Source organism: Chamaea fasciata, unplaced genomic scaffold (assembly GCF_029207755.1).
Source record: "Chamaea fasciata isolate MVZ Bird 193981 ecotype frontalis unplaced genomic scaffold, bChaFas1.0.hap1 SCAF_2, whole genome shotgun sequence".
Lineage (NCBI taxonomy): Eukaryota > Metazoa > Chordata > Aves > Passeriformes > Sylviidae > Chamaea > Chamaea fasciata.
This window is the reverse complement of record NW_027094087.1, coordinates 37,739,098-37,997,334: the sequence shown is the minus strand read 5'-3', so window position 1 is coordinate 37,997,334 and position 258,237 is coordinate 37,739,098. Positions and strand designations below refer to the sequence as shown.

At 43.3% G+C, this 258,237-nt stretch overlaps 4 protein-coding genes across 13 annotated transcripts in view; 3 read left to right on the top strand and 1 right to left on the bottom strand.

Moving 5' to 3' along the window:
* Positions 1 to 13,904, top strand: part of MAML2 (mastermind like transcriptional coactivator 2) — a 213,315-nt gene extending 199,411 nt beyond the window's left edge. For both annotated transcript variants that reach the window (XM_066175726.1, XM_066175725.1), the window contains exons 4-6: positions 1,025 to 1,228; positions 3,282 to 3,393; positions 9,174 to 13,904. In XM_066175726.1, the coding sequence (XP_066031823.1) occupies positions 1,025 to 1,228; positions 3,282 to 3,393; positions 9,174 to 10,156 (1,299 nt within the window). In that variant the 3' untranslated portion in view covers positions 10,157 to 13,904. The remainder of the gene's footprint in view (positions 1 to 1,024; positions 1,229 to 3,281; positions 3,394 to 9,173) is intronic.
* Positions 13,905 to 30,358: 16,454 nt separating this feature from the next.
* On the top strand, positions 30,359 to 93,449 carry MTMR2 (myotubularin related protein 2). 5 transcript variants are annotated; one of them, XM_066175716.1, is made up of 15 exons: positions 30,359 to 30,529; positions 52,164 to 52,269; positions 67,849 to 67,924; positions 71,181 to 71,275; positions 71,453 to 71,563; positions 73,587 to 73,688; positions 74,382 to 74,465; positions 81,224 to 81,373; positions 82,168 to 82,356; positions 84,403 to 84,588; positions 85,434 to 85,640; positions 87,207 to 87,299; positions 88,673 to 88,786; positions 90,186 to 90,362; positions 91,348 to 93,449. In XM_066175716.1, exons 1-15 carry the CDS (start codon positions 30,447 to 30,449, stop codon positions 91,507 to 91,509), a joined length of 1,935 nt encoding a protein of 644 aa, XP_066031813.1. In that variant the 5' UTR covers positions 30,359 to 30,446; the 3' UTR covers positions 91,510 to 93,449. The 5 variants fall into 5 exon arrangements, with proteins under 5 accessions (XP_066031813.1, XP_066031816.1, XP_066031814.1 ...); XM_066175719.1 differs by lacking the exon at positions 30,359 to 30,529 and adding an exon at positions 30,873 to 30,945; XM_066175717.1 differs by lacking the exon at positions 30,359 to 30,529 and adding an exon at positions 43,691 to 43,836.
* A 1,314-nt stretch (positions 93,450 to 94,763) lies between these two features.
* CEP57 (centrosomal protein 57) lies at positions 94,764 to 125,137 on the bottom strand. 3 transcript variants are annotated; one of them, XM_066175722.1, is made up of 12 exons: positions 125,029 to 125,043; positions 122,785 to 122,847; positions 119,841 to 119,997; positions 116,603 to 116,782; positions 116,158 to 116,279; positions 115,160 to 115,276; positions 102,988 to 103,065; positions 101,705 to 101,809; positions 101,469 to 101,549; positions 100,882 to 101,126; positions 97,308 to 97,452; positions 94,764 to 95,982 (listed from the first exon to the last, which is right to left on the bottom strand). In XM_066175722.1, the coding sequence occupies exons 2-12, from the start codon at positions 122,788 to 122,790 to the stop codon at positions 95,746 to 95,748; spliced, it is 1,473 nt and encodes a 490-aa protein (XP_066031819.1). In that variant the 5' UTR covers positions 122,791 to 122,847; positions 125,029 to 125,043; the 3' UTR covers positions 94,764 to 95,745. The 3 variants fall into 3 exon arrangements, with proteins under 3 accessions (XP_066031819.1, XP_066031818.1, XP_066031820.1); XM_066175721.1 differs by lacking the exon at positions 122,785 to 122,847 and having other exon boundaries at positions 125,029 to 125,137; XM_066175723.1 differs by lacking the exons at positions 115,160 to 115,276; positions 122,785 to 122,847 and having other exon boundaries at positions 125,029 to 125,136.
* A 565-nt stretch (positions 125,138 to 125,702) lies between these two features.
* On the top strand, positions 125,703 to 138,404 carry FAM76B (family with sequence similarity 76 member B). 3 transcript variants are annotated; one of them, XM_066175713.1, is made up of 10 exons: positions 125,703 to 125,902; positions 126,012 to 126,076; positions 126,546 to 126,600; positions 128,126 to 128,281; positions 129,175 to 129,371; positions 131,341 to 131,388; positions 131,588 to 131,668; positions 132,337 to 132,469; positions 135,116 to 135,217; positions 135,842 to 138,404. In XM_066175713.1, the coding sequence occupies exons 1-10, from the start codon at positions 125,798 to 125,800 to the stop codon at positions 135,929 to 135,931; spliced, it is 1,032 nt and encodes a 343-aa protein (XP_066031810.1). In that variant the 5' UTR covers positions 125,703 to 125,797; the 3' UTR covers positions 135,932 to 138,404. The 3 variants fall into 3 exon arrangements, with proteins under 3 accessions (XP_066031810.1, XP_066031809.1, XP_066031811.1); XM_066175712.1 differs by having other exon boundaries at positions 132,334 to 132,469; XM_066175714.1 differs by lacking the exon at positions 131,588 to 131,668 and having other exon boundaries at positions 132,334 to 132,469.
* The last annotated feature ends 119,833 nt before the right edge of the window (positions 138,405 to 258,237 follow it).

Here is a 258,237-nt window from a genome sequence, read left to right as displayed (position 1 = left end):
GAGAATGGATATCTCCTGACTGTTGTGACCTCTTCAGTGTATCCCATTTTCTTTGTAGCTGTGTGGCTAAGAAATACGTGGGTATTGAGTGATCCAACATAGGCTGAGTATTTTTGTGTGTATACTGAGAAAGCTATTTCCTACATTTGGTAAAGGCCCAAGTACCAAACACTGCTGGAGCAAGTAGGAAGAAAACATATTGCTGCCAAGGGAAATAATGGTCATGAGAAAAGGAGCAGCACACTGTCATTCCATGTACATTCTCATCTTACATGAGCGTGGTTTGAGTTCTCAGTGCCTTCCTTCTCCATTGCCCTCCAAGATGACTTTTTGCCATCCCTTTGTTATGGAGCTGCACACTGGGAAGAGGAAGCAGATCTAGTTTCCTTGCAAAGACCAGAGAGACCCTAAAACACTCTTCAAGGTCCTTCCCAGTTACACATTTATTTTGATGAAGTTGATACAGTCTAAGCCTATTTAATCGTGTTGCTAATGGGATTTAATTAGCAGGCTCTCAGAGACTGCTCTTGTCAGGGAGATGACGGGTCGAAAGCAGCACCATTCACCCCACTGTGAAGTATTAACTTACCACCTCTGTATTTTCTAAGAATAGATGGCACTTCTAGCAATAAGTCTGCAGCTTCTCGCTGCTGTTCACCAGATGGTAGGAACCAGCAGACACCGAGTTTGTTCCCTTGTGGTCAAACAAACTGCTGTACAGCCCGATGCACGTTTCCTGAAAGATCCCCAGGACAGCTCTGTTACTTCTGGTAATGTTTCCCAAGCTCCTGGTACAATATTGAGGTTTTCCACTGGAACCACCTGGCACATTTTCAGAGTCTTTCCTGAGGGATGAAGTTACTCAATCCCCTTCTTACTTTGTCAAAGCCTTTGTATCAGTCACTTGTCCTGACAGTCTGTGGGCTATGTCCTGAACTTCAGCTAATTACATAAAAAGGATTATTTCCTTTTCTTGATGCTTGTTATTATTTTCATCCTTCACGAGCCATTTCTTCTGTTTCAGGAACAACACTCTGTGGTAGGCCAGGGAGCTGGCCCCACTCCAAGCTCCAGTTCTTGCTCAAATCCAAACACTGGAAGTGGTTACATGAACTCATCCCAGCAATCATTGTTGAATCAGCAGCTGATGGAAAAGAAACAGGCTCTGCAACGGCAAATGATGGAGCAAAAACAACTCCTTCTACAGCAGCAGATGTTGGCAGAAGCTGTAAGTTTACTTATTTCTTATTTTACATGGAAAATATTGTCATAAAAACAATAGAAAAGAAAGCTAAGACACCAAGAAGAAAGCTCCCTAAAACTTCAAGGTTGTTTTGGCAATGTCTAGAACTTCAAGAGTGCGCCTTGTATTTTTCAGCACTTCTCTAAGCCTTTTTGAAACCCTATTCAATCTATATGAAACAACTCAAGTGTCCAAGCTACTGCAGTTTCATTACAAGAACAGTCCAAGCATATGCTTGGTTTTGAGGCAAATGAATATTGTCCATGGTTTTCTTTGCAAGATAAACCAAGGTGCACTGCTCTGCCACTTTGACCTCACAGGAAAGTTTACTTCCAGGATCTGTCACCCAGTCAGCCCAAACTGACCAGAGTGTAAAATGACTGTGTGTAAACAAGGATCAGGTACCTTGATTTTGGGGTTCAACACAAGTTTGTGTGCTTGGCAGGAATCGCATATGAGTCCTACTTTCTCTGGGCTTATTTTTGCATTTCCAGATATCTGTAGCCAGTTCTCTCTCCTTTGGTATCTGAGAGACTAGTTGGGAGTTTCTGGTCATTTTAGGAGACATGGGGGATTTTATAAAGGAAATAGTTCTTGACTTTTTGATTTATGCAGAAGAAAACCAAAGTTTCAAGACAGCTCTTTGTGCTGCAGTTTTCTCTCAGAATTTTTAGCAGAACCAAAACTCAATTGCTCAAATAGCTTATCTTAAATTAAATGTAAATTTAATCAGCTTGGCTTTGCTTTTGTATTGTGTACATAGAAATACACATAAAGCTTGTCTATGGTTTTTACATGAATTGCAGGGATTTCCTGGGAGTCTGTCTTCTTCACAAGCATTCAGGTTGAGCAGGATATAAAAACAAACCTTACAAATCTTAATCAGACCCCTCACTCCCATCATGAATTGTGGAAATGTCTAAATAACGCCTTTCTAATAAGAAAGGCTCTTCTCCCAGTGTTTTTAAGTGCTCCCATGAGAAGAAAATACAGATTTTTCACTAGAAGATTCACCATATGCACGCTCTTTTCAGGCAGATTACCCCCAAATTACTCCGATGGCCTTGCATCATCAGCCAGGGTCTGACTTTTTCACACTGAGAAGCTGGTTCGCCATTCTGGCAGCTGAGCACAAAACCTGTGCACATTGCAGAAGAGGTGTGATGCTGTCCCAGCAGCTGTCCAGTAAAATTACATGTGCACCAAACTCACAATTTCCTGCCATGGGGGCACATATCCCAAGGAGCCATGTCTCATGGGTAAGCAGTAGCACTTTGGAGGCATCAAACCACCCTGATTCTGATCACTGACTCTGGTGCCTGCTCTCTCCAGATCTTTATGAGCATAGGGCAGTTAGTCAGATTTCAGTTCAAGGACTTGGATTTTTATCTTCTTCTCACCAGAGACATGTACCCTGCAAGCTCAAAATAAATAAAAAATAAAACTCCCCAATTAATATTTTTTCTGCCATCTTTCACTGCTGTCCTTGCCCCAGTTCTTGTACTCCCAATGTAAGAGGAAAGACAGCACCTTGCACATGTACAGGGAAGCACAGGGCAATGTTGAATGGCATGAAAACAGCCAGCCCAGCACCATTCTTGCTAAGCCATGTGTCCTGCTGGTATTCCCACTGAGGAGAGCTGGGGGGGAGCAAAAAGCAAGGGTTTTGCTGGGTTTTGTGGTTGCCCCTCCAGTGTGGGAAGACAGAGCGAGGGGAGGGATGGGCACGGCTGTGGATGGGGTGACAAGCTGAAATTGGAATACACTTTGTACTGCAGTGCAGACACGGCCATTGTTCCCAGAGGCTGAGAAAAAAGTTGAACAGATTCAAACGCAATGCAACCAGCAAAAAGATTTCCATATTGACTTCAGTAGGTGATGGCACAGTTTCACAGTGACTCTTCCATGGCCCAGACAGGGTGAAAGGAATAAATATTTCAGTTTAGTACACACTGTGAAAAGAAAGAGATTGGCAAAACACAGAGCCAGGAAAGCATAAAGAAAAGCAAATTAATGTACTTCCACTCTAATCCTCTAGGAGAAAATAACTCCACAAGACCAGCTGAACAGACATTTGACAAGACCACCACCAGATTATAAAGACCAAAGAAGGAATGTGGTCAACATGCAACAAGCAAACCAATATCCTGGTAAGTAGTCATGGGCTCAATGCAACTCTTTCCTTTCTTCCTTCCTTTCAGCTGGAAGACCATCTGTTAAAGCCATGCATGCATGGGAATGACTGCAGCATGGTTTTCTGGATATCAGCTTCCATCACCACAGAGCATGTAGATGGTGGCTGTGCTATTTACCTTACTGTCCTGCACCACTGAGAAGTGCTGGTGTGTGATCTGGTGCTTCATCCAGGCTGATACCACATCTCTCAGACATGGGGAAGGAAGGGTTGGTACCCCTCCCATTAGCACCATCTGGGACAGATGCGTACGCAAATGCTTGATGCAGAGATGTCTTCTTGACTATGCAGCCTCACTGTGTTCAGATGCCTCTCTCACATATGTGGTGCATCTTGGTTCAGAGACTGAGATGAGAACCATTAAATGGCAGTTCATGTACAGTGTGACCCTCATACAGATTTTTAAGTACCCCACATGGCACCATCATGGGTGGTACTTTTGGTCTGTTTAAAGGCTGTGCTCGTGGCATTAGTGCTGCTCTACAAGCAGCATTTCAACAGATCAGTCAAAAAGTAGAGTAAAAGTCCTTGCTCTCTGCCGGAACTGCTCAGGGAAGGAAATGACCAATATTTCAGCACTAGGCCTTTGCTTCAGCTCTTGTGCCCTGACCTCCTCGGATGGTCTAGTTTTTGAAGCACAGGATTGCTTGTTTGGCTTTTCATACTGCTCACCTTGCTGATTGGCTGAAGGCCACTCAGAGAGCAAAGGCAGAGTAAGGAAAAAGTGCTGAGGAGAGAGGAGGTGGGGGAAATGCAGCAGATGGGACCAAAGCATGTTCCTTATACTGCAGAAGTGTCTGTGCATGTAAGTATAAAAAGGATTCTTTGCCTTCTAGTATATTTTTGTATGCAACACGCTAAGGAAAAAGAAGAGAGGTTTTTTGTTTGTTTTTCCACAACTGTTGGCTCTGCAGATTCAGCCAGTTATCTGAGCCTTTCCTTCTTACCTGTCCTTTGTAGCAAAACTTTTTCAGCTTCTATTACGATTTTAATGAGCTCTGAAGTGCAGCTTACTCACATGCCAGCCCTCTGCCCAATCTGCTAGCTGTGTGGGACTCCCAGCTCTGTAGGGATGGGCCAGGTTGGGCTGCTCAAGCAGATTTCATGCACTCCTTTGCTCTGCTTAAAAGTTCTAGCAGCGATAAGCCTGCTGCAACCTGGAAACTGCTGCTGGAAACTGCTGCTTTCTAATGGACCTGGGTGTTAATCTCCAGTAAACTGGCTCAAGCACCCCAGTGTAAAAGCCCATGGTGAGGGCCCTACTCATTGGCTTGGGCCTGTACCCCCAAAATAAATGCTTTGGCAACCCCAGCATTTTGCTGGGGAATCTTGTGATTTGGTGTGTTGTTTAAAGGTTTGTTCCTGGAATCAAATTATTAACTGAGACTCTTGGCTTTTTACTTAAAAACAATCCATTTCTAGCCTGAGGGAGAAAATGGAAGTGAGTGCAGCCACATGTGTGAAAGGCTCCAAAGTAAGTAGATCACCACTGTTATGGGCAGCTCTTGTTGTTAATCTGATGGACTCTTTGCCAGTCTTGTGGTATTTGGAGTCCTGTCTCCTTGGTTTGAAACATGTGGGAATGGCAGCACTTGTCCATTCAAATCTCAAGTCCCTGCTGAGTGAGCCCCAGGAGGACAGTGGCCTTTCAGGCAAGCCTGGGAGAAAGGGCTGTTCTGGGAGCTTCCAGCAAAGCTACCAGATGGAGAGATTAGGAAACTCTTGCATAAGGGAGTAACAGTAGGGAAACTGTTCCCTTTTTCTGGGAATAGCTTTGCTCAGATCAGGGAAGAAGAAACAAAAAGCTAAAGAAAATTGCACAGGCAGGAGAAACTTGGTTAAGTATTTTATTTCTCTATATTTTCCCCACAGTGGCATGCCATGGCAAGAAACCCCCAAGAAAAGGGCAGGTGAATAGGGTAGGGAAGCTGTTTCTCTGGACTGCTGCAGCCTGGGGTGCCCAGCTGCTGTACACAGGGCTTCTGGGGAAGGCATTTCTTCCCATCTGGAAGAAATAAGAATGGAAAATACTTGCGTTAAAAATAAAAGCATAAAAATAGCAAAACAAAGAAAGAGGAAGCTTTGTCTTTTGGCAACAAGTGCAACCCCTTCCAAAACACTTGTGTTCTTTAAAAAGTGTAGCATTTGCAGGAGCAGTGTGATGGTAGCCCTGGGGTTTGCTCAACAGCTGGCAGGGTGACTCCAGGAGGGGCTTCATCCCAGTGACAACGAAGTGACTCTACAAACCTGTGGTTCAGCTGGAGGGAGAGAAACATCTCTCCCCAGCTTGCTGTTCCAGATCTTTTGAAATGCCACTGAATTCTGTACCATTCCTCCTCTTTAATATGGGCTCAAGGGAGCAAAAAATCAGGGCCCCATCCCTATCATCCCTGCAAAAAGATCACATAATCACAGAAAGGTTTGGGTTGGAAGGGACCTTAAAGATCATCTAGTTCCAAACCTTCTGCAATGGGCAGGGACACCTGTCACTAGACCAGGTTAGTCAGAGCCCCAGCCAACCTGGCCTTGAATGCTTTCAGGGATGGGACATTGACAACTCTTTCACTAGTCCAGTGTTTCACCACCCTTGAGTAAATTTCTTCCCTATGTCTTATCTAAACCTATCCTCTGTCAATTTAAAGTCATTCTCCCTTGTCCTGTCACTGCATGTCCTTGTAAAAAGTCCCCCTCTCTGTCTCCTGTAGCCTCCTGCAGGTACTGGAAAGTACTGGATCACCTCAGAGCCTTCTCTTCTCCCAACTTAACAACGCCAAATCTCTCAGCCTGTCTTCATAGGAGATGAAGTAGTAGGAGGAGTTCCAGTAGTTCCAAAAATTCACAACCCACCAGCAAAGCCAAAGATGGGGCTAATCATGTGGTTGTCAGCTGAGCACTGATTGTGGGAATGCAGTTGTCCCTGTTGGGCTAAAAGCAGATGGACTCCCCGTAGCATATCCTGTCCCAGGGGCTGCCCAGCTCAGGGACTGAATTTAAGTGCTTAAGTTAGGGAAACACAATTCTTAGGATAATTAGATCCTCTACAGTCAAGTGTCTTTGATTTAGAGCCTTTTTGTGGAACAGGCTGCCTTCAGGATAGGGGAAGCTTCTTAATTTAGGTATCTATGTTTGTATTGATTTGATACAAGCACTCTGGTTGTGGAGCCATGCTCAGTGTTAATAATGATTTAAGTGCTTAAGGAAAAAAATGAATCCTTTGCATCCATCACTAAATGGAAATAGCATATGTATAAAAATAATGCAGAAAAGGCAGAAATATATAATATTTTTCTTTGGTTCCAGTCTGTGGGAGCTGAACATCATTATCATGAAATTCCAACAGGAACAGTATATTAAACAGCTGCTCCTAAACATAGACTTTTTAAATATGTATGCCCATGATTTGTCTTAAAGAGTTTTAAAAGAGCTGGCTGAGAGGTTCTCCAAATTCTTAGTGTCACCTTTTATTTAGTCTTGAAACACCAAGGGAGACTGCTAATGCCAAGATAAAAATTAAAAGACTAAGTAGGTAATTGCAGCCCTAGTAGCCTAATGCAGAACTCAGCAAAACTACTGGGGACCAGACACAGACCCAAAAATAAAGAATTTAGGAAGGGGAAGATGTAACTAATTTCAAGCAACATGGACTGATGTTAGAGGAATCTTTTCAAATTTGTATGGTATCTCTTTCAATGAAACCGCAACTTAAAGGCAATAGTTGTTCAGATTATGTATGTTAAAGCACTGGACTTCTTACTGCCTATTTTGATTAAGAAACTTGAGTGACACAAAATTAACGTAGCTCAAAAGGAAATGGCTGACAGGTCTCCAGGTATCACTGTGAGCAGGCTGTGTGATTGAAGCCAGATATTCAAACATCGTCCAAGATAATGCTGAACTGGAAAAACAGAGCTTATTTTACATCCACATTGGAGATGTACAAAAGTTATTACTTTGACCAGCTATGATGTACAGCTCTGAAATCAAACATCAAAAACTGTCAGGTTCTGACAGGAGCTCCAAAGGACCAAAGGACTGGAAAACATGCCACACACCGAGACTGAAGTGTTTGGAGAATGCTGCAAGCATGACACAGTCTTGAAGCACCTGTTTAGTAGGAAGGAATTTATGATGGACCAACTAATAAAATTAATCACACAGACCAATATATAATAAGATTTGGTGACGAAACTGAAGTTAGTCAAATTCCATCTGGTTTTGCCATATGTATGAAGGATCAAACCAAGGCAGTGTCTCATGCCCAACAATTGCTATTAGTTGCACCCTATGAAATAGCAAATCTCCTTGTTCCTCCTCTGGGAAAGGCTCAGCGAAATCCTGAAATGCAGTGGTACCTTGGTAGCAAGCTCACTTGACAGCTTTTCTCACACTTTGGGGGCCACCCAAAGAGGTGTGAGAATTTAGCTTGTACTGTGCCATGTGGCACAGATTTCCTCAGCTGACCCACACATTGTGTGAAGAAACATCTCCTTTCATTTGCCTTGAACCTGACTTTTCTGAGCTGTGCTTCTTGTAGGGTTTGTACTGAAAGCAACAGTAGCAAAAGGAATTACACTATGGAGCAGCTGATTGTGAGCAGAGAGGGTTCTCCACAGTGCCATCTACACTGGCTATGTTTAAAAAGTGATTTTGTTTTTCAACCAGTCTCCCAGGGATTAATTCAGTCCTGCACTGCATAAGCACTGAGCCTTCATGGTATAAATTACCTACTGTGGCCTCAAAATAGAGGCTATGTAGCCAAAGAAGTGAGCTGGTGTCAAGGTTTGGTGGCTGAAGGCAAGAAAATTCTCACTTCCTGTCATCCATTGGCAGATGTCAGGTACAGGAAAATCCGCCATTGGGCAGAATCAGGCAGGAGTGATAAATTCAAGCCAACTCGTAACTTGTAGTTTTCTGATGCACAAAAGGGGATGTTCAGGTGCAGCAAGTGCTGGCACATCATGTGTGGTTGCCTCTCGGGCAAGTCTGTTTCTGCAGGAGCAAATAGCCATGGCCCAGCTGGAAAGAGAGTTTAGAAGGGGCATGTGTGGGGCTCACCAGGCACAGAACTGAGTCATGTCCTCATGCCTGCTCAGCCACCATGTGGGAGGACATCACATCACACTGGGATAAGCTCCTGTCCTAGCACACAGATGCAAATGTGTGAGATGCAATTTTGGCTCCTGCTGTCATCTGGGACAGATATTCCCAAAAAAGGATGGATGCTGCTGATATAGGTGTCTAAGAAAGGTGGTAAAGGAGCCTAATGAAAGTGCCTCTCACTCCCCATTGTCTCTAGAGGGAACCAGGATGAGCCATGCCCTATAAGGAAGGAAGAAAAGTTCTTGATCTCTGATCACTTAGAGAGGCTTTGTCCTGTCTGATGTGTCTAGTGCTTCTGTAAAGGAAGGTAGGAAAGTCTTCTCTCCTGCCCAGTGGTTCTGTCTGTCCTTCCCTGCTTCAATATTTATCTTACAGTGAGCACCAGTTTTAGCTCATGTGCTCTCCTCTGAAGGGATGGAAAGACCACAGGTGGCTTAGTATAGACCAAACCACCCTTTGGATGATAGGCATCTTCAAGGCCTTGAGCAAGTTCATGTAAGTCCTCTTAAGAGCAAAGTGTCTTCTTCAAGAAACTCTGCTCATAGAAAACTAGATTTTTGTGCTGTATGTAGTTGAATGACACCACATATTCATGCACTCATGCTTGTTGTAACACTGCTGTTATCTCCTTTCCAGGTGGTTCGCCAGCTGTGAGCATGAGCTCCAACAACATGTCTTTATCCAACCCAATTTCAACTCACAGCATCATGCCCCAGAGCTCCAGCCTCATGTCCACCCCTGCTGGAACCCGAATGCCTTCTGTTCCTGCTGCTCGGAGTATGGGCTGCTACGGGAACCTTCCTTGCAACCAACCAAGCACATACAATGTGACTTCAGGAATGAACCAAATGCAGCCACACAGAAACCAAAATCAAGTTCTGCCCAGTCAGAATAACCCCTTGGTGTCCCGGCAGCAAACCATGACACAGGGGAACAACGGGGTGGCTTTTGGGACAGGATCAGTGGTCAACTCTCAGCAAATAAGGCCAGGCTTGACCCATGGAGCGACAGGTATCCCTGCTCAGCGGCCGGCCAATGTGATGATCACGGCTACTGCCAATGCCCAGAACTGGGCCCCACAAGAGGCTGCAGTGAAGCAGCAGGACGCACTGAAACCTGCAGGGGTCCGTTTCCCTACCGGCACTCCGTATCCTAACCAGTCTTTGCAGCGCAACGTTGGCAACCAGCATTTTCCTCAGCGTGCATTGGCACCTCCTAACCAGTTAACAGCGGGAGTCCAAATGAGGCCCCCTCTCAACCAAATGCACCAGAGTCTAAATGGACAATCTGCTGGCTCACTACGAGGGCTCAGCATAAGACCCAGTCAGCTGAGGGGACAGACTGTGCCTACCTTGAATCAGCCAGGAACAAGTATGACACCACCATCATCTCTGCCATCAACTGGTTTCACAACTTCCAACCAAACTTCCCGGGCTTACCAAGGAAGCGACCATGGTAATGACCTAGCGTTTGACTTTCTGAACCAGCAGGGTGACAGTATAGGACCTGCGCTCAACAGTGACTCGGATTTTATAGACTCTTTACTGAAAACAGAACCTGGTAATGATGACTGGATGAAAGACATCAACCTCGATGAAATTTTAGGGAACCACTCGTAAGGGACAGTACCAAGAGGGAACCAGATGAAGAGGCAGCAAAGACATTAGCTTTCTCTTTAGATGCCAACAACCTGCTTTATTAATTTACACTCCAGTAACTGGGCTGTCTTTTAAAATACAACATAGAGCAACTGCCCTGTTTGAAGAGCAGCTCTAGGAACAAAACTGAAGTGACAGTGATATTCCTGCCTTCCACAAAGGAGTGAAAACATGTGAAGGGTCTGTTCCCCACACCTATGCCCAGCCCATTGCAAACTCATTGGTTCTTCTCAGAGGGGCTCTGGGAAAAAAACGTGTTCAGCTTCCCACCCAGGGAAGCACCAGACAGTGGAATGGGCTGTGGAACATCATTTCTCTGAGTGCAAGTAAGACCCCAAGTGGTCCACAGCTCTTCAGTCATCATGTTCACAGCCCTTAACTTCCTTGGGACTGCTCAGCCCTGGCAGCATCAAGCCTGTGTAAATCTCATGGCATTACAAAACTGTTTACTTCTGCACAGTACAAATTTACATTTGCTTTCCCAATAATTTTGTTATAAACCCCGTACCTTTTGTAGCACACAGCAGGGTAAGTGGTCTCATCCAAGGGAAGAAGGAAACAGAACATCCAGCATGTTACTCGGTGTGCTCTAGCATTTGTGTTCTCCCTTTCATCAGTGTTTGCAGTGAGTATTAGAAGATGCTGCTGTTCTGCCAGCAGTGCAGTCATTCTGGGCATTGAGGGAAGCATGAGATGAACTACTACCAAAGCTCAGGATCCTCACTTTGCCACCTTGCCCTTCCCCAGGGACTCCAGTGACTTAATAAAAACTTGAGTGAGAAGGGTGCTCCTGATTTGACCCCGACTACTTTCCCAGTCCAGCTTAGAGGAGGGCAAATGCCTAAAGTGGCTCAGCTAAGCCACTGTCCTCGTTTTCATCTCAAATCATGCCAAGTATCAATCAGGTAGTTCAGCCTAATCTTCTTCTCTCAAACCAGGTTTAGCCCAGACAAAATGCCATCATCTACATGCCTAAGGGGAAGCTGCCATTTTGATTGCACAGCATTTTGGTTCCATCCTGTTTTCTCCTTGGCCCTATAGGGGGAGTTGAAAGAGTTCTGGTGATGGCCCAGGTCCCCACAGCCTCTGTCTGGAGTACAGGAGGCTCCGCCCCTGAAACTAGCATGCACATCAATTATAACTCACAGCAGGAGGCTCCATCAGCCACATCTGTGTTTGTACATGCAACAGTTCTGGGGATTATTTCTGGGCACTGGATTCAATCATCTGTTCTGGGTTTGGGGATGGACCAGCTAATATTGCCCTGAGCAATTTCTGTGCATCACTAGGAAGGCATCCTGGGGCAAGGACCATTCCTGTGAGCAGTTTGCAGCCACCTTGCCTTGAAGGCCAACAGAGCAGATCAGTAAGGATACAGGCTGCCCCTCACCTGCCAGGGAATAGTCTTGACTATAATAAATTTGTTGCTATAGACTTGGTCAGTAATGGCATCAGAAAGATATGCTATGTCACTATAAAGCAGCTCCACAGTGATTCAGACAGGATTCATGGATGAGAACAGATCTTGCAATTCAAATGGAAATGCTGTTCTTTCAAATGATACGGTGCAATGTATTTCACAGCCTCCTCTGAATTAGCTAAAACTAGATGTGGCAAAGGAATACAATGCCTACGTTCACATGCCTTGGTGCCAAGAGGCATTGCTCAGCCTGTGCAAGTGCTTTATTCATCCTTGTTAGTGGCAGTGGGATGAGTAGACTCTTTGACAATAGCCTCTGCACTTATCTGACCTACTTCTTGCAAGGGGTTTTAATAAGGCTTTTCCAGTCATTTCACCCTGTCATATCAAATGGGCACAATTTTTCAGGATGTTTCAAGCAGCATTGTCACACAAACGAGCACCAGCACCTCCACAAAAGGTGTAATAAGGGCATTTAGTTAGATATGCCAGTTGAGGTTCTTATTCCCAGAGAAGTAAGAGGGACAAAAAAGCCTGCTGAAGAATCCCTTTTGCCAACCCAGCTAGTGATCACTGCACACCCCTGCATTCTGTAATGTGGTGACTCAGCTGCCCAGAAAGCTCTATCTTCTCCCCAGTTTTGGCTGGGGTGCATGAAGTTCCTTTGATATGTCAGTACAAGTTTTGCCAAGTCTTTGAAGAGCTTTTCAGCTCAGGCCACTGGGTTCCCACCTAAGCTTGGAGAGATACAGATGAGATGTAACAAAAGTGTCCTGTATAAATCGTGCAAAACTAGACTGAAGTAGTAGCTGCATGAGTTTGAAGTGAAAGGAAGATTGGCTTGTCTGCCTCACACACTCCCTGTCCACGAGCAGGTCAGCAGTGACTGCCAGCCCTCTGGTAGGAACAGACAACTGCAATGGATGCCACTGAGGCCAAGGCTGAGTTAGTATCACCATGAGCAATGGGCACTGTTAGTCTGGTAACTTCAACTACCCTCGCATGCCAGTGAAAAAGCCACCACTGGTTTCTGTACTAAGGCCAGACTGATTTCCAGATCCTCAAATGATGAAAAAAAAAATTGTTCAGCTGAGGAGCTGGTCCTAAGGAGTCAGGAATTGGACTCAATGATTCTCGTGGGTCCCTTCCAACTCAGGATATTCTATGATTCTATGGTTCTATATTATGCAGTGGTGGACTCAATGCTGAGTGTTGTCCTGTTGGCCTCAGCCTGGAGTGCAAAAGACACTGGGCTGTGAGTGCCATCCCTGGGAGCAAAATTACATCCTGTCTTCAGTAAATTCAAAAAAGGTAGAGGCCATTTCCAGTCCTGTGTATATATATGCCTGATACATTTGAAATGAGAGCTTGTGAAAGACTCTTGCAACCAAAACTTGAATCCAGTATCATTTCTTCAGAACACTTGTATCTGAATGGAGCTAGTGTCTTCTTTTTTCTTTCTTTGCAATGGCTAAGTGCACTACCCTTAAAGTCTATTTTTCATCATTGACTGGGCACTCTTCACAGTATTGGGTTGTAAATATAAAGAATTATTTGTTTTGTAAACTTTTGTAAAAACAACAACAAAAAGTAATAATATTTTGGTAGGAATAATAAAAATCATATTATTTGGGTTATATTTATACATATGTGAAATAAATATACTATCAAAAAGTTGTATTTTATACAAAAAGTGAACTGTTACCTTTTGTATTCTATATACAAAGTTTTGTATGATATGATTGTTTATTTTTATCTGCAGATTTCAACTTTGGGTTTTGGGGGAGGGCAGAATGGGATCATAGTTAAATAGAGCTGGGTCTGAGCCCAAGCTCACTGAAACCAATGGAGTTTTTCCATTGCCTTCACAGGGCTTTGAATCAAGCCTTTAAACCACCTTCAGATATTTTTCACATCTGAAGCTCTCTGGAAACCTCAACATGAAAACATTCCAGGTTTCAAATTTTTTCCCCGAAAAAGGCTTTTATTATTAGAATTATTGTTATAATTGTTATTTCAGCTGTTGGGAGGCAGGTGGGACCTATGTAACTGTCATGTCCTTGTTGCATGTATGTCTGCTTTATATTTTCCCCATATTATAAACCAGTGTTTCTCTATACAGACCGAAAAGAAAAGTTGCTGTACAGAAGTGTTTGTGTTTATGCATTTTTACATGTGGCTGTATATACCTCCTAGTACTATGCAGTGACACTTATTTGACTCCATTTATTTTTCACCTAAACATGAATAGTATGTTTTTCAGTAGCTATCAAAACTCTGCCAAGTAAATCAATCAAAATTATCCCAAGTGTCTCTTTTCTTACTATGAATTTTATATTGAATGTCTGTTTAGTCAATTGCTCATTCATCTGAGTAAATTAAAATTATGGTGATCTTTTAGGAGGGGGGGGCTTGAGGAAAATGAACATCTGTCATCTTCCAGGAGCTCAGCCTGCGTCTTTGCCAGAGAGCTGTGATTTATTCTTACTGACTGAAGATATGGTTTTACCATCAGAAAGGGTTAACCAATAATGGTTAACAAAAAATGCTATTTTAGCTCCTGGTCAATGGGTTGATGGAATCTTGCAGCAGAGCAATTTGCTCTGGGATTCTGCAAAAATTAAAGCTGAGAACTGTGTACCCTCAAGAGTTAGCTACCCCAAGAGGGCTGGCTAGGTCCCCAAGCTCATGCACTGTCCTGGACCACACCCTGGAGATATTTGCCCCACTCCCCTCACTGTCAGAGACCCCGAATGGGAAGCCAGAAATCAGACAGCTGGCTTCTCCTTTCCTCCTTGCCTCCTTCACATCACACCTCCTTCTAGCCTAAAGAGATTCCAGCCTATCGAGATTCCAGCATGTACAACATCACATTGGGTTGCAGGCTGTTTTACACAAGTATTCATCCCTACCAGACTATTTTTAGAAGGTCAGCCCTGAGGAAGTGTCCCATTCCTCGAGAGGCTTTCCGGGCCCCATCTCCAAGTGGGCGGCTCTTCCTGCCCCATGAACTGAGCAGAAGGGGTGGTGGAGGGGATGTTTTAAAGGGACAAATGTCAGCACATCACTGCCTGTGCTCAAAGGCTGCCTTGTGCTATTTTGAGATGTAGGAAAAAAAAAAAAAGGGCTCCTCATATCTTAACTGCTTCACTGCTGGTGGTGATGATGAGGGACTGCCATGCAGCACATCCACCCTTTTAGTCCCTCTCTGCTCACCTCCCCCTACAAGGTAAGTGGAAAGGCACCTCCCTTGGCTGCCCCTCACAACACCAGCTCTATTGCCTGCTGCCCTTGCAGGTATTTTTTGCTTATGTTGCTCAGTCCCTCCATTGTATCTGACTCCTATCCACAAATCCTTTGTCCTGCCCTGGCATCTGGTGCTTTCACAGGAGGGAGAGGATGCAGACAGATGCCTGGTGTCCCACTGCAGTGGCTGTGCCCAGATTCCTGGGTGGACATACTGAAGCAAGGAGGTGACCAGGAGGTGTGTTGCTCTCTCCTCACTTCAGCATTTCCAGCACAGGTGATAGAAAGTGCTTCCCTTGCACTCAAAGGGGAAAATAAGGCCCAGTCCCACTCACCCAAAGGCATCTCTGAAATAGATCAAGAAACTCCTGCCCTAAATGTGTATCTTTGTCTATCTCAGCTGTAAAGGCAAAAGACAAGGCAGGCAGGATGTGGGAGCCTCAGGCAGGGCTGCTGCCCACCTGCAGAAGGTAAATCTTTGTCAGTGAGCTGAAAAACCACCTGGGACCCCTCCTAGCCCCTGGAGCATGGTTGTCTGTGCCACCAGGCTCTAAGTCCCTGGTAGTACTCGGGAGCCATGACCACTCTCCTACAGTTCTCACAATCAAAAGCCACTCCCACTATGGGTGCAGGACAAGAAGGATAAAACACTATAAAATACAATTCACCCTGCACCCCATGGCTTCTGTGCCAGAAAATGTCCCCAGACCTGTCTCCTGTGCCCAGGGAGATGTAGGCTATGTAGAGGGAGTGTGAGACATGAGTGGCAGTGAACATTTTCCCTGCCTGGTCAGATGCAGCACAGCAGGAATTGCACCAGGCCCAGGCAAGGGCTGACCTTTCCCACTGCATCCAAATCACTTAGTGGGAACCACTACCAGCTCGGGCAGCACAGCCAAGAGCGCTGCTCCCTCCCACGGCAGCATGGAGGTCTGGCAGCTGCAGGGACAGGGATGACATGGACAGGATTCCTCCCACCACAATAAAAGTTTCAACCATGGCAAAAGCTTAATTCATCTTAATTTTTTAATTAGGCATTCTGGGTCCAGAAAAGGTCAGGCAAGCTGAAAAAAGCAGGTTGATTTGGACTTAAAAATTTCATCTTTAAAAAACCAAAAACAAAGCCAAACAAAACTGAAAAAAATCCCCAAAACCAAAACAAACAAAGCAAAACCAAACCAAGCCAAAAACAAAAAAAAAAAAAAAAAAAAAAAAAAAAAAAAAAAAAAAAAAAAAAAAACAAAAAGAAACTCAACATGAAATAGCATTTGGCAAGCTGGCATTTTCATTGCAAGGAGCTCCTTTAAAAGAGCGAAAGCTTAAATGACTGTTCTTCCCGTAATGGCCCAGCCTCCTGTGTGCTGAAGAATTGAGCACGCAGCAAGTGACGGCCTTTGAGTGGACACGTGTGGATCTTCGTGTTGCTGGTGTGCTGTGTGCCTGGGTAGCAAGGCTGGATGAGCTCCTCCAGCACCCACAGGACAGGCATCCTGAGCCTCCCAGAGCAGTAGGGATGAAGCCACAATTGGCTGCACTGCCGTGTGCCTGGTGCACAGACCAGTCCCCAGACTTGTGCATTCCTGTACATGACTTCAGACAAAAAAGGTGCTCTATCTGCTTTTATTTTGGAGGGCTGCCTGACATGTTTTCACTCTGGCTGACTGCTCTGCCTTGTTTGACAGGACACAGTTGCTCTGTTTAATCCTTCTTGCCCAGGAACATTCAGACAACCCTGTGGGGCTGTTAAGTGTTTGAGTGAAATGCTGAGTATAGGTACATCTATGCACTCCTGTTGAAGGTAACAGATCTGATGGCAAAACCTATCCCTCAACACCAATTTGAGATGAAAGCTAAAGTTCTTGGTTGTTGTGAAGGTCAATGAACATCATGTAAGGGCAGGATTTGTCCTCGATACAATTATGTTGGAGTGTCATGGTGAAAATAAAACCAGGGAATGTATTCAAATGGCCTTTTGTGCTTACCTGGCCTCTAAGTACAATGGGGAATTCAAATCTAGAGCCCTAAATTTTTTTTTTCAAACATTAAATTAATTCCTGAAGAGGTCCTAGAGTACCAGCTGCTGAGAAATATTTATTAGAAGTTACTGTAGTAATGTTTAAGGATCTGATATGGAAAGCTCTTTCTTGTAAATGTGGCCTATAAGGTTAGTTCTATAAGTTCATTTCATGGACAAGTGGGCTCACATAACAGTCAGGTTAATTAATATATGAGTATAATTCCTATGTCAATGAAATTTCTGTCAGTGAAAGACATCTAACATTTTCAAGGAAAAATGTATGTGGGGACTCAGTAATTTGGCTGCATCTCTTCAAATTTATTTGAGAAGGAAGCTGATGAGTTTTCCCAAAGTGCAGTTTTTAAAAAGAGATGTCAGAATGCGTATGCCATATTATTTGATTCCTCAAATTCAGCAATGTCTTTAAGGTAAATACTGAAGAATATCTAAGAATACATGCATTGGGCAATATAACCCTTTGTGAATCTACACAACAGCTTTGCCAATGTATGTTTATTCCTTTTTCGAGTCCCTTCTTCTTTTAAGGATTGCGCTTATTTTCCATGTTACTTGTCCTTCAGGAAGACTTGTAGCTAGCATAATGTTATTCATAGTACCTCTATGAATAACCCAACTCTACAGCAAATTTAAATAGGTGTAAAGAAACCCATTGTACTCTCACTGATTTCCTTAGTGTGAACACGTTAGCCTTGGTCTGTTGGATAACCAGGCTCACCGTACATCTACAGCAGAGGTAGGAATTCCATGTGTTTCTCCAAAAGGTGGATCAAAGCTGCAGGGCAATGTGGTATCCCCATTCCCATGTGAGCTGCAAGTTAACTGCATTAGTACAGCTAAAATCAAGATTTCATACATAACACTCCCTGAAAGCCAACTTTTCCCTTCATTTAAGTAACAAATCCACTAACCAAAGAGTTTGCCCATAGTTATATGGCATCTTTATGTTATTATAGCTACACTGGTCTTGATTAATTATGTGGATCTTACTAGAGTAAAGCTATCACATGATAATCTTATCCATTAACTTTCCCTCCAATGCCAAAGACTTAATCTAGTGTATTTTACCATATAAACTGCTAGCTTCTGACATACAAATACCAATAGACCATCTGTTTATTCTGGGGAGTTTAAAACCTTCTCACAGAAAATATCTGTAGTGCTTTAGATGGTTACAAAGGGAAGCTTTCAACAGATAAGATAGTGCTGTTAAAAGAAGTAAATCACTTAAAATGGAATTTAAAAAACCCTTCGTGAAAAACATTCCATTAATTTCTCAACATTGAACATAGTCTTTTTATAAGTGACTCAAGTGCACAAAGCATCACAAAATCTCAGAAATATTCTTTTGTTATATCTGTCTTTTTAACCCTCCGTAGTGGCCTATTCTGGCTTCCCCTTTTGGTCTAAAAAAAAAATAGAATTGAGTCTTTTTTATACACTTCACTGTGCCTTCCTGCTATTAGATCAGTTTTAGCTTTCAGTAAGTTACAGCGTGCAATAAAAAAAAAATTCCCAATGGCCACCAACACCGCGGCAAAGCGTAGCTGTGCACTTGGATGACAGATTAGCTCCAGAAATGCTACTTTTTATTAAATTATCTAAGCTTTCATCAGAGAATGCTTTCACCAGGCTTTTACAGCCTTTGATAAAAGGTAAGATTTTTGATAAGGAGCCCTAAGCCCAGCTCCCATGACACGCTGATCTAAATGATGATGTCTGGCCCTCAGATTTTAACTTGTAGAATACTGCCACCCTGGTAATACAACCTAGTCCAGACAGAAATAAGCAATGCAAATGAACAGAAGTCTAGAAAATATATAGAGAAGACTGAAGGTTCTTTAGCCTGAAGAAGAGGGGATCTGAGTGGGAATAGGAAAGAGAGTCTTTGAACAGACAGATCACTGCTGACAGGGGAAAAGACTGGGTATTTTCCATAATAATCTTTACAGGCCAAGAAATCATGGCTTCAGGTTAGATGCCAGGTGGAATTTTTTAACAGGAAGGATAATATGAGGGTGGATTGTCTTAGGAGGATATGGGGTCTGAAGGTCCTCAGGACCTGCTTAGGCAGCTGTCAGAAATGATACTGGTCTGGTTATCTGTCTTCAGTCAGTGGAACAGACTAAATGGCTTTGTGGGTCCTCACAGAAAGGCAGCAAAAATATTGAAAACAAGTGAAAAGTTTTCATGTTGAGGAAGAAAAGGAGAAAAAACCCCATGTTTTGTGGGGCTTAAGTCAATGAATACTTAGCAATTCATATGAAGAGCAATGCATCCCAGCCCACTTCCCATCCTGTAAGGCAACTATTCAAATCCCACTCTGCTCCTACACCATAAAAAAATGGCAGGAGGCTTGAGAGAGATGGGTTTGTCCCAACTGTCATGTCTGCTCCTTCAAATGTTTTTCTGGGGAGCGAAGTTAAAGAAATCCTCTATTTCAACTCCATTTCCTGAAGAAAAAGATTTTGATCTTGAGCTTTCATTTTTGTGTTAAAGTTACCAGATCAGGCTGGCTAATCACAAGAATGATCAGAAGCTCTCAGAGATATCCAAATCCAGCCCGAAGCATGCCTAACTTGATGTCTTTGTTCACTTCACAAAACTAAACAGGAGTATCTTGTGAGAGGATTAGGTATCTGCAATTCAATCCAGATGATTGCTTTATTATGGAAAACCATCCCTCTCCATACCACCCAGAAGGACAGCCACCACAGGATGACGGGCTCCTGTTCTAGCCCAGTTGAAGCTGCAGGCTTTAGAGGCAGAGTTAAAAGAAGATATACAGCTGCTACAGGAGAAGGGCTTAACAGCGTGTGAACGCCATGTGCTTGTAAAGGTATTTAAAGGATTAGGGGAGAATTAAATGTTTGTCTCTCTTTGTTGTTCAGCACAGCTTCAAAGCTGGAAGATGACAGATATTAAAGAATATATTTCCCGTCTTTAAATACCGGAAGGAGACTCCTAAAACAATAGCAGGGAAATGCAGGCATGACCTAACAGATCTATACACAAAGATGCCGGACGATTCTTACCGGATGTGTGAAGAGCATGCTATTCTGCAGTAAAAAACAGTGATACAAAGTTCACAATTTCAAATACTGGTGAACAATCCCTAACATGGACAAAAGAGCTGGCTCAGGATTCCTCTCTGGGAAACAGAAGGCAAGCACCATGGCTGGTGGTTTCAATTCACCCCTCCACTCCATAACTGGGCTGTGGGTTAACTGGAAGATGCTTCCCATGGCCTCTCCTCAAAGTAGTTCTCTGGGGCTGCCAGGGGTGGTCACCAGTTCATCTGCTGTTGTTAAATCTGCCTTGCACCAAGAATCAGAGGTCTTAAGTTCCCCAAACAGAGAACTTTCTCTAAAACCTTTTAGGAAAAAGCAAGTCTGAGACAGAAACCCTCTTTAAGGGATTCTCAGGCCAGCAGTTTTTTTCTGAGGGAAAGCTTCAGTTAAGGATTCACGTAAGTTCAGTGCCTTAGCTGGCAATGGGAGGAATAGAGAGTCTTTCTCAGAGAGGTTATGACATTAAATCAGATTTTTACTGAACTGAGAAACTTGCAACTCCACCAATAGGGCTAAAGGGATCTTAAGATTCCTTGGCATGCTCCTGATACCGAGCTATTCTGCACAGCTTAGATAGCTTTGGGGACATGGGCTAAGTTGTGGCTCCCAGCCTGCAATAACTGCCCTCAGGCACCAGAGCTCTGCCCAGGGCAGCCACTCTGCTCCATGCAGTGGCTGCACTCTGGCTCCAGGCCCTTCTGTCTCCAGCTTCATCTTCTCAAAATACCAGGCCCAATGCTTCTGAAAGACTTTTAGAAGGCAGACCAATGGCTGTTTTCTGCATGAGGGAACATTTCTTCCAACTGCATTTGGGAGTTTTATGGATTATTCTTCTTCACTACTCATTTAATTCATTATAAAAAGGGCAGAGCAAAGGCAAAAACCTCACCATTATATATTTCTCTTCTCCCGTTCCAGCCTATTTCTTGATGTCATCACTGAAACAGTTAATTGGGACTAGTAGCAATTTATATCATCCTCAGAGAATAAAGGAAAATTCTTTGTAACAGCAAATCTCATTCTGAGCAGACACAGCCCTGACTTCCTAGGCTGCCCATCACCTTAAACGGCTGAATTTTTTGTGATTTCACAGGCCCCACAGTGAAGGAAATAACTTTATTCATCTTCACTGCCATCATAGTATAAATCTGAAATGTATTCAGGTTTGTGTTAGGTTTAATGAGAGTGGGAATGTGCTCCCTAGAACATTATACAAGTATTTTTACAATTTTCCTGCACTGAGCTAACAGATATTCAGGTTATTGAGCAACATGTTCATACAGTCAAAGGCTTTATATCTTGTCCATGAAGAATGCTGGAGCAGAACAGGGACATTTGTCTCCTTTCCTTCTTTTTCTTTTTAAAAGTGAATTAATATCTTTTACTGGGGACACTGCTCCATCTTACATTAGGGTTACTTAACCCTTGCCTTTACAATGGACCTTTGGGATCCTTTTCTGTGAGGGATCAGACCTCCATTTTTTTGGAAGCACGTATTCATACTCTGCACAGGGAATGTCCTTGGGGTAAAAAAGTATCTTTGATTTGGAAAATCCTCTCTGCTTTGGTTGAGACATTGAATGCTAAACCTCTGTTATTTCACTTCTCAGTTTCTTTAGGTTGGAAAGTGTGTTGACAACACTCCAGAATGACTGAAGCATTGAAGGAGCTATTGATGCCTTGAGAGGCTACCTGGAACAGAGGCTAGACAGCGTTAAAGTAATAAAGTAGGTATTTGTTAAAAGACCTTAAAGGATACAAAGGATACAACTTGGGCAGTACAAGAGCCCGGCCGAGGCTCTACCCAAGATGGACCCAAGATGGACACCAGGTCACATCTTTTCACACTTTCGTAACTTTTGGTCCATTTATATATTGGGGTTAATTGTCCAATTGCAGCTTCAGGTTACAGGGTCCCATCCTCCCAGATTGCTCCCCTCAATTAGCTGTTGTTTTTACTTCTTGGGCCTGAAGCTGCAACGGTGCCCTTGGTTCTCTGGCTGGAAAAGGATTGTCTAACTAAACTGTGAAGAGAACTTGCTAACACTTTATATGAAGTTCAGAGTTGTATAGTAAGGCAACACAGAATCTGAAAAATATGAAACCTAAACTTAAGGCATCACTATGAGGTACATGCTAATGGTTCAAGTCAGGGCTCATCCTGAAATCCTGCTGACTTCAGCCCATATCACAAATTACCTCTGCTCTCTGCAGTTGCTTTTGTAGCAGGGTTGGCCAAAGCAAACATGTCCCAGCCAAAGCTGCTTCCAAACTGTCTCTGCTCCCCAACCACCTGAGCTTGCCTGTCAGCATGCTGAGGATGGACTGAACCTCTTGGCAGAGCAGCACCAGATATTGCGCAGACTCAGCTGAGCTGCCAGAGCAGTTGCAGCTGGGTGATGGAGGAGGACTGTGCTTCATGTCACCATCTTGTCACACCACCCTGGGGCCCCTATGATGGACTGAGGGATGCCATCCCTGAGCAGGGGAAAAAAAAAAAAAAAAGAAGAGTTGCTTTAGGTTTCTTTGTTCTCCCTTCACAGCAGTGCCAACATATCCAGCACTAAAACTCATTTCTCATCCTTCTCCTTCTTTGTCAAGGTCAAAAATTCCCCAGCTAAGAACTGAGGGCTAGCATCTTGTTGCAGTGTGTTTTTATTGTGTTTTCAATTACAGCTCAGTTTTAATGGTCTGCTTTATATTCCCCACCCCTCCCCCCCTTCCTTTTGTATTTTTGTAGTATATTTTATCCATAATGGATTGTTCCTTTCCCCCAGTATTATTGCTTTTGCCCTGGTTGTCTGCCTTCCCTAGACTTGCCCTTCCCTCCTCCTACAAACTTGTCAATCCTCCCCAGTTCTAGAGATTTATATGTTCCTCGACACCCTGTTGGTCCTCTTAAGTTCTTCCCTCCCCTTGTGTTCTTTCAGTGGTCTGAATAATGTACTCCCCGCCTTATGTTCCTCCCCCACGTAACCCTTATTGGTTGGAAATCATATCCTTTCCCAAGACCTCCCCCACTTAAAAGCCTCTGCCAGGCCTAGTTCCTGTTTTTCGTCCCTGACTATTCCTGGGCGTAAACGCTTTTGGAAGTCACACAGACGACCTCTCCCAGTTCCTTGCCCCTGCCCTCGACGCATTTCCACCTGGGCCACAGAGCTGTTGTGCCCTACAGGCACACCCTGGATTGCGTGGCTTTCTGGGAGCAGTCCACTCTTGGCGACAGTGCCGGGAGCTGGCTGGGCTGAAGAACTCCGGCATTGCGTCAGCATCTTCCTTCATACACTCACCACCAGCAGCGTATGTCCCTTTTAATCTCCCAAACTGCAGGCACCTGAGGCATGTCCTTCAAGGCCAGGAAAGAGGCTATTGGATTGCATTCCTTCTCCTTATCTTTTGAGCCAAACACATGAGACAGGTGCCTTTTCAGACATCCCAGACCCCAACATACAGAGGTGCACGAGCAGAATGAGGGTATCAAGGTCACCAAAGTCTCTGAGTTACCGCACTGAAGGTTCAGAGGTGACTCACTGTAGAAAACAGTAAGGTAACTTACTACACTCACGTAAGAAAACTAATGCTAGTTTTGGCCTTCACAAACTGCAGGATCTTGTATTTCAGCACTGCATCAGAGCCTTATTATGCAGGATAAAAGTAGTTGACATCCAAATGCTGAGCTATGACCTGAAGTGGCATATTTGGTGTTGCTTATGAAGCCTGCACTTACGTGCAGGCATAAAACCGGTTTCTAATTGCACAGTTCCTTTACACTTTTTCAGTTCCGTTCCTGAACCTTCCCTGCATGCAGCATTGAGATGGGATATCTTGAGTGGGATCCCTTTAGGTTATACTGGGAAATTTGAGAACCAGGCATTTCCTAACTTTTGGTACATGTGGCATTACATCCTAAATATTTCTTTCATGCATTACTTTGGCGAATACAACACAGATTTATGTATTCATCAATCAAACAGATGTCAGAATGGATAAAAGCTGGCTGCTCCCTTCATGATCTAAAGCCAGCTACAAGAGGAGGGCAGTGCTGTTCATGCCTAGGAGAACAGTAGCAGCATCTAGTGCTTTCAGCTTATGTCGAAGTTAGTCTGAGACCACTTGCAGTACACTGCAGGCCCCTGCAGTTGTGCACTTCCATGACTAGCCACCCACTACCACCTTCCTGGGAGAAACATACACTCCCCTTTCCAGCTGTCTGGTGCTCCTGGAAGCATCGCCCAGTGCCTTACTGGGTGTGTAACAGTCCTGAGTCAAAGAGAAACAACTCTCTGGGTAGGTCAACATAGCTAAACTAAAAAGTGGTCAGGGATGCTGGTCATGGAGCCAGGTGGAGCAAATTGGCTTCTGCTCACAACAGAAGCAGTTCCTTCCGGAGCAGTCTTGTCTCATCTCTGCACTATTTAGCCTGGTTCTCCTCTGGCCCCATTAAGGCCCTGTGATCTGCCTTTTTCAAATTTCAGTTCTATTGGAAATGGCAATAAGCTTCTTCTCTCGTATCCATGGGCTTAATGTGTCTTCAGTAGCTTCCTGAACATTTTCTACAGCTCACACACTGCAGACAGGTACCTTACACAGAGCAGACAATCAAACGCTATCAAATACTTCATTGTTATTGCACTCACTGTTTAGCTCCCCAGCTCTTTCATCACTAGAGCATAACATCTTGTTGCTTTTAAAAGAAAGTATGAGCCTTCCACAAGGAAATTTGAGCCATCAAGGTAAATAAAAGAGAAACCAAAAGGAATTAATTTCTACTGTGTTTTGTATTCTGGAAGTGTCCTTCTCATTTTTAATATCATCTGCTGATATGACCATCAGCATTTTATTATGTTTCATTAAAACACTGCCACAAATGTGCATCCTCCTTAACAGAAAAGGAAGTAAAAATGCAATAAAATCAAGTATTCTTAACTATTTCTCTAATTGTAGCTAGTAAGCCATAGTAGCTGTAGATTAAAATCTCACTTTGAGAAGTCTCTGTGCACACAGGTAATATAGACAGTACTATTTCAGACAATGTAGACAGAAAATTCCTTAATTTAAAATGAATGTTTGCTTGGAAATCGGTGTACAAATCAGGATTGTAAAACACAGATTTGAGATCCAAGAGGTACAGAGACTTTCCTCCTCCATATGAACACCTTTCCCCATCTCAGAGACTGCAAGTGCTGGGACTTCAGGCACCCTCCTAATTTCTGACAGTATCTAACCAATTCTTGCTCTCTCATCCTTCCTTCCTGCCTGATCACCCTACAACTTCTGGGAATACATTTATTTCCATCAATAGCGGTTTACCATGCACCAGAAATTTCAAATTTAACTCCTGTGAGTAATTTTTCTTACTTCATGTTTGCCAAATTGGAGACCATTACATAGATGCCAAGGAGCTGCTGGAGCACAGCAGCCCAAACCTGCAGACAGCCAGACAGTTGCTGTGATGTATTTAGTCCTTCAGGAGAAAAGATGCTTTATTTGAATTGACACAAAAATTTGATCTGTGTGTTCTGCAGCACGTAGTGGAAGTCTTGCCACTAGAGCCTAAGGCCTGCAGCTCTCCAGGTGCCCACAGCCTTCAGGCTCCCTGTCTACAGTCAGGTTTAGCACTACAGTCCATGCCGGACTGCACCGGTACCAACACGTAGCTGTAAGCAAACACAGGCTACAGAGTGCTGCAATAATGCACAGGCCATCGAGAATTGAAAGCATCAGGCAATTAAAAGCCAGGTGAATTGCCTGACTCCAGTGGACTGTGCACACTGAGCACACACTGGGATGGAACCTGATGTACTCATTAGCCGGTGGCATATTTAATGCCTGACTGTTCTGTGGGCAGCCATGAGCTGGTGGCGGGAGTGAGGACAAGAAAGCAGTACACAGACAGAGCAGCAGGAAGAACAACATAGTGTGCCTATCAAAAAAGCTTCATAAACAGGTAACAAGCTATAGTGTAGAGGATTAGTGTACAGGATTACAAACCTGGACCGGTCCAGGTTGAGTCCAGAGCCCCATGGCTGTAGTACCTGGCATCAATCCATGCATGACTGCATAAAAAATAAAAAACAAATGACCAAAAAAGAAGTGTTAAAGGGTTATTGATCATTAGTTTTTGCTTCTGTCAAATGCAGAGGGGGTGCAAGGCGAAAACACTGTCAGGGTGCTATCATAGGCAATAAAGAACCACACTGCAGGTGAGCTGAGGTGACCACACTGATCAGGTTAACCAGAAGTAGAGTAACCTTGGAGGCACAGTGACAGTTCAAGTGTAGCTGTAGGTCCTAAGTCCCTCTCTTTGTTTTGACAAGTTTCCAACTTCAACAGCATAGGCATTATGCATCAGCAGGACCAAATCTGTGCATGTACCCTATGACCATCTTGTAACAGATGTTCTTGCAACCACAAGCAGCTCTAGTTCCAAATCACAGCCACAGTGAGTTGTTCTTCATCAACCTCTCTGTCTGTGCCAAAGCTCTTGCTGTTTCTGACCTCATACTTTATCAGCTGATGGGGCTTAACAAAAGGAACACATGCCACCTCCAGTGTGATTTGATGATTATACATTACTGTGGGATCTCACAAGTGACAATCTGCCCTTCCCAAGGCACTGAGAATCTTTCATTGGCTGCCCACTGCCCTTAAGCTGTAGATCAAGAAGACAAGAAAATGTAGTAAATCTCAGAACCATTTTAGCAAATCAAAGGAGAGACAAAGGTGTCTCCAGCTCTGTGGTTTTCAGAACAATTATGGGACTGAGTCATGCTGCAAATTTTTTGGACTCATTGATGGAGACTAGACTTGAGAAGGCACAGTGTGTGAAGCTGCCTTTGCCATGAACCATTTAACTGTCTAAGCTGTCTAAGAGGGCACAGGAATATATGTGTAGTGGCAAAAATATGGGAGATGCATACAGCTGCAGCAAAGACAGCTAGTTTTAGGGTGGATAAGATTTTAATGTTGGGAATGGAGCAAAAGGGACAAGGTGATCATTTTCAGAAGGGATTAGGGCTCTGACTCCCTAATTATTTATAGGCCTTTCAACCATGGGATGAGTTGTGTGATGGGAGGAGGTGAAGAGAAGGGAATGTCTGATGAGCTGTACCAGGTAAGGACAGGTTATGACAAAGACTGCATCAGGGGAGCAAGCTTTCTCAGAGTGGATCATTTGAGTACACAATCCTGCTTCATGGTCTATGCTTTGACCACTGTAGAAGCATGATACCTCCTCTGCTCTGGGGACATTTAGTGAAACAGTCACGGACCATGGCCAAACATCCCCAGAAAATCCCTGCAAAAGGATGTCTGGGATGTGTGACTGTCCCTAGCTTTGGTGAGCTCCATGCTCACAGTGTGAGACACAACAGACCTGTGTTTGGCTGTGCAGCAGCAAAGCTGAGGAACTAATCCATGAATGAGAACATCTGGATTGACAACATCTGGCACATTGATATAGCAGATGTATGGATCCGATGTACATACAGAACTAGAAAGCCCTTAATTCAACAGACACATAGATTAAATATAATGGATACAAATAGCATCTCACTTTCACCCAGGACTGAAGCAAAAGTCTCACTTCCCCTCACTGAATCATGTTTTACATGATACATAAAATTATCCTCTTTGTGCTGTGTTCTCCACAGCTTTGAGCTTCTAAACACCTAAGCAAGCCCGGGGCTATGTATTTTTCACTTTGTATATGCTACAACCACATACAATCTCAGTAAATAAAGGAGGATGTCTGCTTGGAATTAATCTTTTACACCTTTGATTCAAGGAAGTTCCTTGTCATTCTCTCAGATATCACTCAGCTGTGTCAGCCACACAGCATTGAAGATGAACACAGATAATTTTATTACTTATCCGTGATGTTAGTTTTATTTTACTGTTTCCCGTGTTGAAATCACAAAATGACAGAACATTCCCTCATTAAAAAAGAAACCAACCAACCAAACAAACCCAAATGATGATACTTGTGAGATAATGGTAGGGGATGTGGTAAGCAAAAGTAGGTTAACAGACTGAACTGCACTTATTTTGCATCAGTTATACAACAGTCTTGTGAATTGTCCTTAATTGGTTTTGGTTATGTCAGGCCTTTATTTAATTATTCATCACTTTTAAGAGCCCTGAGGTAACGCACTTAACAGAGAGAATATTCTGACTGACTTTGAAAATGTGGTATTGTTGAGCAGAAAGACTCACTGAGCAGACTGCTAGTTTCTTTCAGCAGCAGGAGAGATGCAGGAGGTGATTAGCTTTGTTCTCATTTACAAAGCACCAGTGGGAATTTCTAAAGGGTTTCACAGGCCCTGGGGATAAGGCCAAGAACAAAACAGGGCAGTGAAAAGCAAATAGAGCACTTCATCAATAAACTACTTAGAGATGCCACATCAATAGCAAATTAGGAAGAAAGGAAGGCACTCTAATACTTTCACATAGCAATGGAGGTTTATATATTGTTTTTATTCCTACTTGACTTTTTTTTAAACAACTGCACTTCTATCAAACTAAGCTTAGCAGATGGGATAGAGGTAATACCAACTCACCACAAGGCTACTTGATAAGATTTGAAAGGGAGACATGCACTGCTTTGTGCTAGTTCCACAGCGCTGACCTCTCCCAAGGGTTTACTACCGCCAGGAACTTCATCCCCGGCAAGGCTGGGAAGAGAGCGCACCAGTGGGAAAAGGCTACCAGGAGCTGCCTGACTGCTTAGCAAGGATGCTGAAGTACTGCTGCCACAGCACCCCCTGCCCACATGTCCCCACAGAGGACACCATCTGCTCGCCGGACACAGGTGTGGAGGGAAGGCTAAACGCAAGAGGCAGAGAGACACTATGCCATTCGTATCTCAGTTTTTATTAATAAACGGTGCTTCTAAAACATTCAAAGCCCCTAACCAGAGGGGAGAAAAAAAGAGGAACATTTAAAATAATTTTATAGCTGGAACAAAATCAGCAGAGCTCTGTGAATCTTTTAATTGTAATGGTGTTGAGGCATTTTGTTTGGATTTTGACGCTGTAATAAACCACTAGCAATTAGCTTATTTTTCAAACAAGGATCTCACTTTTAACCATAAAACAGAGTTTTCATTTTAGGAAAGCCTCCACAAACTCAGTTTTTTAGGCTGAAACCTTCCCTCCCCCAAAACTCATTGGCCAATTTGGTAACTTTTTGCTCAGAAGATCAAATAAAAAATACAAAAATAATCCTTGCTTCAACAAGGCTGCATTTTCAAGTTTAAACCAGCCTCAAAACCGTCCCACATCAATCTTGCACAACAGCAGCTAATAGAGACTAAAGGAAAGAGCAACAGAGACAGTTTCACAGATGGATCATACAGTCTCAGGTGGGGATGCTGCGAACCTGCTTCAGCATCCTGCATGACTTCTGACGACAGGAACAAAATGGGAAACAACAGAGAGACACAGATCAACTAATCTACTCCTTGGAGCATGAAGAGGAATGACATTTCAGTAACCATTCTACAGCCACAGCGTATACAAACGTTTAGAAGATACAGGGTTTATCCTGTTTTGTGGCAGTATTTAAAACAGGAAGGTCCATCTGGACAGATGCTCCTGACATCAGATGCTCTTTACCAACAAGGAGGCGTTTTTGGAAAGCCACCAGCCTCCAAACACATCCCCAGTGGTTCACTCTTTTTGCCTTATGAGATTCTTGCCAAAACAGCTAAACATTTGAAAGACATCTGCATCCTTGATACGGGAGGCTTAGGATGCCCCAGTCTTTGTGAGCAATGCCAAGAGCTTTTCTCCCACTCTTCGATTGTTTCAAGGAACTGGACGTACCATGGCTCTTCCTGCAAAACACTTCATACTGAACTGTGCCTGCAAAGCCTTCCGGACACAGATCGGCATGGATGCATTCGAGCTTTCCGTCGGGTGACTTCACAGAGGATCCGTGCCAGCGCCCTGCAGCCTCGACTCGTGTGACTGTGACCTGCCACCTTCCACAGCCCCTGCTCCACCCGGTTGAGGGATGGAGTAAGTGAGGATTCTCGAGCAGGTAGGGGCAATTACAAATGTGAGGAGCACAATTGCTTTAATTGTAGGTACACAGCCCAACGGGAAAGCCTAACGCAGGTGAGCTGACTTCAAGAGGGTTGCTTGAGAGAGACCATTTCTTTACTCTTCGGAACGACCACCGTGCTCCGGGGACAACACTCGGGAGCTGCCACCTTCCCTTGGTTCTCAAGAGGACAAAAAGGGAGACGACGGCCCACCGGCACCCTCAGGGCCCGGCCCCCGCGCCCACCTGCGGGGCGGCCCGGCGGGCGGCACGGGCGCTGCCCCGCTCCCCGCGGCGGCTCGGCCCCCTCGGCGCCCCGCCTCGGCCCGCCCCCCGCGCGGCACGCCGGGCCAGCATGGCCGCTTCCCGCCCCGCCGGGCGCCGGGCGCGGGGCTGAGGGACGCGGGGACACCGCCCGCCGCGGGGCCGCCCGGCATGGAGGGGAGCTCCAGCTGCGAGAGCCTCGGCGCCGGGCGGGCGGCGGCGGCGCGGCCGCCCAGCGGTGACTCGCTGTCCAGGTACCGCCCGCCGCAAGAGCCATCGCCCCCGCCCGCGGGGCTCGGCCGCCGGGGACCACCGTGGGGCGTGCGGGCAGAGGGAGGGAGCGGGGAGTGGCCGCCAGGGAAAAGGAAACCGAAGGGATGTAGCCGGTGCTGCTTTGCTCCCTCCGTGGACAGCAGGCTCCTGCGTTTCCCCGGGGTCGGGTCTCTCCTGCTGGGGTGTCCCTGCGCTGGGGGTGGATGTGGGGTGGCGGAGCAGGAAGGGAGGCGTGGGCTCTGCTCGGCTGCGGCACAGCCGCTCTCTCTCTTTCAGACCTTTAAGCAGAGCAGGAGATGCTACCTCCACCAGGCTCTCGGTAAATCCCTGCACAGGCAAAGCGGTGGCCCTGCCCTTGGTACCTGCGGTGGAGGCATTTGGGAGATGGGCAGCACAGGTAAGCGTTGCTGGAAGGGCAGGTGGGCCCCCCGCTTGGGACCTGCCTTTCAGCACGCTGCCGTGCCCACGCCAGGCCTTGTCCTCTTCAGGAGCAAATTTCCTTTGGCCTGTTGAGTGTCTGTGGTTTTGCCATCTTGTTTTTTTCTGAGAGCATGACTTTGCGGTCTGAATGGCTTGTAATGCCCTATGGGTAATATTTAAGGTCCTTAAGCCACGGAAGCTAGAAGGAGACTTTTGTGTTCTTCCCACCGTCTGTCAGCTACTAGTGAAATTCGAATTTTGTAATTGAAGGCAAATCCTGCTTGGGCCTTGTGTTTGATGGAGAAGATTGCAGTAGGGTAGCAAGGGTAGGCACTGGGAGACTGATTGGGCTGGTGGTGTGCGAAGCCCTGGTGTTGTGGCAGAGCCCGGGGACAGGATATCCTGATGGCTGCTGAAGGTTGTTCTGTCCCATTCTGGCTGCCCTTGCCATGCCCAGTTTGTAGGATCACAAGATAACTCAGGCTGAAGTTATCCTGATCACAGGATAACTCAGCATCCCTGAGTCCAACCTCCTGCTCATACCAGAGACAGCTTTAAGATCATATCAGGCAGGCTGCTTCTGGCTTTTATCCAGTTTGGTCTTGAGAACCTACAAAGATGAAGTGTACACAGCCTCTCTGGACAGCCCATCAGCATCTCCTGTGTATCTTCCACTGGCACTGGGGGCACTGGGGCTGCCTTTTTGGTCCCCCAAAGCAGTTTCTCCACACAGGCAGGGGTGTTCCAGCCCCGCTATCCCAGTGGTGCTTCCCTGTACTCCCTCTAGCTCCCTAGTGACTTTCCTGCACTGTGTGGCTAATACCTGGATGCAGTATTCCAGAAGTACTACTGAAAGCTGAGTAGAGGAGGATCCTTCCCTGGATCTCCTGGCTCTGCCTCTGTTCTTAGAGCCCAACATGCCAGTGGCCACTTTGTTGCCAGCATCTTAAAATTCCCATGCTTGGCTATTACCCAGCTGCTCCTCAGACAGGCAGCGCCTAGTTTGCCCTCGGATTTCTTCATTCTTGAGTCCTTCATGTCTCCTGACCCTCATTTCACCCTTCTTCATCCAATTCTTCTGTTCCCTGCTCTTTGTACTGGTTTCCTTGCGCAGTTCTACCAGTGCCCTGCCAGATGCCTGCAGGCTTCTTTCCCCCTTACCCAACTGACCCAATATATTCTTCTTTTTATCTCTGCGTTAGCTCAGGCAACTTGGACCCGTCTGGAGGTCATTCACTGTAAGAGGCCTATGGACACTAAAGAGAGCTTAACTCAGAAGAGCCAGTGGCTACAAGGAAGCTCCTGTTTGGCCTCTCGGCAGCATGCCCTGCACAAATGGAACTGTGGGGAAATTGAGATGATAAATCTGTTTCTGTTGAGCATGCACAAAGCTGTGTCCTCCCAAGCCCTGGAAGGCCCAGACTCTAACAGATTTCTTGGGATGTAAAAAAAGCCTATTCAAAAGCTTTCAGAATCTCAAGTCTCTGCTTGAACATCTAGCACCCATAGAAGAAAGCTAGCCGGTTGGGGGGCGTTTAATGTATTCCAAACAAATTATAGGTATTTGAAATAGATTTATGTTTTTCATCTGTAATTATTAATAAAAATACCCTCATCTTGAGTTGGTGTATGCTGTGAAACTTTTTAGTTGTTTCAAGGTTAGGGCAAAATTAGAAGAAAATAAAACTAGGGTCTTGTAATGAGAGATGCCTGGTGACCTTCAGAATGTTTATTATCAGCTTCCCTTGCCAATCTAGTGATGCGTATGCACAAATAAATAATTGTCTATGAATTGGACAGTAGATTGATTATCATCAGGGGTTTTTTTTAAGGCTGTATTGCAATTTGATTTTATACATCAGAATAATTCTCTGAAGCTAATTGGACTGTTTGTATGCATTGAAATATACTTATTTTAATCTCTGTGTTTGTGATCTAACAGCTAGACCAGCTTCAAATTGTATCCTATGACACATTTTCACCAAATGTTTTTGTTTAAAAAGAAGTTAGCTTTGGGGATGATGTGAGGAACACAATGAATCATGAGGATGCTGTCATCAGTTTTGATAATCCATTTTATTTAAAAGGAACAAAAATCAAAAAATGACTCAAAGGTCACTCATCCCAGAATCGCCATTACCTAGCCATGTGACGCCTTACTGAATTGTAGTTACTGAATTGTTTTATGCAAGATTTAGAAGACTTGAAAAGGTGTTAATATTAAATACATACAGCAGTGCATTCTTTGGGTTCTCTCAGCTCCTGGTTGGAAATGTTACTATTTCTAGAGTTAAGATTTAGCTCCTCAAGTAGACATGCTTGATAGAGTTTACTTGTACATAAGGCTGCTCACGTTTGAATAAGTGTCTTGAAGAACATTATAGGTTTGTCTTTTAATAAAGCACTTCAGATATGGCAATAAGGGCACTTTGACAGTGAAAGCTGCTTTGATACTTTAGTAGACCCTAGTAATGTGCAATACCTGTGGTCCTTGAGGAAGATGTGGGAATAATTAAATGTTACCTACTTTCTGTCCCAACTAGAAAAACATTTGAAAAACTCCTAATGAGACTTAGAGTGTAGTTGTTTGTACAGGGTAAAAAATCACCAGCTCTCTGTGAAAACACCGAGTTAGTTTCAGATGAGCAGGTCACAGCTAATTAACTCAGCTGCCCTCATGGTTGTGCTGAAACAGCTGTTCTGCTTTTCAAGTCTCAGCCGTCTCACCCAGTGCTGGCTCTGTGTGGCACAGCACCGGGTTCTGCCGCTCTCTGTGGTTTCCAAAGGTCAGTACTTAGGATGGGTATTCCCCTTCCATCCTGTCATCGTGGAAGACACATGACCATGAGCCAGCTGTTCAGAAAGATCTGTGGTGGTATTTGACTAGCAGCTTGCAAGAAGTGTTTGTGTGTCTGCAGTGTCTGTCCAGGAACAACCCATGAGACAGAGGAGTGAGGTAAAACACTAATGCAAGCATTGGATGAGCTACAGTATTGGTTATATCCAGAAGAGGAAGCTTTTCTCAGTGTTATGGACTGCTTTTATAGCTCTAGAATGGCCTGAGGATCCTAGGTGAGTGAGTGATAAACACAGTTCAGCTGTGCTGGTTATTCAGACTTCTTCCAAGACCACTCTTAAAGTGAATATGTGGGTGGGTTTGTTGTATTGTTGTTTTTGCAGATTTGAGGTTGCATATGGACCCTCTGACCTCTGGAATTCAAAGGAACGGCCAACAAAATTCCACCATAATCTTTTCCTTTTGTGAAAGGAAAGCCAGATAGAATTGTGTATGACTTTAGCAGAACACATGATTTTAGGGAAAAAAAGTGGTGGCAAACTTCATATATTTACTTTACATGAGAAGTGATTAGGCATTTTGTTCATGTAAGTCTATGTGGCTATGTTCTGTAGTTTGTGAATGTGCATACAGCTCTCTGTATTCCTCAGAAAAAGCCTATCACAGTTCAGTCTGAACAATGGTCCAGTAAGATATCTAAGAGGCTTTCTGTTAGGTCTGCCGAAGATAAATTTGTATTGCCTGTGCAAAAGTGTGGAGGTGATTGTACTGTAAAAAAGCTGCCATAGGAGATGTCAGTGATATTTCAACATCGGTATAAAATGAGAGAAAGAAAAGGCAGTGGGTAGGTGTTTCCCACCAGCACGACTGTAGCAATGCTTGATGTTACCGCTTTCTTGGTTGCTTTTTATCACCTTTGTTCTGGTGTTTATCATCCCCAGAGGTCTGCAGACACGATGTATCCTATGCACTGCACTTTTACTGAAGCATATGAGAGCAATCATGCTCCTTGTCTTTATGTTTGTAGGGATAACTCTGGAAACATAAACTCGGTGTAAATCAGTGCAACAAGGTCTGTTGAACCAGTAACTCCATGAGGTATGAACTCCCCCCTTGTCTCAAATAAGGCCCTGTCAATACCTGGCTCTGATTTAAGGCTGTGTTGAAGGAATTCTTTCCCCGTGGGTGAGAGTGATGCTGGAAGGAGTTGGGTCTGTGAGCTGTTGGCTGAGGAGGGCTTCAGCTGTAGCACCACATTGCTACCAGATGTATGAGCTTTGCTGATTGAGTTGTTTTGTGATGAGTCATTGAAGTTAGAGTTTGAAAGGGAAGATTTTTGCCAGTTCTGGTGTTTGGTGAAATGCGAGTAGCTTTCATTTTCCTCATGGGCTTTGAGAGCATTTCTTGCATTTGATTCCTTGTAAGTGCAAAGCAAGATTTCTCAAGAGTTGTTACCATTAAAGACAAGTACATTGCTGACTGAGTGTTGATAATGAACTGGTTTTGCACCTCAGGAGCTTGACACTATGCTTACAACCAATTAGCGGCTCCAGATGGGCTCATTATCATTGATTTTAATAAATGAGTGATAATTTCTAACACTTACTTGCCACTGTAGTCCATTCTGAGACAGGGGTGTTTTTTCTGGTGTACTGTGTATTGTGAAGATAAATAACATTTCTGCCTGCATGTAGATTAGCAAAATGAGGAGAATCTTTTTAATAGGGTTTGGGGCAGAAAATAATGAAAATAACATTTAGTGAAAAAGACTTTGTAGCTTTTAATTTATAGCAGTGAACAGAAACCATTGCCTCTAAAGAATTCACAAATTATTTTTACAAGCAATCTTTGCCATGCATGTTTCTGCTCCTGCATTCAGTAGAAACCATTTCTGCTTGTCTCAGAGTGTGAGACCTTCAGCTTAAATGTTTTCCTCTGTCAGGCACACGCACGTCTCTTGGTCCCAGTTCTGACTGTTCAATAAAATGCTTTTTATTGATGACAAAATTATTTGGGTTTAAGCATATTTTCCATTTGAGAAAATAAAATACAATTGACACTCACCTGTTCATTGTATTGTAATTAAGGTTACACTGGTGTTTAAAAGCCTCACTGGAATTTGCAGAATTGCAGTTCCAGCTGCTGTTCAGATGGTGACGTTTTCTGTGTTGAGGAGTTGGGGACCAGCTATGTAATTGTGCCTAAGCCAGGACTACTCTATTTTTAATAATGCCTGGTGGGTAGTTTTACTAAGCTCTTGGAAGTGAAGTCGAGTACTGGGACTCCTTGCTGAGAGATTGGGCACAGTCTGAGATAGTCTAAGGATGAGATGAGAAACTGCAGTGGAGACATGAGGCAAGATCTGACAACTGGCAAGGCGTGCAGCTAGGCTCAGAACACGACTCTCTTGGGTCCCATCAAGCGCTGCCTTCTCTGAGGAGAGATGGTAATGCTGTGTTGACTAGCAGTCTGTTTGCTAGACAGTGCTGAGTTGTACACGTAGTTCCTTGACTGCAGGATATTTACAGCATGGGCACAATTACAGAATCTGAATTTTAAGATTGTGGATGACCTGACAATGTCAAATTACACAGTTCCTGTCTGTTGCATGATTGTACTCCTGATAGGTGTCCTGATACCTGTCCCAAACATATTTTGTTACCTATTTATGATGTTTTATCATCTCCCTTCATTTTCTAATTCTTTCACATCTCATGTGTACGGGCAAGAACTGCATTTGGGAAGGTCATTATATCTCTTGAATGGCTCAGCAGATCGATTGTCCACATCTTCTTTTTCATTAATCTTTTCCTGATGACCTGCTTTACTGTTACTGGTTTTTCAGTGCTGAGGGTATCAACAGTGTAAAAAGAGACCTGATCCATACACCAAAGGGCTTTTGTTGACTCAGGAGTTGGACTCGGTGATCCTTGTGGGTCCCTTCCAGTTCAGGATATTCTGTGTTACCAGAAAGCTTAGTCAAGGAAAACAAACAAGAGGCCTTCATTAGAAATGAAGGAAACAGTCCAGAGGTCACCTTGATATATAGGTGTTATGTACAAGTGTAGCTGTAATACAGCACATGAAAAAGTCTTTTTGTTTGTCCATGGGAAGCCCATTCCACCATGAGGGAAGAGTGTGACAGGAAGGGGATGAAGTGTTTGGTTTGTAGAGGTGTCTAGGATAACCCGGGGAAGTGAGAATACAGGAGAGACACTGTCACAGTAATTACCCCATTTTAATTTTAAACTGAAATAACATCTGGTTTTTTTATTGCCCCAGTAACTGGGAACTAATTGAAGAAAAAAATCAGTCAAAGACAACAACAAAAAATCAGTGGAACTTTTCAAGTATTTGCTTTTCCCTTTCCTACCATCTGTAGTTACTTTTGCCAGAGAATGTTCTCACTCAGTAATTTTCCAGTGATTGCAAGGTAGCTCTTTTTTTTGTTTCTCTCTTGCATCTCTGCTGCGTGAATTCTTTGCCATTGATTTCTAAACCCTGATATATTTGAAGAAGAAAAAGTGTTAGCAGTTTCTGAGTCCATAACCCCTTCAAGGTGATTTTCTAGTAATTTTGTTAGCTCCTTACAAATGCGCCCACTTTATAGATCAACCTTCTGTAGTTTTCTGGCCATGACTCTAGAATCATTAATGCTGGGTCACCCAATGATTCAAATTTGATCTGGGGCAGGTGTGGGTGTGTGATCATATTTCTGCTGAACTATTTGGAAAAACAGGAGTTTATGGGTTTGGGTTGGTGGGTTTTTTTGGGGTTTGTTGTTTTTTTGTTTTTTTTTTCCTTTGTTCTGAGAAGACTGGCAACACCTGTTTAGAATAAAACAACATTTTTATCTGGATTTATTTACTGTGATGTGGAGACTGCATGTCCAGACAAAGTGTTACACTCAAAACCTTGTTCACAGCCAAAAAGGCAGTGTGTTTTTATATAGCAAAGAATTTATTCTTAGCGTAACTGAATTTTTGGAAGTCTAATCATGATTAGTCCGGATGCAATTATTACAGAAAAATAAAGAATAATAATGCAATTAAAACTGTGGTACCTTTAGTTCTTGGTTTCTATCCCTCTTCCTGGTGTTACGTTCACCCCTCTTCTGTTCCTCTGGGTTCCAAGGTTGCTGATTTTATTCTGGTAGTGGGGAGTGTTAGAGCAAATTGTCAGCATCTGGAGTCCTTTCCTGGGAGAAGTATGAGGTTCATCATGTTGATTCCTTCCTCCCTTCCTTCCTTCCTGTAGGATCCCCCTGGGGTCATTTTAGTATGTTTGGTGAAACAACTTTACACCTATCTCTTTTCTTCATTGGTTTGCAGTTCCCCGTTGCATGAGGTTTTGCTATATATAGTTTCTTTAAGGGTATTAGATACTATTTCTTTGTTCTCTTTGTTATCTCTGAAGCCAGTTTTGTCCAGCTCCAGGTCTGCATTTCTTTGGTTGACCATTGGTGATTCGTTTATGGCCGTGGTCTCAGGTGCTGACCGTGTGCCCCATTTCTCATCCTGTGCCTCTACTCTTCCATGCCACATCCTGTGTCTCCGCTTCTGCAGTCCTCTGCTGTGGTACCAGGCAGTTGTATTTCTCTCTAAAAAGTTACTACATTAGTGGTAAATATTCTATAAAGAATAGCTGCTTTTTACTGCTGTCTGTGCAAAACTGTGGTTGTACCACACACAAACAAAAATAAAACGGGGGATATACATACCCGACCAGTTACAGAGATTGTGGTCACACCTAAACCAGTTAAACCAAAGCTACAAGCAGGCCAAGAAAAGTTAAATCAAACCAAAAGTGACACATCCTGAGGCCTTGAAAATTCACTACAAAGCTTGTGGTCTATGAAGAACAATGGCAGTCCTGAATAACAGGGCTGAAGGTTAACTATTTTCTTCTGTACAAAATAGAACTGCTGGGGTGAATATACCTCTGATCATTGCTTGTTGTTTTGTGATCAAAGTGTTCATTGCATTCTTTACCCTGGTACAAAATGAACTGATATACGAATTACTGAGCTGAACCACAGCCTCATTTGTACCTTATGCCTTTAGTGAAAATAAAGCATTTGTGCTGTTTTAATTGCTGTTTTAATAAATCCTGCTATTGACTTCAGTTGATATCACTGCTCAGTGGTTTTCTTGAAGAGGAAGATTGCAGACATTGGCAGTGGGATTGCCTTCTCGAACAGATTCAGCTAAATCTGCCCAGGAAAGGGCTGGAGGCTGGGAATGAGTTTGGTGCAGTTATGAGATTGAAGGGCCTGTCTGCCTGCTGTGGAGAGCTGATGCCTGAAGGTAAGGGCAGATCACTGGGACCTGTAGTACCAGAGATGAACTGCTGAAGGATGACTGTCAAAACCAGTTGATTTAAGCAGCAAATGGATACCTTTAACAAATCAAAATTGATCAGCATCTCACTTGTAAGTAGAACCTCTCTGACTGAAAAGAAATGAAAAATGTGGCATCTTCTGCTCATATTTTACCCAAGCTGACTTTTGGATTAGACTGTTCTTGAAAATTCAGGCTGTGTCTTCCAGTCTTAGAATTGATATCTCACTCCCACACTGAAAAGGAGCCCCCACACCCTATGAGGGAGTACTTCCCTAGTCTTTTTCCTCAAAGGTGAAGCAGCATGCTAACAGAGTAGGCATTAAACACTGGGGTGTGAGAAGGAGGATATGGGGGGACTATTGGTGGATGTGTTCTGGCTTTGTGCCAGCAGTCTTGGGACTTCAGTATTCCCACTTGTTTGGGTACACCTTCTACTGATCACTGCTGTCTAGAGTACCACAGAAAGATACAGTTTCCCTTTTTTGTTTAAACATACTCTGATTCTAGATTCTACATTCTGCTTCCACCTTTCATACAGAAAAATACAGACATTTTGTATGAGATTTTTCTCATCTGATTTGATTGATACAGTGTTCTGGTAGTTTCTGGGTTGGTGTTTTTTTTTTTTCTTTTTTTTCTTTTTTTTCTTTTTATTTCTTTAGACAATGAGGAAGAATGAGTCATCTCAGTTTCTCCACAGTGACTCTAAGTAGAGCCTGCAGTGAGTAACTCAGATATGACCACCTACACAGAACTCCCTCCCCATCATTGTGGTAAGGGCAAAGAGAGCATTGAATTTGGGTTGCTCTCAACTCCAAAAAAAGGAAGGAGCTATTTCTTAACTCACAGCATTCCTCTTTTTCACATGTTAACTAAATATATTGGTAACTGAGAAGAGAGCAGAGATTTGTAGTCTGGTTTCCTAAGCCCCATTTCTCCATGTATGTGTATATATCTGTCTAGTTTGTCCACTAATAATTTTTCTAACATTTGGACAGTTTTAGCCATGTTTGACAGAGGAGTGAAAATAGTAACTTTTTACAAGTTTTGCATTTAAACAAAAATGCTGATAGGAAGGGAGGGCACAGTAGTTCTTCCTTTACAGAAAAAAAAAAATTGTTTGATTTTCAACACAAGGGAATACCTAGATGAGAAGAATGTCATGAATAAGTGAAGATTGTTTTGAACAAAGCTTCTCTCAAGTTGGAGAAATACATTATATTCTCTTTTTTTTGCATTTCCTTCTTTCCTTTGCATTCTCTGGTGTCTGCAAAAGGCCACATTCAGTTAAACACACAGCAAATACAAACTACTCTGGCACAAGACACTGATCTTCAGGAAACCAGGGTAGGATCTAGTTCAGATTGCTAGATCTCCATGGGAAGTAGGTATCTAAAACCTCTCTACCCTCAGCAGAATCTGTACACTCCACAAGTAATTCAGTAGAGCAAGATGAGGGGCCACTCCAGGAATGCTGAGTGGTTGTCTAAACTCCACTGCCTGGGTTCCCCTTGGCTAAGTAGAAGCAAAGACACCTGTGTTATCCACCAGCCAGAGGCAAACCATTCTGATCTCATTGATCCTACTCCTTTTTGAGTTATTTGGTTTTTCACATGCACTGATTTCTCCTTGAGGAAGCAGAAGTGGCAGGAGGAAGTGGCTGTGGGTGATCTTAAATTAGCCCTCATTTCAGATGAATGAGAACTGTTGAACAGAAAATCCTCACATGAGCCTGCATAGTTTGTATTCCTCATTTCACAACTAGGCAGAAGAATTTGAATGACCTTTGTTTTCAATATGTACTGTAGAAATTCTTCCGCATGTTGAGATGGAGCTTCTTGTGTTTTAGTTTATGGCCATCACTCCTCATCCTGTCGTTTGGCACTACTAAGATGAGTCTGGCCATCCTTTTGGCACCCACCTTGGAGATACTGACAAGATCCCTTCTCAGTCTTCCCTTCTCACACAAGTGCTCTGTGTTTCTGGAAACGTGTTGTCTCACATGGAATTTCTGGAAATAAAGCCCCTAAATCATTGAATATTTGTCTGACTTGAGCCTTGAGATTTTGCTAGGGACAAATTTCACACAGGGGCTGAACCGTCAACAGTATAAAGGTGGTCCCAGTATTTTTTTCTGAGCTGAATGTGGCAGAGCGCATGGCTGCGTAGTGTCTGTGAAAGCTTAGCAAGGTGTTAGAGTTTTTCTAGGTGATACAAGACTCTCTATTTATACATCCTTTCCTCCTTCTTTTGATTTTTCCCAGGATGGAACAAGCAGTGTCATTGATTAGTAAATCACTGGTATTTTTAATTCCTGTGGGTGTTAGGTTTATTGGGGTGAGGGCGTTGTGTGGTATGTTTTTTAAAGAAAATCAAAAAGTTTAACAATATGTGTTACGTTCTAACTAAGGTGTTTCTTAAATAGGGACAGAGGAAGAAAGTGAAAGAAAAACTGAGACAGCACATGAACTGTAAGAAGTGCACGTATATTTGATTAATCTAAACACAGCTGATTCTTAGTACATAACTAGAAATTGAGGCACTGCCAGAATACAAATCTAAGAGAATTATGTCTGTCTTTTTATTCAGTTCTTATTTCTTTCCTAAGGTAAGTACTTATTAATGTAATTCTTGTTTCTCTTTCTTGCCTTGATCAAGTTAATAGATTTTTCCTAAAAAATAAAAATTAACAAGAAAACGAAAGATTTGATGTTCTGTGTTTCCATTTATTTTATTTCTCCTTGCTCTCCAGTTCTGGACTAATTTTTGCAACTTGGCATGGGAATGTCTGAATTTGCATCAAAATCGTGATAGTTTTTTACTTGTATGTCTTCCTCTGGTTTCACAAGTTTTTAAACAAAGGGTGTCAATGTTTATAAGATAGATGTAAATATCAATTAACTGCAAGGGTAATTTTGAATTGTATGTAGGATTTCCATCATGGCTTTTGCCTTTATTTGAAGTACTTACGGAGACAGTTAGATGTTGCCAGCTCTTTCTCAAATGGGATGCAGTGGGAAATCCAAGTTTGCTCTGATGTAGGAGATAGCAGTACCACCCAGGTGTTTTAGTTCTCTGCCACAGGACATCCTAAACCCTGGAATCAGCATTTTCCACAGGCAGGGCTAGGAGACAATGGGTGTTCTTGTAGCACCAGGAGACACTTGAAGTTGGATTTGTGAGTTCCCGTGTTGGCAGAGCAGTCATGCAGCACGGAGATTCCCTTGGCTGAGGCTGCCTGGGCTGGCACAGGGAGAAAGCTGTAGGTCAGGACATGTGCTGGTTCATCGCTGCCCAAGAGATCTCTTCCCAGATGTATTGTCAATCAGCGATCTCCCTGATGGCATTCTGTCTGTCCCTGTGCAGCACTGCTTCAGCCATCTGAAGCTTGAGGTACTGGAATGTCTCCACCTCAGCCATATTTTTTTGGCCTAGAAATAGTTTTCTCAGGGCAGGCAAGATCTTCCTCACTTCCAGTTTAGTTCTGCCCTCTGTAGCATCTGATATTTGAAAACAAAGGCTCTAGCTTCTTCTGAACAATACCAGAGATGCCAAAAAGCATAGCAATAACCCAGTGTGTAGGAAGGCACAGACAAGAGCAGGTGGGAGCACTGTTCTAGCAGACAAGCTTGTTTGTGTTGGCAGTAAACAGGACTGTGTTTTGAATCTCTCTTCATGTTATAGTCTTGATTTATGTTCAGTGCTAAGGGCGTGGTTATTGGAAACCCCTAGGCTTTGGAGCACAGACCCAGATGTGTGCACCATCTCTCGGTCTGTCAAACCTTCCTCCCAAGGCCTAAGCAGAGCCAGATAGACAGGGCTGCCTTTCCATTGTGTGTCACCTGGGGAAGGTGGGATGCCTGTCTTGCCCACCACTCCCTGCCCAAACTCATAATGCTGCAAGCAAAATGCTTGTGCTGGGGTGGATTTTGCAATCCAAACATTTCCATTAGGAACTGGAATCACACCAAAATACTGGATTAACAGCCTGTTTTCAGAAGGTAGGAACTAACTTTGCACTCTCTGATATGGGCTGAAATTAAATTGGTGGAGCAGAGTCAAAATGTCAGTTCTCTGTGGAAGTCTAACAACTTCTTGAATTTTGCATCATCCCATACCAGCTGGGATCTTGTTAGAAACTGAACTTCCCTTTTGTTCCTCTCATGAATACAGATCATTTTGTAGTTACTTTTCTTGTGCTGATCAGAGAATATTGGTTCAGGGGTCTCATAGCTCCTGTTCTTCCTGTTTTTTACCTTCTGGATTGTTGACTCACGAGAGCATGATACTGTGGGCTCCTTGCTGTTATTAATTACATGATGTGTATTGGTTTGTCTTTGGGCGTTGGTCTTTTTTCTTGTAATCTTGCAAATATTTTAAACAATCAGCCTATTGTTTAGCAAGTGCTCTACACACACTGTAGGCCTTTTGTGAATTTCAGTTTAAAAAAATATAAAAGAATGACTAATGGAGCACTAACAGTGCTTGTGACACTGGAGTCCATTGTGTAACTACTGAGAGCAAAATTTGCATTCCTAGAAAAGCTTGTTCACGGTCAAAATATAGGACATTCTCTTTATGGCTCATGGGAAAAGATGTACTGTATATTCAGCTCAGGATGCTACTTGGAAGGATCAACTTCTAAAAAATGTCATTTTCCTCCTTTGGAACACTGAAGTCAGACTGCGACCCGGCTTTGCTTGGCAACAGAAGTGACTTTTTCATTCAGGCAAGTGACATGGGGGGGGCTATTTTAGGTCCGTCACATACATGCACCATGATTTGTTTGCTAAAATGGCCTCTCTTTTAGGTGATGGTAAACTTTGACATTGATGGCCCTTTTGAATAGCAAGAGTACATTATTATATAATATAAATGTCTGCCCTCTCTGAATTCCAGAGGCAGTGTGGCAGTCTGTGCTTTCCTTTCCTTCAAAAGTGTATTTGTTTATGGCATTTAGTTATTCCCCTCTGAGGCTGTCACAGGTCAAGCAGAGGTTAAACTGGGATCTTTAAATGTTTAGAAAAATTGTGAGTTCCCGTCAATTATAGCTTATAGCTGGATACAACTTATAGCTGTCTGTCCCGCATTTCCATCAAAAGATGGTACTAGGTGCTCAGAGGGGTAAGGCTGCATCTTACATTTGCTATAGGTAGTTTCCTGTGGCATTTGTTGCCTAAGTAGAATTAGTCTGTTTTGACTTTTTGTTTTGCTGTGAAGAATTAAGATCCAGTCACTGCTCACTGGAGATACCACTGCCAGTGAGAATCTGTCTGTCAGTGAAATCTCTTTGGGAAAGGTTTGCCTGTTATAATGGGCACACGTGGTGCCAATCACTGTGGGATTCCTGTCCTGGGAGGGGTGGTGTTAAAATGCTAAAACCAAATTTACACCAGCAGAGCCTGTTCTGGCCACATGGCAGAGTGGAAGCCAGCACAGAGTGCCCAGCTCCTGCTGCAGGGCCCTGGTTCTGGCAAGATTCCAGCTGAGCCTTCAAGTGCTTGCCTGGAGAGGGGTGTATGGGGGACTTCTGAGGACCCTTAGGAGTATGTGTGTAAACTTAGGTAAGGACTGTGGAAAACAGCACAGATCCACAGAGAGCTGCTGCAAATGGGAGAGTCTGATGTGGGCAACAGCTGGGTGTCCCAGGCCAGTTCAGCCAGTACTGGCTAGGACAGAGTCATATTCATGGGGAACAAGTGCCAGCTTGTCTCCCTCTGCTCTGATGTGACCCAGGAGGTTTTTCAGTATTACCTTTTCCTTCTCTTGGAGAAACAGGAGTGTTGCAAGTACTGAGGAGGGAGTGTTGTCAGTCTGAGTTTGGGACGTGAGCGGGGAGCACTCACTACTTCTGCAGCATTATACTTGTTAGAGAACTGCCCAAGTGCTTCTGTTCATGGCCCTGCTTTAAATTCAGATCAATTGGACCCAGCTCTCTTGGCATCCAAAGCTTCCAAATTAAATAGTATTTGACACTTGTCATCGTTAATTTGTGGTTTTCACCTTGATTAATTTTTAGGAATGTATATAATGAGAAACTTTTTAAAAAAAAAACAACAGGAAGAGAGGAAATGGAAATTTGCCCTCTGCAGTGTTTTTCTCATTTATGACCTCTGTGTCTGAAACTGTATTGCTCAGTGGTGCATTTTGTCACCTGTTTGCTGTGTCAGTTCAGTGACTGTTAAAACAAAATATTCTGTTTGATACAGAAGAAATGGTGTGAGCAGCTCATGCCAATTAGTGTCTGAGTAATTGGCACATCTTTGTGAGAAATGAAGCAGCTGCTTGTTGTACTGACAGGGAAAGAATATTCATAAGGAAGGTGCTGGAAAGGTGGCTTTATCATCACTGACTGCTGATTTTGGTTGTGTTATTTATAGGAAAGAGCCAGGTTAGTATTTTAAGACATTGGTACAAAAAATAGGTGTCCTCAAGCCCTGTGCATGTACTGCAACTCAAAGTGGGCATATTTTCCAGAGACATGTTTCCCTTCTGTTCCATGAATTTTTTTGTAGTGTTTTGAGCGTTAAATTCATGTGCCTATTCTTGCTCCTGGATTAAGGAGGGGAACTTTACAGATCAGAACTTAAGCTTTACTTCTTCCTTTTTATGGTCTCTGGGGTTTTGTTTATTTTGGTTTGGTTGTTTATTTGTTTGTTTTTAGACAGTATCTTATTTTGAAGCAAGACAAAGGTCTCTTTTAACTTTCCAGTCTGAACAAGTGTCATAGAACCATAGAATGGTTGGGTTGAAAGGGACCGTAAAGATCATTTAGTTACAACCCCCCTACCATGGGCAGAGACATCTTCTAGTAGACCAGGTTGCTCAGGGCCCCATCGAACCTGGCCTTGAACACTTCCAGGAATGTGACATCCACAACTTCTCTGGGCAGCCTGTGCCAGTATCTCATCACCCTCATCGTACCCAGTCCCTTTCTGCATAGGATTTACTTGTTTTTGGAAAGGTATATAGAATTTATGTTCTTGTTGATCAGAAGTAGAGTGACTATAGGTATACTTTATGTTTTTGCTGAATAAAACCAGGCACGCTTCTAAGAGCTTGCTCAGAAATGACCATTCTCAGTAATTACAGGCCAGATCATAGCTCCTATTCATTTTGTGACTTTTGTCTAAGATTTTGCCAGAAATTGTTGTTAGGTTTTAAGTGATACATGAAATTGGTTGTTGTGAGTTGCTTCTTGAGTCGCACGACCTAAGAGAAGAGGTTGTATGGAGTGGTCATCCTTAGGCCTGATGCTCACAGAAAGCTTTTCATAGAGATCTAGTAGGAGCTTTTCTTGCCTCCGGAGTGTGGAGACAGCAAAGTAAAATGTCCTGGGTTTGGAGTATGGAGAATGTTGTATTAAGTTCCCGACAACAGGGGTAAGGATACAGGTAGGAGAGCTCAGTCCAGCAGAAATGGTGCATTTGTCTGCATCAGGTTAAAGCTTCAGGGCTTCATGGTTTGATTCTGGCAGTTTCTTTGTATCTCTGTGCTTATCTTCTACCTGACTTGGGTTCACTGTCATGCTCGGGTCCTCGCAAAGTCACATCCCCCTCTTCAGAAGCTTGTACTTGGGCTTTCTACTTCTAGGGAAAACTGTTGTTTCTCTAGGCTAGGACAGAAAGAACTTCATAGTCAAACTCTTAGTGTAACAGTTGCCAAAACAAATGGCAACTATGAGTTTTGTTTCTCTTCCTGGCTTTCTTATACATCACATTTTTTACATTGCAGGGAGATTGTCTTGTGTCACTAATGGCAAATGCCATTTAATGATACTTTTGGAAGTGGCTTAAGACTTTACCACTAGTTTTACCCGAAATATTTCCTCTGCATGTTCATAGTTTAACAGGTCAAGTTTGTGCATCACAGACACTTGTGTTTGCAGTTTCTTTCCATCTTTGTTGATGGTTTAAGCTCAGCACGCTGGCATACCTTCAGTTCTCTTACGTGTGCAGTAATACCTTTCAATTGCCTGAACAGGAACCACCGGAGGGAATCTGTCGGAGTCTGAATTATGTTTGAAAACCACCTGGCATATTGTGGGATAGTCCTAATAATGACAATGAACACTTTATCAGTTGAGTCACTGTACTTGGTTTCCAGTGTAATACTCTTATTAGCTGCATTTATGTATTCCATATAGCCAAAGGGTTACTACTGCATGCAGACATTGTATAAGACCATTGTGCCCACAGCTCGCGTTTGGACTCATTTATCATAAAATCTGGCTATAAAGAAAAACATTTAAATAATAAAAATAATTACCAAGATGAAAGACACAGATCAGTGTTAGTTGCATCCTAGACCTGTTTCCTGCTTCTGTGTGGGGTAGGAATGAGGAGAGGAGTAAATTGGGATGGCAGTTGCAGGAGTAAGCTGTTTTCCCTGAAGGTGCTTCTGACCTGTTGAAGAGGTCTCTTTTTGTTCTTAACACAGACATCCATCAACAAGGACAATGAAAAGCTGCCTGGGCCTGAAGCATGGGGAAGAGAAAAGCTCCAGGAGATCCTTGGTCTTCCCTGGTTCTTCACAGGAGCTCACTTATTTTCCTGTAGGCAGAGCTCAAAGTATTTTGTGAATCTGAGTATATGTTGTTTCCCAGAACCTTAATGAGGTTCAGAGGCAGTACCGTACTTTTGCATGTTTAAGTAGTATTGCAGCTAGCAGTGACTGGCACAGCTCTTGTGATTTTTAACCCTGGCTGAGATCTGTCCAAACCTACCTGTGTTCTCAGATGTTTGTCAGGTCTCCCCCCCCCAGCCCAGCACTTACATGTGCCCATTGTGCCCTGGCCATCCCTCAGGTCTGCTCTGTGTTGCCTTACTGTTGAAATGCAGCTGTTGGGGGTTTGTCCCTGTGAGAACAGAATGTCCTCAGTGGGGTCCTCAGCACGTTAAACTGGTGCCAGACATACTCGTCAGGCTGCCAAAAGTACTGCACGAGACAGCTTTAACTTTACATTGGCAGAAGCTGGGATAATGTGCAGAAGCTGTGACAGAAGCACGAGTGAATGATTTGCCTGAGATGATGCAGAAGGGCTGGTGGCAAAGCATGGAGGGAGCTCTGGTGTCCTCACTCGGAGTTTGCGTGCCGGTCCCAGGATGCTCTCCTGCTCTCCCCCACCCAAAGGCATATGAAACTGTGTGGTTTGAGGATCTTTGCTGTTGTATTGGCAGCAAAGGGGAGCTAAGATTGACTAAACCACTGAAACTAATAAACTTCTCATGTGCATGTGGGGACATCAGATTAATTAGTTTGCTAAGCAGTCGAGCTGGAGCTGTGCATCTGCCTGACGATGATAAGAAGAGGGAGCTGCAAACCAGTGGCCTTTCTGTTGTCTGCTCCTTCCTTCCATCTCAGCTCCCTGGAAATGGCAGATGAGGAGAACAGAGGTAGCAAGCCAAACATATGCAACCTAAGCATACTGTGCTGAGCTGCATAATCCAGGGATATTGTTCACTGTGTCTGCAGGCGTTGCTTCCCAAAAGCTCCCACTGCTGTCACTGGAGGGAGGCTTCACTCGTGGTTTCTGCAGGAGCACAGGGACATTGGTGTGAGGAGCTTTTGAAAATCCACTTCTAAAATGCTGATGCTTTCCTTCTTTAACAGCCACTTGAAGCCAAGCCTGATCAACAAACCTGAAACACTTTAAGAGCTCAGACATGCTGTGGATTATGGTTCTCCCTCCTTTTCCTTTTCCCCTGCATAATGCTGTTTGTCCCTTAGTTTGGCAACGTGAAATTAGTTAACAATTTTATAAAAATCTTTGGCCTACAATGATTAGGTAATCACTGCCTGTGTATTAAGCAGTCACTGGGAATATACCTGGGCAAACAAGTTGTGTCAGCAGAAAAACTGGTGAAATTTTGATCCATTTGTTAGTACTCTCCCTCCCTGGGAGCTGTTCAGAGCAGGTTAGACAGACAGCTCTTGGGAGCTGTTTGTGTCCAGCTTGTCCTAGGTTTGAGGCAGAGAGACTAGCGTGCTTCACTAAACCTGTCCAGTCTTTCCAACTCCCTTTTCTATCTCTAAAGGACGTTAAATTTTTGATGCAAATGCTTCTACCAGTAGGTTACTGTGATTTTGCAGCAGTTGCTTGGTTGAGTAAACTGACCTGCATGGGGTACAGGGCCAGGTCAGCTGCTAGTGTGCCCTGCCTTAGGTACTTAGACCTGTGCTAAAGGATTTGTAAACTCAGCAGAGTTGCTGACCTTTGAAATGCATTTAAATACACGAAAGTGTGGGCCCTGAAAGGCCCTGGCTTCTGAAGGCTTACCCTGAGCCTCTGGCTCCCCCGGCTGGAGCCAGTGTGGGAGAAGGCACAGTGGAGACTCAGGGACAGAAGTCAGGCTTGTCACCCAACGATAAAGGCATCTACAGTATCTGCTTGCTCTTCATTGATAACTTTAAGTACCTTTGAGTAGCTTAAAGTACACTGTAAGTACCATCTCCTTAAATGTTGCTGTATAGTAAACGGGTGCTGCCCTGTGGAATGATTAAATTGTTTCTTCTTTTTTTCTGCTTTTAAAAATCAAGTTAATTAAATGGGTGCAAACACAAGGGTGAACACTTGGAAAATGAAGACTGGCCGTGCAGAAACCAGGCTGAAAGAAGTTTCAAGGGAACACATAAGGGGTCTGAACTCGTTTAAGTAAAGTAATGTAAAAATGTGGTTTAGTGCTAAGCCTAATTTAGCATGCCTGCAGGCTGCTGTGCGCAAAGTGTTCTCAGCCTTCCGCATCATCTCCAGATACAGATTCCTTCCCTGTGTGCCGCATCTGATGATTTATATAGCCATGTAATGAATCCAATCAGCCTTGTTACCCAACAGAAGACTCTCTTCATGTTTATTAATAGTTTACTGCATCGTCAGATCAGCAGATTGAACTGTGCATCCCATGATGCCCGTCCAGCACAACAGAGATGGCAGCAGTGTGCAGTCTGGGTTGAGAGGAGGCTGGAATGTGTGCAGCCCGTCAGCACCAGCAGACACTTTATATCAATTTTGTTGTAATGTGAAACTATACACAAATACATTGCTTATATGAGGCCTTTTCATTCACAAGAATGGGAGGTTTTGCAGATTCAGTTCTTGCTGTCTTAGTGTAAGGTAATTTTCTGCCTGAACAGGGACTGTAGGGTGGCTGTGTCATGAGTTGTATGCACAAGTGCCACCGACCATCCAGAATTATGTGAGTTTACCTGGCAACACTGCAGGAGTTGAGCAGGTTGGAAAGCTGAGTAATTAGCTATTGAACCTTGTACAAGAAGTGCATTCAGTGGAACTGTGCTAATCGATTGGCACACCAGTATCATTTATTTTAAATAACTTTTTACTGTTCCTAAAGGTTCCATTTTGAAGTTTCTACTTCATGGGATGAAAGAGGTGCCAGTGCCAGTGCTCTTTAATTCTTGAACAGACACGACTAACTCCCAGCAAGAGCCCAATTTTTCTGTAGTCGTTTTTGTTTTTAATACTCCGTGTGCAATACTTTGCTAAACTCTGAAGAAGAGAAGCAAAAATGGAACATTTTGGCCTTTTGGTGGCTGTTTATCAGCGGCAAAACAGTTTTCAGACAATTACCAAATCTCCAGGCCCTTTGGAAGCTCAGATACAGCTATTTCTAGGTTGTCACATGTCTAATTAATATAAGTAGTAACAGTAATACTCCTGCTGGTATTCTGCTTCGGCCAAGGCTAAGTTTCCAAGTCTGATAGCTGGTCCTTAGGAGTGTCTTTACACCCCGCTGCAACCTTTCTGGGGTCAATAAGAGTGTGGGGATTTATTGGCACAGGTAGCACTTATTGCTGTACAGTGACTTCAGGGAGTAACATTGTATCACGTAGGATCTTTCTTTACAGCCATCTGGGGTTTTAAAAGCCTTAGTATCAAAAGCTAATTTTAAGCAACTAGGATTCTGTGAGAGGTTGCAGCATAAAAATGCTGCAATACATAAGCTTATTTTAATTGTTTACAGCTATATTAGGAAAACCGTGCAGAAAAGGAAAATTTTTGTTTTGCTTTGTTATTTAGTGAATCACATTTTATATCACCAGAGACGTATGCTGGAAGAGTCTTTTTCATTCTGTTTAGCTTTGTATGTACATATCCTTGAAGAAGAAGAAAAGTTGTGTGTGGTGAAAAGAGTTTTAATTCTGAATTTCTTCCACCGCTGTACAGCTGCGGTTGGAGCTGTGCTGGCATGCGTTCAGGAGTCTGTCTGTTTTCATCCCCTTGCAGCGCACTAATATCTCCCATCTGAAGGGCTGAAATGGAGGCCCTTAGTTTCTGTAATTTAGGATTTGATCCAGTGCTAAGGAAACTTCCCCATCCAACCATCCAGGAGCCAGTCTGACAGTCACTCTCTCACCACCTGAGCTGGGACCAAAGTCCCTTTGCGGCTACACACCCCACACTCACAGACAGACCAGGTTTCTGTGCTGTCTCGGCCCCAGATTTCCACAGCAGAGTCTTAGACATCCCAGTCCTTCAAATAATTTAATCATGGTACAATAACTAATTAGCAAAATAGCAGCTTGAGCTAGTGTCTTCAAGGAGGGACCCCAAACAAAGGAAGCCCTGGGCTTTGATACCCTGACAATCTAAATGCAGGAAGGTCTGGGGTCATTGGCCCCTGCTGTGTCTCTGTGTCTGATCACCTGGCTGGGCCACAGGTCCCCAGGCCCTTGGCTGTGCAGAGGGTTGGCAATTCTGGCCTCTTGGCTCGGGCTCTCACCACGCACAGCTCAACCTGCAGCTGCTCACCCAGCTTCAGGCTCTGAGTGTGTTCCTCAGCACAAGCTGGTGGCTGTGCTAATGTTGGCTCAGTCTGAGCTGAGTTTCAGTAATGAGTTGCGTACACTTCGGTGATCCCTGGTAATGGCAAGTAGACCAGGTTCTCATGAAGCACTGCAGAGGGCTGAATAACTGAGAGTGGAAAGGGTAAGAATAGTGAAAAATGCCTGATATGATTGTGAGTGAGTGGCTGGACTTGACAGCTTTTGAACTTTCTTGAGCACAGTTTTGATATACTCTCGTGTTTCTCTTTATAGTGCTTCCACATCGCAGTCGGACCATTCCACTCACACCAAATCTGCTTCTGCTTTGTCATCTGACTCCATCTCCACCTCAGCAGACAACTTCTCTCCAGATTTAAGGGTATGTATGTTTTGTCTTAAAAACGAAAAAAATATAAAAATGTTACCTTCTTCAGAGAACATCTTGCTTCTGTGAGTTGGCTGTGGTAAAAAAAAGTCACCTTTCAGTAATGACAAAATATATTTAGTCAAATTACTGAAAGGACCTGAAGTCAAACAGGTGAAATTGAAGTGTAATCTCTACTATGTGATGTCCTTCTTTATAAAGTTGTTTAATCTTGAAAAAGCTGATTCTGCAATTCTTACTTAGAGTTGGATTTTCAAAGCTGCTCCATTTTCTTTTAGGTGCTGTAATTAAGTGAAATCATCAACCTGTCAGTTGTATATACTTTTTCTTCCTGTTATGTGTATACACACACACACACACACACACACACACACACACACACACACACACGTGTTCTGTCTTGAGAGCTTCTGCTTGTTTGTAAACACTGAGTCCTTGGAAGTACCTTTTTTCAGAGAAAGATTGCAATCTCCAAGCTGATAAAAATAATCTTCTGTCAAAATGAATTTCTCTGACATAAAGAAGGTCCAAACAGGGCTCTTTTAAGTCTGCTATTAGATTAGTTAATTATAAATTCAGAGTTCTAGTTCGGTGTCAGGAGTTTTGAAAGCTATCTGTATGTTCCTCTTATGAAACACAGGGGTATGTTGATATATCTTAGCTTTAAGAAAAAGAAGTCCCTAAGTATAAAACTTTGGTACTGGTACTTTCTAGTAACAACTTGAGCATTTATCAGCTGTGGTTGAGAATCTTTGTAAAATGTAAACAGAGTAAAATTGCATAAAAAATCTCTGAGTACAAAGCTAATTCCTTTGACAGCCATGATGATTTTTCATTCCGTGAGTGTTGTCTCAGTCATCCATAATTAATAACAGAGTCCACCTGTTTTTAAGTGACAAGAATATGAATGTTTCTTTCTAAAGGCAGCTTATTAGCCAATTTTAAGGTAAGATTTGGGAATTAATCAATAGTTTATGTGCATACTATGATAGTTTTCACCTTTTGCCTGTGGATACTAAAGGTTATCTTCTGAGCACGCCTGGGTATGGAAATTTGTAATACGTCTGAATTTTTTTCCCTGTGAAGTTAGGGTGTTCAGTGCCTCTAACATATAGAAAACATCATTTTTAGGCTGAGGCTAAGTGGCTTATTGATATGAATAAGATTGCAAATTCTGCTACAGCTTTAACTGTATAATATATTATATATATAATATTATAAAAAAACACCTTATTTTCTTATTTAATTTTTTACTGGGGTTTGCACATGTGGAATTCCTTTTTCAGTTTTGATGTGCAACCCGTCTTCTCACAGTTTTTGTGACATTTGAGGACTACCTTTAGAAGCAGGATAACAAGCCAATGTTTCCTTTTTAGAATTGAAGTTGTCTTTCTCTTCCAGTGGTTGAGGTGGCTCAACATGTTTTCTTTGCAATGCTCCTTGTGTCTTGTGACTCTTTCCTCCCTTTTGTCACCTTCCCTGTGTGAACTATAAGCTGTCTGGGCTGGGATTCCCGCTCTCCTCAGCTTGTCTGGTTTCCCATTCAAGAGTGCCACTGTACTCACTAGCAATCAAAAGCAGTGTCCACAGAGGGATGTTCACTTAGCTGCATGAGGGATTTTTTTCAAGCAGAAGATGCCTGTGTGTTCCTGGAGGCCATTAGGAGCCCATAATTTCGTACTGTGCCACAGTTCCTGTAATATGCAGGAGTGATTTCTTCACAGCCTGCCTGCTTTTTTTATTTCTATGCAATTTAAAGTTCTGCCTTGGTTGGAACAAATGCTGCTCCTCTTTCATTTTAGTGTTTAATGAGAGATGGTAAAACAGAGGATTACTTATTTACAAAATGTCACTGCAGGCTGAGTGAGCATCTGCTTCTGCTGGCAAAAGGCTTCTTGCTCTTCACCTGCATCAACTCTGTGTGAGCACAATTTGGCACGTGTCTTCTGTGCTTCACCTAAATCTTACTCTTGCAGAGTGGCTGCAGTGCAGCAGTGTGTAGGTGTAAAGCTGGGTCATTCCTTTACACTCTAGTGGCTGCTTGTCAGTGGTAGGCAGACCTGGAGAAAACGCATTCCCATGCTCCTACTTTTATTAGAGTACAGGGAGAAAGGGACAGTTTTCACTGCTACAGGTTGACTTATTTCTCCTACAGGAACTCATGGATTCATCATTTCACTCCTCATTCCTGAGAGTGTCTTATGCTGGAGGGCAGTTCTTGGGGGTCAGATGATCTCTGCCTGTGTACAACCTCTCGTGTTGGTATTGCCAGTGCAACTGCAGACTCACCATCTGTCCTCAAATCATCACTGTCAGTGCTGATGTGTTACTGTTGGCTCCCTAGGCTTCCTCTTGCAGCCTGGTACCAGCTCCCAAAAGGAATAGTAATTATGAGTGGTGGTCAGCTAATGCTGATTTCTTTCAGGTCTTAAATCAAGGACAATGGATGTTCTTTCCCATGGTTTTGTCATTCTTTGTCTGGTTTTCTTCGAATTGACCTCTGTCATTTGACAGTTCCACAAGTTTTGAAAGTCAGTTATATGAGAGATTTTTCTAAGGTCCAGATTGTTTTTGCTATTTTCTTTGAACTTTCTGAGATGTGGCCTTGCCTTGGATATTGCAGATGAGGCAGTACCAGTTACTGATACAGTGGCATGAGCATGTTCTGTGCTCTTGCTCTTCCCTTACAAGCCTGAGCGTCTTGTGCAGCTTTCATTGGCACAAGACAGCATGAACTCCCAAGTGTTACCAGGTACTGAGATTTGAGCTAAGCATCTCATTACTGTGGGACAAAAAGAGGTCCCACTGTTCCTGAAAGAATGTAAGAGAACAAGCCCTGAAGAGGGAACTGATGCATTTTGTGGTAACTCTGTGATATGAGTGGCAAGTACCTGGGCTGTGCAGTGTTCTCACAGGAAGGTGTTGCATCAGTCAGCTTTGAGAGGTTGAAAATAAGCTTTTCAGGATTTTGAAGTGGATATGTCAGTTATGGGATTATGATTATCTTGTTGTGTGTTTAAATTTTTGCTGCTAGAGTGAATTGCTACGTGGATTCATCATCACTCCTACCTCTATTTGGTCTCTGCCTCTGCATGTGCATTGGCTCAAATTTAGGAATTAAATTTCTTTGACAATGGAAAAACACTCTGTGATAGCTACAATTATCACTTTCTTTTTTTGTGGGGAATTTTTAGAAGAATAGTAGGCGTCCATTGGGAGGAGAGAACCAGGGGAAGGACCCACCTAATTTCTTGCAGTCTGTGCCTGCAGTTTTCTTTTGGAGTGCAATTAACACTCTGTGTGTGTGCGCACATGTGGGTAATGAGGTAAATGAGAGAACCACTGGGGATTCCTACCGAATGCGTGTGCAGTATTTTTCCTAAATCTTTCTCCAAAGTATTTAATAATAACCTTTATGAAGGTTTGGGTTTGGTTTTTTTTTTTTTTAATGTATATTGAGCATGTTAGTATCTGGAACTGAGATTAAGTTGCCTTTCCAGTAGAAAGTTTACAGAATTTTCACTTCATAAACTAACTCTAAATAACTTCTGGCTGCTTCAGTTAGTTTCATAGGGAAAAAAAAGAATAAAAAACTAACAAACCAAAACCCCAACAGAAAAACAACAAAGCGGTCTTAGGTTCTCCTTCCACCCCCTTCCTGATCTCAAATCCGAAGCTGTTTAGAAATGATTTAGAGTATATACTCTTGGAGGGATTTTTTAGCAAATACACTGCCATATGTTTTAACATAAGTTATAGATCAGGCAAGAACTGGATTGAAGTAGTTGGAAGTGAAAATGGAGTTGGAAATCCATAGATACTTTGTAATTTGGGTTGAGATGTTAAAAACACCTTAGATCCAACTTTGCCAAAGCGATTGGAGTGTATAAAGAGCTGTTACAGATCTGGGAGGTTGGTAGTTAATAAAATACAGTGAGTTTCTTACTCCTAAATCCTGTAAGCAGTATTTTCTCCTGTGCCTATGAGATGTGTCTGTGCATTTTGTAGTACTTAAGTCTTCTTGCTGATGCTCTATCTTTTATCAGTAGGGATTTTCATTTTTAGGTAGCTCTTGCTTTGTAGGATAATGCCTGAAGTTTACCATGTTTGAAGCTTTGGAGTAGCTCTTATAAAAGGGTTGGATCCTGTTCATTTGCAGTTGAGAAGCTGTGGATGTGGCCAGCAGAGCCTGCTGCCACTTCCCTTAAGAACAGTACCTTTGCCTGATAATTTGTTAAGGCCTATTGTGTTTGCTTTTGGATTGTATGCAACAAAAGCTTAAACCAAAGGATGGAAACTCATATGTTGTTTTCTTTATATTGCTTCTTATACCTAGAAAGAAGAAAACTACCACAGATCTGTATGTCACCTGCTTAGCTGGACAGCCTTCAGAAAAAGTTGTTCAAATATTTGTTGTTAGCCCTGCTGTTATGACCACTAAACCATTCTCCCCTTTCAGGGCGACAGTAAGATTCACAATTCCTGATACTCCTTTGAAGTCCAGACAAAATACTGTACAGGCATATGACCCATCCTTCATGACTGTTCACTGCATAGTGATTTTCTTCTTTAATATGTGAAGAATTGGTGGATTTACAGTAAGTTTATGGATGAGATGCAAGAATATTATTGTAGCATTCCCAGGATTTGAAGGTTAGAAATGGGAAGAAACAGAGCGGTTTGTATAACCTTAATTTCTTATCTATTACGTGTATGGTCAGAGACTGTAGACAAGCCCATGTGGTTTATTTTGTAAGATACATAACTGGTGCATGACAAAAGGTATATGAAGGAGTATTTCCTTCCAAGACAGTAAATGGATACTGTTGCTGTCTCCTTAGGTTTCCTGAATTAAATCTGTTTGGGCAAGCCTGCATTCAAGCTAGCCAACCACAATTCCTTTGTGCTTAATAGAAGGGCATAGATCATTTATGATCTGATCTATCTCAGCTTTAAGGATATGCCCATGTTAGGTGAGAATGTTGTGAGCTGATCTAGAGAAGTCCTTGGTGCAGATGTTGGGAACATACTTTCAGGGGCAGCAAGTGATTTCTGTGGATCCCAGCTTTAACTGGGCTTGAGTAAAGGTGTACTTTTATCTGTTTTGAGAACCTAATGTGTTTCTCTTCTGACTGTGGAGAGAGTGCAGAGTAATATCTCCAGATACAGACTTCTAAAATGGAGGTGAATCCTGTCCCTCAGGTAATACTGGGCAGGATTAATTGAAATGCCAGTCACTGACTTTGTCACCTTTGTCTTGCCTTATTCTAGCTTTAGTGCAAAGTAGCTTAGACTAGTTTTATGTAGAACACATATATTGTTAGTAGAAAAACATATTGAAGAAAGATGCGTTTCCCCCCGCCCCTCCATCCTTTGCTGTAAATCACTAAAACTAGCCTCAGTGAGCTTTTCCATTACTATCTCCCTGCCAATGCAGGAAGTGTGTAAGGCTTTGGTTATGTGTAACACATGTCCAACAAGAGCTGGGTTTAGAGAGTGACATAACGTTTTAAACTCTAAGCACTCATTTAAGCAATGTTTTTCAGTTTTGATTTTAAGGGACTTTTCAGTCAGTGAGTGATGCTGGCTTGGAAGCACTAAATCATGACAAAACCTCTGCCTAAGCTTCTCCATGGTAGTTGAAGAGTTTCTGCCCTGCCAGTCAGCTCTGTGATAATATATGGAGATAAATATTCCTGTTTCACACTAGCTCTTGACTCTTTGCATAGGACTGCCTGTAAGCAGCCTCGTTCATAGCAAATACAAAGATGTTTTCTGTGTTGGGAGCTTTCCTTCCCTGTGCGCTGGACTGTGACTGCTATTAAGTTACAGACTGTATTGCACAAGGCACCAGATGGTGAGGATAATTGACCTGTGGTCACAAAACACTTGGCTAGATGTGAGCTGGTGATGCAGCAGTGAAATTGAATAAACCGTTCATCTTTTTACTGTCACTGTATGAAGACTTGACCATATATTTCTCTGCATCGTTTGGTTCTGTTCTCACATGGAGGTGCACTTCACGTTTTTGTGTGTCTGCACAGGAGTAGAATCTCTGCGGGCAGAAGTGGCCTTTACCTGACCTGCCAGTAGTATTTCCATGGGTCCCTTTGAACATAGGGGGGAAGTCCAAGGGCCAGATCCAAGAACAGGCAGTGCTTTATGCTATCAAAGGTGTCAAACAGAGGGACTTAAAGAGCAGCAGAAGAGAAGTAAGGAAGTCTTACAGGGAAACATGTTTGAACTATCTTGAAATTCTGATTTTGACCATACAAATTGCATGTGTGTGCCTGGGGGAAATGGGCTTCCTTTCTTTGGAGCATTAAGCTGTTGATGAACAAAGGCACAAAGGACTGGTTCTGGAGAATGAATGATGCTCTTGTCCATAAGCGTGGTCATACCAGGACAGCCCTGTCAGTGACTGGAATTTAGCCCCTGCCATTGCCACATTTTTCGAGGACTCCAGTTTCTAGTAAATGCTGCATATTTCATAAGAATTGTAGTAATTTTCATTTTATAATATCCCAAGAGATGGAAAATCTTGGTCCCCTCCTTGCACCTCTCCCCAGTAAGTCCTTTTCTGCACCTCCCCCTTTCAAGGAAAACCCACAGAGTAGCCAACCTCTGGGCTGAAAAATACTGATTTCATGCAAATTAGGTAGGGGAAAAAGCCAGATGCAGTCGGTTTTCTGTCTCCTTTACATGGAAATAATACTCCCTAAGTACTCATCTAGTTAGAAAAGAGCAGAGACAGCAAACATTGCTAATTTTTCTTATGTAGAGGTACCTAAATGCTTGAATATGAAGTAACGCACAGTGAAAGAAATCTCTGGAAGCATTTATGATTGCCATCTATTAGGAATGGAAAGCTAAGGAGAATGAGCAAATGGCCTTCATATGTTCTCAAAAATATTTTCATCTCTTCCTAATCAACTGCTATATTTCTCCTAGCCACAAAGTGCAAGAATTTTCTTTTTGTTGAGTAAAACCAGGTAAGAGGTGGCTTCTCCCCCTGCCCCCTGTTAGTCACAGTTTTGTAAACTGAAGGACAGATCAGGCAGGAATGAACAAGCATGGTATTTAAAGGGAGTACATGGATTTGTGATTGCATGCAGTGCCTGCCAAGATTTGATTTTCTGTAGATGTTTTTGCACGGAATGAGACATCTTTGTTCCCCTATGTATGATTGATTGCTCATCGTAAATATATAATTATCTGTATCAAAATCCAAAGTGAAATTCTTAGTAATGGAGGCAGTATTCTGTGACTTATTTTAGTTGGTAGTTATAATTCTGAGTTATAACTCTGGTTTTGGTCAGAGTGTTTTTCTGTCACTTAAGACTGTTGATATGAAATTCACTGAACTAGTTTAATGGTTTCCTTGTAAATTTTAATCTTTTAGCATGTAAGTTGTTTGCTAAACAAAATTCAGTAAAAATAAAGGATAGAGTCAAGCTAATGTGCTGTCCAAAGTTTTTGAGCAGCCAATGGAGAACAGGGGCGTTGTGGTTTGAGATGTATGTGGAACCCTTGGCAGTGAAGAAGGTTCTGTATTAAAAAATGTTGGACTTGTCTGAATAGATAATATCTGCAACCTTCTGTGCCAGGGAGCGTTGCTGCGTTGAGTCAATGACGACTTTCTGTCGGAGCCTAATGAGAGAATTGTCTTGAGGCACCAAGCCATACAAACTTGAAGAGACAAGCCAGCCGTGGTTGAACGAGTGACCCTCAACAATGTGTTCCTTTGAGCTTCTGAGCTTTGCCTTATAGTTGTGCAGCGAGGGCCCAGGAGATTCACCAGCCCAGGGAACCCAGAGGGGCTGTTCTTTGTCACTGGACATTCGGGTCTGAGTGGAGAAGAACATCGTGGCAAAAACAAAAAGCAGAAAGCCCCAGGGAAACACTGCATGGTGGCTGCTTCCTCCTGCAGAGTCCCTTTATATTACTTTGGGACTGTATTTCTTTTTTTTAAATAATCTTCAGCTTCCTTTTAAAGATTTTCAAGACTGGTAAGTAAGTAAGTGATTTCTCAAGCACTTCTATGCTTTCTCAAAATATATATGGTAGGTAGAGATCACAGTTTGTGATTTGTATTTTCAGTTGCGTTGGGAAGGCGTAGTTAAAGGGCAGTTGCAGTGTACTTTGTATTTTGTTACTGTCTTTAGAGTAGCGTAATACATGATCTGTTGTCAGAACATTTTTTGATAACTTATGTACTACTTGTATTTTTTCTTTTTAACCAAGCTAGGAGGCTGCCTTTGGCCAAGTGTTCTCTTAGGAGCTGAATGGGCTTGATGTGGTCTTTGGATGGTATATTTGATTCCTTGCGTACTCTTCTGAAATTATCCATGTGTCCATGATGTTTTGTCTTTTCCCCTTTGAACTTTTAATATTCCAAAGAAATGAGACATAAAGCATTTCCCTGCAATTAATATCTTGCAGCTCTGAATGTCTCTAAGATAGTTTTTCAAGCCATATTGTCATAATCCTCAGAAAAGTCCCTGTGCCTCAGTCAGGCAGGAATATTTCTGTTCTTTCCCATAGTCTTTCTGCTGTGGTATTCTTAATGATTTAAAAATAATCAACAAAGTCCATTTACTTGCTCAGTTTATGTTTTATTGCATTTCCAGTAGGATTCTTAGCACACAAATCTTCTCCAAGTACACTTGAAATAGCAGTAAATGGCAGCGGAAATTCTCCTCAAAGTAGTGCAGTGTTTGCAGTCAAGTAAGCATGGCTTCTGTCCTGGTCCTGATGGTTGAGCACTGAGAGGACAGAAGCGCCTTAGCAATAAAGTGCTAGGGAAAATGTGCCCTTTTTCCTGCTGTAAGAAATGTTTCATTTAGAGAAGAAACCTATGCACCTGTGAAAAACTGTCCTAAAGAAGCATACTCGTCTTGTTTCTGCACAGATTTGTGTCAGTTCTGCAGCTGCTGTCAATGTGAGCTGGACAGAATTAGAGCTCTGTGGGGATTTTTTCCTGGCATGAATGGAAAGAGTTTCTCTATCTGTTTTGTTTCAGGCATTTTTACACCATCATTGGAGTAATAATAAATCTTGATGCAGCTGCCATAGTGGCACTGTCCTTCATTGACTGACTGATGGAAACAGCCATTAAAGAGGAAAGGGATGGAGTGGTAGGGCAGTTCAGGGGAAGGAATAGGTGAACATGGTTCGAGACCTCCAAAAGACATTTAAGGCAGAGAAACATTAGTTATGTAAGTGTATATGTTTTGCTATTAATTCACAAACAAAGGTAATAAATGAATCAAGTATGTAAAAGTAATCCTGTGGCTAAGTCTGCAGGAAAGCTGACTTCCCTTATGTGGTTCTTTGTGACAGCAAACAAGAGCCAGCTCTGACACAAAAGCTGTCTTTTATACCTCAGCTAAGACAACCTGTCCTACAAGCTTTGGAGTCATGCCTTTTCAAATTTAATCCATGCAGTATTTGTATCTGACTTGGCTCATTCCCTGCTGCCTCTCTGCACACAGCACATTTGTACTTCTCTGAAGAGCATAGGATATGACTGCTCAGTTGTTTGTGGATGTCCAGGAGATTGGGTTTTGCTATGCTGACCACAGGGAAGGACCAGAATTGGGATTTGCCCTTCCCGATCTACACTGACATTCCTTTTCCCTAGTTCTTAGTGGGAAGAAGGGTACTTATCCTGAAAGGTGCATCTCCTATCCTGCTTTCCACTGACTGGTACAGTGCCTAGGGGGACCAGTGCAGATGTAGATTTCCACTTTAAGGTGGAATGGGTATTCCTGCGGCTTACTGACTACCCTGCCTGCAAAGTGGCAAAAATGGTGATTAAGGAGGGCATTTCATAATTTTCCATTTCTTGAGACAAAGACATTAAAAAAAAAAAAAAAGGAGCAAAGGAAAGTTTGGATGTGTTAAGTACAACCAGAATATTCCCAGGTAGTCCTTTAAATGTAAAGTATCAGAGTGATATTTTCCTATAGGAGATTAAACTTCTCACTTGGCTGTTGAGTTGCAGTGCCGTATTTCACATGTGATTTGAAAAGATAGATTTTTTTAAACTCTACTCATTCTCTCTGTGTTTTTGTACAAGTACGACATGTGCATTCTTGTCCCTGCAGCATCTTTCACCTGTTGCAGCTGACCAGTGCATGCTCATGAGGTAGACAGAGACATATCAAATCTGAGTTCAGGGGCTGCAGAAGCAAGGGGACTTCGTGTGTGTGTGTAATATTTGTCTGTACAGACAGGTTATATATGTTTATGTCAAGGGACCAGTTAAGCGACCACCTTCCTGCTGTAGGAAACATAAAACAGGACTGGGTAGCTGGAACAAAAGCAGTTCCCAGCTTGGAGAGCTTGTCTTCTCAGTAGATGGGGCAGACATGATTTGGGGGGAAGGAGTAATACAGGAGCACAGTGTTCATGCTGTCAGTTTGAACGTGTCGTACCAGTGCTGTGGCTTTATGCACAACAACTCTGTTCAAAATGTGCAAAGTGACTTGGAGTGTGTAGGAGGTTACCAAGGAGAGATTAACTCAGAGGAAAGAAAAAAAAATTACAAAAAGGGTACATTTTAATATTGTCTAAGCCAAAAAAGATTCCTTTTGCTCATTTTTATTGGGATTCAGGATAGAAGAATCTCTGCAGACTTGGGAAAACTGTTACACAACAATTTGGTAACACAAATCTGTCTCCCCTTAAGTTGCGTGATGCCAAACAATCTGACCTTTGTGGGTTTCAGGACTCAAATATTGAGAAGAAATTGAAAAAAGAATAACTGGTAAATGCCTAGGAGAGACCTCAGGTGCTGTCCTCCTGCATCTTTGTTATCAGGAGGCTTGTGCAGTGTCCAGGGGTAAAATTACTCTCTCCCTGGCTGGTTCAAGCTCTTCCCTCTCTCTCGGCTGGGTTTTGCTCGCTTTCACACCCTGAGCTAGTCCTGGCAAAATAATGCAGGTTATGGAAAAACTTCCATTATAAAAGCCATAAAGCGGACCCAGGCATCTTGACTGAACTAGACACTGAAGCAAGGACAGCACTGGCAGGGTGGGTAGGAGGAGGCAGTCCTGGCTTGGCCTCAGCCAGCGCTGGGTGGGGCTGTCAGCCAGGCTGTGCAGCCTCGCTGGTAGGCAAGCGCCATGCCAGGCAGTATAACAGGAAAGCACATCAGTTGTTTTGTTCACGGTCAAAAAGCAAACCCTGACTTTAGAGTGCCATGTACCCTCTCAGGTCCTTCTGGAACAGTGTTCAGTGGTGCACAGACCTCTAAGACCCTGTGCATAGAGTGTGCTTGCAGTTCAGCTCTGTACCACCCCAGGTTGGCTGCAGCTGCTCAGGTTGAGCTGTGTGCATGAATTCTGCATGCCCATCATTTAGGAGAGGGATTTTTGTAGCAGTATGCTGGCTGCTGTGTTTGGAGGCAGTGTGAACATGTGATTGGAGATACTTGCCAAAACTGCAGTACCCTGAATCGCAGCAGTCTTACCTTTTTAGCAGGACCTGAATCTCTTTCCCTGACCCTGTACTCGCAAGCAAAGGAGATGATGATTTCGTCACTCAGATCTGGAGGTTGCCTCAACAAACAGCAGTTTCCTTGTCTTGGGGGCAGTAGTTGGCAGGGCATGAGAGAGCTCTGCATCTTCATCTGGGGGTAACTGTGCTGGAGCTTACACAAGATGGGATTCTGGAGTAGAGAAGTGGTTGTTGAATGTAGCAGTGTGGGTTTGTTCTGCCAAGTTGCTGCTTGAGCAGAGGACAAAGGTAGGTGGTGGCACGAAGTCCTCACACTCTCTGAGCTGAGCTAGGACTTGTGTTTAGGTTCTAAGGTGCTCCCATTCTCAGACTCTTAGAGAGCTGTTTTATCTAGAGGGAGAGCTGCTGACTGGTGGGATGCATACATGATATTACTTGGTAAAAGAAGACAGAAATAAAGGCTGTTCTGGTGTGTAACAGGACTTAATTCCTCCAGAGATCCAGTTACCAAGCATAACATTTTTGTGGGGAAAAGATAATGAAGACCTTCTTCGACTTAGAGGCAAGGCAGAATATTCCATTGGTTTTTGGTCATTGTATCTGTTTCTTAGAGAATCTGTCTTAGTGGCGATTGTGACAGAAAGAGCCGTCTGTGACTGTATGTCATTGCGGTCCTATTCCTAAAAAATAATGATTTTCCCAGCTCTGGATGTGTTCTTCATTGCAGATCTCTTAAGAATTCTTTGGTTTTATTCCCACTGAACAATTTAAAAGGCTGAGGCACACGGAGGTGGCACATTTCAGCTGCAGGCGTGTGTGGTACCTGCCTCAGTAGCATTTATGTATCAGCAGCTGCCGTGCCCCCCCTGCAGCCAGGCTGCCGCAGTCGTGTCCCTGGCTCCCTTCCCTGCTCCCTTGCCTTACTGGTGCTCTTAATTTAATTTTGTAAGGTTTGCAGAGGGCTAAATTTGGGCCCAAGAGTGTTATTTTTAGAGTCTTGAAAATAGGCTAATGTACAAAAAAAGATTTTTCTCACAGTTTAATGAACCATTTTTGGATTTTGAGGGGGAGAGGAGGATTGGCAGTAAGATGGAAGGGCTTTTCATGTCATATCCTTAGTCATATAAGGAGCCAAGGGCCCATTTATGACACTGACGTAATCTCAGAGCTTCTTGTGCATTGTCCCATACCATTCTTTCTCCTTGATCTGTTTCCAAAACTCCTCTTATCCACCCACTTTTTTTATCTGCTGCCAGCCCCTGTCCTTCAGTGGTTCTGCAGGTGTCTTCTCCTGCCTGCTGCCTGCATTTTCAGCCCCACACAGATTGCGTTTCCCTGAATCAATTTTAAGGAGCCATTGGTGGAGGTGGGTTTCAGGAAAATGCCTACCATTCATTTCTTAGTTTCTACCAGGATGGGTTTCAAGTGCCCATGTTCCAACTAGAGACTCATTCAAAATCTAGTGCTGAGCAGACAGTGCACAGACTGGCACAACAGAGAAGTGTTTGTCCTGGGCTTTCTGACCATGTCTGTCTCAGCCTCGTGGGAAAGGAAGACTGTTGTCCAGGGGTTACGTGCTTGCTCTGACTTTGAAATCATCATGGAGTCAGCACTTTGTTACCTGAGATAGGTCTGAGATAGGTACTGTGCTGAAGTCATTTGAGGGATGGTGAAAATGAGTTTAGTCCTCAAGACTGTAGAAAAAAAAAAAAAAAAAAAGAGGGGAGGCAAGGAGGCTGACCTTGAAGTGCTGTGCTTCCAGGAAGCCAGCTGTCTGCTGCCCTGTGTTGAGGTGAGCATGGGTTTGGATTGCTGACCCTTTCCTCTGATCCTGGGGACATTTCAGAGAAGTGTGAGTGAGCAGATGGATTTTATTAGACTTAGAAGAGACACTTTTTAAATTGAAAAAGGCTTTCAACCTTGTCTTTAGAGAAAGGTGTTGACATGGAGGTCCTTGTCTTTCACACTGCTTGCTTATTCCCTCCTTCTCTCCCCCACTTGCAGGACAGGTTTAAAACCCACCTGAGCACTGCCCACCTCTGCCACCTGAGCAGATGTTTCTCATACCGAGTGCTTTCTATGTGTCTTACCTCATATTTGTTTTGGCTTAAGATACAACCCAGTCCCCCAAATGTTTACTGCTGGATGTGCTCCCACTGACATCTGCAGGAGAGCAGCGAGTCCAGCTGTTGACAGAAGTGATCCTGGCAGCAGCTGCTGCCCGTGTGGGGTACAGGCCTTCTCAAAGAAGCTGTGATCATGTTCTGAACACAGACTGTATTTTCACTAATGTCCTTCCAAGATAAAAGGCCAAAAAATGACCACCACTTATGGGCTAATTAGCCAGAAGCCTCCATCTCATTTATCATAATCCAGATGTTATCCTGCTAATTTCAGGGCTGTTACTCAAGCGCAAAATTGGACACACAGGAGTTGAGAGTGGGTCTACATCACAGGCTTTTGTCAGGGAGGCCCTCAGTCAGGGCTTTGATGGGGTGTGTGATCTTTGGCCAACACAGCTGTGCTGACAAGAAGTCCTCAGCATCGATTTCTGCTCGTTATAAGAGCAAAACATTATTTTTACTGATATTGCTGATGTGGGGGAAGAGAAGCTTCCTGGCAGTGTGAGTTGTGTCAATGGTGACCTCTCCTTACTCATCCTGTGGACCCCAACCCAGCTGCACTGGCAGTCTCCCTGGTAAGACCTGATCTAAGTGGGTGCTGTTGTGAGGTTTCTGTTAGGAAACCGGGACTGTAATTGCTTTTATTATTAATTTTTTTTTTCTAAGAATCTTTTGAATGCATTTTTTAAAATGTACATCTTGTTCTCAAGAAGGCTTTGATCTTGTTAATCTTTTCATCTATGCATCAATCTGTTGTGTGAAAATGTTGGAATGTGCTCTTATTGTGGCAAGGGCTTTCTTTGGGTTTGTTTCCAATTTTTTTTGCATAGTTTAGGGATTTTTTTTTTCCCTGAGGCTCTGCCTCTGGCTTGATCCTACATGAAAGTTGACCACAGACGTGTCAGGTTCTAGAATGCCACTTTAGGCTATGTCTTTGAATTTTCTTTGCAGGGATTTCCTGATACCAAATTGAAGCAATTATTTTTCTCTTTCCTTGCATTATGATAAAGAAAACATGTTGGGCGAGCCTGCACATTCAACTGTGAGCAGTAATGAGCTCCCTCTGCCTGTCTTCACCAGGTGGGAGACATGCCAACCTTGAACTCAAAAGTTTTGTGGTTGCTATAGCGTGAGGCAGAGTCTGGACTAACCTGCTCTCTGTCTGTGTTAAGAGATTGAGCAAACTGTACTGCTGAGGTTGTGGTCATTTGTCCAGTTTGAGGCGTGGACAACATCATTAAATCCTTCTGCATTTGGCCACATAGATTTAGCCTTAATCTTGATCACATATATTTGCTTTTCTCTCCTAGTTCTTACAGGTTTAGACCTCAGGTTATGCTTTCCTATTTACAGCCATGCTTTCCTAAAATGTCCATCTGCCCATGATAGCAGCTTTTTTTGTGAAAACTCCTGCGTAAATGCAATCATAGATGTGAGAAGTCATGCCCTGTGGTATAACATGAACCCAAAGGAAAGTGACGAGGGGTCATTTAGTAGCCAAAAAAACAACAAAAAAGAAAACTGTACCTCCTATATATGTGTGTCAAAACAGTACCTTTGTAACTGAGTCAAGTCAGGACTTTTTCAGCTGTGGGACCCTCACTGAGCGCAGTGGAGTGACCAAGGTGTCCTTTTCAACTTTCCTCAGTGTAAACTAGAAATTGCTCTGCTGAATAGTTGATGTCATCTTGGTAATCGCTGAGCACTTCAACTGGGAAAGGAACTGATTCCTTTGGCTCTCTCCATAACTGTGACAGAATTTGACTTGTGAAGGTGGCCTGAGCAAGAGGAGGTTGGAGCATGAAAGGACACCTGGGAAGCGTGCTGCCAAAGCACAGAGCCTGGTGTTGACCTCTGAAGAGACCTTAGGCAGTACTTCACAATCTTTGAATATTTGTTGTCCTTGAAACTGTTGACCTGTAAGTGTAAACTTCTTGGCTTATGAAAACATAATGGATTTCTGTTTGTATTTGTGTCTTTTGCCTAGGTCCTGAGGGAGGCTAATAAATTGGCTGAAATGGAAGAGCCACCTTTGTTGCCTGGGGAAACCATTAAAGACATGGGTATGTGAAGAAGAAATTCCTTATTGTTTGCTGACAAACAGTAGAATATCCATAGAGCAAAATATCTTGGCAGTCACTGACCAACAACAGCAAATTGCAGATGTTTTGGGAACCGTGATCAAGTTGTTTCATTAATTGAGCTATTGCGCATCACATGGGCTAAGGTAACTCTTTCTTCTTTTAGCACATAGCAAGTGCAAAGCAATTCAATGCTCTTACCATGAGTGATGGGGTGAGTTGTACAGCTCTGCATTTGCTGCCTTCTGAGAGCACATGGATCAACTGTTTCAGTTTGTCCTTGCCACAGGGTAACTTCCTAGGCTGACACAGCACAATTACGTGTCAAATCTCTGTTGTGGGCTCTAGGAAAGGATACAGTACTTTTGCAGGGAACTTACTGTGAAGGGGGATGGGTTTTTTCTTTTTTTCATCCAGACATTCTGACATGCATCAGATTTGCTGATGCTTTCCATTCTGAAACCTTGAGTAAGCCTCTTGATTAATTTTCTGTGAAAGATTTTGCATTTGCTTTTTTAATGTGCTGCCTTCCTCTTAAGATGACGAGGTAGAGTGTGACTTCAGTCCTAAATATAAAAAATCAAAAAATGAAAATTGAAAATACTTCAAAAAAATGCTCCCATCAACAAGAGTATAAAAACAAGCAAGAAAACCTCCAAACAACCCACCTCAACGATTAATCTTTTTGTCAACCTCTTTCCTAAGGACTTTGAACTCATACTCCAACCATACACTGCAGACTGATATCTAACTCCCTCCACAGAGGCAATTAGCTCTGACAGTGAGGCAGTATTTTGAATTCCCATTTCTAGGGAATGGTTTAAGAGACCAGAGGTACTAGTGTTTTATCTGTTGGCAAATGGTGTGATGAGCCATGTAAATCTATAAGACTGGGTGGCTTTTGGAGTAGCCCAGACAGCAGCTGCCTGTTCCAGCAAGAAGCTCAAGGCAGCGAAAAGGAAATCTTTGTTATTCATCAGCAATAATTGTTTCCCGTTAAAAGTGTGAAGAAAGGCAAATGTAATTCTCCTTGTATTTTACAGGGAAGGGAAGAAAAAATATTTTCAGCCAACCCAATAATCTAGGGTAAGATTGGCCTGTAAAAGACAGGAATTCCACAAGCAGGGGAATTAGTAAATCTGGTTTCCAGTTTCTTTCTCCCATATGAATTCTCTTATACATACCGAAGGCTGCACTCATTAGGCTTTCCTGTGGTGATAGCACCACTACAACCTCTCTATTATACCTGGCATTCGTTCCCACAAACAGTGAAGCACTTTAATGCCTTGGAGATGCCTGTATATCAAGTAGAGACTGCTGAAATCATACAGCTGTGGCAGGGTTAAGGTCAGACAAGCCATGTGTGTAGGTATGTTTGTACATGCGCAGTGTAATTAAGTAAAATTGTTTCCTTAGGAAACCAGGCTAATAAAATGCAAATGTGAAAGGTGGTGTGGCTTACAAGCTGGCAAGGCCAGTGTTTGAGATCGTGCCTGGGGTTCCTTACCTGGAAAACATTTTTCTAGCACCTTCCCTCTTTACCCAGAAATCTTGTTCCTTTTCAGATGTAAATGCACACTTTTCATATTAGTGGATTTTGCTGGGGTTTTTTTAAACATTTGAAAATTACATTTTGAATAATGGGAACTCTAGTGGAAAACTAGGCAGGCTGCCCTCACTCTTGTTATGTTTCCTGAGTCTGCTGTCAAAGTAGTCTTTGAAAAGAAGTGATTAATAATAGGACATTAATGAAACACTTGGTTTAATTAGAAAAGGCTATAAGCATTTTGTGTTTAATTGTCTTTCTAACAAATACATGTAAATTTATATAAATAAATAAATAATGGAATCACTAACATGGTTTTTATAGATATGTATATTATATTTCTTTTTAGCCAGATCTTGTGTGCTACATATTTTGCTCTGAATTATTCACTTCTGATATTTTAAGGATCTTTCTCCACATCCAGATCTGGAGAGTCAATGAAGACAATGCAGAAGCAAAGCTGACTTGAAGATGATTTAGTTATATGAGTTGCCAGTGCCCTGGAATAAAGCAGACTTCTTCTCTTTCCCCCTCTGGGCTAAATCTCATGGGATAAAGGTGGAAGAAATTCAGCTTCCCATTCTGACACCCCAGTAGCCTCACACCTCATGTTAATGGTGACTGTCTCCTGGGTGGGAGGTGGGCCATCCTCCTGACAGAGCCCTTGCAAAATGGTTCCCTTAGGGCTTGCAGGCTTGAGGTTATTAAGATGATCGAGGGAGTTTTTTCATGGATCTGGCAGCTCTGGTCAGTGGGTTTTCTCTGTGTTTTTGAGGGGTGTCATTACTTGTTGGTGATCGTGTAAACCATTGCCACGACACAGCCAGACAACTGCTTTGGTGGCAGAAGATGTGATAGGCAGCAGAGGTGGGGAGGCAACAACTTAAATCTTGGCATTTTTAATTGATATAAAACAGACGGGCAGTTAGGAGAGGTGTTTGCTGTGGAAAGCCAGCAGCACCTCTTGCCTTTTGCTGGAACAAGTGAGAAACATTTGAGGCCTTTTAAGAAGGGGACTGTTTTGAGTCACCGTCACTCAGGCTCAAAAATAATTGAATTGTGCACAGTAACTTGATCGCTGACTTCAGACCTAAGATCCCTGGCAGCTGGGTGTTACATGGATTCATGGCTCCTGCAAATCACTGTAGCTCTGCTGGCTTTTAGCATGAGGGTCTTCATCCCAGGGCTGACTCTGCCTGCAAAGGTGTACAGAAAGATCCAAGCATCCTAAAAACCACAGTACGAGGACTGCCTTCTCCTGCCCCTGGTGGCACAAACCATATTGGGCACAATCCTTAGCTTTTATGCAGGTTGCTGTCAGCTTCAAATGTGTGCATCCAGGCAGGAGTGGTCTCCTCTTTTCATGCATGACATTCTCAGCTACTGGCAGTAAGTGCAAACAGTTTGCACCAAGCACTGGCCTGTTGACAGGGGTAGCAGTTTTATGCAAATGTAGGATTCTGGGTGATGGTACTATCTCTACCCACACTCTTACCTTCTCCACAGAACTGAAACTTGTTAGTTAGCTCTAGGCTCTAGGCTAGAACCACAGATTAAGCCTGTTTTAATTTCATGATCTGCAAGGCAGAGCCCACAAATATTGTTGCTGGCATAATTTTTCTCCCATAAATTAACCGTGAAATTAACAACTTCTTGTCTTTTTTTTTTTTTTTTTTTTTTTTTTATCTTAAGCTAAGGATGTGACTTACATCTGCCCCTTCACTGGAGCAATCAGAGGAACCCTTACTGTTACCAATTATAGACTGTATTTTAAAAGCATGGAACGGGTAAGCTTTTGAAATAATCTGCTTTTGCTACCTTTTCAATCTTTAGACTTAGGTGTTGTTTGAGAGTATTTCTGTGTGAAATGTGGCTATATGTTTGGGAATATAGACATAAGGGATCAGGAGCTGGGGATTTTTCCCCCTCCCCTTTTTAAACTCACAAATTTCAACTGTCTACAGGACCCTCCTTTTGTCCTAGATGCATCTTTAGGTGTAATCAACAGAGTGGAGAAAATTGGAGGTGCTTCCAGTCGTGGTGAAAATTCATATGGGCTGGAGATTGTATGCAAGGTAAACTTTTATCTGTGTTTTACAATAGCGGAAGGGGAACATACATTTTTAAAGGTTTTCTCTGTAGTACTGTAGGAAGTTCTGCAAAATGTTTCAGTCAGTATGACTTCACGGGTGTCAAGAAACATGATTTTAAAAGTAATTTTCAGTATTCTCCAGCTCCAGCTCATTTGAGAAGAGGTCCAAACCTTTTTTTCAGGCTTTGTGCTGGGCAATGGCTTTTTTTCATCATGGAAGTGTAGCCCGGCATCCTCAGTTCTCAGGGCTGCCCACCAGACTTACTCTAGGTAGACTCCAGTTACTGTGGAATTCAGTGGGCCTTTCACTCATTTACATTTCAAGAGGAAGAAAGGGGCACATTTCCCCCCTAAATCATTAGCTCATGTCCACCTGCTGCTGTGCTTTGCACTGGTGAGTAGCCTTCAGTCCTCGTCAGGGCTGTTCCTTCATTTCTTTCAAGGCAGTACATATTTCACATGTGCCTCTCAAGAGCCCTTGGAATAACTGGAAATGCAAACTGCAGTAAAAATTAACAATATGCCTCCTCATGTCTGCTTACTATAGACTCACAAAGTAGATAAGGCCACCATCTCCCCTCCTAAATCCATATCTCTGGATGGCATGGCCCTTCTGCTTTCCCTCAGTGACCACATAGGAAGAGCTGGATTCAGACCCTTGTAGGTCTTGGGCTGCTTAGAGATTGTCAGAGCCCCTCAATGCTAAAAGGATGCCACTTGCTGGATAAGAGCAGATAGAGGGATGAAAAGGAATCCCAAACTGCTCTGGTGACTGCTGTGATTTTGAGGCACCAGGAAGCTAAGCAGACTGTCAAGCTGTGGGTGTGCTGAGTCAAGACCAGTTACTACAGTCTGTACCAAATCATCTAGCTGCTCCCTTGTCCTATGGCAGTCATAATCCACCCTGGCTAACATAGGAGTGAGGTGCTTGTGCTGGCAAGCTAATTTGTCCCCTGTTTTGATCTGGATTCATAGTCCTCAGCCATTTTGTTTGTAAGGACACTTGGTTAGATTTGGAGTGAACTCTTATCATTTCCCTGTGTGGGAAACTCAGGCACAAACTATAGGATGGGTGTTTTGGCCCTTTATAGCATATTTCTATTTGTCAGCCTGCTTCACCAGGATATGCAAAGCAGCTTAGTGCAATATCAGAGTGGTACAGGTACGTGTTACGCATCCTGAAAAGTTTCCTGTCTGAGACCAGTCATGTAATCCCTGTGAGGAAGCAAAGTCTTCAGCTGTTTATCTAATTCTATGACTTGCTCAATGATCTTCATCTACTTTGAACTTGATAGCTCATTTCCTGTTGATGGGTTTAAGACTCTTTCCTGCAAGCATTTTAGTTGCAGGCTTGGCTGGAGAAATTTAGAGATGCTTTATTTACTTTCCAAATTTGGTTTTGTAGGTGACTATGGAAAGGAGGTCCTGAATGATCACTTTTTGTCTAAACTGTGCTGCTGTGCAAAGTGGAGGAGTTCTTGGTTTCAAGACATCCTCTTGAGTGCTCTGAGAGATGGAAGCTTTAAAGGGAGATGGCATTGGATGCTTTGCACCCAGCTGGCTGTTCTCGGGCCCCCTAAGTGTAGTAGCTCTGTGGAGGTACTTGGTTAGGCCATCCCCTCTGGTGGTCTTATGGCACTGCTTGGCGTGAGAGTTTAGTGAGAGCCAAGGAGGTCTGTCTCACCAGGTCCTTGTGGTGGAAACTTTTTCCTGAGCAGGGCTCTCCTCAAGACTTTCAGCAGGTGGAGAGGTTCATGTGAAGGCAAGATGCTGTGGTCAGGCACAGCTGTGCCCTCCCTCAGCGGCTCTGCTGTTGTCAGAGGCTGTAGACAGCCCCTGAACCAAGCCCAATGTTGCAATACAACATTGTTCAAAGGACAGTATTAAATCAGTGCTAGAAAGAGCACTGTCATGTGACCCCGTTTTGAATTCTGGCATTTGGATTTTCCTTGCATTTTGAAGCGGTTCAGAAATTTGCAATTTGATTTCCCTCTTTCTTCCCCTAGGATATTCGAAACTTGCGGTTTGCTCATAAGCCTGAAGGGCGAACTAGAAGATCCATATTTGAGAACCTCATGAAATATGCTTTTCCAGTTTCAAATAATCTGGTAAGTGTTTTCTCTTCAGCTTTTGCCAAAAGACACAGAGAACCAGTAAACTGTTTTGTTCTGTCCCATCTACTTAATACAGCATTCATGTGGCATGCAATTTCTTGAAGGGTGAGAAGTGTTGGTTTTCAAATCTGTTTTAAAGTTAATTCTGTAGGAGTTTAGATCATATAGGAAACAGAAAAAGTCTATTAGAGTGCCTTCTTTCATACATGAGGAATGACTTACTGATAAAGCCTTGTAACAGAGGGAAAGTACTCAAATCACAGTGACATCCATCAGAGGTTTACAGCTAATGGTGACTGCACTGCCACAAATCTGGAATGCAGGCCCCCTGTTCTCTAATGTTATGACACTGCAATTGTTGTTTCAAATGCTGGTTGAAAGGATCTGGTTGTTAATCTGTAAGAGCATTCTTGCCTAAGTAGTTTTATCATTTCTCTTTAATAACAAACTCCTTTTGTCCATGAAGTACTGGCTAACAGCCAAGCAAGATCAGGGACATACTGAAAAGTATATTGTTGTATTAATTACCTGCTACAGTGAGAGTGTTAATCTTTTTTATAAAGCCTTGAAAGAAAAGTGATGCGGTGGGGAAAAAGAAGGGTCAGTTATAAATTACTATTTGAGATATCAAACATCCTGTAAATGGGCTCTGAGTGGGCTCTTAATGGCAAATTTTCTTTCTTTCAGCCACTTTTTGCCTTTGAGTATAAAGAGGTTTTCCCAGAAAATGGATGGAAAGTGTATGACCCAACTTGGGAGTACAGAAGACAGGTGGGTATTGTGCCATATCCTTCCTCTTCCCTCTACTCTTCAGGAATGAGGGTCTCTGCACTAATATAATTACAGGTTACATGGAGCAGAGAATGATTCTGCTGACAAATGCTATGCAGGCTTGGTTAGGATGTTGTTCTCCACACTGCAGTGCTTGTTGAGAGCAGTACAGCTTCAGAGATAGAGGCATCCACTGATGGATGTTAGCTCAGGTGGCAGGGAGCTGACTTTAGGCTCTGGTAGAAAAAACTAATGCTCTGGCTTGGTGATCACGTGCTGCTGGCATTGAGGAATGGAGGGTGCTTGTTCCAGGTACAGGCATCCCATTGTTGAGTTTCACACCTCAGTGCTTGCTTGTATTAGTTTTATTTCTTTCCAGGTTTCCCTGTTTTAAACAGCAACTTGGCAGGGGAGGGACAAATTAAGTGTAGAGTGCCTTCACTATCTTAGGTGTGGTTTCTCAGCATAGGGATCAACCTAGAGGGTACTGTGATTTACCATTGTTTAGAACACACAGTTGTAGTGTGTCCAGAGCAGGCTGATCAAAGGTATTAATGATTGTGAAGTGACAGGCTGTCAATTAGGAATACTGTGGTAAAAACTTGAGTAGTCCTCTCTGGAGTAAAAGATGGGAGAATTTTGATTTTTATAAAGAAATCACTCCTGTCATAAAATTCTCAAGTAGAAGAAGGAGCATGATTTGGTGACACGTTTGCCCTGGACACAATAAGCTTCTGTCTCCTCCAGATCCATCAGAATAAAACCAATTTTCCATTGTAAAATTAAGAGATTTTAAGCCAGGCAATTTAAAGATTTATTTGGGTATTTCTCATCAAATCAAACAAAACCAGACCTCTGTCCCAGCCTAGTTGTTCATCTGATTCCTGGAATCCAATACGTAAGGATTCATTTTTTTAGCTCTAGTCTTCTAAAAGCTGGGCATGCCTTCTAAATTGGTTATCTAGGCCTGTCATTAACAGATGGGAGAGAGCGCTTCACTGTTGGGGGTGATTTGTTCTCTCCTAAAATAGCTGCGTAAGATAGATCGTTGGCTCCTAGGCTGCTAATGGGAAGTGAGATGTATCTTACTGTATCACACTATATGCTGCCTTCATTGCAAAGAAGTGTATGCTTGCAATGAGATGCCACAGTCTAAAATCCTGGTTGAGGCAAACTCCAGTCATTTGTAATCACTTTTTGTCTGAGGTCAACTTGATCATAAGATCAGATAATGCAGCAATTATTGCTTTGTTTAGAATTTACCTCCTTCTTGTTAGTTATTTTATGGGAAGATCTGCTTGTAGAGAAGGATTTGCAGCCCAAGCTATTTGAGCAAGATGCTTCTTTGTAGGGCTGAGAATTTTGAAGTAACAACTAAAAAGTACTTGTGCTATCAAGATAATCTCCACTGGAAAGCACAGCATTCACTCAGTGAAGCATCAGTCAAAACAAGTGAAATACAAAATACATTTTTACAATACCTGGAAAGAAGAAAGGGTGACCTTAGATAATTTCAATGTAGATTGTTCCACTTTCTAAATCCTGACATGTCAGTTTTTATGATAGAAGCTTTTCTGTCCATGTTAGTTTTTATACTGTCATTTGGTGCACCTTAAATTTGTCAAGAATTTGGTTATGTGATGAAAGGATACATGTGTTTGCATGGCTGTGATTTGCAGCTCTTCATGGCCTTTCTGTAAAGAAAATGGGGGTAAAACATGAGACAGCTGAGGCATTGCTGCAGTGTGTACTTGTGCTGTGGCCTGCTTTTGTGTTGTTTGTGAGTGGGAAGGACAAACTTGCCTGATGGCTTCTATGTCTAGAAACCAAATTAATGTCCACGTGCTGAAGCCCACAGTCATTTCCTTACATTGGTAACTGCAAAAGCAAATCCATACCAGGATTTTTTGCAGCCACAGCCTTTCTGAGTTTTACTCGTGATGGGCCACAGTCGCTACTATTCCAGATCACACAATCCATCTGTTCCAGTTCCTTATCTCCAAAAGAGACCAACACCAGCTGCTGAAGAAGAGGCAAACCATACTGCATTAGATGTTTATGTTGTGATCTGGCCAGGAGGAGAATTTCATCCCTTTTGTTAGATTGATTTAGGTCCTGCAGCATGATGCTTTATGTCCCCTCCAAATCTTTTAGGTATTTCGGTCTGTTTATTTAATTCCAACATTTGTAACTATGGATGTTCAATTTATCTGTGTGCCTTTTTTCTCAATCCAACCAGGTTCTGCTAAAGCAATAACAAATACTACAGTAAATCAGGATTATGTCTCGAAATGGCAGCAGGGATTCATTAACAGTGAAACAAAACTGGCATCATCAAATCAGATAATGGGATTACCTGTCTCTGACTCTATGAATTGTGATCAGAAATAGAAAAGTGGGACATACGCACTGTCAGCAGGACCTTCTGGAATTGGTTTAAAAACTGTTAGAGAAGAGCCTGGCCTAGGGCATCAGCAGCCAGGCATTAACTTGCTATTTCTTAGGCCAGGTCAGTCTTCTCCCTGTGGGAGCAGGGACACACGGAGAGGGGAGTGGAGCAAAAGTAAGCTCCAACTGCCAGGCACCTAGAAAAGACTTTTAGACCAGGATCCATGGTAAGATCTATGTCCACACTGGTAGACATGGCAAGTTTGAGTGTGGTATTATTTATTAATAATAATTTTTACTAAGATTAATAGGAATATGTTGAGATAATTGCAATTGTAGCATTTAGGAAAGCTATTCAGTAAGCCCCTAACTTCCCTGTTAGCATTCTTGGGAAGGGTGGAAATATGTAACTTATTAAAAACCTGTGATTGTGTAAAACTATGGGGAGTGATAAACAACCTGTAGAGAACAAAAGGAACTCAGAGAGGTTTGAGATTTAGTTGGTAAATGAAATCACATGTGGCAAATGAAATTTAAAACTGAAATTGCTCCCTGATTTTTATTACACATGGGCTGGCAGAATATAAAACAGAATTGCAAAGTGAATAAGACTCACTTGAAACCAAAAGTCCTTAAGATGCCTTTGGAGTAACTTAAAGCTTTATTTTCCTTAATAAGGTGGGGAGCATTTGGAAAATATTACAAGAGGTTGTGAAGTTGTCTGATGTTTCCCTACAGAAGTCATTCTTGTCTAATATCCTTTGCTCTGGTCATATCTACTGGGGAGCCACAGTGTAGGGCTGTGGTTGCTGCTTTCAGAGAAAACATGTAGAAATTAATAACTCAGAAGAACTGACCTGTTTTTAGGATAAAAGAAGTGCCCAGAAATAGTATACAAGCAGAGTGGGAAAGGTAGAGCTTGATAACATCATCCTCCAGAGAACTGTTGGGTGTAACTTAGGGGAGCAAAGTGAGGATTGAACTGTTAAACGTCCCATGGTTGAACTGAGGTCCTGCTTATGCTGGGTATGTCTCTACTGCAGAACAGATCACAGCTCTCTGGTGCTGAGTGGACACAGCCTGGGCTCAGTAAATGGCAGAGGGACCAGCTTGGCTCTGCAGCTGTACCCTGTGTTGCCTGCTGCAGATCAAGGTGTACTTACATATCTAAGCTCAGAGTGCATCCGCCTGATCACACAGAGAGGTGTGACTGCGTGTAACTACAGTGTGGAAATTAATTTTTTCCTCTCAGTGAAGGATCCTCATGAGCTTAACCTTAACCATGTGCTTTGCAAGGTGGTGATGTCAGTGCTGTGCTAGTGTGGCTTCAACAGTTTTTCCCTGAAAACAAAGAAACTCCATCTTTTACAACATCAAGTGTCAATCAAGTAATAATCAAACCCAAGTCATTACGGTAACATGAATGTCTATCTAGAGGGAAACCAAGTCTAGTTTGTGTGTGGAGAGGACACAAAAGCTGTGTCTCTGTGGTTAGATGATACAGTTGTAAGGAATGTTCCCAAGCACAGGGGACAAGTTTCAGGCATAGCTACAGACCAGGCTGTTACCACCTATCTTTTGAGTGAGTGTGTTTGAGCATCTTTAGCCACACACAAAAGGTACTGTGATGCAAGGCAAGGATCACCAGTGGCAGTTTGATCAAAATGTCCTGTTTGGAGGATAAATGAGTTTATTAGTACGGATATGAGGTGCATTGGTTCAGCTGGGCTCAGTGAGAACAGTCAAGGGTATATTTAATTTATGATATACACGTGACTTTGCTGGCTTCCTCAGTTTGCCCTCTGGCAGCCACCAGAGATATGAATTCCTCTAAAATCAGGGGCTGCTAGCAGCATTAATTTACCTGCAAGAAGACCTGTGTAGAAATCTCTGGTCACTAATGTGGACATGCCATGTGCCCAGGCAGCTTCAGGATGATCACAACCTGCTTTTAGCGAGGCATGTCTGAGTTCCTCCTGCAGGTGCACAGGCAGGCAGCACCCAGAGCCACTCCTGAGCCTGCAGAGGCTTATTGAGTTACATCTGTAACAGTTTGGTTTCATAGTAGGCTTTTGGGTGCTTACAACTTACCGGGAAGTAGTGAAATGCATCTTAGATGAGGAAATACCAGTGTGCTTTATATCACGTTTAGCTTTTTCTATTGATTCCAGATGGAGAGAGGGCAAATCTGAAGGAGCACGAATAAATGCAGAAGCTACACTGCATTATGGCAAACATCCAGGGAAGATGAAAATTCAGCTTCTCTTCTAGTCCACTTGGCTTATTTCTATTTGCTTCCAGTCCTTAAAGTCACGATCCGAATCCAAAGCATTCTGGGTGGTGCTGTGATTCAAGGCTCCTGGGCCAGGGAGAAGGACACATTCCCCATGAGTTAAAAGAAATTTGAACGCTGACACACAGCATCTTTTTTTTCTTTGAGCGCTTGTCATGGATTTTTCTGGTCTGGGCTATTGCAGAGGAAAGATTTCCTTCAAATTTGTCAGTGTGGCGGCTGAAAGAGCTTTGGAGAGCTTTAGGGTTCAGTTCTGGCCCAAGCAGTGTGTTCTGAAGCCACACTTCCCAGCACTGTGAAGAGGGTGCTTTTCAGTGCCCGCTCCTCGGTCGTCTCCATGAGCATTGGTAGAGTTGCAGGGTAAAATGAAAAAGAGCCTTTCTTCCACGTAGCTGCTTGTTAGCTCCCATTTTTCTTGCCAAGACTGTGCTGACAGCATAATTTTCATTCAGATTTTGGGGAGGTGAAATTTTCAGGAGTTGCTTATGGATCCATTGCATGTGCTTATTAGGACAGGACTGAGAACTAATTTGCCATTAGTCCACTTCCAGGTAGTAAACAGATTGGTCACTGGCAAGAGTTTAGCTATTCGCCTGGCTGGCAGCAGAGCTGGTGGGCCCAGCACATTCCATGTTTGCTGTGTACAGCAGGTAGACCTCTGAGCATGTTTTACCCATCAGTAAACTTGGAATTGTGTATACATGCTGCTTGTTGTCTGGTTCTGCCAATTCTTTGGCTTCACAGTGCCAAAAATAGCTTTCCTTCAGGCTTTTGGGGTGATCCTTGTAGTAACATTTCCTTCCTGGGGAGGGCCAAAGGACAGCAGTGGTTCACGAAGCAGGGTGTGTGACTGATACTAGACAGAAGATCTGGCCTCCCCTCAGATTTCTAACCATGACCTCTCTTGACAGCATGACTCACCACTGGGATGGGGAGCTGGCTGCAGTCAGTGTGGGTCAGCCATAATTATCACAGCTCATCTGACTCGTGTCAGATGTGTCGTTTATTTCCTGTGAGAGTCGCCACAGCGGGAATCAGTATCCCACCACCCTCCTTTAAAATGAAGTATTGTTCATTAGAACAGAGCCCTGCATTGTGTAAAGAGTTGATGTTCCCCTAAAACACACTCGGTGCTTCACAGCCTGGCCATGTTTGCTGCAGCAGATGTGTCTTCCCCACAGAGATGCTTTGTGTCACTGCTCACCCCTGCTGCAGTAGGGGTCTGTTTAAATCTCCCCTTGCAGGCAGCTGCACCAGCCACTCCCTGTTGCTCTCTTCCCTCCCAACATCAGCCAAACCATGTCTGCAGGTTGTCAGGGTCGTCCCCATTGTGCTTCAGGTGTTACTTGGAGCTTGTTTTCTGGGAAGCTGTTGAGTGGCTTCCCCATCACGGCATGCTGAGCTCTATGATGTGTGTGTGGAGATCCCATGCCCTCCCAGCCCAAGACCTTAGTACAACCAGAGAGCTTAGTGTGATGGAAACATGGCAGTTGCACATGACATACAGGCATGCAAACAGAGACATACAATTGTTTAGTTGGTGTTTTTAGAGGTTTGCACAGTTGTGCCACAAACTCTGAACTAAGCCCAAATCAGGCTGATTTTTGGGGGTGTTTCATTGCCTGTTCTCCCTTCTCCCCCTCCCCTCCATCCTGTCTGGTAATTCCACTTTGTATCCCCAGTTTTCACCCAGCACATTTGAACTAAGTGCCATGAGGGAACTGATTTGTGTCACCCATTCTGTCCTGCTCCTGGCTCTAGTGTAAGCTCATGATGAGACCAGGAGGTATCTTAAAGATGGGCTTGGGCGACCACTTGTGTTGCTACATCTGTAGCCTCCACAGTTCCTTTGCCATAGGTGACCCTGCCTGAAGTTTCCTGCTCATCAGTGACTTGAGCAAAACATCCACTTCTCTGGGGAGAGACATGAAATGCAGGTTTCCTAGGTAATTCATTCCCAGGTGCCAGCCCTAAATGTCCTTCATTAACAAAATTTGCCTTGAATTTCAGGTCTGGGGATTTGTCTGTGCTGAGGTCTCAGAGCAACTCATTTGCTAACCTGCAGTTTCCTCTTTAGGGAATTCCCAATGAAAGCTGGAGGCTGACCAAGATTAATGAGCGCTATGAGCTGTGTGATACATACCCTGCCATTCTAGCTGTGCCTGTTAACATTCCTGACGAGGAATTAAAGAGAGTGGCATCCTTCAGATCCAGAGGACGCATACCAGTGAGTGGGACAGAAGAAGCCACTTTGATGTGGTTTTGTTACGCATACCTTTGGGCAATAAGTAATACCAAGATCAAGCTGAGTGGATTCCAGGGAGCAAATAAATGGTCAGCGGATAATAAAAGTGACAACAGCGTGTTTGAGGACATGGAAAACAACAGTATCTGCTGAAACTACTGTTGTGAAAGAGAAGTAGACTAAACCAAAACTAGAAGATAAGATAATTGAGCACAACTCAGACCAAATCTCAGTTCAGTTCCTGGGAAACACAAGGCAGCCCTGTTTGGCTGTTTACAATTGTCTGGCCTACTCTGACTTTCAGGACAGAGAAATACGTAGTGATAGTCTTGATGAGAGCACTTATTTAATGAAATTAAGACAAAGCACATTGTTACCAGGATTATTTGAGAAGTAACTGAAAATGTACTGGTTTACTCCTCAAGTCTGTAGAAAATTCAGTCTGTTCCTAAAGTGTGTAACTTCTACATTGTGTAACATAAAGTAAGGCATAGCCCACATACTGACTCACACAACAGCCAGAAGAACAGTCTGCATCATATTTAAAAGTCAGACTTAAACAATTTGATCACCTTTTGTTTGTTCAAACTTTGGGAATGCTGCCAGAATGAATAAGAACAGAAAAGTTCTTTCTTTCATTCAGTTGTAATTTAATAGAATCCAGCCTTCTGGAACCCACTGATATAGGATCCCAAAGCAAGCCATTACAGGTAATTAACTTCAGTGGTTTAACGAATCCAATTTTTCCTTTATTTATTTTCCATTTGTTTCCAAAGGTCTTGTCATGGATTCACCCAGAAAGTCAAGCAACGATCACTCGCTGTAGCCAGCCCATGGTGGGAGTGAGTGGCAAGAGGAGCAAGGAAGATGAAAAGTACCTTCAAGCCATCATGGATTCTAATGCCCAGTCCCATAAAATCTTCATATTTGATGCAAGGCCTAGTGTGAATGCTGTAGCCAATAAGGTTGGGCACTTTTTCCTCTGTCTAAAACTGGAAATGTAATCATTTAGAGCACATTTCCCACCACCGTTTCATATTATTCTTAAGGATCACAAAAGGGTTTTCCACTGCAGAAGAAGTCTGCATGCAATGATCTGATTCTCTAGACAGACTTTTATACCTGCACTGGTAGGTGTAAGATATCAGTGTGACTGCTGACAATCCATTATATTATTTTACAATGGGAAATGAGAATGGAAGGGGAAAAAAATGGAGTAGTATTGAGGTCAGACTCTAGCACCCTGGATCTTGTGTATTTTTCAATTCACATTGAAAGACTGCTTCCTCTAACAGGGCTCAGAGCCCTGTCCAACCTGACCTTGAATGTTTCCAAGAATGAGACATCTACCAGTGTTCTGAGAAACCTGCTCCCGTGTTTTACCACCCTTATTGTGAAAAATTTCTTCTTTATGTCTAGTCTGAATCTTCCCTCTGTTACTTTCAAACCTTTACTCCTTGTCCTATCTCTACAGGCCCAACTGAAACATCCATCCCCATCTTTCTTATAAGCCTCCTTTAAGTACTGGAAGGCTTCTATAAGGTCTCTCCAGAGCCTTCCCTTCTCAGCCTTTCCTCCCAGGAAAGGTGCTCAAGACCTTCTGATCATCTTTGTGGATATGATCCAAAAGGTCCCTGTCTTTCCTGTGCTGGGACCCCAGAGCTGGACCCAGCACTGCAGGTGGGGTCTCTCCAGAGCAGAGCAGAGCAGAGGGACAGAATCCCCTCCTTGGCCCTGCTGCCCGCACTACTTTGGTTGCAGCCCGGGACACGTTTGGCTTCCTGGGCTGTGAGTGCCCATGGCTGGGTCCTGTCCAGCCTCTCACCCACCAGCAGCCCCAAGTCCTTCTGGGCAGGGCTGCCCTGATCTGTTCTTCCCCCAGCCTGTGCTGATACCAGGGGTTGCTCCACGCCAGGTGCAGCAGCTGACACCTGGTCTTGTTAAAACTCATGGGGTTCCCGTCGGCCTATTTCCCGAGCTTGTCCAGGTCCCTCTGGATGGCACCCCATCCTTCAGGAGAGTCAGCTGTACCTCTCAGTTTGGTGTCATCTGCACACCTGATGAGGGTGCACTTGATCCTTCTGTTTGTGTCACTGATGAAGATTTTAAAGAGCACTAGGCCCAATACGGACTCCTCAGGGTGCGTGGACATTGAGCAATTGGCCACTACCCTCCACCTGTGACTATCCAACTTCTCATCCATCAAACTGTCTGCCCATCATCTCCAGTCTAGAGAGAAGGATGTTTTGAGGAACTGTGTCAAAGGCTTCACAGAAGTCCAGGTAGATTACTCCCATAGCCCTTCCCTTGTCCACTACTGTAGTCTCTCCATCATAGAAGGCCACCAGGATGGTCAGGCAAGATTTGCCCTTGGTGAAGCCATGCTGGCGATCCTGAATCACCCTCCTGTCCTCCATGTACCCTAGCACATCTTCTGGATGGATCTGTTCCATGATCCTGCCAGGCACAGAGGTGAGGCTGACAGGTCAGTTGTTCCCAGGGTCCATCATTCTACCTTTCTAAAAAATTGTGTTGCATGCCATCACTTTAAACTTTGTTTTAATGGTGGAACTGCTTTGTTACAGTAAAGATCTTTTTTTTTTTTTTTTTTTTTTTTAATCTGCCTTTCCCACTACTTAGAAAAGGCAATTAGTGTGTGGGTTATCCTCCTCTGTAATAGTATGGTAAATTTTTAAATGATAGATTAGCGAATGTAATGAGTTAACAGCTTGAATGGGGATAAATTATAATTACAGAGGAAAAGAAGGCTTGTAATGTGATATTCTTTGGTAAAAATTATAGCATTCATTAGGTATTGCAGAAGAGAGACACAAAGTGTGTGCCTGTACATGTTTGCTCCCAGCTGTAAGATAAAGCCACTGGGTTTTGCTTGCCTTAGATAGCCCAGCCACTGTGGTATTTTATCAGCTGCTATTTGCTCAGGACAAATGACTGATAAAGTACAAAATATGGTTTTGCTTAATGATTTCTATGTGAATTTTGTTCTTCAGGCTAAAGGAGGGGGCTATGAGAGCGAGGATGCCTATCAGAATGCAGAATTAGTGTTCCTGGACATTCACAACATTCATGTTATGAGAGAGTCGCTGAGAAAACTGAAAGAAATTGTGTATCCCAATATCGAGGAGACTCACTGGCTGTCTAATTTAGAGTCAACTCACTGGCTAGAGCATATCAAGGTAGGCATGTCTGCATCCACTGCATGTGACTGAGCAGCCACAAGTCCCTATCAGTCTGGGAAGGATGTCCAGAGCTTACTCCAAGATTCTCAATTCCTGTAAATTTAAAGACTTAGAATTTGTTTTCCATCTATAAGTGCTTAAAACCACAGTTTCTTGGAGTGAGGAATCTTAAGGAGACGAGAAGAGGGACAAGAGAGGGGGCTGAAATACTGAAAGACGGTGTTTCAGAAGTAAAGTGATGTGTAACTGTGAAAGCTCTGCTTAGAACTCCAAAGTCACAGAATTTCCAAGTTCTTGACTCAGCTCTTTGACATCCTGGCGTTATTGTCTGGTCCAGACAAGCAAATGCTGGGAGTTTGGGGCCCTTTCAGCCTTTCAGGAATCCAAGCAGAGTCAGAATAAGGAGGGAAAATGTTTTGGCTTCTCCAGATGGTGGTTTTCAAATAATGTTCTTTCTGTTCTAAAACTGGCCAGCTTAGATTGTTGCTCGGCTGAGGCAGACAGGGGCAGATCTGCTCCTGGGGCAGCTGCAAGGTGATGGCAATTCCTGCCAGACACAAAATGCTCCTGCATTTAAATCTTGACTTGTCCAAGGACTGAACATTATGCAAGGGCTCTTCTAGAGTTGTGCCTACGCTACAGTTTAGATGTGTCGTCATCTTGCTGGAACAGAAAATGTGTTCACCAGTTTGCTGTCCTAGTTATAAAGTAGTTGGAACTGATTTACCGTTCTCCTTGAGGCAAGCAGAGCCCTTGGTTTGTCCTGTGCTGTCACTAGCCATTTTTCATTTATCCTTTCTGTTCCAAAGAGATTTTGTAATTTGTTTTTTCCCTTGTCCTAGCTCATTCTTGCTGGAGCCCTTCGGATTGCTGACAAAGTGGAATCAGGGAAGACATCTGTAGTTGTGCACTGCAGCGATGGCTGGGACCGGACAGCCCAGCTCACCTCTCTGGCCCTGCTCATGCTGGATGGCTACTACAGAACCATCAGGGGCTTTGAAGTGCTCGTGGAGAAGGAGTGGCTGAGCTTTGGCCACAGATTCCAGCTGGTGAGTCACTAGCCCATGGAAGGCACTGAACAGAAAATTATTGTCCCTCCTGAAGGATTTCAGAGGAGTTTACCATTTCCTGTGAGAAATTTACTGGCTGAACTCACAGAAGAGAGGTGAACGCTGATGTTACTGTTTTCTACCTATAATTCCATTAATCTCTTAACCTCTTTGGGACTGTATTGGTTAGATACCAGAAACAGGGGTATTTAAACATCTCAGGTGTCTGACTGATAATGTCATGTTCTTGTGCTTAGGCCTAAACTAACTTTGGGTTCAGTGCTGGCATTTCTGCTGGGAGCTGGCAGAGACCACTGGGGGGGGGGTTTTGTCTTTCTTTCCAGTTCAGTTCATTTTCTCAGACTGCTTGAGCACCATCATCTAAGAAATGCTTTGGTATTGAAGACATTGGGGAATTTGTTTATAGCCTTGACCTCACATTTTCTTCAGGCACACTTTATTTTTGGAGAGGCTTCTAATTATTTAGGTGAAAGAGTAGCAGTTTGAGCCTGGACCAAGAGCAGGTTGTGGTTGTGCCCTTGAAGTTGGCTGAGAGGCAGCTATGTGGGCTTGTGATCCAGCAGTTTGTTATGGTTTGCACTGATGGAGAGAGCCTTTCAGTAGTATCCTTTCATTCCTTGTTTCTATTGTGTTTTGCTCGTAGCTGTTCTCTAGTGGTTGTTAATTTTGCAAAGGCTAGAACAGGGTCTGTGTACAGCATTTGCAGGGGTGGGTTGCACTGTCAAATGCTCTGAGGGAGGTAGGGAAACTGAGGCACTAAATCAGCTGAGGTTCTGCTGCAGCAAAACCTGTTATCTGGTATTTGAACAAGGAGTGTTTTAGCTTCTTCACTGTCTAGGCAAGGAAGATACTGACAGTGATTTCCTTTGGTGAGAGGAGAACAGTATTAGTAATCTCTGATACTTACATGTTCTTGTTTTCTCTTTGTACAGTACTTGGGGCTCTGGGGTAATATATAACCATTAGAGTACTCCGCCAGTTCTGAGGAGTCGTGCCTCACATGTGTTGGCCACACAGCACGGTCAGGGTTGAAGGCCTGCTTCTGGGAATACTGTCCTTGCTGCCTCTCTGGAGGTGGCAGGAGATGGGCTGGGCTGGTGTTTGTACAGCTCTTGGAAGCTGCGAGGTGTTGCGTGATGGTTATCGCCGCATGCCGTGCCTGTAGGTAGTGTTTGCATCTCGCACCCTCTACTACTGAAGTAGCCAGGACAACAGCTGCAACTGAAGCAAAAATCGTTCTCATTTTTTTTCCTTCTGAACTTTAGCTATTAACTGAAATCAGTGCCAGCATAGCATCTGGAGCCTCAACTCAAACAACTCTTGTTTTAACTTAGCATGAAAATATCCCCATAAAGAATTTTCACTTCAAAGACAAAGAGAGTGTCTGTCCTTTACTCCTTTACCCACTGATATGGACAAGGCAATATCAGGACTCATCTGAAGATTTTTAAAGCTGTTGGTAGCGGTTTCGGTGACTGAGAGCAGACCTCAGCAGTTTCCCCATGAAGCCCTGTGTGACTTGTGTTCTTTGTCCTGCTGTTTCAGAGAGTTGGCCACGGGGACAAGAACCACGCGGATGCCGATCGCTCTCCCGTCTTCCTGCAGTTCATCGACTGTGTCTGGCAAATGACAAGACAGGTAAACTGCTGGGTGGCACCCGTGTCCACAGAGCCAGTGCACCAAGACATGGCACAGTGTCTGGACACAGGAATGATTTCCAAGCTAACCTGTGCAGCCTCTCTTTCCTGGACTTGTACTCTTGCCTTGATTCTGGCAGCAGGCTTTTAGGGAGTCTGTTTAGCAAAGAGTCTGAAAGCACCTGCTAATATAAGTCCCTAGCGTGGTGGGTGCAGCAGATCCCTGGTGCTTCTGCGCAAGCTGATCCTGTAACATGCTCCATTTTAACTTCTTCTGAAGGCAAAATGTACTGCTCCCAGTTCATAATGTGAGGTACAGAGCTGAGTGCCTCACTTCAGACCAGGCATGGCAGAGGTACAGTCCAGGAGAGATTCCCCTGTGTCTGGGAGGTTTTTCCCCAGTCACGTGGAACCTGGAAGGTTTTTTCTTTTTTTCTTCTGTGACACAAAAGTCAGCTATGGTCAGGCAGTTCACCAAAAAAAAGGCTAGGCCCACCCTGGTTTAAACAAGGAGGAATGAAAGAGAAGGATGGCACTATATATGGGAGAAAAGTGTGGCACTACATATGGCACTGTACCACATCCATGCAGAGAGAAGAGGAGGCTTTACCATCATTGAAAGTCACTTTCATTGTGGTCTCCTTGGAATGCTCCTACAGCTGGGCATCCTGACCTGCAGCTGGTGAGGTCAGGATGTCACAACTAGGGTAGCCTGGGAAGAGGAGGGTGGTTGTGAGGGAGGAAGGCCTCCTGCTCTCCTCTCCACCACCCCTGCATGTCTTTGCAGTTCACTGCATTTATTCTTACTGACCCTTTGTGGAGTTTCAGTTGTCCCTGTCTCAGGTCAGATTGTTTCTGCACAGAACCTGGCCACAAACACAGCCTGTGCCCATAGACCTTTTGCTCCTGCTGACCTCTGTCACAAGGTGCCTCCCTGCTGTTCCCTCTGGGACAGGCTGTGTCAGGCACCCAGGTTATTTCCATTTGACCCTGGGAAATTTCCACTTTTTGAATGTATTTATTTCACGTGTGCCTTTCGTTCACAGTCTGGCTGCATGGCTTGTTGTGAGGGACAGGCATAGCAGGGCAAGCTTCAATTTGAAGCAGCACTGAGTGTATATAAACACAGTGCTCTAACCCCTCAGACCTCTGGCTTTTGCTCAAAATTCCTCTGCACATGCAAAGCAGCTTTCCAAGAGGGAAACTCTTGCTCCTGGAAGGAGCAAATATGACCCTGAATATCCAGCCAGGCAGGGAACAGGGGCACATTCTCCTGTTCTAGAAATCCAGAGGCCAACTCCAAGACCACAGCGTGGGAGAAAGTTCATTCTCCTGTTTTAAAATCGCAACCTAATTTTCTATTTCTGCCCAAAGTTTCCTACAGCATTTGAGTTCAATGAGTACTTCCTGATCACCATCCTGGATCACCTGTACAGCTGTTTGTTTGGGACCTTCCTGTGCAGCAGTGAGCAGCAGAGAGTGAAGGAGGTAAGACAGCTTCTCTCCGAGGTAAAAGCCTGTTTCTGATTGCTTTAGCTGGCCAGATACTGCTACAGAAGCTGGTTTCTCACTCAGAGATAGTTGTAGGTGTGAGTTTGGGAAATGCCAAGGCCTCTTCTGAACAGGTGGGACTTAAGGGATTTTCCTCTTTGCATAAACTGCTGTCTGTTGGAGTCTTCATGTTTCAGAGCAACACCTCCTCCCTTCTGGACACTCTGTCTACTTCCAGTTAGTCACTAGTGGTTGAATAGCTCCTGGTGTCTCCCAGGTAGTGGAAATGCAGTTTTGCTTTGAACTTCAGTTTACTGTGACCTTCTCTGTGGGAACTGGTCCTTTTTTGTCATGCCTTTTCCTTGAAGTGGTCCCTTTAGGGTGCTTTTAATTACCTAGTGTGTGCTGTCATTCTGCACACACAGGCTACAGCAAGTAACTGGTCTTTATGTGTGTTCTTGCTGTGCTTTCATCTTCCTGGGAGAAGACAACTCTCCTACTATTATTAAGGACATGCCTCTCTGTCCTGCCACAAGCCAGCTCTGCCCTACAGTCTGGTCGAAGTTTGTTTGCGCAGGGAGGAGTGTAGAGATGGGTACATCCAGACCCAGTCTGGAATTAGAACAGTGGCACTCATTCCATCTCACCTACCTGATGGTGAAGCATTCTGTCACCAAAGGCTGCACCAAACAACACAGAGGTACACGAGGGCAGTGCTGTGTGGACCTGATGTGATTACATTTGATAGAACATGAGTTAAAAATAATCTTAAAAACTAGCTGGAAAATAAGAGTGATGGCATTTTACTACAGTGAAATCAGTGTCCCTGTTTCTCTGGAGTCCACAGTGATTGGATAATTGTAATTTCCAGGGAAGAAAATCTGCATGCTGTTTGTACATGGGTTTGGGGTTTTCTTTTAAAGGCCTCAGCCTAGTGAAGTACTTAATCTAGAAAGTACTTCAGCACTGGTTTCAGTGGGAGTATTCACAGGCTTAATTATTCCACTAGATCAGGGCCTAAGTCACATGTTTTCTTTGCTTCCTTTGCAATTAAATACTCCAGCAAGTCCTGCAGAAGCACTTCAGAGAAGTGAAGTTTAACTAAAGCACTGGGAGTCTGCATGCCAGTGTCCCCTTGCTGTAGCAATGGTGATTCCTGGTCTGTGTTGACAGCTGGGTGGATCAGAGTGGTTGTTCTGTGCCAGGGTGCGTGTGCCTGCCTGCATCCATGTGCTTTGAGTACAATCACCACATCAAAAGAACAGTTTCGGGGCGGTTTAAGCTACAGAAAACAACCAACTCTATTAATGACAGGCATATGTCTGTGCTGCTATAGTTTGTAGATAGCTGGGATTCGTGTGGCAAATAAAGCCTCCTCCACCCCCTTCCCTTACAGAGCCTTCCAAAAAAGACTGTATCACTTTGGTCTTACATCAACAGCCAACTGGAAGACTTTACTAACCCCTTGTACGTGAGCTACTCCAACCACGTCCTGTATCCCGTGGCCAGCATGCGCCACCTGGAGCTGTGGGTGGGCTACTACATCCGCTGGAACCCCCGGATGAAGCCTCAGGTACGCCCCTTTCTACTGCTGCTTCCCTCTCTGCTGGTACCAATACTGGTACTTTGGGGGTCAAGGCCTTGAGGTAGCGTACAAACTTATGCCGCCACTGGTTAAATCTGACAACAAACGCCTAAATTCAAATGCCAGCAAGAGCAAGCACCACCCAGAGTTGCCTAGTGCAGTTGCCCAGCTGGGTATCACCACCTTGTGAAATCTGCAGGAGCTGAAGATTCTCAGCAGTCTGGGAAATTTCTCACTTAGACTGTGGGAAAAAATGATCTGAATTCTCTTTACAAAAGATCTTAAAACACCTAAGACTTCTCTGGATGTGGGGTTAGAGATAGGAATTTTGGGGCTATATTTAAAATACTGGTGATGGGAACCTGCCTGAGACACAGGGGTCTGACCCCAGCCAGCAGGGAAGCTGGCCAGCAAAGAAGCTGGCTTGCCCAGGGCAGGCACCTCAGACAGTCAGTCTAAGCATGACCCTGAATGCTGACATCACTTTTTAGTAGGAAGGGACAAAAATTCCCAATTGCTTCAGTGCCCATCTGCAGGTTACAGTTTTGCAGATCTGCGGCATTAGAGACAGGAACCCTGCAAACACTTTGCAGTACTGACTGTTAAACAGTCAGAATTGTGTGAAAATATTTACAGGAATCTGGCTGGGTTTTTTCCTCCCAAGCCCCTGAAATTATGTCTAGGCTGAGATGCCATGGCCAGTATCCCTCAGAAATGTCAGAGATCAGAGTTTGGTAACTGTCATCTTTCAAAACATGTACAGACTGTTTTGTTTAGCCATGCACTGTGCATGTTGGATCCAAATGAGCAGCCCAGAGCCAAAGCAACCACTCAGGTACCTGTGGGCTGGAGACTGATGATACTCGTGTACCTCCTTCCCTCATAGCTGTCTGTAAGGTCAGCAACACTTTTGTGCCTCAGTCTCCCACTTCCACGCTGACCTCCTCATGCTCAGCTACACCTTTCCTTGCAGGAACCTGTTCACAATCGCTACAAGGAGCTCCTGGCCAAGCGGGCTGAGCTGCAGAAGAAAGTGGAGGAGCTGCAGAGAGAAATCACCAACCGTTCCACCTCATCGTCGGAGCGAGCTGGCTCTCCCGCACAGTGCGTCGCTCCCGTACAGACAGTTGTATAATAGGAACTCTTTTTTGCTGACTACCTTCCCAGGACCAAGGGGGGCAGCTTTTCTGAAACCTCCTGGATTTCCAGCATGGTGCCTGGGAGATGCCAACCTATTTATTTATTTCTCTCCAGGGTAATTTATTAGTACTGTAGCACTAGAGAAAGCTTAAAGCAAAAGCCAACACAGACAAGGCCCCCTATGCAATTATTACCCTTCTCAGTGGCTAGCTTATAATACAAGCCAATTGCACTTGCCACCTGTAAGAAGCCTGGAGCTTGCTCTTAGTTCACTGATGTGCTGGAAATCACTTGGCTTGAAGAGCCTGTGCACGAGCATGAAGTACTGTGGAGGAAAAACATCTGCTCAGAAGTTGGAAAGGCCAAACCTGACTTTGTATTGGAGCCTCAGATGCAGCTGTGCCATCACACATCCTCCTGCACAGGAGAGTGAATGAGGGTGTTTGCCAGCACACCTGGAAACAAGCAACAGCAGCGTCTGAAACAAGTCATTCCCTTCACCTCAACCTAGATCATAGGAAGCCATGTAAATGATGCCTTATTTAAAGAAAGGGCAGCTTCTCCCAATAAAACACTGCGGCAGAGGAGCAACAATACAGGACTTGATTTTGTAGGACAATGTTTACTTCCATCTCTGCAACTTTAGTGTCTCACTTATGGTTTACAGTGGGTGTGCCAGGATGCCACTTAAGCACCTTTATTTCAGAGGGGGAAGCAGAGTGTGGCTCCCCTGGGCTTTCCACAGCTCCCCTGGCCTCCAGTGCCTCATAGTCATCAGGGGAAATGGTAGTGGAATACCAAGGGGCACACGTAAACTGCTGGGATCAGCCACTACATTTTGCTTGGGTAAGCATGATTAGCAGTTTTAATGCTTCTGTGCAGGGTTATAGTGATGTACTTACAGTATTTCAGCTTTCTGCTAACTAATGGAAGCAACTGTGCATCAACCAAAGACGCCTTTCTGCCTGCATTGCAACTGCTGCTTTAGGTTTTTCTGGCAGACTGAACAGCTTAGCCATTTTCTAAACCTTACCTTTTTCCTCATAGTCTGCTTCAAGAACTGGTGTCACTCAACTAAACTCAAGCTGAAATTCAATTTTAATACAAAAATTTACTGTAGGAGATACAACACACACTTGGTGCAACCATGACTGCCCCCTTGCTCTTCCAAACACGTAAGCACAGGGTCTCAGAGGAGGGGTCTTAGAGCAAAGGTAGTTAAGTATGTGCAAGGTCTTCAGGCTGCTTCTCCACCTCTCTGCTGAGGAGGAGGAGTACTGTTTGGTGTGGGTTCCTGTGTTGCTCTTTTAGGACTGGATCCCAGACTGTGGGCACCTGTTTAATATACCTGTCAGCTGCTTCACTCAGCTGTTATTCCACTAGAGAAGGATTTTTGGAGAGAGTGTAAGAGTAGACCCATTTCCACCTAAGAAACAGCCTTTCAAAAGCCACATTCCTTCCAAAGCAGGTAGCAGTCATTTCCTTCTGCAGTCTCCACTTCTGCCTGCTCTACTGCTGCAATCACCACACCGTGCTTACTGAGAAATCCCCAGTCACCTTTTGACAGGATCAGTAACAGGCTGCACAGCATGACCACGTTTGTTGTAGGGTGGCCTGACACATTATAGTTCAATAGTGCAAAGAATCCACACAAAATACTTTCTAAGGACTTGGATCTGCTTTGAGGTTAAAGGGCAGGTCTGCTCTTACGTACAATCACTACATAAGATCGTTTAAAGCATTATTCTGTATTAGCAAACTGACTGTGTGTGTATATTTTGTTTCTTGATGAAAGCTGTGTGGTTTCCTTAACACTAATAAAAACAGATAAATGGATAAAGTTCCTTATTTTCAACTGTGTGGTTTCCAAAGGACTTGCAGGACATACAGACATTAAAAAAAAATAGCACTGCAAGTTCACTGTGTGAAATCCAAACCTCTCTCATTCTTCTGTAGGGGGTCTTTCAAGTTGTTAATGCTGAAACTCTGAAGTCTTGAATGACAGAAAACCAAGATTCATCTTTGGACAAGTTTCATTTATCCCATACAGACCAGTACCAATACAGATACAGTGCTGAGCTGCTCAGTATTATAAAAACAATCACAGAATGGTTTGAGTTAGATGGGACCTTTAAAGACCATCCAGTCCCAACTCCCTGATGGGTAGAGACACCTTCCACAAGCCCAGGTTGCTCAAAGCCCCATCCAGTCTGGCCTTCAACACTTCCAGGGGTGGGGCATCCACAACTTCTCTGGGTAACCTGTGCCAGTGTCTCACTGCCCTCACAGTAAAGAATTTCTTTCCTGACATCTAATATCTAATCTAAACTTGCCCTCTTTCAGTTTAAAGCCATTCTCCATTGTCCTATCATTACATGCCCTCTCCAGCTCTCGTATAACCCTTTCAGGTGCTAGAAGGTCTCCCCAGAGCCTCCTCTCCAGGCAAAAACAACCCCAACTCTCACAGAAGCTACTGTCTAACACGCTATGAAGTGCAGATTTTTTTAATTGTGCAAGTCTTTCACTCAAAGTATTCTGAAATATGTTCACAACTACAACAACCACAATTTCTGCGCCTTACAGTGCAATGGCACAGTAACTTCTATGTAAAAGACTCGTATTTTTGGATGTAATTTATGCCTAAATTCACTGGGATGATTTGTGATCAACTCAGTGGATGCTCCCTGATGCTCTCAACCCCAGTGGACTTAATTCTGACTTGGGCACCTCATTCATTCACTGTAGGCAGCATGGATGGAGCCTAAAATACTCCTAAGCCCTCCACCAGTAAGGAGTTGCATGAGGACAGCCTGAGGTCATGCTGAAGTTAACCCATCTTTGAGCAAGCTTATCTCAAAAGTCCTTCTCAAGTAAAATGACCGAGTGTAAGTTTCAGCTACTGATTATTCAGGATCCCGGCATGAACTGCTCTTTAGGTGGTTACTATACCTGGTCAGCAGCAGCTAACACCTTATGTGCCTTACAAGCAAGGAGACAAGTTGGGTGGATCACCTACACTGCAGGCAACAAACTCAACCTCCTCCTGCCTGTGTTGAGTTCCTGCAGCGTTCCCTGCCTGTTCAGCCACAGGCAAGGGTGGACTAGTCTGACTCTAACTTTACCTGCAGCTCTCATTCACCATCCTGACCAGGGGGAGGTCACCTTGCCATGAAAAATCCACTGGCTGTGGCACAGTGCTGCAGCAAACACCCAGCTAATATGGAGGAAGTGCAGCTTTCCCACAATTCATTCATCAGGCAAGCTGGCTTTATTATTTTTCAACTGTATATACAGGTAATCTGGGTCTTCTATGCATTCCATTAATAGGAAATTATTTAAATTATTAACATAATAAATAACATTTAATCAGCTGTGCAAGTCAGAGCACAAACTTAATTGCACTACTACCAAAGTTGATAGCTCATCAAAGCACATACTTCAAGTTAAAAGCAAGACGTCAGGACCAAATGGCACGACTGAGGCACTTGCAGTTAAAAACACTTGTGGTTTCTCTCCTCTACCACCCAAAGCTGTCAGCTAGACACAGGGTATTACCCCCTATCCTACAGCTTTTTCCTAAAGCAGGATTTCTGTAGAAAACATTTCACTTGATCATTAAGCAACATAATTCATAAGTTACTTTGTTCCTTTTCTGAGTACTCAAACATCCACTGATGCTAATGCAACATAGCAGAACAAGAAACAGGGACACCTTCTGAAGTGACCCCCAGAGAACACCTTTGAAGGGGTTACCTGTTCTCCCTCAGACACTCCCAGAGATGGAGTCATTGCAGCTGCACACAGAACTGACAAGAGCCCTCAACACATAGGGCTGCAGCACTGTTTTCACACAAGATGCATCCTGGGAGGCCTCCCAAATCAACAGCATGAAATGGCACTGGCACATCACACACACACCAACCCACGTCAATGTGCAGTGCTTGGTGTGCTGGAACAACACAGAGGGACTGCTGGAACCATAACACAGGGAACTGGGGCAGCCCTATTGTTAAGATTCACTGGCCATGTACCTTGAAAATGGAATGTGATTTAAGCTAGACCATTATATATACAATCAAATGCAGGGATGGAGAGCCAAGAGCCTGTAAGCCTGTATTTCAAAAATGTGCTTAGCGTACAGCAGTCCTTCCACATAGCAAGAAAGGCAGCTGCTTTAGATCCAGAATGTAAGTTTGGCCAGGGTGGTTCAAGAACATCTCCTGCAGAAGAGTCAGTAGTCCCAGCTGATATCATCTTTCTGTAGTGAAGTCTGTATGGTCTGCATGTCTCTCAGCAACTGAAGATTTTTCCGACTCTTCTCTCCAGGCTTCACTTTGATGGGACCTGCATTCTTTCCTTTTGTGGTTACCGTAGTTGTTACTTTAACCTCACTGACTGGGAACCTGCTGTCTTTTATTTGTTTAGCAGAAGTCTTTCTGGGCTTGCTTTCTCTCTTAAGTCTCTCTAGCTGAAAGAGAAGCCCAAAGAAAAACATTAAGAAGTGATCTTGTTTTTGTTTTTGTTCAGCAATTCTTTCAATCAGCTAAAATATCCCACCACTTATCTCACCTTTATTTTCCTTACAAAGCATGGTTATAGTTTCATCTTTCAAGCTGTGTTTAGCTTACAGTGATCTACCACCGCTCTAAAAACTGAGAAGGTCATTAGGGGGAACAATGCCATCAGGAATGTAACATAAAAAGATGCAGATGAAAAAAGTTGATTTATCACTATTACCATCCAGTGATTAAAAAAGAAAACAAAACAAGGGGTTTTTTACATACATACCAGTAATTTTAATAGCTAGTAACTGTCAGAGATGTAGCTTTGAAAGGATACCAGAGCTCTGCTGGGGTGAAAAGGTGGTATCCACACACAGCTCTGTAAAACCACAGCATATGAGTCTCAGTACTCCCCAGCAAAGACTGAACGGGGAACTGGACAGTCTGAGGTTCAGACACATGCATACACCCAAACCACAACACAGGTGGCTTCTATAGCTCCCCTCTCTGCAGGTGGTGGTGCTCCCTGCTCCTAGTTGACAGAATGCAGCCATTTTCCTAAACCCCAGCTCCTAAAATTTTGCCATTAGCACATGCAGCGTCATTACTGCTGGGAACTACAGCACATCTGCTTCTCTGCAGCAGTTCCTCTGAAGGTAAGATATCAAAAGTGAGTAATGCTTCTGACAGCAAGCATTTCACAGCTCCATTCTGGATGTCAGGTCTCAGCATGTGTTTTGTGTGTAAGTTACATCAGGTGAGGGTGAATCGTGGTTCATATGAACTGAACCAGATTAAACATGTGGGGTTATGTTCTTGGAAAGAAATTCACTAAAACTAATGAAGACAAAAGAAAACAGAGAACCAGTATGTTTTATAGCCTTGAATGAAAAGGACACTATCCAAAACATTCTGAAAGTTGTAAAATAAGCAAAATAGGTATTTTGAGTCCTAAAAAATGCTAATCAAAACATAAATAAGTCATTTACTCCAAGCAAAGGAAAACTGTTCAACAATGTTCAAGGGACAAGAGGAGTGTAAAACACAGTGTGAGAACAGATGTGAAAGCTCTGTCCAGGACAGGGTGAAGAGTGGGCACAAAGGTGACAGAAAGGATGTTTCTGCAAAAATACTGGGATAGATGCAGGCATGCAGACTAACTTTGGAACATCAAAGGTAGAATTAGACAATGCTACTCGGTTTATTTCTGCTAGATTAGGATATAACATAAAAAAACAATGCTTACATCAGCAACTCTACATAAGCATGAACACAGGCAAAAGAAACTCACCTGCAAACGATGCCTCCGAATTTTGCTGATTTGATCTGTCTTTGCTTCCATCCTTGCCACCAATGCCTCAAGTTCCTTCTCCAGCTCTTCCTTCACGGCAATAGTTGGGGCTTCCTCGATGAGCTTTGACAGCTGCTGGTGATCACTAGCACACAATTCAGACAGGACAAGGTTTGCATTAAGGCTCCATTGGCTTCTACATCTTGTACCAAATTCAGAAATAACACTTCTAGGAAACCATAGCATCAGCAGCCAGACAGGCTCAACACACCATAACAAACCAGTAAGAACAGTTTTGCTGGTTTGCAGCATTATTACAGTAGCACATCATGGTGGCAGGTTGCTGCAATATTTTGTCTCAATAACCTTAGTGGCTTTCAATTTCAAAATGCATATTCAAAATGACCAAATAACCCCTTGAGAGCTTGATCTCAGCACTCAGTCAGTTAGTATTTTGTTTATCTGTACCTACTGCAGCTGTGCAGTACAGTAACAATTCATGTTCTGTTAACCAGGAGAACCAAAACACCCAGCAAAGCTGTCCTCTAACTGACTATTTGTCCAGATCCTGCTTTTGGCTAGGACAGAGTTTTCATTTTTAGTAGCTGTTACATTGCTGTGTTTTGGATTCAGCACAAAAATAGCGTTGGTAACACTGATGTTTTAAGTACTGTTGCTGAGCAGTACCTACCCTAAGCCAAGGGCTTTTCAGTGTCTCCTGCTATGCCAGTGAGCAGGGGCATAAGACAGGGAGATATGTGGGATAGCTGATTCAAACTGGCTAAAGGGATATTCCATACCACAGAACATCATGCCCAGGATACAAACTAGAAGGAGTTTGCCATGAGGGGACAATTGCTGCTGGGGACAGGCATCGGTCAGCAGTTGGGGAACAACGGTATTACACATCACATGCTTTTTTACCTTGGATTTTATTTCTCTCCCCTTTTCATTACTATTACCGTTACATCTTACTTTACTGCGGTTACTAACTTGTCCTTGTTTCAGCCCATGGGTTTTTCCTTTTCCTGATTTCCCTCCCCATCCCACCAGAGCAGAGAGGCAGGAAAGCAGCTGGGTGGTGCCTAGCTGCCAGCTGGGGTTAAACCAAAACAGTATTTTCTGGCACCCAACGTGTGCCATGAAGGGTTAATGACAGGTCTGACCACAGTGAACGGAGACAAATCTTTTCTAGGCATTGGTTTACTGGTTTAACAGCAGTGGGTCGCAACGCTGCTTTATGGTGCCGCGGAACCACGGAATTCCTGCGGGGAATATGGGTGCGCTCCGCGCGCTGCGGGAGCCGTCTACTGGGGAATCGCTGTAATTACAACTTTCTCCTTCCCTGCTGGCCCAGCCAGCCCGGAGAGGGGACACGGTCCCACACCTTCCCCTCCTTCTCCAGGCTCACAGCGGCCTCTGAAAACTCGCAGTATCCCAGGGGAGTTAAAACCAGGGTGGTCCCCCCGTGCTGGGATCTAGCATAGTGCTGAATGGCGGTCAGATCAGGGGAGGATTTGCGTCTGGGGGCAGTGAGCGAGCAGCTGCATAGGAATGAGTTGCTGATTAAACCACAGCAGAATAAGCTACCTTCTACACTAAAGACAAGATATAGAGGGTACACACCACAGGGAATCCCGAGTCTCCCTGTGGGACCACAGGGACAACATGAAGTGGGATGGAAAACCTTCACCTCAAGCCTAGAGGCACAGGTACGTGAATTGCAGGAAAAAAACAAACACGAATAGGAATTCTTCCAGGAAAGTTGCTGCTTAAGTCTTCAGTGGGCAGTTCCCAAGCAGAGTGGCAGGGCTGATCTTATCCCTGACCCTATGGAAAGGCATTCTAATTCTTTTTTACAGGAAATGGAGAAGCCTAGGACCAATATTAGAGGAGCTCTGTCTCCAGCTAGGTACAGGAGAGGTTTACTGGACCCTGTGGATCAGATGGCCTGGGCACATCAGCCCCATGGCAGTGCAAGGCTTTAGCAAACCCTGGTGCACAGGGTACCCTAATGCCATCAAGCTGCCATTTGTATTTCTGGAGTGACAGGGCCATCCCAAGAGCTGATGGTCCTGGAGACTGAACCCAGCCTGACAAAAGCACTCCAAGGTGACTGGCCCAGAGGCTCTGTGCACCCTAGGCAGAGACTGTCTCAGGCAAGAGCATTTTAAGGACTCAAAAGGGTACTAGTAGGCTTTCCATAGAGCTGCCTTGGAGACAATGGAAATGAAGCATCTGTCTACCCTGCCTTGTCTCTCAGAGGACCCTTCTGATGTGGGGCTGCTGAAGGTCAAAACAGGTGGTGATAGAATGATTTGGGCTGGAAGGGACCTTAAAAATCATGGAGTTCCAAACTCCCTACCATGGGCAGGGAGATTTTCAACTAGAACAGGCTGTCCAGAACCCCATCCAACCTGACCTGGAATGTTTCCAGGAACGGGAATCCACACCTTCCCTGGACAATCTGTTGAAGCGCCTCACCATCCTCAAGTAAAGAATTTCTTCCTAATATCTAATCTAGGTCTGCTATCTTTCAGTTTAAAGCCATTACCCCTCATGCAAATACTACATACCCTTGTAAAAAGTCCCTCTCCAGCTCTCGTGTAGCCTCCTTTGAGCCCAGAAAGGCCACAATGAGCTCTCCCTGAAGCCTTCTATTCTCCAGGCTGAACAACCCCAGCTCTCAGCCTGTCCTCCAAAGAGGGATGCTCTAGCCCTCTGACTGTCAGCCTCCTCTGGACTCAGTCAAGCATGCCCACATCCTTCTCATGTTTGGGGTTCCAGCACTGGACACAGCACTACAGGTGGGGTCTCACCAGGGCAGAGCAGAGAGGCAGCATCCCCTCCCTGGCCCTGCTGCCCACACTGCTTTGCATGCAGCCCAGGACACGTTTGGCTTTCTGGGCTGTGAGTGCCCATGGCTGGGTCCTGTCCAGTCTCTCATCTACCAGCACCCTCAAGTCACTTCAGCCACTCAGCTACTCACCCACCACTTTTTCCTGCCCTGAAAGACTGTTACAATAGCTGAGTCCAAAGTCATGGGCTAAGTTAGCTCAATGGACTAGTACAGGGATAGTCCATTGACTACAGGAATGACATCTGAGTGTCTACATCAAAAGACTGGAAAGGTGATGGTGGTTAACTGGGACATATTGGAAAGTGTGGGGCTTGGGCAGGACATAAATGGAACAATATAAGGGGTGAATCCTGCCCATTCCAACATGGGGGAGGGATGGGTGTGGGGATGTGAGAGTGGCAGCAGGGTCCTGTGCTGGCTGGGTCCACACCACAACAGCCCACTGCACTGAGGCTGTGACCACACTTCTCCCTTGCCTCTTCTGAAATTAACACTACTGCACATAAGCACTGGTCTGGTGTCCAGACTGTTTAGCAGAGCCTCTAACTGTAAGGAGAATTGACAGCCTCTGCAGCCAGCAAGACAAAGATTGCACTCAAGAGATTTCCTAAAATAAGAACTTTCTCAGGCAAAACCTTCCAAGTTCAAAGCAACAAGGCAAAAATATGAAACACCTGCATTCATAATCTGCAGAAGGAAATATACCACACTCACAAATTCATCTGTCCAAGTTCATCTTGTAAAGTCAGCAACACTTCTGAGATTCCTTCCTGAGAAGAGGAGGAGTCCATGGGCAGGGATGACCTTCTGCTCCTGCTGGCAGGACAACCAACATTGCTGGGCCTTGCTAGCGGAGTGTCGTTCACCACGTGCCGGTTACAAAAAGCTTTATTGTGATGTTTCATAAGGTGCAGCACGTGCTGCACGTTGGCAGCAACCGAATGACTGGGACTAGTAGACTGCAAGGAAAAGAGACTTCTTTTACATGGCATTATCCACAGCTCAGTAATACTGGAGAGCATTTAAAAACAGCCACTTTCGGTTTGCTGACAAGAAGGTAATTTTTGTTTGAATTAATATGCACTAACAAGAACATCTTGTTCAAGCAGCATAGTGCAGGCCCATTTTTGGAAATACCAGCTCAGCTAGTTGTCAATATCCAACAAGTATTTCAAAGACAATCTGTATGAAGTATCAAAAAATTAACTGATCTGACCACTGGGTGTCAGGAGTGCACCAAGCCAAAGTCCCTTAAGGAGCTGCAGCTACTGAGCTCTAAGCTTTGGAATTAATCAGCTCACCTTCCCAGCCACAAAGGGGACATCACCCAGACACAGTCTATAATGGGGCTGCACAGTGGAATGTCTTACAGGAGAGCGTTTCTGGAAAGAAGGAAGAGACCAGTATTTAGCAAAAATACTACAGCAACCCCACTTTCCCTTTACTTTGTAGTAGAGGAGGCAACCTGGTGCCTGATCATATGCACACAACCTCATTTGACTACGCAGTAACTGCCCTTCTCTCCCCCACACCTTACCTTCTCTGGGTGCTTAGCTTTTTTCCTGGGTTGTCTTGCTTTTGGAGAAAGCAGTGGTGATGCTGCTTCAAGCAGTAGTCTGTTGGTTTCCAGGCCTGTCTGAAGCTACAATTGAAGGAATAAGGGGAGTTACTGAAATTATATTAATAAATAATCAGAAACAGTGCAAGCAGAGAACTCAAAGAATTTTTAAAACGCAGGCTCTCCAGAAGCAAGGGCTGCAATTTTTTAGGATATTTTTGCAGCCTAAGGTCAACTTAAACATTAAATATTTCCTCTGTTAGCACTACTCACCAGTAATCCCAGTGAATTAGAGAATTAGCCTTAGTCCATTAGTCCCATGCAGGCAAGTTCCAAAACATCAGCTGTGCTTCACACTTGGCAAGGTATTGGGGAGCTCAAGCCACCCAACCATGATCAATTGATCCCATAATATGTAGTTACTAGGCAACTACTCCTTCTGTTCTATTAAATTTGACAGTAAAAAAGCCTTCAACCAACCAACCAAGCTCACTAAAAAAAACCAACGACCCAGGCATCTACTGAAAGAGTTAAGGTTAGAGCTTCCTGTTGGCAGTGAGAATCCTCACACACTTTGCTGTCCAAGAGGAAGATACAGCATGGCTTTACAAATCATCTCCTGAAGAAGCATCTACAGCACAGTATTTCATTATTTATTTGAGACACTCCTTTCCCCATCACACCAAACTCATGGCAAAGGTTAACATTAGAGCCTAACACATTACTTCCACAATTCTCCAGCATACAATGAATGCTTAATGAACATCACGTTTTCAACTTAGAAGACCAGCCAGCATCCTTAAGGGCTCATAATCAAGAGTGTGTTGCCTCTTTTTTGCTTCCTTCTACAATATTTTAATTACAGTTATGAACAAGGGAGTCCATTTCTTGGCTTTGATTAATTGAGAGGTTCCCATGCATACTCAATCATGGATTAGTCTGAATTTCTACTCCTCTTTTCCAACTTTCAGTAAAGAAATCAAAACTTCAGTGCACATGTGGTGACCGAAGAAGGTCTCCAAAAAGCTCAGAGAACTTCAGGACATTTAGGTACCTCAGGCAGGAGGGGAAAAAAAAAAAAAAAACCAAACAAAAAAAACCCCAACCAAACAAAACCAACAAACATACAAGACTAATACCAGGATTTCACTGTTCTGTGAGGCAGATGGGAGGCACTTTCAGTAAGCTGAGCTGAAAAGTTGGTAAAAAGGAAGAGCTAATTACAGTGCATACCAGTACAAAAGAAATTTCCTGTTGGTTACCTCAGCTGCTTTTTCCTGAACAAGCTTCCTTGCATGTTCTTCCTCATGAAGCTTCTGTTCCAGCTCTTTCATTTTTTTCTAGTCGAAGTTGGATAAAAATAATAGCATTATTAATGAAAGAAATGTTTTTCTTCCTAAAGCCTACAATACTAAGAGCTTGCACAAAACTGTGAGCTCATCTTATGACTTAAGGACAAATTAAGACTTGAGCATTAGAATGATTGCTGATACTTTGCCTGTTTAGGCATTAATCAAAATCTTATGCTTAACATTTAAATTGGTTTTTCTGTTCTTACTTTCACAATTGGTATCTGAAGTTAAGTCACAGCCAAATACACACAGAGCAATACACAAGGCTCTCTCACTTCAATGGCAAAAACACCCTAGACAGTAGGTTGCTTTGTGTACATTATCCTCCAAGATTCTGTACTACAAAAGAGCTAACAAAGACATGTCATTATAAGGCAAGAGAAGACTTGCTTTATTTAGACCACTAATGGTATTTTTGCTGTAATCTGTAACTTACACTCTTACAAGAAAAGGATTTTTGAATATCTAGCCATACTCCTATTAAAGAACAGAGAGAAAAGGTTGTATGATGCCCCTGAGATACCTTTAAATAAAACTGAAGTAATTTCATCTTTTTATCACAAAAGCATATAAGAACTCTTTTGAAACTCTTTTTCAAAGGAAAAGGTTAAGGGGGAAAGCACACATTTCTTTGCAAACCTCCAACAAGATGAAAACATCGTTTAAACAAGATACACTGAAATTCCAATGTGAAAGTTATCAAATAACTTTCTGGCTTTATAGAGCAGTGAAAAAACAATCCAGTACCCAAAACAATTTCCCTTCTCTTCCCCCAAAGACTGATCATTCACAGAGCCACTCATCAAATTTAAGGTAGAAAAGCATGCTATACAGAGTGACAGCTGTATTTCTACACTTGTTTTGTTTATAAACCCACTACACTGAGGTACTAAATATTTCAGTTCTGAATTACTTGGATATTAATTTCAAGAATAATATAATGAGCCGTTATACAAAGCTGTTAGAAGGCAAAAGCCTGGATTACATTGAGGACAAGGGCACTATATAAAGGAACCAACTTTTCCTTTTGAATGAAAGAATCATTCTGATGACTTTTTTTTTCATTCAAAACAAAGGTATTCCAGGTAACTTAAAATCATCTTCTGCTCTTTACAGTTATTGGCACAACTCTTGATGTCCATGTGGTCAGTCTCAAAGACCTTTCATTAACCTCTTAAGTCTGACAGAATTTTTAGTATGAAAATATTGAGGAAAATATTCTGTTTAAAATAAAGATTGACATTCAGCTGTGCCAAGGCTTTTATTCTGAAATGAATGTGTATTCCCTCAGCTCCCTGTTCAGCTGCAGCCTGCAACTCAAAATACACAGCAAGAATGTATCTTACTGTATCATCTGTGACAGACCCTGTTACAAATTATATGCCCAAATTAGATTCCCCAAATAATTTTTTTTCTTGTTTACAGAATATTATGCAGATTACTGGGTTGTCACTAAGGGAGAGGCCACAGAGCCAAGCAAGCAGACCCTGCCCATGAGTGCTGCCCATCATGTAAGACAGTACTGTAAGCAGCAGCAAGCAGACTGCAGGTCAACACCGGGCTGCCTGAACATCCAGGAGCCACTGCAAAAAACTTTAATGACAAAATAGAAAGAAAACATTTCAATGTCTATTTTTGACCTGTTTTCTACCAGAAAATTAATTTCATGCAACCACCTACTCAAAGAATCCCTCAGTCATAGGATGGTTTAGGTTGAAAGGGACCTGTAAAGGTCACCTAAGTCCAAGGGATACTTTCCACTAAACCAGGTGGTTGCTAAGAGCTTTGTTCAAACTCATCTTGAATTTTTCCAGGACCAGGGCATCTACTGCCTCTGTGGACAACCTATTCCAGTGTTTTACCCAACCCACAGAACTGGGGGGATGGGGGGAGTGGTGTGGTTTTAAGTCTCACTGTTAGCGTTGAGATCAATTACCACGAACTACAGTTGTTGCAAATGTCACCCACACACACATTCAAACTCTGGCCACCTGGCAACACACAAGACCACAGCCCAAACTGCACTTTTAGTGAACAGTCACGGTTCTTTACTCCACCTCCAGACACAGACATGTTCAGATCAGCCCAGTCCAGAGACTGCACTGCAGGACTACAGTTGAAATAAAGATGCCTCAAATGCATTTCCAGGGTAAGTACGCCACATAAACAGGAATCTCAGCATTTCCTTTTCAAGCCACTACTGACATTAGCAAATTACTTGAAGACAATACTTATAGCACCAGGTAGCTAATCTGAGGAGATTAAATGCTCTCAGTAAGACTCCCACACAATTTGTGCTCTGGCAGTGTCTGAACTCCGAGGCAGATACATCACTGCTCATAAACCATCACCTCACCACTTTCCAGCCATTTCAGCATATCATGTCTGAAACAGGCTCTTATTTCTTGCTTCAGATTCAACCTGAAAATTTTCTTACAATCTTGCCACAACTACAGCAGAGATCAAAGAGGGAACAGATGCAATGCTTCCCTGAGTAGAGAGTGCAATCACTCTTCGAAGACATTCAGGTAACACCTATCACATAAGGTGCTCACATAGGAACATAGCCTGTAACCACAGAGGGAGGCAGACCTGTCAACTAGAAGATGGCTCATGACTACATACTGACCACAAGGAAAATGACTTCTCATCACAGCTAAATCCAGATTCATTTCGGGTCCTAGAATGGCTTCAAAATTGTGTGAATTTAACACCCAATTCATCTAAAACGTTATTTCATTGTGACAGCGTCATGGGTTAACACAGCTCGGTTTTAAGTCAAAGGGAAATAGCTCCCTGTAAGGATCTTAGCCTTTGGAAAGGACAAGGACCTATCAGAGGCCAATTTCTAGAGACTGACACATCGTATAACCACTAAGGAAGCTGGATAGGACTTTGTGAATACCCATAAAAAGAGCTGAGCTGCGTCCAGGACGCTCCTTCTCCCTTTGGGCCTGCCAGCAGGTAAGGCCGGCCGTGCAGCGGGCGGGCGGGCGCGCAGCCGGCAGCGGGGGCGGCAGGAGAGGCCGTAGGTGCTGACATCCAGCTGCCTCTGGGGCCGGCCCCGCCGCCGGCGGCCCCGGGGGAGATGTTCCCCGCAGCCCCAGGGAGCGGCCCCGGGGCCGGGCCGGGCCGGGCTCACCGCACGGGACCGCGGGGCGGGGGGGGAGTAGGCCAGCCAGGCCAGGGATCCCGGGCGGCGCCGCCGCCGCTGAGCCTCCCCCATCCCGCCCGTTGAAATAGGACCGGCCACCAGCAGAGCCCACGTGACCCCGCGAGGCGTTAACCCTTTCCTGGACAGGCGAGACTCACAATGCACCGGCCCTTCTCTGAGTGAGGACAGAGTGACTGAGGTGTAGAAAAACACAGCATGAAACTGGAGTCAGTAAAGACAGAGTAAAAGTCCTAAGTTGGAGGAAGATTGAGGAGTTGCCTATTTGGGCTGGGCTTCTCTTACGAGGCCATGGAGAATGGACTAAAATTTCCCTGTAACATATACATATTTCCCTGTATCCCCCATTTAGGGGGGATGCAAAGTTCAAGTCATCGTCGTGGACTGATAATTGAGATTTAGTGGAGAATTTTGAACAGAGGAAGATAAAGAGAAAAGTGATATGACACCCTTTGCTTCCAGTGAAAAAAAGAGACCTCTTTTTCTTGAGATGAAGATGATTTTGGAGATAGATGAAGGAAACCTTTGTTTTATACTAGAAGAGTCATCCCTTAACGGCACCCTAAATAAGCTGATACGGCCCATGAGTGCAGCTAATGGGAAAGGAATTCAGTTTGCAGAATTCCTGGGCAGCTGCAGATTTGTGACATGGGAGCCACCAGAGAACTGTTTCTTGTAGAGATGTCTCCATGGCAGTTCTAAGAGAGGGTTCTCTACCTAAGAGCTGATGAAAGATTATTTTAAAATAATGAAACTGACTGAAAATCACAGTTTTGTCTCTTTATGTTGTCAGTGGGAAAGCGAACAGTTTGTGGGGAAGGAGAAGTGTTTTTGAAGGTTTCATTTTGACTCTCATTCTTATTTTAGTGTGTATTAATAAATCTATCTTTATACTCTTCAAGTTTGAGCCTCCTTTGCTTTTTTCCTATTCATATCTCACAGTAGGAAAAAGTAAATGGTAGACACTCAAACCACTACACAAATGGTGCATTGGCCAGGAAAACAAGATTGGTGAATGTGAAACCTCTACAGACAGCTACCGACTCCTAAAGATAAAGGATCAAAGACCTCTGGTTTGATCCAGAAAAGAACACAAACAAACCCATACAGCTGAAGTTATTTTCACTGGCCAGGCACAACAAGGCAAACAATCTCACCAAACTTCAGCTACTACCAGTCAAAAACTTGGTAAAAGCCTTTCAGAGGGAAATGCCAGTTGCTGAACAGATTATTTCAGCTCTAACACTGGAGGAAATTACTGTGACTTTCAGAGTACAAGACCCAGGAGATTCCTATTTCTCTTTGCAAGTGTTTGGCCTAAGTAAACAATGCAACCACTTGTACTCTACAACTGCAGCTCACCACAACAGGGTGTCAAGATCTTAAAAAGCTTGTTGCAGCAGATTTGGCTCTGGAACTTCCAGGAATAGTTGTAACATCTAAATGTCCTGCAGCAAGCCAAGCAGCTAAAGATTTACTACCAAACATCTCCTTATGTACCTGTAGTAGTTTCAAGGCAAAACAAATGAGAGGCTCCAAGTCAGAGATACAATTTAATAGGAAAAAAAGAAAAAAAGGAAAGAAAGTAAAATAAAATCAATGCAATAATACAAAAGACCACTGACAGAGTCAGAATACAACCTGAGCGTAGTGATGGAAGCAGTCCAGATGAGGTGGTCTTCCTGAAGCAGTGATCCTGTAGAAAAGTCTGGTAGCTCGGGTCCTCTGGGAATCCAGTGGGTAAGCGCCCCCCTGGTGTTCAGAGTCTCAGCTTATATCCAGGCTGGAATGCTTGGTTTCTCCCTCTGGGCGGAGCATCCCACAATGGGATGGTGAGTCATGTGATAAGGCCTGATGGGCCCATTAACAGGAGGTAGTCCAGGAGGGGGTTATCTGTGAGCTGTGTAGCAAAGGTGCTGATGGCCCATTAACAGAAGATAAGCCAGAGTGGAGGAGGCAGGGAGCACTGCCTCACCTGGTTTCAACAGTTCTTGAAGATGGTGATAGAATATACTTCAACCCAGGACATTATCCACCCCTTATTCTATTACCATCTACATCATCCCAAATCAATACCTTCCTTAAACTACACACACACACATATATATATATAATGAAATCCTACACACAGTTCTCACTTAAAATAAGGTCTCCTTGTGGTACACAGTGGGTGTCCCCATCCTTTTGCATCACCCACCAAGTGTAACCAGGTCCTTGTGCAAAGACAACCCCACGGATGGGTTTGCCCTTGCCCGAGGTGGGATTAATCCAAACAGTCTTTCCTAACATACCTCTCATGTGTACCACAGGGACCCTATCTCCATCCACTGTATGCAAGGATTCAGACTGGGCAGGACCAGCTCGATTGATGGACCCTCGGGTATTGACCATCCAGGTGGCCTTCGCTAAGTTCTGTTCCCAATTTTTGAAGGTCCCTCCACCAAGTGCCTTAAGGGTAGTTTTAAGCAGTCCATTGCAGCGTTCCACCTTCCCGGCAGCTGGTGCATGGTATGGGATATGGTATATCCATTCGATTCCGTGTTCTCTGGCCCAAGTGCTTATGAGGCCATTCTTGAAATGAGTCCCGTTGTCTGACTCAATTCTCTCAGGGGTGCCATGTCTCCACAGGACCTGCTTTTCTAGGCCCAAGATGGTGTTCCGGGCAGTAGCATGAGGCACAGGGTAGGTCTCCAGCCATCCAGTGGTTGCTTCCACCATGGTGAGCACGTAGCGCTTGCCTTGGCGGGTTTGGGGAAGGGTGATGTAGTCAATTTGCCAGGCTTCCCCATACCTATACTTTGACCATCGTCCGCCATACCACAGAGGCTTCACTCGCTTGGCCTGTTTGATCGCAGCACAGGTCTCGCAGTCATGGATAGCCTGGGAGATGCTGTCCACAGTAATGTCCACCCCTCGGTCACGAGCCCATCGATATGTTGCATCTCTCCCTTGATGACCAGAGGCATCATGAGCCCAACGAGCTAGGAACAATTCTCCTTTGTGCTGCCAGTCTAGATCAACCTGAGATACTTTCACCTTGGCAGCTCGATCCACCTGCTCGTTGTTATGATGTTCTTCATTAGCCCGACTCTTGGGTACATGCGCATCCACGTGTCGAACCTTCACGGTCAGCCTTTCTACTCGGGTGGCGATGTCCTGCCAAATCTCAGCAGCCCAGATGGGTTTCCCTCTGCGCTGCCAGTTGGCCTTTCTCCAGCGGTCCAGCCATCCCCACAGAGCATTAGCTACCATCCATGAGTCAGTGTAGAGATAGAGCCTCGGCCACTTCTCTCGTTCAGCAATATCCAAAGCCAGCTGGACAGCTTTAAGCTCTGCGACCTGACTCGATCCACCTTCTCCCTCGGTAGCCTGTGCAACTCGTCGTGTGGGGCTCCATACAGCAGCTTTCCATTTCCGGTTAGCACCTACAATTCGGCAGGAACCGTCGGTGAAAAGGGCATATCGTCTCTCACTCTCTGGTAGCTCGTTATATGGTGGGGCTTCCTCGGCCCGTGTCACTTGCTCCTCCTCTTCTTCAGAGGATAATCCAAAGGTCTCACCTTCAGGCCAGTTTGTTATAATTTCCAGAATCCCAGGGCGATTCAGGTTTCCAATACGGGCGCGCTGCGTGATCAGGGCGATCCATTTGCTCCACGTGGTGTCGGTGGCGTGATGTGTGGTAGGAACCTTTCCCTTGAACATCCACCCCAGCACCGGTAGTCGAGGTGCCAGAAGCAGCTGTGCTTCAGTACCAATCACCTCTGAGGCAGCTTGGACTCCTTCATAGGCGGCTAAGATTTCCTTCTCTGTGGGAGTGTAGTTGGCTTCGGATCCTCTGTAGCTTCGGCTCCAGAATCCCAGTGGTCGTCCCCGAGTCTCACCCGGCACCTTCTGCCAAAGGCTCCATGACAGACCATGGCTCCCGGCTGCAGAGTAAAGCACATTCTTCACCTCTGATCCCGTCCTGACTGGGCCAAGGGCTACCGCATGAGCGATTTCCTGCTTGATCTGGGCGAAAGCTTGCTGCTGTTCTGGGCCCCAGTGGAAATCGTTCTTCTTGCGGGTGACCAGGTAGAGAGGGCTCACAATTTGGCTATACTCGGGAATGTGCATCCTCCAGAAACCTATGGCACCTAGGAAAGCTTGTGTTTCCTTCTTGTTGGTCGGTGGAGACATTGCAGTGATCTTATTGATGACTTCAGTGGGAATCTGACGCCGTCCATCTTGCCACTTCACTCCCAGGAACTGGATCTCTCGAGCAGGTCCCTTGACTTTGCTCCTCTTGATGGCGAAGCCGGCCTTCAGGAGAATCTGAATGATCTTCTCTCCCTTCTCAAAGACTTCTGTTGCGGTGTTTCCCCACACGATAATGTCGTCAATGTATTGCAGGTGTTCTGGAGCCTCACCCTTTTCCAGTGCAGCCTGGATCAGTCCATGGCAAATGGTGGGACTGTGCTTCCACCCCTGGGGCAGTCGGTTCCAGGTGTACTGCACGCCCCTCCAGGTGAAGGCAAACTGAGGCCTGCATTCTGCTGCCAGAGGAATGGAGAAAAAGGCATTTGCAATATCAATGGTCGCATACCATTTTGCTGCCTTGGATTCCAGCTCATACTGAAGCTCCAACATGTCTGGTACGGCAGCGCTCAGTGGTGGTGTGACTTCATTCAGGCCACGGTAATCCACCGTCAGTCTCCATTCTCCACTGGACTTACGCACGGGCCATATAGGGCTATTAAAGGGTGAACGAGCCTTGCTTACCACCCCTTGGCTCTCCAGCTCACGAATCATCTTATGGATGGGGACCACAGAGTCTCTGTCGGTGCGATATTGCCGACGGTGCACTGTTGCTCGGGCGATCGGTACCTGTTGTTCTTCAACTTTCAGTAGTCCCACAGCAGAGGGGTCGTCTGAGAGTCCAGGCAAGGTACTCAGTTGTCTGATGCCTTCTGTCTCTAGAGCAGCTATGCCAAAAACCCAGCGGTATCCTCTTGGGTCTTTGAAATACCCATTTCTGAGATAGTCTATGCCCAAAATGCATGGGGCCTCTGGACCAGTCACAATGGGGTGTTTCTGCCATTCTTTCCCAGTTAGACTTACTTCAGCTTCCAGTACAGTCAGCTCCTGGGATCCTCCTGTCACCCCAGAAATGGAAATGGGTTCTGCTCCCACGTACCTTGATGGCATCAGAGTACACTGAGCACCGGTATCAACCAGAGCCGTATATCTTTGTGGGTCAGATGTTCCAGGCCATCGGATCCACACAGTCCAGTAGATCCGATTGTCCCTTTCCTCTACCTGGCTAGAGGCAGGGCCCCCCTATTCCTGGTCATGGCATACATTGCTCTCTTCTTGTAAATATGTTTCTGAGGTTCCTTCAAGAGGATCAGTCATATCGTCATTCCTGTACCGTCTGGAGTTCTGTGCACGAGAGACCGGAGCAACATTGATTCTAGATGGGCTCTTTGTGGTAGGTGTTTCTCTTTTCAGTTCACGTACCCGGGCTGCTAAGGAGGAGGTGGATTTTCCATCCCACTTCCTCATGTCTTCTCCATGCTCCCGAAGAAAAGACCAGAGGTTACCTCGGGGTGTGTATCCTCTCTCCCTGGCTGGGGAGCGCCTGCTCCTAATGGCAGAGACTCTCATTGGCTCTGGCTGGATATGGTAAATTTCTTCCTTAAGTTCTTTTTTCAGTTTCTGATGGCCTTCTTCAATCAAGTTCCGGACTTGCTCAGCCAGTCTTGTTTCCACAGATGAGACATGGGTACGAACTGGGGCAGTGACAGTGTCCTCGTAAATTCTTAGTTTATTAGCCAAGACACCTACCCTGTCCTCACCTTCCCTCCATTGCAGTGTTGCCAGGTAACGTGAGTACATCTCGGGTCCAAGCCGTGCAAATCTCAACCACATCCGTGATGTGCACTGGACACCATCTGGGTTTTTAGGAAATCTCTCATCTTCTGAAAAAAGGATTTCCAACACAGCCAATTCCCTCAGGCATCGGATACCTTGTTCTATTGTGTTCCATTTTCCTTGGTGCACTTGGAGGTCTTCTTTACAAAGGTATCTATCCTTCACACTTGTTAGCAGTCGCTGCCAGAGGCTGAGAGGTTCTTGGCTTTTCCCAATCCCCTGGTCAATGACCACATCCCGGGACAACGATCCCAGTTGCCTGGCCTCACTTCCATCCAGAATGGTGTCATTGGCTGCAGCGTCCCAGATGCGGAGCAGCCAGGTCAGGATGGACTCGTTGGTCTGGCGGGTGAATTCCCTTCGCAGGTCACGCAGCTCACCCAGAGATAGAGAGCGAGTGATGATTTCTGGCTCTGTCTCTTCTGCTGATTGTGAAGGTCCTGCTGCACCCTCATCAGTCACTATGCGGACTGATTTGGTCCTTGATTTCTTCTTCTGAACGGGGGCAACTGCTACTGGTTTAGGCTGTTCCGGTTCGGTGATGGTTTGTGTGGAGATGCTGATGGCACCCTTAGTCCCTTTCTCCTCTGTGACAGTCTGCGTAGATGTGGACACTGTCGCCTTGCCTTTGGTTCCTTTCACCTCTGTGACACTCTGTGTAGACACTGATATCGTTGCTCTGCTTCTTTTTCCCTCTTCCTCCAGAACACGCTGTATCACACTAGGTAGTGTAAGCATGGTGCGGGCCGTGCAGAGAAGACAAAGCAGGACTAACAACAACATCATGCTGTCCTTGGCATCCAGAGGGTATTCCATATTTTCAAAAACTGCTGTGTCATGCCTGAAAAGCTGGAAAAAATCATTCTTCACCCCTCCCCACAGGGGCTGGGTGAGATTGTTGAGGCCCCAGATGTAGCATCCTAGACCAGAACAAGAAAACAAAACTGGGTGTATATTCTGAATAATGTTCATTGCCTCAGAGTTTATCAAGCAATGGACATAATAGACTACTAAAGCAATTTTAGTACCATACCCTGGTCTACGCAGGAGCATTAAGACTGGCAGATAGTACCCCAGTTGTGGAAAAATATAGAGAGATAGATATAAGACACATGTAAGCATGTTGAGCATCATAGCGAACAGGTGTCTTCTTCAATACAAAATTGTAATTCTGACTTTTCTCAGTGCCTTGTGCCCCACGTTGGGCGCCAAAAATGTAGTAGTTTCAAGGCAAAACAAATGAGAGGCTCCAAGTCAGAGATACAATTTAATAGGAAAAAAAGAAAAAAAGGAAAGAAAGTAAAATAAAATCAATGCAATAATACAAAAGACCACTGACAGAGTCAGAATACAACCTGAGCGTAGTGATGGAAGCAGTCCAGATGAGGTGGTCTTCCTGAAGCAGTGATCCTGTAGAAAAGTCTGGTAGCTCGGGTCCTCTGGGAATCCAGTGGGTAAGCGCCCCCCTGGTGTTCAGAGTCTCAGCTTATATCCAGGCTGGAATGCTTGGTTTCTCCCTCTGGGCGGAGCATCCCACAATGGGATGGTGAGTCATGTGATAAGGCCTGATGGGCCCATTAACAGGAGGTAGTCCAGGAGGGGGTTATCTGTGAGCTGTGTAGCAAAGGTGCTGATGGCCCATTAACAGAAGATAAGCCAGAGTGGAGGAGGCAGGGAGCACTGCCTCACCTGGTTTCAACAGTTCTTGAAGATGGTGATAGAATATACTTCAACCCAGGACAGTACCTCTGAAGAAACACCATCTACTTCACCACCTGAGGTAAGGGCTGGTGTGCAGGGTGGCAAGCCTATGATTTTGATAGAATCCAGAGCTGCCATCCACAATACCAAAATTTAATCACGTACCACCTGGTCCTTTTGGGGAAATAGCAAAATTTGCAGAAGGAAGCCTCTCCCTGGTTAAGTAGTTTCCAGGCTTAGGAGACTTGTGGTCTATCTTACAGCAGCAGAGAGAGGTACGTGGATGAAATGTCAGAGGCCAATACCACAGAGGGTACACAGATGTATGGGGGTTGTGTGGTAAGGCATTGGAGGCCATGGGACTATAGGGGTGGCTTCTCTGAGGAGCTGCCAGAAACTTCCCCATGTCAACAGAGCCAATGGCAGCTGGCTCCAAGACAGATCCACCGCTGGCCAAGGCTGAGCCCAACAGGAATGGTGGTAGCACCGCTGGGATTACAGACTAAAGGAGGGGAAAAAAACCTGCTGGGGAAGGGCAGCCAGAAGCAAGGAGTGAGAATGTTCAAAAGCAGAAGCCTTGCAGACCCTAAGGTCAACAAGGGAGGAGGAGGAGGTATTCCAGGTGCCAGAGCAGAGATTCCCCTGCAGCCCATGGTGAGATTGAGTCTTATTTCTCACCATAAAATTACAAAAATTATAAAAATTCAAGGGTGAACCCACCGCAACATAATATGACCAAACACAGTCATGTTGAGTTTGTAGAAGCTACTGATTCAAACGGAGTTCTGAAAAGGCAGATTGACTCAAACCCAGAGGGAGTCACCCAGTGCTAGAGGCCTTGCAACACAAGGCTCCAGGAGTCTGCACACAAAATAACTAGTAATAATTGTGGTTCTTAATAAGGAGGGCTAAAAAAACCAAACATCAAATTCATACAAGTCAAGGTAAATCCAGATAGCAACAGAAAATAACTGTTAGCATTCAGTAGGATGCAAAGCAAGTCAAGATCTTAGAAACAGCTGCAATCCTACAATGCTTAAGCACAAAAGAGGAACACCAACAGACTGTTAAGGCATAATAAAACTCCAACTCTTGCAGTGCACAGTGACCCAAAGCCTCCCTGGACATGCAGACTTTCAGCAATAACTTCAAGTTTTCACCACACCTCAGTTTAAAATGAAGTTTAGTTGCTGTCTTACTCTGAAGCACAAAGTTTGGCTCAGTTCTGCTATTGCCATGTAGCTACAGGTTCCAATAAACAAGACAAATCTGATACAGTATCCAAGACAGATGACAGACCTCTGCTATGAACTGCATGGTAGTTAGTCTGCTGTACTCTTTTTCCAGTATATCCAGCTTTTCCAATTTAGACTGAACATGCGATTGGTCAAGAAGCCGATCTCTCTCTAAGGAGCCCTTGAAGGGAGAAGTGAAAAGAAAAACAATTACAAGCACAAGAAAACAAGACCATCTATAGTAAGCCTTGTGTCTGGAGCACAAAGGAGGCCCATAAACAGTCCAAAGGAACTACTCCTTCTGTGCAATTTTAGACGGTGCCACAATCAGGGAACAAACTGCACCACCGGTCCACCAGTCTAGGCAAACCGTACATTTAACTACATATGAGAGAGGATTCTGCAGTCTCTCCTTCCTTCCAACCCAACCCAGTTAAAAAAAAAAAAAAAAATTATGCAGAAATTAGAAATGGCTTGTTTTTTTTTTTTCTTCAGTAAATATTTAACAGGCTGAAACAGAATAGCCACAGAGACCAATGAAGAGACAGCTCTAGGTGACCCATAAGTCTGTAAAACAAAATTCAAGTTCATTTTAGATATATGCAAAATCCCAAACACTGATGGTGGGAAATCAAAATTTTCCTTCTATTTCTACAGAATCAGTATTTCAGCCCCAATTTAGCAGGAGTAGCGCTAGTAAAGAAAATCCCCAAAGACCTGAAAGACTGTAAACACAAAAGGGAGATTTTTTCCCAGTGGCACAGACGTATAACACTGGAGGATAAGGATGAGCTACGGCAGTAAGCCAATCATGCAGAAGCAAACAATTCATATTAATACCAGAGCCTACTATTGCTTTAGAAACAGGTGCACAAAGAAGATACCAGGGTCGTGAGAAGACTGGGAAATTTAAGTAGGGAAGCTATCTATACCTAAGTATATGAAGGCCAGCTGAAGTAGACATCCACACTTCAAGGTATTAAAATTACAGTAATTATGAAAAATCATGACATAATTAATGACTTTTATGATTTAACCCTGAGGTAAGTTTTGGGAACACACCTGTTTCTCCAAGAGATGTGACTTCTCATTTTCTGCATGCTGGATCATTTTTCGCATGTAGTCCAGCTGTTTCTCTAGAAGGCTGCATCGAGACTCAGCAGCTGCCAGCTGAGAAGACAGTTCTGAAGATAACAGAAGCAGAAAGTAGAAAATATGCATTGCTTGTTCCTGGGATTTTTATGTTGTTGTTTTCAGGACAGTTTCAGAGCAAACAAGAAAAGGACCTACTAAGCAACATATTATGCGTAATGAACTTTTGCATGCATAAAAATCCCTAAAACAAAGAATGCTTTAAAATTTGCCTTATTTCTTTGTAACTCCCAATGTCATTGCACATTAAAAGACACTGAACATCAAGTAAATTGAAATTGGTTTATGCATTGATAGGAATCAAGTTTCATCCACATGAATGTTCTACAGTATCTATATATGGTCTGCAAACAACCTTGGTTTTTCTTTGACACTTCAGTCTTGTCATGTTCTTCGTGTTGCATTTGTTCACTCAGTACTTTTTTATAGTCTGCTGTTTCCCTGCTGAGGTGTTTTACATTCTCCTCTGCCTGAAACCGCTCCAGCTCCAGTCGATGAATTTTTTCCTGGAGATTCTTCAGAGCAGAAAATATTGCTGCAATCGAACAAGTACCTTTTGTTAGATACCATTAAATAACCACTTCAAGACAACACTGAACTTGAAACATTATTATAAAAGCATGTTATGTAACAAGGTCAGAGTGCTCTTTACCAGCATCCAAGAGCCCTTCCAGGAATTAAGACCTGTTTCCCTTTGAACCATAACTGATTCTAAAACTAGTCTCAAACAAACAGATGCCCTTAGTGCACACCCTTCACCTGACACATCTGGGAAAGATACAGCTATTTCCCAGAACAAGGCATATAAATATTGTGTTGATTAGGAACAAACAGTGCATCCTCTGACCCTTTATCAAAAGGAAATGACAAGTCACAACTAGGATAGTTACAACGGTGGCAATGGTCCATATTAACGTTATTCCTACCACAACAAATATGCAAACACAGTGTTCCCATGAATGGCCACGCAGCATAGTAAAGGTTAGCTATGAGAAGAGCTGTAAAAGTCCTTATAAATAAGTGAACTCCTTTTTTAATTATTCTGGATCGGTACTTGTGTTCCCCTCCCACCTAAAAACATACATCTGCTGCGCTGAACCATTTTCCCTTTCTGCTGCACTCCCAGCTGTAGCAGTTATTAAACAAAGTCTTTGTATATTCTTCACCACAAAAAGAAAAGCAGCTGTAAGAGAACTCACATCACCTTGCAATTAGAGCATGTGCTGGTAATCTGATGTATTAGGTCTCTTAGCTGGGCTGTTTAATTCTGTGAAGGCAACCATAACCATAAGCCCTTTCCCCTATACTGTGCTGCTGAAGTTAAACAGAAGAACACCTGTACGCATAGCTCAAATAGCAGACTAATCTGCAAGGTCACATTAGCCCACTTCTTTGTGCTTGAATCTACCCCAGAGAAAGAATCTACCTTTAATACAGAATGCTTGAGCAGTAGAGGAGTTGGGACTGCATATTGGTTTGTGCATCAGATTACCAAAAACAGAATTAAAAAAAAAAAAAAAATTAAAGAAAAAATAATTATCAGAATGAAGATTCCAGAGTAAAAATTCATCAAATCTTGAAGTTAATAACAGCACATGAGAGTATCACATAAATGCAAACCTATTAACTACATAAGAAGCAGCAACAGCAGTCACAGTTAAGAGGAAGTTATTGATAATTTTGCCCTATTTGCAATATCAGAATCACCAACTGCACCCTCTTCTCTATTTACATTACTGTTCCTAGGATTCAGTTGAAATGGGTGTAGCTGAAACAATAAACAGATTTGTTACTATCATTGTTAAAAGCTACATTGAAATCTCTGTATATGCACAATAATGACTAACAAAATATAACAATGAAGCAACTCAAACAGTGAACAGATAAAGGTGAAACCCAACAGGCCAAGTATCATTCAGTCATTCCTATTAAGAGCATCAAAGCCAACTGTGCATGCTGACACGCATATACAACACAGACATTAAACCCACAATTAACAGAATTTACTGTTAATTGTTAATCCTCAATTCCAGGATTTATTAAATATGGGGAATGGGAGGAGCAATAAGGACCCTCAAGAACAATCAAATCAATTTTGCCATTTGAAATTAATTCCCAGATCCTTAAACTTACCAAAATATACACTCCAGAACATTTCTGCATTTTTAAAAGCTATGCAAAAAGAGAAACATACTGGATCATCCATGCGCTGGATTCAACTTTCACTACATAGTCACATCCACTTGCACTTCATTTAAACATTTTTTGAAAATAAAAACATCTGCTGGTTTTTAAAAAGGGGTATAATTTATCTGATTGTCTTCCACCATCCATCCTTATTTCAGAGTTGGCAGAGTCACCATTAGGACAAAAATTGCCAAGGGAAAACCCGGAAGCCAAAACTTTTTTGCTAATGCAACATGCAGCACACTCTACAAAAATCCACCTACATCAGTAATTCATAAGGAAGCTCTTTCCTGCACATCCAATTTTTCATCTGTAGAGATTGTTTTAGTTTTGTGTCAATAGCACTCTCAAAACTGATGGCCTTGAGAGTCTATACTGCATTTTAAATAGCACTGCAAGAACTGAGATTTCCCCTTCCAGGTCATTAACACACAAGTCCTTAGTGATCAGACATGAATTGTGTTATTGGAACAGGGACTTGAGGCTATCATGCTCATTTTTTACTTAGTTTAGGTAATACTAGAACTCATCCTAAACATTTCCCACTTTTCTCCATAAAAGAAAAAAATATCAAGTAATTCATACCCTTAAGACTCCATAACACTTAAAGGAAGCATTTCTGCAATGACCCTGAGCCAAACAGCTCTGCAGAAGATGGGTCCTGCTCTGGTCTTCCAACTCCTTGTGATGCACCCAAGGCAACTCTGGAGTAAGCATCACTACATGACAAGCTAATTCACTAAAACAAGAGAAAATGAACCAAGAATAGGGGTTTTGTTCATGTCCACTCATACAAGACCAATCTGTTTATACGGAGATAAGCATCAGGACCAGAGTGGGAAAGGAGGGAGAACGAAGAGCCTAGAATCAAGAATAATAAATGGGAGTAAAATTGCCTCCCTTTTTGGTGTTGTGAGCTCTCAGTTCAGTACTTTGCTGAAACCTTCTCTGTATCCTTTAAGTCTTCACTGATAAAACAAAAACTCACAACACACCCTTCATCCATGACAAGCCTTCCAATTTTAACAGGACCAAACATCTTCCTTTGCTCCAAACCATTCTGGGAACTAAAGTCTCCTTATTTCTAACTCAGCTATCAACTCAGGAGAGTAAAGGTTGAAGGAGAGGAAGACTGAAGGGACAAAGAAAACACGTCAGTACAATTTCACAAAGCACTCAAGTTTTTCAATTCTGTGCTACCGAAGAGGATCACCTTTCTCCATCTGTAAGATGACTTTTATCATCAGGTGTTCTTTGGAAAGAGAAGTGGCAAGGATCTACAAAACAGGTGACCTGGACATCACTGGGAATTGATAAAAGGATAAAAAGATTGCAACCTTCACAGATGTGCAAGTATTTTACAACGATTTGGAAACATGTACGAAACAACTTTGCTGAACTATTACCTCTGCTGTTGCTTTCAGGATATGGAATTACTGGCTTCCACGGAGAACGCTGCAAATCTGAATTAATAAATGGCTTGTGCTTTGGATATTCTATAAATGAAGCTGATGAGAGTCCATCTGTGGCTGATGTAGAGTTATGAGTTTTGTGCAGATCATCCTGAAAACAAAATAAAGCTGTTATTCAGCACATTTGTTTCTTTGTCACAACAACAAAAATAAAGAAAAGCAAGATTCTATCAGATGATGTGTAGAAGTACTGCTACAGGAGACTCATATCTCAAAAGCTGCACTTCCTTCTTTATAGCCTTTGGATACATAATTTTTACATCCAACTTCCCCTCCACTAAAAACAGTGGCAAATAGTACAATGTCTTTCCCATACTAGTTTCTGATTTACACTTTTGTTTTCCATTTACTTGTACTGTCTGCTGCTTATTGGGAGAAGGCAATCCACAATCAGCTGGAAAACAACCGCCTTCTTAACTACTGGTTACATTTATACTGCATGAGATACTGCCCTAAATCAGGTGGCAAAGCCTGATAAGGCACACCCAGGACCCGTGGTTCTACAGCCCCTGATCTAACACAAGAGCTCAGTGACTGCACACTGGGCACAGGATACACTGCAGCTGGGAAAGCAAGGTGACAGTCCCAACCCCTCTAACTCCAGTGGCTTCAATTCATCTTCCTTATCTTTCCATTAGTAGATGAACTTCACCAGACACATTCAGGTGACTTTATGCTACACCTGATTAGTGGTATCAGTACAGGAAAATCAGCAGATCACAGTCAGGAAAGTACTCCTGCCTTTAAGCAGTAATGTACTCTTAAATCAGCTTCAGGCTGTTCTGAAAAACGTGGCTACAGAGATCATGGATTTTCCAGCAGTCTGCGCCAATTCTGCGAACTCCTGCTGTGCTCTGGATATTGCAATGACCTGAAAGGACCACCTAGCTGGGAAGATGCTCTTCTAAATAGAGGAGATATGGCAGAATAGCGTGTTTATGGTTTCGACTCAAATACTGACAACCTGGCCTAAGCTTTACAATTTGTAATATACAAAATATGCAAATTAAATGAAATACTTATTTTTAACTTCTTTCAACTGCACCCATCCCTAAACATTTCAGTGACAGAATTCAAAGGCAGCCTAAGAAAGATGAGCTGCAGGTAGATGCAAAGCTCCTACAGCTTCCCCCTTCATCACTAGGTCAAATGAGCAATTGCTGATCTTGGCAGGGTGTTTTCATGCTTTTGCAAACACCAATCACTGGGAGCATATCATGACCAAAATTAAAATACAGAAAGTATTAAGTATCTCACAGCAAATTACACAACAGCCCAAAATGCATTACGAGGAGCCAAATATGGGGAAAAATTTAAGAAAATTTTAAAGTTGTTTAAAACCCATACACAGCTGATTTCCTCTTATAAACAAAGTGATTCATTGTGAGTGAGAAATTAGGATCCTAATTACTCTGAATGTATCAGTTGGTGTTTCTAAGCACAGTTTTATGACTGCTTTACATTTGTAACATTTTCCTACACAACATAATGGCTTTTTTAAAAATAACTGCATTTGCACACACATTTGCTACCACAGAAGGTGAATTAAAACACTAATCCCTAATTAAGAGTATTTTAATAAAACTATTTTGAAAAGTGTTTTATGCATAAACACACTGTTTCACACTCAGCAGCCTCATAAGTCTAATCAGAACATCTGATCAAAAGCCTGCTAGGTGCTAACATCAAAAATGCCATCAGTGTTAGAGCATATGGCACTGATAAGCGCAGAATACTAAGACCAAATGATGGAGTAAAAATGAACCAAGCAAAACACAGCACTTGTGCAGCAGGCAGTACCTCAGCAACCCAAACAGTAACTATTGATTCAAATATCAATAACCTGTCTGCTATTGATTCAAACCAAAGGTACCCCATGAAACAGTCAAAAGAAAAAAGGGAATCAGTTTTAAACCAAAGTAGAGCTGACAGTATCACAATGCTTCTAGATGTCACTATTATCTTTTATGTCTCTATAGGTAAAGTCTTGTGTGAGAATTAAATGTAACTACATAAAAACCCCAAAGTAAAGGAATTCCTCTGTTTGTTTTTACTGACATTAATAACATTTTTCTAGCCAACAGCAGATTAACTGAAAGAAAACGCTGGTGTACTCAAAACCATGGAGGCACCAGTGTCACAGAGTGCAAAGCAAATTGAAGCTTTTGACAAGTTATACATCTTCTAAATTCCACCTGGATGCAGGGAATAGGAACTGATTTGAATAGTCAGTAATAGTAACTTGTAATAGTAATAGTAACTTGAATAGTCTAACAGTACAGATATCTGCTTCAAATAGCTACTGAAAAAATTTGTGCTAGAATATCATCTATTACACAGGCAATCGTTCTTTTTTTTCAGTCGAAATAATAATTTGCTACCATGTACAGTCTTATTTATTTTTAAGCAGAAGAGTGGCTTTTTTAGATTCATAAAATATATATTATATTAATAGATTATATTTTATATTATATTCAGTTTCATAAAGAAAGACTTTAAATTATTTGACCGAGTACTTTGGGAAGTTTACTAAACAGCATCAGGGAATTTTCAATTACTCAAACATCACAGCAATTCTCTGCTCTTCTCCCCTACCTCTCGAGTCATTAAAAATCATTTCAATTTGTTCCTAATTGGAAAGTCTCACAGAGAATATCATGCTGTGATGCTCAGGAAAATTGTGAAAAAAAAATCAGGGAACTCTATATACTTGTTCTGAATCTCAGCTAGGTCATGTTTGCTAACTACATCTCCTCTCTTTCATCTCCCTCACAGTCCGTCCTTCCTTAAGCCACACTAAAGCCTCAGAGTAGTAAATGAAGAAGCTTAACAGCCCCACAAGGAGCCAAGTGCACCCTGTTACATAACAGTGTTTTACCTCCATAGGTCTGAGAACACCGCCTTCCAAAATTCATGGCTTTCACCACTGTGTATCAGCTGCCTACTCAAGCAGAAAGAAGGGAATATTAAAAACACAGACCAGAGATAACACATCACCAGCACACAGGCACCTCCCAAAGCTCTCAAAGGCTGAACACAGCAGGGGGGGGAAAAAAGACACAAACTCATACAAAGTTTTTTAAAAAGGGATTAAATTAGAATGGGCGCTATTGCCAGCTCACATCCAGGTACTCACAACCAAAAAAGGAGAAAAATTGATTGATACCTGGCAATGCTTTAAGTGACACACAGTAGTCTTTGCACTTGGTTTAAAGAAGCAAACCCAGGAAAATTATGTAGGGAATGAGAAAAAAAACTCCAAATAATGAGACACTGAATGTAGTGATTATAAAATATCCAAGTAGCCAGTTACTCAAACTTTCCTAGTAATTTTGGAGGGACAATCTCAATTAGCAGCCTACCCTCCCTCATTACCGCAGTACTAGGAAAGTGGGGAAGGAAGGACAGCCCCTATCACCTACAGGCCAAGTTAAGAGCTGGCTGTGCCTCCCTTATATAGATTGAGTCAGCAGCACTCCACATTTCAACAACATCTCTAGTTAAAAGCAGACATAAAAAAGTTAAATTAATTAGGCAATGACATCAAATGGGAAGGAAAAAAGTTGGCACAATACAGTAATTTTTGTCAACTATCTGCCACCAGATGTATTGAAAGCAACTACTTTCAGAGCTCAGAAAAATACAAAGTTATGGTTTGTCTCTTTTTTGAACATGTACAAAAAGTTTATAACAGGCAATTCTTCCCAAAAAGTTTTGTTTGGCTAACTAAATTGATTAAACAGCCTACATTTATCTACTGAAAACTAAAACGAGTCTTCTGACATCCTTCTCCAGGCATGCTAGAAACAATTCCAGTCAGGAAAGAGACAGGAGTCCTCAAATTCCTCTTGCTGGCCCGGGTGCAAGTACGGAAGCACAGTGCAGGGCAGGAGACACACAGGAGGGAACCCTACCATGGGTGCTCACCACCCAGCCAGACCCCAACCATGAATCCCCACAAGTGATCTCACACTTGGTGCAGACCATCGCGCTGCAGCCTTTCCACCTCTGCTCCTCCAAAGCACAGGTAAGGCACAGTTTCCCCACACCAAAGAAAGCCAAAACAAGGAAAAGCAACTAAAAAGACAACTAATTCCAGAAAGCTACAAAGCTCGCGCCAAAACTTCTAACAAGCCCAGCTGGGAATCAGTTTGAGGCGTCAGCCTGGTGGAGGCAGCCAGCCTCCGTCCAGAGCTCAGCCACAGGCGCCTTCCCCGTGTCCCCTGTCACAAGCCGAGCAACGCGTCCCGCTGCTCCTCCACACTCAGCGCCTCGGGAGCACAGCGGACACGGGAACTCTGTCCCCCGTTACTGTCCCAGCCCGCCAGGTGCTCCCGCACACGCCCAAGGGAGCAGGTATCTACTAAAGCCAAACCTCAGCCGAAGGCAGCGCTTCCATCTGACCAAAAGAAACACCCAGAGGCGCAATCCGCCGCCAGCTGTGCCCCGGGAGCTCCGGGCGTGCCGCGCTGGCCCGGCTGCCCCAGCGCCGCACAGACCGGGACCGACCGAGCCCCGCCTGCCGCGGACAGCTGCTGCCAGAGGCACGGCCCCGGGATACTGCTGAGAACAAACCGCAGTCAGCACTTTATTCCCGTTCACCTGCAAACAGGATCGCCAGAGACCGGAATGGGGACAGCAAGAGGGCTGGCTTCAATAGCAGAGTGAAAACGTGTGTGCATGCATCATGGGTTTATACACATGTATATAGACAGATACATAGATATAGATAGATATACACACGTGTATATATACACATACATACATACACATATACACACGTATATAAGTATGCATACACACATATACGTACATACGCACGCATAAACACCTATGCACATATGTAGATATGCACACACGCATATATGTAACGATAGAATTATGTAACTATTATAGACATTAGTAGTTATTATTATAACTATTATATATATTAACTATATACACATATAAAATGCATATACATATCATTTAACAGACAATCCAGCTTCCACAGCCCGTACGGCTTCCGGCACGCAGGGGGCAGGCAAGCCTCCACCTCTGCACTGCCCGGCCGCTACCCCCCGGGTTTCACAACTTCCCGCCCGTCCAGCCCCTCACCGTGGGCCCCCCCTCCGAGCCCCACCGTGTGCTGATGGCCGCGCTCAGCCGCCGCCGTCGCCATGTCGGCCGTACGGGAGGCCGCCAGCTCATGTCACTTTAAGGCACAGCACCCGCGCGGCGGATCGCTTGACTGCCATCCCAGCCTGCCAATGAGAAGGGGGGATCTGGAATAAGTCCCGCCTCGTCTTCCTCCCGGAATTGAGTGACACGACAGTTGTCCAATAAAAGAGGAGCGAGGACGCCGCTCAGCCAATCGAGATGGACGGGCGACGGGCGGGCCCCTGAAGCCAGGCGCGCGGGCGGGGGGCGGTGCGTGGGCACGCGCGGAGGGAGGAGGGCGGAAGAGGCCGGCCTTTGTCAGAGGGAGCCCCCGCGCCTCGGCCAATCGCAGAGCGGCGGCGCCGCCACCGCCCGGCGCAGGGCAGGACGCCCGCGGCGGGATTGGCGGCGGCGGGGCCGGCGGGGGCGGCGATTGGGCGGCGGCGTTCGAAGGCAGGTTTGGCGCGGGGCGGCGATTGGCTGCACGGGCGCAGCGCGAGCCCGGGCCCGGGGCGGAGGGAAGGAGGGAGGGAGGGAAGGGCGGGGGGCGCGCGCGGGGTGACGCCGCTGCCGCCGACACAAGGGGGACGCGGGCGGGCGGCGCGCGGGGCCCAGGGCGGCACCGGCGGGAGCGGCACCGGGACGGGGGCGGCGGCGGCTCCTCCTCGGCGGCCCCGGCGGCCGCTCCGTCCCTCGCCCCCGCGGCACCTCCCCATTCCCCTCCCTCGGCCCGCCCGTGTCCGCCCCGCCGGATGGCGGCGGCGGGCGCGGCGGCCGCCCCGGCGCTTTATGCGTGCACCAAGTGCAATCAGCGGTACCCGTTCGAGGAGCTCTCCCAGGGCCAGCAGCTGTGCAAGGTGCGGCGGCGGCGGGGCGGCCCCGGCCCGGGCTGTTGGCGGGGCGGCGGGCGGGGGCGGAGCGCGGGCCGGGGCTCGGCCGGGCAGTAACGCGGCGCTTCCCCCGCAGGAGTGCCGCATCGCCCACCCCATCGTGAAGTGCACCTACTGCCGCTCCGAGTTCCAGCAGGAGAGGTACGGCCGGCGTCTGCTCGGGGCGAGCGCGTCTGCAGGGGCTGGGCCTGGCTGGTCCGGAAAAGAGCAGGCTGAGAGGGGATCTCTCCAAGGCGGGTGCCAAGAGGGTGGTGCCAGGCTCTTCTCGGTGGTGCCCAGCGACAGCACGAGGAGCAGTGGCCATAAACTAAAACACGAGAAGTTTCACTTCCACATGAGGAAGAACTTATTTACACGGAGGGTGGCAGAGCACTGAACAGGCTGCCCAGGGAGGTGGTGGGGGTCTCCCTCTCCAGAGACATTCAGGATCCACCTGGACACATTCCTGTGTCACCTGCTCAAGGTGACTCTGCCTTGGCATGGGGATTGGACTGGAGGTCCCTTCCAACCCAGCTCTTCTCTGATTCTGTTTGCAAGTAATTGCATCGGGAAGAATGTCAAAGTGCGTGTTTGTCACCTAATTCAATGTTGTGCTGTTTTATCTCTTTAGCAAAACCAACACAATATGCAAGAAATGTGCTCAAAACGTGAAGCAGTTTGGAACGGTGAGTAGTCACTTGGTTCTTAATGCTGAAGTTGAGCTTGTTTGTACTTCAAACTGAAAACAAAGTTCTCTTGCAACTAATCTTCTTATTTTCTTTTGAGAAAAAAAAAAAAAACAAACCAAAAACCACACCCACACTATAGATTGCTATTCAGAAAGGTGATGGAAAAGACTGACATCTCTTTGTTTCCTCTGTGGGTTACCGTTTCTTTTCCCAAACTGAAATCCATTTGGGTCATATATAGCTTAACAGTTATGAATAATTTCAATATAGCTGTTTGTGACAAAGCAATGTCATTTCATGCCACGCACATTAAGTTATTCCCTGCATATGCTCGTAAGCACATGCTTCATGGCAGGAAGACCATTAGTTCTAGTTGTTCTTTACCAGTGGTAAATGTGAAAATCTAGTAATACCACATATGTTATATTATGTAAGTCTTAAAAAATGCATGGTAATCATGTTAAGCTAATAAGTACAAATATTTACATTCATGTTACTTTGCATTTTGTCGTACTGATTTTTAGCTTCAGTTCTGTTGGAATAATGAGTTTTTCTGTTATGTGAATGCACACATTGTATCTGAGCCACCCTGCAGATACTAGTCTTTAGGAGGTATCAAGATAATTTGTTACCAAACAAAGAGGCATAACTTCACTATACTTGAGATAAACTGTATTAGTTGCAATTCAACTTATTTGAGAAACGTAATAGCTGTTGATGTGTAGTCAGGCACTTCGTGAATATGTATGTAAACTGAACAAAGAAATGCTTTCAAAAGCTTAAAATGCAGCAAAATAACTTACAGGACAGAGCCAGCAACAATTTTATCAGTAGTTCATCAAAAAACTAAAGATAATCAGCCGTTTCTAACCTATGAAAACTGACATCAATTTTATTTTTCAGCACTTTATCTAGTTGAGCATATGATATAAAAGTTGTTAACCTGACCTGATAGTTCAGATCAGATAAATCTGAACTTTGTTTTTGTTTGGTGGTTTTTTTTTTGTTTGTTTGTTTGTTTTGTTTTTTAAGTTTCCTGCAGAATTGCAGGGGTTAGGATACTAATCTTAGAACTGTTGGGTTATTGAATCCCTGAGCTGTGCAAAGGAGAGGGAAACTCTGCCATCAGAAACTTTCAGTCTAAAAAAAAATCACTTGGTTACTCTTCTTTTAAAGTTCTCTAAGTAATTTCTTAAGTAGTACAGTAAAACTGAGAGAAAAATATCAGCATATTTAAAAAAATAAAAAGCAGTAGGTGTAGAGGTTTGTAACCAGATAGATGTGTGTGGTCCTTTTATTGTGTCTGGGTTTTCATGGAAAGTCCAGGCTGGTTTTAACTCCTGAAGAAGCATCATTTTAGAGGAAAAGTTTAGTACTGAATATAGAAATGGTAGGAAAAAGGTTCATTAGGGTTATTTGAAGCCCTACTAGTTTCAAAGCATCTTTGTGTGAATTGAAATACCTGTGTTCATTACTGAAAATACAAATGTATTGACTTCAGTTCAACTTTTTTTTTTTCCAGCCCAAGCCTTGTCAGTATTGTAACATTATTGCAGCATTTATTGGCACAAAATGCCAGCGTTGCACCAACTCAGAGAAGAAATATGGCCCGCCTCAGACCTGTGAGCAGTGCAAACAGCAATGTGCTTTTGATCGAAAAGAGGAGGGAAGAAGGAAGGTAGGCTTTGTTCCACATCTCTCATGACTTAGGCTGACAATAGTGTTCTTCCTTCAGAGGAGAAAGATTAACAGGAATGTACCTTAAGTTCTGTAATACTACAATAAAGTTGCTGATCTGCCCTTTACAATGTTTGAATTAAATTTTGCAACTTGCAATTGTTATTTTAGCTACTGTGCTAATTTTTAATTAAATCACCCTTTCTAAAAATAGGCATAAGTGTCAGCAGACAATTGTAGCTGGGGAACAGAAGTTAAGCAGCTCGACAGTTCCTCATGTTTTGATATTTATTTTACTTTTGTTTTCCTATCCATTGGATCTCATGTATGTTCAAAACTTGAGTCTGTCACTTTACCTCTTCTTATATGCCTTCCTTGCCTTTAAGCACCAGAGAGGTAGATTGCCCTGAGCAGCCCTTTGTGCTCTGTTTTGTTAAATAGCTTTGGTGAGTGCCACTTTCTCCTTCCAGAGGGTGCTGAGAAAATTACCTCAAAAGCCTCTTGACTGAACCCAAGAATAATGCAGGTTTTACAGAAGAATTTACTTGGTACAAGTAACATGTTGGCTGGACATCTTGATTCTGCCTGCAGTATGATAGGTTGAGAGAGGGCACATGGTGTCCATACTAAAGAAGACCTTTTTAAAAGTTATTGTTATTTCTGTGATGTAGAGCAGGTCCAAAAATTGCTAGGATTTTTTGTAGCATAACTTTAAATGACAAGTGGAATAAGATCCACTTCACTAAAAGAAATTTGCATATATTAGAGATACAATAGTGATGTTTCATACCAAAGATGTCTGTTTTTCCCAGAGTTTATGGGTGAAGTGAAACAAAATCTCCTTGCAAATATTGCAGCATACTTGGAAATAAAACCTGAATTATTTCTCAAAAGGTTGATGGAAAGTTGTTGTGTTGGCTCTGCACACTGTCCTACAAGAGAGTGCTACAGAAGACAAAAGAACAGAGGAAGAGCCTGGGATCTTCACATTCTAACTCCTCATCCTCATCTCTTACTGAGAAAGACCAGCATCATTCAAAACACCACCACCATCATCACCATCATCATCGTCACAGCAGCAGTCATCATAAGTAAGTGTTTCAAAAATTGAAATAGTTGTTGGTAGCTCTTCATCTTCTGTGTTCTGTTTGTACTGAGATAGTAAGAAAAACTATTTAAAACATGGTGTCAAAAGCAGTAGCAGAGCATTGCTCTTCATGGTCTGTCAAAATCCTTGGATTTATTGAGTTTGAATGAAGGTGGTTCATTAAAAAAAAAAGAGGAATTGTTGGTGATTCTCAAACTAGTTGATGTTAAAATTGGTAACAAGTGTGGGAAAAAGGCTCATGGAATGGCTACAGAAACAAGTTACTTGAGGGTAAACTTGTGTTTGGGTTTCTACACAGCAGTTGCTGTGTGGTAACTGCTATTTTGCATGCATTTGCCAGAGGTGTGTATTGGCAGTGGGAATCCTCATCCTGACTTGCTTCACCTTGACTTATTTGTGTACAAATACTCACAATTAAGAGGAGAAGCAGAAACAACAGTGTGGGATTACCTTCAGTCTAGGACCAGTTTGTACTCTTTGCTAGTTTTTATAATCAAGTCTTGCTGGAGTAGGCAGCTTGGGAGTGGCTGTGTTACAGACACAGGGACATAATACGCTCAGTTCAGTTACTGTCACTCTAATAACATTTCACATAGTTTTGTCCCATTTTCTGCAACTTTTCTCAACACATCATCTCTGGCCATGGTATAAACAGCCTACCAAGCGTAATGTACATACCAAATGTATTTAGTCATAAGGCCCAGAATTCATTTGGGATTTTGTGCTACTGTAATAGTAGTCATGATTCTTATTTGCACTGATAGATTTGTGGCAGCATAACTTCAGAACTACTTATTTTTTTTGTGTTTGATAGTAAATACTATGTCTGCAATGGTAATGACCCTGATCCCAGACACACAGACACTTTCCTTCTAAACTTCACATTTCTATTGCTTTTAATTTTTCATCTTGTCTGAAACTGGCCTAATTGTGACTTAAACATAGAAGCAAACTAAGATGAAATTATACTGATAATGAGTAAAAGAGAAAGGCTTATGCTTTCACTTTATAAAAGAGAAAAGTAAGATTCGGTGTTTTAGGAATTCAAAGAAAAAAATTATTCTTGTCATGCATAGAGTTATTATACTGTTCTTGTTTTTTCAAATCTCTGCTGAAAATTGAATTACAGAAAGTTAAATCTAATTTAATACATTTGGCACAAGTACAGTAAGTATTAAATTAAAAAAAATAGCTCTTCACTGTGGAACAGAGCTTCTGATACACTCAAGAGTTATAAAAGTGCACATATCGATACAGATCACAATGTTCCTGGTTTCCCACCTTTTTTTTTTTTCTGTAGACTGCCACGGGTCCATTGCTTCTGGTCCCATTAGTACGACTTTTTTTCCCTGTCCATTTTGGTTATTGTTAAGATCAGACAATAGAGACAATGAGGTAGAAATACAGATTCTTTGGACTATTTCATGCAGTGCAATCTTCTACATTCTACCATCCCTATACCAGTGTTCTTTATTAGTTGATTTTGAAACAATTGAAAGCAAGTGGTTACACTTGAGAAGCAGTTATTTTCAGGGATCCAAAATTTAACTTTACTCTTATGGCACCAAATGAGCACCATTTCAGGCAGTGTTCACATGGCAGTATGGGAATCCCAGGAGGGCTGCTTAAGACCAGCTTGCTGAGTACAAGATTAACAAGACAAAGTTCACAAAAATTGGAAGTTATCAGCAAAAAGGTTTAGCCATCAGTCTTGAGGTCTATCCCTTGTGACTTGTAATACTGTAGATACTTAGCCAAGAAATACTTTTGTTAGCATCCTGATATACTAAAGCATGATGAGAAACCCCAGTGTCCAACTGAAAATGCATAAATGCTCACTGTATTAAGATTTTTAGGATAGAAGGATTTTTCTCAAGTAGAGCTACCATTCACATAAACTTACAAATAATGGTGTGTTTGATCATTTACCAAGTACATTTCACATATTTCAGAATCAGCAATCTGAGTCCAGAACAAGATCAGGGACTATGGAAACAGAGGTAAATATGATATCATTTATTAATTTTCTTTTAATTTATCTTGCAGTTTTCATTTAAAGAATTTCTTTTTTCTTGCATTTCTGGCTAGTCTCTAGCATTCCACCTAGGAGCATGAGTTAGTCTTTTTACATGTACCAAATGGTGATATTAGAGAGTTGCATAGTATGAGGCTTTAGGTTTACATTTTGTTTGATTTCAGCCATAAATCCTCTGCAGCTATTCAGAATGAAACTCCAAAGAAAAAACCCAAACTGGAATCCAAGCCATCAAATGGAGATAGGTAAAGTTGCATTTTTGTAAAGCTGAGCCATTTCAACCAAAGAGAGCACTGATTTGTGGCCAGTTGCATTTCTTTGTCTGTCTGAAGATTGAGGGATGTGAAACTTGTGTCCTGCCAGATGGATTATTGGGTGGCGAGTGCTGTCAGTCAATTAAGTTATTTATTAGCAGAAAATTAGCACTATTTTCTTGCTTTCAAGCTGTTTGGGGCAAAATTAAACAAAGCTTATGTACAACATAAAAATTATCAACACAGTGTTATTCCCTCACATCGGGAATTGTTTTATCAGTTAGGTGCAGGGTAGAAGCTGCTCCTTTAAGCTGACCCAGTATCTAGAGAGTTCTTCTGAACCTAAATGTGGGAGATTGAATCTTTATTCTGTCTCTGGCCAAATGGTCAGAATAAAAGTTTACAGTGGCTGCTTCAGTCAAAAGGTATTTGTCCCCCTCAAAGCTAATACTGAATTATATTTCTGCAGGTGTATGTAATGTGTGCCATTAGTAAGGTAATTTGCCAGTTGCATCCATTTCTGTCAGGTACATACTTTTTTTGCATTAGTCCTTAAGGATGTTTATGGAATTATTAATTATCCAATTTGAATTTTTTTAAAAAGTGTTTTTCTTTTTTCTTTGATGCTGTAAGTAACTGTTGTTTTTCATTTTTAGTAGCTCTATAAATCAGTCTGCAGACAGTGGAGGAACTGACAACTTTGTCCTCATAAGTCAGCTGAAAGAAGAAGTAATGTCACTTAAACGTCTTCTGCAGCAAAGAGATCAGACTATTTTAGAGAAAGATAAAAAGGTAAAAATTGCACCTGCTTAATAAGAACTTTAAAATTTTGTTTTCTGTTTTGTAGTCTCCTAAAAATGTCAAAACAATAAGATAAAACAAAGGCAGATAGAATTGTTTTATATAGTAGCTAATCAGATCTTAAAATTTAAAGGAAAACTTTTGGACTCTTGTATCATGAATATATTTTGTCTCTAAGTCAAAGAGTAATTCATTGTACCTCACTTCAGCCATGAGCAAGTTAGCCTGTTACTCAGGCAGCATGCCATAGGTCATGGATAAAGTGCCAGACAGTGGTTTGCATACTTTGCATGCTCTTAACTGAGTCACGGCAAAGAGTAGTAACCATTCTGACTTTAGCATAGTTTTTATTTACTTTTAAACAAAAGCAACTCTAGCCATAATAAGTCAATGTCCAAATTTACATTTGTAGTGTATGAAAATTAAGTGGTTTGTTTTTATAGGATTGGTAGGCGTGTGTACTGTGGGTTGTCAAGTCTTTGTGGGTAGTCAGAGACTAGAAGAAAAGCTTGGATTAAGTGGCTGTCAGTCAACAAAAGTTAAGTGAAATGGTCAGGCCCAAGTGGCTGCAGCAAAACTCTTACAGAAGATTCCCCCTTCATACAAACTAATGACTAACAAAAAAGAGAACAACAAATACACACTTTGATTTGCAGTTACTTTATTTCTGTGCCATCTGGATCATTAGATGCTTTTAGGACACTGTAACAGTGGCTCTAGAATGTCTGTTCAGGATTAAGTAGGTTATGGAATTGTATTCCAAACAAATTTATTATATTTTCAAGTAATATTTTGATTGTGAATGCATGGTGGCCTGCCAAACATTGATGGCTAAGAAAGATTCATTCAAACTGAAAGGAAAATGCTTCCACTCTTAAACCATAGTTCAGTATCTTCATTTCTACACATAGTTGTGTTTTGTAAAGGATATTGAACCTATTTTCATTTATGTCACTGTTTAGATGTACCTAGGGTTGGAAGTACTTACTATTTCAAGCCTTTAAATGTTCACTGTGAAAGAGCTGAACAGTCTGTCATGGATTCTCTTTAGGTGTTTTCTTCAAAGGATGGACATTAGGCCCTGATCTCTCTCTTATAAAGCCAGGAGAAGATCATGAGTCAGTAGGAAATTCACTTACCTCTTTTTATTTTTAATCTACTGGGCAAAGCTAACAAAGGTGGTAGGTAAGGTAATGTCACCTACTTCTGCATAACCACTGCAGTGACTTTTTTTTTGCTGTTTCCATAGGGAGAGCATCTAGTGATTTTAATATCCCCACTGCTAAAACTATTTGACTTCAGAGTTCTTTGAACTTAGTCTCCTTCAGGCATGAAGTCCTCACTTTTAGAATGTCCCTTTTTCAGCTGCTGCAGGGAGGAGAAAAGCTGAACACATAATACAGTGTTTGCATAGCAGAAAAAATTACAACAGATGAACATACTGCAGATTTTTTTTAATTTTGAGATAGTAAATTTGAAGACATGTACTGGGTGAAAAGCCTGAGCCATACCTGTGGGACATTCCTGTTAAGGTCCTGTGAAGGGACAGGATTTGAGCAGTTTTGAATGCTCAAAAGGTAACACCTCTGAATTGTATAGCATGGCAACAGAGCCAGCTCAGTATACCAGCTTTACAGATAAGACTAATTCATCACTTTCTGTTATGAGTCAGGGTATCAGTCATGTTGTTATCAGTGCTTATTGTTTGCAGTATTAGCCTTATTTGTCTTTCTGGACAAAATGGTAGCGAGAAACCACAACATTACTGTGGGGCCCTGAGACTTCATTCACTTCATAGGAGAGGAGCACAGTTTGCTGAGTGTTCACAGGTAGTGTGTGTGATCTCGTTTCATACTTCACTGTGGTGCAACACTACCACTACGGGGTTTTTTTATATTTAGTGTGACATATGTGGGTTTGCACTGGATGCCTGGTAGTCTACAACAGCCATAAGTCCATGCCTTGAGCAGCAGTGTGTGCTCAGTGAGTTATCTACCATTTTAGCAACATAGTTGCACTTAACCATTTTTTGACTGTTTTTTGAACAATATCACTTTCACTACATGTGATTTGACGCATAAGGCTGGCAACTGCAGTCTCCCTTTAGGAGAGTATGCTCTAGTTTGTTATGGCAGGCATCTTTGCTAGCAAAGAGGCTTCATTTCCAATAAATCTGGAGTGTATACATTGTATATGTCCTTCTGCTTAGGAGAAAATGTAGCATAAAAGGACACAAAAGAATCCTTTCAGTTGTCTTTGTAGGGAAGATTTGTGTTACCAAATGATGTAACTGAGCAATGTAGCTGAAAAGTGTGATAAGTGTCTCACAGCTGAAAAAACAGCAAACGTTATAAATCACCAGTGTTGTATTTGAATTTTTTTGTTGAAGTTTAGCTTTTTTTATACAAAATCCTGAGCAAATGGTATAGTTACAGGACTACAATTCCTTTCTCCATATAAAGCAGGTACACAGACTTTTCAAACCACTTCTCAAGTGCTGAGCTGTCAGTACTGCAATAGTAAATAAATACAGTGTTTCCTGAGATTCCTGAGTCTTCACTAAAATTTTCACATACTGACTAGAAGATGTACCCTGTTGCAGTTCAAGGAAATCTTCATAGGATCTGTGTTTTTCAGTTGACAGAACTGAAGGCAGACTTCCAGTACCAAGAGTCTAACTTGAGGACAAAGATGAACAGTATGGAGAAAGCTCACAAGGAAACTGTGGAACAGTTGCAGGTGCGTTCTTGTTTCTCAGTACTCGGGAAATACTTCAGATGGACTCATATTCAGGCTGTTCATTCAGCTTGTTCACTCAGGATTGTTCACTCCAATATGGTAGTGCCACATTCATGAGTGATCATTGCCATGCTTACCTTTGGATGCATTGTGCAGCAGTCCTGCAGTCAACAGTCTCCATGTGAGTCAAACTCACTCTTTTAGCTTTAGAAGGTAAAGCCTTACCTCACATGCTTTCTCAAAGTTTATTGTTTGTGTCTGTTCTCTGACAATTTATCAGTTGTCATTGGCTTATGGACCTGATTTAAGGACTCAGCATTGACACATTGACAGTCAGATGTCTCATACTAAAGCATGCTTTATCAGGAAGAAACCCTGAATTAATTGCCTTATAAATCACAGACTGAACAGACGCTTGGTGCCATAGTGGGTATACTAAATTTTGCAATATGGGGAATGTGGTTATTTTCTCTGTTGCAGACAGAATATGCATATCAAAAAACATACACAGATCTTTGAAAACTGATTATTACCTTCTCTGAATGTTCTTAGCCTGTAGATTTTGAGAAATTGTTCATAAATGCAATACTTCAGTAACTGATGCTTTTTTGATCTGTATTGCAGGCCAAAAACAGAGAACTGCTCAAACAGGTCGCGGCATTGTCAAAGGGTAAAAAGTTTGATAAAAGTGGGAGTATCCTCACATCTCCTTGAGGAACTGGTTCTTTGTGGGGTTTGCTACTCAATGTACATTTGAGTAATTCTGTGAAGCCCTTAAAATCCTGTGTAGTGGAAAAAATATTTTTGCACACCAGATTAGTTGGCATGTTTCCTACATGTTTTTATAATTAATATGCAGCATTTTTTAGTTACTGTTCAGATGAAATACTTCAACTGGCTTGAAGAATGTTTTTATTTTTTTGATATTGGAAACCTTTTGCCAGCAATATTATTAATTGCATAGAGAACATTGCAGTGCTCTCTCTGAAAGGACAACATGCAATAACAAACTAGGTGTACTTTTTACAAAGTAGCAAAAGAGTCTTTTAAACTACACTGATGTCAGCCAAAAGTTTATGAATCTGCAGTGACACTGAACACTGGTTTCTGGCAACTCTTCTTTTACTTTGTATGAAAATATAAATTTGGAATGGAAATCATGGTGCTCCCAAGTGGAACTAAAAAGAGGCACATATGTATGTGTAAATACGACTGTAACGGTTATATTCTTAGTTATAACAAGTAATTAGTGTTTTACATTCTTGTGTTAGGGACTGACTGAAAGATTATCTATTGTACAGTAACAGAGGCAGTGTGGTTTTTGTAAGATTTACTGTAGACTTTTCTTGCAAGTGCCTTTCTCCAACTGTTTATTTATAGGAATGTTGGTATTTTGTAAATAAGGTTTTTATGTTTTAAAATCATGTTTAATAAATGTTTTATGTAAATATAAATGTGTGTACAGAGGAATCTGAAACAAAGATCAAAGTGGCTAGTGCAGTGCTCGAGGCAGCATTAAGAGCTGGCTAGCTGATTGATGGACAGTGAGTATTGGCTTTAGATAACCTTTGTAGCTTGTGTCTGTGAGGTGTAGAATTTTATTAGTGCTGCATATGCCAAACACTTCCTGAACAAAAAGGTTTTTTACCACACTGGAGTTTCGTGGTTTGTTTATTTTTTTTTTCCCCATTTGGCACAGCACTAATTTTAATTCCATAGCAGACATTGTACTCCAATGCTACATCCTTAGCTAGTGACACACACTCAAAGTTTTAAATGCGTTTATTCCCCATTGTCTGATTTAACGTACTTGGTTGTACCCTTATGGTGATTCTTCTCAGTGAATTCCAAGATTCACATCCCCCACTGAAGATACTCAATGAGAAAAGAGTAGCCAAAACTAATGGTCTTGAAATTAATTAAGGGAATGGATGTGGTGTCATAGGGTGGGTTTTAATGTTTTGGGTGGATTTTCATTCTAAATTACATCAGTTTAAGTTTAGCTCTGCTCCTAATGGACATGAGTCATATTCAGAAATTTCTATTAAACAATAATTTAGTATGCCCCAAGGTATCTGTTCAGGAAGGTAAGTTATGAATCAGTATAAAAGGAAGTAGACTTACATGAGTAAAGGTTTAAGTCAGCTCTGGATACTGACAGGTAACAGGGTAGCTGTTGGTATTTCAGCAAGCTTAATTGTGTAGATACAACTACACGTTTTTAATTAAAGAACGAAAGTCTATAGACCTTGGGCTGTTCATCCAGGTACTGAACTGTGAACACCTTCTCAATAGTTCACATGAGTTCCAGCAGCGACAGACTACTGAAAAACATGAAAAGCTTGAGCTATCTTGTTTCATATCATATATGTGTATTTTTGTACCCTAAAATCAACTTTGTAAGTTTTTTAAAAGCTCCTCTTTAAACGTATTAAACTAGGGTATAGAATGCTGCTGTCTTCGGGGTTGTTACTAATTTTTTTAGTATACAAATTTATGACTTTTATTAATTCAGAATTAGTATTTGGGTCATTTTTTTCCAGTTTGACAGTGATCCCTATTCAGTGAAATGAGTTTTAAAAGACAGAAATGCATAGCAAAATGAAATGTTTCAATTAAGATTACTTAAATATATCAGTTCAAGCTACAGTCAGGACATTTTAAAGAAACAAACAGAAGTTCTATATTAGAAGTAATTGACTATATAAATCCCAGTCAGAAGAATTTTTAGGGGTTTCACAGTATTTACTTCTAATTAAATACCTGTGGGTTTTCTAACATAATCTTAATTTTAACATAAATTTTTTAAAGTTCTTAACTAGCCAATTGAATTCCAGTCCTGAGAATCGTGTCCTGGAGCTGTAGATTATTAACATTATAAACTGATGTTCTTTAAACGTGGATCTGCGAGGAGATTGTTGTACTGTATTGTGCTTTTTAGCCTGTTTCCAGATGTTGATTAGCATTGACCAGTAATGGCCATTTTGGCTCAAGTTCTGTATTTTAAGCCTGTGAATATTGCAGCCCCCTTTTAGATAGTTTGTCCAAATCCACGTTTGCAGTGAAGCTGTTCAGCTGTCCACATGTATAGATTACTGAAATACTGTACTGGCACACATCTGACCGTTGACATTTTGTACCTTTTCTAAATCCAATGTTTCACAATAAAATCTTGTCAAAACATTCATCTGTCCTTTAAAAATTATTCAAAAATCCATATTTTGTGTTAATCTTTCATGTTACATCACTCACTAAAAGTCACTAAAGTGGCCAAAAATTGGGCAGAATTTAATATCTCAATTTCTGTTAAGATTGACTTTGTTACAAACTAGAGCTACAGATTACTTTGTCTCACAAAAATATTCTTGTTTTCTACAACAGAATTATAATACATAGAAATACTTTCCCATTGAGAAGAAAAACACATGAAGGGACATTGATAATTTCTTTGTTCCCTTTCTTGTGTCAGGAGGAGTTAGGTGCCCACAGCAGCATCCTGCTGACTGTCAGTCACAGTGTTTAGAGCACTGATACTGCAAATTGTAAATGTCATTTTATATTTTTCTCAGCAATTGATCTTTGTCATTCCACAATCCAGAGGAATACTTCTCAATCAAAAATTAAAGCTGAAAATGAGGGGAAAAAATGACCAACGAGAGTAAGATTCTGCATCTATCTGGTCAAGGCAATTACTGAGAAGGGGAGAATCTTTGAGTTTCAGAGCATCTCAAAACAGTTGATACACTGTTAGGTAGAGTAGTGAACAATATGCTATTCTAAGACTGGATTGTTGTTAGACTTATTTTAATGCAAACTTGCAACAGCAGCTTTGAAGCCATTTAAAGCTGAGAGCAAGTCAAAACTAGGTGTAGGGTACTTATTTTAGGTGTGGCTTCCATGTGACACATGCAAAATGTGTGTAACTGTCCATGTAACCAGTTGACTCCTGAAAAGAGATTTGCATAATTTGAAGCAAATCCCCTTAAAGAAGATTTAAATTGATATAACCTGTGTGTGAGCATTCAGGCAGCTCTTAATGGTCTTTCGTACCTTCAAAAGTTCAGAATCCACATTGATTTTTATGAAAAGACTGATGCTTATGATTATGAGCTATAGCTTTTGAAATGGAGTAGAAGCTTTTCATGCCATTTTTATTCAGTCAAATGTTTTCTAAAATATTGGTCCTGCAATAGAAGATGCATTTTCTGATATATTATGTGCAATTGCCTTAGCTTTCGTCACGGAAGAGGTACTGATATATGAAATAATTTCTGTTGAATCCCACAGAAGAAGTAGGTGGTATCACACAAGAGGATTATTGAGGTGAAAGGAGATGTTTTTGGTGCTCCTGGAAAAATGGAGAGGGTAATGGAGGTGTCAGGGCTAATGGGGAAGAGAGACTTCTGAGATTCCATGTTACTTGTTTATGCAATATACTGAATCACACAGCTGGGTTTTTAAAGAGATACATATTTTCTATATCTGTAAAATGCAGCATTTCTAAAGGGAAATAGATTTTTGGTTTTGTTGGGGTTTGGTTTTTTTTAGCAATACTAGAGTCCAGGTTTTAGAAGTGACAGAATAAACCACTTGATTAAATGGAAATACGAAGCTGTACAATGTAACATCCACCTTATAAGCAGTTAGTCATAACTGTGTAAGTAAAAAAAAAACCAACAAAACAAAACAAAACAAAAAAAAAAACAAACAAACAAACAAAAAAAAAAACCAAAAACAAAAACAAAAAAACCCCAGGTAAAACTGCAACAGACCACTGCATACCATAACTCCAGCTGGGTAATGGTGCAAGTTTCACATTATGACTCCAAGTGACTAGCTCTCTATTCTTACACGTTAGACAGAAATTGTCCCTGAAGGTATGTCACTCAGCAGCACATGAATCATTGACATTTTCCCTTGCTTTAACCTAAACAGAGAACAAGTCTGGATTTGTCTGTTTGCCTTTGAAAATGTTCATTGTAGTACACTGGCACTGTTCTAACTGACCTTGTTGCTCCCTGCAATTTCTCTTCAGTTTATCTCCTGGTGGGTAAAGTTGATTTTGCATTTTGACTGAAGGAGGTTTAAGTGGATGCTGATGTGCTAGGCAAGCCAGGGGAAAATAGAGATTTGTTTGTGAAGTGTCCATTTTCCTTCTAAGGGTTTCTGACTTTGGACTGCTTGGGTAAGTACATTCATTTTTAATTGTCAACTGGGAAACAGGCATTCTAGCTTCTGGAGAATACTGAAGGCTAAAGTTAAACCCACATCACCTTTGGATACAAAAAATCAGTATTGGAGGTGTAAGCAGAATACTACTTTTATAGGGTCTTTTGACTGCAGAAGGCTTGTGGACAAACAAAAATAGATTGGACTGACAAATAGGTGAGAGTTTAGACCCAGGTGATCTCATTATGGATTGGGTCAGAGGAATGTGATGTATTCCTCCTATGGCTTCTGTGGGTATTAAAATTTGCAAATTGATTTTTCCCAAATTGATCTTTACCTCCTGTTGTAACTCCTCTCCCATTTTTTCAGTACCTTAGAGCAATTTATTTTGAACTGAGTGCTGAAAACTCTGTCTTCTCTTATTGGAATCAACAGATAAATGTGTTTTGCTTTATTTCAATAAAAGGTGTAGAACATTCACAATGGGTCCTTCATCAGGTGCATCAACTCATGTCTTCAGTTTTATTTATAGAGGTTCCTTGGGAAACTTTTTACAGCCTTCCAAAAAGGAAAAGGGCTGTAAAGCTGTATTTGCTGGAATAACTTTAACCACTGCTGAAAGGCAAACACATTAATTGAAGCTGACTCCACTCGAGCAGTCTAGTAGTGCTCATACAACCTGTTGTAGAGCATGTTACAAAACACAACCAGGAACAGTAATTTCAATCATTCCTTCAAGATCTTCAAGGATTTGCTTGCTGGTCACTTACCTGACAGGGTGCAGCATTCAATAAAGTTACTCTAGGCAAAAAGCCTTTATCGTACAGTCGTGGAGTTTAAGTTGCAAAAGATCATGGAGATCCAACCATTAACCCAGCCAAGTCCACCCCCAATCCATGTCCATAAGTAAAAAATCTACACATTTTTTGAGCAGTTTCAGGGATGGTGATTCTACCTCTTGCCTGGGTAGCCTGTTCCAATGCTTGACAACCCTTTCCATAAGGAAATGTTTCTTAATAACCACTGTAAACCTCCCTGGTGCAATTGAAGGCTATTTCCTTTTGTCCTATCACTTGTTATCTGGGAGAGAAGACTGACTCACCTCACTATAACCTCCTTTCAAGTGGTTGTAGAGAGCAATATTTCCCCGTCAATCCTTTTCTCCACGCTAAACACCTCCAGCTCCTTCAGCCTGCCCTCATCAGCTTTGTGCTCCAGACCCTTCCCCAGCTCTGTTGCCCTTCTCTGGACACACTCCAGCCCCTCAATGTCTTTCCTGCAGGGAGGGGCCCAGAACTGAGCTCAGGATTTGAGGTGTGGCCTCAGCAGTGCCCAGTACAGGGGGACGGTCACTGCCCTGGTCCTGCTGGTCACACCATGGCTGATCCAGACCACAATGCCACTGGCCTTCTTGGCCACCTGGGCAATGTGCTGGCTCTTGTTCAGCTGCTGTTGTCCAGGGCTCCCAGGTTTTTTCAGCTGTGACCCAAGTGCCAGACCTGGCACCTGGCCTTGTTGAACCTTGTATGATTGGCCTCAACCCATCAATCCAGTCTGTTCAGTCCCTCTGTGAGCCCTTCCTGCCCTCCAGCAGATCAACAATCACACTCAGTGTCACCTGCAAGCTGATTGAGGGCACTCAATCACTTTCCCTAGACCATTGATAAAGACATTAAACAGGAGTGGCCCCAATACTGATCCCTGGGGAACTGCACTTGTGACCGGCTGCCAACTGGATGTAACTGCATTCATCAGCACCCTCTGAACTTTGCCATCCAGCCAGTTTTTTATCCAGTGAGCAGTACACCTGTCCAAGCCATGAGCAACCAGCTTGTTCAGGAGAATGCTGTGGGAAATGGTGTCACAGGCTTTCCTAAAGTCCAGATAGACAATATCCACAGCCTTTCCCTTATCTGCTAAGTGGGTCAGCATATAAGGAGATCAAGTTGGTCAAGCAGGACCTGCCTTTCCTAAATCCATGCTTGCTGGGCCTGATCTCCTGGCTGTCCTGCATGTGCCACGTGATGCACATGGGATGACCTGCTCCATGACCTTCCCCATCACTGAGGTACATTTCATGATGGCTGTGCACAAGACAGCCTCTAACTATGTTATGACATCTGGAAAGTGGAGGTACAGCTCCTCTTACTGGAGGATGCATGATGCTATTTTGCATAAAAATAGCATGATGCTATTTTGCATTTTAAAAAATTGCCTAGTAAAATGCATTTGAAAATTGTATCTTCATTCTTTCATTGAAAATACCTCAGTCTTTGGTGTCCAGTGATTAATATGCTCCAGTTTTTAGGGTGTGACTAGTACAGTGGTTTTTATTCTCTTAGTTTGCTCTAAAGGTATGTAAAGATTTTTTTAAAGCAAGCACACTTGTGGATCATGTTTATCAAAACTGATGGAATGCTTCCCTTCCCTTACTTCCTGATGCTAAATATATTAAGGGAAAATAGAGCTAAATAAGATGGCTGTCTACTTAAGATTTGCCACTAGATGCTGCTTAAACCCCACAGTGTATGGTTCTGCTCTCTGTGCAGCAGCCAGCATCCACAGTGGATAGCTGTTTCTGTTCAAGTACAACACTGAGGCTAAAATGAGAATATCGCAAATGCTGAATGTAGCACTTTAGAATGCTTTTTCTACGTGGGGATGGCTGTGCAGTGGAACAAGTTGCCCAGCTGGTGGTGAAGTCTCCATCCATGGAGATACTCAAAAGATGCCCAGTCATGGCCCTGGGCAACTGGCTCCAGGTGGCTCTGCTTGTGCAACAGGGTTGCACCAGATGACCTCCAGAGGATGCTCCCAACCTCAATTGCCCTGTAACTCTGAAACCTAAACAGGGCAATATTTTTTTTTTTCTTCATCTATTAAAATACAGTGCTTTTAATGAAAAAAAATAGGGAAGCAATGTTTTGATGTGTTCAGTTTTTCCCTCACAGTGTTCAGTTCATTTGAATAGAACAGAAAAAACCCAACATTTTTTGTAATAGCCATTCACCTGCTAGGCAGAATGCTTCACTAGGGAAACTTATCAAATTATATGTATGATTGTTACTTAACCATCAAGATAGTTTGCTAAGCTTGTTTAAGAAATAGTTTTGCATGAAGAAACATTTCTAAAAGTTATTTTTGGTAGCAAATTTCTAGTAAACAGGGCAAGGAGAAGTAACTTCCCATCTATTTGTTTCCTGTTAATCTGTTGCCAACATGATATTAATTCTTACACTATGCAAAGTCAGAAGCAAGTCTGTTGGAAAATAGTGAAGTTCCCAAGAGTACTTATCTTGCTGTCCAGATCTCTTAAGCCCTTTTGCATTGTTTTGTTTTATGTTTAGCAACAGCATTCTAAGTTTGGTGTGAAGCATGTAGGACCTCAAGAATATGTGTAGTGCTCCTTTCCCTTTATCCATGGATACCTCTTACCTTTTGTCAAGTGTCTATGGTTGAAGTATAGTTGTAGATCACATTTAGTCTGAATCCCCTCTTGTCAGTGAAGTTCCAAGCACTGTACTTCTAAAAAAACTTCTGTTTTCTTAAAACTGGGTTTGGATGTGTATCAAAATCCTAAGTCAAGAGTCCGAAAAACAGTATTTTGGAACTGTTGGGGCTTATTATGGTTTTTTTGCACAATATTTATATTATTATATATTTTTAGTTTAGTAATTCAGTTGAAAAAGCAAACCCACAGTACAGAGTAGCTCTTCACATCTTTCCTTGTGTCAGGAGAATAGTCCTCCACTTGAATAAGGAATGTAACTTTCTTTTTGACTTGCTATCATGAGGACAGGTGCACTTATTTTCCAGAAAAATATCTTTGCAACAACTCACTGGATATTGTTCCTGAGGCATACAGAAATCATGGCAAAAATCAGGCACCATCTTAATCCATTCATAGTTCTGTCATAGTTAGCATTTTAAGTTGAGTAAACTAGGTGTTAGTGTGGGAAAAAAAACCCAAAACATAAGCAGTTGAAATAATTTTAAAAAGCAGTAAATATGAATTTTATAGTGATTCAGAATGCACTCATAAACTTGATTCTACCGTCAAGATTGCTATCAGGCTGATAAACATGCTTTATCTTATAAAAACAAAAAATGAGTATGCTTTAGAAAACAGAAGAGAAACATGCTTTTTATTCGTCAACTATGGTTAGGAACACAGATATTGATAAATATTATTTACTAAAATAGAATCAAGCTTATAAAAACAGTATTCTATGTAGTCTAAAAATATCTCTGTTTCTTCAGTAGAACATGAAAGAATTTTCTTGGTAGTTGACAGAAAATAATTTCTCGAGAGATAAATTTAAACCCATTGGAAGTTTCCTCTAGCCTAACTTCTGTTTCTTAAATCTTACTAGTGTTGTAGCTGTAGTTGCATTTTCTGGCAAAAATGTCCATAAATTGATCCATTTTATCACAGTTTCTGTGAGTTTTTCTTTGTTAATACATTCATTGGGTTAGGATTTAAAGACTCTGCCCTCAAGGACCAGTGTATTCGAAGATTCTCCTAGCACTTTTATTCAATTAAACCACTTTGTTGCTAATCAGCACCATTGATTTTTCCTCTTTGCAGTAAGATTTGTTCTGCCACGAGTCAATAAGTTAGTCACTGCACCTCTGGGAAAAAAAAAAAAAAAAAAAAAAAGGACCATCAGCTCCTTAATGTAAAATATGTTTCCAGCTATTCTCGTGCTATTTTTTACCCACTGTAAAAATGCCCAGTTTTTGGGTGCTGGCACTAGTGGAAGAGCTGTTCTGGCCCACCCTGTAATGACTCTATTCTCCAATTCATCCCACGCACTGGAATGGCTGAGGTCCAGCCCATGTCCACCTACAGCCATTATCCAAGAGGCTGGCAGAGGTTGTACACATCAAGCCACAACATGCTACCCCGTAGTGGAGCATAGGTCTTCATGACTGCCCAGCACTGCACACCCCAGAAAGCTCAACACAGTGCCTCAGCAAGGGCTCTGTGCTCTTAAACAAGAGAGAGGGAGTTAGAATTGCTGGGTGCTCATCCTGCCGATGATTGTCTCTCTTGGTCCCTTTGAAGGGGTGCTAGAATGTGTGCTGCCAGCCTCACAGCAACCGCTACTGATGGCCAGTCAGAAGAAGGAAGCCTTGAGAGGGAAAATATATGAGGAAATATTGGAGAAGGAAGAGGCAATGCAGATGGTGGACCCCTGAGGGGTAGACCAGAACTTGCTCAAACTACACTTTTGTTAGCTTGTTTAAAATCAAGCTGAGATGTTTCCAATGACCAGTTCCACCAGAATTAACATCTCTGGCACTTTGGACCACTCACACTGCCCACGAGGGGGACAGCCAGTCTAGGCTTTCCATCGAGTCACCAGAGAGCAATTTAGAGTAAAAAAAAGAGTTTTCATTTTTGTCTTCTGGAAAAGCATATTTTACATCATTGTATATGGGTCTTGAATTCCTAACAGAGGAAGAAAAGGTGTGAATGATCTTAGAGTAACTTTTCCTAAAGAGGTCTCTGTTTGACTTATTTCTTAGGGTTTTGCTGTGCATGCAAATTATGGCCAGAGTATGCTAATGTATATTACCTCCTGTATCCAAGTGGGAAATGCTTGCTTCTTTTCATTTCCCCAGACTTTCAAGATGCAATTGCATTCATTGATGCAATTTTGGCCTTGCATTGAGGCTTAAAGGCAGAATTCTATGCCCTGCTGGCCCTACAATTATATTGCTAAACAGACCTTAGAAGGCAAAATAAAGCAAGAATAAATGAGTAGCTCTAATTTATATAAATTATATATATCATCTATGTAAAACATAATTATGTACAATATAATATATAATACAATGTGTTGTGTAGATTTTTTATTTTAGAATATAAATATATTTTCACATCTATATAAAATGCCTTGTTATTTGTCTTTTCTCTTGCCTAGTGCAAAGCTGATGGGATCAGTAGCATGGGTCCTAGTCATGCCTTCTATCCTTTTATAGACTTATTTTCTCTTAAAATCCAGGTGTCTCTTTCCATTCAGCCCACCTGGAATCAGTTGGCAGACATCAGTAGGATTGTTCTTTGGTTTGAAACATAAATGGGTGGAATAGGGAGTGGTTTGTGGTTTGGTTTTGAAGTTGTTGTTTTAGGTATATTTTGTAAACACCTCTTTTCCAAATACAAACCTGTCATCCAGTGCCAGGTCTCTGTTCGTTCCTTCGCATGGGTGGGAAAGGGACTGAAACTTGTTTTCCTGTCCTCTCCAACAAACCTCACATTTATGACAGTTCCCACTCAGCACTTCCAGAGCAATCCCTTGATAAGCCTCTCCAGGACAGCTCCATCTCCAGTTAGGGTGAAAGTTGGCAAATACTGTGAGGGCTGTTATCTTAACACACCAGCAACTGCTTAGGTAAAGTGACAAATACACACGTATAGTTTATCTAAGAGGATGAACACTCCTCAAATTAGCATTTTACAGTCAGCAGCAGCCCAAACTAATCTCAGAACTGTAGTATGGCAAAAAAATTGATAAGGCAACCCCAAAATGGAGGAAACAACGCAGGCTAACCACTCCGGCACATGTAGTAAAGAGATTTCATTTCCTAAGTGCTGTAAGCATGGCTGTGTCACAGTTTACTCATATCTTTGTTTCTAATGGGGCTGTTACTGGATGTATCATGCTGTTTCCCACTTGGTCTTTTCTCCTTACCTCTGCATACTTGCCATGATTGCATTAACTTGTTTTCAATCTAAGAAACAGAAGTGAGCAACTTTTTGTTGCTGATCTGCAGCTGCTGAGTGTGATGCTGTGGTCCTAAATAACACAAATTCAGAATCATGGTATTAGCTAGTAGCCAAGCTGGGTACTTTAGAGCATTTCTGCTTTCTGCTCTCTGATACAAAACATCATATGTGTTCTGCAGTAGTAGCATATTTCCAGCCATCTGTAATTGCCTCCTACTTGCATATGCTTAGTCACTGCATACAAACACACACCTTCTGCTAAACTTTAGTAAAGCTCATTATGTTTTTAGCCATATGGTGTTCTACAAAGGCTCTTTTTGACAATACTAGAACTCAGTCATACTAAATTACCTCCAAGGAGAACTGAGGAGATAATTTAACCAAATCATTATTGTAAGTATTTACTTTCTCACATGATCCAGTGACATTTCGACAGAACTTTTGTTGTCATCACTTTTGCCAAGTAAATGGAAACATATTAATATGAAAAATAAATAACAACTTATTACTGTTAGTGCTAAAATAACATCACAGGAATACTCTAAAGCAACAAAATTTAATAACTCTTTTACTTCCCCAATGTTTTTAATATGTCTTAAATGACCTTTCATACTATTGGTAAGTTAATACTTATCAAAATCAAGGAGTACTCAAAGGTGTAATGAACCCTTCCCTAGTATCACCTGCTGGAACCTAAATTGGTTGTCTGTTGTTATCTTGTCTCTGAGTCTGGAATGGAGCTAAATGCCAGGTTGGTGTACTTTGGAAAACTCATGTCTCCTAAAAAGATGGCTTCCTGGGATTCCAACCAACACTTAGAAGTGGGCAGTCTTATCCTGAAGCAGGCATGAAATGGAATTATGTTAGTCTTCTAACAAAAATCAGTTGTATTTGGGGATGGAGAGCACATCTTGGAAGGTTGTCTTACTTCCTGCCAAGACAGGAACCCAGAAAAGGAACCAGATACTGATAGCCAAGGTCCTTTTTTCCTTAATCACAACTATGTGGAAATCCCAGAGTAGTGAAAAATGTCAGGCTGCAAACCATCTTCAAGATTTAAGGATCTTTTTCTCTCACTGTTTGATAGCATGAAGCTTTTTTAAAAGAACTTCTTTTCACCCTAAATTACTTTTTTATCATTTCCATATTTTTACCAAGCGATGCCATTTTATAATAGCTGAACTATTCCTGGCATTTCAATCTGTGTTGCTGCATAAGTTCCTCCAGTCCAATTTCTGTAGGGCTGAGATTGCGGAAGGCTGAAGTGCCAGCTACACAATCAGAACTGCTGTCCTGGGGTATCCTGAGAGGACATCATGAGATCACAGCTATGTAATCTTGCTCCTCTTTCCTACTTCTGGCAATAGAATAGAATAAATAGCCGAGTCCACAATCGGTTCTGTCAAAGAGTGCAAAGAGGCTTAGTAACCTGATTAAGAATTTATAGTACCTGTTCATGACAAAGACGAGATCTATTGCTGCTTGCTGTTCCAGCTTGATCTGCATCCTGGTTTTGTAAGAAAGATCCAGCTTGTTGCCAATATCCAGAATGAACTGGCAGACTTCTCCAGGAGAACACCATGCATCCTTCTAGAGGAGGAATATTATTGCATGCCACATCTTGCAAGCTGAACGAAATTCTGCAGGAAAAAAATGAATTGCTGTCAAATTACAACTACTTCACAAGACAGAATTTTAGAAGCTATTTTCATAGAATCACTTGGGTCGGAGGGACCTTAAAGATCATCTGGCTCCAGATCCCTGTCATGGGCAGGGAGGGGTACCTCTAAGTAGACCTGACTGCTCAAAGTCCCATCCATGCTTTATGCAACAAAAGGGTTCACCAAGCAGAAGTATGTGGCCCTGATGCCTGGGGAAAAGCAGCTGTAATTCAGTGGCTGGTGAGCCTGTCTGGCTGCACTGTGTCAGAACTGGTGCTGGCACAAGGAACCTAGGAGCATCCTGGGCTGGGTGTGTGGGGAGACAAGCTCAACTCCTATCAGTCGTGCAAATCTGCATCTGTTTGTTCTTTTGATGAACTCTCCGACTTTGCTTCAGTTCTCTGTCCAGGAGAATAGCTCTGCCCTTTGAAAACAGCTTGTGGTCAAACACAAAAGTATTGGGGAACACTGAAGCACTTAACTGTATAAATGGAGAATGTTGCAGTTAAGATCTAGATTTTATGTTGATATCTATATAAAACACTGCAATTATGTTGTGAATCAATTAAAATGCAAGCCCTTCAAGAAGAACAAGAGCAAAACTTCTTGTTTCTACACAGAGGCTGTAAAAATAATTCTTAAGGTGAAAAATAATAAATGCCTTTTATAAAGAAACAATATAATCAGTTGGATAAAATAATGAGCTGTTTTGAGAAATTATCAATGGACAAAGCAATCCTAAGGGAAAAGAGGCATTAATTAACAGAGAAATGAATGCCATGCATGACAGCAGAGGGAGTTTCTGCTTATCCTTCTCTAGGTTTGTATTCATGAATTGAACCTCAATTTGGCTGTTGATATTAATTTAGTTTTTGCTTTCACATAGTGAGACTAGAAAAGCACAAGGATAAGAGAAAGAGAACAGACAATATTGGAAAAAAAGCCCCAGTAACTACAGATATTTTAGTAAAATACAAGTCCTTATAATTGATAGCAACATGGGCTGAGAAGCATAGGAAGGAAAATAAATAGATCTCAGTAAATATCTGACATTAGGTGCAGGAAATCTGATAAAGAAGGAAATTAGAGAGGCTTTTAAAACATGGCTGAATTTTCTGCTCAGTGCTGGTTGTTAGACACATACCTAATTTCTTTGTATTATAGCTAAAATATTGAAAAGATTTGAGCTTGATACTGCATCACTTTTAGGAGCAATGGATTGCTTTTCTGGTTCCTCTGCCAGCCTTCTCAGGACTTCACCTCCACTTTTAGTTTCCCATTTACAGATGGAATTCAGATTACTTTTTCCCATCCTCTTTTTGTCTTTCTTGACTGTTTAGACTAGAGGTGTTAACTTTTTCATGTTCTCCTTTTCCTTTTGGTTTTCTCCCGTTCATTGCGGAGAGTAAGATCAGGATGCTTATCCCCTCCTTTCCCAGGGTGGATTGTGGAGGAGATGTTTCCAAACAGCCTCTAGGAGCACAACAGGAGATGGAGGCTGAAGGGTCCTAGGGAGGCAGGATTATGACTGTGGGAAGGATCAATGGTTACAGAGAAGCTGGGGTAGAAAGAAGAGAAGCAGCAGAAGGAATCTTGTGCTTTCCAGCATGTGTCAGCATCTCCAATGGAAATGAGGGGTATTGAGGGTCCCCCAGTCTCTTTTTCTGCACAGACTTCTCAGTGTGCCTCTGTCCTACAGTCTCAATTCTACCCTTCCCAGTGTTTCTCACCGTGGCTTTGGTTGATCTGAACGGCTGAGAGATTGGGTTTGATTTTCTTGAAAGGCATAGTTGGCCCACCTTTGCCTGCTCATCTAATTATAACCCTGAATGATTAGAGTTTACTGCAGGGATGACTAAGGATGATCATGCCCTGGAGTCTATGACAGAGGTAAGGTTTGTGTGTGAAGGAGACCTTTCCTGTTCTTGTAATCTGTGTATCTGTAAATGTTGGTCTTCTACGAAATTGTGGTGGTGTAGTAAGAGTAGTTGTGGAATCTGCTTCATGTCCCACTGGGTAAGGGCATGATAACTTCATTTCAAATGAAGTTAACTTTCTTTGTGCTTGTCTTCTGTGGTCTTGAATTGGCTGCTGTCTATCCTTCCCTTGCCTGTGAGCATTGCACAACAGATCTGCTCTCATCCTTGATTTCCTGATTCCAAAGCACTGGTGTCATTTAAGTTTACACTCTGATATATTACAAGGAATAAGCTGTTCACATAAGCTGTGTGCATAACACATCTCTAGAAGTAGGTCAACAGATCAGAAGAAGATGGAGGCATCAACACAACTTTTCTTTCCTTTGAGGTGTTTATCATCTGCTTTTCTCTATTTCATCGTATTTTGCCACTCTTTGCAAAGTAGTTTTTGGCATTTCTTTGTACTTACAAGTGTGCAGAGTTAATTTTGCTTGGGTATTGATGTTTTGAGTCTGTGCTGCCAGTTTACATTATGTGTATTTATGCCAATGCCACTAATGGCTCATAGTTTCCAGCATTTCAGTGACTATCTTCAGGACACTCTTTTTCCCAGATAAGCCAAGGATTTGCATGTTTCTCTGCCTCCTGGGCACTTGAAGCTGTCATATACAGTCTGGAAAATTGAAGATTATTTTCATTTCAGAGACTGAGATAAAATACAGGGGAAATATTCCAAACTTACCAAAATGTGCATGAAACCTAGAATCATAGAATACCCTGAGTTGAAAGGAGCCCACAAGGATCATCAAGTCCAACACCAACCTCTGGCCCAGAAGCTTATTTGAAAAATGCCTCTGAATTAACTCAGCACTCTTTTTCTTGCCCCAAATATTCTATTTCTGCTTCTAGTCATTAGGGTAGGCAGAGGAGGCTAAATTCAGCCCATTGAGAGAAGCCATTGTAAGGCTTTTCTACTACTTATATCCAGCTCAAGTCTTCTGAACAAGCTGGCCTTTTCTTCAGAGGCAGATTTTACCCAGCAAGAGTCACTGTCTTGTCCCACTGTGCAACCATGGGTTGCTCACACAGCCATAACAACATTTATAAGCTCTTCCACCTCTAACATAGTAGTTTGTTCTCCACGTTCTCCTGTGTTGTTGTTCCCCTACTCCTTTATCTGTACACTGCCGAGCAAGTTGCTTTAGACATTTCAGTGCCTGGAAGAGTTTGCTCACCTGGCAGTTCTGATGGATGGCTTTGGAAGATGGTGGCCTCCCAAGCCTTGTCCAGATGTTGCTGTTTTGGCCGGTAAATGTTACAGCTGAGGCCTCCCAGGCATTTGCTGTTCAGTTTTGGCAAAGCAAGGTTTGTGCTTCTTTGTCCTTTAATTTTCAATTGTTCTCTGAAATTTTCTAGTTCTGTTTGATACAGAGCTCAACTTTCCCGCATATCATGTCATTGTTTTTCATCATGTCGATGTGTATGGAAGTTACAGCAGTTTCTATTGCAGGACTTTGAGTCATGCATGTGTTTTCCACTATTTAGTTTATTGTTCTTTTTTTTTGTTTCCTACTTTTCTTAAACTTGAAATCTGATCTTAAATCTTCCAAAATCTTTTCATCTCCAAGATAATAGATTTTGCAATTAGTCATTAAATTACTAAGATAATGCACTTACTGGAACTGTGTGGAAATGATGTTTTGCTATGTGAGTGTTTTCCTTGTAGGTATCTGAAAGGTATGCTGATCTCATTTATACTTGTTTAATTTGCTTAAATACAGAAAGACAACGTTGAAGGGAGAGGAGATACTCTCCTCCTAAATTCATGTATTTAGGAGAAGAATCTGAGCCCACCTCATTTTAATTTTAGTCTCCTTTTTTTGGAGTGGTAGAAGTCACTTCCCTATACAGCGATGATTAATAATTCATACATCCCAAAACAGAAAATACATTTGAACAAAAAGTGGTCCTCACTCTTGCTATTATTTTTTAGAGGTGATAATTTGCTTCAAATTTATTTCTCTCTCATAATGCCTCTCTGCAATGGGAACCATAATAGAAAAGAACTTGGTTGCTGCAAAATAGCATGATTAGGTATTGATGTTAGATGCTGAGTACTTTGTTTGCATATTAAAAAAAAAGTCGACTTCCACTACAAACCTGCACACCCTGAACTTTATGTGGAAAATGATGTTTGTTTTCTTGGAAAAGTACATTGTCATTAAAGCCATTTTAGAGCAAAGTTCTGTCTTCCTGACACTCCTATCAGAAAGTGCAGAAGAATCTTCCAGTCAGTGCCTCGTCTCTCTGCTTTTAGAGACTTCAGGTCTCATGGAAATACGGTCCTTTAAGTGTTTTTAAAAGTCTGTGCCTGTCTTTTTTTTTTTTTTTTTGAAAACACTTCAAACACTCTTGTGAAAATAGCATCAAAGGCCAGACTCATAGGCTAAAGAATCATTTTTGAACAATAGATAGAAGTACAGAATTTAAAAGTATCCCCTCATATGGAAATGGAGCAAAGTGCCTCTTCATATATGTTTACAAATGGTGTGGAGATGATTATGTTGATTAGGTGAGCTGTGGAACAGGATGGAGGCAGAGTGCTCTCAATCACTGCTAGCATGACAGCATATTTATGCCAAGCCATGCCTATAGCAGCTCAAATCAGAAGGGTTGCATGTAATTAATTGTTCAGATGTCTTCACTCTTCCACTCTGTGTAGCTTAAAGCTTCTCCTTCTACCAGTATTTTACTTTTGCTTCAACCATGCCTCTCATCTTACAGCAATCATCCTTTATGGTTTGCCAGTGGTATCAGCCTTGACATGTCGTTTGTCCTCATCTCCCAGAAATCACGTTTGCCTGTTCCTACGCTCTTTCTATCCATGTGGCTTCTGCCTGTTTTTCATGGATGTCCTTCCATGGTTATGGGCTGAGTACAAGGCTGTGGATAGGTCTTGACTAGTAAAATAATTCTACTTTTTATTTAAATTCATGCTTCATTATGTCACTAAGACTGTATATTATCTGAAGCAGAGGTAGTTATCATATAATTTCAAGTTTGCTTTTCATTTTGTCAAGCCTACACTTCCTTGTCTGTGGGCCAGACCTCTGGAAGCAGTCACTGTGTAATGTAGAGTTCCCAGTTCAGCAAAATACTTAGCCATATGATTAACCTAAAGCATCTACTTAAGACATATGCTTATGTGCTTTGATGAAATTGCTTTGCCAATTTCTGTGTCTTGCTGGGAAAAATTACAACAATAGTGCGCCAAGAATTTGATTATTAGACAGTTAATGAATATACCAACCTGGAACATTTGCTTTTCCAAATAAACTTTTGCTGTACCTTCTCTTTTTAGCATGGAATTTCATAGCAAGGAAATTTAAGTGATTATTAACTGCTGAACTTAGTTATGCTAGCTAATAATCATGTGACAGATCTCTACATAATTGCAAAGGAATAAACTGCAGAGAAAGACAACCAAGAATGGAGCAATAATAATGTGAGATGACTTTTCCACTTTGATCGACATCACTCCAGCATAGCCAGTGCCAAACCTGTGTAACTGAGCAGAATCCAAATAACATTATTTAGAATTTTGGAGTCCAAGCTGAACAAACATGCAGATTTTGTTCCAGCAAAGACTTTTGGAATGCAAGTATTTCCATCAGAAGATGCTGCAGGAAAAGAGAGAAATTAAATTTACCCACTTGCTTACAGAGAGGAAGAAAGTGAGAAGAAATTTCCATTTTTTCCTTTGCATGGGTTACCTGTGGGACTAAGTTGATGGGAGTGTTGTGCTCTTGATGAAAAGCTGGATCCTCACTCGAGCCCTGCTCCTGCTAAATTCACATCCACATGAGAATATTGATGATGCTTCCTCCCTTTTTCCCATGGACCAGCCCACAGAACAAAGCAGTGATAAAGAACAGGTACCTACATTTTTTCAGTCTGGCCTGGCTGCTACTGGTCACTGCTGTGGGATGAGGGAGAAGTCAGGGTCAGCTGGGCCCTGTGGAGAGCCTTGTGCCACAGCTTTTTCTGGGACCATTCCTCTAGCTCAGACTGCATGTTCCAGTGCCCAGCTGAGGAACGTGGATATTTTTGTCCTTCACTGATCTTTGCTCGAACAACCAGTGCTCTAAATGAACGGCACATGCAAAATGCTCATCTTAAGATTATGTTCTCTCCAGTGCATGGGAAAGAAATCAACAAAAGGATATCAGTGCAGTGTCACTGAGAATACTATCCTCCCCAGAATATCAGATGGAAAACAGAATCCTCTGGGCCTAGAAACTAAGGCAAGCAAGCACAAACTTCAAATGCAGGAGAAAAAAAGGAATTATGTCATCATGACTGACCTGAATCCTAGCAGATACTGTTCCATGGTGGTGATTGCCCGGAGCAATATATGGTGGTGTGATAGGAGTGGTGGCAGTACTGGTAGCACATTTATGGAAGGCAATGCAGTAAGTCTCTTGGTGTTATGAGTGCCTGCAGACCCTAAAAGGAATCTGTGGACAAGAAATAAATCACTGGATGTCTCAATTTTATTAGCTAGGAAGCGCCATTTTTCCCTAAGGGTCTTCTTTCTTTTTCTTTCTTTCTTCTTTCTTTCTTTCTTTCTTTCTTTCTTTCTTTCTTTCTTTCTTTCTTTCTTTCAAATGTGAGGAAATTAGGTGCAAAATGTCTTGCAACAGAGACAGCTAAGCAGCTTTCAGACAGAGAAATGGTGAAAAAATGTGCAAGAGAAGATAAAATTATAAAATTCAGCAAAGCTACAGAATTTGGCATAAAATCTAGGAAAATGTATTTTTTTTTAAATTCTCTGGTACACGAGTGTTAATTCTTAGAGGTCCTCTGAGGTGACATTCAGCCTCCTCCATACTGTATACAAATTTAGGAGTGCTGGGGAGGTCTGTATCAGAAATTGGCGTGGTGATTCACTCAAGCTGGAAAGCTGTGTACTTTTCTTTAGGATGCACAGAGCACCCCACTGCTACAATCTCTCTCCAGAACATCGACCCAAAACATCCCAAAGACATGACGCAGTTCAGTTTCACAAGGTGGACCAGAAAAAAAATCCGAAAGGTCTGAAAAACTGAGTATGAGAATGAGTTGGGCCCAAGGCAAGATAACCAGTCTGCATCCTCTGATTGACCTCTTTTGACTCTGGGTATCTGAAGGTTCCTTTCCTTCATAAAGCACCTATCTGAAGGTGCTGCCAATTATGGAGAAGACTTGCCCTCATGTATAGCAAGCCCCTCAGAGAACATCTTTTCTCTTCTTAGTTTTCAATATGGCTCTGAGTTCTCTCTGAAAGGCCTGGTCAGGGCACCTGCTAATGCAAAGGGCAACAGGAGAAGACCCAGGAAATACTACAAGACGTTTCTCATTGGCGAGTAGAAAGCTTGAAAGCCCAGTTCTATTCAGAGTGTTTGAGACTTTGACATTTCTGCACTGCAAGGATCTGGCATGTAGCAGGCCTTTTGAGTTATCATGCTTCTTGCAGGTGACCTGCAAGACTTGAATACAAGATGTGAACCCTGAAACCTAACCTAGGTTTCTCAGATGTTTGCTCAATAAATGAGAGAGGAATCAGAATAGGAGGATGAATGCTGGCAGAAACATGGCTGGGCTGCCTGAAAAGCAAACTGGCCAGCAGGTCGAGTGAGGGGATTCTCCTCCTCTGCTCTGGTGACACCCCACCTATAGTGCTGTGTCCTGACCTGGGCCCCCAGCACAAGAAGGATGTAGACCTGTTGCAGTGAGCCCAGAGGAGGTCACAGAGTTTTTAGAGGGCTGGAGCACCTCTCCTGTGAGAACAGCTGAGAGAGTTGGGGTAGTTCAACCTGGAAAAGGAAGGCTCCAGGGAAAGACAAATTGGGTCCTTTTAATACTTAAGGGTGGCCTATAAGAAAGATGGGGATCAAGGAGAATGTTTTCACTGTCCAATTACAGAATTTGTATGCAGGAAGAGTAGGCAGCAGGTTTTTACTCCCTTGGAGATCGGTGACGCTTTGGTGCTGTGTTTCAGTGCAGGTATTTTGCTGTATCTCAGAAACCTGGTTTTGGTCATTTACCAAATTCTCCAATATTATGATTTGGGATGAGAAATTTGCTTTGAGCTCAGGTTGTCAATGACCTGGGGGAGAAGAGTTGCCTTCCTCTATAGTATGACGTATTGTTTGCTTAGAAGAGCTGGCCTGATTTTTATGTAACATACCCCTGCCTTTGGAGGGATGCACCATTTATTTCTCCTGCTGCCTCACTCTGGCCAACAAGACATGGCCTTTCACTAGGACTAAAATTTGGTGGCTTTGGCTTGCTCCATGCCTTGCAGTGTCTTGCAGCATGGGAGCACACAGCATCTGTGATGGATGGGTTGGTGTGGTCTGGATGTGATTACACCCATGCCAGAGCCCTCACAGGGAGCTGAGCTCCATAACAGGCAGCAGGACTGATCCATTCAAAGGCTACACAAGAAATTTGTCTTGCTGCCGCTTCTCCCTGAACATCTCCATAGCTTCTTCTTGCCCAGAAAGACAGAAGGCTGTCTCTCTGTAGTACAAAGCTCACAGCGGAAACCTGAGTGAACAAAATCAATATTTCCTAGGGAAGAGATTTCTCTGGAAGGTTTCTGACAGAGAAATATAAAGGTAAAATCCTGGAGTCATGCCTTTACAGAAAAGTAATCTTGACTGCTGATAGTAACTGCGTAAATCTACTTAAATTAGAGGACAGTGCAGCACCTTTATTTTTCTCTCTTTCATAACAGAACACTTAGGCACAACCCCCCATAATTTTCAAGTGAGTCACTGGTACAGAGCAGCTTTCAAAAGAACCACCATGAAGTTTGCAGCATGTGAAAGCAGCCAAAAATGAGATAAGGGTGAGGCATTTCGTGCTCATAACACAGTCGAGCACCTTAGCCCAGTCAGCTCGTGTTCATGTTGTGTTCATGTGGGAGACTATAAAACATAGTGAGGTTTTATGAATTGAATGAAACAGGAGGCTTTAGAACTATACATGGGCTCTAAAGCCTCCTAGCTCATGACTTTATTTCCTTCAAATACATTTTTTCTTAAAAGTACACAGTTATTGGCTGGTTTTGTCAAAGCACACTTTACTGGTCTGCACAACTTTAAAACGAAACCATTGATAATTTTTTACAGTTTGAGTCAATAACTGAATGTGAATGTGTGGCAAATATTTCATCCTTGTACTTTTTGTATCAAAATTGTACATCTCCTTAAAACAAAGTATCTAATTACTCCAATGAAGATTTATACCACAATATACAATAAAAAAAAATAAATAAAGCCTTTTGCCATGTTTTAGCTTGCAGCTTAGACTTGATAGTTTTACCTTGCCTTTTAAATCCTATAATCTTTACAGCAGGACAAGATTCCCCAACATGCTTTGGATGCCAACCTGTGTGAGACCAGATCCAAATCTCACTGAAATTAGTGTGAGCAATTTCAATGACTTCAGTGTTCTAGGAAAGAGGCCCTCACACCAAGGATATGATGCTCAAGCTATTTCATCTTGCACGTCTTTATGGAGATAAGGGCATGATCAGTAACAAGGAATCTTACTCAGGCTAGTGTTGACACCAGCTCTGTGAGTGCTCTGAGAAAACCACAGTCTCAGTGCCTACCTGCCAGAAAGAGCAGGGGTTGCAGCAAGTGCTGCAAAGGCTCTGATGAAAGATGTAACAGCATCATCTACCTCTTGACTGCTGTTGAAAGCTTAAGTGTACCCTTATGTTGGTTAGGCTGACTGCTGATTTTTGAAGTATGTCTTGTAAGCAGAGTAAAAGAAGCTCTTTGAAATGTCCAAACCAGAGCCTCACCACCATGAAATGAGACAACTGTAACTATTATACATCTCATGGTCACCAAAAAGGTCGTCCTGTCTATTTTTTTCATCTTCTCCCTTGCTTCTGTACCTATGGCACTGAGTGTCACCCTGCAAGGAGCCAAATCAGATTGCTGACCCACCCCAAAAAATCCACTCCTCTGTTGGATTTGTTCTCCACCAGTTTCCTGAGCTGCTTAAGCTCACAGAGGATTTGTATGAATGCTCAGAAAACAGAGATGGGATTGTGTGGTTGGAGGCATGAACCTGTGGAGCATATCTGTTTACCTTCAGAGATGTAAGGAAAGACTCGTGCTTGAAGGCTTCTCTTTTTCCAGCTATATTGATTAGTCTTGATACTAGATGATACTTCTCCCTACAATTTATCCTCAGACCATGACAACTGCAATATCACTGCTCACTAACGCACACAGTGATCCCTTTAGTCATTAAAGGAAATCCCCAGGAGCCATCCTGGACTGAATAACCTCTGTGAAGCCCTCTGGAAAGGCTAGTTATTATGTCGAGTGGACAATAAAGGGAAATGAGCTTTCTGTTTGCTTATCCAAAAGGCCAGGGAGAGTTCATAGATTATTCTTTGCACAGATAAGCTAGACCTAATGTAAACATTCCTCACTGGAAGGTATCTGCTGTTTGTTTTCCTAACTTTAACCATGTGGCTAGCAAAAGCAGAATAAATGAAATAAAAGAAAGGCATTTTAATAATAAAAAAGCCAGTGTCTTTGAAAACTCATGCTACTGTTCCCTGAAAAATAAGAAGTTAAAGTTGTCTGTTCTACTCAGTGCATGAAATTTGTACTGATGTAACTGCAAACCTTTCTTGTAAGTGAAAAGTGGTGAGATTACAAGCCTATCCCCATAGATACTCTTCATTACACTAGAACAGTGTTAAAACACAGCTCAAAGTCCTTTATTTGGACAATACTGAAGTTATAGTGGGTTTTCAATGAAAGTAATAGATATTTGTCCATAGAGGAGCTGGAGGATTGGAGGGAAATGTTCTAAATCTTTCCAATTCTGGTATAGAAAATGCAAAAATCCCCGATGAATATAAATTAGCATAGCATGTCTCTTAAAAATCTCACCCACTACCCATCTGTATCTCTAGGTTCATAAATATTTGAGGAAAAAAACCTCTCTGTCCTCTCTGCCAAAGTTGTTTACAGATTATTTCAAATCAACTTGCAATTAATTAGTTTTTTCTTCACTGTCTTTCAATTGTGAGTAAACTTAACAATTTATATCACCAAAGTCTCAACTTGTCACAGTATGTTGTCCAACTTTTCCTGAGTGTTTGAGAGTTAACAAAAGTGTGGGTTTTTACAATTAATCCTCTTTGATAAAACTCCCCACTCCCAAGAATACAACTTCAATTTCTCTTTTTTCATCAAAAATTGCATGTTATAGAAGAGTTGGAAACACAGGACTGGATGAGGGATAGGAGGACTGGCCCCAGAATGAAGACCTGGCTGTTGGAGCTTCTCTGATGCCACAATGTAGTGATATTTGTGATAGCTGCTGCTCCTATGGCAACATGACAGCATAATTTACTGCAGCGACAGGGAAAGCAAAGGCAAAGCTTTTGTTTAACTTCAATGCCATAAGCATTGTTGATATTGGGGAGGAGGGAGGGAGAAGTCCTATGGCTTCCAGTTAAGCACATTACTAACATGTCTTTATATTAAAAGAGAAGTCAATAAAGGGGGCCATGGTGTTCAGATCTCCCGTCTGTGCTCCTGGAGCATGCACACACATGCCGACATGGCACTCAGTTCCCTGCAGTCAGAGCATAGCAGACTTCTCTGAGCAGACCACAATGCCCACCAACCAGCCAGCTCAGGAGAGTGGCTCAGCCCAGGTCACTGAGCAGAGTCAGGGGCAGCTTCACACTGGGCTGGCTCTCTGGACAGTGGGTGCAGATTGAAGGTCAGATGAGTCACTGGCCCAGGTGGCTTCTGGAATATGTTGGCAGAGGGGCATCAAGGAGCACCAGTGAGCAGGAGGAACAACAAGATTCTCAGGAAGTCCCATGACAAACTTTTACTTATGAACTTTATAATGTTAAGATAGAACAAGGTTCTTGACAAATTTTAAAATGTAGCCATTTTGGTTAGAAATTCAACAATACACACCCCCCCAACCCCCCCCACCCCCCACCCCCAATAAAAACATTAAAGAAAATATATCAGGGAAAAGAAAGAAAGGATAAGAGTGGAAAGGTTCACAGTCACCACCCAACTGCATTGGTTGAAATGATGGTCTTGATCCATCAGGGATCTGTGGCCTTTTCCTAGGCAGAAAGACAAAACAAATTCCAGAGCTCCAGGCCCTGGAGGGTATAAGGCCCCTATGCTATCTTGGCTCTTCCAAGCTACTAAGGTTGAGAACAACTCTTTGAGATACATTTTCATGGGCAAAGTATAGCTAGTGCCAAGTATTGATCCATCAGAGGCGGGGGAAACCCACAAAACAAGAAGTCTGGTGGCTTTATATTATGTTCAGGCTCAGTGGGAACGCCCAGTTACCTCCTCCAGGGAGTTTTACTCTGGATGATGTAATGCTGTGGATCACAGGACACTTCAGGAGTCTTTGACACCTTCTAAGGCACCACAGCTGCCTGTTACTTATAGTTGAGTCAATTCTGGCCCACGGAAGGGATGAACACATTCAGGCTGAACATGTCCTGGTACTTTTCTGGAGGGGAGTTTTCACAGCTGAGCCACTTGCGTAAGGACTTCAGCATGATAAAAAGCACGACCACACTTTGCAGGATTTGCCTCTTCTCAGCCCCTTCCCTTATCTTTTTCAACACCCAGCTGTAGCCTCTGGTGGTGGGTGTGCACCCCTCTGTACCTGCATGATTCCTTTTCGTATCATTAGCAAATCACCCTGCTGATTGTTTGAGCCATTAACCATTAACAATCTAGCCTCTCACAATATCTGATGTCTTAATCATGTTTTTTTTCTGTGTAAACAACATGTATACCAGCAATAAATAGCTTTGTTGGAATGACAGAAAGCTTGGAGATAATTATAGGGAATAACTTTCCTCTTTACCTTTCTACCTTGCAGTTATGGAAGAGTGTTGCAGTTATGGAAGAGTGTTTATCTATTCTTCTTTTAATCTGCACCAGTTCTTATTCCACAAGACCCTATTGTGGTGTGTGCTGCTGGAGTGCATTTGTAAAACAAAATTAGCAAAGAGGACACAGATGTTGCTTTCCATTCTCTTTTTAGCCATACAAATTATAAACAATGTCTCTTTATATTAAGATACACTTTTCTGTCTCATATTGGTTTTAGAGCTGATTCTTTCAGTATGTTTTTTGCTTGGAGCAGTCTGTTCTTGTTTAAATATCCCCACAACTGTACTCCATCTGAAAACAATGTTGCTTTCACATTCAGCGCACATATCTCAAATCCATATGTATATTACTGAACCACTGTGAGGACAGAAGAATTAATAACATTGTACTGGGTCACAAAAAATGAACAGCAGATTTCTCATTAAAGTCTACACTGAGTCATCAAAGTGTACTTTGGCTTGTGTATAACAAGGTAACAGGTAGCAGCCCCTAGAACAGAAGTGCCTTCACTGTTCTGACCTTATTTTGTTCACATTAATGGAGAGCCCCAAGAGGTGATGGTGGTAGAAGTTGAGTTGTTTTTCACTAACACTTCATTGCAAAGAATTCACTTCTACTGAAATACATAGCATTCAAAAGCCTTAATGCAGATTTCATGGCTCAGAGATTTAAAACTTTTTTTCTGTTTGATCTTTTGATAAGATCGAAAGAAATTATCCATATTTTTGGTATCATCTTTTATAACATGGATATGGCATTCTGACTTCTGTCAAATTTTGATTTAGTTGACTGTGCCTGATCTGCAGATAAGATGCATTTAAAGTGAGTGCTTTTTTCCTTAAAAGAAAATATCCATAACTAATTCACATTGGTTTTAATTTAATACATGCTCCCACCAAACATATGTTTTAAGACAAATATATTATTTTGAGGCAAACTGTGCTAAGATTCTGAGCTAAGATTCTTAGCTTCTGAGTAGACATCAACAGCACAACAACAGTGTGTGTGCGTGGGGGAGGGGGTGCTATAATTGCCCCAAACTGGAAGAGGTTTATCATGAAACTGTGAACAGCTGTTGTTAAGACTCATTCTGAGCAGAAGAATGCACCTCCTGATGTTTCTGTTCATTCAGAACATTTCTGTGCCACATGGGGTCCATCACGCTGAATGCTTTGCCTATGGGCTGCGTGGCTAATAAGACAGAGCAAGCTTTATGTTGAACAGTGAGGTGTCTTGAGTCAGCATGTCATATGCAATAAAAATGTATGGACTTCAGTGGCAAAAATTAATTTAGGATACTATTGATTGCCGATAAAAATTTTCTTCTACAGTGGCCATCATACAAAAAAAAAAAAAGATCATCCTGCTTGATCATTTGTTGGTTGTTGCTTTAATCTAGGGAACAGAATATTATTTGGGACTTTGACAAGTTACATAGCAGGACTTGAACTGGTTTTTTTAGACTTTTTTGGGGAATTTAATTGCAGTTTGGGTTTTTAGTGAGGGCATCAGCCTGCAACAGATCTTAGAGCTGGGAGTCCAGTCCATGTTAGGGAAACTGAAGAGATTGATTGAGAATAAGCCAGAGGAGAACAATAACCTTCTTGATGGTCTGTGATGGATTTATCTGTGTTACCAATGTTGAAGTTACTGCAACTGAAAAACCAGCAACCATGAATAATTTTGGAGAAAAGTTTAATTTTTTCTTTCTACTTGCAAGCAGCATACTTCAGTTGTAAAATTGCAGAAAACACTTTAAAGGCGATCATAACCTGAGATTAATTTCAAATTCCTTTTTTGAGGTAAAAGACTTTTTCTCTGTATGCCCCATGATTTCTCTCCAAGTTTGGCAAGACAAAGACCCAAAACAGCCATTTTATAACCAACAGCAGCCTCTTCCTAGTCCAGCTGGCAAGCACGTTCACTTCTGTCTTTCTATTTTTTTTTTTGCTGATAGGTTTTGTCTCATTATGTCTCTTGAAAACAGTTAGAGTCATCAAATGGCAGCCCTTCCAGTTTGTGTTGGGGCTGGACTCTGGTGAAAGGTCAAACCGTTTCCAGTCATCCCCTCTCACATACAGCCTTCCTTTAAAACAGACCTCAAAAAATAATCCAATGCAGATAAGACATTTGCAGCTGGCTTATATGAAGGAGCATTCATTACGTGTGTGTGTGAGAGTTTATATAGGTCTTTTCATGAGGAGAGAACAGGAGCTGGAAGAGGTCCAGTTGGTGCCTTGTGCATCTTGTCATGGCTTAGTCAGTTCCTTCCCCTGGGTCTTCCTCCTGTCCCTCTTTAACTTCATTTCAATCTCTAAGCCTTATGCTTTTCCAGCTCGCTATCATGTGATACCCCCCACTTTCACTGCCAACCTTTGGATGAGATGTGCCATGCCTCAGAATCACCCATCCTTCTACATCAGCTCCCTAGGAAGCTGAAATGACTGACTCCCACACGAGCATCTATCCTGCAGCCATCTGGAGACAGAAAGGAGATGGCACCAGTCACAGCTCTCTGAAAAAGCGATGGATTTGTAGACAAGGGTACTGAAAACAGTGGAATGGCACAGGGTTTGCAAACATTTCATCACAGCACAGCATGAGGTACTGCTCTCCTTTGCAAAGACCAGGCATTTGTCTCTTGCTTAGAACACTTTGTCAAAGAACCAGCAACTGAGCTTTATTCATTGCAAATCTCAGCCCAATGTCATGGCCAGTCTTTTATTGCCCCTTATATTTTTTAGCATTAGGAGCTACCAACTGAAAGCTTGGGGTTTAATATACAAATACGGAACCCAAGAAACATGTTCAATGCCTGCCTCTGTGTGGATTTCCATCAAGCTTTTTTAAGGAGTAAAGTGTCCAGGTCCTTAACATTTTTTCATGTTTTGTTTCAGTAGCTGGGATAAAACCTGCAGTCCTACTGAGGCTTCAGCATTGACTTCAGCACAGAGAGGATTTCATTTTCTGTGTGTCTAAACCACAGCTTAACATCTGGAAAATAGGGAACTTTTCATTCCTACTTTGTTTTTTAGATCATCAACTATTCAAGGCATTTTCTTACTAACTAATAAAACAAAAGCCTCCCCCAGCTCAGCAAGGCAAGAGATTGTTATTAATGCTACTTCTGACAGCCTGGCAAAGAGAACGCTTGACACTTCAGGTAATGAATAGGTGACAACAGGTGGGTATTTCTACTTGCTCGACCAAAAACTGTAGAAGAATCATCCCCTAAACGCCCATTTTGCTTAGCAAGTGTATTGGGAGGATCAGAGCAAAATCTGACCTGTGTGTGTGGGCATAAAGGCACACACACACACACGGACATGCGTGCCTTGGAATTTGCAGTACTATAATGAGGCAGCCTCCTGGAGCTGAGCTCTCCTGAGATCCTCAGGGGAAATACTGACTCTGCCCTTTCCAATCTACAGAGAAGAAACATTTCATTTTTGAGTCTGACTCAGTGAAAAGGCTGATAACAGCTGTACTGAAGAGCCTGCCTTTTGAATAAACACTGACTTGCTTATCCAAAAGGCAGTAAAATCACCTTTGGTTTGATGGATTCAGCTGCAACATTGAGTAATGAGTTGAAAAATAACATTGCACAGACCTGTCAAGGCACCTCTGCATGATCAGACTCAGCATTACACAAATTGACAGCAGTCTGTGGTGGGAAGTTACCCACTGACAAACTTGTTCAAACCAAGTCAGCTTCTGGCTCATATAATACAAGTTACAATTGTCTCCCTTAATCCTCTCTGAGAGTGGTTTTATCTGTAAACCATTGGAAGAGCTTCTTGAGCTCTTTCAGCTTTGATCTCCACATTATGACAGCTGTGACCTGGGCTGTGTGGAAAGTGTGGCTTGCAGGGGTACAGACAGGCTCATCACAGCCCATCTGTCCTGCCTGGGAGATGCTGGTTGAGGTTCAGGGACAATGCTGACCTTGTTGCTGCAGTAGCACCCAGTGTGGGCTGAGGCCACTCTAACCACACCATGAGCACAATGCTGGTACTTCAAACAACACTTGACACTTATTTTTGACTCACCCTTCTCTCCAGAGTGGTAAATGTGGTGAATGGCTGCCTCTCTTGACAGCCAAAACCAGCAAACCCAGAAGCAGGACAGCATTTGCACATCTCTCAAACACCTACATGAAATGCTGCTATTGGTGTGCTGCAGTTCACATATATAGGTGAGCTACTTGCTGCTGCTGTGTTGCAGAACATTAGTACAAGACTCCTCTGGGCTCTGGGCAGTGCTGGATCCTGCTGGCGTGAGCTGAGGCTGCTGAGCTGGGGCAGTCCAGCTCAGGGAGGGGCCATTGCTCTCAGGGCGGACGTAGCATCGGGAAGTTGTGGTTATGTTTCCACCAGCAGCATGCAGCTAGGGACAGACGCTGCTGGGCTGTGCCCCTCTGCTCACCATCCCCGTCCTTGCTCTGTTCTTCTGGCTGAGTGCTGCAGGACAGTGCCATGCTGGGGAGGGCACTGCCCTGTCCCTCACCTCGCCCTTGGACCCCGGCTGGCCTGTCCTCTACTGACAAGATGCAGTTTGGTGGGAACACTCTGCCACTTCCTTTTTAAAAACACGGGACAGTCCTTTTTTTAAAACAGGGAAGTACGAGGCTGCCAAGCAGGTGTGGGTGAAAAGCAATGCTGTGCTGTAGACATGACTGCAGCATGCACCCAGGCTCCTGGCAACATGCCCTGGCATGTGTCCTGACCAGAGTAGCAAAGAAAACAGGGACTTGGAGAAAGGCTTGTGTGCCTGACTGTGAACTGATCTGCTTTTCCAACTGCAGAAAAAGATGTAAAGACCAGAAAGTTGACTCAATAAAAAAGTATTGCCTCTGTCTATAAAACATGCCTTGTCTAGGTCCTTAAACTATCAAGGCTACAACAATATTATCAATAAATGCACCTGTATTTCACTGCATAGACATTTTATAACAACCCCTTTTTATTTTGTGAGTTTCCTCTCTGCAATACAAGAAAAGTAATTCAAAACAGAGTCGGGAATAATAGGATACAGTCTCTGCAGAAAAGCCAAGGTGACCCTTTACAGAATCTTTAAAACCTCAGAAAATTAAACATTTCTTTTGTCTTCTGAGGACTGAAGCCCTGAAGACCTGATCCCTAATGCAGATAACACACATGAAAAGTGTGAACATGACTTAAATTGATGATGGCACTCCACATTAGGCTGTGCTGAAACATGCTAGAGCCCTGTGCACTTGTAGTTCATAGAAGCTTTGTGATGATTATTGTCTGTTATAAACATGTATGGACATGTTAAATGTGTTGCACATATTACAGATACTATCATAGACAGATGCAAGCCATTGCTGCAGGTAACCTATTGATCTGTTAGCGTTTGTAAAAAACCACCAGTGGCAGCTCTTGGGAAGTGAACATATGAGGGGTGACCCAGCTTGCCCTAGGATGGGGATGTTCTCACAGCACTTGTTCCAGATTAAGTCTCTGTATCTGTCAGTGCATTTCAACGTTTGCTCACCAGTTGTCCTGTTAGCAGTCACCTAAACTTTTGTGCTTACCTACTTGCTTTTGAGGGCGAGGATAATTTTCACTTGGCTTTACTTCAATGTTCCAAAAATACCCCCACTATTTATGTGGAGTCCCACAGAGCTACTCTGCAGGGCTGTGGGTAGGGAGCAGAAAGCAGCATAGGCCAGAAACCTCCAGTCACTCCTGGGCAAGGTGGAGCAGGTGCCAGGAGGAACTGTCCACTTGTTCCCTTCCCAGCAGCAGAGCTCTCTGCAGGCAGTGCCACAGCAGGCTGAGGAGCACCAGCATGGCAAGCACAGTGGCTGTCCTCCATCCAGCTCCCAGGCACTGCTTATGCACTGACTCTCTTACACTGGCTGAGAAGCAGTTCCTGGACTCTCCTTTCCTGAAAAATCTCACCTCTTTCCAGTACATTGCTGGTCTACATTCTTGGGTTACTTCTTATTTAATCCTGGTCTGCTCCCAGCATCCCAGGTCGCCTCTCCCCAGCAGAGTGTGCCATATGATGTGGCAGCTGTAGGTTCAAAACCCCCGGCATTCCAGAGTTTACATCTCCCTGGGGGTGTTTTATAACACATGCTGTGAAGAAATGCCTGTCTCCATACTCTCAAATGGACTACAGGAAATGAAGATGCTCAGTCTCATCAACAAATCTGAAGAAAGGTGAGATTTCAGAGACAACCCACTACTCAGCAGTGCTGCTTGCCTTAATCTTTGTTCAGTGTGTCAATTCTCATTTGAAGTTGCTGAATTTTAGTATCTCCTTCTCAGGTACAGGTAAGAGACATGATTATACATCCATATACTGGGGTGCCTGTATCAGCTCTAGACATCACTTGAGTGCTTAAAGCTTTAATGCTTCCATAAGCATTTACCTTGAATGACTTTAACATGAAGGGCAAACAGAGACCTATCCCCAGTCCCAGCTCCCTCCCCATCAGCCTGTCTCCTCACTAAATAGATAACTCAGGACAGTATTTTGTATTCCCTTGGGATCCTCTTAAACATGGGTGACCTCTTCCTTGGAGCCCAGCTAAAGCATCTCAGTGGTCGACACATGAGCACAGTACAGTCCAAGTTCTGAAGCTAGCACTGCCTCAGATGAGACCAGAATATTTCCCACAGTCCCTACCAAGCTGCACTTTTCTCTCTGATTAATGAAGAAATGCCCATAGGCTGATTTAGTTGCAGAAATGATGCTGGGGACACACTGTGACCTGCACTGTAATGTCAAAGCAAAGCCCAGATATAAGTTCATCTGTGCTTCTGAGATTAAGATCCAAGTTCTTTTTTTATTGTTACAAAACCCAAGAGCACTGTCAGACAAGTCTTGCTATGTAGGATATCGATATTATCACTGACAATAGTGTTACAAAGGCACGACTGATAAGGAAATGCCCAACTTCCACTCAAGTATTGATTGCCATTTATTTACTCTGGACATGCCAGTTACTTGGAATAACTTGGTTTTTCTGGTTACCTGACAGACAATAAAACCCCCACCACTTTATTTTTTTTAATATACTTTTAAAGAATTTGTAATAAAAACCTGCAGAAAGCAAAATAGACCTCACAGCTGTTAGGAGAACTGTACACATGCAAAGGTCGAAAAATAAATGTTTTGCAAAGTGCCCTACATATCCCAGATGCGGGCTGAGAGAAGGGGTAGTATCAGCACTAAATTTAACTTTTCCTGCCTCCTCCCTGGGGAAATATCTGTCAGGGACTCACACGTGTGTGTAGTAACATAGTGCTCACTCACATACCCCTGTTTGTCAAATCATGGTGGCAGGGGAGATGTCATCTCTCCAGTTAATCCAAGGTACAGAGATTAACAACCACACCTTGAAATACCATTTTCTCATGAGCCAGGCAGCCAGTCAGGATCCTGGAGCATGCTTTCATGTGTGGTCAGCATGCAACTCTGACTTATGAGCAAGGGCTGCATTTTGATCACAGATGCCTGCTAGGTTTCAACAGCACACTCTGATTGCTGTTTAAGTGAAAGATGGCTGCTATGTTATACTGCTGGTAACCAGGAAAACTGTGGTAGAAGGTGAAGTGATCAAGAGACAGAAGTTATTCTCTGTTGCAAAATCCTGTCTGGCAGGCTCGTGGGATGCTACTGTCTACCGGAGATGTAATTCCAACATCATACTGGGGCAGGAGCCAGTACTGAGGTCCCTCTGGGAAGAAGAGGGCAAAGCAAACAGGCAGCCTGGCAGCCTTTCCTCAATGAGCACAAGGAAGCAGGTTGTAGAGATGTTTTTTAACAAAGAGAGAGTGAGAGATCTGAGACAGGAAAGCCAAGTTTTGCAAAACAGTACAGTGTGTCCTAAAAAGCAGTAAACATCATTAAGATGATTTAATGATTTTGTATGTGTACATGCTACCTTCCTTCTGGCCAGACTGTAACCATGTGGCTCCCATGCTCCTACAAGAAATTGGACACTACTTTGTCCTTTGCATCCATCCTTCTCATGTTTATTTTCCTTCAGTTTCCAGCCAGTGTGCACTTTCTTCCCCCTCCCTCTAAAGAAGTCTCTATAAGAGATTTCTGACTCTACAGCAACAAGCATAGAAGTACAAGATGGTCTCAGAGTAGACATATGAGGTCCCACAGAATGCTCCAGCTCTAGCAAAGTTAAAAACAGTTATGCTGCTAAAGATGTTCCTGAAGACTTGCTCAGCATGATAACAAAAGGCTGAAAGCCAAGGGTGAGATAATACAGTAATTACTTTACCAACACAATAGCTGAGCCAAATGCAGAGTGCAAAGTAAAACTCTTAAAATTAAAACTGCTGATGGAACATCAGAGGGTTCTGATCAGGATGTGAAGAGGTGTTTGCCCATTATCTCACTATACTTCCATCATGATGACCCCCTTCTCATCAGGGAGGCAAGTTTACTAAAGGAGAGCCACTTCAGCACCAGGGAGGGGAAGGAAACGCTGTTTCAACTCTCACTCCCATGTAAGTCTTTGGGTACTAAGCATTGATACCCTTGAGACAGCAGGAAAGTGGTACCTGGATTGTGTCTTAAGGCTGATGATGTTGTGGTTTTGCAAGGTTTGTTTTGGTTTTCCCTCTTCCTCATATTTCTACAGCTGTGTTGGAGAGACTCACCACTTTGTAGTGGGTTTGGGTGGGCCCCGCAATGGGCAGGAGGATCATTCCATGATCTTGTGTACAGAGTTCATGTCCTTATGAGGTGAAGATTGTCATCCTCAGGTTATATAACCTCAAGTAAATAGAATTATGCCAACTGATAGCAACTGCAGATCTGACCCAATGCTTACACCTAACCTTAGTGTTTGGAAAAGTCTGGGCTAGATGGACTTTTCTGGATTTTTAATTCTTCTCCAGCAGTTAATGGCCAATCTGCTGTGCCGTCTGTATTCTTAGGTGTTATAGTATGAAAGATCAGATAGGAAGAGAAAATACAAATTAACTTATGGACCTGCACAGAGCTTTTTTCAAATATGGGATTCACCTCAGTTGGGCATCAAGGAATTTGTAATTTCATTAAGGCTATCAGATTATGTATTCCCTTATCTGAGTCCTCTGCAAAACATGAACCTCTAGATGCACTTCAGCCATACACACTCTTTGTCCTTGGTCCTTGCAGCTTCTTTCCTGAATCATTCTCCCAGAAGGGTCAGGTTGAAGAGGCTGGATCCAACCTCTGTTGTTAGCCTGGGGTGTGACCCCATCCCTGTGCTTCTGGACTGGGTTTTAAGACACTAATCCTGGAGGTGGGAAGCACAGGTTTGAGGCTGTAGGTTTCCACCTGCACCCCAGCATGCCCAAGCTCCCCACTGACAGACTGGGGGAAGCTGAGGGATGCACACAGACTCCATTCTCCTTTGGAATCTGTGTACTGGGAAGTTTTGGGACTGACCAAACAGGTAAGGGGACATCAGTAATGGTGCTTTAGGGTCTCACCTGGGGCACAGGATGGTACTTTGCCCCAACATCAGGCCTGTGCCCATCTCCACAGGGTGTTTCTTCATTCTCCATTTTCTCCTCTTCCATGTGCCATTCTGTGCAATATTTAATCCAAGTTCCTTACAAAAGAAGAGTGAAACAAGAGAAGCCTCAGAGGGTATCAAATGAAAGATGGATGTGTTTTTGTATGTATCCCCTGGTTTTCCATATTTTTCTCTGTGTCTTTTACTAGAGGACAGTTACATTCTCCTGCCGCTCCCTCTGCTTCAGTGCTGAGCTGCTTCTCATCAAGGCTCTGCAGAACTAGACTGGTTTTGCTTAGGGCATCATCACTCAAAAATCCTCAGTGGCTGATGAAACATTTCCAGGTATAAAGTTACTTGCTGTTCAAGTTTTAGCACTCAAATGCCCAGCAATGTGGGAAGAATTTTTCAAAAAGCAGCAATTGAACATGTTTCTCTGTTTGCTTTGAAGATGTTTTCACAAATGGGGTGTGGGAGTTATTTTGCTCAGACTGAGTGGGAGCTGGAAAATGGTGCCGAGAGTTGAATTTTGAAAGACATCTGAGAAAGACCAAAGAGGTCATTGGCCAAGTTAGCAAGGAAGAGGCAGCAGTCAGGAAAGTGTGAGTGGGAGAGAGTCTGGCCACATTTTGGCTGTGCAGGCTGAAGGCAATGCAGGCATTTCATTGTGCTATGCAGGAAAGCAGGATCCAGATGTGATATGACTGCTGGGAGGAAAAGAAAATGAGGACTCAACCAAGCCAAGACTCTGAATTCAGGTTTTAGAATGAGAAGAGGAAAGAACGGACAGGATAGGACTAAAGAAGGAAGGTGCTGCTTGCTTTTTCTCAGTGGGTAACCAAATCTTCCTTATGCCTTACACCTGACCTACATATCTGTTATGGATTGGTACACGAAGGTGTTCATGGCAGTCTGGTTCCCAATTCCCACCAAGCTTTGAAGCAACATGGATGCTCAGCTGTCACAAAGTGACCTTGGGACATCTCATCCAGTGTGTGGGGAAAAAAACCCAACCTCTTCAACTGCACCTTCAATGGATGTGCAATGCTGACTGGCACCAGTCTGGGACATAAGCTGAAAGCTGACTCAGGAAGGAGATTACCTCCTCCTGTATGACTTCACAGCTTTCAGAAGCCACCAGGCATTTCTTGAGAGACTCACATCCACCTAACCAAGTGTGGTGGGAAGACAGAATGGGGAAGATCACTGGGCAAATCATCTACTTGCAGAAATTGATCAATATGACACACTGTGGGTAGAAACATTTCTGAAACATGCTCTCTTTAGATGAATCAGAGGAAAATTCAGAACAAAACAACACAGCAGAGACAAGGCTGGGATTTATTTTTGTAACAGTGTTTATAATGCAGAAATATCCAGTAGTTCTAGGGGCCTCATCTCAAATTGAACTGCCTACAGAAATTCATACAGTTATCCTATAGTTTATAAAGTACAAGGCAGGCATTCAAGGACAAGAGTGGGATTTGCAAATGGTCTTGAAAGTTATGAAGCAGAGCTTCCCCTGTTTCAGAGGGACACATGTCCTTGGGTGACAGAAGTGTTTTGTGAGGATTCTGTCCCAAGTCATTTGTGCAGAGACATTTGTAAGTTACATGAGAGGTTGGGTTTAGTCTTCACCAGCTCTTTCATTCCCATTAAGGGCCTTATCCATTATAGTCTAAACAAGTCTTGCCTGTGCAGTGTCAGTCACAAAGTTCTCGAAGATCACCAAAAATCTGCACAGGCTGGCAGAACCTTAGAAAAAGCAAAAGAATAAGCCAAGCTTGCAAAATTCTCACAAGTCCTCAGGCCATCCAGGGCCTTTACAGCAAGACAGTTGTGCCAAAGCAGCACCTTGTATTTTCAAAACATTGGAGACCTGGTAGAAATCCAATCCATGTGAATATTTTATGAGGAGTATTGCACTGGTAAAATGCACAGATGTGCTGTAAATTTAAAATTGGACCTTGCTTGGAGGCTGTGCAACATCACTGCTGGCATCTCATCAGGCCTGATGTGAGAGCAGGGCTTCTTCACTACGGTCTCCACCGCTCCCTTCATCTGATAAATAGCTTTCTCCAAGCATTGCTCAGCCTGTGAAGTGGGGCTGCAGTGAATGCACGGCATGTTTGCATGTTTTGCCTCTTGGTCAGGTGAAAGGCCCATGGGAAGGTGTTGTGTGCCCAGTAATCTGGAACCTTGCTGGAATGGTGGTCCTGATCTGCATCCTGAGCCCTGTGCTAATATCCAGCTTCATCATGCACAGGCAATTTAGGCATTTCAGCTTTCTCACCATTCCAAATAAAAGCCTAGTTTCAGAGGCTGAGAGTCTATTTTGGTAGGCAACACAGATACAGACTGTACCTGTCAGCTCATCCAAACTCTGTCCTGGCCTGCTTAACGGGTATAGTGGTAGATGAAGATACACTCTGGCTCCATAGAGAAGAACCTTGCTCCTTTGTACATCAGCTAATGTGCTTCTGGAATAAGGGATCTACATGTAATAGGTGGGTAATAAGAACCAGGAACAGGACCTCTGCACAGGAACCAGCCTTCCCCACAAACTGGGAAAATTCATTCTTTAACACAGAAGTGGCCTCTAATGAACTGCAGTGTGTATAACCAAAACTAAAATTGAGAGTTTACTCTAGCCTATGCCATAGATTCTTAAAGGAAGTGCAGCCTTGCTCAGATGAACCCTCTGTGCTTGAATTATCTTGTAGAAATTCACCAGAGTGGCAGTAACAAATGGGTTGCTTTCTGGCACCAAGGACTGCGTTTGTGAGAGGGCATTTCAGAGGTTGCCCAGCTATTTAAGTATCTGCACAGAATGAAGCTCATGACATCATTTCCTCAAAATTTCAGTACTTCCTTCATCCATACTGGTCCCCCATTCCACTGGGGAGGTTACAAAAGGGGCAGAGTCAGGTTTTCACTTCAGGCTCATCTGAAGGATAAGAGCCAAGACCAAGTGCCTGCTGCAAATTTTGGATATGCAGTTATTACATCTTGCCATGTGTCCAGCATCCTGCAGAGGAAATTTTGCAGACACATGAGGAAGTAAAAGGGAATGGATTAAAGCTTACAGTGTGAATGAACAGGACTCAGGGTCGAGAGATTTTAGCAGTCAGAAGCTGCAAAAGGAAACATTCCTTATGCTGCTCTGTTCCTTCCTGCCTACTGATTATATCCATTTGGAGCTGGCTCGGTAAATAAAAGCTGTGAAGCACGAGTCCAATGTTGCCTGAGGTGTCTGCAGCTCCCTGTCACACTGATACTTAACAGCCACCTCTGGTTGCAGTCTCACTTCTCTCAAGTAAGCATAAATTTCAGAAAGTCACCATTAATCTGCCTCTGGCCTCTCCCTGTCCCAGTCTCACACCCTCTTCTTCACCAGGCTGTCAGGAGCAAGCAAACATAGGATGGGGGGTTGAGAAGCAGAAACTTATAAAATAAAGGTATGGAACCACTGTTGTTTAGTATTTAATCTTTTTTATTTTCTCTTTAATAGAAGCCTAAATGATGCTGGGTTTTGCTTGGGGAGGTAGTTAAAGCATCCACAACTTTTAACAAACATGACGTCCAGCCGGAAGGGCTCAGCACTTCTAAGCAAGGAAGGTTTGGTGTCAGTATTTGTTGAATCATCATTAGGAACTAAAGGTGTCTTCTCTTCAATACATTAAGCAAGCCAGTGTTAGTGCTACACTGATCTTTCAGCATCAGAAAGCAGAAATAGAAAAGTATCAAATTATATGGTCTGGCAGAGGAAAGTTGACAAGCAGAAGCTTTGTGAGGGATATGCAATGTCTGGATCTGTAAGGAGGGCAAACACAAAATCAGCCTGAAGACATGTGTCAGAGTATCCACACATGGGCAAGTAGAGCTGCTTGGGACACCCCTGAAGGCTGTCAGATGTAGCACAGGACCTGGACACCTGTCCCCTTTTGGAGCAGTAGCTACAGCTGAGATGGGGATGCCCTATATCATATCAAATGGGTTTGGAATGAAAGGAATCCTTGACCTCCAGCAATTAGAATGGGATCCTCGATACCAAGACTGGAAATAAACAGCAGTAGAGTAGAGGCTGGAGGTGTCACCCTAAATGTTATAGAATCATAGAATATCTTCAGTTGGAAGGGACCCACAAGGATCATGAATTCTAGTTCCTGGCTCTGCGTAGGACAACCCCAAAAGTCACACCACGTGCCTGAGAATGTTGTTGAAACACTTGTGGAATTCTGGCAGGCTCAATGCCATGATTAGGGACCCTGTCCCAGTACCTGACGACCCTCTGGGTGAAGAAACTTTTCTTAATATCCAACACTCATCTCCTCTGACATAATGTCATAAAGATGTTTACATCCTAATCCATAAACTCTCTCTGATATTTGTACAGGCACTCACTGCTGCATGCCGAAAGAACCTTTTGCCTAGAAAGACTGGAATATCCTCTGGAGTAAAACACATTCTGCAGTTGGTGTAAATGAAATTCAAAGTGTTTGAATTTTGCATATTTCTGGAATTTGATGTAGCTGCACATATTTGGCACGCAGTTGCTTCTTAAGGATGTAAAGCAAACATGTGCTTGTCTACCACAGCCTCTGTGCTTACCCAGCACTGAATCTGACAGCACAGCCAGACACTCTGCTGGACTACTCCCCTTCTGAATGGATGGCAGAGGACAGCCATACTTAATCTGCTCTGTGATGTGAGCTGTGAAACATACTGGTCTGCAGGGTCTGAGCCTGACTACAGCATATTTCTCCAGTGCAGCCCGAAAATTCAGATTTCCCTGCTGAAAATAAATGGGGAGAAAAGAGAGATTCTCACTTTGATTTCAGAATTTCAGAATAAAATCAGAGCAGGGACCTTGATCCAGGAGTAAGAAAGCATAGCCAGCTTTAAACTGTGCCTGTACGAACTTTTTAAGACTGTCACCTGCACTCTGCCTGCACCCATTGGATCAACCCTATTCCCATCTGCCAGCTATGGGCACTGCCAGGCTGCAAAACAGGCCAGGTCTCACACCCTTCTCACCCACAGGAGGAGCTGTGCTGTCTAATGACTTAGGAAATCTGCTTTTTCATTTTCTGGCATGACTCCTGATCCACTGTATGACATTTGCTGAGCTATATAGGTGCTCCAGAACTCATTCTCTCACTATAAAAAAATAAGATTACAATAGCTACTGTGTAGAAGGGAAGAGGGAAAGCTGGAGCTTCTGCTGCAACACAGACTTGTGCTCAGAATATTGCTTGATACATTCACAAGTATGATTTTAGGACACATTTCTGTGAGCTAGAAACTCAAATCAGCACATCCTGTTCTGTAGTCCCCAATCCTAGCTATGAAAACTACAAATCTTCATCTTGCAAAAAGAGTACAGCCAAAAGGAAGAGCTGTTTGGTTAAACAGTCCCCGTCTCAAGCTCTAAATATATCACACATGCAAACAGCCCCTGAGTCCAGACCTTGGGAGCCAGTTGCCCAGATGCCTTCAAGGATCTGGGCCTAAGGGCTCATTCCAACCAGCTGAAGTCAATGGGACTGTCCCTATATTTAAGTTTTTGCTGGATGACAGCCAAAGGCTCAGCATCTTGCAGAACTGGCTCCCATGATGCTGCATTCCTCAATAGCTGGGAAAGAGAGCAAAGCAATGTATAGCAGAAAGTGTCCATCCATATTAGTGGGTATTAGTAACCACTTGTAAAGGCCTAATCTATGTAAAAATGTTTTCGCCCCACCACCAGCAAAGGCAGGACTTTCCCACGGCCGACATGCCCTGGGCAAACAGGAGAGCTGAAACAAAGAGTTGGATAATTAGCTAGGGCCGGTGTTCCTGCGGGGCAGCTGCCCTGCGCAGAAGCCATGGGCCCTCACGGAGTGACCTGCAAAACAGACCTGCCTTTAAAAGTGCAGAGGGGGAGGGGTTTAGATGTGCCTTTTTAATTTTAAACCGTGATGCCTGTGGCTTTACAGCGTCATGCAAAGGCAGGCAGACAAACTGAAGTATGAAAGGAGCCTTATTAAAACACGCCATACATTATGTATGAACTTGAACTCTTCCTGACCTCTGTAGTCCTGGATCTGCCCCAATCCATAAACAGCTTGGTCCAAATTTTATGCTGCTGCAGTAGTTTGAATAAAATCACAAGCTGTTTTTTTCAAGGCAGTATACCCAGTTAAGAAAATTCAGGGTGCCACTTTTTGAGAAGATGCCTGTCTCAGAAAGGTACCGAGCTGAGTACCACAGCTGGATGTTAGCAGTTGTCTATAGGTACAAGGCCACTGTAAACCAAAGCATAGCCCCCTTCCAAGCAAGCTGTTAAAAATTTTTTCATTGCCACTCACTAGTAAAATTACATTTAGAGAGGCAAATGTATAATTGCAGTTAGAGCTGGCTGAGGTATTCAGCATGAATGCATGATCTGGTATATCAAGATCTTTCTGGAACCATGGATTCTTTAATCTGATCTCGATTATTGTAAAATGCTCATATTCTCATATTTAGCATTGTGGGGTTGGGTTGGTTTGGTTCTTCTGCTGAACAACATATGAGCAGACTGAGCCACAAGGTTGTTTGCCTGCTCATCAGTTCAGCTCTTTGCTTCTCCTGGCACAGGCCAGGTCACCCAGCCCACAAATTGTTGCTTTTCTTCCCAGGTTCTCAGCCTTATATGTTTCACTCTGAAACGTTATTCTAAATTCAGTGCAAAGTATCTTCATTATTATGCAAATAGAGATTTGATGGAAGGGAGGCACCTGGCTTCTCCTTGGAGCTGCTCAGAGTCCCCCAGAGCCACTGGTGGCAAATTCCTGGACATCCCTTCTGCAGGCAAGGAAGTGGTTGTGAACACGCTAAATACAGGACTTGCCTTTCCCCCACCAGCACTGTGTTGTGGACTCTCTGATGAGTCCCTTCAGCCATAAATACTTCTCTGAAGGGCAAATGTTTGCTGGATATTGGACTCAGAAAGTTAAAAGAGGAGGCTGGGTGAACTGGGATGAATTTCACCGGTGGTTTGCAAAACCTTCCCAGTGAGTCCCAAGCCAGCCAGCAAAGCCATGTCATGAGTGCAGAAACAGTTTCTGCCCCAGACCTTGTCCCCAGATGAGAGGCTGTGACTACGAAGTGAAAGAGAAATACTGACTTGCTGACTTATTACCCGGAGACAAAGAGAGGAAGTCTCCAAGAAAACTCTGAAAATTCAATTAAATTGGAGACATCTTTCACGCAGAAATATTTTGAATGCAAATTAAGGCTCTTTGGCAAGTTCTAAACTTCTGAGATATTGATTGATTCTTTAATGTTTTTTAGCAAATTAATAACATTTCAGCGGTGAAGCATAAAAGGTAATTTTCAAGTTTGTGTGTTATGAAGTAGAGCCTGCAAAAACAAAATATAAAGTGTCTCTGGAAATAACTGTCACAACTGTGATAATTGCTAGCAGTGGCTGTAATTCCCAGTAGCTGGCTGTACTCAGCTTTACACGAAATTGATTTGACTTTGCATTTACTTTTTGACCAGGGCTCAGGTGATTTGAATCCAGGTTCAAATTAAATATGGTTTCCCCAGTTAAGATGAAGCAATGTATCAAATGCCTATGGGAAAAGAACAGAAGGGAGTTGGAAAGCACTTGTTCAAACTTTTAATTATTTTAGCTCATTCACAGTCTGAGTGGCACAAGGATATGTTTTTATTTGATCACATCAAACTTTCAGTGCTCTACCCTTTTTCTGCTACAGCTAGCACACTGCTTACACAGCATGGAGCTTTTTTTCCCCTGGTATTCACAGATGTGAGCTCTGATCCCCATGCTTCAGAGCTAGAAGCTGAAACCAAAAGAAAAAAAATCCGCAAGTACTCATTCTTTGCCTGCAGAGCCAGATCCTGAAGCATCATGGCGGCTCTCAGCCTCTACCTCAACATCACTGCAGGCTTGCTTCAAAGTTCTTGCCTGATAGAAAGCACTATTCCTTGACCTCCAGCCACTGAGTTTCCACTGAGTAAAACAACTAAGTTTTGCTTACACATTTCCTGTGATTCATTCAGCTCTGTGTGATGCCCATGAACACGTCAGGTTTGTATTTTGGGAGGTCTCCTAAAAAACCTCAACGGCCCTGCTGAGCAACCTGCAGTGCTCATTGGCCTTTCAGATTCATGTAGTCTCTTAAAGGCTCAAGGCAGGGGCTGTCTCACCCTGCCTGTGGCTTCAGAGGAGAGCTCAATGGCAGGACATGGCTCCTCCTCGTGTCTCCATCGGGCTGAAGCTATTCTGAGAACTGCCCTCTTTTGGCACAGTTTGGGAAATTGCCTTTAGGAGGTACAGCACAAGCAAGGATGCAGGAGTGAGCTCTAAGCAGGTGAGAGCCAGACGGCATCCCAAAGAAGGTGTGTCTGCACCCAACCTGCCTCCCTTACGTAGGAAAGGAGACAGGCAAGCAGCTCCTCTGGTCTCTGCTCCCTGAGAGGAGAGCAAGGCTGAGGGATGGTGAGAAGGTCAAAGGCAACCACTCCACCACAGGCATCCTCTACTCCCCTGCATCTGGCAACAAAGATGAGGGACAAACCACTTTCCAACACTGCCTCTGTCAGAGGGACTTGTCAATGTGGCTCTTTCCTTGCTGCTGGTAAAATTGCACGCTGACCTCACAGCATCGTCCTTTTCTGGCACAGGGAAGAGGGGGTCTTTCACTCTGGCTAAGCTGGACCTCAGTGCCAACTTCCCTGAGCTTTTCCCACTTGTGCATAAAGCAGGAGTGAAGCCAGAGCTAGGCAGAAGATAATACTCTCAGGCCCTCCATGAGTAGAAAGAGTCCTGATCATCAGAACTATTTTTGGAGAGATCATTTAACTTTATCCCCCTTACCCCTCTGAAGCTGGAGAACAGAGCCAAATGCCCAGAGGGAGAAAAGATGATAAAAGAATTTTTCTTTCTAAGGGTAGGGGGGGCCATTTCCAGAGTCACAGAAAGAAGATCAAAAAGAGCTACACAAAGCAGAAGGGCAGGCTCTTTCCGTCCAGAGGAATAACTTGTGAGCCAGCAAAATACCTTAATAACAAATTTCTAAGCCCCATATATATGTTAATTATATCCTACCAAATTAATATGGCATCAGCATGTCTTGTCAATGCATTAGAAGTTGAACACTTCTTCAATTTATGGGAATCTGCGATAAACTGGGTAAAGAAAAACTGAGCAGCTGTGCCAGAGGCACTCAGTAGGTATCCTAGATGTAGTGGCAAAATGATCTGAGCAAGAGACAGAGCCACTAGTGCCACTTTCCCTCACCCAGGAGAGTGCTGGTGAGAAGCTGTCTGCAAAATCTGCTCAGCTTGTATCTGCACGTCTCCTGTGTGCACATGCAGCCAGCCCATGAGGATGTCAGCCCTGCAATCAGTATGGTTTTCATCAACAGGAACAAAGACATGTGAACAGCTACTGGCAAGCGGCCAAAACTTTCCCCCATCACATTTTTCACAGTCATTTTGAATATGATCTCAAGAAGACCTGCTTGTTTTGCCATAAAAGGCAAAGGGTCTAATCCTAGGCAGTTTTGTGCTGATGCTTCTAGTTTTGCAGGCATAAAATCTTCTGCTTGAAGGCATTAGTAGAGAAAAGGGAGTCAAAATTGGTTGTGTCCTGGTTCTTCACAGGATAAGGAGAAAATTACACAAAGACCCAAGAAAGAGGTGTGGTACTTAACACATCAGCACTTGCTAATAAATGTAACCCAGGCTTAGATATTAGAATTGTGTGTGAGAGAGAGTATATCTGGTGACAAGAGAAACAGTGTAATTTATTAATGGTGGTTGGCACAACTGACTGCTCTTTGCCAATGGAGAAAGTAAGAAATTACTCCAGTTCAGTTCCTGCCACTTGACACATAGAATAAGCTTGGAAACTCCCTCCCAGACAAGAGGTATGCATTCTTCCTGACACAATGATGCTTCATAGCTAACACCCAGTTCAGGACCACTTCAGTTCATTACACTGCATCTACAGGCCTTGTCCTGCAGTGAAGAGGGACTGGTCCTCAAAGGACTTCAAAGCCCCTAAGCTTGCAAGTGAGGATCCATGACATGCATTTTTGCCAGCTCCATCCCTTAATTGCTGGTTGTCCTGAAGAACTTTGCTTCACTTGAGTGTGTGAGGGTTTTTTTTCCTCCCTTTTCCACTCTTTTATTCCTGTTCAAAATGTTAGCTCCTTGGAGTTTAGATCTAACACAAGATGCATCTGTGAATTTCTAAGAGAGAAATAAGTAAAGCCTATGGTTCTGTGCCAAGCAAGAAGTCCCGTTCCTAAAGGGAAGTTCACCGATGTTGCAAAACTCAGTTTTGTGAAGACACCAGAGGCTACATCAGTAAAATGTTTGCCCGTTCTTGATGCTGGAATAAACATGAACTAACAACAGATTACCTACACAATGGGATAAAGTATGTTCTACTCTATATTCACACAGTTGTCTTGCATGTGAGCTGGTCAAGTCAAAGATTTTCTGGGTTGGACTCATTTGAAAAACTGTTCTTATGGTGTTGAGCAACATGTGAAGATGAGCACCAAGAAAGCAAAAGCAGCCTTGTAGAGGGTTGTTTAAAAGCCTTCAAAGGGAGAAAGTGCAAGTGGGGGAGGCCAGTATCCAAGGGTAGGTTTTGGAAAGCAGTCCCACATGCTGGATCCATTGTCCAGGAAAAGTTCATTCTTGTGAACATATTTCCTCCTTTTAGTGCCAAGACCAAGCAAAGCTGGAGTTACTGGTTGCAAAAGTTCCAGTAGACCTTGATGGAGGCTTGTTTCAACTGGCACACTCTCCTTTTTGAAAGATGTTCCACTTGTTTGCTTTCACTGTTTGCTATTTGGTTGGGCTGGTCTTGTTTATCCATCACAGGTACTTGTTCTTTCAGTGATCCCTGCTATTCTTAAGTTTCTCAAGGGATACTTTGTTTTTACCTGGACTGAATGAGTACACACAAAACCTGTCATCAAAGGTATTTAAATAGATGAAAAGATAATACAGTGACAAAATTGGAAACACTGTTGCTATGCTGAAAACCTAATGTACATTCTTTTAGTACCCTTTAAGAAATGTTTCTGTTTAGATAATAATTTATGCAGAAAATTAACTAACACAGGGTTATGCTGGACAAAAAGTATCCTGCTTCTTTATTTTCTATTATAGCATATGCAATTTTAATTTTTGAGGTCTTTGGAGTGATAAAATTTCTGAAATACTCTATTTATTTAATTCTTGAAGGGGCAAATGGAATGGTCTGGTTAAAACTGCATCAGTTGCCCTGACCTTCACTGGAGGGCAACAGAGCACTACTGCTATAGGGTTTCACTGTGAGGAATAAAAGCAGTTTAATACAAATGATGTCCATCAATTAAGAAAAGCAGGTCAACAGTACCAGTGTGATATTTAGGAGTTTCCAAAGGTAGCTGAATAAGGGTAACTCCATAAGTATAGTACATGCTTGCAATTCCATAGAATTTTGATTCACCATACACTTCCTAACCAAGAAGCTACAGTGATAGAAAGCCTGGAAGCTACACATTAAGAGGAGAAATCCCAGCAAATTTTCAAAATATAATGGAAGATAACTGGAGACTGTTAAGTTGTGCTTTCTTTAAGAAGTCTTGCAGATGTCTAGAACACATGCCCTTCAGTGGGATTTAAAGATGTTGGTCTATCTATCTTGAGTACAAGGAGGAACTTGTCACTGTTTAAAAGACTGTGCTTAAGAAAGAATAATTCAATAACATAGAAATGCTGTACACTTACAGACACAGCATAACCAGATCCAATTCTGGAAGGTGCAGATGGGAAAATCTGTATTTGAAATAAATAATGATATGTTAATTTTGAGACATACCAGTCACTGAAAACACTCACTGAGGCTTCTGATGGAAAATCCATTAGTTACTAATTCCTTTGAAGCCAACACCAGTATTTCAAAACAGGACATCCTCCAGGCTAAGCATGGATTCTGGACCTGTGGCAGATGCTAACTGTACAGCAGGTGCTAAGCACGTCATCTAAGCAATGGAACAATTCTCTTCTGACCTCAAAATGTAATGAGCATCACATGTTGAAGCTCTGAGTTCCAGAGATGCCCTCACCACTGTACGGGTGTATGTGGCTCATCTACATCCTGCTCCTCCACCTCCTTCCCCTAAACTAGTTTAGATTGGCCATTACATTTGCACAAATTTTCCTGGGCCTTGCCCTTGCTTTTCGTCCTTCTCCACCCTAACTTTTGGTCAAACTCCAGAAACATTTGTCATATATATTCTAAATATTTTGGTCCTTTGATCTTTGCAATGATTGTCAGGTTAACGGTTAATTGGTGCAGAAATTGCTAGGAGGAAAAAAAAAATCCGTTGATTATATCAGTTTTTTTAAAAAAGACACCTTGTGCCCTATGTCAGACACAAGGGTGAGATGACGTACTCACCATAAGTGCCCATTTACCAGCACTGAATTCAAAAGGCTCCTGGAGGGAACCATGACCAATCCTCCTGATGTACCCACATTCCATCCATGGGTTGTCATCATGCTGTGCCACCTGATGCTGGTTGGACTTGCTGGACCCTCACATGCAAAGCAACATAAAGAGTTTTCCTGAAGAGTGGGCTTTGGGAAGGACTTTTGAGACCTTTTCCTCATGCTGTCACTGATACATTCAGGGCCCTGTGGGAGACTGTTGTAATCTCTTTGTGCCTAATTTTACCAAATATCAACAGTTCCCTGGTATGTAAATTGCTCTGAGTGCAAAACACACTATTATGGAACCAAATCTGTCTGTGGATCTTGTTCATTAGGGATCTGTTTGGATGAAGTCAGTTACAGTTCCTTGGCCCTTTTAATTGAATTTCTCTTTTTCCATCTCTTACTCGACTAATGTCTCAGCTGGTTTGCTTGCATGAGTCAGAGCTGGTGATAACATAAGAGAAAATATCAACGTTCCCACTGCGGGGTTTTGTGTGTGGATGAGGTGTCCAGCTCCAGGCCATGCATGTTCAGGCACAAATTGCCACCCTCAAGGAACTTTACCCAGTGACATAACTGACCAAACACTTACCCCCCAAAAAACTTCTCCTGGAAAGAGAAAACCTGCTGTGATTTTTGTAGCTGTACTCAGGGCAAAAGTCCATAACATTAAAAGCTGCTTTTCTGTCTTTCATCAAACTCTCCATTGCTTCATCTGACTCCTTGACCTTTGCATTGGAGTGAAACTGGTCCTGCCTCTCCCAGGTCTGGAGTCTGGGGCTGGCCTGGCTGGTTACTGAGCTGTGGCCGTAGCTTGGACAATGTGAGGAAACCCTGCGGGGATTTTGGCTGCGCTGCAGCACATGTGCAAACTGCAACCCCAAAGGCACAACTGGGACAATTCTGTGAGGGTGGAGTTCCACACAGGAGGCAAATGGCACAACCTGATGTACAAGTCATTCTCACTGTCAACCTGCAGATCCCATTCCAAAACATAAATACATTTTTTGGTTTTTTTTTTTCTCAGAAAACAGCTACCACAAATGTATTTTTCTGCTTTCAGCCATTCTGGCTGAAGTGAACCCTATACATAAAGAAATCAGCAGAGAATAGGTACATAGAACTGAAAATCCTAACAGTTAAATTTGGATCATTGTATAAATAACTGCAAACAGGGATATGTAAAGTAAACATCGCAGTAGTGATGCCCAGACAGCCTGATGATAGACAGGAACCCAGTAACCCCTGAAATGTCAGAACAACTTTGCATCTTGCTACAGCTGCACTGGTTTATAGATCACAGTTATTCTAACCAAAGAGGGCATTCTACCATATTACATTACATTTTATTATATCATATCATATTATATTAATTCTGTTAGGGATTGTTTGGATACTTAAAAGACGAACAAAGTCTTGCAAAAGCCTCAGTCCCTTGCAGAGGGAGCCATATGAAAATCACCTGATAAATAACAGTTGCTGAGAGCAATTGCTCAGCCCACATGCTGCCTTGCACAGAAATGAGCATCGACAGAAAGACTTTAAGAAATCAGGAGAGTGCCTCAGAAAAAGCTGCAGGAGGGATGGAGGAGTCAGGGAAATGGTATACAGAGGCTGGAAACTTGTGCCAAGAATTGCTGTGCAACTGCTTGTCTGAGTCAAGTGGGTTTGCTTTAAATATTTGCAGTATCAGGGCCTGGGCTGGTAACTTGAATATTAATGTAGTACACCAGCACCTTCTAAATGAGTGCCTGAAAGTTGCCAGGGCCCTTTCTGCATGTGATCCTTCTCCTTCCCAGCCATCCTCACTCCATACTGTTGTACCAAGTCTTTATAAGTGGGAGGGAGAGGCTCATCTGGAAAACTGCTGCATATTTATAATACGACCATCTATTACACCAGTGCAGGATGGAATTGAAAACACATGGTTCCCTGGGAGCAGCTGTTTCTTTTTTTAGGCCTCTTATGCCCTTCAGAAATGTCAAGATAGAGAAATGAAAATGTCAGGAAACTGCAATATGCTTACTCTAAAGGCCTCCCGTTGGTGACGTATTTATAAAGCTGTTGGAAATTCGATTCACACCGAGCACAAGGGATGAGGTTTTAAAGACCCCATTACCAGAGAGGTCTGCTAAAACCAATCCTCCTGATATGCATCTCAGGGGGAGCTTCTGCTGATTGGACTCAGATGCCCAAGCATCTCTGGAGAATTCTCCAACTCCTGTAGTGGTGTTTTGGGGCCTCTTGCTTGCAGGGATCTAGAGGAATGTCCCCAGGCCTTTGCAGTTGTGTCCAGAGAGCCAGGCATCTGAGGCTTTACCACGGTGGCGATCTTCTGTAGTGGATGGTGAGGGTGGACCAGGATGGGATAGTTCAGTGGGACCCACATGCAGAGAGGCGTCTCTGTTCTGTTTAAAAGGCAATCAAAGTGATCAAACTAGCCACGTGACAGGCTGTGCCCATGTTGTGCCAGCACTGGCACAGTGCTCTGGGGCTGCATCAGTTCACTAGTGAGCATGCAGCCACAGGGACTCATTACAGGTGTCTCAAAAATCCTCCTTACATTTTGTTTAGGTTTAGCTAGAGTTCCCTTATAGCTGGTCACTTTTTAAAGGCCCAAATGTATCAGTGTGGTACCTTACAGGCATATCCGGTCCCCCAGACTATGTGGGGCAAGCAGGAGAGGGACAACTAAACCCCATTCCCTCCCAGGGCTACAAAATGTTCTTACCTGCAGAACTGGCTGAGAGATTGATCTCATATATGCAGACAGCAAGGCCCTGAAAGCAGCTGACAGGAGCTGCCAGTGAAATAGGACTGTCTCCAGTACAAGGCAGACTAAATTTACAGAGCTGCTTTTGCAACCATTTGCAAATATGACCTGCTGCTGTTTCAGATGCAAAGCCTCGGCTGTGCTCTAGCAGCAGTGACTCATGCTGGTCTGAACTGCATCCAAGGTCCCCTCTGGGGATCTCTTCCCAGTTCCCTTCCAATGTCATGGAGATCAGCACCCTCAAGTCATCAGTTGGCAGCTTTAAAATTCCCAGGCAAGCCCCAGCAAAGGTAACATCGGAACTGGGATTATGGTGTCCCCCCAGTTTGAGGAGGACAGGAGCACACACCCAGGTGGCTTAGGTGGACTGTCTGTGCCATGGGACAACAGTAGCAACTCTGCTTCCTTACTCATGGCAAGAAACACAGTCCAAGAGAAAGAAGAGGAGGAGGCTTCCAGAAGTATTCTGGAAGAGATGGCGGAAATACTTCAGTCAAGCTTCCCAGGGTTTTGAATAAATTAGACTTATCAATATTGTGGTTTGGTTGGGTTTTTTTGTAATTTTTGGCAAAAATTCCTGGCGAGGAGCACAGAGCTGTGACCATATTGTAATTCTTTCTATGGACTGTATTAGAGGAAAAGGATGTGGGAGGTCTTGGAATAGAGAAAAGCTCAAGGAAACAGCTATGCCCTGTTTCTGAGCCCAGAGTCTGGGATGTGGGGTGGAAAAATGGTAAAGTGTGGACAGATTATAGAGGTCCAAAATTTTGGACTATTTCCAGAACAGGGCTGAGGGGGAAGAAAAATGAAGACTCAAGGAGCTTGTCCCTTGAGCAAAGAGTTCAGCACCTCTGACATCCTGGTAGGATGAGCTCAGCAGTTTACCTTCTATCTGCAGCTCACAAACACACATGAGATAACTTATTTCCATTTCAGTTCATCATATGGAGGAAAACAGCCCTGAGACAGGCACTTTTCCCAGAGCGAGTGGATTTGAGTAGCTCATTTACAGGTGAGAGTTCAGGCTGTATCTCCACTGGGAATGCAGCTGTGTAGGCTGCAATAAAGGCCCTCTTCTAGAGAAAGAGGCAGAAAATACCATTGTGGAGCACAGGGCATGAGATACTGGGCAGGGCACAAGCAGCCCTATGGGAGGGGACAACAGGTCTAGACAGTTTTGGTTCTGCCTCTAAACCCTGGTGTGCAGCTCCCATTGATCCTCAATGCTTTCATCCCTTCTGCACGCCCCTGCTAGCAGCAGGAAAGACCAGGCTGGGAAGTCCTACAGCAGAAGTGGGTAATAAATTGAATACCAGTTTATGCAGAGCAGGGAGCAGAGAACAAAAAAAGTTAATTGAAACATGATATTAAAGATAAATTAAGGAGAACTGCAGAGCAAAAGGGAATATTGCAAACTCCTGGAGAAGATTATGATAGGGAAAGATAGATGGTAGTGGCTGAGACTGTGGACACTAATGTTGGAGATGAGGAGATGAGGAACAATAAAGAAAGGGCCATGGAGACAGGAATTGTCTGGAATCTAGTCAGCTCTTGGGCAAGCTCAGATTTGTATGGACCTGTGTGTGTGCTGGGTAACATAAATTTGAATATGAGAAATGCAGTGACCAGTGTCCCTCTGTTCTGTAGCCCAGGCAAGGGATGAAGCACCTCCTGTGCCTATCAAGTGGTTTGATCGAATCTCTCTGTGTTTCTGCTTCTGCTTGTTTGCTTCAGACAGATTGAACAGTCATTCATCTCCCCACTGCAACTCCAGGCCCCATCAGCAATCCAAGTCAGAGGTTGTGAGGCTTCACTGGCACAGATTTCTGAGCATAAGGATAAGAAATTTGGCCCATGACTTGTGGATAGCATGGTTTGGAGTGGGAGTGGGGGAATGGTGGGTTTTACTTCCCTTTTGTGTTTTTTTTTGTAGCTAGATGGCCATTGCCCCTCTCAGAAACCCTCTCCTATTCCACTGAAACGTCATCTGGATGGGTTGCACGGGCATGAAGCCCATGGCAAATCCTTCCAGGGTGAATTTTTTAACATCACTGAGGAGAAGTAGGACTTTGCATCCCATTTCAGCGGAGATTTCTGTTGTTGCACTGAAACATCCTCCTTCTCAAAGGCTGGGGTAGCTTGTCTGCTGGCTGGGGGGGAGGGGGGGGCAGACATTGCATAGGGCAATTATGGGGGAGATGGAACCACCAGCTGTGAATCTGCCTCCTGGAAGTGCTCTCCTGGAGCGAGGAGGTTGCAGAGGTGGCTGCACACCTAAGTGTTTCCTTTGGCATTGGGCAGTCAGGACAGGAACTGAGAGAAAACAGTCTTCCCCATAAACCTGGAGGGAATCATCCCCAGGCAATTCCCATCAGTTTGGCAGTTACAGCAAGAGGAACTTGGTCTGGTCATTTTCAGGTGGGGGTAGAGGTGCTTGTCCTGAACCAAACTCCTTCTGCTTGTAGGGGCAGGAGTGGGGTTACATTAGCGGAGTTCACCTCAACAGAGGTAAAAACCACGTGGATGACTGAAGCCCTTGGGAAAACATGACCCTTAGCCTTTCTCCCTTAATTCCCCCCTCAGCGTGCTGGAGATAACTGTGCTTATCTGCCTCTGTCGAACAGGTTGAGATTTGCAGAAGAGGAGCACTTGGGTGCATGACTAACACCAGAATCATCCTCATCATCCCTTTGCTGAACCCCATCAGGCTGAGGTTGCTGAGAGTCAACTTTGCACCAGTTTAGCTGTCTATGCAAGGAAGAATCATGGGCATTCCAGTCTCCTTCGGCTGGGAAAGGGCCACCAAAAACCTTATTTGGGGAATTCAAGGTCTCCAGCAAGGTTTTCTAAGAAAAGTCAAAGATATCAGCAGAAGTGGGTTACAAACCATGCACAGAAAAAAAGAACATGGAGAAGTTAGTATTTCACAGTTAGTATGCATCTTATGTGATATGTGATCATGGGTGGGAAATGTGGGTTTATATTTTTTCCTAAATTAAAATAAAAGCAAGGCCAGAGCTCCAGCAAAATATGGGACCAGGGAGTTCTGATTTAGCATTGCAGCAAAGTTCATCTCTAATACTAATTAAATCTTTTGCTGTTGTTCAAGGAAAAGTATCAGCCAAGAGACTGTCTCTGCCTCCAGAGCTTTTGATGTGGTTGATTTTTGGAACAAAGAATTTGGGATTCAGATTTTGCAGTGCTTCACTCCACTGTCCTGGCCTGTAATAAATACAAAGGCCCATGCCAAGAAGTAACAACAAGAAAAATATTTTTGTGGGTTTCTGCCACAAAGCTGAGATGGGGATGGATGGATTGATTCGAGGCAGGTAATGAGTCTCCAGGGTGCACGGCACAGCCACCATGGGGGATAGGGCAGTAAGCACTGCCCTTGTTAACTTAGAGCAGATGCTATCCAGAAAGAGGTAAAGAGGTGCTGATGCTGACATGGCATAGTGCTTCTGCAATTGAGCTCCTTAAATAAAATAATTTCTTGGATACAGTTCACAGTTTACTTGGACTAAGAAGGAGACTGGAGGGAGGATAAAATTCAGAATGAGGAGTTAATGCATTTCAAGGGCTAAAACCTGCATCACTGGGATAAAAGCAAACTTAGTGACTTCATTGCAACTCAGCAGTAAATTCAGAGTCACTATTTTCTGTGGAGTGCAGATGTCTGAATACCATCCCTGGATGGGAATAAAAGGAAATGCTGTTTACTGTGAACAAAACGCATTATGAACAAACTCTGACACACCCTAAACCAACTTTATTTGAAAGCAAGCGAAGGTTTCATTAAAAGCAAAATTTGTGAAAAGAGATTTACAGGATATGTGGGAACTTGCTTGAATGACTAAAAATTAATTATAGCAAGGGGGAGGATGTGCAAACACATTATGTTAGGATGCCACTGCATGGCCCAGACAAATCTGTTCTTGAGATTGTAAATTCAGCCCCTTTTCTCCCCTTCCCCCTCTTCCATCTGCTTCTCCTGGGCTGGATGGACACTGGAGCAGATGCGCCTACATGTGAAAAGCACAGATGATTCAGCGGTGCAGTGTTTCCCATTAAAAGTAGATTTTCCCTGTCACCCAATGCGCTTGTACCATTACAGAGCCAAATGCTGAGCTTGCTGTACCTAAGAGAAGGGAAAAAGCTCCTACCAAAAATGGGCTGCTTGTGTCAGAGCCACAGGACTGGAGATTGACCCTTCCCCCACCTGTGTGTCCCACTCCTGCTTGCAAGAGAGCCCTTCCTTCTCCACACCCCCCCCCCCCCCCCCCACTTCTTTTCAGTGGTCTTACACCATTCTACCTTGTGCAGAGAACCACTCAGACATAAACCAGTGATGGAATGGACTTTTTTCTCTGTCCTCTTATATTTTATCTGGTCTTTCTCATCTGCAGTAACATTATTGTCACCCAGCATTTGAAGCCATCTCTGCAGCACATCTGAGGCTTAGCAGATGTACAGTAGAGCTGCAAGACCTCTCTCCTGCAATTCCTTTCCCATTAATATCCAACTATTTCATTCTCTCCAGCCCCAGAGCTGTTTATCCTTGCTGTGAGCTCCTCAGCAGGCTGATTCACCCCTTGGGCAGTGCCAGCTTGTGTGAGGGAGCCGGGTGCTTGCCAGCTGGCAGCCCCTCCAGAAGCAGATGAGATGGCCAGGAGAAGGACTGAGGTCAGGCTGGCTGGAAGAACTACTCAGTTACCATTTCTCCAGGGTTTTCCTCAGTTGTGGGGCTGGATGAGGACTTGGAGAGAATTTGAAGCGCTTCTGCAAGAAATCCAGGAGAGGAAGGATAGTTTGTTGGGGAAAGTGCTAACTTTAGATTAAAGTGCTTAACTTTGAGCTAAATTCAGTCCCTTACAGTGATGTTTAGCCCCCGTGTGCTTCATTTCTTGTTCTTTTCGAGGGGCAATGCTACTCCTAGGAATTAAAGACAGTGCTTGACCTGGCATAGGTACTGTGTAAATCCCCAAATACATCCTAATGCTGGGCAAGGCTATGGTCTTCTGCACGTCAGAAAGGTCTGTCAAATGAAGGTTGCCAGTTGCAAGATCCCCTTTGACCTGGGGAAGGGCCAGCAATGGGCCCATTTCTTTTTACTTCTTCATTCCTCCCTGCATTGTGTTCACACTCCGCTCCAGATCTGTGGTGGCAGGAATGAAGCCAGGATCAAAGGCAACTTGTTATACAGATTTTCTTATTGTTATTTCCTTTTGGGAGACAGAAGTGTGGACTGGAAGGAACTACAGGGCAATGATAATCTCGTTGCCTAACATGTAGTAAACCCAGCTGTTACACAATACAGAAAAAAATTCAATCAATGAAGATATTTTGCTCCTTCAAAGTCATGGGAATTTAAATCCCTGAAGAAGTGGGTGAGGTCATGGAGATGTGCTTGCTCTGTCTGTGTAGAGAAGTACCTCCTGCAGGGCTCTGTCAGCTGCTGTGAGCTCTCTGAGCCTTTTTCCTTCTTCCTGCATGTTTTCTCTCTAGAACCTCCTTCTATCTGCATAATTCACCTTCCACACCTCTTGCTTTTTCCATTCACCCTCTTCCTCATCTCAGCAGCACTCACCCCAACACCCCTTAGCAAAAATATGTCTGTGCTGCAAGCATACTTTACTTGGAGTAAAGCCATCCTGTGGAGGGGACAGCTATGATCACCTCCAAGATTTTGCCTGTCATGTGACAGTTCGGTGGCAAGAGAGACAGAGTCTGCAGGAGGACTTGGAGAGAGGCAGCTTGTTTTTTCCCTCCAGCATATGCCTGTGTGGGAAGGAGGGCACTGATCCACAAGCAGTCTGCTGACAGTTTTGTCTACTCCAGGCAGGGTTTGCAGGCTGTGCTGAGGACTTCTGGCCCAAGCTGTGTCTCCAAGAGGGCTGGTGTGGGTGCTGTGGCAGCCTCTCCTGTTGTTTCATTCATAGCACATGTAGGAGAGTAGCCAGCCCACCCTCTGATCCTGCTCAGGTCTCACACCCTTCTCCAAGTATGCAGGCATGCACGGCATCCCAAGTCCAGCACGGCATCCCAAGTCCAATACAGCATCTCAGGACCAGTGCATTTGGCAGATCAAGCCTGGAGCCTCTGAGCTGCCAGAGGAGCACAGCTGGGAGGGGCCCCCCAGGTGCAGTAAATGGGGTCCTTTCCCTCCTGGGGTCAGGGTGTCAATGCTGAGTACAGAAACATGTGAGACATAAGATGCACCTGGGAGAGAGCTTGCAGGGCCAACTTCAAGGGGCTTACCAGCCTCTGTCAAAGCCAACTGCCCTTAGTTCTGGAAAACATGCACCAGAGTCAAGGGAAGTTCACTGGCTCAGTGAATAGAGCTGCTGCCAGGTCAATATTGCAACTGAGACCCACATCTGTGGACCCATAGTCATCTTCATTTTCCTCTTTATGTGATATTAATTTTATATTTAGACAGAGGTCAGGGATGTTTCCATCCATCTCTTTTCAGGGAAGTCCCTCTTATTGAGAACCAGGATAATGTGCTTGTGTCTGGGAGCTGTATAATCCCTCATACCATAAGGATAAAAAAATTACCTGCTTTGCTGTCTTTTATTTGGTCTTTCCTTATTTTCTTCCTATCTGAGTTGCTCAATCTTATCTCGAAAGCATCCCACCAGGCAGCTCTTACCACTGCTAATACTAAAGTCCCTGCTGTAGAGATCTCCTCCCTTCCTTCAACATTTTGTTCACTGTTTTTTCCTCTAGTCCTTGCTGCACCAAATATATGTCCAAGTTGCCCCTGAGGACACATGTTTAGTATGTCACTTGTCAGTCAGACAAGTGAGCATTGTCATTTTCTCATCCCTGGAAGTGTTCAAGGCCAGGTTGGATGAGGTTCTGAGCAACACAGGATTGTGGAAGATGTCCCTGCCCACGGCAGGGGGTTTGACTAGATAATCCTTAAAATTACCTCCCAAGCCAAACTATCCTATGATTCTGTGATTACATGATGTCCATATTGTTCTCAAGGGATTTTTCAATCTCCTGGTGTTATATTCCCATTGGATTTAACTCACTAAGCTTCACAGCTCCACTATGAAAGGTAACAAGGTAACAAACAACCACTTTTTAAAAAAATTTTTTTTCTTTTTGAAGCTCCCATTGTGCTTGTTCTTGTTCATGCAGAGAATGCATAGGCAGTTAACAAAAAAGCATATTAAAAGATCCTGGATGCACCATTTCTTCTGAGAAGCCAAAAATGGGCTTTTTTCCTCCTCTACAGAAGATTTTTATTTTTTTCTTCTAAATTGACTTGTCTGAATTTGGCTTCCTTATCCATTATGTCTCTACATGTCAGTGTCCCTCAAGATCATCCCAAAAATGCTACTGCTAAATTTATTTAATCTAGAGAAGAGAAATCTGGAGTGATTACACTACATTGGGGGATATAACAAAGTCTTTTCACATCCTCAGAAGACAGGACACACAGTGATCAGATGAGGTACATAGATCCCAGTAAAAGATTTTCTGTCCTTCGAGGCTTTGCAAACAGGTTGGGCACACTCCTATCAGGCATAACTTGGGAGATTATCCTACTCATTATGAAGGCAGTGCAGTAGCCAAACTCCCAAGGTTTGTTCTAGCCCTGCTTTTTATGATTTTATTGTACAGCCTCACTGGAGAGCTCTCAGGGCATACTGGAAGCTCTGTGAATGCTGAAAGGCTTTCCCTTTGGGTGCAGGTCTCTCCAGAAGTGTGCTGGTGTCGTTCTCTTTTAATATGCATTTTTAAATGAGTTGCATATGGAGGTAGGACTCCCAGAGTATGGATTTTTAAAATCTGGAGTCCCTAATGAGATGCACTATTATTTCTAGATTTAGGTAATAGACTGGTAGCAAAATAGCAAGTTGCCTTGTGCTGCAAAAACACTGGTGACTGGGATAAATAATTTATAACTGCTTTGTATTTGTTGAATTCACTCTCAGTGACTGGGCACAGCACGGAGTTCTCAAACACAGGTGATGCAGGAAAATTTTCTACTATTTCGTCACCTTTTTTCCCCACGTAGCTGGAACAGTGTTCTGCAGATAACTCGATGGTCGCCATATGTTCTGTCCTGCAGATGCAACCAAGAGGGTATTTAGTGTGTACAGATTAGGGCTGTTTCTCATCACAGAAGGCTTCACCCAAAGGCACAGTCCTTGGGCAGCCCAGTGGCAGGGTGGGGAGTCCAGATTCCTGTGCTCACTCTGAGCAGCCAGTTCTGTCCCACACACCCTGTTGCTTCAGTTCCTTTGCTGGGTGGCAGTGCAAGCTTTCCAACGTTGAGTAACACCGGAATACATCTTATCCAGGGGCTAGTTGAGGCCAAGGATATTTTTCCTCAAATATTCACACATGCTCTGCTGTACAGCTGGGATGTCTGGGGAAGGTAAAAAGAAAAGCTCACAAACACAACTGAGTCAATATTTGTTTTTTGAATGTTAATGAACGTCTGCGGGGCAATGCTCCTCCTTTATGCTCTGCAGCTGCTGCTCTGCTGAAGGAGTTCTCCTTTCCCTGGTTGCTGCCATGAGCAGCATCTCCAGGACACCAGCTTGCCCTGAGAGCCACCACCAAGGGCATCGAATTTCCCTGACAGTGTGGAGAAATCACAGGGACAATTGATTGCTGTAGGAATTTGGTACCTGGAAAACTTTGATAACCAGCCTGAGCGAAGTTGATAGTTTCACTTTAGCAAAGCCAGCACTGGGCTGGTGATGTTAATTGTGCAGCATTGCATCGGCAGTCCCTGGGTAAACATCAGCATTCTTATTGCAAGTGAGATATTTTAAAAATGTGTATGGTCAGCTGAAAGCTCTGGAGGTAAAAATACATTAACTTAATGTGGAAAATGTCTATTCTGTATTCGTTCTTGGGTCTTTGAGATTTTACAGTGCAGGATATTTTTGAGCTTTCCATGACAATTTAGAAATCACAGGGTTTGGTAAACAAAACCCGGGATTCTTTGATATGCACTAGAAGTCATGTCCTTAAGATCAGAATCTGCTGTGATGAGTCTTGCCATGAAACCTGTATCTGTGGCATGAGGGCAATGAGGTGTCCATCAGCTCAGGCATCTCCAGGCTAGCAAGATGTGGATTTCTACAGCCAGGCCTGCAGTGACCTGTGGGCACCATCACCTTGGTCTTCTGGACCACAGGGATGTGCCAGCCTTCAAACCAGCTGACAACACAAATGCTGCAGGTGCTGATGGCTGGAGGTGGAACGCAATCAAACCCTTCAATTACACCTTGGTGATTTAATTATCTCCCTGCTAAATGCTACTTGTGTGTCCTGTGGTACTACCCAAATACAGTAATTACTGCTGTGTGTCATTTCAAAATAAAATATCATTTACCTGGGTTAGAAAACAACATCCTGCTGTCAGCAGTCTGTAGCCCCTTGACAGACACTGCAGACCCGTGCATGCAAGGTATTTCTTTGAGGCTACCACTGCTTCACTTCAACAAAACTGGTTTTGTTCTGTAGTATTAAGTAATTTCTTTATTGTTTATGAGATTAGGAAGTGTTGGGAGCAGCTTTCTCGATAAAGCTCTGGCTGAACTGAGCCCTTATACACCAGAGGATCAGATCTGAAGAGGCAAAAAAAGAGCCATACAAATGGCCAACACACAAAACTGAAAACAAGAGCTGACTAAGGCGGTTTTTGCTGCACACAGCCCTGAAAACACAGATGTGTTTCAATGAGTGTGATTTGAGAGGGGATGAACTCATCTCGAAGCCTTGTTTGTTCCTTTCTGCTCCTCCACCCACCCGTCACCCCCAGGAAAACAGCGGCTGCTGCACTCTGGCCCTGCAAGCACTGAAGCACTTGCCCTGCCTTGCCTTGCCTTGCCTTGCTTTGCTTTCCCTCTGTGGACTGCCTACAAGGACACAAGCCTTTTGGTTTCTGACTCCATCTCTGAGGCTGGTGGGATGGGGATGCCGAGGTGCCACGACCCCAGCTGACCTGAGCTGCTCCCGGGCAACTGGGATGCACCTAAGGGCCTTACCATAGGTTTCCTGTGGATGATGCTGGCTGGAGAAAAGGGTTGATTCAGACCCAGGAACAAGGTCATGTTCCTGCTTTCTCCTCCTGCAGCAGCAGCAGCCAAGCAGGACTTTGACAGGGAAGCAGGAAGAGACAGGGAAGGGTACCACACCCTCCTCTGGCAGCACAAGGACCCTGTCTGCTGCAATATCTTGGAAGTATTTTCTCCTCCATCAGATGCAGTTATGGTAGAGCATTATTCTGGGATGGCTTTTTATGTTGGAGGATGAATAGGATATATATGGTGCTACAAACAACATGATTGTTTCATTTGAACGCTGCATCATTTCCTTAAGAAACCAGGCTAAAATTACAAAGCAGAGTAAACATGAAGTAAGAAATGTGATACACTGGGGAAGTAAGGACAGAATAGGACAAGTACTTAAAATTAAAGCAATCTGGAAATACTAAGGGCAGAAGTGACAAGATCCAGCACAGAAAGGAGTCCATTTTCTTTAAGGAGGAGGAAATCTGGTGCTGTATTAGGAAGGCACCTCCTGCTGCAGTTGGACTGGGTACCACAGACACTGCACTCAGGCACTGCAAGCTCAGACACCCCGAACTGCCTTCCGCTCTGTATGAGGATGGAGGGCCAACTACTTTTCTCCTCTCACCCCACAACTCGTCTCTGAAATTAGGAACTGGTCCATAAAAATTGTCCCACTGCCAGTGCAGGGATGGCTAGGTGAGGCCGTGGGAGGATGGCAGGCGAGGTTTGAGCTTACCACTGACAGCATTTCATGCACACTTCCACTAAACAAAATACATTTTTATTTTTATTTCTTCTCCTGGAAATAGGTAAGATCCATCCCACTCACTAAACCTGGACAGGGATCTGTTCACTGCCCTTGTGTTACCTTCCTGCAGCGTCAAGGGCACTCTTGGCACAGCCAGACATGTGAGGACCAAGTGGGTCAGAAAAAAGGGAAAAACATCTAAATCCTCCCACAGATTTATTCGTGACAATGGATTTCATTATTACATTATGTCCTCGACTTTCCACCCCCCCTCCTCCTCCACAAACGCGTAATCACATCTCAGATCTCGGCAATAATTTCTTCGCCACACTGACAAACACAGCAAAGAAATGGTGTTTGTTGAGGGCTGAGAAAGCTTTGCAAACAACACTGATTAGCCAGATCTCCCAGCTTGGGAATGAGGGCCAAGTTCAGCTGGAGGTGATGGGGAAACAAGGGAAAAAAAATAACTGAAAGTAAGATCAGACTTCATAATTTGCTTTTTGTTACTGTGCTGATGTTTCAGACACAGTTGCTGCTTGCCTTGATGGGATTCACAAGCGTAGTCTTCACATTTGCATGAGGGAGTCTGACTTTGCCTGTTTGAAACAGCAAATGGTGCAGAGGTGCCTGGGGATGATGGAGGCTCAGAGCCGGGCTTCGAGCACGGGGCTCTGCGGCACAAGGCACATGCTTCTCCCAGAGGGCAACACCTCCCACGCTTCAGCTGCCTTCACGTTCTCATGGAACACAACACGCTAACACCAACAAAATGGTGCTTTTACAAAACAAGCCCAAAAACTGCCTGTGTGCACATGAGGGCCTGGTGCAGCCGTGCTGCTGGCACCCTGTCCTGCCATGGTGCCTGGGGCCAGGCTCCTGGGGGGACATGGAATACCATGGAGCCGGCCCTCGCTCCACAAGAGAGCTTACACCTAAGGAGCTTATATCGCCGTGCAAGGCAGCACCAGGAGCAAGGGTTTAAGTTAGAAAGCAGACACTCTGTGGGTCCAAAGACTTCCTGGGCTTCAGTAGGGTCATTTTGTTGTCACTTTCCACTCAATGGCTATTATTTCCTCATCCCATTCCCTGCACCCTAATTTTTAACATTCTGCTGCATCCCTATGAATTCTGCTCTCTTGTTCCCCCTGTCCCCTCAGCTCTGATACTTCAGAGATATGGTTTTCCATGCTGCAAAAAGAGCTAAGAATAGTAACGATGAGCAAACAATCCATCTACAGATCACTGTACCCCAAAAGCTGATGGCTTTCAGGGGATTTATCTTCTTGCCTAAGCCACATAACTGGCCTCTGCCATCTCATATCACCTTCTCCTGCCTCCTGCAGCCTCATGTAGCAGCTCCTCTTGAGTGCTTCTCTAAGCAGTGGGATGAATAAGGGGAAAATCATCAAGTTTATGGTGCTTGGGCACTTTATGATGCTGGATTCTTCAGAAACCCCTCAGCAGGGCTGTGGGGAAGAGTCTGTTACTTTATGGGTGGGGTATCTGTCACATGTATCTGCTCAAACTGCAAATCCATCCTTAAAAGTGTCTGCCTCAGGAAGACAGTATAGCTGAAATGGGAAAGGGCTGACTTCTTACTGACTGCATAGGATCATCCTTTCCAAATTAAGGAAGAAAAAGCAGAATTTTTCACTGATGGACCAAGTCAGTATAAACTGGCTTGTTCAGGAAGTGTGCTGCAGAATTAGGGTTTATGATAAGATGTCATCCATTTTTTTAACAGAATATTTTTTCCAAAGAAAATACAGGTTTTCAGCTCAACAGAAGCTTTCACAGAAAGTGCCTGCTTTTTCAGCTAAAAGGGGTCTGCTTTGTGAAAGGGCTGAACACCTGCTAGGGCTGTGGCCCTTTGTGGCACCCCTCTTTCCCAACGCAGGGTGGACACCAGGCTGGGTTGTTACTGATCTTCAATGGTAAATCAATGAGTCCCAGGACCTGAGTGCACTGAGTTAAGCATGGTATAATCTTTATGCTATCACAAATCTCTTTCTCAGGCCCAGGGTTGTCACAAGATCACCGTGTCTCAAAAATTTTAATTCATGTGGGAGAGAACGTCAAAAAGAGAGATGGTTTTCTCTGACCTTTGTGTAGAAGGTTTTGAGGTGTCACGGTCACTGCTATGGATCTGAGCAGAGCTGTCACCTTTTCTGTGCCTGCCAGCATGTCTCTGTCGTCCACTGAGTCTTGGCACGTACACTGTCCCTCTGAGGATGTACACACACCCATTTTCCATACAGCCCCCAACACAAGAGGTTCCATGCCTGAGAGCAAACACTGAAGAAAGAAATAACTCTCACATCTGCTGCAGAGTTTTATTTCAGGTCTTTAAATAGAACACTACCTGAGCATTAAGACTGCAGAAGACTATTTTATGAACTTTTCCTCTACTCCTTCTAAAAATGTCCTTCTACACATCATATTCTCCTTTGAAACAAATGGTCAGCAGCAATAAAATTTTTTTACTGAAGCAGCAAACCTCCACACAAGGTCAGAACAATATCTGTGTTATTTACTCCAGCATGAGTTATGATCTGCCTACTCCACACAGTGTTTTCTGTGTTTCCCATTGATGCAAATCAAATGCCTGTATTGTCCTTTTGCTGATTTAGTTCTTCATACACTCATTACACCAGGACCCATTTATTCTTTTTTTTATATATGTGTATATTTCAATGTCACAAAAGAACCATTCCTGAGTGAAAGATCTGACACTGTTTGTGGCTGAGGGGCTCTACTCCGTGCTGTCCAGCTCCTGCACTGTGCAATAAGTGTGTTTCAGTGGAAATAAACAAATCCATCACACCCATGAAATGGGAGTAGCAGGTCCAGGAGGTACAGTAGGCATGAAAACTGAGCAGCAGGAGGTTAGCAGGCCCTGGGAGGAGCGGTAGCAATGAGAGAGGCTGAAGCAAGGCCCCGTGTACGACTGGGGACGTGTGCCCATGCCTGTGTGCCAAGTGTCACTGTGCTGGGGCAGGTGCCGTCATACAGGAGACCTGTTCTCTTAGAACCACAGCATGATTTGGGTTGGAAAGGGCCTTAGACATAATTTAATTCCAACCTCCCTGCCATGGGCACCCACAAGACCAAATTGCTCTGTTCTTGTCAGCTTTCTTTGCTTCTTGGGCAGCCTCAGGGAGGAGCAGGGAGGCAGTGGGACCTTGGGGACGGATGGCAGTGATGCAAGGACAGGGTGGGAGGCACTGAGCCCAGCAGATTCTGCCCAGGCACAGACATTGGGAAAAAGCTCTCGGGACTTCTCTGCTGACAGGGTGATACAACACCCAGATCACTGTTGCTTCAGTCAGCAAAGTCTTAGGGGGGAAATTTCCCAAGGCATGATGTTGATGGGACTGCCTAACTCCCATCAGAAGTAAACTGATCCTTCAGGCACCGGGAGGTCTGTGACAGTTGCTTGAAAGAGTTATTCAGTTAGGGGGATTAATTCTCTAATTATGTAATTTTCTACTACATGATTCCAGTGGGACTGTGTCCATGTACTGCAAGCAAAGGCAGGCTCACACCCAGCAAGGTGGGCTGATGTAAATCTGTGTTTTGGTTCCATATGTCCCAGACTGCTTGAAACCTCTCCTATCTTAAATGAGTTGAATGATGGAACGTTCTATGTGTAGCATGACTCAGTACTGCAGGTCTGCCTCAGAGCAGTCCAGCATGCCTCTAATGCTACAGAGCAAAGAAACAGTGGGTTTACCTCATCAAAGCACTAAGGAACATCATCTATAGGTGCTTTTGAGTCTAACCTACCCACAAGAGTCCTTTTAATTTGTCATCCTCACACCACCAAGCACAGATCTCTCGACTTTCTCTCCTCCAGCCAGTGTCTTGACAATACAGAGTGCAGTAGTCATACTTGTTTTTGCCCATTATTAATTACAAATGGCTGAGAAATCCATCAAAGGCTTAGGCATCCACCCGCATTCTCACCAGAATACAAAAAAATATTTCCCACTGGTAATATGAATCAGTTTCCAGTTGTCTGGTAACAGTAATATTACAAACAAAGATTTTTGGAAACTTGTAGAGAGATAAATACCACCAGGATTGTTTGTGTTATGTGAAATTTTCCCTTTTCGCACACACATAGAGATGGAAGAACTAATGCTACAAGTAATGGTGGTGTCTGGGTATTCCAGTCAGTGAGAGCCAGCAGGGTTTTTTAGTGACATAATTATTGAATCAAACAAACGCATTGCTATTTTAGCTTTTTTCTTGCTAAATGGTCACAAAAATCTTAGTCCATAAATACATTCTTGGATAGAAAAAAAAAAACAGAGGCCTTATCTGAACTTCCTACAAAAGAAAAAAAAAAAAAGGTAACATAAAATTTGCAATTTCATAAGGGCAAATTAATTTCAAAGGAAAAAAATTAAATTATCTCAGGGACTTGAACATCAATGAAGCCTGAAATGTCTTTACATAAAAGGTGCAATATGATTCTCTGGAGTACTGAAAATATATGTTAGTGTTAGAAAGGAAAAAGGGGAATTTACAAGAAAAGTAGTTTACTTAGACCTCGCAGAGGTTGTTAAAAAAATAGGCAAGTTCTTCAAATGAAAAGACAATTGAAAAAATGGACCTGTTTGAAAGCAGTATTAAAGGTACATAATGAAATTAATAATTTGCTGTAGTTTAAAAAAGGCTGTTGTTGAATATAGGAAGAAAAAGGGTAATACAGAAGTGTGAGGACAGAAATATTCATACCAGATCTAGAAAAAAGTTTTAAAACCTATTTGGCATTCAAAATCTGTGGTGTGATGTTTGTATCTAAAGGGTAGAAGAGCCAGCACATGAAACTGCACAGGCAGAGCAAGAGAGACCTGCAAATTAATCAAGCTGAAAGTAAGAGCAAATTAATGCCTACTCTCAAGAGGGAAAAGCAAAGTAAAAAAGGCAACTGCAACCCTCTTGCTTCACAGCAATAGTGTATCAGGCAGGAAAATAAACTACATGGACAGAATAATTTTTAAAAGGGACAGAGAAGGAAAATGGATTAAAAAGCTTTCAGATTTGTAAAAGTCATGCCAGATGAACTTGATCTCTTTCCCTGATGCAACTGTTTTCTACACAGGGATCTGCACTAAGTCTACTATCTGGTGTGATGCCACAGGAGAATTCATTATTTGGACTGGGAAAAATGGGGATTAGGCAAAGAACAGTAAAGTGGGGAGAGAGCTGATCAAAGAGGAGATGGCAGAGAGTAGTCCTGTAAGACAACACCTGCAGGGAGGAAGGTTGTTACAAGGGTTCATCACAGAAGATCCTTTGAACTGTTCTTACTGAATATTTCATCAATAACCTCAATAAAAATGAAGGAAAGCATGAGTGAAATAACCAGATGTCACAATGTCAAAGAACAGTGTTGATCAATAGAAGGAGATGAGCATCATTTAGAAAGACTAAAATCACCATGAGAACAGGAGCAAGAGAGGCAGAAATATGATTATACAGAATTGGAAGTCCTATACTCAGAGTAAGAAAGGATCTTTGCAGACTTCTACAAATTTTCTCTGAATCAGCAGAAGATCCTGTACTAAGGGAAAAACATGGGTGTACTAATCAACTGGAATAGGTGATAAATATAGTAAGGCTTTGAGCAAGAGAAATAAGGTCGGATGCTGCTGCTGGGGCACTTCCAGTAGAAGGGGAGAGGTGTTATTACTTTCTGGGAAACAGTGTAAACTTCTGGCAAGTCAAGATCAAGAAAATGAAGTCAAGTATATGGAGGTGTAAAGGACTGCTGCTGGGAACAAGACCCAGTTTTATGAGATGAGATCAAAAATGTAACCTTAGTCAGGCTGATTAGCAGTACAAAAGCTCACTAGAGATTCGTTTGAGGTAAACGTGGGATGGGGCCAGAAAGATCCACTGAATTTAAAAGAGAATACTGGCATAAGAACAAATGCGAACAAACTAACTGCAGAGCTGGAAATGAGGTTTCTCCTCAGAGGCATGAAGTTTTGGAACAGACTTCCAGGAGAAGGACTGAGTTCAAAAACACAACTGCCTTCAGGGCAGGGTTAGTCCAGCCCCTGGAAGGGGTAATGGACCATGGCTGCCCCTGGTAGCAGAGGGAAGGCAGGGTTAGATTTGGTGAGGCAGAAAACCTGCATTGCTACTGCAGAAGTTGTTACCAACCCTTGCAGTGGTAACACCTCGGTTTCAGCAAACCCCAGTTGTGCCCCATAGCAATGGGAATACACCCAGCAAAGGGAAAAATCTGCACTGAGTGTATGTGTGGCCACCGTAAAAGTGCTCCACTGTGTGTGTCTGTCATCTCTGATCCCAAGCAGCAGGGTGATTTGTAAGGTTTCACGCACAAAGACTGTGGCAAAAAACATGGTTTCCAATAACTGCCAAAAAGTCTTGCAAAATCATTGAAAAAAAGCTGGGTTTAGTGGTTCTTCCTTAAAATGCAGGTCACCAAAAATGCCACTGTAAAGATATGACAAAGGAAGTATAATTAGACATAAGAAAGGATCATAAGCATTACTGGTACAAATTTAAATAGGCTTGAAAATTTAAAAAATAGTCATTTTGCAACAAGAAGAGTAAACAATGCAGACTGGGGACCCTTGTTCACAGAAGCTGTGATGGGGCTTTATAAATAGGGACTCTCAGCACAGCACTCCTGTTCGCATGACCATACTGAGAGAGCCACCACCTAGAGCAGTCCAGCTACAAACAGCTCTGTTAGTTCAGCTCCACCCATCTTGGGAATACAATTTAAAACACTGACCATGTGTAACAGCAAAGTTGGATTCAGACTGAAGTCATGTAAGCAAAATGCCTCCCTCTTGTCAGCTGATTAGCTCTCCTGACTAATGAATTCACCGGTCCAGTTACCTCTCGACCCAGAAACCTGTTTGCTGGTGGCAAGTGCCTGCTGAGATACCCAAATATAGCATCAGAACACATGGGAAGGTAGAGACTTAATGGAAGGGTGTTGCCTTCTGGATAGATTGTAATGCCTGGATGGGATATTCTTTACTGTGAGAGCAGTAAGGCGTTGGAACAGGTTGCCCAGAGAAGTTGTGGGTGTCTCATTCTCCCATTCCAGGAAGTGTCTTAGGCCAGGTTGGATGGGGGTCTGAGCAACCTGGTCAAGCAGGAGGTGTCCCTGGCCATGGCAGGGGGACTGGAACTAGATGGTCTTTTCCAACTCAAACCATTCTGTGATTCTATGACAAGGCTACTCAAAGCACCTCAGTTGTGTGGACCACTGATTCGAACCCTCATTTCCACCAGCTACAACAGGACCTTAGAGATCCACCTTGCATAGAGGTACCTTCAGTTAGAAGGGGTCAAAGAATCTTCATCTAAACGAAGTTGTTTAATAATCTGGATCTAGCATCTACCCAAAAAAATTACTGCACAGAGCAGAGGAAGACAGATACTCTTTGGACTTTGGAGAAAAAAAATAAAGCTTGTAAAAGTGCAATGTGACTCTAAATTAAAAAAAAAAAAATTGGCCTATTTAATAGGTTTGGTAATACTCAGAGATAGACTGAGTCCACAGATCTAAAAGGTTTAAAAGCAAATGAAAGCCAGAGTTATGATATTCCTGGCAATCAGTTTTTACCATACTGTTAACTCAGTGGTCCCAGCTCTTGCAATTTTACAGTGATTATCCCTGAATTCCAGTTTCATAAGTCCCAGCTCCCTGAGTCTTGGGAATCAGCTCCTGAGAGTGCCAGCTTCTGTTTTTAACAGTTAGAGGAGAAAAGCTTGAAAGTGTGACTTGAGCATATGCCAAAGATTGAAAAACAAAAAGTAAATAAAATGAATGCCAAATTTTAATGCTTGTTTTTTATAAAAACCTAAACCACTCTCTATTTTAAAGCTAATCTCATGACTTTGGGGGCCTGGCTCCTTATTCCTGAAAGCTTGATATTGGCACGCTGTTAACTCAGACACTCTTTCGAGAGGATTTGTGGAAACAAGCTGAAAGAGCTACAGTGTTCTGAAATAATGGATCCCCAAGGAAAACCCAAGGAATGCTTATGCTCTGTAGAAAAGCTGGTAAATGGATAATTCTTGATCTCCTTCTTTCCAGATTAAAATAGCAGAGGAGGGAAAACAAAACTATCAGGAAGATGTGCCTGGACATGTAAGATGCAGAGGGCAAGTAAACAGGGTAGCTGTCTTTGCAGCAGCTCAGAATATTGACACCACTCAAGCAGAAGCAGTGTTTCTGGTTGTTGGTCTCCCAAGGGGGCTGGCATTTGAGAGGAGGTGTGTGGAGCAGGGATGCAGGCAGAAAGCCTTCAGCAGTGAAGTATCCTTCATTGTTTTCTCTGCAAGCTTGAGTTTGACACATTCAGAGGTGGGGCAGACACCACCAGAAAAGTAGAAATTTGTGTTCCTATCAGTCTCCACTTTCCCTTTTCTTTGCCAGCTTGCTGGCCTCAGAAGGAATTTCTGTCTCAGGCGTGCTATGACAAGAGCTCTGCAGAGACTGTACAAAACCCTGAACAAATTCTTTTCCAGTGCAGAAGATAGGCCTAGGACCTGTCATGGACTGAGGGACATATTCCACCTGTTGGGTCATATGGAGGCACAGCACTTGGTCAGGGAACGGCCCACTCTCAAGGCTCCTTTTAAGCCTAATGACCCTTGATGTGGCTTGTCCGACCAACTACTTTCTTCTGCTCTGAAACTCGCATTCCAGATGCCACTTGTCATCTGCCCAACAAGCTGCAGAGCAGATGGAGCCACAGAGCAAGAGAGAGGTTCCAGCACTCTGTGAGAGGCTCCAGCAGTGTGCTCCAAAGGCAAGAGCGAGCTCCTCTGAAAGTGGGGAAGGAGACAGCAGCACGAGTCTCACACAGAGTGAGATTGCACGGATATAGTCTTTGGAGGGTAGGAGGTGGATGTTCATGCCAGACCTGGAGCCAACTGCTGCCACTGCCTATGAGGAGGAGGTTCAGGACCCCATCTCCAACCCACATAAGCATCCCAGGATGCTTAATATGGATCAGATGGGGAAAAGGGCTTGGATTTGTTCCTTGGAGCAGTCAAGCCATGACACATAGCAGGAAGCCTTCTCAACAGGCCTGTGCAGAGGATGAACTTGACACTTCTGAGTTTGTAGCTGAGCACTAAATGGAAAACAGAGGCTGGGGAAAGTTTTTTTTTCCACCTTTGGTTTTGTGGGGGAGAAAACTAAAATTTTATTCAAAAGCAGATTTGTGCCTGCAAACAGGATTTATTTTTAGAAGATTTTATAAGATTTATTTTTAATTTCATCCAGATGTTTATTTATAAAATAATTTAAGACTTATATCCAAACAGACATCAAAGAAACCTTTTGGGAGTAGCACTGTCAGTAGCACAGGGTTTTAATGATCCACAAGGCAAGTGAATGGGTTTGAGGAGTGTCAGAGTGCTTTGGGGGAGCACATGTATGGATCCAATTAGGAACCCATTCTGAGGTCACTCAGACACGACAGGAAAGGTGACTCCTTTGGGAACAAGTTGCCAACTATTCCGCATGGTGTGATGTAGGGAATTGTAGAGCATACACGCTTTCCCAAAGACAGTACCAGGAGAACTTCTGTTTTAAAGAGTGCCACGTAAGATACCCACCACAGCAATTGCCTACGATCATTTCCAAGCCCTGGAGGAGGTGTGTGTCCTGGGCAGAGCACACAGGGCACAGCTGCTGCCCCACAAGGATGAGTACTTGCTGCTGCCAGAGCCCCCATGCCAACACAAAGCCAGGGCTCTGTCCTGCTGGTGGGAGCTGGAAGGGAACAGATACTCCCAAGTCATTCCATGATTTCCTTAATTCCCTTTCATGTAACATGAAAATTCCACCTGTATTCACAGGAGGTGACATCTACTGCTGTGCCCCAACCTGAAGATACATGGACAAATCCTATTATCCCTCTGCAAATTTAATGGGACAAGTACTGATGTGTCACCTGAGCACCTATTCACATCACATGTACATGAAAATGTCTAATGGCTTGCTTGTTTTTTGCTCGTCTTTTCCTTTTCTCTTTTTAAATGTTTATTTACAATGTTTAAACTTTGCACCTTTCTGAAACTGATTTCTATCCATTCTATCTATTTTTGTATCCTCAGTGGGTCAGGTAAGTCAATATAAATTAAGTCTCAGTTGCACAAGGTTGATAACATACAATTATATAGATCCTTTATCAAATCTGTGCAAATTTGCTCCTATGTGTCTTGTTCATTGACATCAAATTGACTGAGTTAAAAGGTGAATGCTGGTGTTGGAATTGGAGGCTTCCATTCAAGATTTGTGCTTCTGCAACCAAGACTTTGATTTTCTGATGAAAAGTCACAGCATTTAGGACTTTTTGTGTCCTCCAGTGCTGTGCCTCATGGTGTAGAGTAGACATGGTACAGGAATGGATCAGATTCCTCACTGTTGGGATCTTGTTTTCTGTGGGTGGGAGGCAGGAAGAGGTGGTATTGCTTTAAAGGGAAACAAGGAACACTCCAAGCTGGAGCAGAACACCTCAGCAGCACTGGGTTTTCCTCTGAACATCTCCATCCTCCAGGGCAGTCCCACACAGCACGGGATGGCATGGACAAAGTGACAGCTTCCAGGATAGACTTTCTGCTGCCAGGGGGCCACATCCTCTGCACCACATCCTCAGGGGCATAGCCAAGGAGCTGGCATCTGCCGGTTCATCTTAGCTTCATGGTTCATCTTAGCTGCAGGAGTGTGGCCAAGCTGGCTGTGTCCTCACAAATAACTTTTTCCTGCCTGGCTGGCCCTGAACTTGTAGGGGAGAAATCACAGTGTGGAAAAACTTACTACTTTTGAAATGGGGCTGCTGGCAGGCCTGGGCACTGCAGTGCTGAGACCAGCAGCAGGAAGTGCGGTTGCATGTGAAAACAAGCAGATTTGAAACAGTATTCACTCTGAGGGATTACACAAATAATACCCCAGTGACAATGGAGCTGTTTACTCTGTTGACAGTATGAAGAAAGCGTCTCCTTTTATCTACTTATGGTGGTTAGTGGGTTCATCTCTCTTACAGCCTCTGTTGCTAGTTGCTGCTTCCCTTGATGCGTCTCTCTGTTAGTTTTGTTCCAGTTTTCATTAAAAAGCTGTTTATTTGAGGAGGGTGTGGGCTTTGTGCCCCAGAAGGGCAGCTTCAGAGCTGCACAGAGAGCAGCCCCACAGATGCCTGAGCCTGTGCACATTGGCTGCACAGTGAGCAAGGAAAGCTCACTCCATCAGCCCACACTGCACAGAGGTGTACATTCCATCTCAAATTTGCAATATGGGAAGAGCTGTGAGTATCTTCTCATGAACAGTTGTCTGTCTCCTGCTCTGGTGTCTGGGATGACCATGCCAGCAATGATGCTTACTCAGAAGGTTTCTGAAGTAGCTTCTTCTACAGTGAAAGAAACAGCATTGTGCAAGGCCAAGCATTCATGTTCTCAATATATGGGGCACAGGCAGGAGTGTCTGAGTACATTGCAGGGATGGGACTGAGGTGCAAGCCTGTGGCTGAGCAGTTTGCAGCAACTTGGGTCCCTGCAAGTGATGCTTCCTATGGCTGTAGTGCAAACCCACACCCTGCCCCTGCTCTGCCAGACTCAGCCAGCTGAAGGTCACGCAAGAGAGTTGTCTGAGTGCAGGATGCTGTCCCAGGGCTGAGGCATGACTGGCAGTGGGAGGGGATGATGATCTCACAAGCTTCCGGTGATATGTGAGAGCAAAATTGAAGGGGAATCTTCCTCAAAGAGCTGAAGTGCCAGAACACAGGGTTCCCCACAGCCTCAGGAGATATTTTTGCTTCTTTTGTTTGCACATGTCTATACTTGTCCGTCCCCTATAAGTGTCACATACTGCCTGTGGTTCCTCACCAAGGCAGACCATGTAATGCTGTACAAGCAATTACAGCAACAGATTAGGCTTCAAAATCCCCACATGGGGGATCACTGCACAGTACGCAGTTCTGCCACAAGCACCCTACAGCTGTGTTTATGGAGGGGCTATCAGGTCATTCACAGCATCAGAGCTGCAAACAAACCTAGAAAAACCACAGGACTGGAGTACCTCCCTCTCTTCAGGGGAGGCACAAGGTAGACAGATCTGGAAGCTATTATATTTGATGGTAAAAACGATCCCACCATCTTTACAAAACACAGATATTACTGAAATGTGCAGACACTGGCCATATCTGTCCAGTTCAAAGGTTCACCCCAGGCAACTAATCCTGACCACTGACCAGCTGGTGCACCTGGTTTGCATCTCTGCTCCCTGGTCCACACTCTCCCATTCACAGACAAAGAGCTAGTTCAGCGTCCACGCGGCTCAGATGGTACCAGCAGCCAGGAAGGACTTTTATAATATGATCCCCTGCCAATGCCGATGCCAATGCCAATGCCAATTGCCAATGCCAATTCAAAGCCACCAAATCAGTCATAAGGCAACAGAAACCTTGGCCACTACAGGTCTGGGTAATATCAGTAGTATTTATTACACTAGATTTAAGCCATCTAAAAACTAAAGATCAAGGCTAGACTGGTAATTTCTGATTCTTCTCTAGACAATTTGTAGTTACCTTCAGAGAAGCTTAAGTAGGCTCAGTGATATCTAGGCTGAATTGTCCTTCCAGAGTCCATTTCTCCTTTGCCCAGAATCAGACCCTAAAAATCTAAAGTAAAAGTAGAAGTTTTACACCATACTTCTAATTTCAAATAGTCAAAGGTAGACAAAATGAGTTCCAGTGACTTCCAACAGAACCCAAGGAAACATAAAACATCCAACCATCCATTCATTGACTACATCATCATGCAGTTAATTTTGTTTGTCTGAGACAACCTCTTTGAAACTGACTTTCTCATTGAAATTATCTCCCAATATCTTAAAGGTCTATTTCTGGGAGCTTTTTTATACTTTATTGTTGATTTTTAATTAATGACAAAGGAAAAAAAGAAATGGCTAGAAGCACCAAAATTAAAAAGGAAGGGCATTATGGTTGTTCCACCAAACTTACATGAAGCCATGACAGATTTTACCGAAATGTCTTCTTGTCCTTCTGCACTGCTGAAAGGATTCATTGAGTGTTCTCTGACAAGTAACGACCTTCTCTCACCCACTCTCTGAGTTAGAGTCCTGGAGCCAGTTATAGGTTGTATTCGGGAGCTGTAAACACAAAGAAGTGCTGCTCTTTCAGCTACTAGAGACAAAAAAAAAAAAAAAAAAAAAAAAAAAAAAAAAAAAAAAAAAAAAAGTCTTATGACTTCCTGCTAATAGAAAGGAACATGTGTTTTCTATCTGCTGATAAAGAACCCAGTGATACCAAGCCTTGCTGGAGGAACTTTTTTGTTTTTTAATGGGCACTTAAAACTTTCTCTTCATAACCCGAGATTAATTTCACATCTCATATGTAATTCCACCAGTCTGCAGAGAATTACTCTGTGGCTCACTAAATATTTGGTATATATTTTTCAATTCCAAAAGACAGATCAAGAAATGAAAAATTTCTGCTCCCCAATCCACTCTTCAACTACCCATGAGTAGTTAGGGGAGCAGTGGTTATGGAGGAGGAAAGAGGTGAGCTGCTGAGCATCATGGAGACATGGAGACGCAAATGGGGGGTCCTCAAAAAGCTGAGCTGAAAAAGCTTAAGTAAAAGAGAATGAAAGATTGGGGGCCTGCCTGGATAGAGAGAGAAGAAAATCTCCATCCTTAATGATGGGGTAACTTGTCAAGTAGGGAAAAGGAACTGAGACCCCATCCTGTTCTTGCACACATCCAGAACTACCCTGCTAAAGATAATCAGAGATGGTTCCTGGAGAAGAGGACAGTATATTTTGAAGTTCAATAAGTGTTGGGACAACACTCTCAGGCACGTGGTGTAATTCTTGGGGTTGTTCTCTGCAGGGCCAGAATTTGAAATTGGTGATCCTTATGGGCCCCTTCCTATTCAGGATATTCTATGATTCCACAATATCTAGAAGAGTGCAGCTCGAAGGGATGTGAATAGATATGAATGCTTGGCAGTAACTTAAGTTGGAGCCATGGCTGGGGTAGAGCTTCTGGGATAAGAAATGTAAACTGATATGAGAAATCCTTTCTCCAAATGGGAGTGACTGACCAGAAGTAGTGATATGATGAGGACATGACTAATAATATGAGATGGCCCCAAACCACAAGTATTAGGCCTGAATTCAGATCTGGATCTGAGTGCAGTGGCAAGAAGAGCCAGCTCATACTAGGGCAGGACTGAACTGTGAAGGCTGGATATAAATGAGGTCTTCTACAGTTTCAACCCAGAGATTTGGGATTGGCTTCTCCTCTTTAGTAAAAGTGACATTTATTAAAATAAATGGTGTCTGAATCTCCAAAAGTTTGAGGCTGAAATCTGTTCCCACTACTGGTATATTTACCTAAAACAAAACTGAATACCTGAACTTGAAGCACAGCTCAAGAATCCCTCAGGAAAAGAAAACTTTTAGTAAGAAGCAGAAATATGCAGGAAGCACAGAGTCTTTGACAGAAACAGGCTCCTTCATGAGGAATCCTATCCACAATCCCAATATACAAAGGCAAGTGAGTAAGGGCAGAGACTCTTTTAACATTCACCTCAGAGCCAGCACTTGAATGGTGAAAGGGTGGAGGAAGAGACACCCCATTTTAGCAAAAAATTTATTCTTTAATACCTCCCTTACATTATATATTCTCAGCATCAGATACAGGAAAAAACATCCCCTATGGCTACTTCCATATATTGAGTTACAGCTCATTATGTGGAGCAGAGGAGCTGCTAGCCTACAGCAGTCTCCAACTATCCATACTGCAGTGATGAATGAATTTGGTGGTCTCTTTCTGTGAGTCTTTAACCCTGAGAGGCATGTTGTCATGAAAGAACAGAAGACATTCTTCAGTTAAATAGTTGATACCATTTTAATTAAAGAGAGGTCCATACAGTGGGATCTCAATCTAGATCTGAGCCTTCTGGAAGTTCAAAGAAATTGGATAATCTGACTTTGAATTTGTATTTGACTTTGAAAGCAACTCCCTGTGTTTCATTGAGTATCTGAAGGAAACGGCTGCCTTCTGCATAACCAGGCAGATATCCATTTCATCGTGCATTATTTTTATTGCCAACTTCATGGCTTTTGATTGCACAATGCAAAAGTGATAACAACACTGCAGGGCAGCAGGATGACTCATTAGGCATTACTGCTCGCTGTTAGCAAAGCCTTTTCTATTTATCTAGGTGCTTATGTGGCCTTCATCTCCATGGTGTTTGAGTGCTTCCCAAACAAATAAAACTCCGTCTCTGCCCCTGCTCCCTCTGCAGACCCAGCTGCAGTTTTCAGCTGCCTCACAGCAGTGTGCAGAGATATGGGGTGATCTGGGACCCAACTGCGGTGTCCCAGGGTGCTGAAACTTGTACAGCATAATGCATGTCCTGTTCCTACTAGACATTTGCCAGCTGTGAGATGGAGACTGGGAGTACAGTCCCCCAGCAGAGAAGTAAACAGAGAATTCATGTGGTGCACTCACAAACATAAATAGCCTGTCTCCTTACTTTTTTTTTATGCTAATAAACCTGATGTGCTCAGAAAAATCTTCCTTTGGCACAGATTTTACAAAGGGGAAGAGCCAAACTTAGCTCCAGACTCACTGGACATTAGGTATGCCTTACACCTCATCCCAGGGCAACAGCAGAGAAAGCAGTGCATTTTCAGCTTTGTTCTGTATGGGGATGTTCCTGGAATATGGGCTGGCAAGGAAAAATGAGGGTGGTAGCAAATGGGATTACCCACCTTGTCCCTTGGGAGCTGGCAGGAAACAGCTGCCTGCTGACTGCTGAAAATAGGGACAAGTTCTCTGGGAACAGCCTCTCACAAATGTGCATGTTTGCCACCATGCACTTGGGATGCTGGAGGAGATTAATGCCACCAACCAGCAGTCAAAGGAGAGGACAGTTCTTGAAGTCAGGCCTACCTGAACCCTGACAGCCCAAGCGAAGATCAGGCCTTGATGCTCATCCCTTGGCCTTTAGCTTATAAAATCAACACTCAGCCTAGGCTGTAGTTTTCAGGCAGTTTGGAGCAGTGACTTTAAATCCCCACTGCAGTCATGTCCAAGCACATGTCATTGCAGCTGGGCCTGAACCAGGAAATGCTGGCACAGAGGCTGATCCGTCACGGTGTAGTTAAGGCAGGCCAGTGTTTAGGACTGATCCAGCCCTGAGCTGTCCTACAACCCCATGCATTTGATGGCACTGCAGCGACAATCCTAAATCTGCAGTACGGTCCTCCCAAAAGGCCAGATCATCCGGGTAACACACATCTCTGATGAAATGATGGCCCAAAACTCCTGATGAGACTGACATGTGCCACTAGGGCTGATTTGGACAGCATAGGACCTGCTTTGTCTCCTCAGCCTCCTTCAGATCTGTACACAGAGACTATGAGGGTGCCAGGATGTGGCCCATAGTGGTCCTTTGCCCTTTTCATTTCAAAGATATTACCCCTTGTCCTATCACTACATGCCCTTGTCAAAAGTTTGAAAGATGTTCATAGCTATGCGGCAAGGATTAATAGCTTGAAGTTTCTAACCAAATTTTATACCTCCCAAGTATCTGCCCTTGAATTGCACAGGGCAATTTTGTCTGGCCATGTCATATCTGGCCCTGCAATGGACAGGAGCTGGTCATGAGGCTGGTCTTAGCACAAGGTTCCATTGGAGTCCTTGCAGAGGAGAGTGGGCAGTGAGAGTCAGTAATGCCAGCTCTGCCGGATCCCATGGACCTGCACAAGGACTGATGTCACCCGATCCTGCTGCTGAGCCAGATGAATTCCTTAGTACCGCAGACATGAAAGGAAAATACACCCTCTTAATTTGCAGAAGGAGGACGATACCAAGATGTCCATGTCCTCTGCAGTGAGGAAGTAATCTACATTAACTTATGAAGTTCAGGAAAGAACTGTTTTGGTTTGCTTTTATGAGAAAATCAAGTTTGAGGTTATGGGAATTCCATAAGGGACAATATCTCACAGTAGTAAAAGATTATAAAAGAGAATTGCAGTTCAAACCAGTAAGCGTTACATTATGCACGGAGACACGTAGACTGTAAGGCTTAACAATACACCAAAGCCGCCAACACCAGAGCAAGGCAAAGGGCCTCCTTTTAAAATTCAGTTTAACAGTGCCTGACACAGAATGAGTAATAATATTAAGCAACGCAGAATGGACCATAAAACACTGCTATATGCAACAGCTATTATCCTGTGCTAATCTTCATATCGCATTATTTCCTCAAATAATCATAATATTGTGCCAACAGTCCCCTTATTCTTGCTCATTATTTCTCAGGCTGGCTTCCTTCACAAGGAATAGGGCTTGCACTAACAATGCCCTCGGGGTTCACAAGCGAAGCCACACTCGGCATACCCAGAACAGAGGAAGTCTTTTCTTGGTCCATTTCTTCATGCAATTACAATGTAGTCGGAGAGATTTTCATGGAATAGAATAAAGAAATCCCTTATCATTACAAGTCTCTCAGGCACTGACTATTCTTCTGGTTTGTCCCCATCACATGTTTATTCCCCCGTTCTCACTTCTTGTCAGTCGGGTTCTTATGTTTGCATCTCTCTTGGTGCAGTCTCTGCTCTAACATTGTACAGCATGTTCCTGCTGAGAACTATCAGCTTTGACTTTCCACAAATAAAAACCCCTCTTGTCGTTATTTTGTCACACTTTCAGCTTCTTCTAAGTAACTAATTCACAACAATAAACCTCCTGGTTGCCATTACAGGCTGGCTGCCAAGCAGTTTAGATGCGATCTTGTGTTTTGTCGTTTTTGTAAAGGTTTCCCAAAATCCAGTGTGAATAGACTTGAGGTCTGTGACTTAAAGTAAAATATTTGCTTAATTTTATATTCTAAATGTTACTATCCATAGCTGAAAATGTGAATGTAATGATTTGAGGATCCTATGCCAGCACAAACAAACTTCTTATGGAGCTCATACACAAACTCAAATATCTTTTGTCTACATGAAGTAAGTTAAAATAAATAAGATCATCTAGTTCTTAGCATCACCCCATCTACCCATGCATGTTCCCTACTCTCTGGCCTTACATTACAGTTCCTGGCACAAAATCTGGGGGGTTTGGGGGGTGGTTTTTACAGCACCTAGGACAACAGGAGGGGAAAGTAAACAAGAGTGAAGTGGCCATTTGAGACCACGATTGGCATGTGCATCTTCCCTGTGGCCCATGTGAGGGCAAATGCATAATTTCTGCCATGCAGAAATCAAAGCCCTGGATGTGGATCAGACATGAGGGCCAAGCATAACACTAATAAGGCAGAGGGAGGAGGAGAGCCCAGGGTGGAAGCTGAGCAGCCTCTGGCTGGGTTGAAGGAACTAAAACGGTTTTGGACAATGCTGGGAGCAGAATGCAAGCTGTGCTTTGGAAAGCACTTGCTTGAAGTTGCCTCAGAAAGTAAAAAAAGTCCCTTATGTTTTCCTACACCCCTATTTATGGCTTCCATCACAACACTGTCCCATCCATGAAGAAAGAATGGTTCTAGAAGATTTTCCTTCCACTTGTGTACTAACCAATTTATTGACTCATGCCTGTTCCATCCATCTAATGACAACTCTACAGGTCTTTGCAGATTCCATGCAATAAATGTGTCAGCCATTAACTTTCCCTCCTGTTGGGCTCTTGGGAAGATAGAAATTCCCACTTTCTGCAGTAAATTTCTGCTATAAATCCACAGATGTAATTGCACACAATCTAATTTCTGGCTCCTGGGCCTACATTCATCCTTGTCCAACTACTCCTCTTGACTGAGTTGATTAGATTACAGACAAGGGCAGGCACACTAAATGCAAGGTCATGCAGCTTAAATTAAATCTAAAGGAGCTGCAGTAACATATATAAAATAGAACTTCAACATCTTTACTATCAAAGATGTGGGGACAAGGAGCTCAGCTGCCTCCACTCTGGTATCACTTGGCCTTGAGAAGGGTAAGGTGTCTTGGTCCTTCTTTGGAAATCCTCAGGGACCTGGTTCATACTATGGTTGCTCCCACAAGTCAGGTTTCTGGAGCCACTTGATGTTACCACAAGTACTGTGTTACCCATGGGTGACATGCTGTCCCCACCACTGCCACTGAACAGCCAAGTAGAAGGAAAGGGAGTGAGTGAGAAGCAGGCAATAGTGCTGCTCTCTGTAAGTCAAACTGACCCTCATAGGACACCATGTCTGGGCTGCCAGGTACAGTATTGTGTAGGGTATCACACTGGATGTGGAACAGGTAAACTTGGACCAAAATCTAGAGGTTTCCTTCATACACTGAGGTCCTTGCCTACTGCAAAACAGGTTTAAACCTGTTATATTTTAAAAGGCTTGTTAGCCTGGTGTACCATGCAGTAATCTTATGCTACAGACAAAGCAGCTTGCAATTTTCTGGCTATTGTCTTTTTTTTTAATTTCCTTTAGAACAAACGGAGGACAGAGTTACACAACATGTCACACACGCTGCTTATTTATCAGGAACAAAAAAGGCCCCTATTTCCCAACACACAGAAGAAACTGAACAAGCTTCTGTTTCCAGCCTTGGTCTGGCCAGCCATCAGTCCAAAAGTGCTTTCTCACAAGTGCTTCTCTAGCTCCTCTTCACTGCCTTGTTTGCCCTCCTCACTGGTGTTTCTGCTTCTTCTCACCCCTCTGCATCCAGCTTTATCCAACCAATGATTTTCATTTGGATCCAAAGAATATTTTCCCTGTTAACAAAAACTAGAAGCAAAAAACTGAGACTCATGGGAATTAGAATGAGAATGAAGTGATTTGGCAGAACTAGAACAGGGCTTCAGCTGAAAAGCCAGCCTGACAAAGCCAGGGGAACAGGGTATGAATGGTATGGAAAGGGTAGCTAAGCTGCATTTTTCTAATCTGATCTAGACAAAAAGCCAGGAGAAACAGCGCCTCAAGCAGAACGAACGCCAAATGCTCAGGCATTTCTTCAGTGTCCTGTCATCAGCTTACAGCTCAAAACCAGAACAGTTCTGAGTATTTAACTAGAAGACACTAAAATTCTAGAGCTAGGTGTGAAATTTTGCTTCCAGGTAAGAACTCAGGCAGAATTAGAGCTGGCCTGCTTCATGAGGAGGAGAAGAAGAGCTGTAATAGCTTTGTTGCTAAAATAAACTGAATTAATGCTGGAGCCCCACAGCCTTGCCAGGCACCCTGGCTCAGCCCTCACCCCAAAACAGCCTGTTTTGGACAGCTACTGTCAACATTTAACTGCACAGAGCAACTTCACCATCAGCCAGGGTGGGGTGATTCAGTAAATTACCGAAAACTACCTGACACTTAAGTCCTGGGAAGAAGCCAGGACCTTCTCTTTCTGAATTGAGCTCTTCCTCCAAGAGAACAAGTGCAGAGAAAGCTGCATGGCCTCTAACAGATTGGGAAAGTGGTGAGCAGTAGCAGACAGGCTGGAGTTAAAAACTGAGTGTCCTCTCTCAAGAATCTGAGCTGAAGCAGAAAACATTGAAGCATGTGTTACCATGAGATATGGGATGCTGCACAGGGCCCTGTGGGATTAGGGGCACTGGTCTCCCTTGGCAGAAGTCCCAGGGTCTCACTAGAGCTATTTGTGGGGAGGCAGAGCAATACCAGGCAGTGTCCTGGTGTTTCACCAGACACCTGGGCCTGTACAAGCCCAGCAGGCACAAACGCAGTGGTGCTGGAGCGATGGTCTTCAAAGCAGAAAGGAGGAGGGCAAACAGGGAATGTGAGGTAGGGAGGAAAACATCAAAGACAAGGGTCAGAGAAATTGAAAGGGAAAAGAACTGAGGAAGAGTGGAGAAGGGCTGACACACACCGAAAGAAAGGAAACGTGATACGAAAACTGAAAAAAGAGACAGGGAAAACCTGCCTTACAGGTGTCTTTTCTTCCCTTTCACCTGCATGTGTCTTTTGATTACCATTTTTTGTCAAGATCAAGATTATAAAGTCATAAAATTTGCAGAGGAACGTGTCTGGGTTTTTGTTCAAAGTCCACTCAGTCAGATCAACAAAAATCCTAATCAGTAGCCACAATTTCATTTGATGCTAGTATAAAGGTCAGCCTGAATCAGAGCCCAGATCAATCAAAGCACACAGCACACACACTGCCAAAAGGAACATATCCATCCCAGGTGACTCATGCACAAGGTAGCTTTTGATTATGATTATGATTATGATTATTATTATTATTACTTTTCATACCCTTTATGGGATAAGATATACATTCTATCCTGGGAACAGCTGGTGGCTGCTGATTGCTTAATGTCATGTCCCCACTACATCATCATTCTAGCTTCAACCCAGCCAGCTCAACTCCCACCCTATGGATGCAGCTTCACCCAGCATCAAAGTTCTTTCCTCAGACACACTCTTTCTGCCTGTGGAGATAAGGGCCTGAATGGTCCTATTCATTTTTCAGGAATGCTCGATGTTCATCCAAAATATGCAGTTTATCATGCACCAAACCCATCCGTGTGACTGCTGGGAGCATTTGTTTGCAGGAATTGGACTGCTGGCATCCATGTGAACAGAGCATGGCAGAGATGCCTCTGCTTTGGACACCCTGGCAACTCTTTGTGCCCACATAACTCTCTGATGATGGCTCTGCTCATGGAGCAAACTTGCACAGGGATTGCAGGGTGAGAAAGGTGAGTGTAAGGACCAGCAGAACTCCATAGAGCTGGGCTGGACAAGACCCAGGAGATCTTATGTGGAAGCCCAGCTGAGTCCCAGAAGTCAGGGGCCAAGGGAGGGTTTGTGGTTCCCAGGAGAGGCACAGGGACTGGTATCACCAGAGTAGATATGGCTGGGGTCAGGACTTGGTGGCCACAGGAGGTGACTGTCAGCCTCCTGGGAGGGGTGATGGTTTGGATGTGAAGAACAAGAGCAGAGATTGTATTCTACAGAAAACAAGCAAAAAAACCTAGATGTGAAGAGAGTCAATACAGCTGTAAATGCTCTGCTGTGCAACAGATGCATGTGGAAAGTCTAAACTAGCTGGTGGGAAGGGGATGAAGTCCCAGTCCCACACAGGGGGTACAGTTAGAGACTGTGCTCCTGAACCTTTGCTCACAGGATGGGAATAGAAAGTTTGGCACCACCAGAGAAGAGGTGACCTGTAACAGCCTGGAACAAAACCTCTGTGCTTGCAGTACAGGGAGTAACTGGAAGTTTGACCACTTAAACTGAGGCAAACAAGGCAGACCCAGTGGAGGGAGATGGGGGGTTTGTTGCCACTTGTTTTTTTCCCCACAAAGAGCATAGACATGCTTCCCACCCCCTACACACCTGGGGCCAAGCACCAAAGGACCAAGCTCCTCCTGTTCTCTGCATGCCACGCAAGCTGTGTGTGCCCGTGGGGCTCTGGGCCATCCTCAGCCCCACCCCAACAGCCCCCGCCAGTGGTCTGGCACAGGCACCCCGAGTATGCAGCGCCTACAAGTTGCTAAAACACAGTTCTTCTCCAGACCCTTCCCTGCTGGGATTGTCCTGATGAGAACAACCTCGGAAGCATTCCTCTTTGCAGCTTGAAAACCTTGATCAACTGCAAAACAAGAAGAATTTGCTCTCTTGTGCAAAACTGTACCCCTCATGTGGCAGGTCCTCCTCCTTCTGCCGCCCCCCTGGCACTCACCCATCTTAATTCAGGTTAAGGCTGGTGGGAAATGACAAATCCTTTCCACATAAGTCTTAACACTGGCTGGAGTTTGTTGAGAAACGGTGGTGATTTATGGGGGATTAGCAGATCAGAGTTGAGGAATGTAAAGAGGTTTAGGCTAAATGAGTGGAACACTTAGAGCTGGGTCACGGAGAATTTGATGCAGGATTAGGCCTCTTAAATTGTGTGCAATAAAAGTAGAAGAAGGAAGCATGCATTTCCACTGCTCCTTGTAGCATGGGAAGTTGTTTTCCTGTGTTACAATCTGGAGAAAATGTTTGGCAGCCTTCTGTGTATTGCAATATTGCAGGTTCCTGGTTCCTAAAGGTTAGCATAAACAAAACACTAAAGCTAAAGCTAAAGCTGGTTCTTTTTTTTTTCTTTCTTTTTTGGTTTGTTTGCTTGCTTGTGTATTTTATTGCTTGCAATCACTCTTCCAGCAAATGGGGGGCTAGCATGGTAGAAAAGGTAGTAAAATCAGAAGGTAGACAGTCTCTATGAGATTTTAAAGGCAATGCAGTCAAAAAAGGGTCAATAGGTCTTTTCTGTGGGATAAGAAACTGGGGATGAAAAAAAGAACAAATAGGAAAAGTATCCTTTTTTGAGTTGGGATGGGTAAAGCAACAACCACCTTGTGCCTTGCTTTGATTTTGTTTCTCCTTTGCTTTGTGGTTCTTGCACTTTTTACAGAGCACTCCATTGTAAGTAAGCGCATGCCACTTCCTGAAGCTTAGAGCTTAATTTCAAATCCCCAGACTCATAAACCAGCAGCTCCTTGCTGAGCTGTCAACAGCTGCCTTCTGGTTTTGGCTCGGCCCAAAACTTCCAGGCACATCACTGGCCCTGTGCATGGCCTGCACATCTCATTCTACACAGAAGCAAAGTCCTGGCCTATCCCTGCACGGGACAGGAGAGAACAAGTGGTGAATATCAGACCAGCAATCAAATGCTGAGGTTCAGCAGGCCAGGTGAATAATTACAAATAGGCCAGCTCGAGTAAAATTATTTGGAATGACGCAAGTCGGTGCAAAATAACATTCTTGTTAGAAGCCCTGACAAAGCCAGTGGTCTCACTGCAATTACTCAGGAGAATTACATTACACAAAACAAGACCCCACTTATTGGAAAACATTTATATATTCTGCTTCCCTGTATTAATCTATTTATCCAACAAGACATGAATATTTCTTATGCATTTTGCAATAAAACTTCAGAGCACTCTCAGACTGTTCTCTTCCTGAATTACCCTCTTTATTTTTTTGTAAAGCCAAAATTTCTTTTCATTTCACCAACTGCAAGACAAGAAGAAGAGCAATTAAGTTTAACCATATAAGCCTTTTAATGTGGTTTTAGGGGATTCTTTAATGTTCATATGTTAGCAGATAAGCCATGCATCCACCCATCCACTTAATTACAGGCCTAGTACCTCCAGTCACTGTTTTTAAATTTAATTTGCTGCCCAGTTAGAATCTGAGGAAATCTTTGCCATAACATGCCTACCACCTGCAATTTCTGCCATCTTCACTATATAAGTTCCAAAATGAGCAGTCCTTTACCATTGCGGGACACTTTGAGAAGGCCAGAACGTCATCCTTTATCCTAACCTAGAGGGCAAGAAATAACATTTTTGTATTCTGAACTCCAAGCAGAGATAGATACAGAGAGTTAAACAATTACCTTTCACCTCCACTTAATGCAGTAGGTACTTTCAAAAGTGACCAGCGCCTCTCACTTGACTTTGCTCCCAGATGCAGAACTCAGGACAATTTGACAGGACCTATTTCTTGAGACTGGGGTGGGAACAGGGAACAAGGAGCTCTGAACTTCTCAACCTGGACACCTTGCTGATTCACACTCATCTGAAAAAAAAAGTAGACTCAAGATAGCCACAGAAGAGCCAAGCAATGAAACCCATCTTCCCAAAGGAAGCTCTTCCTGCCTAACCAGGCAGGGCAGCACTTCTCATTCCAGGCCTTTGGATCATTAATTGCAAATAATTCAGTCAAACTTTACTGGGTACAATATTTCAAGCCATCCTTCAGTGGCAGAGCAATGTGTCCTTGCATAATAATCTTTAAATTACCATGGACTTCGACTGAGCAAGGCTTCCATAAGTGGACATTAGAAAAAGCTTGAGCTCTGTGTAATGGGGTGAGACATTCACCAGCTAGATGTGAAGGTGACTGGCTGCAGCACAGTCAGAATACTGAAAAAGAAATAGATCTAATTAACATGGCTCTTGTGCTCACTTATTGGGTCACTGCTGGAAACATCAGGGATCACTTATCTGACCCCAAAGAGAGCAAATGCAACTTGTTAAAATGCATTTCACTTTGGGGAAAAGAAAAAATTATATTAACACAAGTCATTAAAAACCGATAGGGCTCGAATGCAGTGCCTTAAAGAAGCTGATGAAGGCTCATCTGTGATGCCCCATTCAGAAAACTGCATGTCCACCACACAACGGGAACTTCTGCCGCTTGACACCAGTGTCAGTAGAACCATGGCAAAGAAGAGAAGGCGGACTCTGGTTCCTTGTCTTCTGAAGACCAGCGTCATGCTGAAGTAGCTACTGAAAGGGTTTTTTTTTTTCCTCATTTCATCATCAACCCCCAGGCACTAATGCAAAACTGACTTAACACAAAATCCATCTGGGGAAATCCATATGACTTTGTGCTTCAGACCCAGAGTCTGCACTGCCAGTGACAGCTGTATAAACCTCAAAGCGGGCGTCACTGAAGCTTTTGCTTGGCCTGTTGGGACAAAGCACTGTGCAGGAAGGATTAAGCCCAGAACTGGATCAGGCAAGCAGCAGTTTGGCTGTAGTGGATAGGGTGGGAAGTGCTGTATGTGGTATGATGCCTTTGTAACAAACCGCAGCTGGTGTCACTGCTGGAACATGCAGAAGGGCTTGGAGGATGGACACTCCTACCCTTGGGGTGCTACGCTCCAACCAGAAACCACCTTGCTCCTGAGATCTGGACTGGGGGAGAAGAAAAGCCTTCATAATGTTTGGGCATGGCCCTCAGGGCACAGCGGCCCAGACTTAGTAAAAGAGGGGTTTTGCATTAGGAAAGGTGAATGGTAATGATACAGTGAACACAGGGAGAGCAGTCCTAGCCCTGGATCTGCTGTTAACACAGGCAAATGATATCACCTCACAGGATGTGTTTCCCCCAAAAAGCCCATTTAACAATTGGAACCAGGACAGAGCTGGCAGGAGACAAAGCCTGGTACCCTGTCATTTGGGTTAAGTTTCCATGTGCTAGAAACACTTTTACTTTTAGGCTTTCCCTACCACTGTGCATGTCAAGTTGCAGTATTTTCTCATCCAGGCTGTGAAAGGTACTGTGTTAATACATTCCTACAGAGATGATTTTGAGGCACATCTAAGCCAAAAGTCATCCTTCATGGGTATTCAGAAGTCCAACACCTACGGACAACTTACAAAAGGTCCCACAGGGAATATGTGGTGAGACACAGATGGGGACTTTTTGACCAGTACCAGCCAAGCCCTAGCTTTGTAGTGATCAGCCAAATTACTGCCCTACAAGCTGGCCCTCGGCTAACAGATACAACTGTTGCAAGTCTTAATTAATCAATATCTGTTGAGACTCTCAGGTGGAAGTTCCTCAGATGTAGTTCGCCCCAAATCAATCCCATACTTACTCATCAGGGCAAGGACTATGGTAAGATGAATGTGTTTGCGCTGCACTTAGCAACTAGAGTCTCAGCTCCGACTTAGGATCAGGGTCCTATGGCAGTATGAACACAGAAGAATAATGATTACCAGGAGAGGGGTTCTTGAAAGGCCCCATCTCTCACAGCACAGGTTTTTGACAGTCAGTGACTCAATGTTCTGTCTTTCATAACCATAATGACTCACAGCCCCAGGATGGAGAAGAGTGCAGTACAGTGAGTGCTATTGTTCCAGAGCCCATCAAAATAAGCAAGGTCATTTTCACTGTTTAAAAGAAAATGACAAGCTGCTGGATTATTGTGTGGTGGGGGTAAAAATGCGCAGAAAAAAATAAGTAGAGGGATGAGTAAATTTTCAGATAACAAAGTTCACAACGATTTCCAAACACAAATTTTATAACCACAAGCAAGACAGATCAGAAGCTTGACTTTGATACCATTTGCTCTGCTATAAATCAAGATTACCCCATGTGGATTTATAATGGGGTAAGTCTGGCATACAACAAGAGAAGGATCAGGCTTTGAGCGCCAAGTGCATCTGGGTACCTTCTGCATTGCCTAACTCTGTGAGGATGAGACAGAGACTGTGCCTCAACTCTGCGCTGCCTTACAACTTAGAGACATATCTTAGGATAAGTAAATTATCTCTCAACATGCTGGAAGGATGACTTGGACACAGGAGGTAGCTGGAAGCTATAACATTCCCTGTGTTACGTCCCAAATCATCTGCAGCCCCTCAAATCAGAGGTCAGGGTTAGCAGTTGAGATGGGTGATGCAATGCAGTCTTGAATTAGTAAGGTGGAGCTTACACAGCTGAAGTGCTAGGCTGATTTCTGAACAAGGGGGATTGTGAGTTTTTTATGTGTTCTAAAAACAGAAACCCACTTGACTAAGGGGTCTTGTTTCTCAGAATTGTTGAGTGTCTGCCAGGAAGTCACTGGGTACTCAGTATACCTGAAAATCAGACCATTCAAATGATGCCATCAGGAAGAAGAGCCTCTTTAGTGGGACTGATTCTGTGGTCTTGTCTGGTGCACAAGATTTCTGAAGATAGCTCCCACAAGAATGAGTTTTATGCGTGGATGTTACACACAAGTGAGTCTCATCCCTCTCTTTCACAGAGTTCCTGTACACCATTTGGTTTCTGCCTTTTACATGGTAATTCACAGCAGAGGGGACAATCAGTCCATCTCATCTGATTGACAACTGGACAACATTTCTATCCTTCCTAAGAGGACACATGATATTCTTTCCCATTTGAGAAACATTTTGGCCAGTAGCATGCCCAGATCAGTTTCCTAGATCAGAGGAAAGCTGTTCCCTTATGTTGGTGTCATGTGGCCTGATCCTGGCTTCCCCTGCTCAGGCAAAATGCCACTGGTGGATACTCCACAGTGTTGGGGCTCCTCAGGGGAAAGGGTCTGCTTTGGAGCACAGTGACAAGTGCTGAGAAGTGAATGCTGGCTAAAGCTTTCCAGCCTGGCTGGAAGAGCAAGCATAGCCCAGAATGCCACAGAGGAATCTGTGATTTGGTGAGTGGCAAGTCACACCCAGACCCCAGACACTGGAGAAGGCTTGTTTGATCCTCCTGCTTGCAGAGGGGGGCACTTTGATATCTCAGGAAGAAGACCACAAAAAGTTATAAATACAACCTGCATGGTCATTGATGTGTGATGCCTTTTAGTGTCCCCTGGCCCTGCTTGTAGAGCCACGAGCCTTTTGCATCACCCTTGGGAAGAGGAAATAGCACCTGAAAACTTTAAGCCTGAAGAAGAATAAGGGACAAGTTTGACATTTGACTCTTAGTGATAGGCACTACCTAGGTAAATATTTGTAAAAGATAGCTCTGGCTCTTTGAACAAGGAAGGGAAGTGGAGGGGCAGGGACTTGCCCAAGGTCAGCCGGGCAATTTGCAGCAGATCCAGAGACCTTTGGGTCCCAACCCCCACACTCCAGACAGGACCACATTTCACCAAGAACCAATAGCTTCACACCTCCCTTTGCCTGTCTTATGTTTTCTTCCTCTTCTGTGCTTGGAAGACACTTGCTTTGAAATCCTAGATATTATCCCAGTTTCTCAGATCATGTGTCTGTTGTCGTGAGAAGTGCTACTGGGTGCAGTTGCTTGGATGACTGAGTCCAAAGAATCTGAGAGATGGGAATAATGTCATCCTTCAAAATATTAAATCAGCAAGTCATTCCCCTCACCTATAGAAATCATAAAGCTTACACAGTTCTTTGCTACTAATTCACAGATCACCAAGAACCAGCACACAAGTAAATATTTAATGGAAACCAGAAGTTACTGCTCCATAATATATGGAGTAGGTCACTGGGATTTCCAAGACATAGTGTTCTACCTGGAATAAAAGGAGGGGCACACATTAACAACTGGTATATTGTTGGCTGAATTTTCTCCTACACCAGAAGAGAGAATGAAGCTAACTAAACTTTGAATGAAGAAGAAAGTAAGCCATATTTTCCCATGTATAAGTTCTGGTCACAGGTCTAATATGACTTAACACAGTGCTTGCTGACAGTCAATGACAATTGTCATTGTCTTCTCTGGTCTTTGGACAGGCACACAGTCTGGAAGGACCAAAATGGCCCCAGCCTGATACAGATGTTTCAAGACCCCACCAGGGAGATTTTACTTTTGGTTTTCAGTGTTTCCTTAGTGGGAACCAGGTGTTTCAGTAACAGAACAGAAACCTCATAAAATCCCACATCAAGCCTTGCTTATCTAAATATGAAAACCAACTCCTGCTATGTGATACTTTCTGATCTACTTATTACCTGAAGCCTGCAGATAATTTCCAGTGATGTGCTCAGTCTGCACACCAGCCACCTACGCTCACCAGCCCACTCCCTTACACACAGGAGCAAATGATCAGCAGAGAGAGAGGAAGAAGAACTCCATTCTGCTGGGAGAAGCTCCCAGAAACCAGTCTTTTCCTACTAAAATAATTGCTGCTAAGCACAAACCTCCTTGTCCCAGCAAGAGTCCTCTTTTTTCCCAGATGTGAGGTGAAGAACATCAGCCCTCTTGAATCAGCCGATGCACCCACATTGCTTTTATAGAGCTTCACAACATTCTTGGGGTTTTACTGTATCCCTGATGTGTTCACTTTATCTCCTGCTTGGCCTGGGAGGCTTCTTGAGGCACAGAGCATATCTGGCTGCTTGCTGGGCTCCTTCCCTTCCTACCAGCAAGGGAGGGCTGTGAGAAGTTCACTGCATGCCATGACTCTGTGGTCCGGAGGCTGGCCAAGAAGCCAGCCACAGCTCCTGCACCTCTGCTGGTGCTGCCAGGGTGTTTCCCACAGGCCCTGGACATGACCCACTCTGACAAACACAACAGCGAAAACAGCAGGGATGAGTGCATTTCTTCTCAAAACTTAGGCCAGATTTTGCCTCTTCATATTTGGAGCTTTAATTTCCAGACATCTGGTCCTTTTCTGACTGTATTTCACTTGAAATCAATAAAAACAATCAACGCACTTTATGTTTCCAGGATGAAAATGCAACACGGGGAAAGGTTTTGGTTCTTTGAAGCGAGAAGGTTCAGTGTTGGGACAGAAAAGCCTTGGGGAGCTGCAAAGTTTTGCACACCCCTTCCCAAAGGGTGTAAGCCTCTGAATCAATGTGAAGAGGTTCATTAGTGAGATGGCTCTGCTGGTAACCTCGATGGCTTAATCCAGGTCTGCCAACAGCTAACAGACGCCACCAGGAAAGCAGGATGGATGTTCAGCTAGTGACCCAGTAGAGCCATCAGCTGTCTTGAATGAACCAGAAAGGCACTGCTGATATGGCATGTGGGTGGTCCAATATAACCAGAATGGTAAATAATGAGACTCTTATACAGAGCAATTAGGATCCATTCAAACAAAATATGCTTTAATAAGGCCTGATTTGTATCTGCCAGTGTACAGAGAAAAGCTCAGATTATTCAGAGCATTTAGGCCCAGAAAAGAGAAGCATCTCTTCAAAGCATCTAGCAAGAGGGGTTAAATGACCTTTGAGTATTTAAACAAGAGAATGGTGATTACAACAAGGAAGGTGATTTTACCTCTTCATATGGATTTGATAAGTGCCATAGAGCTGCATTCGAGTTAGATGTCAGCATTTTTAAAGGGCTTTTGAAAAAAAAATTGTAGAGGTGGCAAAAAATACTAACATAAACAATGTGAGGGTAAGGAGAAATCTCTGCAAGGAGAATTATGTGAGTCTTGTGCTTCACAATTTATTAAGAAGAAAATTGAGAGGTAGCTCTGACTGGAATGGTTAAGGACCTTTACCAAGAAAAATGGGGGGGTCTCAGCACACTATTGTGCTCAGCAGGACATCAAAAGACATAAAAAACTGGAAACCTCTGCTTGAAAGAAATAAAAGGGAGTCAAAATGCACAAAGTGTGCTTTATCCAGATGTCAGTAGCTGACCTCAACACAGAGGTAGCGAGGTGGTTGCTCAGTGGCCTGGGACTATTTGAAAAAATGCTAGACAAGGTTTAAGCCCAATTAGCTGACCTGCACCCCAGGACCCAACATCAGGGATTGCTCCATGATGACAGGTGTTGCTGCAGTCTGCAGAAAAGGAGGAGAAAGGTGCAGAGCAGGGTCAGCTGGGCCCTCAGAAGAACAGCTTCACATCTGAGACACACAGCATCAATTCTTCCAGTCTTGCAAATGCAAATAGCAACACCCAGGAAACAATCAGCAATGCTTTTTATTTTTGGTTTAATATTTGAAAAAATAATAAATGTATTTTATATCAAGTAGCTAAAGGTGTTACTTACCTGGCAAGAGGATGCATCACTCATGCTCTGGTGGAAAGGGAACCTCAGTAGCAAGGACAGAAGGGGAATTTGTCTTCTGCCAGCAATGGGAAATACAGGCATCTGTGGCTTCTCCAGTATACCCAGTATACCTGTATTGCTCTTCTGGATTACTTCTAGCATAGTCTCACAGTAGCAAACCTCTGAAGTAATTGCTAGACAGAAATCAGATCATGAATGTTGATGGAGTTGTTGGTGTGACCTGAGTAGTACAAGATTTTGGGGATAATTCAGTGGAGAAAAACTAGATACCTAAGCTGATTCTAAACCAGCACCCTACATCTCAGAATACTGGGAATCATAACCCAAGGGCAAAAGCAGCACTGACAATATCTTGGGGAGTTTTTCCACCAACTAAGCAAAGATTTTGCTGTAAACTCCTGTGAACAACTTCACACACCCGTTGTGGGAGATGCCCAAGCTCCCGAACAAGAATTTTTTGCTGTGTTTACTATGAAAAAATTCTCACTGGTGAAAAATCCTGTGTAGGCCAGTAAAATATCTGAAACAGATAAACTGAGGCATATTCTTCCTGCCTGTAAGGAAACTCCCTTCTGCCTGAACCTGATGGCAACAGGCAGTATATGTTCTGCTGTGGGAGTTTTCGAGGACAACAGTTCAAAAAGTATCTAGGGGCTGATAGAACTCTGAGTTCACAAACTTGAAGCAGCACAAATATAACCCTTTCTGCTTCTTCCAAGCAGTTGGTGAGGACAGCAACTACCTCCTGCTTCACACACAGCAGTTTTGAGGCTTCAGGTCCAAACTGCTGGCACAGAAGTTAGGAACCAGGTCGTCTTGCTCCAGGTGAGTGTCTCCTTCCACGTCCTGCTCCACCTGAGTGCCTCAGGAGCTGGGCAGAGCTCAGAACTGATCCTCCACCACAGCTGGCTGAATTTTATCTTTAGAATTGAGATGTTTAGGGTCCCTGCCTAGCCCTCACTGATTACAGCAGGCCATGAAGTCTGAATCCATGCAGGATGGAGACAAATATTTGAAGGCTAAGTTAATCCTGTTTCTACAAGAAAACAATGGTTTCCTTCAAAGTTCATCACATATGCATGCAGGTTTGTTCAAGAGGCAGTAACACTCATCAAAACTAAAGTGACTATCTTGGATAGACATGGCCATCCTGCACCCTACCAAAATCCCTTTATGCTCTGTGCAGGAGAGCCTCTCTGTTTACACCTCTACTACCCTGTCCAGGAGAGTTGGGTCTACACTAAGCAAACTGCCTGGTAAAATCAAACACTGGCTTCACACTATTTAAAAAATCTGCCTCCATCACATACCGATCTCCAGTGTGGCTGCTACTCCTTTCTCAGGCACTAAATGACCTTATTTACTTTGGTTCCCCTTTTCTCAGCTGTTGGTCTTTGATTCCTTATGTCTGCTCCAAAATAGAATCACTGCTGGATCTCCCTCTTCACTGTGAACCCAGGTGGTATTCAGCTGGAAACATGAAATTTCCTGTGGTAGCTCTCAGGAAACTGAGTTCAGAGCAGGTCCCAGTCAATCACAGGCACAGGCAATATTGCAGTCTAGGATTGCTTGCATTATCCTCACAAGTGCCATCTGCAGATGGAGATTGGCTTCTTGCTCTCTGAGCCCTGAAATGCCAAATGACTGCAGAATAGGACTACAGACTGATTTTTTCCTTCCATCTAGAGATACTTTAATCCAAATTTAGCTGGGGTCATCTGCCCTGGGACCTTGCCTAAACTAGATGATATTGGCACTGGTGGTTTTAACTTGGTCCATTCCTCAAGATCTTTTCACAACCGCCATGGACATAAAGAAGTGACAGATTCTGTGAGTGGGCTTAGGAAGCTTCACCTTTCTTGACAGATCACATCGGTGATGTGGACCCATTCATATCTTCCCTGCTTGCCTCCAGTTCCTCTACACTGTCTGTTAGACTTAAGCCATTTCTGTGGCTGATTTTTTCCCTCTTCCCCACAAATCAATTAATGCAAAACCAGCACAAGATGGGAGCTGCTGTGAGCTACCAGGGAAACAGGAGATGGAAAACTATAGAGCGCTTTTGTGCCTTTTCCCAGACAAAGTTGCACTCTGCAGACTCTTCCTTGCCAAGTGACTCAGTGTGAGGAAGTTCCTGTTGCTCCAGGAGTGTGGAAACTCACCTCCCTCCTTACTAGGGCTGGCTCCACAGGCTCACCTGTGCAGTTTACCCATGTTTAGCTCTCAGTGAAACAAGGCCATTCCACCCTTCACCATGTGCCTTCAACAAACCCAAACCAGGGATGAAATGAACTACAGGTGGGTGCTAGGAAATGGCAAGTGCAGCCACAGCATGGTTATCTGCTGAAATGTAAGCACCTGGCTCTTTCATATTTCACATTCACCCCTAAACACCAGTATCCCCCAGGGCAGAACTGGTAAAGTGAATGTCCTTCCAGCACTGTCCTTGACCCATCTGCCTCTGTATTATCCACTATTTATGGCAAACAAACATCTGCCATTCTGTCTGAAGCAGAGATAAAGACCACTCTGTGAGGAAAGGAATAAGAGCCCAACTGCATGATGCCTTCTTTACCAGAGGGATTTGGGACTTTGGAGGAGCACAAGGTGAAGTACCTCTTATTCAGGACAGTGCACCAGTGTAAGGCAATGAGCCAGTCTGTGTAATCCGTATGTTTTCATGTCTGAATGGCTCCTGTCCTTGACCCAGGGGTACAAGCTCAATCCTTCATCTTAGTTTGTGGCTGTACCACAGAGCCTGGACTGGACAGTCCAAAGCAGACGGACAAGATGGTAACACTCTTCAGGTGCCAACATGTCTCCATCACATTAACTCATTAACCCTCTAGGCTTGGCATATCCTTTTGACCAATCAGACAGTGGATATAAACAAACTATTGTCTTAGAAAGTTTAGAAAGAAACTTTTCTCACAGTCAATTTGTCCTAACAGGATTTCTTACACCTTCTTCTGAAGCAGCTTAAGTTGGTGTTTCACTGTTGTTCCCTCATCTGTGTCAAAAGCCCAAAGTGAGAGAGACCAAGTACTCATACAAATGGAAAGTGGAACTACCCAAAATGGGTGATGATAATGACCTACAGCCCCTTCTCACCTTTAAACTGCCATGTCAGTGACTGCTGCTTCTTGACTGCTGTCACCTCACTGCTGTCCGGAGGGTTTACCAGAGGACCTAATGGAGGACCCAAGAGTATCACAATCACCTTAATCAGTAGGATGAGGCACCCATCCAGACATCCTCAGATCAAAGCGAATCGAGGAAAGACCTCACATTCCTTGTGCTTCCCCCCAAGGTCGCTGGACCACTCTGTTCATCCTGCAGGGTGGAAGAATGCACCAACCTCAAATGTTATTCCAAATATTTCACCACTTAAATAGTCTTAGAAGCAAATAGTAACAGCTACGCACCAAGCACCAGATCCTCCATGATTTAGCTGAGGGAATACCAGACATGTAACAGGATCTCTAACTGCAGTCTGCACAAACATTGGCACACTGTGCTCAGATCCTCAGTTCCTGCTCTCAGATTGCCACAATATAATACACTCCTTTTTTTTTTTTAGTAGTGGAGAGATAAATCCTGTTTGTAAGACTTGTTATTCCCAGTTAGCTTTGCACAATGGTGATGAAGCCAAGTGGGAGTGCATAGGGCTGCAAGCAGTCTTAATTTCTTGAGCCAAACCTGAACTACCAAAAATCAAAGTTTGACTGGCAATGTTTATATAGGACAGCTTGTGGTCCTTCTGCTCTGGTGTGTGAGGTAAACATCAATACTTCTCATCTCTGTAGAGGGGAAATAGGAAGCACTTTAATTGTATGCATCTTTACTTTCATTTCCTTTACTATTTGGATTATTATGTGTGTCAAACCCACTACAAGTCACAGAGTCTTACATTTGGTACAGCCTGCTACTTCTAGCAGAGATCTAAGCTTTCAATGTTCTCCAAAAATTTCTTGACATATTTTGATATTCTAATGGGTTTCTCTTCCTGCCGGTGAAATTTAAGCACATACCTTCAATGGCTTCACAGGGGCTCAGAACTGCATCTTGCTCTCTATGTCTCATTCCACCCCACAACTCTAAGGCTAGAGCAAGTAACCCAAGGTCAACACAGTTAATTACTTTTGGTGGAACTGGGATCAGTATCTGTCCTTCATATGCACTTTCCACTTTCTGTTGAAAAGTTCTTTATGGACTGCCAGGGTCTCTTTGCTGGTGGGCTGGCTTTAAAATGTTTCTCTTCTTGGTAGTAAACTGCCTTTTCCCTGTTTCCTCTGGTAATATCTAGATTTTGTAGGCTACCTTCATAGGTGGTCTAATTTAGGCCAGATGTGCACAGTTGTTAACAAATCCATGCTAATGTATAAAAGCACTACATTTAGAAACACCTAATAGGGTATTTGAATAGTAAAAATCAAAAATCAAAAAAAAAAAAAAAAAAAAAAAAAGAAAAGTAAAATGAATCTCTGTTCTTTAAGTCTGTGAAATGCCAGTAAAATAACAGGAAAAGGTGGCTTTTGTTGGCTGCTGGAACCAGCACCAGGATTTTGGTACAACAAACAAGTGAGAAGTAATCCTGATAGTAAATCATCCCAAACACAGATGCCCAGATGAATGCTATACAAGTTCAGAGGCGCTTTGAGATCCAGGCTCAACAAATCACTCCAGATTCAGTTGTCATATTCATTGGGATAACACCTTAGGAAACTTAGGTGAAAAGAGCAAGGCCTTTTTTCAATCCCATTTGAAGCATTCCAGCTGTAATCCTAAAACTCATTTTCAGACAAGCATTTGCTGACCTCCAGAAAATTCTGCAATTGCTGAAAATGCTCAGTAGTCCTCCTGAGTCTGCATTCCCTGGGATAATGGACTAAATCTGGCCTCAACCTTAGTAAGGAAAGAGTTTGTGAATGCTGACTAGCAAGCTCACCTTCGCATACCTGTTGAGGCTAGCTGTGTAAAGAGACTGTTCCTCACGCTGGCACAGGAGGTGAGGCACACAGCTGCCCAAGAAATGCACAAAATTCACAAAGTAGCAAATACTTCCCAAGCTGTAACCACCTAAGCCCCCCAACACACACACTTGGAAAGTGAAAGCTGACATTCTATGATATCAGAAATGAGACATTTCCCTTAACTGTCTTAAAATCTTGGAAAATTTGAGATGCCCTGCATGACATGAATGTACTTGAAAGAAGTCAGAAGAAGGGCAGAACATGGGGTCACAGCCCACTTTACCAATTTAGAGTTTTTTCCTTAAAGGACACAGAGACTATCCTTACATAGGTAAGGATATCCCAGGATTTGCAATAGTTGAAATTCCTGTAAACTTTGCCAATTAATTCTTTCCTTCTAAAGTCAGGAAATAAAACACCAGCCTTAGAATCACCCTTTCGTACATTACCCCACCTCAAATGGGGTAGTTAAACTTTTATCTGGAAAAAGCATGCAGGTGGTTCACAGGTGGACTTCTTTTTCTTGCCACTGCTCTATCAGTACATGTAAAGAGCTAGAAACAAAACCAGAATACAACCATGAACATAATTCAGGTTTCTGAGCTAAACAAAACAAAAGGATGAAAATATCACCTGTTTGGCTACTCAGCAGGGACTTTCTGAGCTAACCTCCATGAGCTCTCAGCATATGCTTTTTCCTTAAACTGGTCTTGAACTGCCATGGATTGGAGCAGCACTATCTTAATTTACCACAGATGGAGATCTTCATTTCCACCCCTCTTCCTTCCTCTTTTCTATGCACCACAAATTTTAACCAAGTCCAGACTCTGAGAGCCTCTGGCACCATTCCTATAAGCCTGCAAAATTTACAATATTCAGAAGCTTCAGTAAACAGAAGCTGAAGATAGTGATGTTCACTGCTGATCCAGCGAGGATTCGCAAAATAGCAGGAGCCTTATGACAAAGCATGTGAGCACAAGCAGATGACTGTAACAACACTGCATTCTGATACTATCTATGACTTGTTAAATACTCAGTTGCCCAGATGGCTCACAGAACCAAAAATACATTTTCAGGATTTTAAACCTAACTATGAATTTTATGCATGTCATAATCAATTGCACTAATAATTTTTATACTTTCAATTTTTCCCTCCCTCCCTCCAGGTCCTAGCAATTTATTGTACATATGGTACATTACTGTTGTTTTAGCCAATGCTTTTTGTCAAATTAAGCTTGATATCATTCCCTCAACTTAAGTGATTTTGGTGTCTCTGAGCTGAAATGGTGCAGGGAGTAGTATAATTATGTGAATCTTTTGTAAGCTTTCAGTCCTACGTCTTCCATAATCCTGCAATTATTCAAACCGCGTGACCAAAGTGCTACTATGCCTCATGCCTCATGTTCTAGAGGCTGAACATACACCTGAAGTCCAGCACCTCTTGTGATGGTCTTTTTCACACCTTTTAGCACAGACCTGTAAATTTAAGCAGAGCTGTGGACTAACACTGATTTAATGGTGATAACACTTCATGCCTTTACAATGCTCTGCATTTCCGAAGGACTGCTTATGCAGTAATTAACTCAGTGCATCAGAGTACAGCAGGTGGGTCGGTATTTGCTATGACTACCTGACAGAAGGGGAAAGCACGGCACTGGGGCTGAGTGAGCTGTAGCAGTGCCCCTGGTCCAGCTCCCATGGGTAGGGGTGGCTCCACTGAGCTGCTAAGCTGAGCCATGTTTCAGCAGCACTCCTTGGGAAGCAAGAAGAGCAAGCAGTCCCAGCAAAGCCCTGTGAGGATGATGCTCTCCACTGCCACCCAAGTCAACTTGTGCATGACAAGGTGTCAGGCCACTGCTGTCTTCTACGTGTCCATCCTCCAGAAGACAAGGAACGAGACTGCCCTTATTGAAGAGGAAAAGGCATTGGATAGAGAAGGGAACCCTGTCTCAGGACACTGTTACATAAAATATTGTGACAGTATATAACTTTCTAACTTTTATTGATGGAATCACAGGTTGAGTTGATAAAGGCTGTAAAGCTCATCCAAGAGATTCCCAGAAAGCATCAATATGGTCTTATATGTGGCACTTTGACTCACAGGCTCAAGAAATGAGAAAAAATAGAAAAGCACATGGTTGGACAGTGGTTAAATGACAGCAATGACAAATTTCAGATCCAAGGATAACCAGGGAAACATCCTCAGACCAGACCCCATGAGGCTTTACTTGACTGTTATTTAACTTTTTTGACTATGACATGGAAAAAGAGTTATTTAATAAAGTTGGTAGCATGAATATATGCACAATAGCAACTAATGAGGACAATACATCACTGACAGAGTAAATATCTAACAACAAAGACTACTGATTTTTTATAAAAGCAGGGAATGCTAAGGAAAACAATTATTAAGGCCACTTGTGGGTAAATAAAAACTTGCAGCCAAAAGCAACTGAAGCCAAAGTGATTGAACAAACATTAAAATGCTGAGTGCCTCATGCAGGTATTGGAACAACAAAGTGTTGGCTACTGTCATGGACAAACCTACAACATGACCCAATGTCTATAAGCTGGCCTTTGGCACACCCAGAGTAGAAAGATTTAATAGTAAAAGGGTTAATCAACAGATTAGGTCACTAATTGTTATGGAGAATTCTTTGTCAAAGGAAAGTTTAAACTCAGGGCTCATGTTTTTCCACAGGAGTCATGCCCTAGTTCTGGTGATTCATGAAGTCACCGATTTAAATGTTGTGGCTTCAGTGAGCCACCAGAACTTGTAATATGCCCTGTGTTATGCAAAAAATCAGGCACTAGATTTAATTTCTATACTTTGCAGACTCTTAATTCAGAAAACCAGCAGATGAGTGTTCTCCACTTATGTGAGCACTGGGTTTGTAGCTGTATCCTGAATTGCAGTTAACTCCCAAGGTAAGACCTAGCTGTTAACATTAATAACTCTCTTCTTTCTCAAAGCCCTTAAAGGCATGAGAAGTTAGAAACAAGGGATTCTGTGAACTAACATGAGGTCTTTAGGGTAAAGATCCATTTAAAAAGTGGAATAAATTTCTTATTTTTCCATCTTAAAGTTTGAAGTGAGAGGAGTTGCAGATTGAGACACCTTTATGAGGATGTCTGCCACATAAGGCGCACATGTGAGCTGTGTGTCAAAATTCCTCCATATCCATTGAGATCTAGAGGTTTAGATCTTGATTCACATGATGAATTTGGTGCTTCCCAGGGTATCCTGCCAATCTTCCATCTTCTTCTCCAGAAGGTCTCGGGTCAAGCTCCAGTCTATTTGGTGCTTCCCAGGGTATCCTGCCAATCTTCCATCTTCTTCTCCAGAAGGTCTCGGGTCAAGCTCCAGTCTACCCACCCTGTTATGGGTATCTTGATACACAAATCATCTCATATAGAACTACGTGTCACAAGTAGACAACCGAGTCTTACCCCAACCAATGGAGACTAGAGACTAATTCATGATTCCTGTAAGTAGCTACCTGAATCTCTCTCTAGGCTCCGTTGATTACAGGGATTAGGTCTTCCCTGATTACAGTGAGAGTTTGGACACCCAAATCATGTAGCCAATATCTAAAAGCAGGAGTCTGAATTGGCAGCTGCACCTCACCCTCGAGGCTGAGTTTCATCGCCCACCATAAATGTCTTGTGCCATGTGATGTGCCCCTGACTGTCCTGCCTGCCTTCCAGCCATCACTCACTGGGACACTCATATCCACCAGCCTCATGCAGCTGTCTCACATGCCCTCAAGGGTCTCAAATGGCACCAATGCTGGTTTCAGGTAACTTAATGATGACTTAGTACTCAGTGTAAGGTCATTGTCTAGGTCTCCTGGGCCACTGATGAAAAACAAGAAGTAAAATCAGAAGGTGATCAATCCCATCTGCTTTAGGCATATTTTTTGGCATTACTTGTCTTACAGTACACCATCCTCACCATATGCTATTGTTTTAATCTGATCTGGAACATTACATGCAAAACCTTTCGTATAACTGCATTTTCCTCAATTCCTACCCATGTCTTCTTGTCCGAGAACCTGCCTCACATTGACAGAACAATTTCGTATAGTCCAACAACCAGCCAAATCAATCAAATAGGAGTTGACATTCGAAACTTTCTTCCTTTTCCTTTTCAGTTGGTGGGAATTATTTGCTGACCACACAGAAATGGATCCAAGCGTCTCACAAAGGAGGTATGAAAAAGGGAAACTACTCAACAAAAGGCATGCATTTGGGGAAATATTAATTTCCCCAGTTAAGCCAAAGCCCTCTCTTAAAAGCAACAAGATACAAGAAAAAATCCTTCATCAAAATAAAATGGAAAAGGAACCCTATAATAGATTCCTTCATCTCGTGATGGGCCTCCATGCAGAGACTTCCCAGTGCTCCAGATGTCCCCGAGCCATCCCCAGTGTGACATGGGCAGAGGGAAGGGGGCAGCTATGGCAATGCCATACTCTTCCAGTGGCCGTTCATTAGCACAACCAGTCATCATCCAGGTCATCCAGAGCCCCATCCAAGGCTGGGCTGGGCATGCTGAGCAGGCACACAGTTGAAGCACTCATTAGCTAATTTTGGAGCACAGACATGCCCTATGCATTCACTCCTGGCCCTAGCACATGGAAATAATGCTGACAGCACTTCCGTGGCCCTCAGCCAAGAGTTACATCATTCCATTCTTTTTAATAGGAAATATATGTCTTTCTTCATTTGCTTGCTGGAATCCAAGATTTTGGAGCTCCTCACTTTGCTTCATCTTCAACTTTAAAAATCAGACATTCTCTTAAAAGGCAATGGTTGATATTAATGCCAGATCACTTGTCTCCTGAGCAAAAAGCTTTAATGCTTTAAAGCAACAGATACTCAAGGTTATCCAGCAGATTGAGCTCTGTCTGCCAAGCACCCACTGGTGTCGATGTGGAGGAAGGTTGAAGAGAACTTGGTCCACAGTCCAAAATCCAGGCATGGGCTCCATGTAAACAGCATGTCCATCTGTAAACAGCAATTCTCCTGTCCTGTGTTACCTCTGGAGCTAATGATAAGTTGAATCTGTTTAGGCTTTAAACATTTCTAAAGATCTTACACGACAGCAGCTTCATGTTGGAATGACAGCACTTGCACTAGTTGTTTTCTAATCTACTGTGTGTCTAAATACTTGAAATACATACATGTATTTATGGAAGAGAAAGGCAAAAATAGAATTTCCCTCCTGCCCTGTTGCTTGATACTAGCATTTCACGATTAGCAAAACAAGGTCTTGATGAACTACAAAATGCAACGATTGAGACTCTGATAATCTGTATGCTGAAAGTTGCACTCAAAGCTATAAATACAGAATGGGGAAAACCAGTGATCTCAGCAAGGCAACTGCCAGTAGGTGAGCTAATGAAGCAGACACAATATTAACATCACTTCTGCAGTCCAGTCTGAGTGCTGGTTGAAATAGGAAAGGCCATTATCACATTGACATCATCTCAGTCCTTGCAAGCATATTTCTAGAGAAAAATAAGCCAGAAGGATCTGCCAGGCTTAATGGCTCTTTGTTCAGGAGTCTTTTTAGCATTTAGATGGACTGCTTTCTAAATTATGGGGGTTAAAAGTGGGTAATTCTATGAACACATGTCTGAGGAGCTTTACAAACCTGTGCTCAGACACTACTTGAAATCCACTCCACCTGCAGCTTAAGGCACAGCATAAAGGTTTTACTGCACAAATGCTTGATGCCACGTATCATACATGGCAGAGCCACGCTTGGATCCAAAGTCTCTATAAATCTGTGCAAACACTTGGTTAATACAATAACCAAGACCACTCTTATGAGGAGCAGCTGAGGGAATTGGGGGTATTCAGCCTGGGGAAAAGGAGGCTCAGGGGGTACCTTATTGTTCTCTACAACTGCCTGAAAGGAGCTGTGGGTCAGTCTCTTCTCCCAGGTAACAAGTGACAGGACAGGAGGAAATGGCCTCAAGTTGTGCTAGGGTAGGCTAAGATTAGATATTAGGAAAAACTTCTTCACTGAAAGGATGGTCAGACATCGAAATAGTCTGCCCAGATAAGTGATGGAATTGCCATGCCTGGAAGTATTCAAAAGGTGTGTGGATGTGGCATTTGGGATATGGTTTAGTGGTGAACATGGTGGTGCTGGATTAATTGTTGGACTTGATGAACTTAGTAGTATTTTCCAACATTAATGATTCTATGATAAGCTAATTGTGGAAGAAAACCTAAAAGGAGACAAACCACTTTATGTCACTCAACCCTTAACATGCATTTTGTGCATCTTCCTTCAAAAAGAAAATCTCTAATGCAGTTGGAGGAGGTAATATTAACATAAGATATTCCTTACAGGCCCTTTTTTCTTAAGTTAAATCTTTCTTTCCATAAGTTCAACTGCCCAGGACTAAAATAGAGGAAAACATCCAGTTAATAAATTTTCAACATCACTAGTAATCATGTAAATTACATTTGCTGGAACTAAAAACATCATGACTTTACGGTCTGCTGTGTCTCAATTTGACAGTCAAAGATGATGTCAATGGTCCTTGAAGAAGGCTGAAAATTTACGTTTTCCTGTCATATAAAATTCTCTTTTTTTTGTCCTGCATGGTCAAACCTCATTGGACCTCAACCTCATTTGTGGTCCATATTTGATAATATTTTCTAGTCTCCTTTTCTGTGTGCAATTGTATGGGAGGGCGGGGGTGGGGGGAGGGTGGGAGAGGAATTTCCCAAAGTGGGGTAAGGAGTGGAGTAGTTTTGTGTCAGGTTGATCTTACTTCGATGACTGTCTCTGCTGACAGCCTCATGGGAGGTTTAGGAGTGAGAGAAGCACCCTTTAGGAGATGAAATTGTGTGGCTGAGCAGAGCAACAGTGATCAAAGGTACACAATGAATTTATAAGCATCACTGCCTCTGATTTTGTGCATGTGTAGGTGTATTATTTATATCCATGCACAGTGTAATACATGCACTTTGATGGTTAAAAGGATCATTGCCATGTAGCCAAATATTTTATAATTTTTTATGGTCTGCTCAGGATTGGATCAGTAGATACATCGAAACATACCAGTAAGTGCTGTCTAATAGATTGCAGACCTCTGTGAAAAACCACTATCAGTGTTTCAGCAGCGCATGGTACATGTGTCAGAGAAGTGCACTGTCAGCAGGACAGCGTCTGGGCATCTATCCACATTTTCCTTAGTTTTAAAAGAGCCAGAAACCTTTTAGAGGCCTTGATCAAAATAGGATGAATAAAAACTAGGTTAGGCATTGTAGTTCTCAGTGCAGCTTCTTTCATTGTGTGTAAAATGGACTGTATGTCTAGTTGTGGGCACAGAGACCCAGTCTGAGCACTTCTTGGGCACTCAGTGGGAATTCATCCCCACAGTCTCCTACCCTGCTGCTGAGAGCAAACTGTACCTCCTGTGACAAGCTTCAAGGAAAGGATCTGCAAAGCTACAAAACAAATAAATAAAAAATAAAATACATCTCTAATGCACAATACTCTTCCTGCATATCCAGATTGCTTTTCACTTTTGTTTCCTGCTCTCTTCATCTTCTGCAGCTTTGTTGTGCAAAGGTATGGGCAGAATCTGACTGCTGCTACATTTGGGGTGTGTTTAGAGCCAACCTGCTTCCACGAGATACAAAAACCACTGGATGCAGGAAAAGAGGCAGGAAGTTCAACAAGAAGGAGGCTGAGGAGGTGGAAAGTAAGGTTAGATGCACCCTAGATACTTGGCATTGGGTGCTTCTTCCCAGAAGTGCGAATATGATTGGTCAACAGCTGCCAAAACCATGTTATCAGCATTACTGAGGGACAAGATATGCTGGAGGCAGGGGTAGGGAGGACAGAAAATGGACCATGAAATGATTCTATTAGGTCTGAAGTTCTTCAGAAGCAATGGAAATTCTGTCACTGATTTCTCTGACATTTGGTTTGGGATTTGCATCTGCTGAGGAGCACCAACAGTGTCAAGGTTGAAACAAAGGCTGCAAGTTTTCTCATTAAGCTCAGTTGGACAGATTGCTGTACCAGAGTGGACCTCCCAGCTCCACCAGGACTAGCTGAGCTTCTCAAATTGGCCCATGTATTTGCCCGAGTTTTGCCCAAGTGGTAATCGCTCAGAGATCACCAGGGGACCAGAAAGGCTGATCAGCATTAAAAATCCTGCATCCTGTCTGGGCATAGAAACTAGCTCCAGCTACCCGTGGTGAGTGAGCAGCTATCATAACTTAAACCTCTTGCTTCTTGGTCTCATACCTTGCATCTGGGATCTGTCTTGTGTTTGTTCTCACAGGGTCAGCAGCTCTGACTGTATTCCAGCTTGGGAAGGAGGCTCAACCACCCCATCCTGCTATGGTAACTCAATCTCTGACCTGCTGCTGTCAAATGTCTAGAGAGTGACCGGCCCTCTGGTGAAAATCCAAAGAGACCTAACTGCATCCAGCACTGTCCTCCCTTGCTGCTTCTGTGGCTTCTGTCCTGCCCTGTGACACATGCCAGGCATAGACTGGATGTGGGACCCCCCTGGCGTCTCAGCATGGGTGCCAGGGACAAACAGGGAACATGTCATTTTCCAGGGCAGCACATGCAGTGATCCTTGCTCAAAGGCATCCTCCACATCCTGGCATTATGGCCTCCCCTCAACGCCTGGTTTGGAGCAGCAATCCACACAGGGACCGGTGACAGGCTCCATGCAACACCAGGCAGAACCATTCATATCCCTTCAGTGGCTTTCTGAGGTGTACAGACTCCTTGGTGGCTGCAGGGAGGAACAGAAGCAGAGGGAAAGATCTGCAAATGGCTCAAACTGATGTATTGCAGCCAAAACTGAAGAGATTCCTAGACTTTTTTAGTAGGCAGACCATACTCAAAGAGCACATGGGATAAGGGGCTCTTTGCTTTGGAGAAGCTCATAGTATTGTTGAAATACAGGTGATAAATGGAGTTTTCTGAGCTTTCTAATGAAGCTGGAAGCATGGAAACAGGCAGGGTCCTTAGCACATTGCAGGGATTAAATTATATATTCACCAGTAAATCCCAGTGCTCTTCAGGACAATAACCCCCACTTGCAGATAGGGAAATTGAGGCAGGGACAGAGAGAGCTCACAGCCACTCTGCAGGGTGGTGAGCACAAGGAGGGGACACAGGGGACTGCCATACTCAAACCTTCTGCTAGGATTTATGATAGCAAAAATAGTCAATCCTAATCTGCTCCATCGTAAAAGGGAAAGCACCCCCTTGGATTTAAACACTAAGATTAAACAGATCCTTTCTGCTCGCTGCATCCCAGCACAGGAAAGCAATACTCCTTTCCTAAAGCCATTAGCTCCAGAGGCTGCATCAATAACATGATAAAATGTAGCAGAGTTGCTGGCAGGTACAGTATGAACTGCCCAGGCTCCCTGACGCATCAGGATTACCTGCAGTCCCCAAGGGAAAGTCCAAGGTGGTACTGAAATGAAATCACCCAACAGGGTACAGTGACACACACAGCTGCAGGGAAGGGAAATTTAGAAACTGTGACTTAGGCTGCAGATATTGTACCACCCAGCTTGTTTGGTGCCCTTTAAAGCACTCTCTGTAAGGATATGGCAAAAAGAAAATAAAGACTGAAAGGTCAGAGGTACTTTCAGAGCAGGAGAGGATGAATCACAGGTAAGTAATGAGTGGTGCAGAGCACATGTTCCCAAGTGCTTTTTCCTGTGTATTGTCAGAGCCAATGACTCCTGTGTCCTGGTGGGCCAGGCATCTCTCCAAAACGGGCTATCCACTCCCAGAAGTATCAGTACTCCCTGCTGGGCTTCACTGGGCTGGTTAGCTAATGGACCATTCTTGCAACTCCAGGAGCAAAGGAAGTTGGTTGAAATAAAGAAGATGCATGTTTTTCAAAGGAATTGATTTTTTGCAATTGCTAAGCAGCCTGAAGAACTTAGAGATACCATTCTATCAATAAGCTTAGCAGAATTAAAAATCACATAGCCATTGTATTGATAAGTGCTCCATCTGCAATTAGCAAAACAACTGCAATTATCAACAGGCAAAACCAGCCTTCACTTCAGGATATTGCAGCCAAGTTAAGGTAGACCTGGAAAGAACAGCATTTCTTTTGCTGCAGAAATGAATAAAATATTGTAAAACTATTTTGTCTCAAACTGGTACAAAAGATCAAAATCTCAAATATATTACATCTGAACAACTCATGCAGACTGCCTCAATGGAAAAACTTGTGTCAAGACACCCTGCAAAGTTATTTCTTTAATATTGATCATGATAATTTTTATGCGCTGAAGCATACTGGCAAAAATACAGCTTCCCTCCAAATGCTGGGGAGCTTTTTTAAGACTGTACTAAATAATATGGAAGATATTCCATGGACTGGACTCAGCCAAAGGAAAAAAACTACCTCACTATATACCTTGGCAAATCAACTTGGAAAAGGATGTCCAGACTCCCTGGAGAGATACCACTCACCACAGATGTCCATTGGGACTCCAAGCTGTTGACCACTGTCCATCCAACCAATTCCTCCACTGAACAGTCCACCAATCAAATCCCTCTCTCTCCAATTTAGAGAGAGGATGATGTGGAGGACTGTGTCAAAGGTTATGCAGAAGTCCAGGTAGATGACACCTCTAGCCCTTCCCTTGTCCGCTGCTGTAATCATTCTATCACAGAAGGCCACTAGGCTGGTCAGGCAGGTCCTGATCTTGATGAAGCCATAAAGAAGATTTTGAAAGTCAAAGTATTTCAAATTGCATTTGAAATGGAAAATCAAACTTTCTACTTCCAAACATCTCATCACATCATCATCAGAGGCCACTGCCACGCAGTCTCTGCTGCTGTCTCACCTCTTCATTCTTCTATCCTTCTCTTGGTGTCACTTCTCAGTCTCTGAGGTCACACAAGTGTCCCCATCCAGCCTTAGCCACTACTTTGTTATACTCTCCCCATTCTGTCTCTCTTGGGTTTTACCACCTCCTGCTACCCAGCCCACTGCTCAAATCCAGCTAGCATTAGCTTCTCCCAGTGGTGGGTTCTGGGCACATTGGGAGGGCCCTCTGACTTGCTGTGTCGGTGTGTACCTCTCCTGGGCACTGGGCCTGCTACCCATCCCTTGCAGGGGATACCAATATGATATTCAAGAGCAAAACAGGACATTATAATGTGAAAACCACAAAGAAGAAATCAGGAGGTATTTTTGCCAATGACTTCTTCAGGGTAGGGCTAGGCCTGACACATTTGAGCTGTTTTAACTCTGTTTTCTTGGAATGCTGCTTTTCAGGCAATTCTATATTCTGGCTGTAAACCTATGACAACAGATCTGGAAAGATGAGAGGGGTACGTGCTCCTGCAGCGCTCAGCAATGCCAGGAATCCCTCCACTTTGCAGAGTTTATTTCAGTTTCTCTCTGACAGGCAGAGTGCCATTTGCTCTTTTTCAGTGAAAGAGACTTAGAAGTAAGCTATCCTTTCCTGACAGCATGCTCTCCTTCCTCCTCCACGCTCCCCCTTACCCCTGCCAAACTGGATGAACTAGATACCTTCTCAAGATACACCCCAACTTTTAAAGCACTGTACTGCTGACATGGTCTAATTCACGTCTCCATTCAGCTCCTCTGTGTGCAGTGACACAAACTCTCATTGACTCCCAGGAGGGTGGGCATCCTGGCTGGCCTGAGGTTTTGCACAGCCCAGAAGGCAGGCTGTGTGCCACCTGGAGCAGCTGGGCAGAACCAGGTAGCTGTTTCTCTCTGGGGGATGAGCCAGCAGTAGTGCTGGAGGCAGCACTGCCCTGTCTGCAGGCTTGTGCGTTCTCCATGGGAAGCTCATTCAGACTATCAGTCATGTTCCTCTTCTATACCCACCAGCATCATGAGAGGTTTGTGACACACTGTCAGAGGAAGCTGGGGGCTGGAAATTACTGTAGCAGCAAGAGTGGCCCATATCCTTTCAGGATGGGTTTGGTGCCCTTGACTGGGAGAAGATGGTTGCTTTACACTGGTGAGGGAGAAAATTGATTCAAACTTAAATAGGGAGATCATAGGGACCAAAGACAAGGTACTCCACAGCATCTGCCCGTCCTCCCATTGGGGTCTGGTGAGAGACCTGCTTTGCTCTCATCCTTGGAAACCCTTGTCCCCTGCACCCAAACCTCCCCAAGGGCAGGACTGCAGCACCTGGAGTTTTGAGGTCCTGCACAGGCTTTGGTCCCTGGACCAAATATACAAGAGCCATTTTTGTCACACAACCTCAGTATTAACTTACTCAACCGATGTGGAAAGAAATTGGGTCATATTTTGAGAATGTGTGTGCAAATAACAGCTCTAAAAATCTCATTTATCCTTTTAGCTTTTACTCTATTTGATCTGTGATATGCCAGTACCCAGTCTGAACTTTAAAACAAATGAGTAGGTGTACTTTTTCATCCAAAACATAATTAAATTGTGGGACTTGGTGGCATGAATGTTGGAGGCCAGTAGTTCAGTCAAGTTCATAAAGGACAGATCTACCAAGGGCTGCTGAAAGTATTATTCTGAGTACAACCTCCAGGCCAAGAAGATCTTGGCTTTGCTTTTATCTCTTTGCTTTTATCTCTTTGCTTTTATCTCTTTGCTTGAACTCCTCTTATGGACCAGACTGAGCATGGACTGAGCTGTGTGGACTTCTGCTCTGACTGTAAAAGATGGTTCTTCCCTCCACACACAGCATCTCTGCCATGAACATAAAGCTCATTTTTCTCCAGTGCACCTTACTCTGTAGAGCAACACTTCAGGTGAGACATTAGCTTGTTCTGGAGGGGTATTTGTTTGCTTGGGTTTTGGTTGGTTTTGTTTTGAAGAGCGATGTGGTTAAAAAAAAAGAAGTGCAGGCTGGACTCTTCCATTATTCATCAGAGTTAAGCAATCCCAAACAAAAGCCAGGCTGGCATTAGTGGGAGTTTCGTATGTTACTTGTTGCTCAAGGAGATCTGCCCCAACAGAGCTAATCTGTAGCCTCAACACCAGGAGCCCATGTCTCTGACTTCCCCAAGGTATGATGACATGGAAGTCATTAATGTCCGCTTCAGCCACCATCCAGCATGCACTCACCTCTACCATGGGCTCAAGGTGAGGGATGCAGGAATAGTAAGACAGCGCAAGAGGGTCTCCAGGCTGCAAGGAAAGGGAGAGAAAGGTCAGACGGAAGAGTGAAATCAGAATAGGAAATGGGTACATTTGGTTGGATTTTATCTTCACAAAGAGTGGTATCCAGCAAAATGTTCAGGGACACAGGGATGGTGATAGCCCAGCAGAGAGCCCATGGAGCCAGTGGAGATGTACTCAGCTGTGCCAGTGACATGCTGATGTGTGATGCACTCTAGGGCTGACTCATCCTCATGCTACTTTGGTGGATCCCCTTTGTTTTCAGGGGAGCAGCATCAGCACAAAACAAGGAATCACACAGCAGTGATTTTGGGAGCTGGGGAGCAGTGTTTCCACTAGAACTGGCCTGTTTGCTATGGTCTTTGCTGTGAAGAATAAATAAGACTCTGGCATGAATTGAACTTTTAAACCCAGACCATTCACGTGGGCTTGAAATTAGGACTGTCTTAATTAAAAATGAAAGGCTATTTACAGCATTAAGCTACCCTTTGATACAGTTAAAAGTTATAAGAAGAGAGACACACCAGAACCTGAGCTTAAGTTTGGAGATGCAGTTGTTTCACCTCAGTGGAACACAAGCTGCTTACAAAATTGATGTTTACAATAGGAACAAAGCACTCTCAGATAAAGGCAGAAAACCGTGTATACCCGCGGAGAGAACTGGTAACAGGATGCTTGAGTTAAAATCCCTCATTCTGCAGGGCATACCAAAACGAGTTATATTGTACTGCTTTCTGTTGATTTAAAATGAGATGACACAGAGACAGATTAGCTCAAACCACAGACATTATAAATTGCAATTTAGTCTCAAAAGCTGATGTACTTTGATCTGTGATTCAGTTGGGGCCAAATTGAAGAGCATTTAAAGAGTGGGAAACACATACAAGGGTAAAAGAGCTTGGACATAAACAACTTCTCAAATTACAGCTGACCTGAATAAGTCTTTGCCATTATTTTCATTGGATTTTAATCATGTCCACCTGGGAAGTTGTATAGCAGCAGCCCCACGGGGAGATTCTAAGGCAAAACATGGCAGTCTCTAGTATGTTCATTACCTACAAATCTAGAAAGAGTTCCATCTTTGCTGCCCAGTTGGAGGCACATATTTGGTCTGGTCTTTCTGTGAGAAGTGTGGTAAGAGATTTTGTAGCTGATACATAAGCAATTTTTTTTTTTTAATAGAGCAAGAAGGTCTAGGATTTGGCAGCTTGGAAAGGCCTTAAGGGTTAAGAATATGCTTAAAGTTAAATAGGTGAGTTGATGTGTGCTGAAGCAAGAGAGAAACTCTCCTGCTCTGTGGAGAAGAAGATTATCTGTTTCTCCTTCGCTCCCCTTGGAAAGGTTTCTACTCCAGACAGCCCTCCCCAGTTCACACAGCAGGCTGTGGGGTAAAAAACTGGCTCATTTTCTTAGTTATGTGAGCACTTCTCACTGCTCTTCATGCAATCTTCTGATCTTTTTAAGTCTTTTGAAACATCTATCTTTTAAAATAATGTTTTCTTTTCACCTTGTGAGCAGACCACTTTCATGCTCCCAGTTGCCTTGACGCATGTTTCACAATTCCTACTTTTGGCAATATGACGGGGCAAGTCACAGCAGGGGAAGTTTTTTAGTAAGGGACTGAGCCTGACCACCCACACAGGCTGCGCTGAGGCAGGGAAATGGCCCTGGAAGTCTCTTCAGGCAGCAGCCCAGGTACTGGGACAGCAGCAATACTGGAGGATGATCCACATCTTTCCCAAACATTTGCGCAAGCTGCCTCAAGGCCTCGCTTCATCTCAGCATCAGAGTACATCCAGAGGAGCCCCTCTAGAGCAGAGCAGAGCAAAGATGTTGGATTTGTTCTGTTTGCCACAGGTGGTTTAAAGCCAGAGGGTTTTTCTACTTCCCCGTGTGTAAACAAAGTGCACCAAAGCCCTTGTCCCACTGGCCTCGCTTCAGCCAAGCACAGCCATGTGAAGAACTTTCCAGATCCACCAGCGCTACTTTTTCCTTTATTGGAGGTACAGTCATATCTGTGTTTGTACTGCTTTTCAGAGGCATACCAGCAGTGTTGCATTGCCTTTCATCACAGGAATGTCTATTCAGATGAGAAAGGAGCCCTGGACTGGCTGGGATTATCCCAGACTGGAGGCAGGAGGTTTTTGGCTGCTGTTTCTGGTGGCGGCATTTTGTGATACAACGGCCTAGTCCCGTGTCTGTCATGGAGCTGAGTCGACGCACATCACAACTCACTTGGTTGCTTTGTCTCAGCTTCCCTTTGGCAGAAAACCAGCACTCATATATCCCAGGATAATTGCACTGTTTAATGAGACATGTCCCTTGTTTTGCTCCTCTTTCTTTAGTTGCTCCTACTGAGGACAGACTCCCCTTAGAGTAAGATGAGCAGGATTTAATGCAGTATTTGCACAGACCTGTGGTACGAAATGCTGCTAGCAAAGTATTTGGGTGGGAGATTAAAGATGAACTACTTTGACAAAGGCTCAGTTTGGAGAGATTGCTAATTTAAATTTAGATGCCAATTCAACATATTGCTGCACTAAATACCACTCTTTTGTGTGCAATTCCACTCTTACCACTCATGTGCTTAAAATTAAGCATATGCTTAAATGCTTTGCCAGAGGAGGTCTTCAGAGCTCCATTAGCACTGTATGTTTTTGCTCTAAATTCACTGTAATTGTTTCTCATTGAATAGATGCTCACTGGGTAAGATATAAAAAGAGCATGGGAACAAAGGGGCCCTCAATCTGAGACTTTGATCCGCATATTATTCAAATACATAATGACTGCTTTGATTTATGGATTTATAATTCTATTGAGGCATTCCGGAGATTACCCAAAACATTCCAGCTCCAGTCTATGCTGGAGGGTGATACCAGAGCCCCTGCCTGGAATTGGATGGATAAAATTTAGTTGCTTGTTTGCTGCTGAGATTACATCGCAGATTCCAGGATAAGAGCAAGCTGCATGGCCGTTCACTAACTTATATTTGGTGCTAATTCCAAAGGTTTTTTCCCCTGTCACCCAAAAAAAGCATCTGAAAGTAGAGACTATTCTACCCACAGTATATAGAGTTTTGGCAGTATAACAAGACAGCAGACTACATAGTGGGTGTTTTGAAAGAAGGAGCAGATGGTGGATTGCTAGCACAAAGATTTAGCAATGCATTTAGAAAACAGATTATTTTGGAAGAAGAAAAATTATGAGCATGATTAGCCCCTTCCCTCCCCTTTACTCCCACTCCCCTCCCCAAACATATTCCCACAAGATGTTAGTTTGGCCATGCACTGTAGGAGTGACTCAGCCCTGATACTGAGTAAGACTTGTGCAAGAATTCAAATAGGTGACAGCTGTTAAAAAAAATTCCCTGCTTTTCATTTGCATCAATATCAGTTTGGATTTTTGAATTCATTTCACCTTACGCAGCAGACCCACCTTGCTGGTAACAGAGAGGATTACTAGTAAAGGGACATGGCCTGCAAGAGAGTCTCTTCCCAGACTTTCCAGTGGGAAAATACCACACAGCTCAGAACCTTGTGTTGCTGTTTGCTCCCAGTCTACCACCACTCTAGTGGGTAGAGGAGTTTCTCAGTCAGTGGGAACTCAGATCTAGGATGAGGACTCACCTTCATACCTCCGTGGTTATAAAATTTCCGTTCTTCCAGTCATTAGATACTGGTTATACTGAGAGACTAAGGTGTGGGATGGAGTGTGATGGTTCTGCTGTGTGAGCAAGAGGAAAGAATCAGACTTCAATAAGTGCTGAATCCCTAATGCAACCCATATAGTTCAGCTTCTGTGAGAGAAAGAACAGCATCAGAAACAGGGACAACTGGTACTTATATACTCTAGGGAGCCTCCTAGTTGCATAAGGAGTCCTCTCTTTAAAGAAATGGTCTTATCACGGGGAGAGGAGAGATGAAGGGAATGTACTGCGAATGGGCGAAACCCCTGGCATTGTGAGACAAACCAGTTCTGACAACTTCCCACCCCAATTCTGGGACTCTGGCAGCAGGACTTAGGGGTTAGTCAGAGACCAGCCTGAGGAGTGACTGCATACACATTTACCTCTATTTGGCCACAGTGACAAAAGGGGATGTAAGAAAGACATAAGAGGGGCAGTAGTATAATGCCTGGACAGCCCTTCAGTGTGAGACAAGGAGCAAGAGCTGGGCAGAAAATGTGAGTTCTTTTCTGGTATGGTGATACAAGGTCACTCTTGCTACCAACTTCTTTGCTTGTCAGTTGCCTCCCATCAGAGGCTACTGTCACTGGCACAATTACAGGGACCCAAGGTGAACATCAGCCACCGAGTCTTGTGTCCTCAGTCCCAGTGGCACCTTGAAACAAGGTAAGGGAAACCACAGAGACAATGCATCCTGCACAAAGAGTTTGATTTTGGTTCTTTACAGTTCATCCTCTCAAGATCTTAAATCCTTGTGATACAACGGTGGAATTCACCTGGAGACTTAGAGATCACTTTGGATTGTTTCAATCCTAAATAAGAATTTTAAAGTAAAACAGGTACATTGCATTCTGAAGGTGCCTGTTTCTTCCAACAACCATCAGAAGATTCCTAGAGAAATCAGCTCAGATATAGACTATTACTGTACTCTTTTAAATGTAGTGAGATAAATGCAACCCAAAAATCCTCATTAACTACAAGAAATGTTCTCTTGGTGGAAAAATCAGCAACCTGCAGTCCAAAAAAATAAAAGTAGTATGCTATCTGTGCACAAGAATGGTATTGAATATGCCTGCCATTTAGCAGTAGACCAGGATTTAAGACCATTAGGAGAAGAGGAGGTTGTACTGATCACTGAAGGGAAACCGTCTTCAGAGATGAAAATGTCTACTTCAGCATGAAATGACACTGGATTTAGTGTGTTGTTTCTCCAGGTATACCATCAGCTTAGTTTATGTCACTTCACAACTTAAATGAATTTGGTGCAGTGACATTGGACACGGTCACTTGGGGCAGTGTCCACCTGCCTGGAGATGACAGGTCTGGGAAGGCAGTTCTTAAAAGGCAGTGTGCCCTTCTTAAAAGGCAGTGTGAATTTTCTGTTCATCAAAGCAGCTGTGCATCAGTGATTACCAACACCTGAACACTTGGATCTCTTTTTCTGCTGGGGAGTGAAATGTAGTAAATTAAATCTTACATTGTGCCTCAACAACTACCTCAGCATTTCAAACGGGAGGCACATACCTCCCAGAAACAATCTATTTTCCATTCACACTATGGATTTGTCCTTTTCAATGTCCAGAATTCTGACAGAGGTTTCTTCTGGTCTTAGATAGACCATTAAGTCTGGATGGTCTTGCTCTCACAGCAAAGCCAGGTTTTTATAATGAGAAAGGGAATTGCTTTTTTGTGGATAGGACTGATTTGGTGGTGGAACAAACTCACAAGGTAACACAGTACTCATCTTCTCCTGTAAAGTGTGGACAACAGGTACTCCTTAGTATAGTGTAGATGTTGGACAAAAAAGAAAATATCTTGCATCTGTATCATCTGTGGTGGATGAAATCTGTTGGAGAATATGAGGTCCTTAACTTAGAAATGGTCAGCATTGCTTTTGAGCAAGACAGGCTGATTTTGCTTTGAAAGAGTCAATAAGGTAGTTTTTGCTCAAGAACTCTTCTGAGTATTTGTAATCCTGGTCACACTCAGCTAGAGCATTTTCTTTTTGGGATCAAATGATGGAGAAGCAGGTCTCAGAGAAGCCAAGTGTCTTTGCTGTCCTTCACCCTCTTCAGTCTCACTCCAGCCCTGTGCAAAATGCAGAGCTGGCTTAGAAACCTCCTTTTGGAGACTTGTGAACACTAACAACATACAGTCATTGGGCTGATTGCTGGTTGAAAACTTTCCAACTTTTTTTTTTGTTGTTGTTTTCCTTGGGGGCGGGGCTTGGTTTGGGTTTTTTACCCTGAAAAAGCTGACCTGACAAAAAGAAAACATACTTTGAGAATGGGATGATTTTGACAATACTTTGACAGAAACCAGGCAATTTTCCAATACAGTCTCACTTGCCAGGTGGGTTTCCAAACCCTCCCTGTTTCTTGTCAGCTCACGCACAGCACCCCTGGCAGGCTGCCCTGCTGAATCCCAGGCACAAGGATCATGGGTACACCAAGTTCCTGGAGCTTCCTTCTGCTGCATAGAAAGACCCTGGCAAAGGTGATTGATCTCAGGGCTGCCATGCTAAGAAAGCCATTCTCCCTGAGGATTCTCTCTGGGAGTCTTGGGAATACTTGCAAATGGTTGACACACAAAATACTGTCTAAAAGTTTTCTCAAATGACTTTTGGAATTTCACCATTGCACGTGTTTATTTATTTTGGAGTAAACTCTTTTTTTTTGCTCTCATCTGTGGAGCCTAACATGGAATAAAATGTAGATCCATCTGTTCAAATTACTGGTTACCTCTGACTCTGTCAACAGTGAGGTGTTGCTGTACTGCCTGCAAATGCTGCTGGGAATAGACACAACCTCTTCTCAGAAGCTTCATTTTTTCTCCCTGGGAGATCTCCACACATGGTCCCACTCCCCACACATCCTCCCAAAGGGCTCTTGTCTGTGGGACATCACAAGATGTTAATCCTGACAATCTCCCTTGTTCCCTGTGACCAAAAGGAAAGGCTGTTCAGCAAGATGCAGCATTCTTTTCTTTTTCTCAGTTCTACAGTGGCCAAAGTCAAGGCACTGTATCCTCTGGTCTGGAGAGCACAGTGCAGCTTCTACATGGGACCCACCAGTGCAGTGCCAAGGATAACCCAAAGGGAACCCAGTGGGGGCAAGGTGAGAGTGATTACAGCAACATGGAGATGTGGTGAAAGCCATGCCAGCTGTTCTGACTACTCTGTTACACGTTCTCATAATTCAGAGAAAACATGCAATTCAGAACTGATTTTAGACTCCCTGATTTTTCCTTGGTGGTTTGAATACAGCACAGACACAGCCAGATTTTCAGTTAGGGTCTGCCCAGCAGGCTGTGAAAGAGGCTGCCCATCTTTTCCATTCTTTTTTCACCTGTGATCAGGTGACTGCAATGCCCCAAAGTGTTTGATGTATGTAGCAGTCAGAGCCCAGCAAGAGCTTGACTCCACTGCACAGCAGCTTCTCTCTAACCAAATGTGTGAAACACACTGGTTCTCAAGAGGAATGTGAGGAGAATAAAAGAAAACATCTAAAAAACAAACAAATAAACAAAGAACTCCCCCCCCCCCCCCTTAAAAAATCTTAAGCCAGTCTGACACTTTTGTATTGAGGGAAGAGGATCTTGGAGATTTCACACGCTGCAATGCCAAGCCAGGGCGCAGCCAGGAGTCCCTCACTGGTACAGGACTGGGCTAGCATCTGATTGAAATCACTTGGTTCACTCTTTAAAGAAAAACTTGAAAGGCTCCACCACGGGGGAATAAAAACACAAAAGCAGTGGTATGAGGAGCTGACTGAAGGGACAGATGAAGGCACAGAGACAGGCTGCAAGCTGGGGTTTAGCAGATGAAACCTTTTAAATGGGCAAATCAATCAATACCCTTTTTAATGGGAGGGAAAGATCAATCTTTTTCTCTGCAAGAGCAATGAAGCTGTTGAAGTTTATAGAGCACAGCTCTGATGAGGAGTGACTGGGGGAACTGGGGTTGTTTAACCTGAAGAAAACATGGCTGAACAGAGTCCTCATTGATACATAAAAGGAGGTTGTAGTGAGGTAGGGGTCAGTCTCTTTTCTCAAGGAACAAGCAATAGGACTTGGGGAAATAGCTTCAAGATGCACCAGGGGAGGTTCAGTTTGGATACTAGAAAGGATTTCTTGACCAAAAAGGTTGTCAAGCACCAGATCAGGTGATGGAGTCACCACCCTTGGGGATATTTGAATGTTGTGGAGATGTGGTACTAAGGACATGTGTAGTAATGGACTTGGCAAATCAGAGCACTCTATGTTTCTATGATTCTGTGGCTTCCTCCTACCCCAGCTCCCTTCCATTCACTTCCTGGAACCAGGTAAGTCCAGAAGAGGTGGACTGTGGGAGGCAGAAAACTTGCACTGGAGCGGTGTCCTGCAGGGCTGTGCTGGCTGTGGCAGGGGTCCCCACTCCATCCCAGTGTAGCCAGCTGGTATGTACTAGCCCCTAGCACAGAGCCTGCTAGACAAACAGAGTTAGGTGCAGCATCTGGTTTTCATCAGAATCAAGTGAAAGTGATTTATACCTATGATTTATACCTGAATTTGAGGAGGCCACTATCCTGTCTCCCACAAGAGTCAAGAACTTCTTCCAGTAAGCAGATGTGGTCTCTCCTAATTCGAGATTAGCTCCAGCCCTGCCATGTTGCTTCAGAAATGTTCCTAATGGTGTTTTGTAAGGGTCTCTGTCCACGGGCAAGCAGAAAGCCCATAAGCCTCAAGAGACTGGCTTTCAACAGTGGCTCATTCTCTACCTATTTATTTCAGAAAGCTCACAGGCACAGGCCAGTGTGCCCGCCTGCTTGCACAGCCCCCACAGAAACGTGCAGTGCTCTGGACATGATTTTTATTCAGAGTCATGAAAATAGCCCATCCAGTCAGACAGGCACAGCTTTGTGTTGTTAGGAGCTGGTTCCAGTGGGGAATTTTTGAATTCAGATTGCCCAACTCTAGCTCGGCAGGGCTGGGTGCCAAGGTATTTGGGCACAAAACGGTCAAGTGAGGTTTCATTCTTTTTTTGTAGTCAGACAATATTTTTATGCCCCGTCATGGCTGGGCAATCAAAACAGCAATTAGGTTGCATCAGCAGATGTGCTTGCTTTTAGTGACTGTCAGTCTCAGCAGCGCACAAGCTATATTCTGTTTGGTACAAAGATCTTTTCATTTCCAAATAAAACTTGGACCTTTACGGTGCTTTGTCAACCATCTGAAAAGCTGAGCAGGGGTGGCATTTGCTTTTAGCACTCTCAGCCTAGAAAAGTGCAGATGTTTATCTTTAGAACTCCTGTAAGGTGAGCAGAGAATGGAGACCTTGAACCTGCTTGGCAAAGGCAGAGCACAGCATGTGCCCTTGCTCACAGCCCTGGATAGGAACAACAGAGCAGATTCTGTTTTCACATCAGCAGAAAACCAGCTCAGCTTCCCAGGTCTGGCCAGCACAGCTCCTTTTCATTACTCTCTCCCCTGGTGTGGTCCGGCCCAAATTTAAGCAGCTGTTCTGAGAGTCACCTAAAGTCCCTCTGTGACTGGGGGCAGTGATGGTGCTGCAGGACGAGTAACCTGTTATGAGCCCTCCAAATCCACAGAGAGAAATGGTGACTCACATGGTCCTGAGCATCTGAAAGAGAAGGGATAAACCATCTCCTGCTTCTGCGGGTGACCGGAGGAGATGGGCCACCAAAACTCATCACTTGGTTTACAGATAACCAAAATTAGATGCCATGAATCCTATCTTCTACCTATACAGAGCACCTGCACCCATAATTTCCCAAGCATCTTGTATTCCCAAATCCACCAAGCAGCAATGAAACTTGCTGGTACCTGTCACTTTGGAAAGCTAAGTCTCAGCCATGCCTCAAGCTTCATAGGAATTTTTGCAGGTTGGAGCAACTAGGGGATTAAGTGCAATAATGCACATTAATTTCATTCAAATTAGCTGAGATGCAGCAATGAAGGAGTCCAGGAGAGATATTTGTCTCCTGCTGGCTCAGGTCATCATGGGTGCAGCCACATGCCCATCCTGGCACCAAGGGAGCACAGGAACATTCACCAACCAACACAGGCACCTTGTTTTACAGCTCACCACCCTGGAAACATGGTGCAAGGAGGCAGTGCAAGAAAAACCCTGGCTTTGGAAGGCTCATAGGAAAATGGGGCTCCATTTGTATTTGAGCTTCTTTGGCATCATTGGAACATGAAGAGTTTTAACAGCATGGTCATTTTTGGGTTGTCTATAGGCTGCCCATGAGGAAAAGAGTTTCACCTCTTCATGTTATGTTATTTCTAATAATGTTTGAAATTAAGATGGAACCCTTATATTTTTCATATTGAATTACTTCTGTTATATTCACTTTATTATTTTTCCTACCTCTCTCTCCTCCCGGGTCTGTAGACATGTTTGAGGTGAGGATAGTCAGCTTGTGCAAAGTACATCTTTCATTGGATGCTAATGGGACTGGCTCAAAAATTAATTTCAAATCTGAGGTCTGAATCAAGGCAAGGTAAGGTTACCTGAAGTTTCTTACTGACTTCAAAAGAATGCTGGAAACTTCTTACATGTAAGAAACAAAATTCTAAGCCTTCCAGCTTTGGTCTTGGCCCATGAGTTAGTCACCGCTTGTTGCAGTGGCCAAAGCACCAGATTTGTGGTGAATGTGGGATGAACCGGAGAAAGGGTTCATGAATGCTGAGAGGGCAGGGACTTCTCCATGTGAAGATGAGGGCCCTAAGCTAGGGATAATGGAGTGGCTGTGATGTACGAGCCCAACACTGCGACCCAAAAGGCTCCAAGGGACGCAGGGGGACTCTCACCCATGTGGCCATTGGGGGCAGATTTCATCAGATGCAATTTAAAAGAAATCAAGCTCTTTCCTAATATCATCTTTATAAATAACTACTGCAGTTGTCAAAGGGCTGTTCTGGGATCTCAGAAAGGATAGGAACTAGGACTCAGAGCTGGAAATGGGAGGGCAGACTTGAGACAGCAGTCAGGTTGGCTGTCTGGGGCACCCCTTAAGCTTCTACAGCATCCTGTGTCCTCATCACTTCCTGCAGGGCTGGGGCAGTCAGGCCAGGTGCAGGGGGTGGGCTGAAGATCTTCCATTTATTAAATGGATGGAGGATTTCAGCTGTTCAGCCTCCTTTGGGCAGAGTGGTGTTTAGGACTCACTGCCTGAGGCTTTTTTTTAAAATATAAATTCAGTTTTGAAGTTTCCAAAACATTTTTTTTTTTTAAATCCTGCCTCATTCTTGTGTGATGGACAAATGCAGACAGTAAGCAGGGGAACTGCAGCACCATCTAAATACTTTGTGAGTCATTTGTGTCCCTCAACACCCTCTATATACAACAGCTACAGCAGAAGTCACCAGACACCAACCAGAGTAGCAGGTAGCAAAGAGCAACTGCTGCATACATTCAATAAAAGCAGCCATTTGAACACCTTATGCTGTTGTGGATTTTTCAAATAAGGTTTACATCCAAGAACCTGTTTCATTTGCAACAGCTAGGCAGAAACATGAACAAGAAAGGCTTCTCATAACAGTGGTTGTTATAAAAGTACTGTTGCTTAGTCTCCATCTCACTTGTTGGATACTATCCCTTTAGATGATGATTTTGCAGTGTCACTGCTATATCCTGTGTGATTCCCTTAACTAAAAAGCATCTCTGCTGGCAGTTGATTTTTCTGCTGGTGGGAGAGAGCTCACAGTACAACCTAAGTAAGAGTACAGTCAAGTCAAGTAGTTTCTAGAGTGCACCGCTTTAGAAAGTCAGATTCAAAAGTTCAGTTCTCAGCTGTGCCTGTGACCTGTGCTGTGACCTGCACCAAGTCACTTCATCTTCTCATGCTTCCTCTTCCATTCCAACCTTTTTGCATTTATCTCTACAGCTTGTGAGCTGGGCAGATGAGTTTCATTGTGTTTGTACAATGC

Bases quoted from the DNA above. Each gene is read 5' to 3' on its own strand.
- FAM76B (XM_066175712.1), top strand. From the start codon at position 125,798: ATGGCGGCGGCGGGCGCGGCGGCCGCCCCGGCGCTTTATGCGTGCACC. The intron at 126,077-126,545 runs GTACGGCCGGCG...TTATCTCTTTAG, and splicing joins TCCGAGTTCCAGCAGGAGAG to CAAAACCAACACAATATGCA. The intron at 126,601-128,125 runs GTGAGTAGTCAC...TTTTTTTTCCAG, and splicing joins ACGTGAAGCAGTTTGGAACG to CCCAAGCCTTGTCAGTATTG.
- CEP57 (XM_066175721.1), bottom strand. From the start codon at position 125,067: ATGGCGACGGCGGCGGCTGAGCGCGGCCATCAGCACACG. The intron at 103,066-115,159 runs GTCTGTCATCTG...AACTTCGACTAG, and splicing joins CCATGCAGTTCATAGCAGAG to AAAAAAATGAAAGAGCTGGA. The intron at 101,550-101,704 runs GTAAGGTGTGGG...CCTTCTTTCCAG, and splicing joins AAGCTAAGCACCCAGAGAAG to AAACGCTCTCCTGTAAGACA.
- MTMR2 (XM_066175716.1), top strand. From the start codon at position 30,447: ATGGAGGGGAGCTCCAGCTGCGAGAGCCTCGGCGCCGGGCGGGCGGCG. The intron at 52,270-67,848 runs GTATGTATGTTT...TCTTTTGCCTAG, and splicing joins ACTTCTCTCCAGATTTAAGG to GTCCTGAGGGAGGCTAATAA. The intron at 74,466-81,223 runs GTGGGTATTGTG...TTTCCTCTTTAG, and splicing joins CTTGGGAGTACAGAAGACAG to GGAATTCCCAATGAAAGCTG.